Raw genomic sequence first — 288358 nt, forward strand, 5'->3', positions numbered from 1 at the left:
TTCTGACACCCCCAGAATGGCTCTTCTCACCAGACCGCCCTGCTCCTGCACACACGGTGCTTACAAACTGCCAGCCCGGATCAAAGGCAAAAGCTCGCAGTCTCCGGGATGTGCTTACTAGTTCCACTTCTCCTCAAGATCAGTTCAGGAGCAATGTACCGTGCTATGTTGGGGAGGCCCCCTCCAGCTCAAATGGCCAGACCCAAGAGTATTACTCTCAACCCCCCGACCCCACTCCGGGGCCACACAGCCAGGGCACTCACACCCCCTCCTGCTCCCTGCTCGCCTCTTCCTTCTGAGGATAAAGTCCACAGGGAAGCGGGAACCAAACGCTATAAGGCAGGCTTACCCTATTGTCAGTGCTCCGATGCACTGCTCCGCCTATCTGTTCTAATACCCGCCCCTTGGGGAGAATCCTCTCCTGGGGGGCTCCACCGAACGGTACACGGTAGGTAGACGGACAAGCAGCGCAGGCGGATAAGCTGCAGGGAGCCGCCGTACAACGTGAATGGTGCCAGGGGCCACCTTCCAGTGGCCGCCGTACGGTGCCTCAGCTTCCTTGTTTTCCTTGCACCTTTCGTCTCTCGCCTTCTCGCGTCACTCGCGGCACTCCCAGATCTGAGGAAAGAACCTCACTGACGTGGGTCAGCGTGTCAAGCCGCACCTCTCTCCAATGATTCCCAAACATATTGCCCTACCCATAGATAGCTGGTAAAACACTTGACTTATCCTGCATATTAAATAGCTGGTCTAAAAACACTTAGTAACTTTAGCATCACAAACACATATCTGTGCTTTGAGCATCTTCATAGTGCTAGAAATACTCTTCTCTAACTTTTTTAAAACATAGCTCGCCTGGTCAGAAAAAAAACGTTATTTAGTTACAAGCCTGTAAATAAAGACTAAGCACATTTTGTTTTAAAATGTATGTTTGCCCCATTTTTAAATAGAATCAACTCACTTTTTAAAAGTAGAATGCCTCTTTCGTCACCGGCCTTTAGATGTCCTGGGGTCTTCAGTTCCAGCCAGGGCTAGCAATTGTCCCAAAATCCACAGTGATGTTGTGGCAGTCTTTCAAAGCATGGGTTTTAAAGATATTCTGTTAATGCACCCCCTTATGAGAACAGCCCATATCCTGCCCATGACATTATTCCACATGCAGGCTGCTAGGCCCTTTGAAAGGCCCATTAGTCGGGGATAATTTACCATGAATGTCTTGAATGTCTGCTGATTAGACACACCATCTGAATAATAGCTTGCTCTTGATTACAATAGCCCCGGGGGGTCATGTGAATTTACAATGAGTGAGACCATGCAAATACAATTTAGTCACACCAGGCACATGGTGGTGTATGATTACAATAGCCTTGGGGTTTCATTGCAAGGTTGGATCATTCTGATGTGGCTTCATATCATTTGTAATAAACGGAGAAACTGAAACAGTTGAGTCAGACCTCCAGGACTCCTATGTGTGTCTTCATCTGTGAATTCTCTGCCCTGGTGCAGCTTCATAAAGCCATGCTGCGGCTGTGTTGCAGGAACACTGCTTTCTGCACAATGGGGAGAATGGTAGAATCCAGTGTCCCAGCATGTTGCATGGGTGTGCCTGTTGTCTGGAACCCTGGAATTAGATCTTCACTTCTCGTTTTGTTATATATTATAAAACTATATATTAACAGGGCCTGTAACTCAGTTCTTTTTAAAAAATGCATAGCACAGCTTTTGGCATATGTTCACAACAGTTGCGTGTCAAGGCATTCCCTTCGATATAATTTTTTATATCCCATTTTTGAATTTTGATATAAAAAATTCATTTTGATATAACAAAAAGTTCTGAATTTTATCTAAAAATGTATATCACAAAAGTGATATAAAAATCGATATTTTTTATATATCAAATGTTTTGGGGATATAACATTTTTGTAACATTTTTATATCATTTTATTTTTATTTTGATATAAAACATTTTTGGAATATCACATTTTTTTAAACATTTGGATATCAAAACATAGTAATTTTGATATAAAAACAATAATTGCGATATAACAAACGACCAATATAATTTAGAAATCAAACAATTTTGATATCAAAATGATATTTTTTATATTAAATGTTGATATATAAAAAAGATATTAAATATCGATATAATTTTAATATTAGACTTTTTTTATACATATATAAAAAAATTATAAAGTTTATATAAAATCTGTTGTACAATTATATCAAATCTATATAAAATGATGATGTCAGTAAGGTCCAACAAACTACTGTGTCATCGCTGCCTCACCAAGAAGAGAAGAGGTGGACCCAAAGAGGCATGAAGAGTGCATCATTGATACTGACACAGCACTTTGAAATTGCGCTGGGGAAGACCCAGCTACTGACCATAGAAACAGACAAGGAACTGCCTGAAAATGAATCAGGGAAACCAGAGAAAAGCCAGCATGAATACGTACCTGCCCATGAAGTTCAAACCTGGCGATTAGGATGCAAGATGGAGAAGCAAGTCCTCTGCAAGAGGACTTGACTGGAAGGTTGGCGAAAGCCTTGGGAGCCAGAAGGAGGAAAGACTGAGTGGGAAGACAAATGGTTTTCTGGTGTGGTGTGACACAGAAGTCTTTTTACTGTGGCATTCAGCAGAAGGTGGAGCTTCTGACCTGCAACTCTTTGTTCACTCTTAACCAACACTCCAGAGCGTGGCTTGAAGTGGGAAGACAAGTGGTCCTCTGTGGTTTCGGTGGGACCAGCGTTTAAACTACAGCACAAACAAATGTCCTACGAAGTAATGGTCACCTGCCAAAAGACACAACATCTAGATGAGGATGCCAGCACCTTTAATTGCATGTCAACCGGTGTGGACATGGTGAATTTAGCGCACCTCCTCAAGATGCATGCAATGCAAATGTTTACTGCACGCCGACTTGGATATTGGCACAAATAATCGCATATCGTGGGTTTCAAGCATGACCTGCTTGAAACCCACTTCAAATCTGGCACATAACTTGAATATACATGCCGAACAGATGCATGCACTTGCTGCTTGCTTCCAATAATCTAACAAATATTGAAGCATTTTAGAACACAGCAGCGTCCACAAAATGCAATTCATAAGACACTTGCTGTTCTTTCCTGGCGAAGCTCGCACCCACAGATCAGGAGACAACATTGACGGTTGTGTCACCTCGACATGAGTGAGAATATAGAGAGCACATCGCTGCAACGTCTGTTTGCGCTCTCTAACTCTCCAGAATCATTAGATGCTGCTCTGAACCAACAAGCAATGAGCAGCCTTCAAGAGATACAGTCCATGTCATTAGACAATTTGGACAACTTAGAACTCCAGCACACTGTGCTAGCAAAAAGAATGGTCCGAGACATTGAACTAATCAAATCTCACTTAGGCTCACACAAAAAAAAGCAAAGCGCACAAACCTACTGAGCAGCTAAACACACAAATGGTGATCACATATGACACACCAATTGTTTTCAAAGACCGCAGTGCGCTGATACAAGCAGTAATGTACGCGAATGATAGCACGCAGCCAAGGACCAACTTGACTAAAGCCAGAGGAAAAGAAAGAGGGCTTAAAAACGTTCCAGGGAAGATGGACCACAGAAGTTTCAACCAGTGGTCGCAGTCAATTAACTTCAACACAAACCAGGAAATTAGCCTCCACGAAACTAACGTTCAAGATGATTCAAATATATTGCTTACGAGAGGCCTAAAAGATCAATTTGAAGATGAACACAATCACGACTCAGTGTTCTTGTGTGACCGCCCTCCCTGTATTCTACAATTGTCAGCTGAAGCCGCTACACAATTACAGAATAACATCATGGCATCCCCCACAATCTCACTGGCACCTTTCACCAAATTATATGAGACACTAAATGACACCATTAAGGATCAGGCAACCTTATTGGCCATTGTTTTGTATTAATTGAATATAGGTTCATAAATGAAGAGCCAGCGAATAACGTACTAACACCTTTAATATTTATCTCTTAGCTCAACTCCTACTCCACTTACATTCCACATTCTACATTCCACATTTGCTTAGCTCGTGACCAAGAGGAATTCCATCTATTACCTTTACCAATTAACATCACAACAATCCCCCCTTACTTATCTTTTAACATCCTAGTTATCTTACCATTACTCTATTACAACTTTGATACTGCAACATGTTACATAAATGAAATAACTTACAGTTTGTTGACTTGACACCAATTTACATTTGTTCAATAAGCCGATCTGGTTTATGAACTACTCGATGAGGCCGACTTCTCACCAGTTTATCACGGACAATATCAACCTTCTCACCATAATTTCCATTATTTTCTCCATTCCTTGGATGTAACATTTCACCACTGGTTACAGAACTTAAACCACCATGAGCATTACTAACTTCCACAGGTTCAGTCGCCTCCTCATTACCCTGACTCCCCACAGATATAGTATCCCACATTGAGTCATCATTTAGTTCATCATGACCACTTTCCTTCGCATCCAAATCATCCTTTAAACTGTTTTCTTGGAACATCCTTTTAAAAAACGAAACATTCTGTGTAATCTCATGACTGCCCTCATTCACAGCAGTGATCATTGGTCCCTTTATTTCCTTTACTTTCCAAATTACTGGTTTATATCTTGGATTCAACTTGGACCGTGCTTTCTGCTGAACTAATACTTTTTTACCCACTCCGATGAAATTTTCCTTAGCTTTCCTTTTACGATCAGTCGAGTCTTTGATTTTTTTCTCTTCTCTTCAGCACGTTTCCTTATCTCTCCATCTTCTTCCAGAGTATAATCATTTGCTTGAAGTAAACAAGTCTTTGGTTTATATCGAATCATTAGCTGCGCTGGCGTATGCCCTGTTATCTCATTGGGAGTATTTCGATAACTCCTAAGCATTTGCGACACCGCCTGATTCATTGCCATATCATCTACCACAGCTCTCTGTCTTGTCTTCTTCAAGTTGAGCATAAATCTTTCAACCATCCCGTTTGCCTGTGGCCATAACGGAGTAATTTTCTGATGTTTAAATCCCGGATACGCAGCAAATTTTTCAAATTGATGCCCTTGAAAAGGTGCTCCATTATCCGTCTTGAATGTCTTGGGAATTCCCCACTCACTGAATACTTCATCCAACACTCCCACTACATTATGAAATGCAGTTGACATTACATGTCTCACAAATTTAAATCGTGAATATTCATCTGTTATTACTAGGAGATATCCCCCTTCCTCTAGAGGACCGTAAAATCCATAGAGACACTATTCCACGGTGCATTAGGTAATTGCACAATCTGAAGATGACTTAAATTATCATCATGCTTTGATACTTGACATGCAAAACATCCTTTTACAGTCTCTTCAACCATTGTATCCATCCATGGGAACCATACATGATTTCTTAACATTTTTTTGTATTTGTTATGCCTCTGTGCCCCACATGTGCCAACATTACTAGCATCTTTCTTACACTCCTAGGTGCTACCAATTTATTTCCTCTCAAGAGCATGCCATCTTCCGTAGATGTTAATTCCCCACGGATCTTTGGTAATCTTTGTAATTCCTTCATATCCACTTTCTCATTAATCTCGCCAAGCGTCGAAATTTTCCTCCATTGTCCAGTTACTGTCAAATGTACAGCTTCTTGAATTGTCAAATCATCTTTACTCTTCTCAGCAAACAGCGCTCTTGATATTGTTGGTGGTAGAGCATTCGCTGACAGATATGATACATAGTCTTCCGCCTCAATTTGCATTTTGCTCTCTTCCTCCAATGTCGGATGTCTGGACAAATAATCAGCAGGATTGCCCTCTTTTCCTGATTTATGTACAATAGTATAATCGTACTCTTGTAGGTGTATTCCCCATCTTTCTATGCGCGCTGGCATTCTTACTCTTGGATTTCCAAATAGGGATATTAACGCCTGATGATCCATAATAAGTATAAATGGTTTTCCAACTATGAAGTGATGAAACTTCTCACAAGCCCAGACAGCAGCCAAACTTTCTTTTTCAGCTTGTGAGTATCCCTTTTCAATTCTATTTAAAGCTCGACTGACATACATTATGATGTCTTTCTGGATTCATGGGCTCAGCTTGTGCTAGAATCGCTCTTAGCCCTATAGGACTAGCATCCACAATAACTTCCGTCTCCCACTCTGGATTATAATAAGCCAATTGTCTCCCATTGTTGAGTTCTTTTTTTATCAGCTCAGAGCTAGAGTTACACTTATCATCCCATAAGAAAGTTGTTTCCTTTTTCAATAATTGCCGCGAAGGATCAGTTGATACTGCAAAATTGGGTATGTTACGGGCACAATACCCAGTCATTCCTAGAAATGACCTCACTTCAGTTACATTTTTTGGTGGTTTGAGACCAATAATTGTGTCCACTTTACTGGAATCCGCTCTCATTTCCCGCTCAGAAATTATGTGACCAAAGAACTTCAGACTCTTTTTATTCACCTCACATTTGCATTCATTTACGGTCAATCCACTGTTTTGTAGAGCTTGACACATTTCTTCCAGTGCCTCATCATGCTCCTTTTGATTAACACCAGATACCAATATATTGTCACTGTAATTGAATGTGTTTTGTACAGGAGAAATCACTTTTCTAATCGCTTCCTGAAAAACCTCTGCCGCTGATGATATTCCAACTCAACCTCTTATATCTGTATAAGCCTTCATGGGTTGCAAATGTAGTGATAAATTGTGATTCAGGGTCAATTTCAAGTTGGTAATACCCCTGATTCAGATCAAGTTTTGTGAACCTCGTTGCTCGGTTTAATCTTCTAATCATATCTTCCAAACTCGGTCCTTGGTGTCTTTCTCTTTGTATTGCCACATTGGGGATCCTCATGTCCACGCATAAACGGATGCGTCCATCCGCTTTTGGAACCACTACTAATGGCGATACCCAGGGTGTTGGGCCACTTTTTACTTTTTCAATTATATCATTGTCCAACAATTGTTTCAGTTCTTTTGACACCTTTTCCTGAAGATGAAAACCTATTTTCCTCGGATGTTGTGGAGTTGGTCTAATCCGCGGATCGATATGCATATGTATTGCATCTCCTCTTAGTTTTCCCACTCCTTTAAATAAGTCGGGACATTTTCCATTAATCACATCAATGCTTATCTCACTCTTCAATACATTCACTGTTTCTTGCCTCTGATGTGGAATTCCCTTTATCATTTCATTTTTATTGTAGTTTACATTTATGATTTCCAAGCGAGTTGTCGTCTTGCAGCTAATGAGACATCTTCCTTCCACTGGGCTGTCAATGACGAACATTTCAGCAGGTATGTGAGTATCCTTGTGTATCAAGTCACATGTAAATTTCCCTTTTACAGATAATGGGTGGATTGCACCCCACTGAAATATGTTAGCCCTTGATGATTTTAAAGGGTATAGATGTGCTATTTCCTCATATACTTTGCTATTCATCACATTCACTGTGGCTCCAGTGTCTACTAGAAAAGGTATGTTTTGATCACCCAATTTTATGGTCACCTTTATGGCTCTCTTCTCATCCAATGTCCCATATATTAATCTCACATATTCTATTCCATATATGTCACAGTCTACTTCTTCATCCTTTCCTCTTAGGTTCACGTTCCCCTTGTCTTCCATCAGAGGGGAGTTGTCATAAGGATCACTATATCTGATTTGTTCTGAATCTCTTTTCCCAGCCTCTTCAATTTCCAGCATATTCATGGTTCTCACAAACCCAGGCCGCAAACTTGATTGCCCCAATTGCAGGCTTGGTTGATGTATTCTTGGTCTTGCTTCATCCATCCTTTCTGTATTTATTCTTCCATTACTCTGCTTTTGATTCGCATATCCTCTATTCAGTGTCACTTGTTCATTTGACCCTTGGGCAGGAGCCCAGGGCAGTCTTTCCCGGCACATACTTCGAAAATGATTTTCTTGGCCACAGCGTGAACACACTTGTCCTAGTGCTGGACATTGACCCCTGTGTGGAAATTCCAAACCACACCTGTAACAATGCCGTTCTCCATAACTTCTGCGATTATTGTGCCACTGTACTTCACCTGGATTTCTTCTCTGCCACTGTATGTTCTGTCTTTGACCCATGGCAGCTATTGTATCCAATCCTTTAGGGTTTTCTATGTTAGCTGCCTGAGTGTCTACCCTCTCATATACTCGTGCCAGCTCGGGTACTTCTTTCAGGGGAAGTGATTTTTTTAGCAAATGCTTTCTGAATTGTGACGACACACACCCTTCAATTATTCTTAATCTGATCGCCTCATCATCATTGAAATGTGAAAAATCACAATATATGGCTTTCCGTTGCAGGCGCAGTGCAATTTTTGTGCAATCGTCTCATTTGGGCTTTGAGTGCACTGATTAAAAATATACCTCTCATAGTCCCGATTAGGTGGGACAATGATTCTCGCATTTATTGCAGCTATTAATAATGTGTATGTAGTTTTCTCTTCTTGTGGAATTGTCCTGATGACATTCTTCATTTCCCTTCCCACTAAGCTTGTGAAGATATCCAGTTTGTTGGCAGCATTTTGGCTGCCCACTGCTCTCAAAAATTCTTCAAAATCATCCAACCATTCTTGCCACCTCTGTCCTTGATTGTCTTGAGGTTCCAGATTAAATGGAGGAGGTTTCCTTAAAAAATGTGTTGGATCAGTTGATATAACTGATGCTCCTGGTATTGCTTGTGATGATACATTTGCATCTCCCCTTTCATTTTCGTTGCTAGAGGACATGTTTCTCAATTACTTTTTAAAAAAAGTTATATGAGCACTTGGTATCTGTTGCTTGCAGCACCTTTATTGATGCACAGTTGGGTATATTTATCAAAATTGCCTCAAATATACAGCTGTAGTTTGTAACGTTTAACAATTAATTTCCTTTGTGTCTCAGATTGCCTGTACGAGCAGTTTATATGCTCCGGAGCTGCGTTGTCAAGGCAGCGTTTTTGTTTTTCCTTGAGCTACCCAAAATGGCTGCATGCACCAGGCACGTTCGTTGGTGCTTTCCTCTAATTATGTGCGCGAGTAAGTGAGCTCGCGCCACACAGAGGCTGACTCTGAGCTGCTAGCGACTTATTTATGCAGCGCCTCGCTTCCGGTATGTTTTTTTTTTTTTATTATAAAAGTCACAACGCCGTAAGTTAACCCGGCAAGCGCGTCGATGCCTATGTTAATAAGTATAAAATACGTGTCCTACCATCATCCAGTTATCTGTTATTCTGTGACTCCGGTCCCCGTATGTTTCTTTCCTTCAGTTTCTATATAGTCTCATCATCAGCAATTTTCTTCCCCGTTTTCATTTTCGTCCATCCTGCTCCATCCTCGTCACCATTGTTTTGTATTAATTGAATATAGGTGCATAAATGAAGAGCCAGCGAATAACGTACTAACACCTTTAATATTTTAACTCAACTCCTACTCCACTTACATTCCACATTCTACATTCCACATTTGCTTAGCTCGTGCCATGAGGAATTCCATCTATTACCTTTACCAATTAACATCACAACAGCCAGGACACACACAAAACTGACCTTGATGGGAACTTTTTGGGCCAAAGTGCATAATAGACTCGATCTGGAGGCAGAAACATCGCAAATGTGGCAGAATAGACTATGCGATTTGGCGAGATAAGAAGAATGTGACAGAACCACATTGATGACCACCTTAATCGAAAATTGTGTATCGAAAATTGCAAATGGATGAGAGTGCAAACAACCACACACAAAACAGCCAAATCTATGATGACGGAATCTAAATCTTCAGCAACACAAACAAAGCACATAAAACAAAGAGACCAAAAATCAAAGCAAGAGTCCAAACAAAAGGCTCCCAGGTCGGAAACAGAGGAAGGCCCAACCAGATCTCATATGACATTCAAAAAACGGGATCCAGAGATCATGCACAAACCCAGATCAATCAACCAATTACAGATATACAACATGCTTTACCTGAAGAATCGAGCAGAGAATCCTTGGCACTGGTGCAGAGGAATGAAACCCCAGTCACCATAATGGCACACACCCACAGATCAATATCCTCAAACCCAGAACACCACTGCTCCCAAACAATATTCCATCTTTGGAAAAACAAATTAAAACAGCTGTGACATTAACACAAAAAACTGCACCCCAATGGCAACCAAACGCTGTGCAGCACCAACAAATGAAAAAATCCAAAAATCAACCAAAGAAGCAAAAACCTAAATTGAACGATTTAAGAGCATTCATGCGGAACAAAAGAACCCCACCTCAAGATTGCGCTAAAGAAAATAACAACATTCGGAAGCCAAAGAGCACAGTAAATACAAGAAACAATTACCAAACTAAGAATACCACCTCAAGAGGATGCTGCACAAATCGAAACCTTAAACAGAGACAGACTGGAAATAAGAGAAAACGCTGATGCATTCCTCAATGAAACCATAGAGGACGAACAAATCGGAGCCCTTTTTGAAGAAATCTCCTACTACGATGAGGACATTATAGTCGAGAGAGAGGATCTAACTGAATCATGCACTGAGACAACCCCTAGGGCAACGGCTACTCTTATTTATACTCCTACTCCAAAAAAAGCTGACGGCAAATGGAAGAAAACCTGAAACGAGGAAGGCCTATTTAGCGAATGTCTAACCCTCAAACAGAAAAGAATGGCCATGGAAGCCAAATCAAAGAGAATGAAGAGAGATCCCTCAGATAACCCTACATGGGAGTGAAGGACCCAAACCAAATCTAAAAATAATGGCAAACATGACATCACGAATAGCAACTTCATAAGCGTTGAGAGAATTCTATGTGCCAATAATAAACTGATTATGAATCGAAGAAACATCATAAAATGTACTCACAATTGCCCAAAGCTTAGATAAATAAATTCAGATGATATCAAAGTGGTCGAATTGAAGAATGAACACACAATGGGCTAGGTGTGATTACATCTGGAGTCATCACTAATAAAAGATGCTCTATTGATATGATATGATATGGCATTTATAACACGCCTATACACAAGTGTTTCACAAGTGTATTGGAAGTGCAAATAGCTTTCTCACATTAGGGTTTGAAATCAAGGATTATTACAGCTCACTAAAAGATCTGTCGCATCAAGAAGCTGGAGATATACGTCCATAAAATAAAAACAATGAACAGAAAAGAGTGAAAAACAAAAATCATCAGCAAAGTACTTGCAACCCAAAAGCAAAACAGCTAAACTTTCCAACGCTGAAAATATGAGAGACCATTGAGATAGCTACCGATGACATATATATAAATAAACCAAACAGAAACAAAAGCACAAGATTGGGCGTGCATGACCGCTCTATCAAAACCAAAACATTATTAGAGCCAGGATAACCGCCAAAGTTGGGCCTTAAGAATTGAAAAGAGTCACTCATTTATTTAACTCCCAAGACCTAGGACTAGAAGCATATGACCTCCTTTGTCTCCAAGAGGCATGGCTCGGGACATGCCCCATTTGCGAGGGATATGATTGCAATTTTAGCACCCAAAAAGGTACCGCTGGCAGACCCTATTCTGGTCTGCTTACACTCGACGGTTGTAGGCTTGATTGTCACAGAGACCACAAATACAACCCTCTTTATTCAAACTGTGGCCATTGAATTCCAGCTACTGGGCAAACGGAAGAAAACTAAAATTGTCATATTCAACCTATATTTTAACCCAGATAAGTGTACTTATAAATCTTTCAACACAAACACAGTAAATTGACTGGACGAAATACTAACCGTGCATAAAGATCCACACATGATATTGTGTAGGGATTTAAATATGAGACTAATAAACAAACAAGGGACACCAATGCTGAATACCAACTTGCCATTGAGGGCCAATGCATTGCTGGAAGAAATGTCGGCATACAATCTACACATGCTGAACGCTTAAATTAGGGGCAACATCACAGCAAACTGGACCTGGTCTAGAGGTAACACGACAGCAATTTTAGACTACATGTTTGTCTGCACAACTTGCTTACAACTGGTAGAACAATTTAAGATCATTAAAATGCCAACAAGTGATCCCAATTTACTTTAAGAAATTTGCAATATTGCATTGATGAAAACCAGACCTCTCTTTAACACTGCACTCTTAATCTCTCAGGGACAGAATAGATTAACAATACATACCGACGACATCTCTTCAATATCCAGCAAATTCTATCATGCACTAAAGCACGAGAATGCAAGTCCAGTATATTCTTGGTATTACATAATTTCCAACAGGTCAGAAACGCTGACAACACCAAGCAAGACATTGCAATACAAAAGTACAACATGCAAGTAGTCAAAGCAAAAAAACTGCTTCGAACAGTCCTGAGGAAAATCATGAGTCTCAGCCAACTAGAGTGCGACCATCGAGTCCTCCTTGTGAAGAATAGGAAACAAAAATACAAAAATTGGCTAATTCCCACCAGAGCGCTCAGATCTCAAAATGATGCAGAACATATGCTAAAGGCATTTATTAACCAGAATACAAGAAACCTTTGGGACCTTATTAATAATGAAGGCTCTCATCAACTGGCCGCACAAGCCGATAAAGTAACAGAACAGGCATGGGTAACACACTTCACCTCCCTATTTGCACATAAACCAGGAATGAAGAAACTGTTCACCCAGTCAACATCAGAATAGAAAATCGACTGGGACTTTAAAGACATCAAAATTCGCATTGCCAAACTTAGCGCCTCAAGATCCCCATGCCCAGATGGCCTCAACAACCGCATGCTCAAAGAAGCAGAGAACCCGTGGCCAGAATTCATTTTCATCGTGTTTAAGCACATTTAAAAAAACCAAACAAATTCCAAGCTCATGGAAACGAGCGATAATACCAATATTCAAAAAGGGCGATGGGGAAAATCCACGCAACTACCGTCCCATTGCTCTTTTGGATATCATGAGCAAAATCTTTGGTTCCGTTCTGCTCCGAGACTTAAACAACTGGGCGGTGGTGACTGGACGCAGAGATCCCAGACAATCAGGGTTTGTGAAAGGAGTGGGAACCTCCCTGAATATGTTTATATTGAATTTGCTAAAACTTAGAGCTATCCAAACAAGGTCAACTTACTACGTGGCATTCATAGACTTCGAACAGGCATTTGATAGTGTCAACAGAGAAGAATTATGATGGAAGTTTCACAGCTGGGGATGTCCAGTGTCCATATTAGAGGCCATAATAGCTCTCTATTCTGACACCTGTATTGAAGTAAGACTGAACCGGCAGGTTAACGGTACCCAACAAATCCACACGCACAAGGATTAAAAAAAAGGGTGTCCCATTGCAGCCACACTATTCAACTTGTATGTTGGACCTTTACGAATCACACAGTCGGGTGCAAGCTTTTCCTCCAAAGATCCAGTATCCGCCACCGTTCGATGGAACATCTACCCAAACGATCTTGTCATAATTAATCTAACCCAGATTGGGCTCCAGCAGAGGCTGAACATCCTTCTATCATTCACTGATGCAAATGAGCTCAAAATTAACAGTAAAAAGACATACATCCTGGAACTTGCTCAGAGAAAATACAAGATCAGCAAAAAATGTGTGCGGAAAATGGATGTTGAAACATTGTATCTTGTATGGGACCTGGGAGTACTAGTAAATCGTACCATAAACAAAAGCAAGTGATATAAAGTGCTTAGACACAAAACCAAATTCTTAGTGAGCCAAGGTCAGGCGATGTTAACAAAATATGGAAAATAAACAATGATACCTTTTGTACTGTTCTACAAACAATAAGTACAACCAATTCTGACCTATGGAGCTGACACTCTCCTTAACCTGCGATGGCAAACATGGGTGATATTAGAAGCCTTTTTCTGGAGATGTGCCCTAAGATTACCAAATAGGCTTTCCATCCGCTCAATTAGATATGAATTGGGACTACAATCATTGGAGTCTACAAACTCTGGAAAATGTTGTCATTATACAGAAAATGCATAATGATGCCACATCCACTGCCCTTTGACATCATTAGCTCTCCACACAAATCAACTCAAGAACACCTGCTAAAAAACTGGAATAAGAAATGCATAAATTGGTTAGAGCACATGATAATTGCAGCTGGTACCCTGATACAGAACCCAAGCCTGATAAAGCAAAATAATACAAGAGCATGATTGGATAAACAAACAACAAGTGAAAACAAATTATGTCTTAAACATTCCACTCAGTCATGAAATACGCTCTATCAATTGTCTACCAAATTATCGGTCTAGTTCCCCTCAAAACATTACCGGGCGCTGTTCTTCAGATTCAGATTGAACATCCTACCAACTGTAGAAGTTCTTCACAAACAGAGACACACAGTAAGCCCTATTGCAAATTCTGCGATGAAAAAGATGTGATTGAATCATTCTTCCACCTTATCGTCCAGTGTTATAACCTCACAGACCTAAGAGTGCTCCGCCTGAGATATCAAATCAACCAGACTAGGTCATTGACCCACAGGAATGGTGGAAACTACTTGTTATAGGTGAAAACATGAGCATGATCCTCGCAACAATGAAGTTCATAGAAGTGGTCCTATTCAACCCTCAGACTAACATTAATACAACCTAAATATGGAATGAATCCCATACACATGGACTGGATCCAAAACATAAACAGAACAATGACCCAGCAACTGCAAATGAGTTACCTGAATGATTGACGTGGGACACTTTGTAATGCTCCCATGGTTTCTTGGAAGCACATTGTGTAGCTTCTCTTTGTTTTTTTAAAGTTTATAATAACCCAAATAAAAAAAATGCCAAAATGCAACTGTTGAACAGTGGAATGACCTCAGTGAGGTGGACTGGTAGGTCCCTTAACAACACTGATACCGCTGAACCAGAGGCCCTTCACACCCCAAAGTGGGGTAGAGAGAAGCAGGGAAAGAGTGGTGACGAATGCCAAAGAACAGCCCCAAGGAAGAAAGAGGTAACGGGGACCATGTTAGACCCAGTAGGAGATAGGGGGGAAGATAACAAAAGTATCAAGACGGATCTCCCTCATCTCAGTAAAGCATCCAGAGGGATCCCCTTCATCAGTGTTTAGTGAAGAAGTACCAAGAGTGACATTGTTAGTGAGAAGTGCACCAGGATTGATCCCTCTCATTTGTTTGTTTGTTTATTCATTTGTAGTGCGTGCCAGACCCGTAGGTATCGGGGCACAGAAATTAGAAGGATATACAAAGTTTAGATTACAAGAAGCTACATATGATGAGCAGAAATACTACAGACACAGAACAAGTATAAATCAATAAATACACTGAGGCGCATATATAGGTACAGTAAACAAGTATAAGTCAGTAAATACAATGCAGAGTACGCCAAAACCGGCAAGCTTTGTGTTAGCCGTAGGTAGAGTGTCTGGTCGGTATAGCAGGTGGGGGGGTGAGCGGGCCTAATGATCAGTGGACTTGAGCCAGTTGATGTAGTTAAGTCTGAAGTTCAGGTATGAATGATCTTCTCTAATTGAAGGTGGCAAGGAGTTCCAAAGTTGGGCCACATTGACAGGGAAACTGCAGCCAACAACCTTCGAAAGCTTAAATCTGGGGATTGTGAGGCAGCTGGTGTTAGCTAGTCTCATGGGTCTGCTGGAGTTTCTTCTGCAGAATATGTCTGTGAGATAAATGAGGGCAGCGTTGTTCAGGCCTTTGTGGGTAAGGGACACAGTTTTTAGTTGGATTTTGTAGTAGGTCAAGAGCCAGTTGTTTTAACGCCTAATCTCGGATATATGGGTTCTTCTAGCCACACTGAGGGCCGATCTGAGGGCATTATTTTGGAGGATTTGGATCCTCTGGATAATTGATTTATTGGCAACAATGTAGAGGGCATTACAATAGTTCAGTCTAGAGAGGATGAGGGCTCTGGCCAGGGTAATGCAGCTGTCGTCAGAGAGACGTCTCAGTAATTGATGTATCAAAGCATCAGGAGGGATCTCTCTCGTAACAGTGATTGGTGGAAAAGTACCAAGAGTGACATTGTCAGTGAGAAGTGCAACAGGGCTGATCTCCCTCATCTCAGTAATTGCGGTTAAGCTAATCAAAGCATCAGGAGTAATCTCCCTCATCCCAGTTGTTGTGGTAAAGCTTACCAATGTCTCTGGAGTAATCGCCCTCATCTCAGTAACAGTTGTGAAGATAACCAAAGCCGCAGGAGTAATCTCCCTCATCACATGGAATGTGGCAAAGTCAACCAAACTGAAGTAAACCTCCGGAGTGATCTCCCTCGTGCCAGTACCCGTTACGAAGTTTGTCAAAGTGTTATTGAACCCCAGAAACTAGAAGGATCTGGAACACTTAAATGTGAGAGAAGCCTGGAGAGAAGCTCAAGGCTTAATATGAACTGTTAAGAAATATTGTCATCAAAAGACAAGTGAAGCAGGAGATCGGAAGCAATCTCTTGGTTATATTACATAGTGGGTTAACTCGGAGCCCAGAACAGAAGACTGAAAAGAAGTACACGTCTTAATTTGAAGAAGTTGATTAAGATACTAGGCCAAAAGTTTCCAAAGATATTGTCAAAGATGCTTAACTACTTTATTAGGAGGATGGAGCCATCCTCCTGGTATTCTATATCCTGTTGGAGGATTATCTCTTAATCAAGGCTCTTTAAACTCAATTATACCAGTGAACCAGGAGAAGGAAATCATTCTCCTGGTGTTCTTTATGTTGTTTGCTTATATAGTGGTAGGGCTAGAGTTAGGTAGTGTTGGACAGAGGACAGAACTCTTTTTCATTTGGACAACCACCTGGACGATGAGCACCTGAGTTTTGCGTAGGTAGGGAGTACCCTATTGAATAGGGAGAGTTAGGCCTTTTTGCTTATTGTTTAATAAAGAAGTGTTCAGACTACTCTACACCGTTGTCCCACTCCTCCCTCCAGCACGCCACATATGTTGTCAGCAGTGTGATTGCCTCAACCTGATAGGAAATTGACCCATGCTATAATGTCATTTGAGTCCAAGAACTATGAGAATAGTTTTGGACTCAGATTTCATGGCTTTAGTCCTGAAATTGTGTTCACGGTTAGGGAAAAGATAGAAGGGAACAGTTAGTCCCCAGGATTACTGGATCCCTGGTAGGGAGAAGTCTGTACTTTTCTTAGACCTACAGGTAACTGTCCCTAACAGATTAGGCACATATGTAACCTCTCCTGAAATACCTTGCTGGGAAAAGAGTTTAAGTAGGCTACCCTTGTTATCTTGTGGGGAAGAAGTGAAGTTTGTCATACTGAATTATTCATCTAACCCCATTGAGCTTCGGAGAAAAGATTTAGTGGGATAGTTAATAAATGAAGCCCTTCTAGAGATCCAACAAACTAGAAGAGTCAAGCAAAAGTTGTAAAGTTGTATATGTCCCAGGGAAACAGCAGATTGGTAAGAGCGCACATGAATTTGTTATGCTTGACACGAAAATGGAGAGTTAGATTAACCCTCACCTAACTAACAAAACACCAAGAGGTAACATCTCTTACATAAATGTTGGATCTGATAATTCCCAGCTAATTAGGGAACCTTCTATCCCATACAAAAATAAAGCCCTGGGACTCTTAGGTCCACTTCCTCCTTGTCATTCCGTCAACCCCGCCTGTTGGTGGCATCTAACGAGGAGGACGAACAATCTATTTTTGAAAACATCCTAGGTTACTCAGAGTGATCTGAGGTGTCAAAACCAATAGCAAAAGTAGAGTCACCAGAAATGATACATGGTAACGGTTCCCTTATCTTTGAATGAGAAATCTAGAGTGAACCAATGGCACCATCTCTACCATTAAATCCCTCTATGGAACACACTTATTATTCTTGTAGAAAATGTGGTCACCTCACGAGATATTGCTCCCTTCACCTGACATTTCCTCCCACCTCACCATGCGGACGAAAACTTAAAGAGACTACCGTGGACCAAATAGTAACATCCCAGATGTCTGTTGCCTCTGTCCTGTCTACCCACACAACAACCATAACCTCCACTTTCAGGGAAAAGGGATCGTCTTGCTCTATAAGGTTAAGAAAGCAAGGGGAAAAGGCATAACCAATTGTTTTTCCAGAGGGGATCCAAACATGTACTGGGTACCCACCATCATCCATCAACAAAAGGTTTGGGCCCAATTAGATAGCAGGCTTAAAGGATGTGCTATATGTCCAGAGTTACTACCCTTGGGGTGGGAGGTAACACCAAAAACAGAAGTGCAATGCATCCATGGGCATGAGGCTTATCCCTTTACTAAAACTCCTGTGACCATCTTGGGCAAAGAGGTATCAATATAATGTCAGTAATTTCAAAGCTACCTGCCAATTAAGCACAGGTGGCAATGTTCCACAATTTCTCCAACGGTTGTCATAGATTGTCCAGATCTACCTTGAAATATGATCCCCGGGAGTATGAGACTTCCAAGACAACTATAAAGAATTATCTAGAGCAGAGCTCCCCAACGAGGTCAATATTGGCCCAGATTTTCCTAACTTTGATCAGTTAATAAGAGAACCTGACAAAACCTCCATGACCTGTATACCCTTTAAGATCTGAAAAGAAGGTGGAACCACACATATGGGACTGGAATGAAATTAATATGGACTGCAGTAAGAAACACTGTTTTTCTGAGACGCATACCTCATGTCAAGAAGGGGAAGTCATTTCCTTTCGGGAAAGGGTATCTGATGAATCGTGGGATCACGTCACTTCTTCCCCTGTGGGAGCTCTTCCCTGTGAGGCTTGGGAGGTGAGGCCGCTACCTGATATTCCCACTAGGGGTGGTAAAATGCAGGAAGAGACTTCCCACATGGGGATGGCAACTCCCGTTCCATGGTCGAACTTCCTGACCCTCTTATCTTTAAGTCCCCAAACTCCATAAGACCTGTAAGAAAAACCTTTGACAGCACCACTGTATGTTATTGTGACACTCCTCCTCTTCGTCCTATAAACCATAATTCCTTGTCTCATGGAAATACTGTGAAGAAAAAGATTGCAGGAGTTATATGAACTACTCTTGCATGTGACTTTCAAAGTACTGAGCAGAGGTGGCCCCAATGAGGCCTGTAGAGTGCTTCTTTGATACCGACAAGGGACTTCGACATTACTCTGTGGAGGTCCCAGCTACCATCCATAAAAACAAACAAAGAACTGCTTGAAAATGAACCAGGGAAACCAGAGAGGAGCCAGCGCAAAGATACACCTGCTTGGGAAGTTCATAGCCAGCAACTAGGACACAAGACAGAGAAGCAAATTCTTGTGTGAGAGGGTGTGACTGTAAGGTCGGAGAAAGCCTCAGGAGCCAGGAGGCTGGACCGATGCCAAAGTGCTGATCAGGTGAACGGTGACGTGACCTCAGCGAGGTGGACCGGTAGGCCCCTTAACAGGGCTAATACCGCTCAACTGGAGGACATGCTGGTCTGAAGCATGATAGTGACAAACAGGGAAAGAGTGGTGATGAATAACGAATGCTGAAGAATATTCCCAGGAAGATCCAGCAATGTGGTCCCAGGAAGAAAGAGCAAACAGGAACAACAATAGACCTGACTTGTTGGAAGGATAACAAATGCATCAATCAAGAGGGATTTCCCTACTTTCAGTAATTGTTGTAAAGTTTATCAAAGCATCAGGAGGGATCCCCCTCATCACAGTGGCTGGTGCAGAAGTACCAACAGTGACACTGTTATTGAGAAGTGCATCAGGAGTGATCTCCCTCATCTCAGTAATTGTGGTAAAGCTGATCAATGCATCAGGAGTAATGTCCCTCATCTCAGTCACTGCTGTGAAGATAACCAAAGCCTTGGGCATAACCTCCCTGGTTACATGTAATGTGGCAAAGTAAACAAAAAAGTGAAGTAAACCTCATTAGTATCCGGCGAGGGCACAATCAGAATGCAAGAGCCATTCTGATTGGTCCTCGCCGAGTCATTACCAGGCCGGGAATCCCTCTGTCGGGATTCCATGGCCTTTGTCCCCGGCGGGGGGCTTGGCAACCCCTCAGCTAATGAGGAGGCTCGAAGCGGGGCCATCCCCGCTCCGAGCCTTCCCGCGGCTGAGAGGCTACCTTCGCCGGGGATTCGGTTAAGCCTTTTTTTTTCTTTTTTTTATTAAAATTCCCTTCCCGCCCTCCCACCCGCCCCCCCCACTTAACTTTCTTCTTCCTGCATCCCCGGCGGGGGACGAGGGAAGCCTCCAGCCGTGTGGAGACTCGGTGCACTCCACGCCTCCACATGGCTGGAGGCTTCCCTCATCCCTCGCCAGGGATGCAGGTATGTTTTTTTCTTTCTTCTCCCATCCCACACCCGCCTTCCCAAGCCCACTTACCTTCTTTTTGATCCTTTTTCGGGAGTGGACGCGCAGGGAACACTTGTGTTCTCGGCATGTCCGCTCCCGATGGCCGCCATGGAAAGGGAAAACAGACACAGTTTTCCCTTTCCATGGCAGCGGCCATTTTCTTTGTCGTTTCTTCTGCATTTCGGGACAGATAAAAATGCTTTTAGTGCCCCAGTCACGCACATAATGCGGGACGGATTACTAATAGCAATATGACCCTCGCGGCGGGGGCATTACCGACTGGGCCCCGGGGCATTACCTGAGCGATAATGCCCCTGCCGCTCGGGTCATATTGCTTAAGTAGTGATCTCCCTCATCCCAGAACCTGTTACAAAGTTTGCCAAAGTGCTATTGAACCACCAAAACTAGAAGGATTCTGTCCTCTGTCCAAAACTACCTAAATCCAACCCTACCGCTATATATGCAAACAGCATCAAGAACACCAGGAGAATTACTTTACCATTTAACTAAATGTAAGAGAAGCCTGGAGAAAAGCTCAAGTCTTAATAAGAACTGTTAAGACATACTGTTGTCAAAAGATAAGTGAACCAGGGGATGGGAGGCATTCTCCTGGTTATATTACACAGTTCATTAACTCAGAAGCCTGTAAAGAGGTACAAGGTTTAATGAGAAGTAGGTAATTGAGATACTAGGGCAAAGGTTGCCAAAGATATTGTCAAAAATACTTAACTATTGGACCAGGAGGAGGGAGCTAACCTCCTGCTATTCTATATCCTGGAGGAAGATGAACTCTTAATCAAGACTCTTTAAACTTAGCTGCTGCTTCCCAATGGTGTACTTCTACTTAAAAGTGTTTTCATATGCCTATTGCCTGGATCAAATATGGACACTGCTTATGTCACTTATTCGCCTGGCCTAAATATGACCGCCACTCTGCCCCGTTGTATGTACTATGATTTCACTGCTTGGCTGAAACATGGCTGCTGCCTACCTGCCTGCATGATGTAGCGGTGTGTATTAACACGCTCGGCACACAAGCACTGTCACTCTGCAGGGCCCTGCGTCACCACTGCAGGTCCTTGGCTCGTTCAATGAAGTCGCTCGGCACTGCTTAACTTTGGCACCAAACCCTGTTTACTGTTGTGGCCTAGGCTCCCAGGGCTCCTCCGATGCAGTCCTCTTCAATTCAGACTCAGCCTGCCAGTGCACTGCACATTCTCCAAGCCGTGTCAACTAAGTCTATGAAGCTGCTGTGGATCTCCTCTGACGTCTCGGGTCACTCCTCCATCGTCTCCTCCACCTCGTCGCCATTTGTGTATAATGAGATGACCACTTGATATATAAGAGGTATGTTTATTTAAACATGTGACTCCAGTTGCGACAAGCACAGGTGACCATTTTTATTTCACCAGTAAAACGTTCATAGCACCAAGCAAATCATTAGCTCTCAGAAGACTGCTTTGAAAAACCCTGGTAGGCACTTTGAGTGCATAGTTTGATTGAAAGACTTGATTAAGTTAGCTCAAAGAGATCCCTGGACGGTGTGTTTTGGACGGGAAGGAGCAGGAAGTGGGTGAGAATGGCCATAGGGATTAGTATGGCCCTGGGCAGTCAATACATAGGTAAAAAAGCAAACAACACCTAAAAGCATTGTGTCCCTCTTCACTGGACTACATTGAGTTTAGTACAGAGCGACTATATGCATAAGGTATGTAGGCTGCTGGTAAATTTATTGATGAAAATAATAACTGATGACGGAATTTTACGTCGTCTTTAAGTTATATGTCACACATATACCACACTGCTTTAATATAAAATATGTTCATATGTTTGAATTGTTGATAACGGAAAGACACAGAAACACATTGGGTTGTCATCAAAGCATCTTTTTGTCCTGAGGAAGGCCGCACACTATTGGAGCACCATGTGATGCTCATAGAAAGGCCAAAACAAAACGTATTGACTATTAGAAGACATTTAGACACTGCAAACAAAGGGCAGGTCACGGAAAGGACTAATAAGACTCTAGGTGTCGCCCGATGTGTTAGGGGTTTTGGCACAGCAGTATATATGTATGTCATTCACAGCCTGTCTTTGATTTATGTTGAATATATATGCTTTTTGTGTCTCATGAATTGATGTCCATGTGTTGATGTACAATGAGCTATTTATGAATTATTGGTTGTGTTGAATATATACAACTATTTTTGTATAGTTTTACATTTTTGATACATGAATAAAAGAGATTATTTTTGCAGAATTTATTTAGTAAGCAGAATTTGGGTGGGATACTCTGTGATATGGAGGCCTTGATCAGTTTTTATTGTTGATGAATGTGTCATAGCCTGTAAGATTGGGGCCTACCAGTCACCCTCAATGTGTAGAGTCCCTCCTTATATGCCATCTCTCCCTAGCTGTAATCCAATTCATTAGTTTCGGCTTATAGGTGGCGTTTACTCAAAACTAAAATGTATCATTTCATCAATAAATTATTGTTATCTGCCTATAGCACCATATTACACGACACTATGCTCCCATAGCTCTCAACATTTTTTATTGCTAAGCAGTGAAAATAACTGTTTCTAGTTTTGGTGGGTGAGAGAGTGCATTGAGAGCTCATTGAAGTCAGGGAGGAAGGATAGCTCACGGGCACGCAACACAGGTTCAAATCCCAATCCTGTGCTCAGAAAAAACTTGTTGGTATTAAGTGCGTTAAAAAAATAAATATAATGGATGTGCATGGGGCTTGGGAGTCTCAGCTGTTTATGAGGCGGTGACACCCGAGAGCTACTTATATTTGCTTGGAAATCTGCTCACTTCAAATGTTCAGCATTGTACTAATACAATCTCAGGGTTTTCTCTGAGTATAATCCTTTTTAAAACTTGATTACAACTAGAGAAACATATATGTTTATCCAATTTTGCATAAATGTGCCACTGATACTTCCTGAATAAACAAGAGGTTTTTCAACAGGATTGTGCCATTTTAAAACACTTCTGTGAATCAGGCCCTTAATATCCACTGACAGCTACTGGTATTTCTAACTATCACTTACTACAATAACTGCAACCAGATGGTGTGCCGCCAATGACCTCTGCCTTAACACCAGTAAGACTGAGATTCTACTCATCGGCACACCCACTCCCTCCTTCCCTTCAGCTCTCTGGCCGGCCTCCCTTGGCCCCCCTCCTGCCCCTACCTGCAAGGCTAAAAACCTCGGGGTCATCTTCGACTCCACACTCTCCTTCTCTCCTCATATATCTGACGTCTCTAAGAAGTCTCACTACCAACTGCACCTCCTCAGAGGTATTCTTCCCTTCCTCTCCTTCCCCCAGAAGCTCACTGTCTCCCGAGCCCTGGTTCTCTCAAGGCTGGACTACTGTAACAGCCTCTATCTAAATCTGCCTGCCTCCACTCTCCGCCCTCTGCAACTTATCCAGAACAGAACTGCGAGACTTGTCCTTGGCCTCAAGCCCAGGGACCGTATCTCTCCTGGACTGAAATCTCTTCACTGGCTCCCAGTGGCTGCGAGGATTAAGTTCAAAACCCTCTGCATTGTCCACAAGGCCTTCTGGGGCCTGGGGCCTAAATACCTTCAACTCTCTCTTCCTAAATATCTTCCTTCACGAGCACTTCGCTCATCCGTCTCCAACTCCCTCATGGTCAGCCGCTTCTCGAAGCAACGAGCTGGGGGTAGATCTCTCTCCGCAGCAGGGGCCTCCCTCTGGAACAGCCTTCCTGCCTCCCTGAAACTTGAGGAGAACCATCTCCGGTTCCGGAAGCACCTCAAAACCTTCCTCTTCGCTTCTGCCTTCTCTCTCCCTCTCCCCTGCTAAACCTGCTTAACTCCCCACTGAATTCTGCACTTAACCTGCATCTGGGCCACTCTCAGCGACCTCGGTCCAGGGCCCAGCCACTCTCCACCTGCACTGCCTCCCTTGCCCCCCCCTGCACCGTGGGACTGTCACTGTATCCCTACAGCCCCCTTTCCAGCACTTGCTATGCACTTACCTCGCACTTGCCACCAGCTGGCCCTTTTTATTCATTATTTATTTTACGCTACTTACCTTGTACTGCACTTTCCCCCCCACCTCCTCCCCTTGCACTTTCTCCTTTTTCCCCTTACCTCGGCACTTGCGCGATCTGAATGACACCTGGCCTAGTAGGATCGTTTGTCTGTCTTTCCCTTGTTTCCCCCCCCCGCCTCGTCGCGCCTTGAAACACTTGTGTATAGGCGCGTTACAAATACCATATCATATCATATCATATCATAACCAGGCGTCTGCATTCATGACCCCCAAAACGATGTGCTCGACTGATGAGCACCATCTTGTGGCCATTTTTATATATGCAGCTTGTGTCAACCTGGTAGAACTTGTCTGTGAACTCTACCATCATTGCATCTGTGTCTTACATTTAGAAAGTGACCTTCAATATGAGAAACCATATATAACGCTGGTTATGTCGTGCGTCTCATGCTGGGCTATTATGATAAATAACATTAAAGCTTAATTCTGAGGCTCGAATCATTGTAAATTGTATATTTCTGCACATTACTAAAATTATAATTATTGTAATGCACATAACTTTACTCCTCGACGAATGTCTGTAAAACTATACCCTTGCCCACGTCTCAAACTGTTTAATACTTAAAAGCATTCTTCGAACTTTATCGAAACATTTATTGATCCCATTTTTGTCTGTGTGACATCCACCTAAAGTGTAACGTTTGGCAATGTCTATTCTCACTTTGCAGCTTTATGGCAAATATCTTTCTAAAATAGCTTTAAAATGTTAATCTAGTTCCACATTACAGACACTGGGGCATGCTGTGTAGGTGCACTAATACAAGTATGTTAAAATTCACAATATTTCTTTAAAAATGTCTTAACTGTTTTTAACATTTTACCAATTTGTGTATGTTCTGCAGTTTAATCTTCCCAATAGGCTTATATTTAGTCCCCTGTGCTATAGGGAATATGGCACCCACTAAAGGGGCAGAGGCCCCTTCTTCAGTCGATGCAAGCACACATATTAGGCCTTCCAAGAAAAGTGAAAAATCGGTGGGGGGGTGGGGGGGGTTTGGGTTTTGGCTTTAGAAGACATCCCTATCAGGAGTTCAGGGGAGGTGTCCCTTTCAGCTCCTGGGTTGATTGGCAGGGTCATCCAGGATACTTTGGACTCTGCTCTTCAGGAGCTTAATTCTACACTGTCCTCCGCCTTTGATAGACGTATTAATAAGATATCAGACTTTCACCAACATGCTAACCCGGTGTCCTCACTTCCCACGCAGGTGCTGCAGAAATGCACGGCCAAGTCCAAACATTTGGAGGGAAAGGACGAGCAAGACCCTAGTTCCCCATTCCATAAAATATCCCCTAGAAGAGTGTTAAAGTATATATTATTTGGAAGAATGTCTCTCTCACAGACTGCCTTCTTGGGAAAATCAGTGTGTGGGGGTGTCAGGCTTCCAGGGATCCGTCCATGTCTTTTTCCTCTCAAGATAGTTCTGAGGACTCGCCGCCTGTTAGGAAAGATTTCTCTAAGTGCAATTTCCCTCCATATTATGGACTCCCCAAACTTTTTGATTTTGTTTGGCTGACCTAACCTGACTTTTTCCAGTGGAACACAACATTCAGCTGCACTCCCCTGGGCTTTTGCTCATTTGTTATAGGGAAACTGACACGTCCTTCATACTGTCAGTACTGGGAAACTATGTTTCCCCTAGTCTTTGAATTTGTTGCCATTTCTTGGTAACTTTTTATCTGTGTGCCAACTACCTTACTGCATCGTGCAGAGGGGTCTTTTCATTTTATGGCCCTAGATACCCTCTAAGGAATTTTTGGCGGTGAGACAAGTAGGCCTAGAAAGAACTGGGGGCAGCAGTTTACTTTACTGGTATCTGTGCTTCTTTTTATCGTACCATACCACGTTTATCGCGTTTGGTCCATGGCGGTGGCCAGTGCCGAAAAGGGCTGTGCCACAAAATCTTTTGTTTTGTACTTTAGCCATCTTGTCCCTTAACCTTCCCCAGGTTGAGCTGATCCGGAACTTCCTTATTGGGGAATGAAGCCTCCCATGAAAACTGCATCTTTTGCAGGCTCCTGCATGTCACTTGTACTACCGCCCAAAAACGAGGGTTGGGACTGTCTGGTCCCAATCCACACTACTGGTGGCAGGATTTCTGGTGTGTCTGAATGACTGAGACCTCAGTGGGACGTGATTGGTCCATACCTGGTGTGCATGCTAGAGAGCAGATCTTCCATTGGATGTCCAAATCCGAGCAAGGCTTGAACTTTGGATAAGTGAAGGGGCTCTGCATCCATTCCAGGTCGATTTACCATAGTGCACACCGAACTACAAAAGGAGCCAAGTATCCAATAAGACAAAGCAGACCTGTGGATCCTCCGGAGATGAGCTGGATGGTTTGGCAGCTTGATCCTGCTGCTATCCTATCTGACCCCTGCTTTGTCATCGATATTAGAAGGCCTGCAAGCTCTACTCCAGGATATACCATAGGAGCGCTGCCGTCCCGATTTGCAAATCAAAACTTGGGGAATCGCTAGCTTGTGTTCCTCCCCCCACTCCCACCAAATTTCAAAGGCCTAGCGCCTCTGGGTTGATAATTAGGAGAGTGTGCCATGCCACAAACCTGTGCGGTCCCTGATTCACTATGCTGTGGTGATGATTGCGGGTTTCAGACAAAATGTCTGAATAAAAATTACCGAACCCACCAAAAGACCTAAAACACACTCCACGAAAAGTTCTAACTACCAAAAGTTCGAACGTTTCGTGGTATGTGTTTAGGTGTTTTGGTGGGGTTGGTATGGGGCTGAGAGGGTGTCCCTTGCAACACCCCACTCACTACAGTGTACAGTATAGTGAGCGGGGTGTTCCTGGGGACACCCCTGCAGCGGCCCAAAAAAAAAGAGAAAAAAAAGAAAAGAAAAGAACCCTGTGGCACCAGTTCCTGATCACGGAAGTGAAAGGGAACCGGTGCTGCAGGGACACAGTGCGAAGGAAGGAAAGGTAAGTAGGGCGGTGGGGGTATGTTGGGGTGATGTCTGCATGGGAAATGTACGAACATTTGTAGTGTGTACATTTTCCATGCGAACATTTCCGTTGCAGATGTTTCTGCAACGGAAATATCATGCAGATCCGATTGCTGTGTGTGTTTTAGCTGCCTGTTACCCTGAGCACTGAGTCCTGCTGCACCAGAAATGTCTTCGTCCTCCCTTCGTGAGCGTAGTAAAGGCTACTGTCCCATCACGGATGACCGTCCTGTCCCGCAGCCCCTGAGAGCCGTAACGAAGAGCAACAGCAAGGTTTGAACCTTCCAGCGACCTCGTCTGAACTGGCGAAGTTTGGTCTGGAGTCTGCCATGGGGTGGTGAGTACTTGCTTAACTTACCGGTGGCCCCTGGCACATCCATTGTACTTTTTTAGGCACAAGGATTCCTTAAAGATCCTCACTTTGGCTGGGATAGCCTGTGCTCCCTAGCTATCCCCAAACCTTGAAAGTCACTCTGCCTGCAAAGGCAGACCATCCTTGACTATTGGGACTTTATTCTTCATTACCTCAAGCTCCTTACTGAACTGCTACATCCCCCTGAAAGGGTAGTTTTTTTTCACTCCTTACGCACGACCCTGCATTGTAAATGCACTGGTGAACATTTGAGTGCAAGGCTCCCCACTTTGTAGGGTTGGACTGCTTAAGTTAGGGGTTGAATTCTGATGTCTGCCCGATGCAATAATTGTGTTGACCCCCATTCTTTTAGAGGTTGTGGATGTGTTTCCTCCATCTTGCATTAGACTAAAAGTGATTGTATATATGTTAATAGTGATATGCTTGTGTTAACTGTTTCTCGATTACTGTGGTTATTTGTGTTTGATTATAAGACCTATAATAAATGTATATGTATTTTTGATATACTCCTGTCTAAGAGTATTCTGTGGCTCGTTACTGTGTGTGCTCATTGTGGGCTACTGATCACTCTCACCCCTCCGAGACCTAGTCTTGACCCCCCACAAAGCTACCGTGATTGGTTTGGCTTGTCCAGAAGGTTCTCCTGTTCCACTAACCCAGGGTGGCCTCCTAAACTTCTGCCTACCACGTTAGGGTTTAGAAATCTATTTTAACAAATTGGTGTACAGCAGTGGGATACGATCAGAGGTACCCAATGTTGCGCACTGGTAAAGGACCTGCCTCACTTATAACATGGAATCGATCGCTGACATTACTTTGAGTGTCTCAATGTCTGAGACACTAAGAAAGGTCTGTGCAGAAAGAAGCCTGTCGGCCTCTGGCACAAAAAAACGAATTTATCCAAAAGAGCATGGATTGGCAAGAAAGCCGCATTACAGCTTTACCCTGCTACGATTGTGCAGAAGGGGCTGGGGCTTCTCCCAGTATCAGTACTAAACATCATGCCATCATGCCATCATGGAAGGGGTTGGAGTAGATGGGATGATGTAGATTCCCAAGTCTCTTTTGTTCACTCTGAGGCTGAGGCCCTATTAGAATTCAAGAGAAAATAACTGCAGTTTAAGCAGAGAGCTTAAATTCAATATGACTAAGCTGGAGTTGGAGAAAGCAGAAAGACAAAAGGATAGGGGTAACCAGTTAGAGCTTGTAAAGCTACAGGCTACCAATGGCTGCTCTAGAGGATCTGACAATGGGTCTGACTCCTCCTCTCTTCCAAGTTTTCTGAAAGATCTGCTTAGTATGTATGATGATAATAATGACAGCATGGACTGGTTAACTGCATTGAAGTATGCATGTGAGGTACAAGAGGTTGTGGATGCTGGCAAGATTGAATGGTTGCTTAATCGACTATCCCATTCTCACTGCAGTACTGTTATGGAAATGCCTAAAACGGACAGCCTGCCCCATATTTGAAAAGATTTAGAGAATACAAAATGAAAGTTAACATTTGGATTTCGTATGTGACTGATTCCTTAAAAAACGTGAATGGTTGGGTGGAGGTTTACAAGGTCCCCATCCTTGAGGGTATGATTTGTTTAGTCATGCTTGAACATATGTTTGCTTCTTGTTCCTCTGAGCTTAAGCAGCACTTGGCTAATTCTAAGGCGATAGATATAAAGAAGTTAGCCATTGCAGCTGATTTATGGGTGTCAACGCAGTGTCGCATTAGGACAAGCCTGTTTCTGGTAAACAGGAGGAGGGGAAAAAGCACAAGAGAAAGAGGGTGGGGGTACTGAGACATCTTCCTCCCATAAGGGCCACAAAATGTTTAGCAAGGGTAAGTCCCATGACAATGTTCAGGGTAGTGGAAGTGACCCTTCCAAGCATAGCTCTGGTTTCAGTAAGCCTTCCTATGTCTCAAGACCCAGTGGATTTTGTGGAGCAAGTGACCATGTGAAGGGGACCCCAGATGTAAGGTCAAAACCTTGCTGGGTCCACTCTGAGTCTGGCCTTCCCCTCTTACGAGGGAGAAGAAATAATGACAGGGGCATCCTGCTCATCAGACTCTTTGCCCTCTGGGATAGAGCCTGAAGTAGCCTTAGTATCCCTGGGATCTTGGGAACCTAGAGTATCAGAGGCTAGCCATTATACCTGACAATACTCAGCACTACTTTAAGGACAGTGTGCTAGTGAATGGGGCTGACACCCATGCCCTTAGGGATAGTGGGGCCAGCAGAACTGTGGTGGATTCCACATTGGTAAACCAAGAAGAGCTTGCCAGAGCTACCTTGAAGCCCACCAACGTAGCTGATGGCCCCCCTCTCAAGTTCCAAGTAATGCCTGTGACTCTGACCCTGAATGGAGAATCAGTAGGGATACCTGTGAGTGTACAGAGGCAAGCCCAAGGAAAAGTCCTGCTGGTGAAAGACCTCAGGGATAGAAGTCTGGTGGGGGACACAGCAGAAAGACCATGCACAAGGTCACAAACCAGAGCTGCCTTGGCCAATTTCAAGGTTGAGCCCAAGCCAAAGGGGAAACTCAAGGCTAAGGGAGTAAGGAAACTCAGAAGAGGGAAAGAAAACATTACCCCAACTCACCTGCCATTAAGGTGGAGGTAGTTGGCCAAGCACCTGAACCTGATGAGGAAGAGGTGCTGCCTGACATTCTCAATCCCCATGACCATCCTGAACTCCAACGTTTGTTGGTTGAAGGTGGTCTTGATAGGGATGAGTTTAGTAAGGGCCCAGCTTCAGGGTGAACCTACCTCTTGGGAAACAGAATGTATTGGGAAGGTGGGCTAATGTACAGTGAGCCCACAACGTCTACTAAAGGTGACCACAGGAGGTTGGTGGTCCCACGTCAAGTAAGACCCTTCCCCTACAATTGGTGCATGAAGTCCCCCTTGCTGGTCATCATGGAATAAAGACAACCAAGCAAAGGTTATCTATGCATTTCTACTAGCCCAAGATGGGGCTCCACGTAGAAGGCCATTGTGAGAGTTGGGTCACCTGCCAGGTTTCTGTGAAGAGTGGTGCAACAATACAGGCTCCAATTGTGCCACTCCCCGTTGTGGGAGTGCCCTTTGAGAGGGTAGGGATTGAAATAGTTTGTCCCCTAGACCCTCTGACATCCTCTGGCAACAGGATTATTTTGGTGATGGGTGACCATGCCACCAGATATCCTGAGGCCATCTCACTGAAGACAGGGTCTGCCAAGTCAATTACTAAAAGTTTTACTTGCAATCTTTACTAGGGTTGGCTTCCCTAAAGAAGTTGTCTGACAGAGGCAGCAACTTCATGTCCAAGTATGTGCAAGCTTTGTGGAAAGAGTGTGGGGTCACATACATTTTCATCTGCTTATCATCCACAAACTAATGGCTTAGTTGACAGGTTTAATACAACTCTCAAAAGCATGATTAGGGCTCTGGAAGAACCCCAAAGAAGAAAGTGGGACCTCCTATTATCATGCATACTCTTTGCTTACAGAGAGGTACCACAAGAGAGTGCCGGTTTCAGCCCCTTTGACCTACTTTTTGGTCACCCTGTGAGGGGATAATGGGCCATAGTCAAGGAAGGGTGGGAGCATTCTACTCCTCCGGTCTCTACCAACGTAGTGGATTGTGTGCTAAGGTTAAGGAAGAGAATGGTCATCCTGATGGCTCAGGTCATTAACAAGCTGAAGGCTGGTCAAGCATTAGTCAAACATGGGTATGACCAGAAGGCTTCTCTTGTCCACTTTACCCCAGGCCAAGAAGTCCTCATCCTGAATCCTATCAGGCCTAGAGCACTCCAGGATAAATGGTCAGGCCCTTACACAGTAGTGGAGCAGCTGGGTGAGGTACATTATTTAGTGGACCATAGGAGGCAGGGTCAAGCCCCCAAAGTGTTCTACATAAATAGATTGAAGGCTTTCATCCCTAGGGTTGAAATAGCTGCACTACATATGGCATCAGACAGAGAAGAGGAGGAATCGGAACCTCTTCCTGACCTATTTCAGAGTAGCCCTTCAGATGGATCTATTGAGGGAGTCCAAGTGGCTCCTCACCTGACTCCTAACCAACAAGAGGAAGTAAGAACTTTTCATAGGAATTTCTCCCCCTTGTTCTCACTTACTCCAGGTTTGACACCTTGGTACAAGCATGACATTGACACTAGCGATGGTGTACCTACCAAAAGTAGGGATTAGAAAATGTCAGATACAGTGAGATCCTATATCAAAACAGAGGTCTACAAGCAGGGACGTCATTTCACCAAAATGCCAGGGGTATCGGAAGTGACATCACACAACCCTTGACATCTGATGACATCACAGAAAGTGATGTAATTTGACCCCACCCCGAAGTGACATCACAGGAAGCGATGTAACACAACCTTTCACCCCTTGACAAAACAGGAAGTGGCATCAAATAGCATTGTTCCCAAGTACACTACGAAAAATATGGTTACGATATAACTATGTGATATACATTTCATACAAGAATGGATCGCCATATGTATCGTTAATATCAGTGTGTATAGGCCCATATTACCAAATTACTGTGAATGCAAGCAGACGTCCATGGCCCCATGATAATGATGCGTTATTATATAGCACTTACGCCTAAGCGCTTTATATAGAACAAACATACATACAATATCACCCAACCTGTGTTGGTACTCATTTATCAACCTCAGGGGGATTAAAGGCTGAGTTGAGGTGTTTAAGAACAGACTAAATCAGTGACTCACCCTCTGAAGTGTGCCTGACATAACCCTTTAGTGAGTTTCGTAATTATTGTAAAGAATTTCAGAAAGACAAGGGCCTCATTACACAGACGGCGGTAAGGGTTAACTGTCACCGTTAATGGTACCGGTGACCGTTAACCCTTACCGCCTTACTACGAGGTCCCTTTGCGGGTTGGAGAATTTAATGCCTGCTTTTTGCAGGCGTTAAAAACCAACCCGCAAAGGGACCAGGGAGCTAATTACGGTACCGCAATTTGCGGTGCCGTTATTAGCACCTTCCCCATTCCCATTATGCCCTATGGGGCAAAAATGGGAATGGGGAAGGGCAATGGGGGAAGGGGGAATTACCGCCCCACCAACCTTGGAATAGGGCGGTAATTCCCCTTTCCACCAAGGCGGTGCCGGTATTTTACCGGCATGGACCAAGGTGCTAATAGCTAATAGCACCTTGGTCCACCGCCGTCCGTGTAATGAGGCCCAAATTGTTTGGCATTCCTATTCTTTCTTATTTAGGGTCGCTGTTGAAAGTGTTAGACTTGTAGAACCCCTGTTCTTCTTTTTTTTTTTTTTTTTTTTAAGAGGCCTGAAAAATAAAGCCAGCCACTCCAGAACCAAAGACCCACATGGCACTGGCCACAGCCCAGGAGCTTGCATTAAAAACCAAAAGAAATATTTTCTTTTTACGGGTGGTAAGGGACACCAAAGGGGTAGCAAGGGAGACCTCAGGGGTCGCAGATGCGACCCCTGATGATACCTAAATGTTGTCCCTCTCAACAAGATGTTTGATTTTGGGGTGATTGAGCCCTCCAGTAGTCCATGGTCCAGTCTTGTGGTTCTGACACCAAAGGCACTTCTGAATTGAGGTTCTGTGTGGATTACAGGGCTCTGAATGCTGTCACCAAAACAGATGCTCACTCTCTGCCAAGAACTGATGAGTTGGTGGACATGCTGCAGATCCAAGTACCTCAGCACTTTTGACCTCACTTCAGGGTATTGGCAAATTGCCCTAGCAGAACATGCCAGGGAGTCGACTGCATTCTCAACTCCAAAAGGGATTTTGCAGTTCAGGGTAATGCCATTTGGGTTGAAGAATGCATCTACCACTTTTCGAAGGCTAGTGAATCATGTTCTAAATGGTTTGGATGAACTCTGCTTGGCATATCTGAACGATATTGAAGTTTTCAGTGCCACCTGAGACGCACATGTGAAACACTTGGGAATAGTGTTGCAGGCCCTTCAGAAGGCCCACCTGACCATAAAGGCCAGCAAGTGTCAAATTGGTCAGGGTTCAGTGGTCTACCTTGTGCATGAGGTTGGTGGACGGAGGATTCAGTCTCTGCCCAGTAAACTACAAGCAGTACAAGACTGGCCTACCTCACTACCCAAACCCAAGTGAGAGCCATTTTGAGCCTTACTGGGTGCTTCAGGAATTTCATGGCAGACTATGGTATCATAAATGCCCCTCTGACTGCTCGCCCTACTCCAAAGAAACCCAATAAGGTCTCTTGGTCTGAGGAGTGTGGGTAGGCCTGTTCTCAAGGCCCCTGAATACAAATGTTATTTTATTGTGCAGACAGATGCCTCTGACAATGCGATATGTGCTGTTCTATCGCTGGTAGATGAGAAAGGCATTGAACACCCGATTGGATTCATTAGCCGCCAGTTTAAGGATAAAGAGCTCAAACTGTGCTCTCTTGTCCACTGCACTGATAAATTCAATATTGGACTATTGTAACAGCCTTTTGGTGGGCACCACAGCCTCTAACATCCAGTCTTTACAAGTGGCTCAGAACAATGCTGTGCGTAACATCTTCAATCAGTCTTGTCGTACACATATCTTTACTTTTAGGAAAAAACTCCACTGGCTTCCAGTCAAACATCGCATAACACAAAATACTTACTACGACCCACAAATGCCTAAGTCTAAGCAGTCCCACTTATCTGTCATCCTGTATTAGCACCAAACCTAATGTGAGGAACCTTCGCTCTTCCTCTGCGATCATTCTTAAACATCCTAAATTCAGGACAGCCAAATTTGGAGGTACTACTCTTAATGCTCAGGGTCCCCTTCTTTGGAACACACTCCCAGCCAGGATACCGCAGATCCAAAGCTATACCGTGTTCAAACGTGCCATTAAAAACTCACTTCTTCAATTTAGAATAACCTTCTGACTCTTCTCTCCTTCTGCTTCATATGCCTGTTTGTCTTCGTCTTTGTCTTGTTCTGTGTGCGCCCTGAGGCCTGCGGGCATGTTGGTGCATTATAAAAATTAAAATAAACAAATAAATGGTCCAGTGTAGAGACACTGTTTCTCTGTCGTGTGGGTCCTAAGGAAGCTGATGCCCTACCTCTATGGGAACCACTTCACTGTGCAAACTGACCATAAGCCCCTCAAGTGGAAAATGAACATGAAGGGAGAGAATCCAAAGTTGCTCAGGTGGTCCATTAGACTGCAAGGCTTTGACGCCACCATTGAGCAAAGGCCAGGTGTCCAACATAGCAATGATCATGGGTTGTCCAGAATGTTTACCTAACCTGAACAAGTGGCCCATCCAGGGGTAGATTAGTTACCCCTTGTCCTTGATCTGAGGGGGGGGGGGCGAGTGTTAGAAAAGATTTCTCTAAGTGCAATTTTCCCTCCATATTATGGACTCCCAAAACATTTTGCTTTCTCTTGACTGACCTAACCTGAATTTTTCTAGTGGAACACAGCCTACAGCTGCACTCCCCTGGGCTTTTGCTAATTTGTTATGGGGAAACTGACACATCCTTCAGACTATCACTACTGGGAAACTATGTTTCCCTTAGTCTTTGAATTTGTTGCCATTACTTGGTAACTTTTTATTTGTGTGCCAAGTACCTTACTGCACCACACACAGGGGTCTTTTCATTTATGGCCCTAGACACCCTCTAAGGAATTTTTGGTGGTGAGACAAGTAGGCCTAGGAAGAACTGGTGACAGCAGTTTACTGTACTGGGATTTCTACTTCTTTTTATCACAACCTACCGCGTTTATCGCATTTGGTCCCTGACGGTGGCCAGTGCCGAAAATGGCCATGCCACAAAGTCTTTTGTTCTGTCCTTTGGCCATCTTGTCCCAGCTGACCTGGGACCCCCTTATTTGGGCATGCAGCCTCCTGCAAAAACGGCATCTTTCACAGGCTCCTGCATGTCACGTGTGCTAGCGCCTAGGAAGAGGGTTGGGGCGGTCTCGTCCCAATCCACACTACTGGTGCCATGATTCTGGTGTTCCTGAATGACTGAGACCACAGTGGGCCATGATTGGTCCATGCCTGGTGTACATGCAAGAGAGCAGATCTTCCATTGGCTGTACAAATCTGAGCATGGCTCGAAACTTTGTATAAGAGAAGGGGCTCTGCATCCATTCCAGGTCGATATACCATGGTTCACACCGAACTACCTGGTCACTCTCACCCCTCCTGAGACCTAGTTTTGACCGCCGACCAAGCTACCTTGATTGGTCTGGCTTGTCTAGAAGGTTCCCCTGTTCCACTAAACTAGGGCGGCCTCCTAAACTTCTGCCCACCAGGTCAGAGTTTAGAAATCCATCTTATCACCACCCAAGCGGTGTAAAAAGAAAGGGGGCCTGTTAGAACTCTCCGGGTGTAGATGGCCCATTGCTAGATGGTGGTGGTGTGCCTTTCCTCAACCCTTCCCTCATTCAGCACCACAGGTCAGCTAAGTGACATCCATCAGGGGCTCTCACCGCTTTCCTGAAGCATTGGGTCAGGAGGCTGTTACCAAAGGAGGGCAGCAATGAACTCTGCTCCAGGCCCCTGAGGCAGATTTCTGAAATGGCAGAGGTCACAGCATCCCCTAACTCTTGTTTGGCTGTGAACACCCTGTGAGGCTGGGTGCAAACGTCTATTTGTCTGCTCGGCAATACCAATGCCACCATTTCCAGGGAAAGCTGTTAACCACTTCTCATGAGGATTGGCTGCAAGTTGGCAGATATGGCATATCCAACAGCCCAAGTAACTCTTTTTGGACAAAGGTTTATAAAGGATTTTTCTGGTTATGTCCACATCTTCATGGCTTTGGACAAAGCACAGGTTAATATCCGAAAGGTTTTTGCCCCTAAAATATTTTACAGGGTTGGAAGAGGTAGAGCCCACTCTTCTGGCAATCCCTCCCGTGGCTCGTCCCGTTCCAAGCAATATGCGACCAGAGGTGCACACAACCCCTTCTCTGCAAGAGGTGCCCAAGCTGCGTTCTCTCCCCAGAGGAGGAACCAGTGGAGAGGAAGTACGAGCAAAGGTTTTAGTTGAGCAAGGACAGTTCCAGTTAATGCCATATGTTTTTAATGTGTCTTCCCACAGAGGTTTGGGGGGAGGTTGTCCAGGTTTCTTCCATAATGGGAAGCTCTCACAACAGACCCTAATCCCTTCCATGTCAGTTTAGAAGTCCAGTTCCCCTCTCTTTTGACAACGCCAAGCAAAGCATAGTCAACGTAGAGGCCCAGGACCTCATTCACAAGGGCGCAGTGGTCCCTGCCACCTTCACAGCCTCCCAATTCCAGAGTATGATTTTCTTAGTCCCAAAGCCTGAGGTGGGGTTTCGGCCAGTCATAATCCTAAAAGCTCTCACCTCCTTTGTGGTTTACTAATATTTCAAAATGGAGGGCATTTACCTTCTAAGGGATATGCTCCTCCCTGCAGACTGGATGGTCAACATGGATCTCATGGATGCATTCTTAGTAGTCCCTGTTTTTCCTCCCCATGAGGAGTTTCTCCAATGTTAGTGGGAAGATTGCACTTGGCAGTTTGCCTCTCTCCTGTTCGGCCTCTTGTCATCCCCTTGGTGCTTCACCAAGATAATTCGGCCTTTGATAGCCTATCTTGGGTCCAGAGGGATAACAATAATCATCTATCTAGACAACATGTTCCTGATGGCTCAGGGTTTTCAGACAGATTTAAGGATAACAGTCTCTCTTGCAAGCGCTGAGGTTTGTAATAAATGCAAAGAAGTACATTTTCCAGCCTATGCAATGTATGCAATTTCTGGGCTTCAGTATAGATTCCAAGCAGTGGATCCTCCTGCTTCCAGACAGCAATCTGTCCAAGATTTGGAAGGAGATCCGCCTTCTCATGGCAATAGGCAGTGTTTCCCTCAAGCACTTGCCCAGGGTAGTGGGCATTCTATTAGTGTTCATTCAAGCTATATTTCCAGCTCTGCTATGTTACCAAGCTTTACAGCATCTGAAAGCCAGGCATCTTTGCAAGAATCTGCCATACTCCCAGCTAGAAGACCTATCTCCCGAGGCCAGGATAGAACTCCTCTGGTGGCTCAGGTACATGGACGCCTGTAATGGCAGAGCAATTTTTAGTTCATCTACGGATGTCATCCTGGAGTCAGATGCCAGCAGGGGAGACTGGGGGGCCAGAATAGGACAGGTGTCCACTGGGGGAAAGTGGTCAGATCAGCAGACATCTCTGATTATCAATCGTCTGGAACTCTTAGCATGATCGTTTACAGTCAGGAGCCTTCTGAAGGATCAGGGGAATTGCTGTGTCCTCCTTTGGATGGACAACATATCAACAGTGCAATATATCAATCATCTGTGAGGTACTCGCTCTAAGGCCCTGGCAGATTTGGCAAGGAATTTCTGCATTCTGTTCATAGACAGAAACGTTCTTTTGAGAGTTGGAATATCTCCCGGAATCAAGCAATGCAGTTGCAGACTGGAATTCCAGACACCTTCAGGACAAGAGCAACTGGATGTTAGAAAGGACCATTTTTGCCACAATCTTCTATCTTTCAGTCAAATCAAAATAGATCTGTTTGTCTCCTGACTCAATTGCCAGGCGCCTTGGTCCTACAGTTGGAAGCCGGATCCCAGCATGCTGGCAACTATCGCGTTTTTACAGAACTGGTCGGGCATAATGGCTTACAGTTTCCCCCTCCACCATGATAGGGAGAGTCCTGGTACTAGTTTGCAGCAGTCTTTAACATTGATAATAATAATGTTCTTTTGGCCCTCTCATCTGTGGTTTACAGCCCTTTTAGAGTTAGCAGTCAATTTTACACAGCTTCTTCATCTTCATCCTCACATCATAACAGAACCTATGGGTTACCCTCACAATCTGGTCCTTTGCGGCATCCCTCCATTATGGCTTGCAAGATTTCAGCTCTGCCTGGTGCTCATCCAGGACTCATGGGCAGCCTCCACCAAGTCTGTTTACTCCTCAGAATAGAGCTGGTGGGTTGGTGGGTGCGCGTCTCGACACATCAATCCTGTTTCTGCCCATCCTGTAGGGGTGGTTAATTTCTTATTGGAATTATTTAAAGAAGCAAAGGCCTACAGAACATTTAATGGGTTCAGGTCAGCCATTTCCGCTGGACATGTGTTAGTTTCTTCAGTTTCTTATCCTTCAGTTTTCCGGAGGATCACAAACTGTGTGTAGTTCAAAGTTTAAAATATTTTGAACACAAGACTGTGGGGCTTAGAGCTCCAGATTTGTCTCAGCTGCTAATTTCCTACCGTAAACTATAAGCCAGTGCACCCGGCCACTTTAGCCAGATATGGTGTGTCATGAAGTAGGTGGGTTTTGATGTCTCTTCTTTTGGGGCTCATTCATTAAGGGGAGCCATGGCTTCTAACGCAGCCTTTCTAGGGGGAAGTTTGGAACACATTTTGAAAGCATCTGATTGGTCAAAGAGTCCATGTTCAAAACCTATCATAAGCGTATTCAGATTGTGGCTGTAGATGTTATGCAAGGGCTTACACTTGCATGATAGATAGACTCAGGTCTTGAAATAGAATGAATAATCCCACTCACTAGCATGAGACAGGCTTACGATTCTATTAAAGACACAGAGGTGAGTATTATCCCTCCCACTCACACTTATGTTTCATGCAGATTTTGCTTGAGGTGCAGTCCAATCAAGGATAGTCCAGGAGTTTTTGAGGAATACAGCCATGTAACCAAGCAAGCCTTGGTTTCAGTTGCTGGTTAATTTTCGGTGATGCAGTGTTTGGTTCTTCAGGATGCCATCTATCGTGGGACAGTTGCAGAAGAGGATGTTCTAATGAAGAAAATGACTTATTTAGTTGGGAGGAGGGTCCCTGCCTATTGGTTGTTGCCAGGGCGTGACCTATCCACCATCTTGGTTTGGGTGTCATCCCCTTGAAGTTATGTTAATGCACAAAACTTTCTTTTAAACAAAACTTGTTCTCTGTTAAAGTTTCTTTCTTTGCTGCTGTGGTGATAGTAGTAAAGAATGTGATGCATAATACTAACCTCCATATCTTTAATAGAATATAAACCCCTCTCACACTAGTGAGGGGGATTAATCATTATTTGGCATTTTGATTCGTCAGTAGTGGTTGCTTTGCAACGTAGCTTGACATGATGCTTCACACTGTGCAGGTGCTTTCCTCTGAACACTGGGATTCGGGATCCTGACAAACTGATCGGGGCAGATGGGTGTCTGTGTATGAATTTTGTACAATTCTGTGATTAGTGTTTCGTGAACTGTGATCTGCCACTGAGGGGGAAGATTTTTCCTGGTACTGACCATCAGATACCCAGCTGTGGTCACCTTTTTGCCGTGCGGTGATTAGGTAAGCGGTTGCTCTGCCACCACTTAAGACCCCCAGTATATGCCTGCATCTGGCCTCACATAGAAAATGGGATTCCTTGTAATCCCATAGATGTGGCTAGTCATGGTTGGGGCAGCAGTGTAGCAGGTGAGGAGCCCTGGACTATTATAACCTGCATCTCTGAATCAATGATCACAATTAGCTGAACTTGTGTGGGTTAAAGGGGCTAAGGGGAGAACAGAGTGGGAAGCAGCGTGTGCTGTTCCCATTGTCATCAGGTATTCTCAGGTGTGTGATGAGAAGGAGAAGCTCTACGCCCCAGGCTCATAGAGCCACCAGAGCTGAGTGGCGTGGGCTTTTCCCACTGTTCCCCTCTGGATCCATGGTCTGAGGCTGTGGCATCTTAGAACAGGGCCGCCTTGCAGTACTGAAGACTGCTGTGGTGTCACTCTCCAGGTAGCACTTTGGTGCTTTGCAGTGAAGTTGAGGACGAGGCGAGGACACTCAGGGTCTGTCCCATGTGCTCCTTGCTCTTCCCCCAGCCAGAGCAGGGGCTTTGATTATTTGGAGACTGTTCAAGTGCAGAGCTTTGGGGACTGAGGATAGGTAGCTTGTGAGTGGAGGCCAACAGAAGATCTACTGCAGGTCAGCTCCAGGTCTGTCCATTGCTTTGTTGCGATCCTTCTTGTGATGCTTCTTGTGGTCCTGGTCCTAATGCTGGGTTGTGAGCTGGGAGCTTTTGAACTGGAAAGGTCTGCTTCCCATTTTTGCTCGTCTCCATTGACTGTCTATGGAGGCCACCCCTCTCCCCCCCTCCCCGACTTGTCCTTATTACAATCAGAACTGTATGACACTGCAAGGATGCGCATTTAAATGTGACTCTACCATTCTAGCATTCCCTCTGGCTAGTCTGTGTATCTATTTTCTAGACTCTGCTAACCTGCAACAGGGGTGTGGGAGCAGACTTGATCAAAGCCTCCCAAGCCAACCTGGTATTCCCTTGTGATTCGGCTTTGTCTGGGCTGTGGGGGCTAACTATTGTACCATTTCCCTCTTCCTAGCTTCTTACAAAGTGTTATCTCTTATTTGTTTAAAAGTGTGTGAGTGTATTCTTTTAATTTAGCTTTGTTTATGTCTAAGCCTATTCATTTTGCCCATTGCCACCTTGCACTTTGATTGGGGATTTTACATTGTATATTCATTGGCCTTTTGCATAGGATATTGAGGGCCTCATTATGATGTTGGTGGCACAGTTGTAGTCTGCAGGTCCAGAATGGGTGCTGGTATGTTGCTACGAGCACCCTTAATTCCGGACAAGCAGACATATTTGCACTTGGCACTCAGACATTAGCACGTTATTACTCTGCATCTCAGTGGGCTATTTCTCTACATTTTTGGTGTACTGGGCCTCTCTATTGAATCTCTTTAAAATTGGCACGTAAAAGGCATGTGAACAATTGTTGATTTACTCAGGGTCTGCAGCTACAGATAGAAGCCTAAAGTGTCCAGAAACACCAAAGGTTGCTCAGCCACCAAGAAAATAGGAGGATGGACTGGAAGTGGGCCTGTAAGCAGAAAAAAACCCTTGTAGTGGGTCTAGTATGCTGGCTGAACAATCCAAAGCCATCCACCAACAGGTGGAGAATAATATGGGCGACGGCTACCTGCAACCAGGCACCAACAGGGAGCTTGGCAAGTGAAGCTGGTACACCAACAACTCTCCTAATGGCTAGTAACGCCAAGCTAGGTTCTGTTCAAACACATAACACGAAGGAGACATACCTGGAATATATTTTTGGAAAGCGACTAAGCGTTGTGGAAAGCCAGGTATTAAACATTCATGAGGTTCTTTGCATATGTAAGATAAACACACTTCTGGGGAATCAAAGAGCATAGGAGAGGGTTGTAATCACTCTAACTCCTTGACGTCTGAGGGAAATGTCCAGTTGGCCAGGACTCTGGCAGAATGGCATGAGAGGCAACCTGTTTTAATACAGCAGGCTGCAGACGCTAAGGATCCCCCTGGTATTGCGAACTCGCTGTAGGGCTGTGACTTAATTGATGGGACCAAATAAGGATTGTAATAGAAGGAGAAGCGGGACCGGGAGAAAGGAAAATGGCAACCAGGCGGCCAACAAACCCAATTCTAGGTACACATTCACATTGGCCCCGGGGAGCTGAGGTTGTCATATGAGATTTTTGTCCTCACAAGCTCAGCACCTTTGCGAAGCATATGAGAACTTCTGCTAGATGGAGGTAGGGAGGCTCCCCTGCGGGATAGCAGAAGCTTATTGTGGAAGTCGCTTTGGGACGGTGGGCACTTTTTCAGGCTGCATTTACCCCCCAGGCAGCTGTGTTGGCCATTGTCATGTTGAATGTCTCGACTCTAACAACCCCTTGTGAAGAGGATACCGATTCCCTTATTAACAAGGTCACTTATTGTATAAGGAACATGTGTGGGAACTCATTACTAATGGGGAGAGATCTCCTAGTGACAGGACACTAGTCCTGGGTAAGGATTGGTGAGAAATGCTTGGCAGATGATTGTACAATCATCCATCTAAATAATCCCACTGACGTTTTGGAGATATTATGGAAGGGCTTGCACAGCCGTATGACCCAATCAAATATCCATATTCCTTTCTTTGGGCTTTTTTTTTTAGCAGCCCTGCCAAAGTCACGGGACCTTAACCACTGACCGCTCAGGTTTATTTAGGCCCTCATATGGTTATTTGTAACCTTGTGACTATGAATAGGTTTGAGTGTTTGAATGGTATGGATGAGATAATTGACTAGAGGGCTTCTTGAATGGGGCTATACAACCTGTAGACCCCACTTCAACCACAGAGACTGTGATGGAAACAGATTCATCTGTGGAGCTTAGGGAGTCAACTGCATTGCTGAAGCCATATGACCCTGCAGGTAGCAGCGTTACCCCTCCTAAGGTAGTGCAGAGGGGTGGGATGAGAGTCAAGATTCTAGTTTGTAACATCATTAGCTTATCCAGCCAATTACAGGATAAAGCCTGGCGGAAGTTTGTAAATGACTAACAGGTCATTATGTTCCTAGAGACTTGGGCAACTGACCCCATCCACCTGAATAGGTTCCGACTCTTTTCTGTGCTAGCAGTAAAGCCCAGTGTGAAAGGGCAAGCTTATGCGGGACTAGCCCCCTATATCTAGATTGCCTTAGGCTGGGATGTTCAATTAGAGGCTCAGTCAAACGAAAATATTCTCTCTGTGCAGTGGTCGAAGTGTACGAAAAGAACTAGTGGAACTATCTTCCCTGCTGAACCGCCCCTCCACCCCCACATCCCCTCCCACACCCAATACAAACCCCATACCTGGGTCCTCTTTCCCTCAATTCTACCCCCACCACTGTGTAAAGGCGGAAAAAAAACACAGCAAATGAAAATGCATTTTATATGACCCCATTAACTGTATTCGTTGTCCCTCACTGCAGGCATCTTTAGGCACCCTCCCGTTTCTAATCACCCGCCAATCACACCTCGTGAGGGACATGCTAAAGAATAAAGCCACCCCTCCCACCTACCCCTGATGCAGTGCACTGAAGTGCACGTTTTAACTTATTTATTTATATTTGTATAGCGCACTTGCAGCCCACAAGGCATCGAGGCGCTTTTATTTTAAAGTTAAAATGAAACCGTTCGGGAACGGTTTCCTTTTAAAATAAAAGTATAGAAACAGTAAAGCTTAATTAAAAAAAGCAGAGGAGCAGCCCCCCCCCCAAACCCTCCCACCCACTTCGACCACTGTCTCTTTGACAGCCAAAACTCCAGGCACAAATCCCCTTGGGCTGGTTAATTTCTATAACGGAAGCAGTGCGGGGATGATTAAATTAAAGTCATTACAAAAGGTTATGATAAACAATCATGATCATCAGGCCCGTGGATTCCCTGTTATAATTGGGGGTGGGGGGGGGTGGACTTCGATGTTCATTTGGTTTGGGGGAAGAGTTCCTAAATGGCAATGAGGATGAAATAACCCTGTCGATCCCAAATCCCTGCCTAGAGGATCCCACCATGTCTAATAATGCCCTAGTGCTCTGGGAGATATTGATGGAGACCAGTTTTAGGGCAATTAATGGTCGGTTTCATTCCAACACTGCAGGTAGCTTTACTTTTGGCAACGCCCGATTTAGAAGCATCTTAGATTTAATTTTGATCCCCATGAAGTGGTGGGGCGGGGGCAGGGGGATCGGAGGCTTTAAGATCCCAGCGAGATGTGAAAGCGATCATTTCTCCCTGTCACTTGACTGGACGTCGGGAGGGAGGTGAATGCCATTGACAATATATATCACCCCTGGTGAAGGGACTCCAAGGCAGGGTGCTTGATTGGAAAGTGGACAGAGAGTCAGAGTCAGAGTTATCCACTAAAGTTTTAGCTATAAATAAAGAAGTCTTATCACTTGCCTAGATCCTGTGTCCTCATCGATGACCATTATTCCATATTTCGCCCTATTTGTGGAGAACTGCAGGCCTATCTTTTGTCCAACCAAGACCACGAATATGAGTAGCTTTGCTAGAGTAAAATCTTTGCTTTCCGATGCTTGTAAGGAGAAAAAGAGATTACTTCTCGCTGCGCTTAAAGCGGCCATTCCTAGTGCTGCAAACAGTAGGGTAAGGAGGCAAGAGTATAAATGAAAACTCACAAACAGAAGGGCAGAGATTGCAAGGGAACAGCGGGATGCTTTGTTTGGCTGCTGCCACCCAAAATTCAAAATCATTCTGCATAATTATAGCAAGGAACATGAGTGGGTTGGATCTGGGTTGTGCGGCGGATCCGGCAGTGCATGTCCTGGAAGAGGTCTGGATTAGTCATTTTAATTTGAAAGGGCCATGTGAGGAACCTCTTCTCTCAGTTGGGGAAACTGTTATCGGGGAAACAAAGAGCATCTAAAGGCTTGGATTGCTGAATGATTTATTTTGCGCCAACCCTGATCTGTGGGCTACTTTTTTAACCTAAGTCTTTAATGCATCTATTGTCACTAGGCATATTCTAGACTGCTGGAAGACTGGTATCATCTTTACGATCTACAAGAAGGGAAATAAGGCTAATGCCTCCTCCTATCACCCAGTTACTTTGCTGGATGTTACATTGGGGCATTGTGTAGGGAGTTTGCTTAATGGATTGGAGGAGTAGGTTAGGGACCACAATCTTCTTACACATACACAGCTGGCCTTTAGGGTGGGCCTATGAACTGTGAGTCAGTCTATTAATGTATATCAGACTTTTTCCAAATATGTGCTCCTGCTGGGTGCTCCTTTCTATGTGCCTTTTATGGACTGGAGTTCAGCCTTTGACCACCTGGAAGGGAGACTGCTTTGGATAACTCTGGACGAGCTGGGCAAACCTAAGCCATGTATCCAGATGATGCAGTTCCCAGACTCTGATTCATGGGTTCGGGTTTGCTGTGTGTGGGGAGGGGAATTAAGTAAGTCGATTGAGGTGGATAAGGGAGTGAGGCAGGTTTGAGTTCTCTCACCCGTCCTGTTTCATCTATATATCAACTACCTAGCTCTGACTTTATTTGCCACAAATGTGGACGCTCCCTGATACAGAGGTAGAAGGTTGCCCGTCCTAAGGTCTGCTGATGACGTAGTCTTACTCGCCAGAACTCCCAAATCACGGCAGATACTTCTAGACTCTTAAAGTAGCTATATGCATGCTAGAGGTCTGACTGCAAACTCTGAGAAATGCAATATCATGCGTTTCTCCAAGAGTACATGGTGTCCGCAGGAGCAGCGAATATTACGGAATGGCCAAAGACTTCAGGTCTGTCTAGACATTGCCTAACTAGGGATTCGTTTTAACAAATTCCTCACTTGGAATCCTAACATCACTGAACAGAGGCTAAGAATGAAACTAGTCTTGGAAGGTTTGTTTAGATTTGCAAAGTCTATGAGGCAGTTTTTGGTTGGCCAAATGTTGGAAATGTACAGGGTTAAGGTGATCGCCACCGATCCTATGGGTGTGAGCAATAGGGTCTGGAAATCTGGAAACGCTGTAGAGAGGGGAAAACCACTCCCTTGCACGTTTTCTACAGAAATGTATGCAGTGCATTTGTTACAGATCTACCCAGGCTAAGGATGTTCCTGATGTGGCATTTTGTGTGGATCAATAAAGTTGGAACTTTAATCAGGCTGCTACTAAGGTAATATGACAAATATGAAGGTTTTGTCCCTTATTCTATGGGGAGAGCTAACCCCTTTGAGGTGAGCCTGCTAAGCAAAACCCTCCCTAGGGGTTTGGGATAGCGCAACCTCACTGTGAGTGGCTCCCCTCCAGGGGACAAGAGGTCCCATTCCCATAAGAACATCATATAACTAAGATAGTTTCTGCATATATGGGAAACCGATAAACTGATCTTACATTCAATTTTGGGACCCAAAATAACATTTAAGGTTCCTTTGGATGTTTGGTTCAAGGCAATGCTGGTCTCTCTGTGAGCTTGACAGCTGAACATCACAATGTGCCCCTTTTGTGTAACAGAGTGCGAAAACATGTACTATTCCTTGAATGGAGCAGAACGAGATGAAGCGCATTGAAGAGGCGATCCTCCGATGTGCAGATGTCATTGAGGGGCAGAGCGGTGATGCCGAGCAGAGACAATAGTGTTGCAGAGAGAAACTGGAGACAAAGAGAGACCCTGCTTACCAGGCAATGGGCAGTGCAGAGTCGATGAGGCTTAGGCCGAGCAGAGCCGACTGTATTTGGAGGCGTGACCACACAGAAGACGTGGAGGGCCCGGGGCCCAGCAAACCACACTGAACCTAGATAGCAAGGGGGAACAAGTACTTCTCTTGCACCGAAGGAAGTTAGAAGCAGAGATGCGCTGAGACAAGCAGAGTGGAAAACCTGCTCACATCCACATGAGAACACCAGGAAGCCATGGAGAACAACACTGCTACTGAGCCGCCAACACCCCGCTGGAGTAAACCCAGCGGCGGAGAAGGTACGCAGGCTGCTCATAGTGGAGGGAGGGTGGAGAGACCAGAGAGTGAAAACGGGAGAAGGAAGACATATTTTAAATCCCTACAAGGGGCATCAAGCCCCAGAGAGAGAGAATGAAACAAATAATATTAAGGGTTATGGGACCCCAAGAAACACAAATATTGCAACCAGCCAAACGGCTCAAAGCAACTCCAGGGAACCACGAGAGCCACATATAAAGAGGGGACACCAATACCCCTGGGAGATAAGTGAGATATTGGGGCAGAGTAAATCGAGGGAGTTTGTGGGGTCCAAAAAGACAAGTGAGGAACAAATACAAAGGGAACCAAGAAACAAGCAGGACATGAACCAAGTGGGGAGAAACCCACCTAAGTGCTGGACACGGATTAAGGAGATATCCCTCCACCTGCGACAACTGGGAGAGGTGATTTTTTTTTGGAACTTGAGACTTTAAACCTGAGAGACTGTTGGAACTTTGATAGCCAAGAACTGTTAAACCAGGGAGATCTGTTTTCTATTGAAAAGGCTTGGACCTGAAGCCAGGAAGGATTCTTGGAAACCCTGAGAGAGGTCGGGTGGACAACCAGTGGTCAAAGTGGGCGTGAGCGGTTGGGAGCGGTGTCCCTCTACTTTTTAAAATTAAGTTTTACTGTTGTTATACCTTTATTTTTTTTAAAAGAAGACGTTCTGGAATGCTGTTGTTTCAAAATAAAAGTATAGGAAGAAGTTGAAACTTGCACTTTCAGTGCAATGCACTAAATGTTCACTTAAACATTAGGCGCATTTGTTTAGGGATTTGTAGGGGGCGTGGGAGGGGGCGTGGTGATGGGGTTTGTTCGGAGTGGGGACAGGTCAGCAGGAACATAGTTCCACTGCTTCTTTTCATACACTTCGACCACTGTGAACAACTCTAAATGCAAGACAAACTGCCCAACTTTCTGTTATGCTTTTCAAGTGGTAGGGCTTGTTTAGAGGATAGTATTTGGACCAAGTACCATTTTTGTTATGTTGACTATTGACGAGCACTGTAAGTATAGTTTGTTAGGAAAGGAACTACCCTTTTAGCAATAGGGTTAGAAGGGTGTTTTCTTTAGGTTAAATAAAACCCTTTAAGAACATGTCCTCTGGTCCGAGTCCTTCTTGTGACCTGCCACAATATACATACAATATATACATCATCATTTTTGAGGTCACACTTATATATTTCCTTTTTAAACGCAAGTGCAACACAGACACTACAGCAGGGAGGCATATCACGATCAATAATACAGTGGCAAGAAAAAAAATGAGAGGTGTACGAATTTGGAAACAGTAAGAATGTAGCACCCTCTAGTGGATATTTTAAAACATGCCCTCTCAAAAAAATGTTCAAGCTAGAAAAATGACTTTGATGAACTAAAGAGAGAATGTATGATTTGGCATTCTGTCAATTTCTGAAATACATTATACCAAGAAAACAAGCTGCCAATGGACATGCATAGTTCATTTTTTTTTCATAAAAGGAAACATCTGTAAGTAATCGGGGTTATTTGAGATTTCATTGCTGGAAATAAACAATACATTTTTTTTAATTCACTAAACAGCCTTCTCAACATATTTTAGGAGTGGTCCAATTATTTAAACAAACTCCAGTCCTATAATATTTGGGGAAAGTGTTGGATAGTAGCTTAAAAAAAATATCATTCGCCCCCTCGATGTTATTTCCAGCGATTAAATTACTGGCTACCGTACCGTATATGCAAGAATGAAAAATGCATTAGGTCAACACTCTTCAAGCTTTCAGGTCACCATTGCCTCATCTTCAAGCGATCTGTGTTGTTTTATGGTATTAATTGTCTAGGAGAATGCCCTGACTGCATACTGATAGTGGCGCATCCGAAGTGCTGGGAAGTGTTGGCTGTTGGGACTGTGTACTCTGCCTGTCCCTACTTTTCTTATGGATTGTTGCTGCCGTGGACCACAGCGGCCGTCGGAAAGAAGAAGCCTTCATTGAGCCGTTGTTGTATGCTATCCTGCCTCCCATGGTAGATTGTGGGAGGCAGTGTTGGCAATCTTCGGAGTCACGCCCACTTGATGGCTACAGCCATACATGCAGCCCGAAATGAAAAGCTAATGTTATAGCCCGCCTACAGCCTGCCCTCCAACATCTCTGTTCAGGGATTGGCCAGAGCTACCAGGTGGGCGTTGTTTCAGGGCCTTCACTCTGTCATGGGAAGCCGAATATCATACAGTATGGTATAATATAGGCTTCCCATGTTGTTGTTTTTTTTTTTTAATACTGTGCAAAGTCTGGGAGCCTAGCATTCGCTCAGTTGTACATTTGCGCACATGTTATTATTTTAAATGGTATAATAATAAGAAAGGTTGTACTGTTACAGTAGATGGGGCACTTAAACATGTTTTATGGCATAATTAACCTTTCTATATTTTATTCCAACATCACACTACAGCCAAAATAAGAAAGGTTGTACTGTGACAGCAGATAGGGCGCACATGTTATTATTTTAAATGGTATAATAATAAGAAAGTTTGTACTGTTACAGTAGATGGGGCGCTTAAACATTTTTTATGACATAATTAACCTTTCTATATTTGATTCCAACATCAAAGCACGAGGAATCACTGCAGGAGTCTCTCTTAAGGATAAAGGGGGAGGTTGGGCTCAGTCACACAACTCTGTCATAATGCAGGGGGGTGCATGGTAGGGTCTCCCTTCAGCATGTGTTATTGGGAAGGGAAGTCAACAGTATCTTACGTAATTGGTGTTAAGCTCCCTGTTCACCCGCGGCTTGGTAAACTGTGCGCATTATCACACACTGCTGCAAGTGACTGGTATGGGCTGCGCTATGTCATGGCTACAACACCACTGGGTTAATGAGGCTCAAGCCCCCTACCTAAAGTTTGGGCTGTTTGTATGGGGATGAAATGCAGACTGGTGAGAGTCTGTGTAATTCCTTTCCTTTTGTCCTCAGCAGCGCTGTTCTTCGGCGTGCATTCAGCCATCACACACTACAATGGGGCATTTCCAACCGAAAGATCCCCTTCCCCTTACTGCTACAACTATCAATTCTGTGTCTGCTTCCAAGACGGATCTATCTGATTACTGTGCCCCAATTACTATGACCCCCAAAATGTTGACTTTTTTATTTCAACCCCATTTTCACCTCATATATATGCTGGGAGAGACACGATCAGCCCCCCTACATGTATTATGGTAATTTGCATCCCCTGTCTCCCTGGGGTTAACTCACAATGACACAAGTCGTCATCCTGTTTAATGTTTAATCTGGTCCCTACCAATGTATCGGCACCACCTACCTCCTCCCTTGACACCCCCATACCTTTTCATTGTTGGGGTGCATGATATCATGGCCTGAACGCAACTATGGTAATTCACAAAACCTGTAACACACATCCTGTTTTATGTTTACTCTGGTCCCAAATGATGTAGAGGCACCACCTAGCCCTTCCCTGGATACCTCCATACCCTTTGATTGTGGGGGTGCAAGATATCATGGCCTGAATGCACTTATGGTCATTTTGCATCCCCTGCCTCCCTGGGGTTAGCTCACACTAACAAAAGTGGTCATCCTGTTTTATGTTTAATCTGGTCCCAAACGAAGTAGAGGCACCATCTAACATCGCCCTGGACACCCCCCTACCTTTTGATTGTGGGGGGTGCAAGATATCATGGCCTGAATACACCTATGGTAGTTCGCATCCCCTACCTCCCTGGGGTTAACTCACACTGACGCAAGTGGTCATCCTGTTTTATGTTTAATCTGGTCCCAACCAATGTAGAGGTGTCCCCTAACCCCTCCCGGAACACCCCCATACCTTTCGATTGTGGCCTGAATGCACCTATGGTAGGTTGCATCCCCTACCTCCCTGGCGTTAACTCACACTGACGCAAGTGGTCATCCTGTTTTATGTTTAATCTGGTCCCAACCAATGTAGATGCACCATCTAACCCCTCCCTGGAGACCACTATGCCTTTTGATTGTGGGGGGTGCGAGATATCATGGCATGAATGCACCTATGGTAATTTGCATCCCCTATTTCTCTTGGGGCTATTCACACTAGCGCAAGTGGTCATCCTGTTTTATGTTTAATCTGGTCCCAACAAATGTAGAGGCACCATCTACCCCCTCCCGGAACACCCCCATACCTTTTGATTGTGGGGGTGCAAGATATCATGGCCTGAATGCACCTATGGTAATTTGCATCCCCTATTTCTCTTGGGGTAATTCACACTAGCGCAAGTGGTCATCCTGTTTTATGTTTACTCTGGTCCTAACCAATATAGAGGCATCCCCCTAGCCCCTCCCGGAACACCCCCATACCTTTTGATTGTGGGGGGTGCAAGATATCATGGCCTGAATGCACCTATGGTAATTTGCATCCCCTATTTCTCTTGGGGCTATTCACACTAGTGCAAGTGGTCATCCTGTTTTATGTTTAATCTGGTCCCAACCAATGTAGAGGCACCATCTACCGCCTCCCGGAACACCCCCATACCTTTTGATTGTGGGGGGTGCAAGATATCATGGCCTGAATGCACCTATGGTAATTTGCATCCCCTATTTCTCTTGGGGCTATTGACAGTAGCGCAAGTGGTCATCCTGGTTTATGTTTACTCTGGTCCTAACCAATGTAGAGGCATCTTCTAACCCCTCCCGGAACACCCCCATACCTTTCGATTGTGGGGGGTGCAAGATATCATGGCCTGAATACACCTATGGTAGTTCGCATCCCCTACCTCCCTGGGGTTAACTCACACTAGTGCACGTGGTCATCCTGCTGTATGTTTAATCTGGTCCTAACCAATATAGAGGCGTCCCCTAGCCCCTCCCTGGAGACCCCTATGCCTTTTGATTGTGGGGGGTGCAAGATATCATGGCCTGAATGCACCTATGGTAATTTGCATCCCCTATTTCTCTTGGGGCTATTGACACTAGCGCAAGTGGTCATCCTGGTTTATGTTTACTCTGGTCCTAACCAATGTAGAGGTGTCCCCTAACCCCTCCCGGAACACCCCCATACCTTTCGATTGTGGGGGGTGCAAGATATCATGGCCTGAATACACCTATGGTAGTTCGCATCCCCTACCTCCCTGGGGTTAACTCACACTAGTGCAGGTGGTCATCCTGCTGTATGTTTAATCTGGTCCTAACCAATATAGAGGCGTCCCCTAGCCCCTCCCTGGAGACCCCTATGCCTTTTGATTGTGGGGGGTGCAAGATATCATGGCCTGAATGCACCTATGGTAGGTTGCAACCCCTACCTCCCTGGGGTTAACTCACACTGACGCAAGTGGTCATCCTGTTTTATGTTTAATCTGGTCCCAACCAATGTAGATGCACCATCTACCCCCTCCCGGAACACCCCCATACCTTTTTATTGAAGGGGGTGCAAGATATCATGGCCTGAATGCACCTATGGTAATTTGCATCCCCTATTTCTCTTGGGGCTATTCACACTAGCGCAAGTGGTCATCCTGTTTTATGTTTAATCTGGTCCCAACAAATGTAGAGGCACCATCTACCCCCTCCCGGAACACCCCCATACCTTTTTATTGTGGGGGGTGCAAGATATCATGGCCTGAATGCACCTATAGTAATTTGCATCCCCTATTTCTCTTGGGGCTATTCACACTAGTGCAAGTGGTCATCCTGTTTTATGTTTAATCTGGTCCCAATCAATGTAGAGTCATCACCTAGCCCCTCCCTGGACACCCCCATACCTTTTGATTGTGGGGGGTGCAAGATGTCATGGCCTGAATGCACCTATGGTAGTTTGCATCCCCTACCTCCCTGGGGTTAACTCACACTAGCCCACGTGGTCATCCTGTTTTATGTTTAATCTGGTTCCAATCAATGTAGATGCACAGTCTACCCCCTCCCTGGAGTCCCCATGCCTTTTGATTGTGGGGGGTGCAAGATATCATGGCCTGAATGCACCTGTGGTAATTTGCATCCCCTATTTCTCTTGGGGCTATTCACACTAGTGCAAATGGTCATCCTGTTTTATGTTTACTCTGGTCCCAATCAATGTAGATGCACCATCTAACCCCTCCCTGGACACCCCCATACCTTTTGATTGTGGGGGGTGCAAGATGTCATGGCCTGAATGCACCTATGGTAGTTCGCTTCCCCTACCTCCCTGGGGTTAACTCACACTAGCGCACAGGGTCATCCGGCTGTATGTTTAATCTGGTCCCAATCAATGTAGAGGCATCACCTAGCCCCTCCCTGGACACCCCCATACCTTTTGATTGTGGGGGGTGCAAGATATCATGGCCTGAATGCACCTATGGTAATTTGCATCCCCTATTTCTCTTGGGGCTATTCACACTAGCGCAAGTGGTCATCCTGTTTTATGTTTAATCTGGTCCCAACAAATGTAGAGGCACCATCTACCCCCTCCCGGAACACCCCCATACCTTTTGATTGTGGGGGGTGCAAGATATCATGGCCTGAATGCACCTATGGTAATTTGCATCCCCTATTTCTCTTGGGGCTATTCACACTAGTGCAAGTGGTCATCCTGTTTTATGTTTAATCTGGTCCCAATCAATGTAGATGCACCATCTAACCCCTCCCTGGACACCCCCATACCTTTTGATTGTGGGGGGTGCAAGATATCATGGCCTGAATGCACCTATGGTAGTTTGCATCCCCTACCTCACTGGGGTTAACTCACACTGACGCAAGTGGTCATCCTGTTTTATGTTTAATCTGGTCCCAACCAATGTAGAGGCACCATCTACTGCCTCCCGGAACACCCCCATACCTTTTGATTGTGGGGGGTGCAAGATATCATGGCCTGAATGCACCTATGGTAATTTGCATCCCCTATTTCTCTTGGGGCTATTCACACTAGTGCAAGTGGTCATCCTGTTTTATGTTTAATCTGGTCCCAATCAATATAGATGCACCATCTAACCCCTCCCTGGACACCCCCATACCTTTTGATTGTGGGGGGTGCAAGATGTCATGGCCTGAATCCACCTATGGTAGTTCGCATCCCCTACCTCCCTGGGGTTAACTCACACTAGCGCACGTGGTCGTCCGGCTGTATGTTTAATCTGGTCCCAATCAATGTAGAGTCATCACCTAGCCCCTCCCTGGACACCCCCATACCTTTTGATTGTGGGGGGTGCAAGATGTCATGGCCTGAATGCACCTATGGTAGTTTGCATCCCCTACCTCCCTGGGGTTAACTCACACTAGCGCACGTGGTCATCCTGTTTTATGTTTAATCTGGTTCCAATCAATGTAGATGGGCAGTCTAACCCCTCCCTGGAGTCCCCATGCCTTTTGATTGTGGGGGGTGCAAGATATCATGGCCTGAATGCACCTGTGGTAATTTGCATCCCCTATTTCTCTTGGGGCTATTCACACTAGTGCAAATGGTCATCCTGTTTTATGTTTACTCTGGTCCCAATCAATGTAGATGCACCATCCAACCCCTCCCTGGAGACCCCCATGCCTTTTGATTGTGGGGGGTGCAAGATATCATGGCCTGAACACAACTATGGCAATTCGCATTCCCTACCTCCCTGGGGTTAACTCACAGTAGCGCACGTGGTCATCCTGCTGTATGTTTAATCTGGTCCCAATCAATGTAGAGGCATCACCTAGCCCCTCCCTGGACACCCCCATACCTTTTGATTGTGGGGGTGCAAGATATCATGGCCTGAACACATCTATGGTAGTTCGCATCCACTACCTCCCTGGGGTAAACTCACACTAGCGCATTTGGTCATCCTGTTTTATGTTTAATCTGGTCCCAATCAATGTAGATGCACCATCTAACCCTTCCCTGGAGACCCCCATGCCTTTTGATTGTGGGGGGTGCAAGATATCATGGCCTGAATGCACCTATGGTAATTTGCACCCCCTATTTCTCTTGTGGCTATTCACACTAGTGCAAGTGGTCATCCTGTTTTATGTTTATTCTGGTCCCAATCAATGTAGATGCACCATCTAACCCCTTCCTGGAGACCCCCATGCCTTTTGATTGTGGGGGTGCAAGATATCATGGCCTGAACACACCTATGGTAATTCGCATCCCCTACCTCCCTGGGGTTAACTCACACTAGCGCACGTGGTCATCCTGCTGTATGATTAATCTGGTCCTAACCAATATAGAGGCGTCTCCTAGCCCCTCCCTGGAGACCCCTATGCCTTTTGATTGTGGGGGGTGCAAGATATCATGGCCTGAATGCACCTATTGTAATTTGCATCCCCTATTTCTCTTGGGGCTATTGACAGTAGCGCAAGTGGTCATCCTGGTTTATGTTTACTCTGGTCCTAACCAATGTAGAGGCATCCTCTAACCCCTCCCGGAACACCCCCATACCTTTCGATTGTGGGGGGTGCAAGATATCATGGCCTGAATACACCTATGGTAGTTCGCATCCCCTACCTCCCTGGGGTTAACTCACACTAGCGCACGTGGTCATCCTGCTGTATGTTTAATCTGGTCCTAACCAATATAGAGGCGTCCCCTAGCCCCTCCCTGGAGACCCCTATGCCTTTTGATTGTGGGGGGTGCAAGATATCATGGCCTGAATGCACCTATGGTAATTTGCATCCCCTATTTCTCTTGGGGCTATTGACACTAGCGCAAGTGGTCATCCTGGTTTATGTTTACTCTGGTCCTAACCAATGTAGAGGTGTCCCCTAACCCCTCCCGGAACACCCCCATACCTTTCGATTGTGGGGGGTGCAAGATATCATGGCCTGAATGCACCTATGGTAGGTTGCAACCCCTACCTCCCTGGGGTTAACTCACACTGACGCAAGTGGTCATCCTGTTTTATGTTTAATCTGGTCCCAACCAATGTAGATGCACCATCTACCCCCTCCCGGAACACCCCCATACCTTTTTATTGAAGGGGGTGCAAGATATCATGGCCTGAATGCACCTATGGTAATTTGCATCCCCTATTTCTCTTGGAGCTATTCACACTAGTGCAAGTGGTCATCCTGTTTTATGTTTAATCTGGTCCCAATCAATGTAGATGCACCATCTAACCCCTCCCTGGACACCCCCATACCTTTTGATTGTGGGGGGTGCAAGATGTCATGGCCTGAATGCACCTATGGTAGTTTGCATCCCCTACCTCCCTGGGGTTAACTCACACTAGCGCACATGGTCATCCTGTTTTATGTTTAATCTGGTTCCAATCAATGTAGATGCACAGTCTAACCCCTCCCTGGAGTCCCCATGCCTTTTGATTGTGGGGGGTGCAAGATATCATGGCCTGAATGCACCTGTGGTAATTTGCATCCCCTATTTCTCTTGGGGCTATTCACACTAGTGCAAATGGTCATCCTGTTTTATGTTTACTCTGGTCCCAATCAATGAATATGCACCATCTAACCCCTCCCTGGACACCCCCATACCTTTTGATTGTGGGGGGTGCAAGATGTCATGGTCTGAACACACCTATGGTAGTTCGCATCCCCTACCTCCCTGGGGTAAACTCACACTAGCGCATTTGGTCATCCTGTTTTATGTTTACTCTGGTCCTAACCAATGTAGAACCGTCCCATTGCCCCTCCCGGAACACCCCCATACCTTTTGATTGTGGGGGGTGCAAGATGTCATGGCCTGAACACACCTATGGTAATTCGCATCCCCTATTTCTCTTGGAGTATTTCACACTAGCGCAAGTGGTCATCCTGTTTTATGTTTACTCTGGTCCTAACCAATGTAGAGGCGTCCCATTGCCCCTCCCGGAACACCCCCATACCTTTTGATTGTGGGGGGTGCAAGATATCATGGCCTGAATGCACCTGTGGTAATTTGCATCCCCTATTTCTCTTGGGGCTATTCACACTAGTGCAAATGGTCATCCTGTTTTATGTTTACTCTGGTCCCAATCAATGTAGATGCACCATCCAACCCCTCCCTTGAGACCCCCATGCCTTTTGATTGTGGGGGGTGCAAGATATCATGGCCTGAACACAACTATGGTAATTCGCATTCCCTACCTCCCTGGGGTTAACTCACAGTAGCGCACGTGGTCATCCTGCTGTATGTTTAATCTGGTCCCAATCAATGTAGAGGCATCACCTAGCCCCTCCCTGGACACCCCCATACCTTTTGATTGTGGGGGTGCAAGATATCATGGCCTGAACACACCTATGGTAATTCACATCCCCTACCTCCCTGGGGTTAACTCACACTAGCGCACGTGGTCATCCTGCTGTATGATTAATCTGGTCCTAACCAATATAGAGGCGTCTCCTAGCCCCTCCCTGGAGACCCCTATGCCTTTTGATTGTGGGGGGTGCAAGATATCATGGCCTGAATGCACCTATGGTAATTTGCATCCCCTATTTCTCTTGGGGCTATTGACAGTAGCGCAAGTGGTCATCCTGGTTTATGTTTACTCTGGTCCTAACCAATGTAGAGGCATCCTCTAACCCCTCCCGGAACACCCTCATACCTTTCGATTGTGGGGGGTGCAAGATATCATGGCCTGAATACACCTATGGTAGTTCGCATCCCCTACCTCCCTGGGGTTAACTCACACTGACGCAAGTGGCCATCCTATTTTATGTTTAATCTGGTCCCAACCAATGTAGATGCACCATCTACCCCCTCCCGGAACACCCCCATACCTTTTTATTGAAGGGGGTGCAAGATATCATGGCCTGAATGCACCTATGGTAATTTGCATCCCCTATTTCTCTTGGGGCTATTCACACTAGCGCAAGTGGTCATCCTGTTTTATGTTTAATCTGGTCCCAACAAATGTAGAGGCACCATCTACCCCCTCCCGGAACACCCCCATACCTTTTTATTGTGGGGGGTGCAAGATATCATGGCCTGAATGCACCTATGGTAATTTGCATCCCCTATTTCTCTTGGGGCTATTCACACTAGTGCAAGTGGTCATCCTGTTTTATGTTTAATCTGGTCCCAATCAATGTAGATGCACCATCTAACCCCTCCCTGGACACCCCCATACCTTTTGACTGTGGGGGGTGCAAGATGTCATGGCCTGAATGCACCTATGGTAGTTTGCATCCCCTACCTCACTGGGGTTAACTCACACTAGCGCACGTGGTCATCCGGCTATATGTTTAATCTGGTCCCAATCAATGTAGAGTCATCACCTAGCCCCTCCCTGGACACCCCCATACCTTTTGATTGTGGGGGGTGCAAGATGTCATGGCCTGAATGCACCTATGGTAGTTTGCATCCCCTAACTCCCTGGGGTTAACTCACACTAGCGCCCGTGGTCATCCTGTTTTATGTTTAATCTGGTTCCAATCAATGTAGATGCACAGTCTAACCCCTCCCTGGAGTCCCCATGCCTTTTGATTGTGGGGGGTGCAAGATATCATGGCCTGAATGCACCTGTGGTAATTTGCATCCCCTATTTCTCTTGGGGCTATTCACACTAGTGCAAATGGTCATCCTGTTTTATGTTTACTCTGGTCCCAATCAATGTAGATGCACCATCTAACCCCTCCCTGGACACCCCCATACCTTTTGATTGTGGGGGGTGCAAGATGTCATGGTCTGAACACACCTATGGTAGTTCGCATCCCCTACCTCCCTGGGGTAAACTCACACTAGCGCATTTGGTCATCCTGTTTTATGTTTACTCTGGTCCTAACCAATGTAGAGGCGTCCCATTGCCCCTCCCGGAACACCCCCATACCTTTTTATTGTGGGGGGTGCAAGATATCATGGCCTGAATGCACCTATGGTAATTTGCATCCCCTATTTCTCTTGGGGCTATTCACACTAGTGCAAGTGGTCATCCTGTTTTATGTTTAATCTGGTCCCAATCAATGTAGATGCACCATCTAACCCCTCCCTGGACACCCCCATACCTTTTGATTGTGGGGGGTGCAAGATGTCATGGCCTGAATGCACCTATGGTAGTTTGCATCCCCTACCTCACTGGGGTTAACTCACACTAGCGCACATGGTCATCCGGCTATATGTTTAATCTGGTCCCAATCAATGTAGAGTCATCACCTAGCCCCTCCCTGGACACCCCCATACCTTTTGATTGTGGGGGGTGCAAGATGTCATGGCCTGAATGCACCTATGGTAGTTTGCATCCCCTAACTCCCTGGGGTTAACTCACACTAGCGCCCGTGGTCATCCTGTTTTATGTTTAATCTGGTTCCAATCAATGTAGATGCATAGTCTAACCCCTCCCTGGAGTCCCCATGCCTTTTGATTGTGGGGGGTGCAAGATATCATGGCCTGAATGCACCTGTGGTAATTTGCATCCCCTATTTCTCTTGGGGCTATTCACACTAGTGCAAATGGTCATCCTGTTTTATGTTTACTCTGGTCCCAATCAATGTAGATGCACCATCTAACCCCTCCCTGGACACCCCCATACCTTTTGATTGTGGGGGGTGCAAGATGTCATGGTCTGAACACACCTATGGTAGTTCGCATCCCCTACCTCCCTGGGGTAAACTCACACTAGCGCATTTGGTCATCCTGTTTTATGTTTACTCTGGTCCTAACCAATGTAGAGGCGTCCCATTGCCCCTCCCGGAACACCCCCATACCTTTTGATTGTGGGGGGTGCAAGATGTCATGGCCTGAACACACCTATGGTAATTCGCATCCCCTATTTCTCTTGGAGTATTTCACACTAGCGCAAGTGGTCATCCTGTTTTATGTTTACTCTGGTCCTAACCAATGTAGAGGCGTCCCATTGCCCCTCCCGGAACACCCCCATACCTTTTGATTGTGGGGGGTGCAAGATATCATGGCCTGAATGCACCTATGGTAATTCGCATCCCCTACCTCACTGGGGTTAACTCACACTGACCAAGTGGTCATCCTGTTTTATGTTTAATCTGGTCCCAACCAATGTAGAGGCACCATCTACCCCCTCCCGGGACACCCCCATACCTTTTGATTGTGGGGGGTGCAATATATCATGGCCTGAACACACCTATGGTAATTCGCATCCCCTACCTCTCTGGGGTAAACTCACACTGACACAAGTGGTCATCCTGTTTTATGTTTAATCTGTTCCCAATCAATGTAGATGCACAATCTAACCCCTCCCTGGACGCCCGGATACCTTTTGATAGTGGGGGTGCAAGATATCATGGCCCAAACACACCTATTGCAAATTTAATTCTATCCGCCGCTCCCCACAGGAAACCCTGTGATCTTCCGGCTAATGGCGGACGATGCCGGATCGTCCGAAACACTGGAGACAAACTAGTTTGGATCTTTTTCAACCATCCGCACCGCTACCACATGAGCATATGGCTCTTTAGTAACGTGCATGCAATGGATGGGGTTGCAGAATAATTCTGAGTCCAAATAATGGTACCAACTCGGGAAGATGGCAAAGGTACTGTTTTATTAACAATTATCCAAAACAGGGCGGTTACAACGGACATCAACGGACGTTTGCTCAGGCTCTTGACGATTTTCTCAAAAAAACATCCTTATATGCAAAGAATACGTCAGACGTGATGTCATACTGCATGGGAAATAATAGGAAACCTATCAAAGGCTGTGATAGGCTTAAGGGGAACAAGTAAGTATACATTGCATAGAGACTAGGATTGGGATTTGCTGCCCACTGTCAGGTGGAAAACTTATGCCTACCTCTTAAAACTTGTAAATTACACAGTTTATCATTGGTCTTCAAACTATAAGGCCCTCTACAATTGGTTGGCACGCTCGTGCCATGTCTGTAATATTCGATTCACTTATCAGCACGTAAACTCAAACCCAGGTGCCAGGAGGTGGACTGGACATTACCTCCCCACCCAATTAGCCCAGCATCTCTCATCAACCATGGCTTCTGCCATGAAGATTGTTTTAGAAATTGGCCTTGCAAAGTATCCTTGTCTGTGGGAATATATGGGAGTGCAGGCTCTCACTATCGTTGTTCTAGGACTCCAAGCTGAACTCTATTTCCATCCTAGGCTCACATGACAGGAGACCATGAATTGGCCCATTTTGCAGCAGCTAACATGACCTCTGACCCTTTCAGTACAACTCACACAAAGGGAACTGATGTATGTGTTATAATTGTGTTACAATGCAATAATACTATTATGTCCGTGGCACTAAATCATAGATATGTACTGTGAATCATTTAAAATTCCAATCCAAAGCATATGTGATTGTGCACTTCTGGGCGTGCAGGCCAATGGTGGTATGTGGGTGGGAGCATATCTATTCTCTGTCTTTGCATCAGGTGGTGTGGGTTTTCTTGACTGTGTTTGTGCTTCTTTTTTGTCACTTTGGTTGGGTGCGTTCTGGTACATGTAGTGATTTTCGTATTGGTGTATGGAATGGATGTTGTTACGCATGCACTGGATCATTTTCTTCAATTGAGACACACATGTCAAGCCCTTGCACTCACGCATGCTATTACTGTGTTGCACCATGATTTCCCCCTCTACACTTGCACGTTCAATGCACTCACTAGAAATAGTAGGTTTGTCTACCCTTACTTTTTTTTATCATTACTTGTTGCACTATTGTAGCAATTATTGATCCTTGCTCTAATTCATGGTCTACCTTCCCCTTTACCCACCCTGTCTGCCCTCTGTGCGCTTTCAGGGTGTTTTGCTAATTGCATGAGCGCAGAATATTTGAACAACAAATAAAGGAATGCATACACTGCGCACAGCCACTGCTGATCGGTGTTATACCTGCCCATAATTCAACAGTGCACATGCCCTTGTAGTTACATTCACCCAGCATCCAGTTACACAGTCCACTGTGACGTGCCATGTACCCAGGCAGCGTGGAGTTGCGCAGCACCGTGGAGTCATGGGTTGAACCAGGACATCTGGCACAGCAGTGGATGATAAGGTGGCGGGCATCACACACCATCTGCATGTTCAGTGAGTGATAGTTTTCTGTTCCAGTAGACTGCCTCCACAGCATGCCTGGCCACCAGCTCCACATGTATTCCGTCCAATACACCTATGATATAATATGGGATTTATAACGCGCCTATACACAAGTGTTTCAAGGCGCGATTAGGCAAGGGAGGGGAAACAAAGGGAAAACAAAGACAATGGTCTTACTAGGCCAGGTGACATTGAGATCGCGCAAGTGCAGGGGAGGGGGGAAAGGGAAAAGTGCGGGGGAGGAGGTGGCTGTGCAATACATAGGATCCACAGTAAAAAATAAATTAAATTTAAAAAAAAGGTAAAAGTGCAGCCAGCTTGTGGCAAGTGCAGACATCAAGTGTCAAGAGCTTGTAGGGGACTGTAGGGATACAGAAACAGCCACCCAAGTGCAGCTGTTGCCTGGGACGCAGTGCAGGTGTGCAACTGGCGGGGGAGGGTACCTGGGCCCGAGATCAGAGGGTAGCCAGGTGACCAATGCAGTTTCAGTCAGGAGTTCAGCAGGGGAAAGGGGAGAAAAGAATCAAAGAGGAAGGTCTTGAGGTCCTTCCGGAACTGGAGCTCGTTCTCCTCAAGTTTCAGGGAGGCTGTTCCAGAGGGAGGCCCCAGCCGAAGAAAGAGATTTACCACAAACTCGTTGCTTGGAGAAGCGACTGACCCTGAGGGAGTTCGAGGCGGGTGAACGAAGAGCTCGACAAGGAAGATATTTAGGAAGAGAGAGTTGAAGGTAATGAGGCCCCAAGCCTCAGAATGCCTTGTGGACAATGCAGAGGGTTTTCAACTTAATCCTCGCAGCCACTGGGAGCCATTGCAGAGATTTCAGTCCTGGAGAGATACGATCCCTGGGCTTGAGGCCAAAGACAAGCCTTGCAGTCCTGTTCTGGATGAGTTGCAGAGGGCGCAGAGTAGAAGCAGGCAGATTAAGAAAGAGGCAGTAGTGCAGCCTAGAGAGAACCAGAGCTCTAGAGACAGTGAACTTCTGGAAGAAGGAGAGGAAAGGAAGAATACCTCTGAGGAGGTGCAGCTGGTAGTGTGACTTCTTAGAGATGTCAGAGATGTCAGGAGAGGAGGAGAGTGGGGAGTCGAAGATGACCCCGAGGGTTTTAGCCTCACAGGTGGGAGCAGAAAGAGGTCCAAGAGAGGCTGGCCAGAGAGCGACAGTAAAGGAGGGAGCAGGTGTGCCGATGAGGAGAATCACCGTCTTACTGGCATTAAGGCAGATGTCGTTGGCGACGCACCACACCTGGATAGCGGACAGACAGTCAGAGATGAGAAAGGGAGAAGAGGTGGCAGAGAGGAGCCTGAAATGAGTGTCATCCACATAGCACTGAAAGTTCGGGCAGAGAGCAGCAATGCGGTGGGCAAGAAGTGCCAGGTATTAATTGAACAGCCAGGGAGAGAGGTTAGACCCCTGGGGAACACCACAGGTAGAGATAGAGGAGAGCAAGGATCCTAGTTAGACCTGGGAGTGTCGATCGGAGAGGAGAGAGGTCAGCCAAGCCAGGGCCTGATCAGTGATCACGGAGACAGCTGAGCAGGATGGCATGGTTGACCATGTCAAAGGCAGAAGAGAGATCCAGTCATGCCTGCAAGGGCATGGAAGGCAATTTTAGTGGCATTGACCTGGTCAGCAGTCCTGAGTAGGATGATGTGGTCTCCAACCTGAAACAGGACACGCGAAAAACAGGGTTGCAATATCCCATGCAGTTCACCCACATTGTGTTGGTATGTGCCCGTGGCTATGAAGTGTAGCACAGACACTAACTTCAGCAAGTGGGGGGTATGGCTGTACGGGTATGTTTATGTTCCTGTTCTTTTTGTTGTTCCTCTTCTTCCAGGAAAGGTTTAAGTGCCTTGCCTTTTTTTCCTTCATAACTCTTTTTCCTTAATCCCTTCTACCTCATGTTTGACCTTGGAATAGTTGTTTAATGTGGTGAGAATTTCTGTGTTGATTTCTTTCTAAAATGTGAAACTGGTTTAGTCACTGTATGGATTAGCAACGTTGGGTGGCATGGTTGATGTTTGGAGAGGTTTTTTTCTTTTGATCTTTGCTGTCTTTAAAGGTGGGTAAGAGCCAAAGGTGAAATTCTCTATTTCTGTAGCAGACCGTGAACCAATAATAAGATTTTATCCAAAATAAAAAAAAGATGCGTATTGGTACAAATTTACAACCATTTCCTTCTTAAATATCCATTGTGAAACATGTTTAAAAGTTATCGAGGGGGGTGTGGCTTAGGAGGCCCACACACGGATGCCTCCTTAACAGTCTCCGGACATCGCCGGGCCTTCAGTGTTAATGGCGCCGTCATAAGTGTCGCCAGAGCCTAGAAATCCTCACTCTGGCTAGGTGAAGCCTTGAGGCATGCAGGGACCGAGTTTCGGCACCCGCAGCCCTCGCTGGACAGGGTTGGGAATCCTGGAATCAGCGGAGCGGGGACCACACCAACTCCAACATGGCGCCTGCAACCCTTGCTCGCCATAAACTGTGCAGCTGACCCTCTTCTCCAGGGTAGAGATGCGTGGGTCTGGGACTGTAACTTGCACTAAGCTGTCTGACCCAAGCTTTTCCTTTGGGGTACCTGTTGTTTTTTCTCTGCATCTTTCTCCGCTCTTCCTTTGGGAGCTGCCTTGAATTACATGCTTTCTGCCCAGCTGGTGAGTGCTCTGGCAGTTGGAGGCTTCCCGTGAGGACTTGCCAGATGCCTGACTCATTGCTTGATGCATACGGAGCATCTCCTTGAGGGCTTTGGTTGGTCCTAGGTGTGTGGTGCCTGGGTGTGCGGTGACTCTTACTACATGGGTGATAGTGGTATCTGTTGGAGTCCCTGTGCATGGATTACATGCTGCCTTATCTCTCTTCACAAGCATTGTAGTTAAGACCCCTCAGTCCCTGTGCACAGATCACATACTGCCTGATCTTTCTTTATTGGTGCTTGGGCTACCTGCGGTCCCTGGATTTGTTACCTGGAGGCTGTGATGGCAAAGAGGGGAAATACCCCTACAGATGGTGATATTGCATGCTTGGTACATGCCTGTGAAGGACCTAAGAAGATTGACAACGCTGTCCTGCTGGTGCAGTGTCCCCAGGAGAGGGGAGAGGACATGGCTCTACCAGCTACCATCCGGATCTGGCTAACCTGCTGAGGGAACTGAAGCGGGCACTCCAAAACAGTGTTGCCGAGCTCTCCTCTAAAGTTGTGACAATTGACAAACGCGTGACGGAGGCAGAACAGTGTATTAGGGACATTGAGGACTCTTTCTGAGCAAACCTTGGAGTCTTGCGATGCTTACCAATGCCTTCCGAGGTGTGAGGCCCTGGAACACAAGCAGGAGGACATCGACAATCATTCACGACGTAACAATGTCAGGCTACGCAGAATACCTAGATCTGTAAGTGACTCAGATTTGCTGAATTAGGTCTGCACCTTCTTCCGGTCTCCTCTCTGACTGTCTGAGGATGCCAAGGTGGAACTGAACCATACCATAGTCTTTGAGGGTCTCTCTCGGATGGATCAAGCCAGCCACCTGATGTTCTCAGTAGTGTCAATTTCCTCACGTTTAAGCAGCGCATCATGGAAGCAGCACGTGCAGACCAGCCTTCACTTTTCGGGGTGCCGACCTTCAGATATCCCAGGATCTGGCGACTTTCACAATCCAGAGGCGCAGGATGCTTTGTCCACTTACTGTGTGGCTCAGGGAGAATGGTATTCATTTCAGATGGGGCTTCTCCACTGCTCTGTTCTTCACTATGGAGGGGAAACATTGGTCAATAACATCACATCAGGATGCTTAGGATTTACTGTCATCATGGCCATCTGGCCCTCATGAGGTTGGGTCCCTAAGCCACAGAGGGGATTGTGGTCAAGAGCTGGTAAGGCACGAAACCCTGGGGGCCACTCGGGAGTAAAATGAAGGTGATTGGCCCCACGCAGGTGAAGTAGTTCTGGATGCTTTTTTTTTTACTTATCTCTATATGTTCTGGTTGAAATTGAAATTGATATTTTATTTCTATCGCGCTCATACACAAGTGTTTCAGAGCGTGACAAGGCAAGGGAAGGGGAACAGAGGAGAAACAAAAACAACGATCTTACTAGGCCCAGTGACATTGAGAACGAGTAAGTGCATGGTAGAGGGGGAGAGGGAGAAGTGCATGGAAGGGGGATCAAAAGGAGAGTGCGGAGCAAGGAGGAAAAAAAACAAATAATAAATAAATTAATAAATAAAAAGGAAACAAACAGAGGGAGTGCAGCCAGCAAGTGGCAGTCCTGGGTTTAAGGCAGCAGGCTGGGTAGGTCTGATAAGTGCAGGAAGAACAAAACAAAGGGGTAGGGGCTGTATGGGTACAGATACAGACCCCAGTGCAAGGGGTGGCTCGGAGGCAGTGCATGCGGGTGGCAAGAGGAGCAGGTACCTGGGCCCGGAGGAAAGAGGGTGGCCAGGTGCATGGTGCCGAGGGAATGTAGAATCAGCAGGGGACAGGGGGGGCAAAGGCAGAAGCAAAGAGGAAGGTCTTGAGGTGCTTCCGGAACCGGAGATGGTTCTCCAAAGGTTTCCTCAAGATGGTTCTCCTCACTTTAACTGTTTGGACGATCTAGACTCTGTGAGCGGATGGACTTGGCGATGGCATGAATATTCTCTCTATTGATTTGTAACTGTGTTTTGGTCTGGCGACAGCAGACAATAGCCCCGGTCTGTGATAATAGCTACTTTTCTGAACCGTTTTTATTTTTATACGAGTCTTTCTTGTTGGTGGGTGTGGGATGGGCTTTTTTGGAAGGGTTCTCGTAAATGTTGAGGTAAAATTGGATGCGGGATGGTAAGAGTCATGATCAGTTCGCTACTTGTAGAGTGTGACACCTGCTTAGTTTAAGCTTATCTCTTATTTCCACTTATCACTGAGGTCGTGTTAGCAGACTCCCCGTTGGGCCAGAGTTAAAGAACTTGCTCTTAATGTGCACGGATTGAACTCCCCCTTAAATCTGTGTTGCAGAGATTGAGGGACCAGGAATGTTCCATAGCCTTGTTACAGGAGACGCACATGTGTCACACTGATTTTCGTAGACTGCGCAATAGACACTTTGCTAAACAATATCTTGCCTATTTCAGTACTAATAAAGGTGGAACAGGGATCTTTGTTGAGTTGGGAGAGAAGAATGACCCGAGGGGGGGTCATTTTATAGGGGGTCAAGGGCTTGTTAGGCGGTCATCTGTTTACTGTCATATCTCTTTATTCCGCCAGTGAGAAGCAGGGTGGATTCCTGGTGGACTTTCTATCGGAAAGGACTGCTTTTGCAGATGGACAAGTGATCTTGGTGGTGGGGGTAAGGGGATTATAATGTAGTACCTGACCCCATGATTAATCACACCCACCCTCTGCTACAGACTTTAAACTGGCCCAGTCTTTAATTAAAGTTCTGAGGGAAATGAATCTGGTTTACTTGTGGAGGCTACAACAACACTTGACAACACACATTTTACACGCATATAGGACTTTCTCAAGGATCAATCTCTGGCTCATATCTTCCTTTCTCCAGCATGGGGTCTGGCATGGATTCACATGCTCGTGAATATTCCCCGTTGTCAGTCCGGGAATCCTCGGTAAAAGAATAAACTGTTTGACTTGCACTTACAAACTGTCTTTCTTCTATACACCAAACACTGAGCTCTGGGTCATACTGTCCCCAGCCAATGACTGCCCTCTCCCTAAGCCCCTCCACTGGCAGCCATCTTCACATTTTTACCGCACGTTCAAGTGTTGGGAGTCCTCGTGTTGTGCTCAGAGAGCTTTTCTACGTTTTTGCGCTTTTTCCATAAAAAGTTTCTATCGTTGTCAAATAGAGCCTGTGTGTTCTTTCGTTCCTTTGACCGGCAAGCAGGGATCTGTTTGTCGGCGTCTTTCAACGCCCCTTAAGGGCAAGAATTTCATGAAAGAGTTTCATGGAAGATTCCAGAACGCCATTGGGCCAACATCGCACTCCGGACCATGTCGGAGGAGAAGAATGAGGGAGGCACTTGTTTGTGGAGGACAAACACTCTCAGTGCCTCTACTGTCTCCATCCGGACCACAGCAAAGCATATTGTGAAATCTGCCTTGGGTTCTCCAAGCGAACCATCAAGGACAGTCACAGTAGGTTGGTGGCATGGCTTAACGCCAAGGCCTCTACCCTGTGCGGCAAGCAGGGGCATGCCTTACCCAGGACCGGCCGGTCCAAAGAGCTGGCTTCTAAGTCCTTTGAGGGTGCTCGATCCGCGGGGGCCCAAGACAAGGCCAAGTACCGCAAGTTTGTTTCTGTCTGGGTTTCCGCACAAGTGGGTACCACGATACGCAGCGCACGTTCATCTTCGCCATCTGCCTCCATCGCTAGTCATAGCTCCAGCTCCTCCTCAAAGAGGAAATCGGTTAACCCAGGGAAGCTGTGGGAAAAGCCGGAGAAGACCAAGGCGCATGGAAAGGTGTCCAACCTGCCCCTGAAGGCCCAGGTGGTCCAGACTAAGTCATCCTTGAGGATCGAGCTGGTGGCGACCGCCCTTACGAAGGCAAAAGGGGCTGACCTGGTCCAGCGAGTGGGAAAAGATCTCCACTGACCGATGGGTGCTGGACGCTCCCACCCACGGACACTCTCTAGAGTTCCAGCAGAAGTGTCCGCGGATACCACTGGTGGCCCGGCAGGAGCAGCACATCCCTCCGCTCCTGCGGGAAGTACGGGCCATATTAAAAAAGGGGGCTATAGAGCTGGTTCCGATGTGACTGCGGGCTTCGCAGTCTACTGCAGATACTTCTTGTTGAAGAAGACTGGGGGCTGGAGGCCCATTCTAGACTTGCGGCGCCTTAACAAATACCTCAAGTCCCAAAAGTTCATGATGGTCATGTTGCAGCACGTGCTTGGCCAACTGGAGGAAGAGGACTTCTTGTCGTCGCTGGATCTGGAGGATGCATACTTCCACATCCCCATTCACGAGAAGCATCGGAAGGTCCTGTGCTTCGTAGTACAGGGAAGGCACTACCAGTTCAAGGCCCTTCCCTTCAGACTGAATTCGGCACCCAGGGTGTTCACAAAAGTGCATGGCACCGGTGGCGGCCCATCTGCGCCTACAAGGGATACATGTGTACACGTACCTTGATGACTGACTCACCCGCGCCAAGTCCAGGGAAGTAGCAGTTCAACACACGGAGAGGACCGTCCAGCTGCTGACAGATCTGGGGTTCTCCGTCAACTATCCAAATTCCTGCTTGATACTATCGCAGAACGTGCTATTTCTGGGGGCCAGGCTTAACTTGGTCTCCTGCCTGACCGCCCCCTTGGAAGAGAGGATAGTGGCCATGCTGGGCAAGGTGCAATGGCTGTTGACACTGAAGACTGCCACGGTGCGGACCATCAAGTCAGATGGGGCATGCTTCTATTCAGTGTTCTCCAAATAAAACTATAAAAATTCTCTTTGGTTATCGACCTCCTGGCCCAGCACAGGCTTTCCTGGAGAAATTAGAATTCTTTCTGGCAGACACGGGGAATAAGCATGACAAGCTGTTATGTTTGGGGGACTTCAATATATGGGCTGAGGAGGTGACATCTGGGGATGGGAGAGAATTAAAGGAGACCCTGGAAGCCCATGCTTTGGAACTTTTAGCATCATCCCCCTCACATTGCCAGGACCATTGTCTTGATGTCCTGCAATATCGAGGGAAGATAATTTGTTATGTTGAGACAATCGCAATATCATGGACAGACCACTATGCCATAGTATTTGAACTGAGAATGCATAAAAAAACTCTCGAAGTGCACACGGAAAATTGGATGGGGGAGTTCCACAAGCTGAAAGATTTATTGAAAATCTCAGGGGAAACTCTGAAACATGCTTTGGCACAGATTGAAGAGGCTCTTCCATGTGAGGAGTTCTTCAATAAAGGCATGTAAATCATGGCTATGCTATTTAATGTACAGGCCCCTCTCCAACAAAACAAAGCCATGTAACCCCTGGTTTTCGCCAGATTTGGCCAAGAAAAGGGTACAAGTGAGATCTTTCGAGAAAAAAATGGAGAAGACATCGTACAGAGAGCATTTTAGAACAGGTCAAGAGCGCCTGAAGAGAATATGGAAAAGCCATTTTTGATGCCAAAGCTAAATTTATAACAGGGAAAATTGACAAAGTCATGAACAGGCCACAGGAATTGTACGCTGCTATTTCCCAGTTAGCAAATCCTGGGTGTGCGTCAGCAGCACCTGAATCATCACAAGCACAGGCGGATGCTTTTAATAATTACTTTATAAATAAAATAGAGCTAATACAAGGTAAGATTATGGAAATTAAACCATTACATCCCCAAGAGGATCTGGAAGTAACAGAGGAGATTAGCCCAGAATGCATATCTCATGATGAAGACACTGGGGCGGATCAGAATCTATTTATGTTTACGAAAGTATCTGAGGAAAGGGTCTGCACCTTGCTCTCCGCGTTGAAGGCTACTAATGATGTACTTATTCTATCTTCAGTAGCTAAACTAATAGCTCCAGATATTACCCCATTTATCACAAAATTTGTTAACAAATCTCTTACATCAGGGGTAGTACCGATGATTCTGAAGAAATCTGTGGTCACGCCACTGCTAAAAAAAAACAAATTTAGACCCTAAGAATTTCCAGAATTACAGGCCAATGCCAGGATTGTCATGGCCATCGAAAATTCTGGAAAACATTGTGACAGCTCAGCTGCAGGAACATCTGGATCAGGAGAATCTGCAATCCACTGCAATCCAGCTTCCGACCAGGTTTTGGGATGGAGATGGCGTTGCTGACGGTCTGGGACTATCTATTGGAGACGGCGGATCAGGGGGGCGTGTCCCTGTTGGTCATGTTGGACCTGTCCGCCGTCTTTGATACGGTTGTCCATGGGACCCTGCTGAATCGTCTGAGAGAAGTGGGTGGAGTAGGGAAACAAGCTCTTCAATGGTTTGAATCTTTTCTCTCTAGAAGAGAACAAAGAGTAGGATTTGGAGATTTCTTGTTAGATTCAGGATTACAAAGCTGTGGAGTCCTGCAGGGATCGTCCCTTGTCACAGGTTTCCCCCTTTCTCACCTGCTTTCGCTGCTTGATGGAATCCAGAGGAGTTTTCTTCCGTACGGATCGGGTCTTGTACAAGCCTGCTCTGCCGTCTTCGGCTTCCAGTGTTCGTTCAGCTTTAACGTCCGGGAAAAAATGAGGAAACTCCAGGAAGACCAGGAAAGGAGAAGTGCACTCTGAGGCGGGTGCACGGAATCCGGGAAGAAGGCTAAATAGGAGGAGGGAGGATAGAAGGGAAAGCGGAGGGTCTAGGAATCAGGAAACTACAGAATTCCGCAAGGCGAACTTCAGAGCACACGTATAGCCACAGCAACAGTAGCGTTGAGACGCGCGGGCCGCGGGGGCATGGCCATTTTATAGAACATGCTGCCTCGGACGTGAAGACTGGTAGGCAGCGTTCTGTGTGTACGGCCATGTTGGAAGTAGTACAGAGTGTAAGCCCCGACGCGTCAAGGACCAGGAGGTCCAGAAGGGGCATGTCTGATGGTTCATGACATCCCTCTCCCCACTGCTTTTTAATTTATATGTTAAACTACTCATGGACATTCTGAGGAAGCACGGCATACAGTTTCACTCATACGCAGGTGTTCTTGAGGATACAGAATCTAGAGGAGAAGTACAAAATAGTTGACCGGTGCCTACAAGAAATACAGGCTTGGATGTGTGCGATCCAGCTACTGCTGAATGTCAGCAAAACAGAAAAGACTCTATTCGCTTCAAAGCACAATCTGCAGAGGGAGCATTTACACTCCCTATGTTTCCTGGGGACACAGCTGAATTTCTCCAAGAAAATAAAAAATGTAGGCTGTGTCTGGGAGGATAACATGGGAAGTGGAGCTCAAGTTAGTGCGAAGGTACAAGCAGCTTTCCACTCACTACGCCTACTGAAACATATCCTACCATTCATTGCGAATGAGGACAGAGCGGTAGTCATTGGCACTCTGGTCAACTCGAGGTTAGACTATGGAAATGTATTGCTGTCGGGTATACCAGCCTATCAGTTGCGAAGACTGCAGGTGGCCCAAAATGCAGCGGTTAGGCTGGCATATAGGTAAAAAATCAGCTCCAACCTCTAACTTAAGAAGAGCCCTACATTGGCTGGCAGTAAAGGAGATAATTGAGTTTAAGGTACTCTGCTTGGTTTATAGGTGTGTTAACAAGACAGGAACAAGATATCTATCAGATAAAATCAGGAGACATGTTCCTACCTGACATCTGCGCTCAGCAGATCAAAATCTGCTTCATATACACCACACCAGGTATATGAGCAAAGGGGACCGCAGATTCGGCGTCTACGGTCCAAGAGCATGGAATAAACTACCCAGAGAAAACTGTGAGATTAAAACCTTTCCGGCATTCCAGAAGGCCGTGAAGACCTATCTGTTTTGTTAGAACTCTCCTAGACCTTAACTGGTGTATTTCAATCTCATATGATTAAGTGGATTAAGACATGGGCCTCATTACGAGTATGGAGGTAGCCATGCCGCTTTTAGCGGCATGGCTACCGCCATACCGGGTACGGATCCGGGTTCCTGGAATGGGGAAATACCGGGCCATTCCGGCCTTGGAGGGCCCGGTATTCCCCCATTCCAGGAACCCGGACCCGGTACATCCCCATTCCCATTTGAGCCCCCATAGGGCTCAATGGGAATAGGGAGTATGCTAACCACAGGCCCGTTAATGACGGGCCTGTTGTAAGCATCCTGGTCTGCTAGCGGGTCCCACTAAGGACGCCTGGTTTTACCAGACGTCCTTAGAGGGACTCACGAGCAGACCTCGTAATGAGACGGTAGAGGGTTAACGGCGCCGGCAGCTCCACCAGCGCCGTTAATCTGATCCGGCTCTGCAGGTTGCAGATAGGACCCCTTCAGGAATTCCTGGACGCTTGGTGGATCCAGGTGTCTGGAAGCTTTGCAGACAAGATTGTTCTCGACGAGGAGTTCCGTCGAGCAATAAGGTGGTGGGGCGTGCGCTCCAGCATTGCCGGGGGCACAGATTTCCAGATCCCCCATACCAAGAGACAGTCACCAAAGACGCGTCCCTGGAGGGCTGGGGAGCCCACACCGGACGTCTCCACGCCAGAGGCCTGTGGCTACCATAGGAGAGGGCTCTCCACATCAATGTCCTGGAGCTGCGGGCAGTGTTCTGGGTCCTCTAGTCGTTCCTTCTGTCACTCAAGGGCAAGGTGGTGAGGGTCTCCACGCACAATACCACCACGATGTTCTACATCAGGAAGCAAGGAGGTACTAGATACCCGGCGCTCTCCAGAGAGGCGCAGGACTTGTGGCACTGGGCCGTCAGCCAAGAGATGTTCCTCATTCCTTTTCACCTGGCTGGAGTCAAGAACACCTTCGCCGACTCCCTCAGCAGGGAGCTGCGCTCTTGCCACAAGTGGGAACTTCGACATGATCAAGTGAACAACCTCTTCCTCAAATGAGGCAGACCCCAGATCGATCTGTTTGCGACAGCGATGAATTCCAAATGACAGAGATTCGCCAGAAGGTTCCACCAGCCGAGGAGCATGGGGGACGCGTTTTCCTTTCTGTGGGAAGGCCTGTTCTGCCGGAATTCCCCTTCCCCGTTGCCTCTCCAGCTGCGAGTCATTAATCAACTCAAACGGTGGCGATGCAAGATGATCCTCATCGCCCCGGCGTGGCCGAGTCAGATTTGGTAACCGGATCTTCTCAGCCTGTCAGTGTTACCCCCCCAGTCAATCTGCAGGTGGTTTGGATCTGCTCACCAGAGAAGGAAGCGCAATCCTACATCACGACACAGGATCGCTGAACCTGAAGGCTTGGCTCCTGCAGCCTTAGGGTTTGGAATGTACTAGCTGCCGGCAGACTGCAGGGAGGTCCTTACCAGGGCCAGAGCATTGTCGCCTCTTCATTGCTAAGGGCACAAGTGCAAACATTTTGCAACGTGGTGCCGGACGCAGAAGACCAACCCTCTGAATATCTTAGCTCCGCAGATTCTTCCGTACTTGTACTTGGTCAAGGCAGGGCAGACGCACGCCTCTATCAAGGTGCTTCTGGCGGCTATCTCCCGCTACACCAGGTCTCCAGGACGGTCTTCTCTTTGGTCCCACCTTCTAGTCAAGGAGTTCCTCAAATGACTGTTTCGATCATTACCACCGGAGAAGGCCCCTACCCCGGCGTGTGAACTCAACGTGGTGCTGACGAGGATCATGGGGGCTCCCTTCAAGCATATGCATCAGGCCCCTCTCAAGTTCCTTTCGTGGAAGACAGCTTTTCTCGTGGCCATCACCTCTGCCAGGAGGGTAGGTGAGGTCCAGGTCCTTTTCTGCGAACAACCTTAGCTGACTTTTCACAACACAACGATGGTGCTGCGGATGCACCCCTCCTTCATGCCAAAGGTTCTGTCGGAATTCCACGTCAACAAGCCTTTGGTGTTGCCTGTGTTTTTTCCAAAACCTTTGTCGCCGGCTAAAAGGACTTTGCACTGGCTGGATGTGGCTTGTGCGCTGAAGTTCTATGTGGTACGCACAAAGTGTTTCCGGAAGACATCTCAACCATTCATGAACTTTGGTCCTGTGAACCATGGGAAGGCCTTGTCCAAGGCTTCCATCTCCAGGTGTCTCTCCGGCTGCATCACACACTGTCACTGGTTGTCAAACCAACCGCTGCCTGGCCGTCCGAGACCCCATTCTACCAGAGCGATCGCTGCGACGACGGCGTTCCTGTCTGGTGTGCCCCTGCTGGACATCTGCAGGGCTGCTACGTGGAGGTACACGCACACCTTTACAAGATTCTACTGCGTCCACAGGGATTCCAGAGAGGAGTGCAGGGTTGGCCAAGCAGTGCTACGCAAACCTGTTCGCTTGAAGGTGAGCCTGTTCCGGAGGGAAGAGTATTTGCTTCTGTTGAGCCTTGCCACCTCCTGTGGTTGTGTAATGTTGTACTGCTATGTATTCTTTATTCATGAGCATGTGAATCCATGCCAGACCCCATGCTGGAGAAGGAACAAGTTGCTTACCTGCAACTATTGTTCTCCAGCATGGGTCTGGCATGGATTCACATGCAAACCCTCCCTCCTGTCCCTCTGTGGCTCTTCTTGGTCATACTGCCACTTTATGGGCTATTAAATCTGAAGATGGCTGCCAGAGGAGGGGCTTAGGGGGAAGGGCAGTCATTGGCTGGGGGCAGTATGACCCAGAGCTCAGTGATTGGTTTATCGGAGAAAGACAGTTTGTAAGTGAAAGTGAAACTGTTTTTTCTTTTTGATTCCCGGCCTGACGACGGGGAATATTCATGAGCATGTGAATCCATGCCAGACCCATTCTGGAGAACAATAGTTACAGGTAAGTAACTTGTTCTTTCTGATTCCGTTTGTATCAGAGGTACTCATTGCTACCCATGTACTCTCAGATCATGCAGCAGTTGAGTGTACACTTTCAGTTGATAGGTTGTCCCCCGTTAGCAGGCCCCCATGGAAGCTGCACGACCCGGCCCTCTCAGATTTGGTGTTCAAAGGACCCCGTAACTAAAGCAATAACTGATTTCTTTAGGGAAAATAGCACTGCTACCGTTCCGACTGCCACGGTATGCGACCCTATGAAGGCAGTGATTAGATGGGAACTGATTGCTCACACAACTGCTTGCACTTATAGGAATAGAACCCTAAGGTAGGCACTTTAGGGGGAGATGCGCGCTTCAGAAATGCTTCATAAGCATTTCAATTCTGTCATGGCCAGGAAGGGCCTACGGGTAGCGCGAAATAAACTAGAAGCACACTTAGCAGGACATACGGCCAAATCGATTATTCGTGCTAAGCAATCTTATTATGCCATGGGTAATATGGTGAATACATTTCTGGTTCATAAATTGAAGGCCATACATACAACAAATACTACAGCAGTGCTGGTAGACTCAGACATAAATATTCAGTACAAGGAATTGGCGAAAAGGAAGGTTTCTGAATGATATTTACCCACAGAATCTGAAGCAGGCCCGCCCCCCCCATCTCTGCGACTTACGCCAGACTACCAAATCAGGCTCTCGTCTACTGGTCAGGAGACCTTAGATACTCCTGTAACCACGGAAGAGGTGGCAATAGCAATAGTTTCTCTTAAACACAGGACCCCTAGACCGGATGGTTTCTCAGCATCGTTTATACGATTTTTCAACCACAACTACTCAAACCTTTGACTAACTTATTCAACTTGTTCCCGTAATTTAGGGAGGGTTACTCCTTCGATGGAGTCAACTACAATTTTAATACTTAAGCTGGGGAATCCCACACAGGATTGTCACCCGTACAGGCCAATTTCTTTGAACCTGGATGCCAAGTTGTACTCTAAGGTGTTGGCCTCGAGGTTGGGGACGGTTCTACCCCAACTGATAAATCCGGATCAGGCTGGGTTTATTCCAAAGCGAAGCACACAAGACAACATCAGATGAGGCTTGGAAATCCTTGACCTAGCCAGGAGGGGATAGTCTTGCCTTGGGAGTACTCACACTGGATGCTACTAAAGCATTCGACAGAGTGCACTGGCCCTACCTTTGTGATGTTCTGCTTGCTTTTGGATTTGGCCCGTTGGCTAACTACCATTGACCTTTTACTCGAATAAGGGTTAATTGCCCCTGTCCCTATCGCTCATGGAACTAAGCAGGGTTGTCCACTGTCTCCTTTGATTTTTCCTCTTGTAATGGAGCCATTTGCGCAAAGGAACAGAGACAACTCAGAGATCACAGGGACTGAGGTAGCTTGGGTGCAACACAAAATGCCTCTTTATGCCGATGATGTCCTGCTCATGTTAACTAATATACCAACCTCCCTTGAGGCTGTCATGTCTGAATTAAGATGATTTGAACTGGCATCTCTGTCAATTACTAGAAATCCTTGCCATAAGTGTGCAATTGCCCAAGCAAGTCATTGCCGCTGCGAGATCCACCTGTCGATTCCGTGGGCATCTGACACTATTGAGTACCTGGGGGTGAGGATTCCTGTTTCCCCGCAGGATGTATATTGGGTCAACTTCCCAGGGTTGCTTAAGGATCTTGCCGAAGATCTTAAACGTTGCAGTAAGCAGGAAATATCACTGATGGGACGAATCGCTGCAGTAAAAATGAATCTTTTACCCAGATTCTTGTATCTTTGTCAAGCCTTGCTAGTTAAGATACCCAATCTTGAAGTACGTATGCTGCAGCGTAGCGTCCTACAATTTATCTGGGTGGGCAAAAAGCCTAAAGTTCCAAAAGCTGAGGTTTTAAGCGATGCCCGGAGGGGAGCAATGGCGGCTCTGGGCCTCCTCAGGTATTATGTGGCTGCTCGGGTTAGGCACATTTTGGCTTGGAGGTCCCCTCCCAGATGGGTAGCTCTTGAGAAAGCCAACTCCTCCTGCCGGTTATCTTTCTTACCCTTTATCGACAATACTAAACTCCCCGATCTGACACACACTTGAGCTCGACAAAAATCTTGCTGTATTACTGGCACGTGGCTTTTATGAAGAAGTGGGTGAATCGGGTTTCAGACCGTGCTCTCCAGTCTTTGGTAATGCAGAATTCTCCCCAGGATTCTTAGGGAATAGTTTTTCAAATTGGCATAATGGGGGTCTGCATAGCTTGCATCAGCTGTACCAGGAGGGCTCTCCTCTCTCGTGTCCGAATGTAAGGCTCAATTCTCACTAACCGAAGGCGAACGATTTAGATATGGTCATATTCGGCACTGGATTTCACAACTGTGAGGAGCCAGGTGACCTGCGAAGGTGAGAGTAGTGGAATGTACCCAACAGTATGGCATAGATGGGGGTAGAATCTCATGCTTTTATAAACTTTTGGGAGGCAACTTACTAACCGTCAGATCCTCCTACATTGCCATTTGGAAAGCGGATGTGGGACCTCCTGTCGAGGATTTATGGGAAGAGATCTGGGCTAGAAACCACGCCTCCTCTAGATGTGTAACCAATAGAGAATGTATGCATAAACTTTGCTACAGATGGTACCGGCCTCTGCTAACTTTACATAAAATGAATGCTGCTTTGAATTCGGCTTGCTGGAGGGGGTGTGGCCTTGGGAAGCTACTTTCATATGTGGTGGTCCTCTCATGTGATCCACACTTTTTGGGTTGCTGTACTGTCTCACATTAAGGAGAGAACTGCAGTGGACTTACCCCTGGCTCCACTAGTTGGCCTATCGCGGTGCTCAGTGGAAGATGTGTACCCTAAATCGGGTTGCAGAGCACAATCGGCGACACACCAATTTTTAGCAACTAAAATATAAATAGCACGATCGTGGAAGGCTCTTATGGGGCCAGTATTGGCACAATGGTGGATGGAGGTATGGGACATCTTGGTCGACGAAAAAGTTACAGCATGTGTAAAACAATGCGCTGCCTTGGTATCTAAATTTCTGGCTCCCATTTGTTGACTATTACCAGAATTTTCCCTCCCTAACTTTTAAACCGTCTCTACTTTCAAACTATTCCTTGATGTGATGTCCTTGGTGTGGTACTTTTTTTTATTTTAACAAGGTTATGCATTTTCGCATTAGCGCCTCGGTGGTGGGATGGCTTGTTGGACCCAGGAATGTTGTGCATTATGCATTCAGCCATATTTTACTGTCTATGTATGTCTCGCATCCTTGTTTGAATAAAAGGTTTGGGGAAAAAGTTATAGAATGTTGCTTTTATACTTAACAGATACTTCATTGTTCTGATATTGTGAAATGTGTAGGCTTAATTGAGCTGCAACAAGAATGCTGTGTGACTTGACTAGTTTATATTTGTGTATGATTTTGTATTATCTGGGGAGATGGTTTGTATTTATGGCCTGTATTGTTTGTCTAATTGTGCATACGAGACTTTTAAATATTCATGTTCGTGTGCAAGGTTTGTTGGAAACCAAAGCACAAATGGAAAAATAAATAAAAAAGAATGCTAATCCATGCACTGGGAGAAATTGTTAACCCTGAGGTGCAGGCCCGTTTCTTGGCCCGGGCAAGGCGGGCAGCTTCCCGGGGCGCAACCTCCAGGGGGGTTCGCAATTACCCCGCTACACTGGAACCTCTGGAGGGGATAAAATTCCCCAGTTTGTGGGGTGGCGCATTGCCGTGGGGAAAGTTCTGTGGGTCAGGTACTGGCGCTGCCCCTTCCGACTGTAATGTCACAAGTACTACGTAACATTACAGAAGTCAGAGGCTTCCTCCGACCACTTTAGCGCCACTTGGGGGGGGCATAAGCACAACAATTAAAACACTTCAGGTCCCCCTGCAGCTAAAACCAGCTCCTCCCATCACAATGCAGGCAGGAAACTGCTAATGGTGGGCCATTGGTCACTGAATGGTTTCGTGCTGACATTGTGTTGGGGGGGGAGGTAGTGTGGGGCGTGGGCGTGCACTGTAGGCAGCTTTGCCTCTCCCAAAATAAAGCGGCGCTATTTCTTTCATGCTGCTTCTTTGCCAAACTTTATAACAATTCCACTTTAAACCACTTCCATGGCACTGGTGATGAGTTACTTCATTATGCTGATAATAGTTTTGATCAGTGTTGCTGAGTAAATATTCTTTAAGCCATGACCCGGTTCATTTATTTATTCATGCAATGTTTGTCGGGTACATGGACACAGATTATTTATTTATGCAATGTTTGTCGGATACCTGTATCCGACAAACATTGCATAAATAAATAGGTACCCAACAAACATTGCATGAATAAATGAATAATCCGGTTCCATGTCTCCTTATAACAAGTCAACAGTCAGACTTTACTGTATCAAAGCATACACTTGATTCCCATTGAAAGAATTTTAAAGTGATTGTTTATTTTGTTCGGGTGTCTCCTTGTCATTGCCCTTTTGGCTTAGGTTGCCTCCAAACCCCCTTCAGCATCTTGTGTTCTTTGATGGTTGCATATACTGCATCCTGTGCCATATTCATGTTCTCTTGGTGTGCCCAGTCCTCATTATCTGCTGCCTAAGTGGGACTAGAGCATACAATTGTCTTGGGCACCAATGAAAAAGTGGCCCACTGTTGCAAATGGCAATTCATTCCTTGTGTAACGGACTGTTTGACTTTGGGTAGGAGTCCCTTAATGGTGTAGTTTGGGAGTGGGGTGGGGTGCGATGCAGTGGGGCTGGGGCGCGGGGTGCGGTGGGGCTGGGGTGCAGTGGGGCTGGGGCGTGGGGTGCGGTGGGGCTGGGGCGCGGGGTGCGGTGGGGCTGGGGCGCGGGGTGCGGTGGGGATGGCGCATTGGGTGCGGTGGGGCTAGGGTGCGGGATGGGATGTGGGGGGGTGTATTCCTAGTGTTTCGCTCTGGGCACCAAATGGATTAGAAACTGCCCTGCTGAAGTGCGTTATAATGGTTTTCAAACAGGCAACATAACTGTGGAAACCATGATGACCATTCTCCGTGATAAAGAGAGTGGAATTAACATGCAAGGAGGATTCATGACAAGTGGGAGTATGGCATCCATCCTGCCACAAGACTGCAGCCTACCTTGTGTTCACTTATTTACAGGCACGCCTGATGCAGACAGGTGTGAAACCATTGTTCGCTAAACACTCCTTTTGCTTGGTATAAAATTTCTTTACATTAATGTTTTGGCTATAGAACAGTGATAAAACACACAAGTTATGAAATAGTTAAGTTGACATTCATCACACAATGTTGTCCATGCACGAAGCCCCCAAAACAGACCACCTTGAGTTAAGCATTTCCATAAAACATTCAGGTGCTTCGTTTCAGCAATATGGTGATTAGCCCTCTCTTAACATGGCATTCTTCCGTGTTAATGTGTCTACGTACATGGGGGAGTAAACAATGTTAAGTTGGTGTCATGAAACAGAAAAGTCAAAATGTTTTTCATTTATGTGATTTTTATTATTTTTTGATCCCAGCAATTAAACCACTGTACAGGGCTTTTGTAATCCTTGGTGGCAGGGGCGTTGCTAGGGGGGGGCTAAGGGGGCTATAGCCCCTGGTCTTTTGGTTGTAGCCCCGGATAGAATCGCAGGAGCTACAGCCAAAAGACTAGCTAGCCCCCAGTCCCAACAGTTCCGACATCAGCTTAGCCCCGGGTCTTTTCCAGACCTAGCAACTCCCCTGCTCGGTAGCCTTTCAAATACTGTGCTTTCGTTGTGTTGGTGCAGAAGGGTCCCTCCTTTGTTTCTGCTCAGTCCCGTGTGTGCCTCAAGCTCCTGTATTCCCACCACAGCCCCGCAGTGTAGAGCTCGGTTCTACTCCATGCGACTTAATTTCTTCAAACCCCCTCTTTCCCAGTCTCCCCTTCCTCTCTCCACGGCCGCTCAGTGTTGCCAGGTCAGAAGGAAAAAATAAGCTGAATGTTCCTTTAAAACAAGCCCAAAACAAGCTGACTCCCAACCAAATAAGCTGCAAAAACAAGCGCACCTCTAAAATAAGGTGGAAAGGTCTCAGAAGTTGAAAAATAACTATAACGCAAAGAATACATACAGAGAGCTCAAACATATGTTAACAAAAAGCATTTATTAAAATTGTTATTTTCTAACAATTGGTGTCTATTTTAATTTGTTGTATGTGTGCGACTTATAAAAGCAACATTATTGGCTTTTTGGATCCTTGGCTGCTCTGGTGCTTGATTCGTCGCTCACCTCTGGTCCTTGGCTCCATTGCAGGTACCTGCCAAGTAGCCCCATGTACTTCATGACACTGAGCCAGTCCAGGCATTTCCTATTAAATGCTAGGACTGGTATTTTATTTCTTCCCATTATAAGTATGGGCCTACAAGGACCAGTATGCAAAGGGAAAATCCAGGACTAGCTCATGGCGACAAGCGTGACATGGCCCCCCCACTGTCGTCCTTCTGGTATTGGGAAACCTGGTTGATTGCTGTCATCTGGTCCTTGGTTCATATAGTCCATCACCCCTCTGGTCATTGGCTCCCTCATGACTTACTCCTCTAGTAAATCACTAGCCCACCCATTGACTGTTCATTGCCATGCTAATCCCCAACCCCAGGGCTTTAAGTGGGCTGGGGCCTGCCGGGGCTGGGCCCCGGCAGGCCCTGAAATTTCGTTTTGAGGCAGGGCCGTGCCGGGGCCCAGTAATCTCCCCTGGATGCCCCGGCCACTACACGAAAAGGCATTTTTTTCTACAGCCTGAAGCGCTCGCTCGTTTGAGAGAGCTTGAGGCTACAGAAAAAAATGCCTTTCAGCCATAATGGTGGCGCCGCACCAGCGAGGCATCCCTTTAATCAAGAGATTCCCGTCGGCCGGCGCCACCATTATGGAAAAAACGTGAGGCCGCTGAAAGCAGAGGCCTTGCTTTCTAAATACTGGAGCTGCCGCGCATTCGCGGGAGTTTCAGTATTTAGGAAAAAGGCCTCTGCTTCCAGTGGCCTCACGTTTTCAGCCTTAATGGTGGTGCTGCCCCTCCCCAGCTGGCGAGGGGCAGCACCACCATTAAGGCTGAATAGGCAGGCGCTGTCCCCTGCCAGGCAAGCCTACACAAAATAAATGCAGAGATCAGCACCCTCTCCCCATAGGGGAGAGGGTGCTAATCTATACGAAAGGCTGCCTGGCAGGGGTGGCAGTAGCCCATTGAGCCCGGGCTCGTTAAGGGGGCGTGGCCTAACGGGCCATCAAGACCCCCGCTGTTAGGCCACGCCCCCTCAATGAGCCCCGGCTCGATTTGTAGTGCCACTTAAGGCACTGCCCAACCCTGTTCTTGCCCCTCCCCGCCCAAAACACCTTCTCATGGGAACTCTTTGTGCTCTCTTTAATCAAGCCTTAACATTAAACTTTGCACTCAATGCTGAATGAATTTGAGCTGTAAATGCTACTGGTGTAATAGAAATGTCTTAACCTGGTCTGCGTTCAGCCAATCAAGTTAAAAGCACTGTGTGTGTCCTTCAGTTAGTCATGTTAAAAGTTTTTGGCTTTTGCAAACTTATCAGGCATTTGCCAGGCACTGCCATTAGATGCCCTGGTACTTGCACCATTTTGCACCTGGTGCCGTTCATACAACTAAAGATAGCAGTGCCTACCAAGGGCCTTTCCCATGCCTACACAAAACCCTAAACTATTGTCATTGTCTATGCTTGTTTCCATCATGACTAAACTACATGTTGCTGTAAATACCCCGTGTTTACCTCTTGGCTAGGTAATGCGTCTTCAAAGGGTCTCTCATATTGAAAGAGCCCATCAATGCAAAAGAAAGGAGTACTTGCAGGTTCACATCAGGAAGGCAATCAGCCCGAGCCTCACAGCGTGTGCATAACAGCTTAAGGCAAGACGGCATGTTCGCCTTTCATATTCATTTTTTTTTTGTAAATGGGGCCAAGTCAGACAGACTGGCAAACAAGCGGAACAATAAGCACACAATTAAGGAAAAACGCTGACAAAAACCGCGACAAGCAACCTGCTAATATTATAAGCGACTTTGGGCAAAAACAAGCCCAAAGTCACTTATAATATAATAAGCGGACATGGCAACACTGCGGCCACTAAAAAAGAATAAAATATGAGAACTGCTTAAATGATGGACACGGGCACTCAAGGACAGGGGTGGAGCTACGCAGATCACTGGCCAATCCCAGGAACAGAAATGTAGGAGGGCGGGCTATGACATTAGCTTTTCATTTCGGGCTGCATGTATGGCTGTAGCCATCAAGTGGGCGTGACTCCGAAGATTGCCGAACACTGCCTCCCACAATCTACCATGGGAGGCAGGATAGCATACAACACCGTAACGCTCTCAAGACCGCCTGTCAAAAGTAATTGGATGTATATGTCTCTTGAACTTGTGATTACCAGTCTATTTTGACCGTGGGTTTTGCCGCGGGTCTTTTACCAGAACGCTAGCTTTATGTGCCCTCGCCGATTCACTGTTTCCTGTCTTCCACAGCCTCTCCCTCGAGGCTGAACCCACCCACTCGCTGCAGCCAGTCACTTGAAAGCATTGGTGCACACGCATCTGAAGTGCTGGGAAGTGTTGGCTGTTGGGGCTGTGTACTCTGCCTGTCCCTACTTTGCTTCTGCATTGTTGCTGCCATGTGTGGTGCTGTCCCCCTTATGGGAACGCATGCGGTGGCGTGACGTTGCACGTGGTCGCGTGCTCTATTAATAGAGGGGGCATTCCCAGCCACGCCATTCGCGACCGGGAAGCCCGAGCAGTGTACCTCGTCTCCGAGTCATTCTGTGAGGCGGAAGGGGCGCGGGGCTTACGGAGCGCTACAGTGGGGGCCAGGGATTCCCCCACTGATACACAACACAATGGACCACAGCAGCCGTCGGCAAGAAGAAGCCTTCATTGAGCCGTTACGCTCCCAAGGACTGCCTGTCAAAAGTAATCGGATTTATGTCTCTTGAACTTGTGATTACCAGTTTATTTTGACCGCAGGTTTTGCCGCGGGTCTTTTATGAGAATGCTAGCTTTATGTGCCCTCGCTGATTCACTGTTTCCTGTCTTCCACAGACCTTCCCTCGAGGCTGAACCCACCCACTCCCTGCAGCCAGTCACTAGAAAGCACTGGTGGACGCGCATCCTGCACGTGAATCCGAGGTGCTGGGAAGTGTTGGCTGTTGGGGCTGTTATGGTGGAGGGCGGTGGTGTTGGTGGGAAACTTTCTGTTATTGTGTGAAATTACATACGGCCCTTACTGTGAGCAGCTCGCCATACAAACCAGGTGAGATCACCTTCACTATTACGAAATAAGTTGCCGATTTGAATAAGGAGAGCATGGCTTCCGGTCTGGGTAGCAGACGACCAACGGAGATGCCATCTACCAGCTCCTTTAATATCGATGCATTTGTGTGCTCAGGGAATTTAAAATATCCTGTTACAAATAACGCAACGACAAATGGCGGCTTGAACGCTGTTTGCTGTTTCTAATACTAACGAGGGTGCCTTACAAACAGACTGTGGTCCTGCCACTTCAAACTTAGCTTCTGCGGTGCATAGTGTTCAGCTGCATGCTGGTGATTATGATGCTTGAACGCTGGGCAGGAGTTTGGCAAAAGAAATAAACACGTGTGGGGAGTCATTGGATTCCGGAGGGGAGTTTATTGCCTGATACTAGCTCACATACCTGTTCAATGATAGGTAGTGGAGCTGGTAATGAGGAATTGGGGATTGGCCCTGTGGCAATGGAGGAATTGAACAAACAAATTAGTCACTCTATTGGCGTGTTGACCCCCCTGGTACAACGTTCTTGGGGCATCAACAGCCATTTGGAAAAAAAGAACAGTTTACAGCCAGATAATAACATACAATACCAACAATATTCTAGTCCCTTGTTGAACAAAAGCGTTGCCAAGGGTAATGAGGATGAGGAGTGTAGATTTAAGGTGAAATTTACTGCATCTGGCTTGGATAACCACTTGACTCCTCCCTAACAACAGTAACACTCTAGAGTCGCTGGGGGAAGATAAGAATACTAATACAGACTCTCCATCCCGCACGACTAGTCCTTATTCTTTTCCTGTCATAATAAGAATACTTGATTTATTGGATAAGGACCACGATTTCACACATCTTGAAATTCGTGAGCTAAAAACGACATCTAGTGATATTCTGATGAAGCTAAACCGACTGAAAGGATTTATTATGGCAAAAGAAATTGGTGATCATTCTAATCGCTTCCAGCACCCTGGAATTAATCAGACTGGCCCTAAACATGAACCAAAAATTCTTCTGGATAAATATACTCAGCACTGGGAAAAATCTGACTCCAAGGGGGAATTGGAGGGGAATGAGGGCATGCACAAACTAATGCCTGCTTCTATGACACTTCTATCGGGTCAGAACTGGGAAGGCTTGTACTCTGACATTAATTCCATCAAAAATTATATCAATGACATCAAGCCGAATACTGCAGCCCTCATAAACACTAGGATTACCCCGCCACCCAATCATGAGGAAATAACACCTGATTGTCCCTCTGCTCTCATGAAAATAATTGAGCAGATGGAAAATGATGGGGTGCCGGGGGAACCGCTTAAAGAAAAGACAGGTTTTCTTTCACAGCGCTCTAAAAAACTGCATTTAAGAGCAGTAAAACGAGCAGAAATACATAGGAAAGATAGTATAGATCCGACTAAAAATAATAACAAAATAAATAATAAAAAGGGGAAAGAAGCAACTCAGCAGATGAATCAATCTTTGGAACCTGGTGATAATAAATCAGGTGACACCACAGTTGAAGAGGACAGAATCGATGTCGATCGCCTTACGCATGCAAAGATTTGATCCATCCATCTATTGTTGACATTCCTAAAAAACAAAAAAAAATGTGATCAATGATTTTCCTACAGATAGCAGGAAGCGATCAACAGCGACCTGTGTTGGCCCTGTTGAACAGCGACAAAAGGACGCGGCTAGGGGTAAGCAAGTGCCTAAAGTGATGATGGATAAATCTGCAGTAATTGTATGTGCTACGTATGCGGAAGCATGCGGCTCATCACATATGCAGCAAAAGTCCCAAAATCTGCTACCTCAAAACGACTATCTGATAGGCAGTGGGCCTGGCAAATCAAGATCTTTAACTAGGCAAAACATGTCTTTCACTATTGATTGTGGGAAAGCTGGGCAAAATAGTGATTCAGAGCCAAAAGACATGAGGTTGGGTAAATTCATTAGCTCTAAGTCATCTGTACCTTCAGCGACTATCAGTGATTTTATGCCAGTCCATGCTCAATCGGATAGTAGTGGTCAGAGTGTGGAATTGGTATCACCTTTAATTAACAAGTCATCTCACCCTATAAATAACACTGACTCTCAAACAGCAATAATGAGCTCTTTGAAAGTAGCATTGGAGTGTGGTGTACTAAAGGCAGACATATTGATGAAGGAATTAAATCTAATTGGGGCAAAAGTGATTGTACCTGACTCCATTAATGTGGCTGACTCGCAAGAGCCAAAAAATAATGATGGTCTGGATCATGTTGGTACGGCCCAACAAGATAGCGAAGGTATGAATGCTACACATGATCTTGTATTGAATTCTAATGACATAAATCTCAAGACATTGGAGAACAATACTGATTCAACCAAAAGGGTGGATGAGCTACACAGTGGCTATAACATCATTGGACTTGAGGGCAACCCAGATATATTACGTAGATCAAGAATCAACCGTGGTTATATGTTGGACTTGATCGCCTGTATTCCCTCCCTTTGAATATTAACTAGCAGGGATTTTGAGAGAATTTCATTAGCTCGTGAGAACAACTATAGGATGATCAGTTATTTGCCAACTGTGAATGTTTTGAAATGCATATGGGGCTATCGTGCTGATTTGTTGGAGTTGGGTTTTCAACTGTATACCTTTAATAATGGGATGATAGCAAATGAGTTTCTTGCTGTACCAAGGACACTTCGGGAAAGGGAAGAGAAACCATTGCATGGTGCTTCAGGGGGTACTGTAGATGAGAAATTATGTATATCTCAATTGCTCTCAATTGCTGAATGAAAAACAGAGTTACCTTGGGTTGAACCATTGCTACGATCAATATTTAGAATCAAAACAGATAAGCGTCTGAATTAGCAAGTAATAAAACATGAACTCTTCATTATATCATGGAACTCGTGTGGCCCCCTGAATCTCCACAAATGGATGACTTCTCTTCCCTCTTCTCAAATTCCCAATATTATTTTCTTTCAGGAAACTATGAGCACTAGGGAAATGGTGTTGGAAGGTTTCAGTACCGATTGCATGAACACAACTAAAGGTGTTGAAGGTCGTCCTATGGGTGGTTTGGCAATCGCTATAAATAACCATATGAAATGTAACACAAGATGCATATACAAGGCTGAAAATATACTTGCTGTTGAACTGGACGTTCAGGATGAATTATATGATCCCATCTTGCTGTTAACGCTATTTTGGAATCCCTTGAAAATTGCCATAGATTATATGTTCGACAGGCTAGATCATTGCCTGGAGAGCATATTGACTCTCAATTCTAACAATCAAATTATCATTGTTGGGGATTTTAACTCTATGTGCTTGTTCAATAATGTGGACACCGCATATGAAAAGATTGAGGGTACGCCTTGTGCGATACAAAGAGGTCAAAGTATCATACTTTGATAATTGTAAAATTACTTTTGTAGAATGTGGAGAGATAGGTCCCAAACACACATGGAGTCGGGGCTGTTTCTCTTCTACGATCAAGTTCTTTGCAATATCAAATTCCCTGATTCACTATGCGGACCCAGTAACTATTCATTCCATCATGGACAGCGATCGTGCTCCTATCCTTCTAACACTGAGAATGCTTTACTTTGAATTTATGATTGATGAGCTTTTGCCACTGATTGAGATCCATCGCCCATACATTTTTCTTAGATGGAGCTCTGTTATCTGCCATAAATTAGCAGAGAAGGTGCGTTTAGCACTAAGTAGTCTTGCTGAGCAGATTTTCCATCCTAGATTTTGCCGTTACTTGAGGGAAAATATTGTAAGCAATATAGTTTCTAAAGAGCTATTATATCCTTGCAGGCGAAATACAAACCCAAACCTACAGCATATTTGCATGAATTTGACATGGAAGTTAAGCTCCTAAAATGCAATAAAAATAAGTTACTTCGATCCTTAAAAAAGGCATCAGTAAACAATAAGCAACATTTATATTTAAAAAAGCGTATCCTGCAAATTTACATAAATAAACTCAGATCTCTTCGAATTATCAAGATAAATAAAACAAATTGTAATCTGATTAAAGCCATCTGTAACCATGATACAAGATCAATATGGTCCGTGATACGTAGTCCAAATTCAGAATACTGTGGTTATAATGGGAATGTTATTTCAGCTGATGTATGGGAAAAGCATATATTTGAGAAATTTAGATTGCCAGCCCGTTTTACCTCTGTTAAATATCAGCATCTGACAGAAGAGATTAGGGAATGTTTAATAAGGACAAAACAGGACATCGTATGGGCATTTAGTAAGCTTAATTATTCTAAGGCGCCTGGCCCGGATGGAATTCCACCATGTGTTTACAAAACAGATCCATCACTTTGGGCTGATATTCTTAAAGACAAATTTGAAATAATCTTGCGGACTGGCAACACTCCAGAGAAGTGGGGAACATCTATCATCATCCGGTTTATAAAAAAGGCGATCATAAGGAAACGGGGTTCAAGCAAAACTTCACTCGTTTGAGATATATGCTCATACTTGGAATCTAAAGCCTAATGCGACAAAAACCAGCACGATTGTATTCAACACAGGAAGGAAGCTTAAGGTCTATAAATGGAAGATTGGGGGTGAGGTAATTCTGAAAATGTCAGAAATAACTTATCTAGGTTCCTATTTGAGTAACAACTCGTCACTGAAATTGTGAAACTCAACCGGAAAGTGCGTCCTTTGGCAAGCCAGCTAAAGTTGATTTTTGCCAAATATTGCAGATTTTCTTTAAATCCTCGGTGTGATTTTCTCATAATGAAGATTCAAGCTGTGATCATTTACATTCTAGAAATGTGTTTGTTTGACCTAAGTCAACAATTAGACTCACTACAGGGATGCTTAATAAAAAAGTGCTTTGCACTTAGCTCTCTCCATCTCAAATTGCTTAATCCGCCATGAACGAGGCCTAGTTTTGCTCTCATGTAGGGCAGTGTGGTGTTCTTTGACGAACTGTGCAAAAAAATCATGAATCCACCAAATAACTCTGTATATAAAGACTTGCAGGAGGTAATTGAGTCTAAGAGTGCTGAATCTCTCAATCAATTTCAAAGACGTATGCAGAGGGTTCTAGCAGAACGTTCTGTAACTAATGATGATCTATGCTTTAGACTTGCTTTTTTTAAAAAAAAAACATTTTTGGAGATGGACTGTTTATTCATAAGTATTTTCCCCTGTATGTATACACGCATGTATCTTATTCATTTTAAGTTCAATACATTTCGAACGAGGGAACTTTGTAAGCATTGGGATAGCTCTTCAATGGGTTCGCAGCAGGTGAATTATAGATTTTCTACTTGTACTGCACCTTTGGAAACTCTCGAGCATCTGGTGCTGGAATGTCCGCAATTCAGAGTACCTGGAACAAACATTTTGTTAAAATTTGTTATTCCAAACTTTGTGGATTGTTTGGAATTCCTATGGGAAAGGAAGATGATTGGGAATCACAACCCATTAACCTTTGCTTTGGAACGCTTATTAAGGATTATTAAGGACAACCTGGCTTTAACTGTGTAACCAGCTTTGAAGCGGATGAATGTAATATCCATGGGATCCTACAATGCCAAATATATGAATGCTAATGTTGTGGTAGTTCCTTGTAAAGGACCATGTTATATAGGATACATTTTCTAGGGTTTAATGTAGTGTTGCTAACGACTTATCGAACAAATATCCTTTTGAAAGGTTTTCTAATGAAATTGAGAGGTGTAAAACATTGTTTTTAATTGTATCAGGTGATTTTTTACATTGTAATGTATTATTATATTTTATTGGCTATGATGAATTTGTATATGAGGAATATTGATGCAAATATATAATGTAATTTTATTTAAAAAAAAGGTAGTAGGCGCTCCTCTCCAGAAAGACCATGGCATGATAACCTGTTCTGAGATGAGAGTTCTCAGCCATCACTTTTTGCTCACTGTACCTTTCACAGATGGGAAATATCCATTTGCATATCAGTCTTTGTCCCACCCACATGAGCAGTCCAGCACCGAAATGCTATGGCAATTCCTCTCTGAACAAGAGTACCAAAAGCAACCGCATACACGTGTTTCAGCCTTGTTGGGCCTCATCAGTGAGGTGAAGCTTTGTCTCTCTGAGCACAGTGAGAGGGAGTCCACGTCTGGTTGCCCCCAGGTAAAAGGTACAGTGAGCAAAAGGTACAGTGAGCAAAAAGCGTGTGCTGCAGACTCTCGTCTCAGAACAGGTTATCATGCCGTGTTCTTTCTGGAGTGGAGCGCCTGCTATCTTTTAAAAAATATATATGTAATTTTGTAAAGGTTTTTTTTAATCAGAAGCAAAAAAACAAAAAAAAGAAATTGCATACTGATAATCTTCATTACGTCTAGTCTTACTCTTTTTCGTCACAGTACTTTCTCTATGAAGGCCACCCACCTTCCAACAGAACCCTTTCCCAAATGCCTTCTTATTTTTTACTTTGGCCCCTTATAATTCAGGGTATAAAGCACCTGACCAGTGCAATAATCCTCCTGACTATACCAATAGAACCATGACAATCCCACCACAGGGAGGTAGTGGCGGGTTGTCCATACTGTGGGGAGGAAGAGTAGGGCTAGGTGTAATGAATATTAATGATAATTAATCACAGCATTATCTCCAAGTGCTCTCTTGCTCATCCCAGTAGTACTTAATTTATGAAGCATACCTAAAATCAAAGGATCAGGCCGGGGCTCAAACTGACCCCAAAAGGCGTGACCACGCCTCTGTACCATGGGTATTGTGGTCATACCAGGGGAGTCATCAGCAACCCCTCCAACAAAATAAAAAAGGGGGGGGTTGACAGTCACCCCTCTTACAGATCGATCTGGAGGCCGGTCACAGCTTGCTCTTGATAACATAAGGAAGGAGGTGGAGGGACCCTCCCCCTATAAATCCCTCTCCTCCCCAACTTTAATCACTATTTTACACTTTAGAGTTTGGAGTAATCAGATCTTTTTCTGACGTTAGTGTCTCGACGTCTTTACGTCTGGAAGAATTCAGATGACATGCGTGTTCCAGAGTAGGCGGGGTTTGAAGAAATGAGCTTCTCTGTCCCGCACATGTTCATGGAATGGGTTTCAGGTAGTTAAGAATCTTAGATATTTTCTGGTACCGATGGCGCATATCTTCTCCATAGCCAATACTCCCCAGATCTTGATCCACCAACATGCTGAGATTGGGCCCTCTTTGTTTTTCCAGTTTTGTGCAAGGGTCATTCTTGCTGCTGATAATAGGTGAGTAATGAGCTTGGCTGTCGTTCGTGATATAGGATATTTACCTTCTATGGGGACTCCTAAGAGAATTGTTTTCAGAGATCTCGGCAGTTCAACCCCTGAAATGTCTTTTATGTGGCTTAGTATTTCCTTCCAATAGGCAACGGCTTTGGGGCATGTCCACCACATATGGAATAGGTCTCCCTTCTCACTGCAGTTCCTCCAGCAGTTTGGTGAAAACGACTTTGTGATTTTATGAATGCGGTTCGGGGACATATACCATCTGAGGCATAGTTGGTAAGCGGATTCCTTTATCATGGTGCACATTTTAAGGGGTGGGGGAGAAGGTGTTTTCCGGCCATGCTTGCTTCCCCTCCACTTTGCTTCACAGGCAAAATATTGCTCACACCAATAGCCACCTGCCACTGACCCGACAGGGAGCAGCACCCAAATGTTTCCCTACATGCAGCATCAGGTTAGCCCAGCAGCCCCTGAAAGAGAAAATGTCTGTGAACCTAAGAATAGTAAACCATCAAATTCCAAACGCAGAAGACAACAAGAACACAGTGACAGCAGTCCTATCCTCCCCTACTCACTGCGACCTTAAAGGTCCTTGGATGTGTGCCTGCAGTCAACACATACCCATGCAGTGCTCCTTACACCAATTAGGGGGGCAGAGGCAAGGTTATCCCAGCAGCACCAGAGACAAGGTTATCCCAGCAGCATTCTGTGTACTGCACTGTGGGAGAAATTCCCCAAATGTTGGTCACCCACTATGCCATTCTCAAGCTGCTACTGCTGCAGTAGAGGGCAGTACCATCACAAGACTGAGGAGCCCACCAGAACCTGCAAGAAGCCTTGTCGCTTGTAAACCAGAGAGTAGGGAACTACATCCTAGTGGCCATGTACATGAGATATAACACTGGCCTCAGTCCCCTTCTCTTCTACTATCACCTAAAGCCTCTGCGCACCGGTGTCTGCATTACACACATCCCCATGCAGCCCTCTTTTTATTAATTTGGGTGGCAGAGATAGGTTTATCCCAGCAGTACTGGCAAACTGTTTACCGTGCTGATGGAGGATTAACCAAGTGTTGCTCACCCCATAAGCCATGCTGAAACTGCCGCTGCTTCATCAGGGGGCAGTGCCACCAAGAGACGGAGAAGTCCAGCAGAAGCACCAGGAAGCCGTGTCGGTAGTAAACCAGAGTGGAGACTCCCATACACAGAATAGTGGCCACGTACATTTGAAAAACACTAAGACCATAGTCCAATTCTCTCCTATCATTTTGACCTCAAGGCTCCTTGGAGGGGTGTCTGTGAACCACATATTGTCATGCAGAACACCTTCCTCTATTTACTTCCACAGCGCAATCCCAGTGCCCTGCTCTTTGCCAGCTCAGGAAGAGTCCTGTGCACCAACCCAAGCCTGGACAACCCTGGCTTCAGCCCTGCTAAGCCTCCCAGGGTGCCCCATACTCACCAAGCCTGGGGCTTCCTCCCTCTCCTCCAAAGTCCAAGCCCAGCAGGGACCGAGGTGGAAATCACAAACCGCATGCTTGAGCCACAAATCCCAGCAGCGGGTTCAAAGTCTCTGGCAGCAAAATCCTCTGCAGCCACCCAATAGGCCTTGGAACCCTCATGCTCAGCCCACGTGAACCTCCGAAGGTGCCCCAAACTCACCAGGCATGGGGCCGCCATCTCCTCGCAAAGCCCAAACCCAACCGGGACAGAACCAGAAATCACAAACAGCGTTCATAGACCCACAAAACCCAGCAGGGGGTCAACGTCTTCAGGAAAAGAAGGGGACAAGCCCAGGAGTCCTCTCCCAGGTTCCCTGTCTGGAAGGACAGAAAGGAAACAGGGCAATTATGGAACTGGTCGGGTGATTTATACTCCAGGCTAAGAGCGGAAGGGACCAAAGGAAAGAAAATATGGAAAATGTTGGGAAGGTTTCCGTCGGACGGCGGATGGCATGCATAGAGTAAGTTCTGTGATGAGGAAGAAAGGACGTGGAGGCAATGATTTATTTTTGATGGTCATATGCTCTACATTCACAAAACCAGAAAAAATGTCTTTACCAGTGCTTGATATATCATGCTTGTCGCGCGTGTTTTTATTATACAATGCAATGATGCTTTTTTTTATGGAGCATTGAAATATGCAAAGCTGGGTTTGCCCTACGAAGATTCAATCCTAAACCCAGCAGGATTAAAACAAATGTCTGTTGTGGGCCATTAACTCACTGACATTCCTTGGCCAATTAGAAATAAGAGACTGGCATGTGGCCAGTCAAGTAAAACCCTTGCTTTATTTCCCATATAAAGGTGTTGGCCAGCTCTGTGTGTGTTTTCTTTTGTTTCCCATTTGTCTTGTAACACCATATAATTAAGAGGTCTATGGAACTTTGAAAGCTTATGGAACCACCATCAGACCCAATATTTTGTTAGTACAATTAAAGGTATTAAACCATGGATTTTGCTTGAAACTAAATATAAAAACACAGAAGAACTAAACTGTCCCTCCTGTCACCTCTTATTCTACAGTAACAAATACGTGCAGCGCCTCTCTAAAAGGGATAGATAACCCTTAAGCAGGCATAACTGAATTAACCATAGCACCGAAGATGTGATAGAGAAAGAACCAAATACTTATTAAAAATATTTTTTTAAACAAAGAGAAAGACACCAAGGTAAGGCTACTATTAAGAAGGAAAATTAGGTTAATACTCCTAAGTAAATATGCTGCTTTATTAAGAAGAATATATCATGTCTGGGTGCCCATCTGCGATATTTATTTTATGATAGTAAAATTGATTGTTTTGATTGAAAATATGATATGTACAGGAATATCATATTAAGGAGAGCAGAATGTATTTATGATTATAATGTATATGTAATGCCATCCTTGTGGTCATATGCTGCACAATAGAAGGTGAATATTTAAGGTGGACTTGCTTGAAATGGGAGTGCTGAATTTCAGGGGGTTTGTTATGTTAGATCTGATCACCTTGACTCTCTCTTAACTATTGTTTTTTCGTTGAATTTCAAGGATGTTGTTATACTATGGTTTCTTCAGGGCCAACTAGCCATTGCCTTTGGCCGTAGCCACTGTATAAGTTGCACCAATACATTTCTTTTGGGCCCACTAACCATGCCCTACAGCCACTGTACAGGTTTTTTGGGGGGCTCATCATCTGTAGCCTTCACCCATGGCCATTTTAAATGTAGCACCAATATGTTTCTTTGGAGCACACTAGCCATGGCCTTCAGCCAATGTACTTGTTGCACTAAAATGTTTCTTTGGGACCCACTAGCAATGGCCTTATTTTCACTCCATATTCATGCAGTAATGCCGATTCCCTGATAACGAGAAAAAACGAGTGAAAATTGTCGCAGTAATCTCCTGGATAAGGCAAAAAATGCTCTGAAAATTAAAATGATATATATTTTATTTGTATCACACTCATACACAAATGTTTCAGAGCGCAACGAGGCTAGGGAGGGGAACAGTATAGGACAAAAAACGATCTTACTAGGCCCAGTGACATTGAGAACACGCAAGTGCAGGGGAGGGGGAAAGTGCAAAGGAGAGGGGAGGAGTGGGAAGTGCTGGACACAGTACAAAAATAACAGGTAGTGCAGGTGGCAAGTGCAATGTTAGAGTGCAGACAGGGGTGTCTAATAATTGCAGGTAAGGGGACTGCAAAGTTGCAGATACAGACCCAAGTGCAGGGTTGCCAGGAGTTTGGGTGTGTGGTTGGGTGGGCAGGGACCTGGGCCCAAAAATCAGAGGGGAACCAGGTGGCCAGTGCCAAAGCAGACAGATCAGCAGGGGACAGGAAGAGTGAAGGCAGAACAAAAGAGGAAGGTCTTGAGGTGATTCCAGAGCCAAAGATGGTTCTCCTCAAGTTTCAGAGGCAGGGAGGCTGTTCCAGAGGGAGGCCGCAGCCTAGGAAAGAGATCTAGGCCCACCTTATTGCTTGGGGAAGCGACTGACCCTAAGGGAGTTGGAGGTGGAGCAGCGAAGAGCTCAAGTAGGAAGGTATTTAAGCAGGGAGAGTTGAAGCTATTGTGGACCCAGGCCCCCGAAAACCTTGTGGACAATGCAAAGGGTCTTGAATTTAATCCTGCAGACACTGGGAGCCAATGAAGAGATTTCAGGGCTTTAGTGATACAATCCCAGGGCTTGAGGCCAAGGACACGTCTCGCAGTCCCGTTCTGGATGATTTGCAGAGGGCAGAGAGTAGAAGCAGGCAGATTTAGAAAGGCTGTTGCAGTAGTCCAGCCTAGAGAGAACCAGAGCTCTAGAGACAGTGAGCTTCTGGGGGAAGGAGAGGAAGGGAAGAATACCTCTGAGGAGGTGCATTTGGTAGTTTGACTTCTAAGAGATGTCAGAGATGTGAATAGAAAAGGAGCGTGTGGACTCGAAGATGACCCTGACGTTCTTACCCTCACAGGTGGGAGCAGGAAGAGGGTCAAGGGAGGCCGGCCAGAGAGTGATAGGAAAGGAGGGTGCAGGTGTGCAGATGAGTGGAATCTCTGTCTTACTGGCATTAAGGCAGAGATCATTGGTGGCACACCACTCCTGGATAGCAGACAGGCAGTTTGAGATGAGAGAAGGAGAAGAGGTGGCAGAGGGAAGCCTGTCATCTGCATAGCACTTAAAAGGTCTTCCTGTCCTCACAGACACTCACCATATGCCCATCCTCTTTCTTGGTCCCCCTATTCCCTAACCCTCTCCTATTACCCCCATCACGCTTCGGTTTGGGTGACGTGGTTTCTTTCCTGAGTGCGCCTGGCAGCATTGATGCGGCAGTCTCAGGAGATTCCTTGAAATTTCCTCAATAACACAAATATTTTCTTCCTGTAACTAGCTCCGCAGACCAGCGCCAACTCTTCAACCTCACATGGTGTTCTCTTCACCCTCCCCACTTCCTGCCTGATGTGATTGCATCCCTCTTACTCCTCCAAACAACTTTTTGAGAACTTTTCATTTTCGGCTTCCCCCGGTATTATGGGGGGAATCACTTGCATCAAGCAAAAACAACAAATGTCAGCTTTTCATTTCTGACAGCTTCTCTGCTGCAAAGCACCACAGAAGATTGCGTGTTTTTGGTTGCAGGGGATGCCCTATTCTCCATAGAATATTTGAAAAATTACTAGGCGAATTTGTCTCCATTTTATTGTGGAAATTATGTCAATGCTTTGTGCCCAGGTTGTTTCCTATTTGGTACAAATCCCTCGAGTGTTTTATGCTATGGGTTTTCATAAATTTCACTTTTTCTGTATGGGAAAATGAATGGGAGTAGGCTGAAAACTATTTTGTTTTTGCTTTCTTATTAAATGTAAACATTTTTAACACATCTTTCCTGATTCTTTTTTTTTGGAAGGGGGCGTGACAAATATGTTTTGGAATATTTCGGCCAAATCCGTCCAGCAAGTCAAAAGTTATTAGCAATACAATTTTGAGTAAAGCCTATGTATGATGGTTTCACCTTATCTAAAGAGCAGCAATTGAACAATGAATTAGGAATGCAGTTTATTAAAGCGCTGAGGAAGGCCGAAAAGTGGCCGAAACATTTGTTGGATTCTGCTGTTGATTTTGAATCATAGAGGACTATAAATATTTCTGTGTTGAAAAGCAGAGCATTGGACTGACTGCGTATTATTGATTCAAAAACCTTCCAGCAATCCCCTCTTTTGTTTTACTATTGTCACCCTGAGTGGGACGGGTATGCAGAGAAATGGGTCCTGTGACTGCTGGGCCTAGAGAGCCACGCTTTTCCTCACTGATGATGCCTTATGAGGTTGAAACATGTCTAGGAATGCTTGTGGTCTTGTGCAGAAGCGATGTGACCAAGCAGTTCGGGCTGGACTGCCCTTTGGGGGTGGGACCAAGCCTGATTTGCATATGGTCTTTCCCTTTTTGTAATGGCTTGGCAGGCAAAGAACGATGGCTTGGAGTGTGGCACAGAGCAATACCAAAGGTTAAGATGTATTCTATATTTATTATTTTATTTACACAGATTATATGGTTTTCATATTTAAAACCTTTAACCTAATATAGTGACCGATTTTCCGTGGTTTATCTACTGTCTGATAAGCGTTATGTGGCTCGCAAGGCTTGGTCTAGTGTTTCTGGGCCTTTTAATGTTTTCAGAGTATCGTCACACTTTTAAGGCCTTCCAATTTCTAAAGTATTAAAATCACTAGTCTTATGAGCGCTGTGTTGGTCTTCATTTTTTCTCCTTCAATGAGAGTCCTCCACCACTCTTCCGCGCTCCTTGTCACAAAGCTTCTCAGGACTTCCCCCAAACACTGCTCACGGTCTTCCCTTAGTCCGACGCAGTATAGTATAAGATGTTTCAGAGATTGTTTCTCTCCTTTTATCTTGCACATTCTACAGCTTTCGTGTATGTCCATCATTTTTCTCCTTTGCAGTATTTCTCCCGTTGGTAAAATGTTCAATCTGAATCTCAGAAAAAGGTCTGGGAAGTACCAATTCGGAAATAAGGTCAGGTAACTCGGTATCTGGTTCAATTTTCGTGGTAGTGCCCAGAAATCTTCATAGCCTTTATATTTGCAGTTGTTTTCCTGAGTTTCTATCCAATCTGCCATGTATAGTTTTTTCTTAGTTTTATCTGGGTTAATTCATAGGTCGTCCTCTGACTTGTTGAGATTCTCTAGGGTTGCTTGACACGTCTTTTGCCACTCTGTTAGCGTTACGTCGGATTGTTCTTTTAAGGCTTTATTCAACACACTGAAACCTCCAGTTGTATTTTCCTCTAAACATTTTCGATAGAAGCTTAACGTTTTCCATACCACTATAGTTTTAAGTGAGGTTAATGCCAGCTCTCTCCTTATTTGCTGTATTGGTACCTATCTGGGAAGTTGTAATACTTTCCGCCAGAAAAAGCCCTCCAAAATTGACCAAGTTTGGGGTGATAAGGGCGTTGGAGATTCGGCACCATATATCAGTATGGGCACAACTTTCATCCTGTAAAAGGTTACCAGTGGTGTTAAGGTGAAGCTGCAATATCTTTTAAGCAGTATTTTCCCTTGAGATGCTAAATTGTTTGCTTTCCTTTTTAGCCCCTCGATTCTTGGCGCATCGCTTTTCGTGTTGCCAAGGCAAGCTCCCAAATAGGTGAAGACCTCCTCTTCCAAAATTTGTTTGTTTTTCATTGACCAGCCAGATTTTTTAAGTCTGTTTTTTCTACCTCCTGGACGGAACTTTAGGATCCTGGATTTTTCTGGGTTTATTACCAGGTCGTTTGTATCCACATATGATTGCAATGCTGTTAGCTGTCGTTGCAGACCAATTTGGGTCTGGTCCATCAGGACAATGTCGTCTGCGTATAGCAGTCTCCTATTGGAATCCCTGCGATCTTAGGTGGAAAACAGCGAATGAGCTCAAAGGATTCATCGATGTCTGATATAAACAAGTTGTAAAGTTCTGGCGCCAACAGGTACCCTTGTTTTAGGCCCGTTCTTATCGAAATTTGGTCTATCAGCGTTCCTGCTTTGTCCAGCCTGACTCTAATGCTTGTGTCTATGTACAGATCTTTGATGTTCTCCACCAGTATCTGCGGACAATTCCAATTCTCCAATTTCTCCCACAGCTTAGCTCTTTTTATTTTGTCAAAATCTTTTGACAGATCGACAAAAGCTATGTAGATTTCTTGATTTTTATTCCTTAGTGTTCTTGCTTTCATTAGGTTAATCAGAAAGATGTTAAGTGCAGTGCCTCTCCCCCTCACGAAGCCAGACTGCCAGGGATCACGTCGTCCACTGTGCTGTACTCAGGTATCCAAAGCTTTCAATAATGTAGATCGAAAGACCTTCCCCACGACGTCTGTAGTTGTCTGCTGATGTTCTAAGACCCTTTTTGAAGATCGGCACCACTACCGCTTTCCTGCAGGAGTCTGGAATTTTTTCTGTGTGTAGTATATATTTGAACAGGTAATGTAGAAACTTTGCCCACTCACATATGTTGCTTTTTAATGTTACGTTTGTCAGCCCATCAGGGCCCGGGACTCTTGAGTCTTTTAGTTTCCTTAGGATGTTTTCGATTGCCTCAATGCTAATGTCTGTTGTTACCTCTTTTTTATTTGCCAATGGTTTCCTCTTGGGTAATGTATGGTTTTCCCCTTGCAGCTGTGTATAGTGTTCACACCATGTTGTTACACTTATTGGATTCATTTGGCTTGTTTCTTGAGGAGTCTCTACGTCGTTAATAATTGTCCAAATTTCTGCAGTATTTTTAGTTCTTATTTTGTCTAGCATTCTTTCTGCGTCCTGGTTTAGATTGGTCTTCTTATGTAAATGAAGCCAATTTCGGTATCTCTGTTTTAGCTTGTTTATCTCTTTACTACGGTTGCTGAATTTGGTCTTTTTTAATCGCCTGATGTTTCTCCTTAATTCTTTTTTCCTTTCTCGTATTCGACTATGGTACAGATGTTGGTGATTCGTAGTTGGGTGGTTACTTCCAGGTTTCCTTTCTGTAACAAAGGCTCTAAAGAGTGTTGTGTAATCAATCCTTTGTGGTTCTTGTTCGTTTTCGAGCAGCAAGATCATGTCTTTTAATTTATGATTCAGTTCTTTGACTTTCTCTGGTCTAATCCTTAGTTTCGTTCCTCGTTGGACTGAGACGAAGTCCTGGTTGTAGGTGCTGATCTTGTTGTTGCTGATGTTTTTGCATGCCAGTTTCATCAGGTTATGGTCACTTTCTGTTGTTGTTATTACTTCCAAAGTCTGGATGTTCTCTGACAGATTACTCGATATGCAAATATAATCCAGGATCTCTGCTGATTGTACCCCCTTCCAGGTTGGCTTCGCTGGCAGGTCACCTTTCACCTTTCCGTTTAGTATGATGCAGTCTCTCGATTGCAACATACTGTTCCACCTTGTTCCTCTTTTTTCCTTCGCTGTTGCTGTTATTGCAGCATCATGCTCTGTCTGATTGTCCTTATTCACACATGTGCAATTTAAATCACCAACCAGTATGTAGGTTGGATCTGTCCACTTCTCTCTCTGTTCGTCTATTAATTCTGCTATTTCGTCTGGTAAGTTTTCATGTAGAGTATTGGCTGGATTCCAGTATATATTGATCAGTATCAATACTCTTGTAGCTTCTTTGTCTGGCTGTATCACCACCATCTGGATGAATGGGTTTGGATTTACCGACTCCAGCACTTGCCAGTTCAAGTCGTTTTTGATGGCTACTAGGAGACCTGACATAGGTCTTCCTCGTAAGCCTTTTACAGCTGGGTTTAGTAATACCACATATCCTTCTAGTGTAGGTGGTTGCAACAGCCATGTTTCCTGTAGACAGAGCACTTTAAAGTTCTCTTTATGTAGCTCCATTGGTAAAAAGGTGGTAGGCTCCATGAACCCACACTTTTTACTATTTTATGTTTTTGAGTATTCGTTTTGTCGTCAATCAGGTTTTTCATCCATTTCCATCTCGCTGCTTCGTTTTCTTCTCCTTGTCTTTTAATTCTATTATTTGAGCTTTGTGTACTCTGGTTGACACTTTTCCCTGGTGTTACTCTGTTTGCCCTGGAGCTGCCGGAGTCTTTATCTTTTTTGTTAGTCTGTCTCAACAAATGTTTCTTTACTCTCTCTTGCGTTTTTAGGGTTTCGTCGCTTTCTTGAAGGTCAAAGCCCATTGGTCTTAACTGAGGTGCTTCTTCCAGGAGCAGTTGTCTCACCAGGTTTGACCTTGTGTGCAAGATCACCTTGTCAGTGCGGTCTTCATCGACAAACTCCACGATTGCTAGATCATCCGTGGTGATTAGTCTTAATGCTGGGATATGGTGTAGAAGTCTTATTACGTTGGTTCTATTTAGAATTAGCCCGTCCTCATAATGGAGGATTCGTTCCAAGACAAGCCCTGGTTGCTTGTTGGTGTCAACAGTACCTACTCTATGTGCTTGTCGATGTTGATATTCTTTCTCCACCTCTTTTGTGTACAACTGTTCTCTTCTGTCCTTCCTCTCAGGTCGGTTGTTACTATTTCTCATTTCTCTGTCCGACCTGTTTCCAATCCTTGGGTTCTCAGGTGACCCTGGGTTCCTTCCTTGCACTTTGTGTTCACTCTTCTGTACCCTGTCTTTTTTATCAGTTGTTTTTCTCAATTGTTCTTTTTGTGTTTGGGTGTACAGTGTTCTTCCACTTTCTCTTCGTTTCTCCTTTTCAGTAAATGTTGCCATTACTGTTGAAGTATCACTCTCGGTGTCGTCTGTGTTCTCTTCGCTCATGGACTCGTCAGCCTCTATGTTTGTATCTTCATGTGCTCTTGTCCCCTGTTTCTCTTCAACATCTGATACCGTGTATGTCGAGAGGTCCAGAAGGTCATCTTCAGAGCATTCATCGTCTCCAGATTCAAGTATCACCTGTTCTTCAATGTTCTGTTCTAGTCTGACCTTTTTCTTTTTGTTTATCAGCTGCTCTATTATGCTCGGCTGTTCTTTTGGTATTGTGAAATTTTTGATAAATGCATGACTTTTACTGCTGCTGGGTTTTTTTGATGGCGGTTGGTTTTATGGTTTTTTTGTTGTAATACTATTCTTTTGGCTCCCATCTGTTTTATTTTCTGCGGTCCCGTTTTTCTTCAATTTTGTTTGGCTTTGCTGTTTTTTTTCTCCTGTATTTGTGTCTCTTTTTTTGAAGATCTCACAGACATTCCCATTCTTCTTTTCTTTCTCCAGGCACTAGTCTGTGTTTTTAGGTTCCTCTATTCCTATTGTTATTATTTGACTGGTTATTGCCACCTGCGTCTGTCTCATGTTGTTTTGGCAGTTGCAGACGGTTTTGTTTGAGGATCTTTCCCTTGCCATGATCTCGGATGACCTCGCTGACTCTGTTGAAGAACTTAAGACATTGGATTGTCTCTTTGGTTCTTCTACCGCTGTTCCCTTGCTGGTTATTTCTTCAGTTGCTACGATTCTGTCTTCACTTTGTTTTACCTCCACCTTTTCTTCACTTTGGGTGGCAGAATTTCTCGTTGAAGCCTCACTCTGTATTTCTCTGTTTTCTTGCGTCCTTGCCAATACTGCTGGCGGCTTCCCACCTTTATGTTCTAGCTCATTTGTTCTTGGATCATTTGAGTTTTCTGCTACGGTGGTTACTCCTTGTGCAATCGCCGTACTGTGTTCTTTGCTTATAGAATCCTTTCCTTTTGGGTTCGGCCTCCCTAGTTTTCTCTCTTTTAGGAGAGGTTCAATTATGTCATGCAATAGTTGGGTAACATTTGCTGTACTATTGTCCAGATTGTTTTGAATTGCTGAGATGAACCCTTCCACAAATACTGTTTTTGTGTGAACCATTGCAAGTATTGTCGAATGATCTCCTAGGGTGATCCGCAATGTCCTCGTACAGTTTCATGAAAGGTGCTAGTATTCCTGACAATGTCGTTACCATTAGAAATTTTTCTTCCTCTGTTCGACCCAGTTTCACCGGGTACTCATTTTCCGCTGGGTTTGAGGACGTGGTCTGTGTCGTTTGTTCTTGGTTAACGACGTTACCAGTCATTCCTCTCCACTTATTGCATTGTATTGTTCCTGTGGTCTTTCCTCTTATGGCATTCTCTATGTCAGTTGACGTCTCCAGCAGTACTGCATCTGATATTTCTACTCCGGTTGTTCTTTTTATTTGGAGTGGATTGCTGGTCTTCCACTGCCAAAGGTGACACTTGATGTTGGCAGAGCTTTTGTTGAAAGTGATGATTTTCCTCCATATATAGTGTTTGAGACTGTAGGCACCCGAGTGACTAGGTTTGCTGGCACTGGTCCTGCCGTGAAGGGTCTCCATGTAACGATACTGACGGCTCCTTCCTTTTCATTATTCGGGCATTTAGTCCTTTTGACTGTGTATCTAGCTGAGGGACTGACCGGAAGCCTCAGTTTTACCTCTTCACGACCTTATGTCTTTGCCGGCTCCGTTGACAGCCCTTCGTCCTCTGTCATGTAATTGGAATTTTTCCTTTTCAGGGCATTCGATTTGTAAGGCTCCATGTTTGTTAAAGGCATCGGTTTGTCTGCCGTGTTTAATTCCGTAGCTAGGCTTTCATTGCTACCTGTCCTCTGTTCCTTTGGGCTTTCCCGGTGCTCAATATTTGGTGAGTCAATCAATATTGAGTCCGGTGAGATGACCAGGTTTTGTGTCATTTCTTCCGTTTTCTTATATGCAGTCATTTGCTGTGCCTGCTTTGACAGGTGCTGTTCATCTGTCTGTAGGTTGCCTGCTACAATTTCTGTTTCATCCATGGCTGGCTCCATGAATATGGGTATTTCCCCGCTACTCTGTGCGCCCAATCGATTATCTATGTATTGAGCTGTGCTTGCTGCAATCTTTACTTGTATATTAAAAGGGCCCGAATTTTGGTTGGCCTGCGAGTCCAGGGCGGCCGTCTGTAGCTCTGCCTCCGCTGCCCAAGAGGGCGTGGAGCAGGTTATGTCTGGACCCCCTTCTATTCCCTCCTCCCCTCTGTCCTGTTCAGGTTCTCTCCTTAGGAACATAATTTCCTTGTACAACGTTTGTTGGTCGAGTTGAATCTGGTAAATAGTTCTTACCTTCTTGTTTTTAGAGCGCTTTAGACGACACAATAACGGCTGGCACTCCGCTCACCGCCCGCCGCCTGACACCAGACACTCAGACACACTCCGCTACGCTCCGCTTTGCTTCCGGTTTATGAAAGCAGGCGGGCGTAGGGAGGTGGAGCGTTCGCCCGTGATGGCAGAAAGTGAAGGCAGACTCCTTTTCCTGGTGACTGAAAGCAGATTCTACATAGTTCACCGCTTCCAATTCCAAAGTTCTCCCGTGACTTGGGACACAATCCGATTCTCGCTACGATCCAGCAGTCTGTGCGGCCACACCGGACACTCAGACACACTCCATGTATTCTAAACCTTCAAGCCATCACTTCTTGTTTTACTATTATTGATTCAAAGACATATGTGAGGGGTGCATGGATGTATGTTTGATTTTGATTTTGATTCACGCCAATGGCGATATACCTATAATTTTGGGAGAAAAGCGCACCCCATTCTCCGGCAAATATTTAAAAAAGTACTAGATGCCATAACCCCAGACTTCCCCCCGGACCTCGAGTCAACACTTCATGCCCAAGTTGTTTCGTACCTGGTCCAATTTCATCCAGAGGTTTTCGCAGAGCGGATGAGCAAACATGTGCCTTTTTTGTCTATGGGAAAATGAATGGGAACTATTTTTTAACAGATCTTTCCCAGAATTCCCAGTCTGGGGGTGCCCATGCCTTCAATTATGTCAGTAAAATGTTAGCTAAACCCCTTCTATGAGTCAAAGGTTATTAGCAAATCATTTGGGGGATTTCCTATGGTACTCAGCATGAAACTTAACTTTAGTGCGCTAACCATCGCGCATATATATATATATATATATATATATATATATATATATATATATATATTCTGTGAAAGAACTTTGTTAAAGGGACGTTATGGTTACGCTGCGCTAATAAAAACCTATCACCTTCACTGAAACATTTATATTGGAGGAACTTTCTGGATCCACTGCCCTACCAAAAACCTATGAAACAAACCAACAAAAAACAAAGATAAAAGGGACGGTGTGGTTAAGTTGTGCTACTACAAAACTATCTTCTTCACAGAAAAAGCTATACTGAAGGAACTTTCTGTATCCACTACTCTACTAAAAATCTGTCAAATAAACCAACAAAAAGCGTTGTTAAAGGGACATTTCGGTTAAGTTGCACTACTAAAAAACCTATGAAATACAATGGAAAAACATTGCTACAGGGATGTTATGGTTACATGTAAAACCGAGAACCCCCAGAAATTTCCCAGTTATGGTAAGGTACGCAGCCATAACCTGCGCTACCACTGTGCACTGCAAGGACTAACAACCATGCCATCACATTTATGGCTTGCTCTTTTTCTGTTCACTGACATATGTGGGGCAGGTGGTTTTATTCACTGACAGGCAGGAAATGAACATTCAAAAGGTACTATATTTTTAGACCTTACCCTTCTCATATGTCCTTACACTCTTTTCTTAAGGGTTAAGTCACATCATGTGATACATGTACATAGGGGACGAAGCAGGCCTGAAACACAGCAATCATTTCTGTGCATGAAGATAATCAGTCAGGTTCTGAACACTTTCTGGTAACTTTCCCGATATGTGGGCATATTTGTGTGCGTTGTGCTCTCTTTATGGTTTGTGTGTAGTAGTACAAATATGTAGTAAGTGAGGGGGTATTAGGTACTCATTACATGATTCACAGTATGCGAAACTCTGAAAATAAAGCATTCAGCCTTGTACTATGTAACATGGCAAAAATATGAATATTGGACCTCTATGGTGCAGCCTGCAAATAAGGGATGGGGCCCAGACAGGAACCGCAGTGCCCTTAAGAGAAGGCCGGCATTCGCCACCGGTTCCATTGGCAGCCGGATTTTTAAAAATGATGGTCCAATGGGATTAGCCTCAATGCTGGGAGAGCAGGACAAGGTCAGGCAGTGGCGGCCAAACTGGATTCAGCGTTGTCGGGCCCACACGGTCCGGAACTGCATGCAGATGGTGATGTGATGTCATCTTTGATGTCCTGTGTGTTAGTTTTAGCAGTGCGCAGCGGTGGCACGAGTTATGGTTGCTTAGATTACCATAATTGGTGAATTTCTGAGTTTTTTTCAGTTTTACTTGTAACCATAACACCCCTTTAACAACTTTTTTTCATTGAATTTCATAGGTTTTTATTAGGGCAACTTAACCATAATGTCCCTTTAACAAAGTTTTTTGAGTGAATTTCATGGGTTTTTACCAGTGCATGCTATTTTCCTACAACTTACTAATATCATACTTACCCCCCAATATAGCAGCATTTTGGTCCAATTTACAAAGTTTCACCTTAGAACTCTACCATTTCCCACCTTCTAACACCGTTTTTTAACACTTCTATACATTTTTTGCAACTTTTTCCACTGTTTTGCATCCGTCGATGTCCGCGAACGTATGACATCATCGCAGTCCTTCCGAACAGTGCCACATGAACATGTCCGCACTTCGTGATCAGATCCGAACCTCGAGGACAGTTCAGAACTGCTTTTTCTACTGATCTAGGAACCTTCAAGCTCAAAATGTACCCTTGCACAGCTCCTAGACATAAACCTACTGATTATCCATTAACAATCTAGTACAAAGCACATACTTGAAGAATATTAGCAGAACTGCTATTTATCTTAAAAATGGCATCAGTTATTGCCATCCCTCCTCCCCAAGAGCCACCACCACCACCAGCTGGATGATCTACACAACAAAAAAAGTGCAGTGCTTCCAAAGACACTGAAGATGACCAAGAACATGAGGTAGGGGAAGTACCTACCTCTGGCACCCAGAATCATGGGTGTGGCAGTTCTTTACCACTGTTGGGAATGTACCAAAGGCTAAAGCTACCAAAGTGAAATTCACTGAGTGCAACGTTGTACTCAGTCGTGGATTACCTGGACAGTACTCCAACGGGACCACTGCATGCGCCACCACACCCAATCCAACAACTGCAATGCTCTCAGAAAGGCTGTTCCTTTCTTAGCAAGTAGTAGGCTGTTTTCCTCCACCAATCCTGTAACCACACAGCCTACGTCTGTGTGACACAAAATCCCACCAGCTATTTTGCAAGAAATAAAAGAGGCTGTTCATCCATAACTTTTGAAGACAGCAGTTCTCTGTATATAATGCAACACATCACTCTGCAGGGTTAAGCAATTTGAAGTGTTTTGGAAGCTGTAATCAATGAGCATGAGAAACACTGCCCCCTACCATAGAGGTAACGCACATGCAACACCTTCCCCTGTCCACCTGCCCCTCCATATTAGTGCTTGGTTCCTCTTCCCTCATTTCCCTCCACACCTTACGTTCTAACATCTACTGCAAAAAAATACATCAAACAACAACAAAAGGAAGGTTCCTTTAGGAACCACCTTTCACAGTTAAAAAATATCACAATAAAATATCTTATGGACTCCATCTACTTTACATTTCTCAGTAAAGTTCATAAACACAATAAGACTTTCCAACACTCCCTTTACCATTTTGTTTTATGCTAATGGGATTAATGTGGCATTCATCCCCCATTCCAGGGACTGGATCAGGGATAACGACTCGGCAGCCCAAGTTATCGGCCCAAGCAAAGAAAGGTCGGATAATGAGGGCTCCGAACCGTTATGCCACGTTACAGCCCCTACAATGGGGGATGAAGGCCATTAGCACCCTGGGTTCCCAAAGCAGTAACATAGGGTGTTAAAAAAAGAGAGTTTCCTTCCAACACTGGGACTGCGCTGTAGGAAGGAAAATCCTTTTCCAAGATAGCCACCATGGAAAGGTAAGGCAGGGCTCCATACACAGCCCCTCTTCCCTTTCCATGGCAGCCTGCAGAAGGCGAAGAGAGAACCCTATGACCATATTACCACAAGCACAATTTCTTTTCCCTTTCAAACCTATCCCACTTTCGAATAACTTTACCACGTAGCCAGTCCCAGGTGGACATGGCCACTCACCTCATTTGTCGTCCCATGTGGTCATGGCCAGTAGCCAGATTGTCCGGGTCATGACCTTATACCATGGCCCGCACAATCTGGTCACTGCCCATGGCCACAGGGTATATATACCTAATTCACCAAAAGTATATCACTATATTTTGTACCTACATTATGACATTTGTCAACAAATAAAACACGGGCACATTTGCAAAACCATGCTTTGAGGTCCTAACCAATGCTCCTTACATGAGTTTGCTGGAAATCTGCCCATGTTTTATTTTTTCAAAAGTTTCAAAATGTATGTACATGCAATAGTCATACAACTTAGCCCCCACTTGACAAAATCCATTCAGACTTTACACAGACATTCAAGCTTGGGTCTATCATCTTTCTGGAAACTTTTGTCCACATTCATCAAACGGCAACAAAGTAATAAGACATTTAAAAATGTTGAGACCCCCCTCTAATTTAGCCCCTTCTTGACAAAATCCCATCAAACTTTACAAAAACATTTAAATCTAGATCTAAAATATTTTTGCAAACTTTTGTGTGTAGATTCGTAAAATGGCACCACATTTATAAGCCTTTACACTATTTTGGGACCCCCCTTCTAATTTTGCCCCCTCTTGACAGAATCCCTGCAAACATTGCAAAACCAAACCAGATCAGGTCTAGAATACAATACCAAAGTTTCATGCAGTTTTATTTAGAGGCGCCAAAGTTATAAGCCATCCAAAAACTGCTTTTCCCCAACCCTGTAATGCAGAAATAGGCATAAATGTCCCGAACATCTGAAGTGTTCGCAAACATCAGAGGACTGTACCCGAACATGCGGTCTGTTTGCGGACTTCGGGGATGGCCAACATGCGTTTTCTGACTTCTTACAGCCATATACCATTCCATGCTCATCACCCTTCACCTCCCCAGGCATTGTTTGATAAGTTTGACAAGTGCAATATTGTGTTTTTGAAATATGTTTTTACTGCGATGTCTGCGGACACCGGCCGATGTCTGCGAATCCAACATGGTGGGCGTTTCCAAAAATTTGACGTACTTCACGCTTTTCACCATCCAAGCAGGGGTGCGTCCGATGTCCGTAGACATCATTTCTCCTTCTAGGCCAATCTGATGCCTGTCCTTGGACCGAACAGGGAAGTGGTTCCACGGACCGAACCCAGATATCACAAGTCTTTTTTTGTACCTACTTTTGGGCCATTTTAAAGAAAACTACTGGATGGATTTACACCAAATTTACAAAAGCACGCTTTCAGGACTAAGCCGCTGCTCCTGCCGCAAATTTGGTGAAAATCCATCCAGCGGTTTGGGCTGTAGATGTGAGCAAATTTTTGTTCCATTGCGTCTTTGTAAAAAAACATTTTTGGGGACCTCTGCACTATAACTTTTCCACCCCTTAACAAAACCTCACCAAAACTGCCAAAATAATTCACAGCGGGCCATATACTCTTTTTGCAAAGTCTGGTGGATTAGTCCAGGGGGAGCAACGTTATAAGGTGCCCAAAAAGTGCTCTTCCTGTGAGTTGAGCAACTTACCATAACTACACGGCTGCTACCACAGCCCGTGTAATATGCCATCTGATTACTAAAATAACATACACCAGCATTCCTCTGTCGGCCTTTTCTTTTGTTGTGTATTCAACCTAACCTTGTGTTTCTTTATAAGGGTTTGAGGTATTCCTACACACATTGCCTTTCCTGTACCAGTTGTTAAACCTGTGCAGCACGACTAGGGTAATCCAGGAACTCAGGTAAGGGGGGATACAGGAGACATATAAATGTCAGGATTAAAAAAATAAAGAAGTTTGTTACTCTGCCCTCCTACATCTGTCTCCTGCCAACTGCAAGTAAAACATACCCCACAACAGAGTGCTTGCAGAGCCAGTCAGCTGCAAACACACTGTATGGTGAGGTGGTACACTACCAAAAATAAGTCCAGACAAAGGGAACAATTTTTGAGAAGTAATACAAGTTGAGAATTGTTGTCCTGAGCCCTCAGACAGTTGGAATTGGGAGTAATCTAGTGTGCAATCATTGAGTGGTGACATTGAGTTGTGACTATGGGAATTGAAATCTGAAGTCTGAGTCCTTTGATGAAGAGGTGGAGTTGAGAACTATTGAGTGGAGATTCATTGAGGGACAAAGTGAAGTATACTGGGAACTGAAGTTCACATTCCCAGAATCAGCCGAGGAAGAGACTAGGCCTCATCACGAGTTGAGCGGTATCCCGACTGGGATACCGGCCAACTTTATTTGCGTTACTGCCCACCTATTCTGGCGTTTTTTTCACCGGTTCATGGTTTGGGTGGTAAACATTATTCCCCATTCCCCATTGGATACATTGGACCCAATGTGAAATGTTCTGCGCAGTAACCGCTGGCGGTATTACTGCACAGTAATTGCGCTGAAAATTGGCATTTTTCTGACGTATTTACCCCCAGCTACCCGCCATAATCATTATTGGGCGGACCCTTGAATGCGGCAGTAATCCCATTGCCACTGCATTTAAGGGCTACCGGCCAACTCGTGATGAGGCCCACTGACTAGGACAACATTGCTAATTGGGAATCGAAGTTCGAGCTCCAAGAACACACAAAGGCATAGATGAAGCGGAACAATTATCTACACTGGGAATTGAAGTTCAAGACCCCAGAATCCTTTAAGAAAGAGAATAAGGTAAATATCATTGTACACCATTCAAGTTACTGAAAAGAGAGCCATCACCTGCTGGGGATTGAGTTCCAATGCTGTTATGTCACCTGATTCTCTCTGAAATGGACACAGACAAACTTACATTGATGGAACGCCCACTGAAGAGGTACAACAAAATGAATATTGTAAAATGGGGAAAGATATACATATTAATTGTGTAAACTACAAAGGGAGAAAACCACACACCTGAGGAAGTATAAGGAGATGCATTCCTCCATGATGAGATTCCCAGGGCCAAAATATCATTGCAATTCTATGCACTTTCCTGTTAACCTACTAGGCTCACTACAAATGTGGGGTCCTATTAGAGGGACCCCTTAGCAAGAAATAAATCACTGGCGGGTTACTGCTGGACACATAATGAGGCCCTCTATCTCAATGACCATTGCTTTAGTCAATATTTTAACAGTGCTACACAAACATTTGGGGGAACATGTTTGTTGAGGAGGTCCCAGATATGACCTGCACCCCTGCCCCCCAGTGCGTTGCCAGTAAGGTACTCGCTGTGGTATGTGACGTTCGAGGAACAACTGAACCAACAAAGGGCGGCAATGGGCCGCTGCCCTGTGTACATTAGAAGATCAATACCTGTTGAAATGCCCATGACCAGGCAACCCTGGGCAGCACGGTACCCAATCGGACAACCCTACCTGCCATTGGTACGAAACAATGAGTATTTACAGACTGTCCACGAGGAGACCCCGAAGGCCTTAATGGAAGGCCAATGGAAATAGACTAAGGGCCTATGCAGCCCCGAGAACAACCAGAAGTGACTACTGAAAGCTACGCATGACAGTGTCGACAATTGCGAGGAAAATTGTAATGGACGAAGGGGAGAGACACTGTGAAAACATATGAGAATGGTGCCATGAGACAAGACGGAAGCAACCGCCTTATAGAACGTGTGTAAATAAGCTTGAAACGCAAGATGCTAAGTAATCGATACCCCCTGCAATGCTTAAGTAGAAGAATAGAGCGACATGCGCCAACCATATATGTCTACCTCAATACAACACAATGTACATGTGCGACTCCATTTTGTTTGAGCAGAAGAAAGCCCAGGCGGCCCAGGCCCAACTGGCTGAGTTTCACATCTAGGTCCAAGCTGAGGAAAAGAGCGGGATCGAAACTTAACAAAGGATGGCTCATGCCGGGGAAATCACGGTCAACCAGAGAAGGGGAGGTGAGCATGAGCTCACGAGGCTCCAACTTCAGAGCACGCCTGCCCGCCCCTGAAGGTCAAGATAAGAAAGGCCCATGCAGGTGGCCAAGTAAACACAGAATCAAATGCACGAAAAGACTGAGAACTGAAGCAGATTCACGGTGGACCAACACTTGACCAGACAGGCGTGAAGATGTACCACCACCTGATGTCATTCAGAACCAGAGGGTGCAATAACTTTTCCTGATAGGAGACTACAGATCTGAGGCCATACCCAGCCAACTAATTGACACATAGCCCTAAACCACTGATTGATGGAAGGGAGGCAGGGTGAATCTTGGGACACCAGGCACCAGGGTGTCTATTCTGCATGCTGCTAATTAAAAGTGGAGATTTATGTTTAGGGGTGTAACTCACCTAATCAAAAGGGACCATGTAATCTAGGGTCCTATAGACATTGGCCCTCATTACAAGTCCGGCGCTGGACCATGGTGCTATTAGCACCATGGTACATGCCGGATTCCGCCATGGTGGATGGTGGAATTACCGCCCCATTCCAAGGTGAGTGGGGCGGTAATTCCCCATTCACCATTTGCCCTTCCCCATTCCCATTTTTGCCCCATAGGGCATAATGGGGATGGGGAAGGCGCTAATTACGGCACCGTAAATTACGGTGACGTAATTAGCACTAAGGTCGCTTAGCGCCTTGGACTTTAACGCCTGCAAAAAGCAGGCGTTAAAGTGTGAATCAGGCATTGAGGGTTAACGGCGCCGACGGCGCCGTTAACCCCTTAATGCCTGACTTGTAATGAGGGCCATTGTAACCAATGAGACGTCGTACTTGTAGTGACGTCAATCACGTGTGGTGTAGAGTGATGGGCATAGACACCCACCCGATACGAGTTATCCAATCCGTATGCCTTATTTTCATATACAGATATAACACCTATACTTAAGTTACCTTTTCCAACCAATTATATTGCATGATGATTTTTTATAGAAGTGTACGTCATTGATGACGAAGTTTGCCCATAAAAGAGGCTGTTGTATTGAAGTTCAAGGAAGTCAGGGCGAGACAGGTGTTTGCGATGCTGCGGATTTCCATAAACTGATGTATGTATCATTGGACAGACTTCCCTTTGCCAACTTACTGAGTTCCTAGTATTGATTTGTGCTGGAGTATGCAAGTCCTGCACCCTGTCCTCACACGGTGCAGTTATCTTGTATTACAAGTTTTCGAGGGTGAATGCTGACCAATGGCCCGTAAGTAATTACCTCTCCTCGTCAACACTTGGTAGCAGAGGATGGTTTCGGCCATCGATTATTGATAATCGATTAATATAGTCACAAGACACCTTTAAACCGACGGCGCAAAGTAACTCTGGATCTTCGGTTACATCGCGAGTCCTTTCGCTATTCCGGCTGAGTAGGCCGAGAAGCTTCCCATGGACAGTGATAGTGTATATACTCCCAAAAAATCTGCAGTGGGTCTGAAGGAACCCACTTTTCCAAGCATAACCCTTTTCATTCCCACGGAAAGCGGATCGGACGAAAACCATAAAGCGGGAAGTGGAAGGGGCGGTGATTCCAGAGAGGAAAAGAGACAATCTGTGAGTGAAACAACGAAACTCGTTACCTTGGCAAATGACTCATAGGCATTAGAGCAAGTGGGGCAAAGGTAACGGAGGGTGGCGGGGAAAGATAAATTAGTTAGAGATAGAGAAGACGGTATATATATAGTGGATTAATGACTCGAGTATAAAAGGAAGACATATATAATAGGATTCCAGGGGGGCACCTGAGCTAAAATGTAATAGAATACCTGGGGGTCACCTGGGAAAGGTAAAAACATAAAAAGTATACCAGGGGGCACCCGAGATTAAAAACTGTAAGGAATACCAGGGTGGCACCCGAGAGAAAACTGTAAATTCGCCTTGTTCCTGCGCTTTAAAGAGTGGTCAGAAGGAACTTGAACCCAGAGCCCACAGAGAGGGGGACGCTAGGCTACGATGATGTTTAAAGACCCCATAAAGGGGTAGTTCAAATCCCATGACGGGGTAATAATTAGAACGCAGGTATATGTTGACCAGCTGGTGTCTGTCTAGTCTGTCAAGCCTCTGTTATAAGTGTCTTGCTATATGTGAATGCGCAATAAATGTATTGATGCGAAAAATGTGTTGATGCTTGAGTGAAATGCATTTTGGTTTTTGCGATTCTGTAACTGAGAGGGGATCGCCAGTGAATTGATGGTTTCTGTTGAGTGAAATGATGGTATAAGTTTTGGCGTGAAAAAGTGGATTGGAGGTGCGGTTGTGGTGCTCGCTCATATTGGTGGAGAGACTTAAGTTATTGTGTAAACATTGTGGGTATTGAAGTGCAAAGATGGAGGAGGTCACCCCGCTTATGCATCTCTGTAAGCAATTGCCAAAACATGCAGCAAAGCTGAAGAAATACAGCCAGGAATGGGTTAAGGGCACCGCAAATAAAATGTTTATGCCGTGGCCCCAGAATGGGTTGTTGTCTAAGGCTGTCTTACAGCACATGACCACGTTCTTACATGCCACATATAGCGGGAAGAAACTCGAGAAACGCCTTGCCGTTCTCGAGTTATGGAAGATGTTTGAACAAACAAAGGAAGAAGAACCACCTGCAGACTGGATATTAAACATATGTACAGAGGGGCTGAGACGCCTACTGCGCCACCGGCCCCGCCAGAACCAGTCATTGAGGGAAGCAGGTTAGAGGGTCTTTACCCGCTACGAGAGCTCAAAGCAGCCACGGGGTATAGCAACCCAACGTATGAGTCACCTGCATGCAGTATTGATTAAACTAATGAGAAGGAGCGGGAAACCATTCCAGACCCCGCCGCCCCGAGGGTCAAGGAGAGGCACGGAGATGGACGAAAGGATCAGGTACAGAATAGTGAACCTCTCGATAAGGAGAGAGAGGGAAAGAAGCGGAGAGAGAGTGATGAGATGACATTCGCAAAGGACGAATGGATGGGAGGACAGATATTGTTAAAGTTAGATGTTAAGGGGAGTGATGATGCAAGGCCACGAGGAAGGCCTGACGAAAAGCAGAGAAGGGAAAAGGATAGGGAGACAAGGGATGAAAGAAATAGAAAGAAGGACAGGCTGAGGCGAGAACAACTTTATCGCGAAGAGCAAGAAATACCGCTCAGTCACACCCAGTATGCAGCCTACGAAAAATACAGACTGAATAAGTTGAAGTTAGAGGAAGAACATAGGGTGCATGAAAGGAAGGAAGAAATTAGAAAGGCAGAGGAACGTAGAGATGAAAGGATGCGGGAAGTAGATAAGATTAGAGAGTACGCAAGGAAACAGATGAGGAAATAGAACAAAGACAAAGGGTGCGAGACTTAGAATATTTGCAGTGGGAAGTGAAAAAACCCAATCCTGTTGTAGACTGGGAAGACATGGAAGAGTTCTTTCCAGCAAGTGATGCAGTACCAGGTACAAGCAGGACAATTATTGATGATGACTTCGAAACCAGAAGCATCGGGGAAGCGATTGATAAAATATATGATGAAATGGGACTGGAATGAATCTCATAAGAGGGAAGGGAGGATGAGCGCTTAGAGAGCACTCAGTTATATGGCACTGAGGATGTCACCCAAAGTAGTGAGAGTAGGGGACGTTCCCTAGATAGACTAGAAGATAGGCAGAACGAAGATGGTGCAAGACGTTGTGCAAACTGGGAGTATTCGGAGTCTGACTCCGATGGGGATGCGGAAGAAGCGATTTATGACGAAGGGAGACAGCTTGAAAGGCGGCTCCCAGGGAACCGAGGGGTACAATGGTCAGAGGCTGGCGAATCCATAAGTAAGACATCGAAGTCTGCTGGACAGTCCAGCAGACATGAAGAAACACCCCACGGTCTGCCTATACAGATAGGTTAAGGCCGCTGCCAGGTAGAAAACAAGGCGGGAACGCCACCCCAGCAAGAGACCGAGGAGGTAAAGAAAAGGGAAAGGAGGATTGCGCATTCCATTTCCCACTGCTAGAGAAAGGGAGCGCCATTTAATAATTGTAGAGCCGCAGTGTGGAAAGCGCTGCGAACGCTATACCCTGACACATCAGACATGGGAGCCATTATGGGTGCTTGAAATGCATGAGTCTTGGACAAAATCTATCCCTGTATTCTATCATATACTGTGCCAAGGGTTACCAGAACCAGTGCAAAAACAACTCAAAAAATTGGTAGGAATAGAAGCTAAACCGTGGGCCGAAATCCAGTTGACAATTGCCCATTATTGTAGGCTGTTGCAAGAAAAGAATCGAAAGAAAGGAGCAACGCTTAAGGGAGAAGAGGCGAAGCTGGTGCAAAGGAAGCTCACGAAGTATGCGCTCGAGAGAGCCATGCTAACAAGCCTAGCCGATTCGAGTGCGCAATGTGCCACTAACCCGCCACAGAACAATCAGGATAACACGGGATATTATCCAAGAGGAAGGGGATTTGGAGGAAGAGGATGGCAGAGTAATCAGGGAGGCTTTAGAGGTACCCAAGGAGGTTTTCAAAATGTTCAAGGTGGTATCCAGAGCGCATCAATGGGCAGTCCAGCTATGCCAGATGGACAGATGGCCCGACCACCGCCAGTGTGTTGGCTGTGTGGAGTGACAGGACATATGGCATGCATGTGCAGAAGCCAAGGCATGTGGCAGAACAATCAAGGGATGGGGGCAGGGACGGTAAATCAACCGGCTACCCCACAACAGGGCAATGCACAAAACTATACCGTGCAGCAGCAGGCAGTTGGTTTGCAGCAAGGTGCACAGCAAGGGTTTCAACCCTCGAACTTGGGGAACTTGCAACAGGGGCAACCCCAGCAGGCACCGCCGCCGGTACCACAAGGGATGAACAATGGGGGTGTTCCGCAAACTTATAGTGGCCCGAACCTATACATAAAATAAGACAGCTCGTGGGAAACTTGGATGTGCTCTATCCTATAGGTGACAACAGACCCTAACAGGGAACCAAGGGTAAATGTCACCATAGGAGGAAAACAGTATTCCTTCTTAGTTGACACGGGCGCGATGCGTTTGTGCTTAAGAGAAGGCAAGTTTTCCTTGTCCGGCGAGGCAATAGACACGCAGAGTTTCACTGTAGCTCATAGTAGAGTTCCCTTCACAGACGCTCTCCCAGTCTCCATAGGAGAGCATGAAATGAATGTGCCTTTACTGTACTCACGTCAGTCCCCAGTAAACATCATGGGTCAAGATCTAATGACAAAGCTGAATATGTCAATCTCATTCACTGAGGATGGCATAATGTGCTCCACGCCAGGAATGCACTATTCCAACGTATGCGAAATGATCAGAGCATACTCGGGACGTACAGCTATGAGAGCTTTACCGCTGGAGCCGGAGGTCTTTGAATATGGCGTGCGAGTGCTCATGGCGTGATTGCCGGGCCTCACAGGCAAAACTATGAGGACCCCTGACGAGTTTCTTTTTAGATCAAGGATACCAATGCATGAAGAAGAGGGACAAATATTTCCTTTGTTAATACAGTTTGCCGCAGTAAAGGGGAAGGTGGTTTTAGTAGAAGGATACGATGACGAAGGAAGGCAATGGTGCGCAGTTATTGCCATTGAAGAAGGGTATCGAGTGACTGACGTCACAGATGATGATCTGTTCGAAGAGCACCCTGACTTAGAGGAGACACGGGAGGAAGTAAGTCTCATATTCTGGGTCAAAATGATCAAACGAGAAGTGCCACAGCGAATGATGCTAGTGATGGCACGACCAGAATACTTTGAGGAGGACATGGCCCAGGTGCCAGTCACAGTATGGACAAAACGGCCTTATGACGTAGGGCTCCTGAAGGGGGCAGGAGAGGTGAAGATTAAACTCAAGCCTGGAGCGATTCTTCCTAGAGCGCGACAATACCCCATGTCCAGAGAAGCGGACGAGGGGATTGCGAAGACCATCTCAGCCATGATGGAGCAGGGCATTCTTGTAACGTCAGAATCACCTTGTAACACAGTGATCTATCCTGTCAAGAAATCGAAGGGAGGGTCTTGGCGTTCAATCCAGGATTTACGAGCATTGAACAACATAGTATAAGCCGAGTTCCCTCTAGTCCCTAATCCATCCACTATTTTGTGCAACATACCCACGGAGGCAAAATATTTCACAGTGATCGATTTGATGAATGCATTTTTCCGGATCCCATTGCACCATGATTCACCTGATGTCATTTACTTTCAGACAAATGCGCCTGAAAAGTACTAGGCTGCCACAGGGGTATTGTGAATCTCCGTCCATTTTTAACCAAGTCCTGCAAATGGATCTAAGTAATATTGCGGTAGACAGTGGTGTTTTGCAGTATGTAAATGTCTGATCTGCAGCACCAATGAAAAGCAATGCCGACACAACTCTGTTCAGCTATTGACTATATTAGCTGAGAAGGGATACAAGGTGAACAAGGACAAGTTGCAATGCTGCCAACAGGAGGTGTTATACATAGGGCAACTAATATCACATGAAGGGAAAAAGGTAACACCAGAGGGCTGAAGCTATCATGAACACGGCTAAGCCGCTCACGGTAAAACAAATGCAGAGCTTCTTAGGCCTATGCAATTATGTCAGAGCATGGGTCTTCCATTACAGCTCATACACCAAGCCCTTGCTCCAGGCCTTAAAGAAAGCCCAGGAAACAAAGGGAAAAATTGAATGGACTGAAGAAATGGAAAAGGGGTTTGCAGAACTAAAGGGGGCAATTTGTAAGGCCCCAGTTCTCGGGATCCCCAATTATGCAGAGGAATTCTATCTCTTCTCTCATACCGAAGGCAATTTTATGACGCCAGTGCTCGCTCAGCGAACATCGCTGGGGCACAAGCCCCTAGCGTATTACAGTGAGAGCTTGGACCCGGTCATGAGGGGCCACTTCTCATGCGAGCAAAATTTAGCAGCTGCCGCGTTTGCCATCGAGAAAGCATCATCCATTGTGATGGGATGCTCTATGACATTATATGTTGAGTACTCATTATTTCCCATATTGGAGAAGCCACAGGTCACCTTGACGTCACAGAGAGCATCCGCATATGAGTTGATCATCTCAAATCCATCGATCAAAATAGTGCGATGCAAAACTGTGAACCCTGCTATGTTTATTGCTGAGCTAGTCGCAGAGGGAGAACCTGTGCATGACTGTGCCAATTATGAAGAGTTTTATGATGAAATCCCCAGAATAAGAGAGAATGCTCTGCCAAGCGGAGAAGTCGTCTTCATTGACGGGTCATCGAGAATTGACCAAGAAGACGGGCAAAGGTACACAGGCGTGGCCGTGATCAAACATATGGCAAATGGAGAGTTCCATGTACTGGTCAGTGCACGAATACCATCCCACTATTCGGCACACGCTGCAGAACTAGTGGCATTGATACTCGCCATCGAGAATCACACAGACCAGGAAGTAACAGTGTACAGTGACTCCGCCTAGGTGATGTCCACCATGCACGTAGGCCTGGCACGATGGAAAAGGAGGGGCTACCTCCAAGTGGACAGCACGCCAGTGCAACATGCAGCCTTGTTGGATGGGCTGATAAAAGCACTACAGCTCCCAGTGTGCATAGCAGTCGTCAAGTGCGCCGCTCACACCAAGGGAACAGATTTCGTGTCACGTGGAAACCATGAAGTGGACACGGAAGCCAAGTGCATGGCATCCAAGGATGAGACAATCATGGATGTGGAGGTGGCACATACCCTTGAGCGAATGACGATAGCCTGGGCCACTCCAGAAGCCTATAGAAATATGGGGCAGACACAGTTAATGGAACTCTAGGGGGAGGCACCGCAGGATGAGAAGAATTTATGGAAGCGTCGAGGGTTTTCTTTAAACCCCTCTGATGGGTTATGGAGGCAGCACAGCACTGGTAAACCAGTAATGCCTGTCACCCTCCTAAAGGTAGCGTTAGAACAGTTCCACTACCCGTTCCATATGTCAAAAGAAAATCTTGCTGCAACACTCTCAGAAGACTGGTTTGCACTGAATTTAGCAGAGCATGTTGCATTCTTTATGGTCAATTGCATAATTTGCCAGCAATTCACCTCTCGGCACACATTGAAAGTGATGAGAGGAATCATTCCCAGACCTGAAGGGCCTTTCCAGCACCTGCATATCGACTATGTCGATATGATTCAGGTTTGTAATGGGTACAGGTATGTAATTGTCATGGTGTGTCCATTACCTAGATGGATAGAAGCGGGGCCCTGCACACACCCTGACGCTGCCTGTGCTGCAAAGTTCCTGGTGAGGGAGGTTTTCCCCAGGTGGGGGGTGTGTGAGGTTATGAGGTCAGACAACGGGCCCAATTTCGTAAACTCAGTATTTGAGCAGATTAGCTTGTTGCTTGGTATAAAGCACAAGTTCTCGTCGGCGTATCACCCAGAAGGAAATGGCATATGTGAACGCCTCAACGGCCTGTTGAAAGAGAGGATAGCCAAACTGAAGCTCACATTAAAGAAGGGATGGCTGCACTGCCTACCACTGGCATTATATGCGCTTCGGAACCAGCCAGGCTCCGACCATCACCTCATGCCGCACGAGATTATCCCTGGTAGAAGGATGAGAACCCCTCATACTCCCCGAGATAGAGCTAGATGTGATACCCAGCCCGCTAGGGAGGTTCTGGGAGCAGAAATGAAGAATTACCTTGACTGTCTTACCTCTAGTACATCTGTCATTTCAGGCCAGCTGCACCGACGGCGGAAAGGGGACAGCACAGCACAACCACAACATACAATGCTGATGCTGGTGCAACTCTCAGCCTAGGCGCACCCCTTGCCTTCCCGGGGGACAGAGTTCTAGTGAAGAACTTTATGAGGAAGAAATGGGACGAACCACCATTTAATGGCCCTTTCATCGTAGAGGACTGCACCCCGTCCGCTGTCAAGCTCCAAGGAAGAAGAGCCTGGATCATCCTGAATGACGTCAAGCCCTTTATAGGAGAAGGCGCTCCTACTGCATCCACCGTGGAAGCTACAGACAACGGGGAAGGACCACAGCACGTGCAGACAAGGTCTAGGGTGAGGAAGAAGGACGCACAAGCAGAAAAGACAAACTGATGAGCTCGCTGTGAAAACTGTGGCTATACATTGAACTTTTCTCTAAGCACTGAATGAGATACAAGACTTTTCAAACAAACGCAATGTGCAGCTGAAGTCGCAGGGCAAAGAAAAAGGTTGCATACTTTGAACCTGCAGTGACACTGGTAACTTAAACACGTAGAGCCACAGAGTAGTGGGCAAAGAACTCTAAGACTCTGGTAAGCAACAGAATCGGATATTCCTGAGAACTGAAACTGTTATCCTGAAGGACCCAGCATAAAGACTTTGTTCACAAACTTATGGTACACCCCAGCAGAAGCCTTAAGTGGGATGTACTCACCTACTTCCAATTAGAAACATTGACTTATCCATGACTCATAGGGAGAGAAACAAGTGTCACAGAATTCATCCAAGATCCAGAAAATAAGAAGGTAATCGGGCAACTATTGACTGTCATCGCAGAGGTCTTCGCCGAGTTGCCTGAGCACAGTGACTCAAAGACCAATTCTCCCGCCTCAAGCAGTCATTGATGAAGTGACCTACTCGTTATTCTTTCGAATCATTGAGGAGTGCCCAGAACTTGTCAGGAGGACCACAGATACACTGACGTTTATCAGAGATCCCCGAAACAATCATTTTCTAAACCAAATATGGAGTAAACTGAACACTGTGGTAGCCCTCCACGCAGCAAGCAAGTGCAAAGACTGTTCAAAGCAAAAGTGTGGCGTGTGATCGGGACCCAGCAAGGCGAAGCAAATGCCACTCTCCCCCGCAGACACGCAGCTAGCCCACAATGTTCTAATTAGACTTGTTGCAGACTATCCAGAAATGGTGGGAAGACCTGCTGACGTTGACGTTGCAACGTTTCTCAGAGACCCAGTCAATTTCCCACACATAAAAACCCTTCTGCATGGAATCATGTTCCAGGTGGAGCTATCTAACTTCCAGCAAGAATACCTCAGGAGGTTCCAGTGAGGCTTTCCGCCGTGGGACAGATTGGGGAGATAAGTAAAGAAACTGTTCACGACAGCAAAAAACCTTGTGATTGAGACTCTGCAAAACAAATAAATGTCCCTGTCCCCTGAAGACAGCCTGCTTGCCCACAACGTCCTCTTCGGCTTAGTAAATGACTTTTCCGGAAATGGTAGGGAGACCTGCCGAGGTTGACGCCATCACCTTCCGCAGAGTCCCTGCCAACGCGAGAAAAATAGGAACACTCTTCTATAGCATGCAGCTACAAATGGAACTGTTCAGCTTTCAGAGGGAGTTTCTGAGAGAATTCCAGGGAAATGAGTCGGCGAGGGACAGATCGAGAAGGCAAGGACTGATCACACTGCAGAAAGACCGGTGACCTAAGAAACAGAGAATCCGAGCAAATGTCATTGTCACCTGAAGACAGTAGAATTGCCTTCACAGTCTTCTTTCACCTCATCGAGAACTTTCCAGAACTAGTGCGTAGACCCATCACTGTCGATGTGCCCACTTTTCTTAATGATCCAGCAAAGAATGCCCAACTCAACAGACTCCTGGGAGCTATTGCATCGCAGCTGAGAAGCAACCATGGACATCCGCTGCTGAGAAGGGCTTTAGAAAGGAGAGGTCCAAGATAAAACTGTTTTCATTATCACCCCCAGGGGCAGAGCACGAAAATAAAGACACAGTTCTCCAGGCTTTTAACGGAGGACAGATCGAGGAAAGCAGAAACAAGGATACCAATATTGTGATTTTATTTTTCTGGTTTTTCTATTTTTCATCATCCTCCCGCAGTGGAGTAAATGGGGGGGAGAGAGACTTTGCAGCAACTCGACCTTGAAGAACCAAGCGAAAGGAGCAGAGCAACGAACCTCACTGCCGTGTTTACTTTTTTCAACCTTTTTCATATTTGTTCCTACCTTCTCATATGTTCACTGGTATTTTTATTTTTGTTTTTATTTTTTCAATGGTTTATCTATGCGTGAAGTGCAGCGAAGCCATCCTTTTATGGTGTCACTGCGAACAAATTCCTGCATGTCCTCAGGGCCAAGACGAATTGGGAAGGGGCCCTGGAAATGTGTTGTATACACAAATGCAGGAAGAATGTGATGTGCTAAAAACGGTAGTCTAACCTTTTTCCATAGTCTAGCAAAGGATCTGTACACCATAACTAGAGACTTCCGTCATCACTCGCAAGAGGGGGGACATTAAACTGCACCTGCCATTTTAGTGTTTGCTGAACTTTTAAGTAACGAAAATCAAGATAAGAAAATAAATAAACTATTGACTATGGACTTGTTTGAGATGGGGGCCCAAAACAGTAATTTAGTTGTACCACCAGTGGAGGGTCGCCCCCGGTTTCCTGGAAGGAGATGCTATAAGATGTCTTTCAAGGCCGTCATATGTATATGCATAATGATTGTTGTAGTATTTTTGTCTCTAACTGTCAGAACTGCCTTTCTTATTGGTGCACGAAGAATCCCAATGTCCATGCTTCCACCAGGTAATGAACATCTGGGGCCCACAAAAGCACCCAGACCTTATATTGTCATCCCTGTTCCAAGAAAAACTGATTATAAAACAAACGATTTACAGGTGAATGTAATTAGCAGCAACACGTACACACGTGAAGTAATGAATGGTGAGAAAGGCTGGAGACAGGGTCAGCACGGAATGAATGATAACATAGCACTGTCCACGGCACGCACCCATAAACTGAGTGCACACAAACAAGGGCAAGTTTCAATGGCTACAAAACTGCATGCCAAACTAACTGAAAGGGAGAAATCCCCAGTGGAACAAGCAGCTCCAGAAAGCAGGGAGCAAACTGAGAAACCAAACCGAAGTGAGATAGCACAATCACTCAATGAAACGGAGGAAGCCGCAAAAGAAATCACTGAGAAAACGCATGCGGTAGTCAAGTATGTGTTCCCGCTCATACGTAGAGCAAAGAAACTACATGAGGAGTTGAGCAAGAAAACCACAGAACCTGTAATAACGAGCACGTCTGCTCCAAAGCCAGAGATAAGCAACAGGCCTACAATGCCACTACGCTTTGGGAAGATAACGAGCCAATGGTGGTGGGAAGAGTTCTACAACAGAGTGTACGAGGGAAAGAAAAGAAATGCAAGCCCTTCCTCTACTATGACAGTGCAGGAAGTGAGAACTGCCCCACCAAGGATAACGCCCGAGAGACTGCCTGAATGAAAGAGCAGTACAGAAGCATTCAGAGACATAGTGTTGGCCAACTACAGAAAAACGTTAAGAATCAAGAGAAGCCCATATGAAACGGACACTGAACTAAACGACTACCTGGACAGCACAGCCCATCTTGGAAACAACATATGGTACCAGCACATGAAGGAAGTTGGACAAAGGCAATCAGAAGGAGAATGTTTCATCTGTGCACTCCTACCATGCAGCATGGGCAAGTCCGAAATCTTTGTTGCAGTAGAAGTTGACGTCCCCACGGCACACTGCACGTCACACGTAGCAATGTGCAACACCAGAGGGCAGTTTATGGGAAGAGACGCCTCACTGATATGGGCCAGCGAAAAAGACTTCCCAGATGAAGACGGTTTTGTCCAGGACATCAAAACAAGAAACAGGGCGCACACCAAAAATCACGTTATTAGATATGAAAACCCTGACGTCAAAGGATCAGGAATTAGATGTGAAATAAACCCAAGACTGAACGTCCAAGGAAAAACTGCAGAAGAGGCTCAAATCTGGAAGAACAGAGGCCAAATGCAGATCTGAGGGTCAGTGGTTTCCCCAGACGGATGGGAAGAAGGAGTAGTAATCTGCCGAGCTTGGATGGTCCTTGGAGCCTGCAAGGAAGCAGTAGAAAACTCACAGAGGTTATGTAAACCTCTATGTCCAAAATTGGCAAAGCTGTTAACATGGGAGGACCCCTGAAAATAGTACCGTTGGAGAACCCGAAACTGTGCTTCAGAAATAATGGTACAAGGAAAATGGGGGAAAATCAAAACTCTGGACGAATATATGAGGCACCCGGAATGGCACGAGAAACCTCAGTCCTGATGGACCGCTATTGGGCGTGTGAATCCAAAGCGTACATAAGACTGCCAAGAAATTGGGGGGGCATATGTACATTGGTCACTGTCCATGTCCCCACACTGGTAATTCCAAAAAACTATCTGAATCTGGACAGCTTCCCGAAAGCAGATGCCATCTGAGAAGGAGGAGATCCACAGAACTGATATCCAGAATGAAGAGAGAAAACTACTTTTCTGCCAAATCAGAAGAAGCATTCTATGCGATTCCATACAAACACAGGCTGTTCGGCTTCACTTCAACAGTATTCACCACGATGCTCCTGCCACACATCCAAATTGGAGTGAATGCTAAATGGTTGCAGATAACCAGAGGGGAGTTACTGCAGACAATCAACACCACAATAAAAGGATTCAATGCGATCAAAGAAGAGCTGAGCGCAGTTAGACTGATGACCCTCCAGAACAGATATGTGCTTGACATGATCACAGCAATGGATGGAGGTGTTTGTGCAAAAATCGGAGAATCATGTTGCACATTTATACCATCACACACCCAAGGAAATGGAACCCCCACAGAGGCCATAAGCATGTTAACGATCCTGAAAAACCAGATGAGTGAGGAAACCGATGAAGTAGATGATGACAGCTGGTATGGGAACCTATTCTCATGGGTACCGCAATGGATGGCAGATATATTCAAGTTCCTGGGAGCTTTGCTAGCAATGGTGCTGCTAGGATTCTGTGTTATCAAGATAATCATCACACAGTGCCAGAAAACTGCAAAGAAGGCCATTGGGATGAAAATGATGGTCGACGTCAAACCAGGCTGGAAGCCCAGAGACCTGACAGATGAGGAAATAAAGGACTTTGTGAAGGCCAGTGAATTTGCACCAGAGGGAACAAAATTCACTTATTCCAAGAAACGAAGAAGGTATGAAGGCAAATGGATTTACTGCAGTCCAAATGGACAATGCCAGTTGATGACCTGGAAAAAAGATGAGCATGTGAAAACAGCAGGAAGCTTGAAAGGGGTGATAAAGATATGGACACCAAAATTGCATACTTTCACGCCTTCTTGTGTAAACCCAGGAGACGATGAGCAAGAAGCTGAGGAATCAAAGAAACTGAATATAAATGAGGAAGTAGGAGTGGTCGATGAACGGACCAGAGGGGGAGTGTAGAGGAGGTCCCAGATATGAACTGCACCCCTGCCCCCCAGTGCGAGTTGCCAGTAAGGTACTCGCCATGGTATGTGACGTACGAGGAACAACTGAACCAACAAAGGGCGGCAATGGGCTGCTGCCCTGTGTAAATTAGAAGATCAATACCTGTTGAAATGCCCATGACCAGACAACCCTGGGCAGCACGGTACCCAATCAGACAACCGTACCTGCCATTGGTACGAACGATGAGTATTTACAGACTGTCCACGCAGAGACCCCGAAGGCCTTAATGCAAGGCCAATGGAAATAGACTAAGGGCCTAAGCAGCCCCAAGAACAACCAGAAGAGGCTACTGAAAGCTATGCATGACAGTATCGACAATCGCGAGGAGAATTGTAATGGACGAAGGGAAGTGACACTGTGAAACGTATGAGAATGGTGCCATGAGACAAGACGGAAGCAACCGTTTTATAGAACGTGTGTAAATAAGCTTGAAACGCAAGATGCTAAGTAATCGATACCGCCTGCAATGCTTAAGTAGAAGAATAGAGCGACATGCGCCAACCATATATGTCTACCTCAATACAGCACAATGCACACGTGCGACTCCATTTTGTTTGAGCAGAAGAAAGCCCCTAGGGTCCTATAGACATTGTAACCAATGAGACGTCGTACATGTAGTGACGACAATCACGTGTGGTGTAGAGGGATGGGCATAGACGCCCACCCGATAAGTTATCCAATCCGTATGCCTTATTTTCATATACAGATATAACACCTATACTTAAGTTACCTTTCCCAACCAATTATATTGCATGATGATTTTTTATAGAAGTGTACGTCATTGATGACAAAGTTTGCCCATAAAAGAGGCTGTTGTACTGAAGTTCGAGGAAGTCGGGGCGAGACAGGTGTTCGCGATGCTGCTGATTTCCATAAGCTGATGTAGGTATCATTAAACGGACTTCCCTTTGCCAACTTACTGAGTCCCTAGTATTGATTTCTGCTGGAGTATGTAAGTCCTGCACCCTGTCCTCAGACGGTGCAGCTATCTTGTATTGCTGACCAATGGGCCTGTCAGTAATTACCTCTCCTCGTCAACATGTTTTTCTCTATTAGTCCACCAAAATGAAGTAGGAAAGGGAGTCATTTGTCGGATAGGTGGACAATGTAATCTTGGCGGGTTAGAAAGGAAGGCCCTGATGGGTATATGGTATTATATTGCATTGAGTGGAATTAATTAATGTCTATAATGTTTGTTTTACAATGTTGTGTCTGAAGTAATGTATTGACAATTGTAATGAGCTAAGAGTTTTGAAGTATATGAATAATTTATTTTAAAATATTTAATAAACTATGAACTCACAAAACAAAAATGGTCTTATGAACTGCCATAGATATGCCACTTCCATATTATGCCAATTAAAGCTGTATGTCAGGTATTGTCATTATATGAAAAGTAGATCCCTGCATTGCCAGCTGCTATAAAGTCACTTTCAGTGCACAGGAGCATTAATGCTTTCATTAATGATTTGCTATTTATATAGCGCTTTGCCAAAGCACCGTACTTACACATATTTACATACAATTATCATCCCAACCGAAGTTGGTAATCATTTATCAAACACAGAAGAATGAAAGGCTTAGTTGGTCTTGCCAGGATTTGAACCTGCGACCTACAGATAGCAGCACTGAGCGCTCAACTCACTGAGCTATCTTACTTTGCTATTAAAAATGCAATGCCACCATAAGAAAACATGTCAAAACTGGCTGCACAATGTAGGTCAGACACCTAATAACATGTATTATGTTTGCTGTAGCCTGGATGAAACACAGCACAAAAAATGCCATGCCACAGTAAGACATACCTAGACTGGTATCACAAAAATGCCAATCTAAGCACGTAATAACACTTAACATGCTTACTTTATCATAGATGTACAGAAAAATATACAATGCCACAGTAAGGACTGGCTGCACCCCAAATGTCAGTCTAGCCAGGTAATTACACTTATCATGATTGATTTATTAGGGATGCCCAGTACAAAATGACAAGCCACAGTAAGAAATGGCTAGTCTAGCTGCTGTACAATGCTTGTCTAGACACATAATAACACTTACGATGCTTACTGACTGGCTGCACCCAAATGCCTGTCTAGACAGGTAATATCACTTCTCATTCTTACTCCAGTAAAGATGCTGTGACAAATATGATGGTGCAGTCCCTTCTCCCCAGGGGGGAGACGCTTTCCATGATGCCCGGGAGGTCAGGCCACTACCTGATAGTCCCCCTGGGAGTGGTACTCAGCATATGTATCTCATGGGGAGGGATTACCACTCTGGGATACAGGGAGGACATCATGGGATGACGTGGTATAAGACCCCCTCACCCACCTTTTCCCCCTCACTTTCTTTTCCTTCCTCTGACTACATAGGTTTTCCCATGTACTTATGTTATAGCAGTGGTACCACCAGTACTGAGACAAAGAAGATTAGAGCCAACTCCATTGACTGATCACCTCAAAGTACTGAGAAAAGGAAGGAGTTTTGGACCAGAATGAACTCACAAGATCATCTCCTTGAGTAGTCTAACTTTTGTGTTCCGTTGAACTTAAAAAGGGAAGAAGGACTAATGAAGGCCAAGCCTTCCCTAGAGGAGCTGTGAGAGACGCAAGAGCCAGTGCGGTCCAGGCAGGAGGAATAAGGCAGAACGGAATGCCGAGGAAGGAGCCAGAAGGTCCAGAGCTGGTCCAGAGTGGACAGACCACTCGGCAAGGCAAGAAGCAGAAGTACCTGGATTCCCTGAGTCTTGGGCGATGCAGGAAACAAGCATCCACGGAGCTGCCACAGCCCGAATGAAGACAACCAGAGCCAGGAAAACTCCACAGTAGACCGCAAGCACCTTAGGAGACCCAGAGCCATGACAGACCAGGAAACAAGGCATGCAGGTTGCTGGGGAGGTGCATGTGCTCCAAGAAGGTGGTTAAGAAGCCAATATAAATGGGTCTGGAACCTGAGAAAGAGAAACACAGAGACAACGGTCTGGGACCCAAGAAACCCGTGTGAAGGGGTTGAGGACCCAAGAATACGGAATTTATAACAATAGGGTCAAGGACCCTCTGAGGAGAGACAGTATTCCTGGCAGGGGAGTGTGCCAGGGATAATGAGAAAAGTCAGCCATGTGTACACAAGGCTCAACGACCCAACTGTGCATGCCGACAGGGCACTCCAACGAGCCCTCTTCTTCATCACAGTACCTGGTAAGGTCAAATAACTGGTCTGTCCTAGTGAATCACTGGAGGGGCCTGAGAAAAGCCAAGGGAAGGGAGACATTCCCCCACCTTTGCAGAACTGTCAAGAGAAGCCTCAGAAAGGTCTGTGTAAGGGCAGCATTCCCCCACCTTTGTTGAACTGTCTGAGAAAGGCCATGGGAAGGGAGAAATTCCCACAACTTTATGGAACTGTGAAAATAAGCCCGAGAAAGGCCAAGGGAAGGGAGACATAAACCCTACATCATTGAACTGCCAATCGTATTGAACTGTACGTGTACAGAAGAAGGCAGTCATTCTTCTGAGCCAAGACAACAGTAACCCGCCTTATTTGTTTTCAAGTATAACAGATAGACGTAGGATATTGACACTGGACTGTGGATTCTTGATTTCCGGACATTCTGTAATTTTTAGTTTAAGCAGGGAAGCCCCTGTTAGAGTTAGGGAAATGATAGGGGTTTCTCTTTAGTTTGTTTGATCAATAAAAGTCTTTACGCAAAAGCATGCTACCCGTGTGTCAATCTCCACCTTCCAAACCCTAACATAGCCCTTTAATAAATGGCATGCCACAGTAAGAAATTACTAGAATGGCTTCACCCAAATGCCAGTCTATACAGGTAATAACACTCATCATGCTTACTTTATCATAGATTCCCTGTAGAAATGTCATGCCACATCAGGAAAGGACTAGTCTGGCTGTTCCAAAATGTGAGTCTAGCCACTAATAACACATATCATGCCTGCTTTATCATGGATGCCCATTGTGTGATAATGCATGTCCCTCCTGCCCCACCCTCCGACACGTCCTATCTTCCTCCCACTTTCCTCCTCCAACCACCCAAATCAGTTTCTTGGCCCAGCATTGCATCCATGTCCCTCTTCCTTGTTCAGTACTTACCTATTAGACAAGGTGCTTCATAGGCAATTACTAGGATGAGGAAGAGTAGGACTAGGACTAATAAAAATTACCCGTAAGTAATCTAGGCATTGAACACAAACACACACATTCACACACCATTCAATGCTCATTTACACATGCACCCATCCACCATTCACCCACATACACATACACATCTTGCACTTGCACACATTAAATAATATGCATACACACACAAACACACACACACACACACCCTTTCATGCATGAAAGGACACACATTTACAGAATAATACATGTTCTTACCTTTTCTCGAATCTGTTGCTGCTCGGAGGAACTCATTTGCGGGTAGATCTCTATTGGTCCCATGCTCCACGCATACAAGGAACCACCTGTGGTTGCTGTCATGCACAGAGTAGGGGAGCAAGAGACTTCCATGTCCTGTGTGGGGGTGGAGTCATCCTGACTTCAAAAAGAAATTATTTCCATTAGAGAAAACCATAACAGAAATTATTTCTTTCTGAACTCAGTGAAGTTACTTCAAAAAGAAATGATCTGAAGAGGGCTCTCAGTTTCTCTCTGTCTCAGGAACCCTTAACCAGGGGTCGCAGAGGCAGAGCCATCGGTCACACAGGAGTTGCCAGAGGTCACAGTTGTGACTCCTGGCTACCTCTAGTTGACGTCTCTGGTTCCTTTGGGTCTCCTGTTTAAGGGCAGGAAATGGTGTACTACGACGTAGTAAGCTGAAATATTGCCTCAGTGGATTTTAGGATATGGTTAACATTATTTATTTATTATGTGTTTGGCAAAAGCCTGCCATTCCAGAAATACAAACAGTGTTTTCAATTATTCACATTGCTAAAATCAAATAAAGGTAAAATAAAATTTGGAGAGAACAAGAAAGTAGGGGGAGAAACAGGAAAAAGAAGAGAAGAAGGTGCATAGTGTTTGGATGAGCATATGATATGTCCGCCTCCTCCATCATGCATCAGGATTGTCTTAGTCTGCATGGTCAGAACCATCTTTATGGGTCTACTCAAGTCCCAATTTCTTCAATTTCTGTAGATAGTGTGATTTTATATTATAGTTTTGTTTCTCAGGTTCCTAACTACGTATAAATGTGGCTACTTTAGGGACAGTGTAAGTAAGTCATGGTATGAAACAGTGAAGACAGACACAAATGATCACAGTTCAATGCTGTTTTTTTTAACTTCTATGGGTTGGTTGAACGCCTTTATAACCCTAAATGTAAGGATGGAAGCAAGCTACGACAACCTTCACCTCTTTGATAGACGCTTCCCACACCTCATCAACTTCCTCTCCTCTCCTGCTGTCCCCCCTCCTCTATCCTTGGCTACCTTGCCTCTACCCTCCCTCCCTGCCCCCTCTCATGCTCCTTCTTCACCTCCTTCTTCAACACCTCCGCAGGGCGTACCTCTGATCTGTACCCCTCCCCGGAAGTTCTTCAAGGATGGCAACCTTCTCCACATTGCCACTCTAAATTCTCGCTCTGCCATCAAGCACTCCTCTGATATCTGTCACCTTCTTGAGGAACTGGACCTCGACGTCCTCTGTATCACTGAGACATGGTTCACAGCCATCTCTGCCACCAGCTTTGACACACTCCTACATGACGGTTACAAGATCCTCTCCATGCCCAGGCCTAACCGTGCAGGGGGTGGTGTTTCCCTTATCTTCCCTGAGTGGATTCCTGCCACTGTCACTCCTACGCAGACCTACTCCTCTTTTGAATGTCTTGTCTGCTGACTCTCTCTCTCTCTCCTAGCCATTCCCTTACCGTGGCTACTATCTATCGGCGACCTGGTCAAATTTCCTCCTTCCTCTCTGAGTGGGCTGACCTCTCCTCCTCACTCCTGTCCTCAACCACTCAACTCCTCTTACTTGGCGACTTCAACATCCACCTTGATGCCTCCAGTCCCCCCACTGGTCTCTTTCGTGACCTCTGCGACTCTCTCTCACTCTCTATTCTCCCGTCTGGGCCTACTCACTCTGCTGGGCACACTCTTGATGCTCTGATCTCTTCTGACCTTCCCCTCTCCGTCCCTCTCTCCACTCCTCTCTCCTGGAGTGATCACTTTCTCCTATCCTCCCACCTCACCCTCCCTACTCCACAGGCAAAGCCACCCTCTTCACTGCCACCCACCTTCTCGGTCATCCGACCCATGAAGCGTGTGTCAGTTGAGGCTTTCGCTGCTACCTTCTCGCTCCCCCCCTGCCCCTTCGGCTGACTCCCACCCTGACACAGCCCTCTCCATGCTCCACTCTGCTATATCTGTTACTCTTGATATCCTTGCCCCCGTCATGAGAATCCGCCTGAAGCCCAAAGCCAAATGTAACTCTCGTCACCCTAAAACGCAAAACGCAAGTGCAGGGTTGCAGAGAGGAAATGGCGTGCTTCATGTTCATCCTCTGACAAACTGGCCTGCCGCCTGCTCCAAAGGCAGTACCGGCTCTCCGTTCTCACCAAGAAGAGAGCCCTTATCCAAGCCCGCATCTCTGCGGCATCTAACAACTCCGCCGAACTCTTTAAAATCTGCAAGGAGCTGGCCAACCCTGTTGCAGTCTCTACCTCTCCTGTCCCCTCCCAGGCCCTCTGCACTGCACTGGCCTCTCACTTCATCTCTAAAACTCAGGACATCCTGTCCTCGCTCTCCTCCTTTCACCTCTCTCCCTCCCTTCCCGGCTCTTCCTCTGGCCCTTCTGCAGTCACCCCTCCTCCCTCTTTCTCTGCCTTTCCACTTTTCTCTGCTGACGAGGTTTCCAGACAAGTCCGATCTATGAAAGTCTCGTCTAAACAGGTTCACCCCTGTTCCTCCAAAACTATCAAGGACCACATCGACTCCCTGGCTCCTGCCCTGGCTGACTTTTGCAACCACTCCTTCGCCTCTGGAGTCTTCCCTTCCCCCCTCAAGCACTCCCTTGTGCACCCTCCTTTCAAGAAACCCTCTTCCGACCCCTCCTGCCCGGCTAACTATCGCCCTATCTCCATCACTCCCTTCCTGGGCAAGCTCCTGGAGAAACTGGCCATCTCCCAGCTTAACCTCCATGCTGAATCTGTTGGTAGTCTTCATGACCATCAATCTGGCTTCAGAGCAGCCAGAAGCACGGAAACTGCTCTCCTGAACATCCGTGAAGACCTGCTCTTGAACCTCGATTCCAACACTCCGTGTGTTCTCATTCTGCTCGATCTCTCCTCTGCCTTTGACACTGTCAACCATGCCATCCTGCTCAACCGTCTCCGTGAAAACCTGGGTATCACTGGTCAGGCTCTGGCGTGGCTGACCTCTTTCCTTTCAAATCGACCCTCCCAGGTCCAACTGGGGTCCTTCCTCTCCGACATCTTTTTCTCCACCTGTGGTGTCCCCCAGGGATCTCATCTCTCTCCCTGGCTGTTCAACCAGTATCTGGCACTCCTTGCCCACCGCATCGCCGCTCTCTGCCCTAATTTCCAGTGCTATGCGGACGATACCCAGCTCATTTTCAGGCTACCCTGAGCCTCCCCCTCTCCTTCCCTCATCTCTGACTGTCTGTCTGCTATCCAGGAATGGTGTGCCGCCAATGACCTCTGCCTTAATGCCAGTAAGACTGAGATTTTACTCATCGGTACACCCACTCCCTCCTTCCCTGCAGCTCTCTGGCCTGCCTCCCTTGGCCCCCTCTCTGCTCCTACCTGCAAGGCAAAAAACCTTGGGGTCATCTTCGACTCCACACTCTCCTTCTCTCCTCATATTTCTGACGTCGCTAAGAAGTCACACTACCAGCTGCACCTCCTCAGAGGTATTCTTCCCTTCCTCTCCTTCCCCCAGAAGCTCACTGTCTCCCGAGCCCTGGTTCTCTCGAAGCTGGATTACTGTAACAGCCTCTATCTTAATCTGCCTGCCTCCACTCTCCGCCCTCTGCAACTCATCCAGAACAGAACTGCGAGACTTGTCCTTGGCCTCAAGCCCAGGGACCGTATCTCTCCAGGACTGAAATCTCTACACTGGCTCCCAGTGGCTGCGAGGATAAAGTTCAAAACCCTCTGCTTTGTCCACAAGGCCTTCTGGGGCCTGGGTCCTAAATACCTTCAACTCTCTCTTCCCAAATATCTTCCTTCCCGAGCCCTTCGCTCATCCGCCTCCAGCTCCCTCAGGATCAGCCGCTTCTCGAAGCAACGAGCTGGGGGTAGATCTCTCTCCGCGGCAGGGGCCTCCCTCTGGAACAGCCTTCCTGCCTCCCTGAAACTTGAGGAGAACCATCTCCGGTTCCGGAAGCACCTCAAAACCTTCCTCTTTGCTTCTGCTTTCTCTCTCCCTCTCCCCTGCTGAACAGCTAATATCCTTCACTGAAACTGCACTGATTCTGCAACTGGACCACTCTTAACGGCCTCGGTCCTGGGCCCAGCCACTCTCCACTTGCACTGATGCACTGGAACCCCTCTGCACTGCGGGACTGTCTCTGTATCCCTACAGCCCCCCCCTTTCCCAGCACTTGTTCTGCACTTACCTTGCACTTGCCACCAGCTGGCCCTATTTATTTATTACTTTACGCCACTTACCTTGTACTGCACTTCCCCCCTCCCCTTCCCCTTGCACTTTTCCCCCTCCCCCACCCCTGCACTTGCGCGATCTGAATGACACCTGGCCTAGTAGGATCGTTGTCTGTCTCCCCTTGTTCCTCCCCTCCCTGCCTCGTCGCGCCTTGAAACACCTGTGTATAGGCGCGTTACAAATGCCATATCATATCATATCATAAATAATATTAATGCAGTCTTAGTGGAGTCTCTATCAAAATAAAAGGGCCTATATTAATACACCTATTTCCATTCCTTACTTCTAAATACAAATGGTGTGGGAAAACGATGTATGCAAAAGAAAGGTTTTCATAAGACACTATGTCAGGATAGTTGAGCAGTTGGTTTCCCTTGCCCACGTTTTCTGCACGGGACAAGGTGGCATACTTGAGCTTTGCAAACAATCTCGCTTCTCTGCCATGAGGATGCAGTTCAAACATATGTTTATTGGCCTTCTGTGGCAAAGTCTCTTTCCCAATAAAAGTCGCGCATTTGCAAAAGTGAATTTGCTTAAGTGAATTTGCGACCGCTGTCTTGCTGTGGATCGCTGCCTGTACTTGCCAGGACACTTGTATCCAATGCCGGTTCAGTGCTTCTTCAATTGAAAAAAAACATGTGACCGCTGCTCGACGTGCATCATCCAATATGAGTCAGCGGTATGGATTGTTGAACTTTGGAACTTTGGAAGCCCAATAGGCGCCCCCATAGAAACTCATCTAGTAACCATTTTTACCTTGTTTGTTTCCTTTCTGTTTTTAGTATTTGTCCCGCCTGCCTACCCAGAACTCCATATAAACAAAACGCATGTGAATTTGTGCGCGCACATTTGCAAAAGTGAATTTGCTTAAGTGAATTTGCGACCGCTGTCTCGCTGTCTAGCGAGATAGCCGGGAGTGCGGGGCCAAAGCACTTTTCAAACAAGCTGTGAAGGTAACAATTCGTGTTTGTACCAAGTGCAGTGTTATATGTGTGGGGAGCAAGACCAATTTATATGCCAACTTCCAAGCTAACAATATGAATTTAAAGCATATATTAATCGTTAAATTTTGCACAATTGTTTGTTTAACGAATACTAATGGTGTAAGGGCAAACCTAATATTAAATTATATATCACATAACACATCTAGAAATTACCTACTGTAGTTTCATTGAGTGTTACTGGTTCATAGTTGAACGCATCGTCGAGACGAGTGAGGTTTTTTAGATTTATAACTTGTAGTTTAAACATTGCAAGAGCGCACCCACATATTGTAGATTATCCTCCACCTTGCTTCAGGAGAATGGAGAAGGGGCAGTTGACACTGTGAACTGGCATGCCGGCTGTGAATGTGGCCTTATTTAAGGAAGGAACTATTATGACATCAAAAATCATGCCAGCAATTTTTAACACGCCAATTCAGCAACAAAAAAAGAATATATTGGCGCCTATAGTTGACAAAAAATAATTGAATAAAAACAGGAACCACTCGAGCTCAAAAGGATCCGACATTCGCCAATATTACAATTATGGTGGGGGCCAGGCGAATGAGACAAGTAATATTGAAATGACTAAAGGGAGCCATTTAAAACCAGACAAACTGCTTGAACTGAATTCTCGACTTGATATAGAAGTAGCTGCTATTAAGATCAATGAGCCAATGGCGAAAAGTGTTAAAACTTTAAGTATAATATTGGATACAATCATGGTAATGAAAGCAAACGTTGTGACGATAACGTCCTGGGGTCGTATAAAACGCTTGAAAAGATTAATGAGAGTCCACCTAAATTTTGCACTGTGGAATCTCAGCAGAGACTAAGAGAAGCTTATCAAATTATGCCCTTTACAGGACAAGTGGATGAAAAGGCACTGAATTGTATGAGCTTGAGCTCTGCAAAAGCAACTAATGACAAACAGGAAGTGAACAATGGACGCATCGGCCAATTACTACAGTGAGCTGAGAATGACAAAGAGAAAGCCTTCCCGAATTTGTGCCATAAACCACTGGATGACCTAGTGGCAGAGGATGCTCTCATGAGGGAGAAAGAAAGAGTTCAATCACTGCTACCTACCATCGCTCCAGTTCCCCTTGAGCCGATGGAGAGGAGACTGAGTGGGCTAACGGATGCCCAAATGAGGGAGGAGATAAATAAAACAGTAGAACGATATATGGCTGATAGACAAAAGGAGAAGCCACAAACTGAAACAGACACGGATGTTCAGAAAAATTGGAGGCCCAATCCTGAACTGTGTGCCACTAAATCCATTTTAACAAGTTCAGGTGGAAAATTGTCAGCGGAAATTTGAGTCAATCTGTGCAATGGAAGAAAAATATAAATCTAGTTAAAGATCACACGTTCAAATCAAGAGCAGTAGTGCAAAATAACCATCACTGCTTTATCCTGGAATGTAGAAAAAACCCGTTTGCACAGTTTGATCTAAATCGTTCAAGTGTTCTAAATATATGCAAGGAAATATCAGAACCGAGAAACATAATTACGTCAGATATCGACAGAGTTGAATTTTTGAATGATCAAAACCTCTCAAGTTCTTGAATCTCTGTTCGTTCGACTGTATTAGCTGATATTTTGTGGTAAGCAAGAGACACTTTTTTTTCAATATGGGCTTCAATCTTCACAAAGAAGAAGTGCAGATAGCAGAAGGTGACAGGTTGGGATCCAGAAAATGGACCCTGTGCATTTATGGAACCAATAAGAACGGAAAAAGCAATGTGGAAAGACAACAGATAGATCACGCATAGCAATCCATAGGGAAAGAAAAAATCCAGCTTATATGTTGGAACACACGTGGTTTCTCACATTTCACTAATGCGCAAAGTACAGAGCTTAATGGTTTTGATATAGTGGTATTACAGGAAACTTGGCTGGTGGAGGCCCCCATATGGGATGGCTATGAAATACTGCTAGAACCAGCCTTGTGCTTGCCTAGGGGCAGACCTATGGCAGGTCTTATGATAGTTATAAGAAAATCAAGGGGGTTCAGAGCAATAACGTTTGTCTCGCCCACAACTTTTATTCAATCCATTAAGCTAATAAGTGATGCATATTCCATTCTAATTTTTAACATCTATTGGGGCAGGGCGCATCTATCACCAGACTGTTTTTTTGAACTTCTTGAGGAAACCTTTGTTAGAATTGCTACTGAAAAGCATGTTGATTATGTGCTGGTTATGGGTGACGTTAATCTCCACCTTTTAACAAAAGGGAAAAGAAAAGTAACAGTAGAAGAACAAAGGTGGTGTAAAATCATGAAAGACATGCAACTATTAATGGTAACTGGCTCAGTGGAGGGTGATACTCTGGCTGCCAGTACGTGGCATAATGGTCTATTTGAAGCCACAATTGACTATAATTTTGTAAATTGAGCAATGATGAACATAATCCAATCCCTGAATGTAGGATTTAATGGTAAAAGTGATCATAGCCAGCTCTGTTTAACATGGGAGATGGAGAGAAGACAGCCTATGAGAAACTGTAAAAAATACAGAGGTAATATAACTGTAAATGATAAGAGAAATTGAATAAAATGGTCTACTACCTTGCTGAACAACTTTGATAGACAACTCTCTTTAAATTCAGGGCAGGATTATGTGTCAGCTATGCAGAAATATGTGTTGGTAAAGGATATTGTACAAGGTTACAGCTATAAACACGCCCACAATTTTTATATGGATGTGAAAACTAAAAAGGCTAAGTTAAGGCAACAAATACATATGCTAAGACACCTAACTGTAGAAGAAAAGGTGCCTAAAATAAAACATCTACGCACAGCCTTCAAAAATTGGCAAAGGGGAAGGAAGGCTCTTTGTTACTAGAGGGATAGCGAACAAAATAAATCACCTCGAAGTCATCTGCTGAAATCTGGAGTGTTCTAAACAAGGCAACTTATAAAGATCAGACTTCTGTCCAGGTAAATTCCATCTCAGCAAAAACCTGGTGCGATTACTTCCATCAGATATATCAGACTACACTATCTAATTCCCATCTGTCTTCAAGAGTGAAAATTGGGATACCTTAATACAATTTGACCAGGAAGATGTATTATTTTTCATCTCGAAACTTAGCAACTCATGGGCCCCTGGCACTGATGGGCTTGATAATAGAATGATCAAAGAAAATCCAAGACTTGGTCTAACATATTAATGAAGATATTTGAAGAAGTGATGCGCACAGGGAACTTTCCTGAGTCATGGAAGAAGTCTATACTTATACCGTTGTATAAGAAAGGGAATAGACTTGATCGAGCATCTGATAGGCCTATTGCCCTTTTGGATTGTCCGAGGAAGATATTTGCTCGTATTCTGCTCTGTGAATTAAATCGGTGGCTAAATAAAGAGAACTTAAGAGACCCATGGCAGACGGGGTTCTTAAAAGGATTGGGTACAGGCATTAACTTGCTGTGTATAAATGCGATCATTGCCAAGCAATCAAGTAAGAAACTACCTTTGTATGTCGCTTTTGTCGATTTCAAGACAGCGTTCGACTCAATCCTAAGAGAACTCCTATTCGTGAAACTAATGAAAAATAACTGCCCGTGGAATATCCTAAAGTGGACTATCGAATTTCATGAGCAAACATCTCTGCAGATAAGACTGGACAAAGATGGCTCACTATCCAATCCCATTGTTACTTCTAGAGGCCTTAAACAAGGGTGCATACTTGCCTCAGAAATTTTCAGCTTTTTTATCTTTGATCTGGGCAGGAATTTACTGATATCATAACTGATTCATCGAAAATTGGGCAAAGGGAGATCAAATGGTTGTTATATGCCGATGACCTCCTTCTGTTATCTAAAACATGGGGGCTATGTAATATGCTAAGAGCATTGGAGAAATATGCTAATTGCAATAAAATGACCATAAACATCAAAAAGATCCAGGTAATCCAGTTTGGTAGCCAAAAACAACAAAACAAGAAGATTGGGTGGCAACTGAATAACCAAGAGGTGGAATCAGTGCGTGAATACACCTATTTGGGTGTAAATATCAATAATGATCCTAGTGACCTACCTTATGAGGTTACTTTGATGTTGAAATGGAAGAGTTTAATATCACAGTTCAGAATCATCAATGGTAAATATTGCAAATTCACTATCGCACCCTTAATCACATACTATAAACAAAAGGCTCTGCCCATATTCTTATATGGAGCAGAAACGAAAGCATATAAGCCTAACACCTATTGGAACAAAAAAGAAGGGGCATATTGGAGGAGATTATTAAATCTTCCCAAATCTACACCTGTAGCCCTAATAAGGCATGAACTAGGGCTAATATCAATATATGTCACGTATCAATGGAAGGTTTGCATGCTTTATAGGAAATGTGTGTTGGATAAACATCAGAATGGGTTGGTTAAACAGCTGGCAAACTATGTGGGAACATCTGAGGATAAATTCATTAAGCAATGGAAATCCAAGGTGCAGGAGTGTATGCAGGAAGCAGACATAACTGATGATCTACTCTTACAAAATCCAGACAAGGCCAAGCATAAATTGTGGGAAATGGATTGGATTAGGAATAGGGAAACATGTTACAGTTATAAATGTTTCAAACAAAATCCCTTTGCTTTAAAATCTTTTGGGAACCCTGAGGCCTACCTATTGAAATCGCCAAATGTCATGCATCGAGCAGGGCTCCTGCCCTTAAGATTGAATCTGTGGAAAACCAGAGAAGTTACAGCGAAATAGGTTAATGATAAAGGAATTAATACTTGTCGGTTTTGTAACATCCAAATAGAATCCCTTGAACACATCATTACCTAATGCGCAGAATTAAAGAGGATAAGTAGCAAACATTTTAAGAGCCTATTTGAACATATGGAGATTAAAGTCTTATGGAAATATGTATTTCATGTGTACTCAAGAACAGTGGGCTATGCCACAATGAACTTCTTGAATTAATTGAATTTAGATAATGGCACAAGTAATGTGGGAATCGCCTGTGAATAACAAGGATATGTCATAATCTGTATACTTTTTCTTTTAACTGAAGACCCTAATTTGTATTTCTTGCTTCTCCTTTCTATGTTCTCTGCATTTTATTATGTATTGCTGTAGTAGTTATATATTATCCTTTAAACTCCAGATTAATTTAAACTAATGTAAATGATGATAGTTGATTCTTTTTATTAGGCAATATAGCTTTACTTTTATGTTTTTTTTTAAATATATATGTATGAATGTAGAAATCAATAATTTACTTTGTATTGAAAGGTTGAATGTTTCAGCCAAACCAATAAAATATATAAGATAAATAAAAGTCTCTTATTGCAGAGTGCCTAACGTAACAAACAAGTACCAAAGTTCCTATCGCATCAAGATTTTCACATTTACAAGTTTTAACTGCTCACCACGGGACTCCCTTCATTCGGGCTCAGACCCCCTTAAACACAAGTTCACAATTGGTCTCCCTCGATCAGGCTCGGATCATGAGTCTCTCATGAGTCTCTCTCGATTGGGCTTGGACTTTATAATCTCACTTTCTCTGTTTTCTTTTTGTTTTCAAAATTCGAAGACTTTTCTCCGTGTGATGGATTTTTCCTAAACCAACGCAGGACCACTTCGATTCACTTCATCCATATGTTTCACTTTATTGCTTTTGTTTCTGCCACTTCTTGTCTGGATATATCACACAGAGACCTTCGATTGAGCACACCCGCTGTGCTGGACCAGCTGGACCAATCTGTTACTTTGTCTCGTGCCTCCTCTAATTCATATTAAAGTTCAAACATCTATTGGCAATTGAGCTTTACTCACGTCTCTCATCACATGTGTTAATATTCTTCACTCTTGCGCTCTTCATACAATGTTGCTGCTTGCAACCTTGACTTCAACACAGACCGGTCTTGCATGGTCTTCCCAACTCATCAGCTGTGTTGATCTCTCTGGGGCGGCTTTGAGCCTGGAGCCAAGGATGATAGACAGCGACTGCTGCTCCTCCCTGACTCGACTAGTCATGCAGGAGGGCCCGGGTATCTGTGACACAGAATGCCAGATTCTTCAGTCTGGTTTCCTGGCCTTACACCTTTTAATCTGAAGGTTTCTGGAAAATAACGGTTTCTCACTCGAAAGGTCAAAGGTATCTCCCTCCTTGCTCTCCCTTCTTGGTTTGCCACCTTTCTCCCCTCGTTCAGCTGCCGTCTGGAAAACGCTGTTCCTTTGTGTGCTTTGCCTTGCTCATAGTGTGCTCTCTTGCTCTGCCTTTTATCTGTTTTGGGAAGCTTAATGGAAGTCAGGTGTGAGTTGTTATCAGTAATTGCCTGACTTTGCCTGACCATAGTAGTGGGACATGTCGGGTACAAAGCTCGAGTATGAGTCTGATTTCTCCCAGAGCAGGCTGTCTGTGTGAAAGTGTTAGTGAAGGGGTAGGGGGTTACAGTTCCCAGGTATCCTACCTGGCAGGATGGAGTAAAGTTGTTATAGGGAGGGGGAATACCGCATCTCGCAATCAGGAGTCCCACTCCTCGAAGACCCCTCCCCCAAGTGATCCTCAAGCACTGGTCCACTCCCAGGGTTTGGATCCAAAGGTGATGGTAGTGCCCTGGTCACCTGATGGAGAGACCCCCAGGGACTAGCGGGTGAGGCAGCTTCTGGTTTCTCACAGTAGTCTCATGGTATAAGTCACTTCGGAGGTAGACCCTCATTTTCTTTCTGATTGAATGCTCATCTATCACATGAATGACAGAAGTCCTCATTTTCAAATCCCATTGTAAAAGAGACAGATGAGGGTAGTGTGGAAGAGGCTTCCTTCATGTTGTAGGTTACAACGACAAGTGCTGCCATCGCTTCAAAAATGACCTGACTGTAATGCTATTAGATCCGGCACTTAAGAATGGTCTTCCTTCTTTGGGCACTCCGAATTTAATATAGTGCTGTGGGAATCTGCCCCCTGAGTATACATATCTCTAGAGTGTGGTTGTTAGGATAGGGGTCTCAAGATCAGACCAGATCTGTTGCTCTCTTCTCAGCCTGTAATATTCTCTATTTTTCTTCAATAAAGTTGTTTGGGAAGTTTTTTTCAATGTTGCAACCTATAATCGGAACATCCATGGTGAATGATGCTGCCAGTTCCATTCTTTCCTTCTTTAATACTGATGAATGTGTACTCTGAACACCACCTCTTTCAAGCCACTGATCACCCAAAACAGTGTTGCAACCAATATGATAATTAAAAATAGAAGATACCATGGTTAACATTGGTAATCTTGCTCCATCACAGATCAAGGCATAGGCTCTGTCTGCTTGTAATATGGCATTGAGCAGGCCTCTTGAAGCTTGTAGCACCTCCCTCAAAAACTCCTCTCAATGTTCTCATGTTGGTGTCCATCTGTCTCTGAATACCATACTTCAGCCTTGTAGGTTGCTATCCTCTGATCTTGGCATCAATTTCCCTCTCTAGTTACTTTGGAGAATGGTGAACTATGGTTTTGGCATGCTACTTAATCCCATTCCTTGTGGCAGTTGCTCATCAGAGTGCTTTTTTCAGATCAAGTCACTATGATCCTTTGTTATTACGTTGAACCCCAAGGTATAGGAAAGGTTAGACTATTTCCAACTTTGTATTATTTATGTTGCAGTATACACTTCTTGTTATTGACACTTTTGGAGAGATGATCACAATTGTTTTCGATTAATTTGGATCTTGTTTTCTAAGCAATATTTCTCATTCGTGTGGACAAGATTTCTTTAGTACTTGGTGTTCAGTGAGTTCGGGTTTTTAAATATGCAGCAGGATCAGAAATCATTTATCATGGGGACGTCCACAGCCACCTATTTTAATACTTAAAAAATGTAATTGGCAAAGAAGAGGAGAGAGTAAGGGGTTGGGGTAATACAAATGCGCTATGCAGGTGAGTCGAAGGGGTAGGAGTGGGTTCACATCATACCAATGCATAGTGTGTGGGGAAGCAGCAATCAGCTGTCCTGGAATTCTAGCTTATACCAGCGGCTCCAGCCTGGTGTTTCTGGATGCTGATTACTACCATCCTTGCACTGGTTGCTAAATACTGATAGAGGTTCACAATTACACATCATTGATGTCAGTATCTTCCCTTTTTCATCTTTTCTTGAAAATGCATGTTTTAATCTTGGGACTTGTGTGACACAACCATGACTATAACCCTGTCAGGGGGATATAGGAACCCTTCTCCACCTGGGGTAGGCAGCCGATCAGGGAACAGCCTAAGCAGGCCCTACCCGAGGGGTGTAATCAGGGAGTTTAGAGGACCTAAGTCCCTGGCAGTCCAGTGTGTTTGAAGATGTGAAAGGCTGTTGGGAAAACTGTCCCTGTAACAGTACCTATCCACCCCTGTCCTGTTCAGGTGTCTTTTGCGTCTATAAGATATAATTTTATTAATATGTTAATATTTGGGTTTGTTCATTAGGTGAACAACCCAGTCTTATTCTCCTTCATACACAGTTGCTCTCTACAATTCGGGGCAAGAAACAGCGAATAAAGAAATGAAAGGTGAAATCAAAGCAAAGCAAAGTTGGTTTCCAAATTACATATAAAGACAGATTTACAAATGATGCAAACTTTGCTTTCCCCAATGACATATATAAATGATAGAATAAAATAACAGTTTCCAGTTTCTTGCTTCTTGCATAAATGTGGTGCTGTGGGCTACAGAAAATGCTTGTGCAATTTACACTGTGCTTACAATAACTTGGATCTGCAGGTTTTGGATTAGGGAAGTCATTTTCTCAAATTAGACTGCACAAACTATTTTGATGTACCCAGACAACCTGAAAAAATGGTTTACAGATTGTATAGAAACACTTGTGTGTGAGCGTGATACAAATAAAATATCATATCATATCATAAAACACATATAAATATCCCTCCCCTTTCATATCACATAAGAATTTCACTGTGCAATTTCAGAATGAAGGGTAGTGTGGGAGCTACGTTTGCACAATTTGTATGGAAGTAGAAAGGACTCCTTTAAACATCCTCTCATCTCTGAATTTAGTTTAAGGAACTATGGCCTTCACAGAACATATATTATCAAACTGATCTTCATTAGGCCAAGGTTTGGTGCACTTCCAACCATAGTTCAATGCCCGTTATACTAGTGATATCGCTTTGGGTAAAATGTCTGAGATTTTGGGTTTTAAAGAGTGACACTCTGCATGCACAGATGTTCTACCTTTATTATTGCACAGACAACTCAGAAAGCTATTTTAAGTGGGATTGAATTGACATCTCCCTGAATTTTACATGCAGTGAAATTGCAATGTTTATTTCCCATTTAAATCAATGTATGTTTGAATGTTTGATAATACCTCCTCAAACCACTCCTTTAAAGGACTTAGCATGAAAATAGTTATAGAGAGCATATATCAGTGCTTTTGCGGAAATGTAATTCTCACTTTTGGTTAGTTTTTAGAGGCTTGATGCCAGGACAATTCCTCATGTGTTCCCAGGGGAGTCTCAATCATAATCAGATTCCCTTCTGCAGATTTCCTTTGTGGACAGTAGTCATGCCGTGCAAAAGGACTCTTCACCTCTGCAGCCCTTAAGTTGGTTTTTCTCTTTAATCCATCCAATAGACAAGGGTGATGTTCTTTCCTGCAGCTCTTCCCAATGTCAGAATCCCTCTCCTCTGTAATTGCGACTCTCCATAATTCCCAATTTATGCCATAATTATGTTACAATATGTGATTGGCCTAGTTCTTCCATTGGTTTATCTCATAGTTAGTCAAACCTATTGAATACAGTCCCCTAGTCTTCTTTGGATAAATAATATTTCTACATTTGTGGTCATAAAAAGTGGGAGCCAAAAACGAATCCAAATACTTTTGACAGCAATTTGACAGTGACATGCAACTCAATGAAACCAATGCCATTGGAATCTGAGTTTTGAGACACAAGTTTAGACATGCAGCCAACTGTTTGGCATATTACTTCATAAAATTATGTTTTTTTTCCTTTTATTAATTGTTAAAATTAATAATTCAAATTTGGTATCAAAACAGAGAAGAGTAGAGTTTGATCTTTAAAACACACTTGGCTTCATATTTCTATGTCTTGTCGTTCAAAAGTAAGGAGTAATATATGTATTCTGTATGTAAAAACAACTGTAATTATATGCTGCTTTAAGATAAATGAACTATACCTTCCTAAATGTGCCCTGTAATTCCCCAGTCTCATGATTAGCATGTGACTCTGGTAAACAGATCCACATCACGAGCTCAGTAAGGCCTTGAATAATGATTAATTTAAGTCAGTTGACAGAGCTCATAGTTCCCATTGCATAAGTCCCACAAACATTCTGGCTTTAGGGTGATTCAGGTTTCCACGTGTCATAGTAAGTGCAATTAAACTGTATCATGTATCAACATTATCTCCCATGACTTAAATGAATACATTGCAGGATGAACCCCACTAATCAATTAGCTGTGCTCCATTTGAAAGCAAATGACTATTAGTTTAGAAAATGACAGGTGAATATATTGGCTGGTGTGGTCTTTAAGCTCAATCCTTCAGTATTACAAATATGTATTTCTTTGTAAACATAGCAGTCTTTTCCAGGTAAGTAATGTAACATAGGTGCAGATTCTTTGGTTTCCTATCATTTCCGCATACACAGCTCCAAAGATGTCCACAGTTCATGCAGAAAATGGCATCATTTGTTGTATGCTATGTCTCAGGTGCACATTCAACAGGTGCACCCTTGTCATCTAAGTGAGTAACAGATGGAAATCATAATTAATATGATACATTGTATGGTGCCTCTTGTACTTAAACTTGGAAACTTGAAACAGTCTCTATGGGTGTTTGATTCTTCTTGTGTTGAGCTATCTGCAGCACACTTAAAAGGAGCAGCACAATTCACAATTTGTCGGCATCACTATGCTTTAGGAAAATAGTTGTGAAAGAACACACAAGGACCTGTGAACACCTAACCTCTGGAAAGACAGACAGGAATGCCAGAACCAAGAAAACAGGACCAAGTAGTGGGAGACAGGAAGCACACCTCCCTGAATGCAAATGGGATCAACCTGGAAAACCAACCCCAGAGCCAGGGGAGTGGAGTTGTGACCAGAATTGGAATGGACTCGAATTTTCCAATCCCAAAAGGAATCAGACACCCAAATCACCAACCCCAGAGAGATCACGTGGGAAAAGGGAAATAACAGCAAAAGGCCAGAGAATGGAAAGAGACTGCAAAGGAAAAGGAGAGACTGTGACTAATCAACCTCCGGGCACCATTGGTCCAGGGATGAATATCGGTTTCTAAACCATCAATCAACCCCACACCTCTAGTACACCAGAAGGAATCCTAACCGATTGGAACACAAGTGCATTATAAGACTTCCTTGTCCAAATTTGGTAACATGGATGGAATGGCAGGCTTACCTCTGCAAGGTCGTGGATCGTTGGTTAGTTGCAACACAGTGAAAATACAATTATTACCCAATGATAAAAGGGACTGGACAGTCAAGGTTGTATGAACATATTGACTTTATTATCACCACAACAGACAGTTCTAGCACTCTACAATTATAAACCACACTGTAATGGAACACCGAGGACAGTTTCATGAAGGAAAGCGATGCACTCTGGATACTGGCAGGTTGGTAGTTGGTAAAGCAATCAGTCTTATAGTTCAAGGTTATTTGGTTTCAACACCAAAGGGGCAAAGGGTCATAACTGTCTCAAGGGACCTGCAGAGAAGGACCGCAGGGCAGAACCACAATGCACCTGGTGCTGAAGAAGTTCTTGGTGCTCGGCAGTGTCAAGGCGGTTCCAGGGTGCTTCGCAGCCAGTGAGACAGAGTTAGTGGTGGGAGACCGCTGTGGGAACCAGGCGGCAGGCATTTCTGCATGCGAGGCTGGATGACCATCTGCAAGCTGTCCGGCGCGGTGGCTTGTGCTGAGAATCGTTGTCTCTGTGCTGGTTGGCGTATGTGGAATGCTGGTTGAGGCATCTTGGACGGCTCTGGTGATTGTGGCGTGACAATAGTCAGCGCTGCAGACGGATGCGGTTTGAGGACTCAACTGTCTCCTAATTGACCTTAAAAAGATGGATGCTGGATGATGCTTGTGTGGCACTCCTCCTAGCTCCTTCGCAGGTTGTGTCTTTTTAAGGTGGACGACCCAAAGCTCAGGAGGGTGTTAGCAGGCAACGGCCTTGTCCTTTGTCCAGAGACTCTCTGCCACTTCCCACCTAGGAAGCTTGCTGTCAGAGCCTAGCAGGGCATGCTGTGTGCTGGCTGGGTACCGTTTCTGGAGCTGCTGGATGGGTCCTCTGAGTCTGGTATCTCCCTCTGTTCCATGGGAGATGTTTAGGGGAGGGATCTTGCTTACCTCTTGGATCTTCTGTCCTTCCTTCACTGGTGGAAGATGTAAGGTAGACCGTACCTTCAGCTCCGGTCCAAATTAGTCCTTCTTCATACTCCTTGAAAAATCTTCAGATGATCTGATCAGTGAGGGGTTCAGCCCTCATTTAAAGCCAAACACGGCCCAGGGATTGGTGTAGGCCAAGCCTAAATTAAGTGAGACAATCCTTGGTCTCCACCAACAATCTTCAGTGATGCTTCAGGTCAGAACCAGGGCGCTTGGCAACAAGCAGGGGAAGGATGACAACATATACTTCTAAGTACCACCCATCTTTCTGTCTGCTGTCCATCAATGATTCTCCCTAATTAACTGAGCCCTATGCGGCGCTTGATCACAACATGGGCCTCCTTTGAAGTAGGGGGTTGCAGGCAGACCTTTGTCACCCACAATTTACATACTTTTCTGCTCTGAAAGGAGTGGTTCCAGACAGGACATTCACTGCCCTTTCATACCTAGGAGGGGTACTAGTACCAAGTCGACACATTGCATTACAAAGAGGTGTTGGCGTCTGGTCTTCATTGTCACTTCCTGCACCTAGGCCTTCCTTGAGGCATGCTAATTAACATTCTTCTGTATTCGCCGCCACCAGCAAGGTTTGACAATGGAGATGCAAATCCATGGGGCTTTGAAATTCTAATCAGGCGCCCATGGCCAAAGGCTTTTGATGTACCCACGGCTGTCGGGTGTCAGCTGCACATGATAGCGGAGGGCGGCGTTGGTAAGTTGTGTCCACCCAGAGTGCATTAATTTTTTTCTGCTGTGCAGTGAGGGGGAAAATGTGAGCAGGAATGGCCCAATCATTAATTCTTTTAAACAAACAGAAAAAGCCCAGGCGAGCGCACTCTTCTCCGTACGGATGGTCGAATTCCTCACAGCGACCCAGAAATCTTCCCAACCCAATCTGGCTGACATAACAGGAGGAAATATACATTGCACATATTTTTCGTTCTTCTTCCTTGAATACTAGATATAGCCACTTAATGTATTTCAACTGTTTTATTTTGTCAATTATTTTGAATATTTTGTTTGTGCAGGTGCTCAGTTGCAGACCTCCTGGCTTTCTTCCCATTTTGGTTTCTTGGCATGGCATAATATTGCTTTCATAGGCAGTGAAGTTATATGATTCCTGTGGCCAGGTCCTACATAAGGCTATGAGAGTATTTTCAGATCCTCTCTATCAAGCACCCAGTTCCCTAGACAGGCTGAATCTTTTCCTCCTATATTCTTAGAAATATCCATTCATCTTTCTTCAATCAGGGAATACACCTCTAGTAGTTCAACCCTTTCTGAAGCCTATTGCTATGAGTACCTTTCTTTTTCATTGCCCCTCCTTTACCTTACCTGTTACATTATGGACTCCAGCTTGACCCAAATAAGGTTGTTGTCCTCTCCGTTTGCCTGGCTAACACTTGGGTCTCACAGTTTCCCCTCTGTGTTTCGCACCCAACCTTCCTCACTATGCTCTGTGCTTACAGCTTATCAAGAGCCTCTTGCCGTTTTCAGACTCCCCCCCTCTATTCTCAGCCCAGTATTAACCATTGCAGTGTTATTCATTCTCCATGGGTAGCTGTTTAACAGGGTCTTCACCCTGTTCATCCGTTCATTGATACATTTCTTTCGCTGCATGACTTCTTCTCCTCTTGACAATGATATAGCCTGGTCACAGCTCTATCTGTTTGTTTAATTATTGTTGCAGCCTCTGCTTGCCGTATTAAGATATTTGTCAGCACAAATTTGAGCTCTCCTTCCCAAGAAAAGAGCTTGTGATATAAACAAAGATTTCACACATCCCAGCCATTTGCACTCCAATTATCTTGTAGCCTTTATAGATTTGACGACCACTTATTTGGTGATAGCTGGCCCTATAGCCTTTATTAAGCAGTGATACAGTTTGCTTCTTAATGCTATCCCTTTTTTCATCCTTAGATCTTTCATCTGTGTGCGTATTAGTACTAATTTCCTAGGGTCCTGGATCCATTTAGATTCCTGTGCCTACACATTTTCTCTTTGGCTGTCTTTTTTTAAAAACTGCAATTCAGGTGTGCCCTTCCTCAGTTCGACTTGCTCGTTCCTACACCCCTGCACGCATTTGTGCTGTTTCTTGGATTTATTTCCTTTTCTTGCAGTATATCTGGTGGCCGGAATCTGGTCTCCTGGAAATCTAGCTCTTTGTTGATGGAAACCGGGGTGTCATTTCTTGTTACCATTGACCCACTGAATTTAGGTATTAATGATGCACACTGGGGGGGCCTGGCTAGTCCCATATGTTATTGTTTCCTCTGTTCTCAACTGCTCTAGTTCAGGTTTTAAATACGTTCTTCCTAAAAGCATTTTCCTTAATATGGTTTCAATGCATTGCAATCCTTGTTTCCGCAGTGGTTCTCTCAAATAACTATAACTATTCTCCTATATGATTTAAATTTGTAGTGCCCTATTGAATAGGGAACTCATTCAGGTATCTTGGATGAGATTTTCAGTTTTGCCAACAGAGGATAAATGCATTGGATGATGACTGAATTGCATGTGCTCCTGCTCATTTTGGCCAAGGGCTATTGGTTTAATCTGATCTGCAGGTCCCTTATCACCCAGTGCTACTCATTCCATGCTCAGATACCCATCTCTCCCATTTGAATGGCTTCTGTCTTAGTGGGGAGCATGAAGAATGACTATCTTACTTTCTTGAACTGATCAATCCTCTTCCCACTTGTATAGAGGATTCCTTCCCTTGTTTGTCTTATTGGGCAACGTGGGCCAATTTTTCATCTACTTTGGAGTGAGTCACTGGCCCAAGTGTTCACTGCAGTTACATCCAAGGTCTTCCCTCCACAGATTGCTTTATGAGTCTCTTGTGGGAATTTGGGCAGTTTTAATATAGGAGCACTCTTCTCCCAGGTGATTTCTTTATTGAGTTTATACCATCATGCTTCAACCTGAAGTCCTCATTTCACTCCTTTCTTAATGTTCGGCTTTGTTTAATCTACACCTGCCATTTAACATGTAATGTTATGTTAAGGGAGGATTTTGTTAGAATCAGAAGTGTATGGAACAGGGGTAATTTGGTGTTCTTGTTGCACAGTTCTCCAAAGGGTACTGAATTCTACTTGATCTGCATAGATAACTTTTGGTATTTCTTCTTGGAGTCCACTGCCAGTGCCTGCAGTAATGACTGTAACACTGCGTCTTAACTTCCTCCATTATCCTTCTAATTATTCCTGTGCAGATACTTTATAGGTACCCTACGTAAGAGCAGGGAATGAATACAACAATTTATTTAGCTCTAAGACTTGCTTGGTACCTTTTGGTACCTGGTGTTTTAAAATAGATATGTGAGAAAGGAAGAATTGAAGACTCATCTGTTTTCAGGACCTGAGGCCAAAGTTGGCCTTTCAAAGGATAAATATGCATCTAATTGCACAAATCTGTAACTATTGATAACGGGTAAAACTTCCAAATCTGCCTCAGAACGATCTCTTCACTCTAGTAATACCCCTACCACCAATGTGTGCTGTAGACTAGCACATAGTCCCTCTTAGCAGTGATGCATTCACCTTAAAATGCAAAAGGCCTGTGATCACCACTCACCAGTCTTATACACAGAGGCCTAGCCAGGATTGGCTAACAAGTGGGGCCTGAAGCTAATGTAGTTGGGCCCAGTGCAGTGACATTAAGATCTGTAAATGCCCACACAGCGCTTCTGAGTGGGCATTTACAAGATCTGGGTGGGCCTTGCCGGCTCAGTCCCTATCCCGTCTACGCCTCTGCTTGTAGAATCCATGTTCTTGGAATGTTGTAACACTTTCTCACCGCAGAGTATATGCATCAAGTTTTACTATTGAGTTCCCATGTCCCTCTATCCCTCATACTTCCGTATACCATATGCTCCGTGACGCAGTAATTTTTTGTTTATCAACCATCCGTCCCCCCACAGCGTTTCCCTAACAGGGTTGTCATACAATGCTTGCATGTGTGTGTGTGTGTGTGCTTCTTTACATAATATGAGAGCACTTTTAACGTGCTTTTCTCTTCCTGCTTCATTCCACCCTCCTGCAACAGTGATACTGTTGCGTAGTGATTACGCTTAACACGCATGCGCGAGCGGGACCGAGGCTCACGCATGCGCAGTGTCAATAAAGGCGGTCCTCCAGGAGTTCGAGCCGGGGACCTGAGCAGAACACACGCATCCTGCGTGGTTCCTGGTGTGCGTGTGCTGGCGTGCGTGTGAGTGCCGGTGGGGGCCGTGGGCAGCCCCCACCATCCAACGCTGGCGATGAGGAGGCTCAGGAGCGTCCTGTACCCGCTCTGACAGCAGCAGAGTAGGAATTGATGCTCATGTCATTCCAAACTTGCGCGTACGGCCGGTGGCCATTTTGTGTCATTAAGGATCGCAGCGGTTGCGGCCCGGGAGGGTGCTTGTGCGCCGGCTGCGATCCCCAGTGCATCAAGAACAATTTTTGGACCCTCCCACAGCCCTAACTCACTGCAGGGCTGTGGATTAAAAAAAAAGAAAAGAAAGGAGAATCTTTCCCTTGCAGGGGATTGGAAGTTCTACAAGGGCGCAAAGACTTTACAGGCTGGGCATCTGCAGGCCTTCCAGCAACATTCACTGGTGTTTGGAGCACCATCATCCCCTCTGGTTCCTGGAACACGCCTTCACCATCAAGTACCATTGTGAGTCCTCTGCCTGATCGCCAGCATGGGGGAGGAAGGAGAGGCTGAGGGTGCCCTTGCGGCCATCCCACGCAGGATGCACAGCACACTAGCCGCCATGCCAGAATTTGACACCACAGGCCCACCTTCCAGGCTTAGGCCGAAATGGCTCCTGTGGGTCAAGAAACTGGAAATGTTTTTCAGGGCCTCTGGGGAAGAAGATGATGACGTCAAAATTTCCATCATGGTGTATTCTGCAGGCATGGAGGTGCATAGAATTTATGACTCTCTCAATATCCCGGTGGTCACGTATGACGCTGTGAAGCAAGCCCTACAAGATCATTTTCTGCCCATGGCCAACGTGGACTTTGACAGATTCGTCATGTGCGCCGAAAGGCAGCAAGAAGAGGAATCGCTGGACCAGTTCTGTGCGCGGCTGAGACACCTGGCAACCTTCTGCAGATGGGTGAATGAGTAGGAGATGGTCCGTAACCAGCTGTTGCAAGGATGCAGTTCAGGGAAGCTAAGAAGGCAAGTACTGAGAGAGCCTGGTCTGACCCTGCAGCAAATCCTGGACACAGGGAGAGCTTACGAGCTGGCGGAGGCCAGGGGGGCGAAGATGGACGCAGCCACGCACTCTGGCAAGGGCGAAGAGGCGTTTGACATTGGACACTCTGCTCCAGGGAGGGCGAGATGGACACCAAAGAGGGGACATGGCCCTCCAGCACCTGGGGCTGCTCAGTCGTGCCCCTACTGCGGATATGACCTGCCACACGTGGGGGAGTGCCCAGCAAAGTCGAAGGTCTGCGGCCGGTGTGGCACTCCAGGACATTATGCGAGGGTGTGCAGGGCTACCGCGCCGGTAGCAGCCTCGAGAGGACCAGCGAGAGTTGGCGGGAGCAACACTCGGAGGGTGAGGGGCGTGTCGGCGGTCGAGCAAGGCATGCAGGACCTGAACATTGCAGAGGAGGAGGAGGAAGAAATCTTCTTTATCTCAAGCATTGCCAAGGGCCCCGGAGGAAGCCGACAACCGACATGCACGGTAAACATCGGGGAAGTCCCCACCCCAGTCCTCATAGATATGGGGGCGCCGGTCTGTGTGTTAGCAATTGACCATTATGAAACACTCTCTGGCCCGCCCGAGTTGGCAGAATCCACAGCGTGGATATATGCATTCAGAGGTGACTCGCCACTCCCCATTCAAGGGGTGTTTGTGGCGCTGGTGTCCCACAGACAGAGCAAGATAAAAGCGAGGTTCTTTGTCACAAGCGTGAGCCCGCACTCCCTCTTAAGTTGCCCTGCCTCGGAGGCGCTGAACCTGGTGCACTTCACGTTTGCCGTATATCATACTGACCTGGAACACCTGCTGCAGCGTTTTGACATGATCTTCCAAGGCATAGGGAAGCTAAAGGCCGACCCCATACGGCTTCACATCGACGGGTCGGTGAGGCCAACAGTGCTCAAGCATCACCGCATCCCGTTCCACTTGAGGGCGCAGGTGGAGAAGGAGCTACAGACGATGGTCGACTTAGACATCATCGAGAGAGTGGAAGGACCCACCCCTTGGGTCTCGCCATTAGTGGTGGCCCCAAAGCCGAAACAGCCTGGGGCAGTCCGCATCTGCGTGGACATGAGGCTGCCCAACCTGGCGATCAAAAGGGAACGTCACCTCACGGCCACCCTGGATGACATTGTCAGCGAGCTGCAGGGGGCGAGAGTGTTCTCTAAACTGGACTTGAGGTCTGGCTACCACCAGCTGGAGCTCGACCCCGAATCAAGATACATTACCACCTTTACGACTCACGAGGGGCTGTATCAGTTTAAGAGGCTCAGCTTCGGGGTCTCGTCGGCAGCAGAAGTCTTCCAAAATGCCATCAGAGGGGCCCTTTCGGGACTTAAAGGAGTGATCAACATATCAGACGACATCCTGGTGTTCGCGAGGTCGGAGGCGGAACACCTGAAGCGCCTGGAAAACACCCTGGAAAGGCTCCGCGGCCTTGGGCTGACTCTCCACAAACAAAAATGTGAGTTTTTGAAGGACCGGCTGGAATTCTTCGGCTTCGGGGGCATCTACCCGGATCCGGAGAAGGTGAAGGACATCCAGGAGGCCGCCCCACCGGGGTCGCCTGCAGAAGTCAGGAGCTTCCTGGGGATGGTCAATTACTGTGGATGATTTATTCGTGACTTGGCCTCCCTGTCGGAACCCTTGCAGGCACTGACCAGAAATGATTTGGCCTGGAACTGGACCGGGAAGGAACAGAGGGCGTTCGCCGCCATCAAAAACGCCCTGTTGGGGCAGGAGACGATAGCCTACTTTAATCCGGACCGGGAGTCGGAGATCGTGGTGGATGCCAGCCCGGTAGGACTGGGGGCGGTCCTCATGCAGGCGGATCCCCAAGGGACAATGCTGCCCATTGCATATGCCAGCAAGGCTCTCAGCGAGACCGAGGGGCGCTATTCACAGATTGAGCGTGAAGCCTTGGCTATCCTATGGGGCTGCAAACACTTTCTTATTTACATTCTGGGAAGCTCGTAGTGGTCGTGACGGATCATAGGCCCCTGATTCCGATCATGTCTGGGGCATCGTCCAAACCAACACCGCGCATCGAGAGATGGATGCTCTCGCTGATGGAGTACGGGGTCAAGCTGTTGTATCGTCCTGGCACGCACAATCCAGCGGATTATTTGTCCCGACACCCGGGCGCTGGGCGGCCCAGGGACTCGGCGGAGGTGGCGGGCTGTGTAGAGGCGGTGCACCCGGTGGTGGAGTCGGCGCTGCCCGTCGCCCTAGCGCGCCAGGAGATTGTAGATGAATCGAACGCAGACAATGTGTTTTTGAGGATCAAAGAGGCCGTGTCAAGTGGGGAATGGTGCGAAGTGTTGATGAACAATGCCAGAAGGGGCGATGATGCACAAAATGACTTGAGGGCGGTCGGTGGCCGAGGACGGTCTGCTGCTGAGGGGGCACCAGATAGTTATCCCACACGCTCTGGTGGGCAAAGTGCTGCAGTTGGCCCACAAGGGACACCAGGGGACGGCAAAGACGAAGGCATGTCTCCGTTTGAAAGTGTGGTTCCATGCCAAGCGGCGAGTCCGGTGGAGAGAGAGCCACCCATTCAAGCCATGGAGAGGAGTGAACGCCCGTGGGGGACTGTGCATGCAGGCTTCGGGTCCACGGGCCGAGGAATGTACTTTCTGGCGGTGACGGACCAGTGGTCCCGCTATCCCGAGGTGGAGCTGGTCGAGTCCACGGCCAGTGACCACACCATCCTGACCATGGAGAAAATGTTTACCACCCATTGTTTCCCCCTGGAGATCTGTTCGGATAACGGATCGCCATTCCAAGGGCAGCAGTTTGCTCGCTACTGTGAGGAAAGGGGGATAAAGCACTAGAAAGTTGCCCCACTCTGGCCCAGGGCCAATGGGGAGGTGGAACGCTTCATTCGGACGCTTAACAAAATCTTCCGCATATCGCTGAATGGAGTGGAAGACCTCCGGCGCAACCTGTTTGACTTTCTGCGTATCGCACAACCCTGCATCAATCTACTGGGGTCGCGCCGGCAGAGGCCCTCTTTAAATGGGCACCCCGAGGACTGTTGCCCGAAGTGGAAGGTCGGTGTCCGGGTGAGGTCGACAACAACCGGGTGCGAGCAGAAAGGGCTGCCCGGAACGAGAGTGAGACTGCTCGGCAAAGATTACCAGAGAAGGCGATTGCAGTGGGGGACACCGTGCTGGTGCGAAATTGGAGGCCGGAAGGAAAACTGTCGTTGCCCTATGAGGCGCAGCCACTGGGGGTGACCCACGTCAAAGGGTCCATGATCACTGCGGCCAATGCACAGGGAACTGTCACGAGGAATTTTTTGTTTTTCAAGCGCATAGAGGCAGCGCCAGACCCGCAAGAGAGCGTCATGCAGGGGCCCGAACAGGACGATGGACCGCCAGAGACTCCAGGGACACCAGAGGTGCCCACAGCTGAGGCACGCAGGTACCCGAGCTGGGCGGGGCGCAAGCCGCCGCAGAGGTTCCAAGACTTTATTATGGACTCTGCCTCGTAACCGGTGAAAGACTGTTAGTTAAAGTTTGAATTACTGTTGTTAATTGTATAAGTTGTCATGGTTTCTTGTTTGGGGAAAAAGGAGGGATGTTGCGTAGTGATTACGACGTTAACATGCATGCGCGAGCGGGACCGAGGCTCGCGCATTCGCAGTGTCAATAAAGACGGTCCTCCGGCAGTTCGAGCCGGGGACCTGAGCAGAACACACGCGTCCTGCGTGGTTCCTGGTGTGCGTGTGCTGGCGTGCGTCTGAGTGCTGGTGGGGGCCCTGGGCAGCCCCCACCATCCAACAGATACTGCCCCCTCACATCGACGAAATCCTGCAGGGCCTTTCATAATCTGCAGCCACATTGTCCAGTTGTTATGGCGTCCAGCACATAACATTTCTCTGTTCTACTGCTTATCCTGCATGATTTCCATTGTGCCTCTTTTCAAAATTCCCGAGACTTCGACTTTGAAATATGGTCTCCCTGCGTCATCCCCTTATATCTCTCTCCCCCAATCCTTTTTCAAATCTATTCATCCATGATGGGTCTCCCTACCCCATTGAATCCCTCACCTTCGCCCCCACGCTGCTCCGCCTCCAAACTCCTTACATTCCGCCCTTTCTGACACATTTCCTACAGGGATCACCCTGTAATGCCCTACCCACCGTGGTCTCTAGACTCCTGCCATGCCCCCCCCACAACCACTTCAGATCCCCATCCTCTCTTCTCCTGACCTGTCATCTCCCTCCATTCCCAATGAACGCACCCCCCTCTCAGGCTCGGACTGGCCTATAGGGTAATAGGGCAAGGCCCGAACCAAAAACACAAAATGCTAGTTTGGGCCAGATGTGGGCCAGTTTGATAAGTTACTTCACCATGCGGCTAGTAGTTTTGTGCAGTGTTACTGAATAAATATTCTTTAAAATGCACATTGCATCACATTGTATCAAAAACCTCCCCTTTGGGTACTACTCAAATAGTCTGTTGCAAAATTAATGAATTGCCATTTGCAACTGTGGGAACTTTTTCATTGGTGCCCGAGACAATTTTATGCCCTGGTCCGAACCTGCCCCCCTGTGCTGCTCTCCTTCCTGCTCTGTGTTTTAGGGGCCGATTCATGGAATATTCTGCAGGGAATATCAGGGGCTTGCGCACAAAATCCCGGTTTGTCGATTCATGGAAAGCAATGCGCTGGGCTTACCAGGGACTTGCGAGGAATCAGCGCTGGACCACCACGCCACTGTGACTCGGCGAACGCCTTGCGCGATACTCAAAGAAGAGGGTGGTCCGGGCCTGCGCAGCCAACTAAAAAGGGGGCGGAACAGGCGGAATGAGGAATAACAAGCGAAAATGTGGGCATTACGAGGGACGTTCCACCATCAAGCAATCGCACCGCCCATACGTGTGAAAAATAAACATATTCATAGAATTGAACTGGGAACGTCGGGCCGCAAAAAAGCATGCACAAATCCCGGCACACCTATGCTACGCGATAGCTGGCGTAAACGCCAATGCGCACCCTAACATGCCTATAAAACACGCAAGAGACACACCAAACAAATGTATAGACCCACGATAAATGCAGCATTTGCTGCAGCAATCATCCTGGAACACCGCAGGAGGAGGAGGATGGCCAGGGCTTGGATCTTCCACCCATGGACCAGCCTTTTTGGTATGCCTGATGAGCAGGTCTATGGCAGGTATAGGTACCCTCCACATCATCCTAGACCTGGTCAGGGAGTGGGATGATGAACTCACATTACCCACCATGTGCTCCCAGCACGAGCCCCTTGCAAAAGGTGCTCACTGCTATGCATTTTTTGGCCACTAGGCCATTCCAGTGGACCACTGCCATAGTAGGTGTATCTCCCAGGCCACGCAGTCTCACTACCTACACCAGGTGTTGGCATGCATAACTGCACAACCTTCTGTTCACCAGCATATTTATATGCCCAGACCACTGGCAGAAAGGCAAGCAATGGTACAGGATTTTTATGGAATGGCACACTTTCCCCGAGCACTAGGTGCTATTGATTGCACCCATGTTGCTCTACGTCCACCTAGAGCAACAGAGCACATCTACCGCAACCAGAAACATTGGCACTTCATCAATGTTCAGGTTGTGTGTGATGCCAAGGGCATCATTACTGAAGTGTATGTCAATTATCCTGGTAGCACACATGATAGTTACGTCTTCAGGATGTCCCCGCTAAACCGGGCCCTGAAAGCTAGGAAGCATGGCAACACATTGCTCATTATGGTGAGTATGAATGGCCATGCGCATGCATGCACGTTGCACATAGACCAATAGACACTGTCAACAAATGCCAATGACAACTATTCTGACCTCTGCAGGAGACAGTGCCTATCCTCTGAGCACATACATGATGATGCCCATATGTAACCCCACCACACCTGCTGAGGTAAGGTACAACACTGCCCATATTGCGACTCTGGGGATAGTGCAGCACACATTCGGAGGGCTCAAGTCAAGTTTCTGCTCCCTTGACCATTCTGGTGGTGTGTTGCTATATGCACCACAAGTATTTTGCAGGATCATTGTGGCAGCATGTGTTCTTCACAATGTTGCAACACAGCATGGCGTCACAGTGGATATGGTGTTGGCCCACCATCCACCACCAAACGCACCCCCCTCGTGCATATAGCTGGGCAAAGGGCACATGGAGAGGCTGCACGTATCCAGCTTGTGCAATCTTTTTTCACCTAAAATCCTTCCATTGTGGAATGCACATGATCCAGCCAAATCACAGGTGCCATTCAATTATGTCAATGGGCCAATCCAGTGTGGCCACAAAACCTCCCTGAGAATGTGCAATTGGAAGTGCAAATTTGTGTGCATCCATTAGAACCAAAGAGACATGCATTTGGTGTTTCCAAAAGAAACACATTGAAGAGGGAAGACACCACTACCACCATGTCAACCATTAAATGAAATCACCCCTTTGGCACCAAAAACATCCGCGATATGACTAACTAACATACCCATCAAATGGGTGACCACAGAGAATTCCATAAACTCATCCACAGTCATATCTGAGCTGCGAGCCATACATGGCCTTCAAAAATAACATGCCCCAAAATACCAGAGCACAATGCCATATTGCTGCACACCTGTTCGAGAATGTGCATGACATGCACCGACATGTCCCTATTGTGGTGTGTGGAAAAGCAGTGCAGTAAGGATCAACATGTGACATAGATTCTGGCAACATGATCATGATCACAATGCATCCTATCTCTAATGAACCAGTGAACAAGAGGTAATTGACAATTGTGACAAAGAGGGCGACACATCAGTATGGCCACATCCACACATGCAACAACTAATGTAGCCATTCCATATGGCTCAAGATAAATGTACATCTCACCTGTCCCCTGGGCATGCGGTCGACAGTCAAAATTCATCCCATGAAACAGCCATCATTCCCTGATGGAAGGATCTGCAGACAATGTAAAGATTATTCAAAATGAGTGCAGCCAACACATCCATGCACCCAAAAAGTAAAGACACACGTGCCCCCACCATCAACATGTGTCATAGACACATGCAGCAACACCTTCACACTGCATCCAATTCAAACACACAAAACACACACACTGACAAACAACCACAACCTCCACACTGCCTGACCCCTGAATGCTATGCAGTGAATGTGCATGTCACATATCCCCATTTCCAAGCCGATGGCACATACACAACACACGCATCAGTCAACATCCTGCATGAAAATGAGCATATATCAGTAATGCAGATAATTGAGACCGCAAAAAAGGAAGCGTAAAGGCAAAAGGAAAGATTGAGGCTGAGTACCCCAAAAGGAAATACACCAAACATGGGATTATAAAGATTCACAGATCTTTATTCTAAAACTGTACAGTTACAAAGAAACAAAGTATCCGATACAGATAGCTATCTGGCCCTCAGTACATCACAGCGAATACCAGCCCTTTCGGTGTGAGAAGTGAGAGGTACTGTACATCTAAACAGTTTCACATTTTATACATTTCCAATCATAATGTCCATCCCCTCTACTGGTTAATAATACATGGCCTAGAGTTTGTGCCGAGTTCACTTCTGGCTTGTCCAACTATATGCATATGGATCATCCTCAATTTACATATGAACAAGTCACAATGGCAACAGTGTATTCACGGGATTAACAATAAGCCTTAACACATGTCCTATACAATGCAGTTCAGCTAGTGTCCACGTTCAGTATTGGTATAACATTGTAGTCAATGTATGTCTGTGGATCGGACTTGTTGGCGCAGACAATCCTCTGTCTACAAGTCAGACATGGGACAAGGTCTCTTTACTCAACCCCAACATTCGGCCAACGGACAGTTTACACATTAACTAACGTACAAAGTGCAGGACGGCTTAGTTACAAGTGGGAAACGCTATCCACCATTTTAGAACACAGAATTACATTAGAATAGAAATCAAAATGGAGGACGGAGCTAAAATGGCAGCGAAGTCGATCTAAGATCGGAACTTTGCAATGCAGTATTCTTCGCAGAGCGACTGGGCTTAGGCCAATATATACAATAAAGGAGGCATGATATGATATCCCATTTAACAAACCCTCCTTTTGGCCTAAGCCAAGCGCTAAACTACTTCTAGTCACTTTACGAGTAACTCCGCGTCTCAATGTCCATACATCCTGAATCACTATCAGAGATATCAATTGCCATGAGGTCAGATACTGAGATTTTCTTCAGCACAAATTCATTAGATATTTTCTCTGGGGCGTATACCTTGTGTCCTAATGTACCCATCGCTTGTGCACAACATCCTTCTAACATCAAACACATACCGGGAAGACATTGTATACGACAGCAGAAAAACACCAGAATACCTAAAATAATCAGTAAGACCGAAAGTAGCTTCCATCCCCAAGATCGCAAGAAGTCCCAGAACCAAGCGCTAGGATCCCAGTTTCCCTCGGGAACATGCACTTCTGAACTAAGGATGTGCAGATTTTGTATTGCTCTAAAAATCGTTGGGGAGGAATCTGGCACGAATACACAGCAAGCAGACTCCACTAATTTACATACCCCACCACGCTCAGCCAGGATGACATCTAATGCCATCCGGTTCTGAAATGCCCCTAACCTTATTGCTTTTTGTTGTAATGTTATGTTATAGAGTATGTCAGTGGTCCGGTTGATGGTCCTCTCCAGTATTCTCGCTAGTCTTCTGATATCTTCACAGTTCAGTATTGGCCCCCAAAATGGCACAACGGATTTAGCTACATTGCCCAGAACTTGTGCTGAAGTATCGCCATTCTCATCCCGCCGTGGATGAGCCTTTGAAATTTCTACAGTGCTAGCAATGCATACCCCGGGTTACAGAATCCCTAAAGAACAGGTTCCCTGCCAATCCCTGGGTAACCATGGAAATGCTACATTACCGCAAACTAAGTAGACAGGTTCGCCTACATACAAAGATCTGTCCTCACTAGTCAAATTCACAACATTGGCGCAACCTTTGAAATCACCCGTTGACTCAGTACCATTCCTCTGTATGCAGAAAGAAACTGAATCGGGCTGTGATTAACAGTGTAAGAAGGTGGCTTGGCATCCCTATTGCCCATAGGAGCCATCTTGAAAGAGATCAAAGATTGAAAAGGACGGGACAGTCTATCAGAAGGCCTAATAGAAGCAACATGAGGCGTGCTCCTATTCGCGAAGAGTGAGCATCCCAAGGGCGTTAGAACACGTTTCACAAAATCATTCAAGTTAGTTCCATCAAAGTTCCCCGAGATGCTATCGTTCCATCGGCCAAAGAATAGTGCCCTTAGAGAAGCATAGCATGCAGTCGTCAAAGGTAAAGGATGAATATACCAACCCAACCCCTTATCCCCGTGTTGCGGTAAATGCGAGCAGACCCAACAATTATACTTATTAAAAATGACGTGTGTGGAATTCATAATGAGTAATAGAGTATTGTTATGGTGCTGAGAGTCTCTAGGAGAAAAATTGTGCAGATGCACAAAAGGTGTAGAAACAGTGGGTACATTTTTAGTGGGTAACAAATTTTCGAGCGGATGTACTTCTTCCAGATACCAGAATCCTAAGGCAATGAGTATTGTGAAACCAGTTAACATAATCACAAGACAACAATAGGTTTTCAGGGTCCACACATTCGATTGTTCATTTTTACAATCGGTCACACAGTCTCTTATCTGTTCCGTACGAGTGGGAGCGGTTGCAGGCATTGTCTCTTCAAACGATTTCACCAAAGGTAATTTGCTGGCGATCTCCAGATCGAGCGTTTTCTTAGTCCTTTTCCAAAACCGTAGTCAACAGAATGCCCTTATCTACAAAAGATCGGGCCAAAGAGACAAGCCCTTTGATGATTTTCCTTGATGGCACAGTCGAACCGTGCAGTAAGTCTACTTCCTCGGACGCAGATCGTACCTTGTGATCCCTGGTACTGAGTGATCTGTGAACAATGTGTCGTTACTTCCTGATGGAAGCTGTGAATTCAAATCAGGATCCAACACAAGTTTCGAAAAAGGAACTTTTGGAGAGTGTGGGGATGAAGCGGCTGTTTCCACAGGCCCCACGGGCTCAGGGAGAGTATCCGATGCACTCTCGATGCTGTTTGATGCTTTGTGATCGTTGGTTACGGTATTGGTGAGGGGTTATGTGTCTTCTGTATCGTGTGGCAAAGGGAAAGGAATCCTCTTGATGTGGGACGCCTGGATCCAGTGCTTCCTGCCCTCCACACGCACTGCTCTCTGTGTGACCAGGAGAACTTGGTGTAGGCCCCGCCAACGAGGTGCAAGGCAAGAAGATCATTCAAACGACTTGATGAGGACCCAATCTCCCAGCTGTATGCTGTGGCCTGGGCCCTTGTAACTGAAAAGTAAAGCTTCTCGCACCTGGTGGTAAATCAAATACAGATTTTTAGTTAACTGTCCACAAAAGTCCGAAAGAAGTACATGCTCAACATTGCGTAGCGAACAGGGCTTTGGCAGACTCCAAATGTTAGCTGGCCTACCCATGACCACCTCAAATGGAGAGAGCCCAGTCTTAGTTTGAGGGGTCGTTCTCATGGACAATAACACGATCGGTAAGGCGTCCGGCCATTTCAGTTTGGTGCCGGCACACGTCTTAGCGATCTTGTTCTTGATGATGCCGTTATGTCTTTCTATTAAACCAGCACTCTGAGCGTGCCTAGCCGAATGGAACCGTTTATCAATCTATAATCCCGCGCATATCTGCAGAATTACAGCAGCGATAAAATGTGGACCATTGTCCGACCAGATGACTCTTGGCAAACCAAACCTAGGAAAATATTCCTTCAGCATGGTCATCGCCGTTTTCATAGCTGTGGCATCTTTGACAGGAAAGGCTTCAACCCATTTACTAAAGGCGCAGATAACCACTAGTATGTACTTGTAGTTATTGCAATGCTCCATTTCAATAAAGTCGAAATGTATAACCTCAAAGGGGACAGAAGGTGGACCAAAACTACCCGTAGGAGTCGATGTGCCCTTCCCCACATTATGGTACAAACAAATCATACACCCTTGGGCAAAGCTCTCAGCTACCTTAGAGATTTTATCATTTACCCACACATTTTGTTACATTTTGGTAACTTTTCGTGCACGAATATGGGTGGGACAATGAGCCAGAGCGACCATCATCGTGATGTATGCATCAGGCAGTAACCATTTCCCTTCTACTTTGTCCACCCAGGACCCATCGTCATCCAATTTTTCCAAACCCTCAGCCCATTTCTTAGATTCCTCTAAAGTGGCATCAGCTTGAATATTTTTCACAGATTCAATACCCTCATTCAAAGTACAGGCATTTGTGGCTTCCCTTGAAGTATCCGTTTCTGAAGAGAGATCAGTGGCAGTCTGTTTGGCTATCTGGTCAGCGAAAGCGTTCCCTTTTCCTACATTATCTACGATCTTCTGATGCGCTGCGCATTTCATAATTGCTAGCTGTGTAGGGAGTGCAAGCGATGAGAGTAACCATACTGGATTTTAGTGCCATGTGAGGTCAAGAAACCTCATTCTGTCCAAAGTCTGCCGAAGTTGTGAACCGACCCAAAAGCGTACTGACTGTCAGTATATATATTTACGGTAAGCCCTTTGGAAAGTTCACAAGCTCGGGTCAATGCTATAATCTCTGCGGCCTGCGCAGAGTTATGCATGATTCTTTTGGTCTCCACGACCGTGCTCAATGTGGTGATTGCATAAGCAGCCGTGGATGTACCATCCTGGAGTTTGAAACAGGAGCCATCGCAAAAGAGCTCCCCTTGTGGATTGTTCAAAGGAGTATCTTTTAGATCGATTCTGCCTTTTGTCTCTTGTTCTGTAGTGTAAAGGCAGTCATGTGACTTTTCGTCACTGCAAGCAGTACCTTGCGGAAAAGGTAAACGTTCAGCCAGATTCAATACACAACACCTCTTTATTTGAATATGCGGTGCAGACAAGATCAATTCATATCTTGTTAATTGTGCGGAAGTGAGGTGTTGCGTTTGTGTTCTGTTTAATAGAACATCTACAGAGTGAGGTACCATCAGTGTTAAATTATGGCCTAGGACCATTCCCTCGCTCAGTTTTACAGATGCAGCAGCAGCAGCGTCAGCTCTCAAACATCTTGGCAAAGCACATGCAACAGGATCAAGGGCAGAAGAAAAGTAGCCGCATGGCCTATTCTCCCCTCCATGTTCCTGCGTTAATACAGCCAAAGCACATCCGTCACATTCATGCACATAAAACACAAAGGCCTTTTCATAGTTTGGTGTGCCCAAAACTGGTGCCGAGCACAATGCAGTCTTGAGCAGATCAAATGCTTGCTGGTGTTCCAAGTTCCACGGCAATGGCGAAGAAATGCCCTTCTTCGTCAAACCCAACATTGGTTTAATCACTAAGGAGAAGTTCGGGATCCACTGCCTACAGTAAGAAGTCATTCCTATCAAGGCTCTGACTTCCTTCTGTGTATTTGGGACATAAATGCTAGAAACGATTTTTATCAGCTCAGGCGTCAACCTTCTTCCCTCTTTTGACAGGAGATAGCCTAAATAGGCAACCTCCTGTCGACAATACTGAAACTTTTTAAGTGAAGCTTTGTGTCTATGTCGTGCTAGGTGAATATGCAACGACACGGTGCCCTCCTTACAGGCGCTCTTTGATTCAGCAGCTAAGAGTAGATCGTCGACATACTGAAGCAGTGTACAAGTGGTGGGCAACTCGAGTGTGTTGAGCTGCTCTTTCAAAGCCCTACTGTAAATGCTAGGACTCTCCGTGTAGCCTTGCAGTACACGGGTAAAGGTAAACGAGCGTCCCCTAAGGTGAATGCGAACAAGTATCTACTGTCTTTGTGTATAGGAATACTAAAGAAGGCGTTCTTTAGATCCACAACACTAAAGTGAGTAGCTGAAGCCGGAATCATAGTTAATATTGTCGTCACATCAAATTGTGGAGCAACGATTTTATTGATGGCACGTAAATCAATAATGAAACGGAAAGGAATTGCATTATCGCCTTTTTTATACACGGGAAAAATCGTACTATTGCACAAACTACCTGCAATTTCTTCAATCACCCCATGATGCACAAAATCAGACACTGTGCATTTCAAAGCTTGCTCACCATCGACTGAGATCTTATACTGGGGAATACGTGGCAATTAGCGCATTTAATTCCTTCAACAGATTCAACCCCAACAAATTCTCTCCGCAATTCGTAGTAGGGAGGAATGGACAGTGGTCCGTAAATGGACCCAAAGTAATCGGTACCGGTGAAGAAACCGGACAGACTAATGGTATGCCAGAAAACCCTACAGAAACATTGGTTTGCCCTGACAGTGGAATGTTTGGAACCCATGAATGGTCAATGGAACACTTCTGTGCCCCTGTATCTATCAAGAATAGATGTTTCCTATTTCCCACTAACATCTCAACATAGGGACCTTTCTGAACGGGAATAGGCATCGGTTCCAAACCCTGCTTTGGGCAATCCTAACGAAACAGAATGTCGTCAAAAGGAAGTTCTTCAGAGAGGTAAGCAGCAGAAGGATGATCAGAAATGTTTCTATTATCCACACTTGGTGCCTGATTATCCTGTGAAAAAGGTTGCTGTGAATCCTGCAAAAACGGACTTCTACCAGGACCCCCTGCCCAAGGGCGGCCTCTGGATTGTCTACCCATGTTACCAAATGCGTTATTCAACCTCTGCTGGAGGATCGGGCATTGTGCACGCCAATGACCCTCTTGACTGCAATAAGCACATTGGTTTATGTTTACAGGACCCAATGGCACATTTCCCTGTGGAACATACTGTCCTCTAAATTGAGAATTACCCCCTCTAGGGCCTCTAACAATTTGCTGTAATAGGACTTTTGTTTATAAGTCACCTTTTCTCTTTTCAACTCTTTCTTTTTCATTGTTGACATGATTCTCATAGTATTGAGCCATATGCAATACTTCTGACTCAGACTTAGCTTGCCAAGCGCTCTCTGAAGACATAATTTGCGACTGGATGTCAGGCAGCAATCCACGTACAAATTTGTCCACAAATAGTTGTTTCCCAGACTCTGTACTCAAATCTTGTCCACTGAAATCTGAAAATACTTGTTCAAACCGATTAAAGAACTCGGTAGCACCCTCAGACTTTCCTTGGACACAGGCAGTAAGCTTGTCCCAAGTAATCCTTCTTTCAGGAATTATAGCTTTTAATTTCGGAACTATTCTATCAGGCAAAGTCAATATTACCTGTGGTGGTCTCTCGCCAGCTGGTCTTTCTCTATCGAGCCTAACCATATTATCCCATGTATCTCCTAACCCTGGTTCATCGTCTACAGTCCTAATCTGTTTCCACAAATCAATAGGCAGGAGTACGGGAAACAACAAATCAATATCGCTTAAGGTAAATACTGATGATTGAAAGACAGACTCTATCTCTTTGTAGAATCCTGTCGGATTCTTCCTAATATCAGGAATAGATTGTTTAATGGTGTTCACTTCCTGTCTCAATATTGGGACGTGAAAAAACTGCGACACATAATGTGCAGGGATGTCTTGAGCAACTGCACCCATTGCAGGATCGGTGGGAATCTCAACTTTTGGGACAAATGTCGGAGGAACCTCTCTCATAGGCAACTGAGAGGTAGGCAACTCCGAACGCTTACTGAGCAACAAAGCTAGATCGAGTGCTAAAGCAGCTGAAGAAGTGTCAAACGAAAAAGCCCTCTTATATATATTCAGTAATTCTGCGGGACAACAAATCTTTCTTCTTATACATTCATCCTGCAGGTACTCTACCATTACCTGTATCACTTTCCTCTGCATTTCTGGCGTATACTGACTATACGTGTCATATACTTCAACGAGAGTTATCGACTTGTCTGAAATCCACCTAATCGCATCTTTCGTACAAATTTGTGTTTCCTCATTTATCGATTTACGACAAGGAAAGAACCGTTTCTGTACTGACATAGCGTCCAAACTATCACCATCTACATCTTCATTCCGTAACCTTTCCAACTCCCTTCTGTACTCAAAAATCCTCTCGACATGCTCATGCACTTTCTCTGCAGTATCTCTAGAAAATGCTAAAATATTCCGATCCCTTAACCCTTGTGGGAGATCTATAATCATTTAACCTGTTCCACATTATACGTAAATGAACTCCCAATCCTTCAATAAAAACGTTTTTCTCAGGAAAATTGTCTATGTTTGAGAGTGTGGCAAAAACATCAGCTTGTTCACCCCTCTCCATGCAATGTCTAGCCCATGCAGTCAATTCAAGCTTTCTTTCTGGAGACACAGTATTACGAGTTACAACCCTTGATCCCGCTCCCCGATCAACTACAAGCGGCACAGAACCACTTGGAAGAGGGAGAGTAGGCAGATCTTGTATATTAGGCAAAAAGGGTGCTGTTACTGGTGCAGCAGGCAAACCCACTGGACCTGTAACAGCAGGCAAAGGTGGAGGAGCAGGTGGAGGAGCAACGACAAGAGGAGGAACAGCAGGAGGAAGAGGAACATTAAGAGGAGCAATAGGAGGAGCAGGAGGAACTACGGGTGGAGGAAAAACAGCAGGAAGAGGAACATACAGAGGTGGCGCAGTGGCACCAGGCCAACGTTCATTTAGAAGTGTGTCAATCAGCTCATCAGATGCATGAAAGTCTTTAGAAGGATACATTTTCTGGATACCAAGTGAAAAAGCCCTATCCATATTCCTAACTGACTCAGACTGTATATTTTGATCATATAACAACGCTTTTTCGGCGTTCGTCATATGATGGCGCGCATGTTTTTCCCTGCTCTTAAGTTGCTGAATAGCTTCTTTCTTCCAATTCTGTAAAACATCAAATGCTGCAGGTCTAGCCTTTTTCTTTAATAATATCGATTCTAAGTATTCAATATGAGGAATTGCAAAACTACCATTGTTTGGCCACTGAAGTTCAGAAGCATGTCTAGTTTGTCTGTGCCAAATATCATTAAACACTATACTACCAATGCCGTGCTTGCAGTACATAGTACACACCGGTGACCCCTCCATTGGCGCCGGTCGGCCAAATTCCAAAGATTGTCTGTCACTGCGGAATAACGCTGTGAAACAGGGAGACCATTTCCCAGGCATAACAGAATACTGGTGTTACCTGGTCAATAATTGCACTTGCAAGTGTAATACGGCAAAACAAATTATCAGGATACTTAAGAATTGGGTCACGACTCACCTGATCATATCCTAAGGAGGTCCGATCGGATTACAATGAGAACTATCAAAGGTCCCACGTGGTTGGTGATTTCGGCAAATCTGCCCACCTCGATATATGGACCCTCGTCAAGATGCCATCTCGGACCGCGTGCTCACCGTCCAGGGATCGGGTCATGCAGCACTGCTGGGGTATCGCTTCTCATCCAAGAAAGGGGCCCCCTTTTACACCATCCGATCCTGGTCTGATAGCCGCATCAACCTTCAATGAGATGGCATCAATCTTGAGGGTCCCTATTCGGGCGCCATCTGTAAAGGCAAAAGGAAATATCGAGGCTGAGTACCCCAAAAGGAAATACACCAAACACAGGCTTATAAAGATTCACAGATCTTTATTCTAAAACTGTACAGTTACAAAGAAACAAAGTATCAGATACAGATAGCTATCTGGCCCTCAGTACATCAGAGCGAATACCAATCCTTTCGGTGTGAGAAGTGAGAGGTACTGGACATCAAAAAAGTTGTACATTTTATACATTTCCAATCATAATGTCCATCCCCTCTACAGGTTAATAATACATGGCCTAGAGTTCGTGCCGAGTTCACTTCTGGCTTGTCCAACTATATGCATATGGATCATCCTCAGTTTACATATGAACAAGTCACAATGGCAACAGGGTATTCACGGTATTAACAATAAGCCTTAACACATGTCCTATACAATGCAGTTCAGCTAGTGTCCACGTTCAGTATTGGTATAACATTGTAGTCGATGTATGTCCGCGGACCGGACTTGTTGGCGCAGACAATCCTCTGTCTACAAGTCAGACATGGGACAAGGTCTCTTTACTCAACCGAAACATTCAGCCAACGGACAGTTTACACATTAACTAACGTACAAAGTGCAGGACTGCTTAAGTATAAGCGGGAACACTGTCCACCATTTTAGAACACATGTACAAAGTGCAATGAAACACACACCAGCACATCCATCAACACTTTTCACAGGCCACAAACTGCTGGCCCGCCACCCACTCAAAACCACCAAAAAAAGGTCCACACAGCTGGAACACTCCCAGTTTGGAATCAGCAACCTGTGGCACCATGAATCCATAGAAACCACACCATGCCCAGACATATGACCAGAACCACATCATGTGACACTTGCACCCAATCTAAAGTGATCACATGCAGTGCAAGACTCCCAGCCAAACAGCACACAGTGTCTGCAAATGCCCCTCACTTACCTGCACAGGGTACCCACCTGCCTTGCATACGATGCAACCCACCGGTAGACACATCCCCTAAATTTAAAGACATGCATAGTAACAACAGAAAAAAACGCACATCCATGACAACACATGAATTAATGACGAAAATATGCAGAGACCACCCAGAGCAGAGGGACCAAAGGGTGTAAGAGGGTGACAGGACATAGATTGTCATCTGCTCATGAGTGCAGCATAGCACAAAAGAGAGAGAGAGAGAGTGAGAGGGAATGCCAAGTGAAATAAACACATCAAGGAGTACACTACCTGGAGTGGAGATGGCCAATGACAAGCACTACACCACAGTATGTGCGGGCACAGCTGAGTTGACCGATGGAGGAAGACAGTGACATGAATACCACTTGAAAAACCATCCTGGCATGGTAGCATGTAAAGCACATATAAGGATACTGCTACATGCAGCAAACATGGTGAAGAATGACGCATGCTCAGCATGCAAGACAGTGCTCATGCCTACCTGCTGACTGAGCTGGCATGATGTGAATCCCGCATCACCTACAGCGGGAACTGCGCCTCCAAATTAGTGAGAGGAGGGCCAGTGCCTGGCGAAGGGCATGGGGTGCATGGACGTCAAAGGGTGCAGGGTGTCTCCCCTGGGACTGCAGTCACAGCCTCATTACGGATTTCTGAAACAACATGGGACAAGACATTACAACAGGCATAGCACAGAACCATTCACACAGCACATATGTGTCAGGATACACTGAACCCATAGTTACCTGCACATGCCATCCTGAGCACTCCCATGCAAACATGCAATTTGACCTCATTCCGCATGACTGCATATCCATCACTGCACACTGCATACTTCATGGCATTGACAGGGCAACTGTACAACTCAAATTAAAAACTCAAATAGAAAAAAAGAAGAAAAAAAACACCTGGAAAGGGCTACTCAAAAATAACATTCCAACATCTGGGCCTGGGGTGTATGGAAGGGACAACAAAACAAAATCAAAAATGTCCATCGTGGACAGGGAGGTGGTGGGGTCCACCCAGCAGGGGGAGGGGTAGGGTGCATGTCAACGTTCACATGGGTGGATGTCCAATAAAAAACAAAAAAAGAAAAATAAGCCCCTCCGTGGGCTCATGGACCTCACGGCAACTATTGGAACCAGGAGGCATGTCTGTGATGGCACCCCCACCCGGTGTTGAATCTGTAGGTGAGAGTGGTGCTGGATGCTGACCATGCAGTGGCCTGGTACTCAGTGGCAGACGCCAGGCGTGACACTGATTAATGCTCCAGCAGACTGATGGTTGTGAGGTCTCTACGCACTACCTCATGGGTGGCCCGGAGTTCCTCAGAGATTGTCTGCCTCAATGCTAACACCTCCTGATGGAACAGTCTTATGGTGGCTGCATGTTCCACAGTCTGTGGGAGCGACATGTGAACCTCATGACCTGCAGCTGTTGTGCCACCTGTGTTGCTGGTGGGGTCACCTAAACCAACTATGGGTGACCAACCTCTTGTATATGTGACTACTCATTCTATGCACAGCCAGAAGATTAGGAAAATAGTGAAACAAAATTGGACCCTTATGCAGATGGACCCAACTTTACACAGGCCCTTTCCAGAGTTCCCGACCTTTGCCTATAGGAACAGTCGTGCACCGAGGAACACACTAGCGAGAGCTGAACTGCTCAGCAACAGAAGACACTGAGAGGAGTACAAGGGAATCTTTGGGATTTATGTATCCATTTAGGAATGTTTGATAAGCACAAATCACATGCACATGTACATACGGTTATGTCTTTTGTGCGCTGAAACACCGGAGATCAGCTGCCACTTTTAAATCACCTATGGACCCCCTTTGGTCGCCTAATAAGATGGCTGCTGCTCCACTGCATACATGAATCAAGCATGCGCATTGTTGCCAAGATCAAAACCTAGAACTCATCTGGGAGTGCAGTATTAGTAATGGTGATCCACACTGCACCTGACGTTAACACAGGATTAGACACCATGAGGAGTCTTCACCCCAGTCGTCAGACATGGGTGGCATGTACAATTTGGGCACACAATTGTACCACTGAAAGATGGCCACTGTCAGTTGACGCGTTTGCATGGAGCATGTGCAGAGTTGCAACTCGTAACGCTACATACACATGCAGGAGTGGGGCATCGGCCGATACCTCGGTGCCTTGCCTCACGTCCTGCAACAAAGTTATCTAAAAAAGTAAGTACTTCTTTTATACGGGGTGGGCGACAGAATGAAAGGGCTGCCGGCAGCATCATATTGAATATGACCCCTCGGTCAGTTTTATAAGTAACGCTTGCTGCATAGATATTGATGTCCCATAGAGAATGGTGGTAATTACCTGGCGGTAGATTGATACGGCCGCTACTGTGACTGTTGATTCAGCAAATATATAGACGGAACACTTAGTGCGCAGTACATCCGCGTCTTTGCATTACGATTTTGTGTACAATGGGCTGTAACACGGCAGAAGAAAATAGCCCAGAACGCTGAATATCTGACAGTTGTATTTCACTCTGAGTCAGCTTGGTGAGTGTCATTACACTATGTATACCCACCCATTGAGTACAAGGAAAGTACAATGGATAATATGCATGTTCTATTTTACAGGTTCAGAAATACTTTAGCTCTGCTCTCTGCTATTGCGGTGAGTGTCTAAATTAAGTTTGGCATTGACTGATGAAACAGATTGTATAAGAGGCAAACAGTATGAATTCCCAGGGACTAACACAATGATTTGTGATTTACCATAGGCATACAAACGAATACTTGAATGGAATTATCTATTTTGTGAGAGATTCGACTCTAATGTCCTGAAGATGGATCTTAGGGTCCCTAATGCGTCAGCAACCATATCTCTATAGAGTTGACTGTGTTAATCATCATAACCATGAAAGCAATGTGTTTTGTTTGATACTTTTCTTTGCTTTGGATTTATGAAATGTGTTATTAGAATCAGTTAAGCAACAATTTAATTTTGTTATGCAGACACATGAAAGAAGGTGTGAACTCACATGTGAATTAAATTATCTTTGAACACGTCACTAAATTGTCATTTAACAATTAATAACTACAATTTAATCTATGCAATTGTGCTGAGACTACATGTCTTGATGGAGTGCCCATGAGTGACCTGTTGGCAACAACAAGCTGTTTAAATTGATAGTCCCATGTGCACCTGAAGCATCTTTACAAAATTACTGGAATTTCACTATTGTATTAATAAGGTAACATACCTACACTAGTAAGAACATGCTGTAGTGCCCCTCACCTTTATCTTTTTGGGATCGTGGAAGTGGCCACCCTATCCATGACCTCAGCCAAACTCTAAAGACATCGACCTGTTGGTGTGCAGAATGCAACATCTGCTGCTCCCACTCTGCCCAGTCTGCCCACATCCCCCATGTGTGCTGGGCCCACATCTGCCTGAAGAAAGGGAGCCTAGCCCTTGCTGGGATGCCCTTGTCCTTGGCTGCAGGTCTGCAACTCTCCCTTGGACATCTGTCCCAGGACCAGAAACCAATATATGGGAGCGTGGCTGTGCAGCCGTAACCACCGCAGATGGGGGGGCACCACTGACTGGCTTTGTGAAGGCACCTGACCCCTTGAAGACTAACGGTCCCCAACTGCTACACCCATTGTGCACTCACCTCTGCCAGCATTGAGGACTGCACAGTGCCAGCGGAGACCCAAGAGTCAGAAAAATGCGCAGCACCGCTGAGGATGGTCTGGAGCACCAGTGGATTCTCACAGACCGCCACACCACGTCCTCCACTGGTGGTCTGAAGCACCACAAACTCTTCTTCATCCTCCTCCTCCTACGCATCTGGTGCATCCACACCTGCACATGCACAGAAATAGACACATGGAGTCATGTGCAACGTGTCTACAGTAAACATGTATATCACATTTCTGTCATGCTGTCATGGCCACAAGGCAAGGGCCACTATCTTTTTCATCTAAAGGGTCCAAATGGACCCAGTCCTGGCGCCTTAGGTGCCAGGCTCATGAGAAAGTGTGCTCTGCACACTTTGTGTCTGGGGCACCTACATCCAGGCCATGCGTGGCCATTAGGGAACATTGGGGAGCATGTGCAGCAGTCTCTGGGAGTGGCAAGGTGGAGCCACTAGGCAGGGCCAAAGGGGAGTGGCTGGGACCAGGCTTTTTAAGCCAGCCCCACCCGCATGCAAAAGCTTTGCGTTAGTCTGCTTTCTGCTTCGTAACGCTTACCACTGCCTGAAGCGCTATTACCTGTTTCAAGCTCATCATCCCAACACGCATCTCGCCAGGTTCCAGTACATCATCTTAAGCGCACACCATACCTGCTTCCAGCAATACCATCGCTCGACGCGCAGCCTACCTGACTCCAGCAACACCATCGCCGGGTACGCATCTTACATGTCTCCTGCAAACCCATCGCCGGCGGTGCATCGCATCTTACCTGATTTCCATTGCCATTGGAGTCGGAGCACATCCTCACCTGTTCCGGATGTTTAGCTATGCGGGAGCTCTTCTTCTCACCCAGCATCTTCACGGATCCATCCATCCAGTAGTCGCTGGCAGGTCTTCGGATAGCTGTTTCCCGTCTGACGCCGTCAGGCCAGCCCTGCAAGAGAGAAGGACACACAAGGTTAAAGACTGCATAAATATCTTACGCTTGGCCGCGCAACACATAAGCCTTGCGTTCGACCTTGAAAACCAACTTACCTCCTAATTGGGAGCTCTGCAATTCCCTCTGGCACCATTTGGCCTTGCTCCCAACAGTGTAACTCCGCGTGGCCATCTTCACACCTATTGGGGAGAGAAAAGACATTAGAAGGGTTACGGACAATAATCAAGGGAAAAAGACATTACAAAAGGATACGAACAATCATTGCATAAGGATACGGACAATAATCATTAAGGACACTTACCTTCAAAGTGGTATGGTCACAGCCGGTCTGGGCCTCCTCACACACAGACCAGTGAAGCAACTAGGTCCATCAGAGGCACCCCTGCTGATGAGAAGCAGAACGGAGAGCTCATCCTCACAAGAAACCAGGTGAGACTATATGAGTAAACGCATGCTTACCTCATTCTGGAACGAAGGGTTCGAGGGAAATCACAATCCAACCACAGCATTCTCACTGCCTCTCGTATTCTCTCAGGGGCAGTGACAGCGACCAGAGCAGCCCACACTACAGCAGCTGGGGAAGGAGTCTATTCCAGGGGAGCCAAGTCCAGGGAGGGCTCCAACCATGCCCCAACTTCCCCGCAGAGACCAGGTGAGCCAACAGAACGTGAAGCCTCCCTGAATCTCTGCCTGGGCGTTATGGAGACCTCTGAAACTGACCAGTTGGCCCAATCGTTGGGGGAACTTCAGGCCGAAGTACATGGCTCCAGACAAGAGACCAATGCCTTGAGAAGAGACCTTATTGTAGCCTGTGAACGAACGGATGATCTGGCAAGACAGATGCTTCAGACACACGCAGGGCAGGTTCCGATACCCGGAATTGCACCAACTCCTTTGCTGCAACCATCACCACCCTTTCAAGTGGTGGTCCCGGGGGACATTTCCCCGGCGATCCTAACAAATATGCCATATTTATGAACCAATGTCATCTTCATTTTTTGTATCGTCCTGGGGCCTTCCCTAACGATAGTGCAAGAGTTGCCTTTGTACTTTCATACTTGGGAGGCAGCGCAGCGGACTGGTCTATACCATTAGTAAATCAGGATGATCCATTACTTGGAAATTTTTGAGAATTCCAACGGGAATTGGAAAAATTGTTTGCTAGGCACACCCAAGGACAAGCCCTAGATAACAAACTATTGTCCCTAATACAGGGAAGCCACAATCTGCTGACCTATATTGCCACCTTTAATCGTCTTGTAGCACAGACCAATTGGCCCGAAGATAAAAGAACCACACTGTTCTATCGGGGATTGCGTGGTGAACTAAAGGATTTGCTAGCTCAAGTGGTCAACCCCCCTGAGTGTTGTGCGGAGTACATCAATCTGACGGTACAACTGGACAATAGGTTACAGGACCGAAAAATGGACCGCACAAGAACTGAAGGGAGGTTGGTTTATATGCGACCCCGTGTTAGGCAGAATCATATGCAGTACCCTTTGGGAACACCACACAATATTAAGACTACACGTGACAGTACAAATTCACCTTTGGTACAAGCCTGTACTACACAGTAAACTGGTAGTGATGGCTGAGCAGCCAGACTTATCTCAAGAGTAAGTGAGCAGTATCAATAGTTACACAAAGGACATCAATTACTATGGTTCAAACAAACACTGATTCAAGGTTTCTGAGTAAAAGAATATACATTTATTTACACATCAGTTATAAAACATTTCACTATTATCAAGCAGTAGAAAAATCACAATCTTAATACACTACACCACACCCAATAGATTCTGGACAAGTTAGGCTCAAAATAAAGTGTGAGCAAAATAGCACTCAAGTAATTAAAAAGGGAGGAAAAGACAAATTCAGACAAAATTTGAGCAGCACCAACAAGTAAGTAAGCAGGGCAATCTAGAAAAACGAACTACAGTGAGGAAATCAAATTAAGAGGCCTGGGCCAAAGTCAATGGACCAAAGTCTTTGCAGAGGATCACTGATACGCTGACCTGGTATCCAGGGGGTGCCACACGATACTGGATGGAGGTCTAAGCACTATCCTGGACCCCACTCTGCTTGGTTATGTGCCAGACGTTGGGTAGTGCCTATAACAGGAGAATGGAGGGTTAAGATACTGGTTCTGTGATGGGTAGACTCCCACCTCCCTCTGGTCCAAATCCCCTCCCTTGGGGTTATTGCTCACCTTAGGTTTGTGTGCGTTGAACTCTCCATCCTGCGTCTCTGTGGAGGGGCGCGTGGTTGGTGTGGGCGTTCCGTGGACCTAGTTGCTTCACTGGTCCGTGTGCCCTTATGTCGGGTCCCGACCAGCTGTGACTCCGACTCTGCTTGCTGTCTTCCAGGTGAGTTATAATGTCTTATATGTCTTTGTTCTGTCTCTTTCTTTCCCTCCGTTTTCTCTGTCTTCTCTGCATCTTGCTCCACTACGCTTTTCCCTAACAATCTCTCTTTTTGTTTTCACATGGATGGTTGCGATCTCGGAGTTGTCGCGCGATGGCGAAGACCACAGTGAGTTATTGATGCGTGGAGCGCTGCGCTGTTTATTGGTGTTAATTGCTAACCTGTGTTCTCTTCTCTTTGTACAGGTTGCAGTGATGATCTGGAGTGATGAGCGTTCGAAACGCTGCTTGCCCAGGTAAGTGCGTTGTTAATGCTGACCTTGTTCCTTCTCCCTTGCAGGTTCCGGTGAAACCCGGAGATGGGCGAGGTAAGAGAAGTGCAGGGTGCTGCCAGAACTCGCTGCTTGCCCAGGTAAGAATTGTTATTAATGCTGTCTTTTTTTCTTTACCTTTGCAAGCTGTGGCGAACTCCGGAGATGGGCGAGGTAAGCAAAGCGCTGGATGGATTCAAGACTGGTTGCTTCACAGGTAAGATTTCTTGCTCGCTAATGCTGTTCTTGTTCTTCCAGGTTATTAATGGAATCCGGATCAAGGGCTTCAGGATCGGGCCGCTGGAGAAGCAGATGAGAAGGAGCTGAACACGGTGAGCGTTACGCTGCAGGAGTGCAGAATAACGCAAAACGTGTTCTGCTGTTTGGGTGTGGTTTAAATAGCCCAGGTAAAATAGTTCCAGGCGAAGTAGTTCCAGGCCCAGCCACACCCAAAACACTAGACCGCATGGCATGGATCTAAAGAACTGAGCTGTGTAATAGGCCTTCGTGTTGGATTAAGGTCCAAAACTGGTATTGCTTTATTCCTGATAATGAGCCTGGGGCCAAGGGCGCCAGGACTGACTCCATATATGTTTCTGATGGAGTTTTATGGCCCTTGGGGCCAGTGTGAAGGGATTTAGCCCCACTGCTGCCAGGGAGCTGTTATACCTGAGGGGGTCAGGGGCATGGATCGTGACAATCACACAGTTCAGGGTAGTTCACGGTTAAGTATTTGCCAAGAGTTCAGAACAAAGTTGGTCGGACGAAAAGTTACTTTGAAGAATAGAGAATGACAAGCCTTCGGATTGGCAAAACATTTTAAGCACTTTTACTGTGGTCGGATGGAACGAACGACTGGATTTGAACAGTACCTTAAATGGAGAAGAAGGCTGTAGCTGAGGCGGATGTTCCTGGCAGGTCCTGCAGGGTCACGGTTCCTGAAGCAACTGTCGGACTGACACAAAGTAGGAAGACTGGAGGGTCCTGCCCTTCCCATGGAAGAAACCAGCAACAGAGCAAAGCAATGAATAAAAGGTGCGCTCCTTAAAACCCAAGCAGGTCCGTTCCTCCTGGCTATCCAGTTCACTGTAGCTGTTCACAGCAAGTTCGACCATGGCGAGAAGATTCCTTGCAGATCTTCCCTGTCGTAGAAGTTTTGGAGATTTGGGCCCGGAGCAGGGCTTCACCAGGAGGTTCAGTCGTGGTAGAGGTCCTCTTCTTTCAGCTTCTCTTCGGTTCTCTCGATCCAGTGGCAACTCTGCCTTCTTAGTCCCAGAGACCTGCTTTTTATGCAGTTTTCTCCCATTCACACAACCTGGCTGTCAATCACACAGCAGCGTCGCTATCCCGGCGGGACAGTCACCACAGTCAATCACACAGAGTGCAACATGGGTCTCCAAGGCGACCCTGTGCAGGGAGTCTCAAACCTCTCCCTCACGTCCTGTCCCCCTCAGACGTTCAGGCGCCTAAGGAGGGCTTCTGTGCAGAAGCCCGTCAAAGGCTGGCGAACAAAGGAATCAAACCTGGTTTGGCACGCAGAGTAAAACACGAGAAAGACTTTTACAAAAATAAATGGTGTATAAGTCCGGCCAGAACCAAATAAAAGTAAATGTGGTCCAGTGGGTTTAAGTTTGAAGCTACCAAGATAGCCTAAAACAATACCAAGGCTATTTAAAATAACCGTGGTAGGAAAAATAGGGTAGACACAACTGCCACCAGCCAAATCTTAATGAAAAGGGAATGAAATAATGTTCAATGAGAAACAGACAAAAAGGGATAACTCCTAACCCTTTCCAGAACTCTATATAAGATAGGTTGTACTGGGTCTGTGGATTTAAAAAGACTAATAAAGTCAAAGGCAACTTTACATGTTCTGGGAGACAGTAGTCAGTCCCAGAAGATGGAGTTTAAAGTGGGAAGTCTGAAAAAGACAACCATGTGTCACTGCACTGAAGGTGCTGTGTAACACATGGTAAAAAGATGATGCCTATGGAGTAGGTAAGGCTTCACAGTCTATGAACACAGAAATGTTAAACACACACAGCAAAACACATGTAAGAGTGGGAAAAAAGGCTCACACTCTTACCAGGTAAAAAGAAAAATCCTAGAAATCCAGCAAAGCTGCTGAGGGACTCAGTAGGTAAGGGAAATTAGCCATTCTGGAGAATTCTCCCTAACCCTCTGGGACAACTAAGTCAAAGCTCATGGGCCAACCGAGCCCATGAAGATTGGGGGATTACGGGCCCTTATCTCCAAAGTGAAGAGAGAACAATTGAGACAACAACTCTGTTTATACTGTGGAAAAGCGGGACATTTTCTCCAGGATTGGCCGATAAAACCCCCCAAGAAAATAGTAGGTGCAACAGAGAACAGCAACAAAGAGAAAGAACAAAACCGGGAAAACTCCAGCGTCCGACAAGCGTAGGGGTCCATTTGTCGAGCGAAAAGAAGAAAGTCATACAGACCTCACACCTGGTCATCCCGGTACTCTTAGTCCACCACCAAGAACCATCAAAGGTACATGCCTTAGAAGCATATATTGATAGTGGATCGGTGGGAAATTATATTGATCAGGATCTGGCCGCACGGATAGGCCTTCCCCTCCAGCAGAAGCTACAATTGGAAAATGTTACCGCAGTGGATGGCTCTCAGTTGTCATCCGGCCCAGTGATGCAACATACCGACAAAGTGATGCTGATGTGTCAGGATGGTCATCAGAAAGACATTTCTTTTTATCTTATTGGGGCCCCCCAGTTCCAGAAGATCTTAGGAATGCCGTGGCTAGAAACCCATAACCGCAGGATTGACTGGCGAACAAGAGTGCTGACCTTTCCTCAAGAATGTGCCAAAGGTTGCTACCACAAAGACCTGAAGAGCCCGAAACTCAAGACGAAACATATCCTGGGACTCTCTGGTTCCCTATCCCCTGAATATCTGGACTATCTGGATGTGTTCCAAAAGTAGCAAGCAAACACCCTTCCTCCACATAGGTCTTACGACTGCCAAATCGATCTGGTCCCCGGAGCACAAATTTCTTGCAGTCGAATTTACGCTCTAACTGAGCAAGAAAATCAGCATCTGAGTACTTGCCTAGATCAGTACCTGGCAAACGGATTCAACCGCCCGCTAAGTCTCCTGCCTCCTCGGCTCTCTTCTTCGTACCCGAGAAGGAGGGCGATCTCAGAACTTGTATAGATTATAGGGCATTGAACCAAATCACAGTTAATAACGCAATCATCTGCCACTCATCCCCGAGTTACTTGATCAGGTGAAGAATGCTCAAATCTACACGAAACTGGACCTACGAGGAGCTTATCACCTTGTGAGAGTTAAAAAGGGCGACGAGTGGAAGACGGCATTCCGAACCAAATATGGGCTTTTCGACTATCAGGTCATGCCCTTTGGGTTATGTAATGCACCAGCGGCATTCAAATTCTTCATGAACGATGTGCTTCATGAATTGTTGGACGTCTGCGTCCTCGTTTACATCGACAACATTTTTATATACTCAAAGTCCAAGGAAGACCATGTTGGCCATGTAAGGGCAGTTCTGAAAAAGCTTCGTCAGCATCGGCTGTTTGCCAATTTGGAAAAATGTTTCTTCCATGTCACGGAAGTGGAATTTTTGTGCTTCAGGCTTACCCCACAAGGAGTTCACATGGACACACTCAAAGTGGATGCTATCCTCCAGTGGCCATCCCCAACAACCACCAAAGGAGTGCAAAGTGTGCTCGGATTTGCCAATTTTTACAGATGGTTTATCCCAAGGTTTTCACAGATCGTCCACCCAATAACCTCTCTGCTGAGAAGGAATAAAAAGTTCTTCTGGCCCCTCGAAGCTGAAACTGCCTTTCAGGAATTGAAACAGGCCTTCACCTCAGCACCTGTTCTTTGGCATCCCCCACCTGACCTGCCTTGTGTGGTTGAAACAGATGCCTCCAGTGTGGCCATGGGAGCAATTATAACAAAAGGACCCGGATACGGGACAGTTACATCCCATAGCATTTTGGTCCCGTAGGTTTTCTGCACCAGAAATTAATTATGCAATCACTGACAAGGAGCTACTAGCAATTAAAGGAGCCCTCAAAATCTGGAGACACTACCTTCTAGGGGCAAGACACACAGTTACAGTTATCATGGATCACCGTAATCTGCAATACTTAAAAACTGCTAAGGCCAATCTTCGCGTCAGCTTCGCTGGGCTCTTTTCTTTGCCGAATACGATTTCGTTATTACTTACAGACCGGGAGTGCATAACGGAAAAGCAGATGCCATGTCATGCATGGGAGAGAACAAAGACGCTTTTACAACATCTGACCCAGTGGCCATTATTCCCAAAGCCAGATCGCTGCAACCACCTGCTGGGAAGACTTGAAGATCGATCTCCAATCTCAGATAGAACAAACAGCCCAACAGGAGTGGTTAGTTAAGGGAGACTGGTACTCATTGAAGGATAACCTACCCTATTTTCAGGGAAGACTATATATTCAGGACAAGGAAATGCAAAACAAAATAATAGCAAACTACCACGAGTCGTTAGTGGAAGGACATCCTGGAATTGCTAATACTCGGTCCAAAATCCAGAAGAACTATTGGTGGCCAACCTGGAGAAAAGACGTTGCCAAGTTTATTGCGACTTGAGATGTTTGTGTGCAACACAAATCTCAGTAGTAAAGTCCTGCAGGGTTCTTGCGTCCATTATCTGCACCACTAGCACCATGGCATATGCTGTCTTTGGACTTTATTACCGAGCTGCCACCCTGCGACGGCTTTAATACAATCCTGATCATAGTAGACTTATTTTCAAAGATGGCACATTTTATTCCGCTAAAGGGGCTTCCCACTGCTGCTGCTCTGGCAACTGTATTCTTGGAGCAGATTGTCAAATTACATGGTTTCCCGTCTGTACTGATTTCAGACCGTGGGATGCAATTCGTCTCAGCTCTCTGGGGGAGGTGTTGTAAGATAGCCCAAATTGATCTTCGCCAATCCACGAGTCACTATCCCCAAACTGATGGCCAAACTGAAAGGACCAATCAGACTCTAGAGCAATACCTGAGGTGTATGTTACAGCAAACTGAAGGGTCCTGGAAAACATTCTCTGGTTAACTGAATTTGCCTATAATAACTCTATCCACACTAGCACCAGACAAACCCCATTCTAAACAATGAATGGTCGGCATCCTCGGACGTCCTCCTTTGATCCACTGATGAACTGGAAATTACAGCAATCACCTCCTTACATAAAACCATTACTCAACCCCTAAAAGAAGCAACCAAGAACCTGATCAGAGCCAAGGAACAACAGAAAAGCTTTGCCGACAGACATATAAGAGAGGCCCCGCATTATCAAGTCGGAGATAAAGTATGGTTGGCATCCAAGAATATTCCATTAAAAGTACCTTGGGCCTTCTGTCCAAGGTACCTCGGACCTTATCCCATCAAAGCCATCATTTACCCTGCTGCCATGAAATTGGATTTACCTGCCAATATGCAAATACATCCAGTGTTCCATGTTTCCCTCCTAAAACCAATGGAACCGGATACTCTGATTAAAACGCCACCTGAGCCTGAGATCATAGAAGGAGAACCTGAGTACGAAGTCAAAGGCATTCCGGATTCCAAGATAGTGTGATCAAAACTGTACTACTTGATCGACTGGGAGGGGTATGGACTTCAAGATCGGACATGGGAACCTGTTGAATTTGTCCATGCTCCACGACTAATCAGACAGTTCCATCATGACAATCCTGCCAAACCAGGACCAGGGAAAAGAATGCCAGTCAGAGGAGGCTTGTGGGGGAGTGCTGTCATGGCCACAAGGCAAGGGCCACTATCTTTTTCATCTAAAGGGTCCAAATGGACCCAGTCCTGGCACCTTTGGTGCCAGGCTCATGAGAAAGTGTGCTCTGCACACTTTGTGTCTGGGGCACGTGCATCCAGGCCGGGGGTGGCCGACAGGGAACATTGGTGAGAATGTGCAGCAGTCTCTGGGAGTGGCAAGGTGGAGCGACTAGACAGGGCCAAAGGGGAGTGGCTGAGACCAGGCTATTTAAGCAAGCTCCACCCGCATGCAAGTGGTTTGCGTTAGTCTGCTTTCTGCAGCATAACTCTTACCGTCGCCTGAAGCTCTCTGACCTGTTTCCAGCTTATCATCCCAACGCACATCTTGCCAAGTTACAGCACATCATCTCAGCATGCACCTTACCTGACTCCAGCCACACCACCACTTGAAGCGCAGCTGACCTGACTCCAACACTTCATGTTAAGCGCACCTTACCTGCCTCCAGCAATACCATCGCTCGACGCACAGCCTACCTGACTCCAGCAACACCATCGCCGGACGTGCATCTTACCTGTCTCCTGCAATTCCATCGCCGGCGGCGCATCACATCTTACCTGATTCCCATTGCCATTGGAGTCGGAGCGCATCCTCACCTGTTCTGGACGTTTAGCTACTCAGGAGCTCTTCTTCTCGCCCAGCATCCTCACGGATCCATCCATCCAGTAGTAGCTGGCAGGTCTGCGGATAGCCGCTACCCCTTGGACGCCACCAGGCCAGCCCTGCAAGAGAGAAGGACACATAAGGTTAGAGACTGCATAAATATCTTATGCTTGGCCGCGCAACACATAAGCCTTGTGTTCGACCTTGAAAACCAACTTACCTCCTAATTGGGAGCTCTGCAATTCCCTCTGGCACCATTTGGCCTCGCTCCCAACACTGCAACTCCGCATGGCCATCTTCACACCTATTGGGGAGAGAAAAGACATTACAAGGGTTACGGACAATAATCACGGGAAAAAGACATTGCAAAAGGATACAAACAATCATTGCATAAGGATACGGACAATAATCATTGTTAAGAACACTTACCTTCAAAGTGGTACAGTCACAGCTGGTCTGGACCTTCCACACAGGTTTGAGGAAAATCACAATCCAACCACAGCATTTTCACTGCTTCTCGTATTCTCTCAGGGGCAGTGCCAGCGACCAGTGCAGCCCACACTACTGCAGCTGGGGAAGGAATCTATTCCAGGGGAGCCAAGTCCAGGGAGGGCTCCAACCGTGCCCCAACGTCCCCACAGAGACCAGGTGAGCGTAACACATGCAACAAAATGCAGGCCATGTAGTCATAAGAAATACAGCATCCACACACTATGGCCAGCAAGCAATGGGAGCATGGCATATGCAGACTGGCCACGAAATCCCCTGCTCAGGGCCATGCTGGGAGTGGACACATTGCCAACCAACAGGGTTGTTAAGAAACACATCATGGGCCATTTTACCGGCCACCGTTGACTAATACCAGTGAAATGGTGATGGACATGTGTCTCTGTGACGTGCAATTACTTTACTTGGCAACAGGCAGCCACACATATCCACGTACAAGGCCCACCACCATCACATGGCACAACAGTGTTTTCTTGTTACAGTGACTGGAGACAATGATAACATGTCGTACGTTTTGGATACAGGAAAAAGTCCCAGGTGATGTATGGCTGTAAGAGGTCCACCTAGGCAAGGTCCATTAAGTGTAGAATAAGTTAATGGAGTTGTAGATAGGAACAACGTACAGTGACCCACAAGAGGGAGAGGGGCGTGGGCCCTCGGAGTGTGGGCTGAGTGTGGGAAGGTAACAGGGAGCATGTGTCACCGCAATTTGCCTTGGGAGTCATTGCCATTGGGTCAGCAGGTATGTGTACATGGGCCGCTGGAAGTAGCACAACCACAGAAACCCGACTCACAACCCTACTCCCCATCCATAATAGGATATTGGTTTCCTCAACCACAAAGCTGAACAACTATCTCGGGACGGACAAGCCCAGTGGGGAGGAACATCCACCCAGCATGAACTACATCACCCATGGGGTTCTAAATTGTTTTTTCTCTCAGTTTTTACTGTATGTATCCAGATATGTACATCATCACCTATCAGGTAATCACCCTGATATATCCGGACATCACACTTGCGTTCCATCCACAACGATGATAGGTAAGGCAGAATCAATTTCCAAGGGAATATGACACACATAAACATTAACGTAAATGTGCTTGCACCGTAAGGATGCACAACACTGGAGTGACATGTTTGAAACACGCATGCACACCCCGAGGCTTTATTATTTTGTTTAACAATCACACAAATGAGCACAGGGGAATCCGCACGATGAACGGGGCCCTACCGAATGAAATAATCTTCAATCGGTACTGAAAACTACCTCATTAGGGACCTACTATGGTACACGGGGCCGCGCATGCGCACACAGTATAGTGCCATGTCAGCATGGCTTGCAGCACAATACGCACCTGCTCGGGGGAATAACCTCTGCTCCCCTGACGAGTATGCCTATATACTATACCCATTCAAGGAACGCTTCCCACTGACCAGGACACTGAAAGGAGAGCCTGAAGGAACTGACCAGGTCAAACGGAGGCGCACACAGATAGCAACATTACACCTGCCTATAGAACAAGCCCATGCTGAACCCTTTGTTGGCATCACGCACAGCCGTGAAAAAACGCAAACCTAACCAAGTATTCCCCTTCCCTCCAGATCTGCCCAACCAAGAGCCTCACAACAGGTATGAAAAAGGAAACTGAGCCCCAGAATACGTGCACAACGGGCATACAACCAGTATACTAGGTAAGACATTAACCCTAACCATCTGCTCTTCGTAGTTAGCCCGAAAACACAAGGGGGGTGGTCCTGGCTGAAACAGTCAAAGCTGATTGCAAGTTATTAAAATGCAAATAAAATTTGTTATGAATCTAATCCTTTGTTATGGTACTTATTCATATAAATCCAAAGGGAAGTACTTGACCAACAATATGAGTCTGCCAGAGCTCTCCTGTTTTAATTAGTGTGTCCTTTTTGTACGAATTTTATTATATTCTGTATGTGGAGTTCTTTTGTATACCATGTCCTGACATGACATTAGGTGCGCTAACCACAGCACCTCTTCCTCTTCCACAGGGGTTTCCAAATCCTTGGCTCCATGAAGAAGGCTGTGATCCACTGTCTAGCCGAAACGTCCTGGGACACTTCCCCCTTTGGGGTTAACAGGTCCCTGTTTTCCAATTGGTTTTGATTTATGTCAGTGACGTCGATCTACTTTGGTCACCCTCCAGCCTGGCTTTTGTTAGACCTATCCAAGGTTTTGTGTTAGAGCACCAAAAAAAATAAATAAATAAATAAATGCTCTATTGATCTATGCATCAATGTGTTTTTGCTGTTTACATGTCTGAATATGTGAAATAATGAATATTTTGTATAATGCAATTTAATGCAATGGTTGTATCATTTACAGGTCTATACGACCTTTGTTTGTTTAATAATGAACATTTGACTGAGGAGAAAAAATAATAAAGACTCCCAGTCTTATATCAATTAAGTGTTTTGTGGTATACACTCTTTCTCCCTGGTACCTCTCCATCTTCCCTTTGGATTTATATGAATAAGTACCATAACAAAGGATTAGATTCATAACAAATTGTATTTGCATTTTAATAACTTGCAATCAGCTTTGACTGTTTCAGCCAGGACCACCCCCCTTGTGTTTTCTTGCTAATGACAGCTCTTAGTCGTGTGCGTAGTTTGGGCTTTCCCTCCCGTATATTCTCTTTAGATATAGCTGTCTGCTATAATAGGGACCTGTAACTTGTATTTTCTCTTCCACATTTATTCATGTCTTTTTAGCTTAGGACTCCCTCTGGTCTTTTCACCCATATTGTTGGTTAATTCTGCCCTTTTACCTCCACTGGATCCAGTTATCCATCATGGATCAAACTCTTAGCTTTACAGAAGAACAAATTCTAGAGATCATTCAAGGACCCACCCTCTTTAATATTGAGGGCGCCCAACAAACTTTAGCGTCCACAGCATCAGGCGAAGACCTACTCAACCTTAAAAAACGTTGCTTCAGAACGGAAGTACATGGTCATTTCTTAAGAGAATACCTTAGAGCGAACCTAGTACCCATGGGTTTGCAGGTACGGAATGAACTAGCTCTATTTCTAGAGGACAAAGACTATATGCTTGGCTTTAGCAAAATCGCAACCAAGTGTAGCAGGGACCTCATGGTCCTTACGATAACTACAGCCAGGAGAATACACCTAGACATTTCCAAAGAACTAAAAGAACAAGAGACTAAATTCTTGAATGACGAAAGTCTGGAGAACGCCCGTGATAAATTGAAAGAAATAAATAAAACACTGGATACATTTATGAGCAGTACGTTAGACAAAAAACACAAAAAACTAGCTAAAGATATCAAAAACTTCCAACTTGAACTCGTATACCCATACCTATCAGTTGATTATAAGGAGAAAAAGGAAAAAGAAAGATTACATAATCAAGCAGGCCTGCCAAGGAGAAGACGCAAAACAGTTTCCTTCTGGAATACATCTAGCTCGGGTTCATCTGACGATGACCTAGCTAACCCTAATGATAGATCCAGCAACCGTGGCAACCAGCAACAACCATCGAGGTTGCCTTTTTTAGGCCTAGGGGATCCCAGGGGAGGCTACTGGGGTCCACCACAATTTCAACCCATGCCTTCATTCAACCACCCACGCTGGAGGGCACCGAATCCCAACAGGAGATGGAGGAGATATTAGAGACTATACCTATCTTCAACCTCTCAGGATGTGTGCTCAATAAAGATGAGAAATCGTTACTATCGAAAGGATTGTCTTTTGTCCCGACCAATCAAACTGATTGGTTCAGACTGGACCAAGAACTCTCTCACTTTTACAGGACTATTAGACGTAAAGTCTTCTTTCTGGATAAAGAAAGTCTTCCAGAAACAGAAGACTCAGGATTAAGGAGCAAATCCAACTTCCTCCCCAGTGACAACGAAATGCCAGCATCTGTCCTCTCTTTCGAAAAATGCATTAAGCAAGAACTGAAAAAAGTCCAGCTCAGACCTTCGCATAAAAGAAACAATCTCTCACGGGGAGAACAACAAGCCCTCAAATCACTGTCAGGAAACTCCTCCATTGTTATCAAAGCAGCGGACAAAGGAGGTGGAGTTGTGGTTCAGAGCAAAGAACAATATAAGGAAATGGTACTGCTATTACTTAATGTAGAGGATAACTACAAAAAACTCCGTAAAGATCCCACACCAGAAATCAAAATGAAAATCAAGGAGACAACTGATTTGGCCATGTTAAATAATTGGATTTCGGACAAAGAAGAAATCTTCCTTAACAACTCTGCGGGTCGTATTCCAGCGTTCTATGCTTTACCCAAACTTCATAAAAATCAGAATACACCTCCGGGAAGACCCATTGTGTCAGGATGGGGTTCGGTGCTTGAACCTATCTGTCAATTTATTGACTATTTTTTAAAACCCCTGAGTCAGAAAACTCCCACATATCTGCGTGACACAATGGCAACAATAAACAAGTTCGAACAGCAACCATTTAATCCTGCAGAAGATATCTTAGTGACTATGGACATCAATAGCCTTTACACCAGCATCCCCCAAGAAGCTGCGGTTGAATGCATTAGGCATCATCTTACCCATCATATGTCACAAACAAGAGTTCCTATCAATTTTATAGTTGAACTACTGGAATTGGCTCTTACGAACAACTTCTTCCAATTTGAAGAGACTTTCTACCTGCAAATTCGAGGCACAGCCATGGGGGCAGCCTTTGCCCCGAGCATGGCAGTTATATTCATGGCTGAATATGAATACAATCATGTCCTCAACATATGTAATCCATTCCTGGACAATATAATGCTTTGGCACAGATATATTGATGACATCATCTTCATCTGGAAAGGAGAGAATAACACCCTTACAGAGTTCTTTGGATGGATTAATAATCGCACGGAAGAAATCAAATTTACCATCTCCAGCAGTAATACTAGCATCAACTTTCTGGACCTTACCATCAGACCTAAGAATAATATTTTGGAATGCACCATGTTCAAGAAGGAAACAGATCGCAACACAGTGCTCCATTATAAAAGCAACCACCCGCGCAACCTGAGAAACAACTTGCCCTATGGCCAGTTTCTTAGAATACGCAGAAACTGCACCGATACAGAAGAGCTTAAAATAAACGCAGCAGCCCTTGAAACTAAATTGAAAGCTCGAGGATACCCCAAAAAACTCCTCAGAGATACTCAAAAGAGAGCCAGATTCACACCGAGAGAAGTACTCCTCACACCTAAAATCCAGGACACCCAACAAGACATCATGGCATGTGTCACCACTTTTTGCCCCATTACTACAAAACTTAGAGGAGCCATTAAAAAATTCTGGCCACTTATACAACTTAGTCTACCCCAGGAACCGCTGCCTAGAATGGCACTCAAAAGATCTAAAAATTTGAGAGACATGCTCACGCATGCCAGATTAACCAAAACAAGCACTAGATCTACTCTATGGAACTTGAGAGAGATCAATGGCCACCATCCATGTGGGAACTGCACTGTGTGCAAACAGACGAAGAAAATTAACTCCTTCATGATTGGCAACAAGGAATGGAAACTCAAGCATTTTTCCAACTGTAAGACCTGCAATGTAATCTACATCATAGAATGCCCTTGCAAATTAAGGTATGTGGGCCAAACATCGAGACCGGTACAAAAAAGAATTGGGGAGCACCGCTCGAGAATTCGTTGTAAAACTGTAGCGGCCCCACTAGTTCCACACTTTCTTGAAATGCAACACGGCCCAGATAGCTTCTTTTGGTGGGTAGCGGATAAAGTGAACAACACCAGCAACATTACCAACTCTTTGAATTTCAAAGAAAGCTGGTGGATGTATAAACTTCAATCCATTTCTTCAGGACTCAATGAAATAGAACCCCATCGCCAACTCTAATACGTGTTCTTGGCGACATGTGGGTCCAGTTGGGTATTTTCCCCCTTTTCTGCCCTTCCGCGATTTTGCGAGCACTCGGGTCCTGGGACACTATTTCCCTCGCGCATGCGCAGGCAACCAGCGTCTGCCGCGGTTGCGCAGAAAACCAGTGTCTGACACTCCTAGATATGCGTCGTGCTTTCCATGCGCATGCGTAGGCAACTTGCATTTGCCACGCATGCGCAGGAAACCAGTATCGGGTATTTCTGGGCATGCGCCGTACAGCAGGGTGCACACAGCTTCATTCTGTGTTCCACCGAGCTGACGATTGTACGCGGACGCCGGAGCCCACCCGATTCAGGTACTTTAAGTTCCCTCCCTTGTGTCATTGCACCCGTCCAGGCGAACAGCGCTCTCCCTCTTACTCACGGGAGGCACAGCCCCTGATCACTGCAGTTGCAATCCATGTGGCAAAACCTATACTGACCGATTCAGGTACTTCAAGTTCCCTCCCGTGTGTTATTGCACCCGTCCAGGCGAACAGCGCTCTCCCTCTTACTCACGGAAGGCATAGCCCTTGATCACTGCAGTTGCAATCCATGTGGCAAAACCTATACTGACCGATTCAGGTACTTCAAGTTCCCTCCCGTGTGTTATTGCACCCGTCCAGGCGAACAGCGCTCTCCCTCTTACTCACGGAAGGCATAGCCCTTGATCACTGCAGTTGCAATCCATGTGGCAAAACCTATACTGACCACGGTCTTCTCTCCTCTTTACAGCCTTTAGCTGTCTCTGCTCACCGTTGTTCTCCAGTTTCCCAAGTCGGCAATTTGGGCACCTCGCCAGTTGTATTGCTTGGTTGCCGAGACCATCACCTAGCTAACTCCAGGTAATTTTCCAGGTAATTTTCCTGTTACACCTCCCATTTACCAACATTCTTGCCCCTATTTATAACACAGGGGTCCCACTGATGCAAGAGCCCCAATTTCTCGTAAACATTTGTTTTCCAGCTCCTCCATGTTAGAAGCAGCTTCTACATTTTCCACCAGAGTTATCCATTGGAATTTGCAATTTTAACCACCAGGCCACTACCCAGGACTCCGTCCTGGCTAAGGTCAGTACTTGACCAACAATATGAGTCTGCCAGAGCTCTCCTGTTTTAATTAGTGTGTCCTTTTTGTACGAATTTTATTATATTCTGTATGTGGAGTTCTTTTGTATACCATGTCCTGACATGACATTAGGTGCGCTAACCACAGCACCTCTTCCTCTTCCACAGAGGTTTCCAAATCCTTGGCTCCATGAAGAAGGCTGTGATCCACTGTCTAGCCGAAACGTCCTGGGACACTTCCCCCTTTGGGGTTAACAGGTCCCTGTTTTCCAATTGGTTTTGATTTATGTCAGTGACGTCGATCTACTTTGGTCACCCTCCAGCCTGGCTTTTGTTAGACCTATCCAAGGTTTTGTGTTAGAGCACCAAAAAAAAAAAAAAAAAAAAAAAAATGCTCTATTGATCTATGCATCAATGTGTTTTTGCTGTTTACATGTCTGAATATGTGAAATAATGAATATTTTGTATAATGCAATTTAATGCAATGGTTGTATCATTTACAGGTCTATACGACCTTTGTTTGTTTAATAATGAACATTTGACTGAGGAGAAAAAATAATAAAGACTCCCAGTCTTATATCAATTAAGTGTTTTGTGGTATACACTCTTTCTCCCTGGTACCTCTCCATCTTCCCTTTGGATTTATATGAATAAGTACCATAACAAAGGATTAGATTCATAACAAATTTTATTTGCATTTTAATAACTTGCAATCAGCTTTGACTGTTTCAGCCAGGACCACCCCCCTTGTGTTTTCTTGCTAATGACAGCCCTTAGTCCTGTGCGTAGTTTGGGCTTTCCCTCCCGTATATTCTCTTCGTAGTTAGCCCAACAGCAAGGCTGATCCTCACTCACACTCAACACCTCCCAGACTTGGACCCTAAAGTTTTCCCTGGTTTCCTTCCTAATTCCTCCCATCCTTTCCTCCCCACCACTGACATTCATAATGTATCTTATAAAAGCAATTCATAATGTGAGTCTCAAAATATTCCATGTATGTACTTACAACTGTTGTACTTTCAATAATTCAATTTCATGCTTGTAACTACCATAAATTATCACTAACCTCAGCACTATCACTGCACATTGTCATTATTATAGGGTGTACATGCAAATGTAACCTCTCAGCCTTGATACAGACCCGGAGGAGTAAAAACACATGTTGGTTGACAAACAACGTTAATAATGATTTTAAAACAAAGCTAACCAATATGAAACAGAATATCAAGTGTCATTACTGCCCTATAAGCACAAGGTTACCGGACCAAAACAAAGTTAAACTGAACATTGGTATGTTTGCGAGCTATTTTAGAGTGAAAGGGCATACAAGAGGAGCAGAAATCATATGATCTATGTCCACACAATCCCAGCACATACAGGAGGGTGTTCAATTGCCCATAACCTGCACTGTAAAGAGAGCAGTCTCTTTGGAAAGGTTCTACGGGCAGATAAGCAAATAATCAAAACAACCATTAAGAAGATAAAATACAGCTTTTGCTAGCGAGTGGTGAGAAAGCATTTTTGGACAGGTAAACTATGCATCCAAACATGATCCCGTTTTACCAGGACTAAATATCTTTAGAACACTGCCCTTATGCCTTAGGGTCATGCAGGGCTGGTGTTAGCGAGCTTGTCTCAGTCGGAGAGGTTACCCAGCAAATGCTTCATTTCATGGGTCTTGCCACTCATAATGTCAGGCCAACCCAGTGCAGACACCAGAACACACGCTCGCAAAGCAGATGTTACAATGGGGCTGCAGTTGCAGGTGGCTGGCTCTACTCTGATGTCTAGTAACAAAAGACAGCCAACCTTCTCTGAAGAGAGAATCACAGTACTTCCCCTCTCCTGGTACCGACCAGTAACCACAGCCGTTTTCATGCCCATTTATAAGTGCATTGGTAATGAACAGGTCTCTCCCCAAAGCCCACCTGAGACATCAGAACCCGAATGTGCCCCTTTAATACAATAGCTTAATTAAAGAATATCTCAAGGAAGGAGATTTAGTTTCACAAAAGGTATCTCTTAAGCTAGACGTCTCCAGGGATTCTAACCATGTCTCTGGAGGGGCTTGATTGAAACCTCAAGTTAGTCAGGCTTTGCAGTATACTAGATGTCAATTATCAGACACACTGCTAATGTTAAAAATGTACAACTGTGCCTATGCTTTCGGCTACACTAGTCCGAGCGTTCGGTTACCTTGTCTTCCGGGAGAGGGCTAAGTGTGGGTCCTACGGTCTTTATCTGAAAACGAAGCTCTGCAGCATGTTGACAAAAGGTCCTGCCAAGATAAGGTTCTTGCTGAGGCCCCCATCTACCCCAATGAAGTCACCCATGAGCAATATCCAAGTATGCCCCGGTGGCCGAGATGATCGATATCCCCCGGTTTCGTCGCTCTCGAACCATAGGACCCCTTTTTCTTTTAGGATGGCTTATTGTGGAAATCTCTTTCAGTTAATATGCACCTTACTCAAAAATCTCCTTACTTTCAGACGAAAGTTAAAAACATGGCTTTTTTAGTCTTCTACCTTTTCTTCTTAAATGACTGATTTTGTTCTTGACCATTTCTATTGGTCATCTGCTTGGAATGCATGTTGAAAGTGCGCGAAGATACCTACAGGGTTGTGAGCACCATATTAATTCTCAAATATAAAATCATAACGTAAGCACCACTGCTAATTCCCTGACATCATCCAGTGCACCCATCAAAATTCTGAATGTCATCTGCACAGACCCCACGAGTTGCACTAGACTAAATATATGGGGAAGTGTACCGCACCACAGTTGTTTATTGGAAAATCCCAGTCTAGATGTTCTCAACCTATAAAACCCAGATTCATGAGTGTCTTTACATTTGTTTGTTTACCTTTTTATACATTTTTTTTTTAATACAACAGGGCCAAGCCCCTGCTTCAACTCCTGCTATTTGATGTACACCCCCTTACATTCTTTAAAATCTCTTTTCCTTTTGTGACTTAGGGGGTCATTCCGAGTATGGTGGCAGCCATGGAGCAATTAGCTCCATAGCTGCCTCCCATACCGGTACCGACTCTGGTTTGGTACAATGGGGACTTACCGGTCCATTCCGACCCTGGAGGGACCGGTAAATCCCTATTGACCAAACCATTCCCCATTTCCCATTGAGCCCCAATAGGGCACAATGGGAATGGGGAGGGCGCAAATAACGGGCTCGCTAATGGCAAGTCCATTATTTGCGCCCTGGTCCCCTAACGGGACCCGTAAGGTACGTTTAGTCCGACTAAATGTCCCTTATGGTTCCCGCTAGGGGACCTCGGAATCAGGCAGTAGGGGATTATCGGCACCGGTCTCCTTACCGGTGCCCGGTATCCCCTACTGCCCGACTCGGAATGACCCCCTTAGTCATATGACCACAGACATGTGTTTAAACCCTAAGGCAAAGTCCTCAAGGAAATCACAGAGAAAGGCGAATAGTAAGCAGCGTGCAACTAGGCACAAGTATTGCCAATAAGCATTAAGAAAACTGGGAGGATACTCTCCACGTACATCCGGGTAAACCAATGGGCTTCACTATGACATATAGCAATGATGTGGCGATTTACGTACTGCTCCATGACAGTTTCTCTCGCTTATAAGCATTGGGGGAAGGAGGAGTAATGAACCCATGTTGTGGTCGTGGTCCCAAGGAGAGCATTGTGCTTCAGCTTTCCAACATGGCTAAAGTGATGGCGACGAAAGCAACAGCTAGGGTACGGTGATCAGACGTCCCAGTTTAGCCGGGTCTGTCCCAGTATTTGGTGCTCTGTCCCCCTTTCTCCTGGTAATGTTCCCATTGGAAACTGCAGTGGTCCCGGTTTTTTGTACTAGGTCTTCTTTATAGCTGGCAGGCAGGAATGCAGAATCTCGTGCAGAAGGAATGCAGCATTTTACAATTTAAGACAGTGTTCGTTTGAGATGAACTCATTATAATATGTGTTTCTTTGAACTGTAACACTTAAACCCCCTTCTCCTCCAAACGCTACTGAAGTGTAGTGCCTTGACAGACACTTTCGAGAGTTAGTCCTACTTTTATGTTAGTTGCCCTGTCCCGTTTTTTTTACTTTTTAAATCTGGTTACCCTAAGATAGGGGGAAGGATGAGTGTGAGCACAGGGGTAGAAGAAACAGCTACAATGCAGGGTACTATGCAGATTTGTTGGGCGGGCGGATGGAGGAGGGAAATGATAGGGCAGGAAGGCAGCGGGACAGTGTAGGAGGGAATCGCTATAGGCTGGCATGGGCAGGGGAGGTAACTAATGACAGGAGGAGAAGGTGAAGTGTAAGGGGAAAGAAAAGGAGAATGAGCAGGTGGGCTTTAGGATTTAGCTGACTTCAGCGTATTTATAAGAGAGCACAGCATAGGTTGGAGACAAGGTCAGCACAAGGAATTCCAAGGTCAGCACTAAAAGCATAAAAGTTCAACCAGTTTTCGGATTGGCATATGGTAGAAGGACAAGCAGAGACAAGTTGCACAGGATCTGGCAGCGTGAGACGAGCATGAGGCCTGGGGAATAACAGGGAATAGGGGAGCACACAGTGCCGGATGAAACCCTGAAGAGGCCCCTAGGCAGTCGAAATGTCGGTCCCCCCTTGCAAATGATCTCCTAATAAGTTTTGAATTGTCTGCACTGCTTTATTTTGACCCCTTGTCGTGGGGCCCCTAAAAGGAGTGGGGCCCATGGGCCAGTGCCTACTTGGCCTAATGGATAATCCGGGACTGGGAGCGCGGGTGGAATTGAGGCAGTGGAGGAGGAAGCTAGAAAAACGGAAGACTGAGCAAGTTGGAGACAGGGGGCACATTCAACATGTGATGCAGAGAAGACGATACCTCTCAACCTTTTGAGGCGCCAGTGTGGGCGAAAACAGAGGATTTTCATTTTGGTGGGTGGCCTATTATTGAAGTCTGTGGATGGGTAATGGGATTGGGGAGGGCAAGTGAACCAACTCCATGTCAGGTGACACCCGCCAAAAACGTGCGAGTTGAGAGATTTGTGAGACATAATGGCAAGGGAAGATGGGGTTAGACTGGAGAAGAGTGCAGTCAAGCATGGAGAAGAGCAAAGGGCACCAGGGGAAACATGCGGGTAGAAAAGAGGGCTTCAGGTCAAGGGAAGAGAAATCGGCACAGCATAAGATTGACAGAAAGGAGCAATCCGATGAGGTGTAATGTAACTGTACTGAAAAGGGAATATTTTGAAAGATGCACAACATCCATTGAAACCAGGAAGCCCTGAATTAATCAAAAAACCTGGGGCTTCATTTCACTGTAGTGCTCCTATATTTGCATGTTCAGATTTTGGTTGACAACCATGGGTTGCAAGACTGGGCTGCTGTTATGTGCCTATTTCTAAACATGACTTAATAGTCTACTAACCACTTCCTCTTTAGATGTAACACAGATGTTTCCCTTTTCAATTTGTAACACCAAAACCGAAAAAGATTTCTTAACTACCATGCAACCAGAAAACCTTAGTATCAGCTGACACCTTCTGTGAAATTAAACGCGCTGCTCCTGTGGTCATTCTAGAAAAAAGAAATGTATGTTATACTTATATTTGGAAACTCTATCTAAGAGCAGGACTTTCTAATGCTCAACCCAAATGCAGATGATTGGAATAAAAGAGTTACTGCATAGTCGTACAACTAAGGATACCACACATAGGTCATAGACGCGCTCACTAGCCTATTTGTGAGCACCACAGTGATGGGCTAGCGCATTTGGGCATAATTTCATTCTCTCCACGTTTTATTTCACTCGGTGTGTGTGAGTGCATGTACCCGTACATGTTCATGCTGGCAAAGGAACACCTGGCATGGTAGCGGCACATTATGCCATTGTTATTGGATTCCCGGGCATGGGGTTGTGCAGATGGGCGGGTACAACTCTGCACTACCGCCAATGTTTAGCACAGCGGCCAACCCGTGACTTGAGAAAAGTAGGAAGCAACAGAGAAAATGGCAGAGCAGACTAGCCATTATCTTGCACTCATTTGTCAGGTGTGAGACTCCCCTTGCACACTGTTAGCTCAGTGCCACCCGCATGCAAAGCAACCGCCCTATTCCACCTGTGTGCAGTCCCCTACCCATATATATCATCAGTCCAGCAACTTCAGCCTCATGCATACTTCTAACCTAGCCTGCAGCTTCTTGTCTTCTTTGTCCGTGCACCGAAACCCCTCAAGCACCGAATACTGTTCTGTACACGACCCATCTAAAAAGATCTGTCGGTCTTGCTCCTGTGTGCCGTTGGTTATGTCTGACTTGCAATGTAAGGCCTTTCCTTCGCGTCCTTCTGTACTTCATTTGCCACCTACTTTCTCTGCGTGTTTCCTGGAATGTAAACGCACGAATGTTCCCTGACAAGTGTGAGATGTAGCCCCACCAGTCTCCCCATGACCTCCGAGGCCCAGATGCCTGCAGCCCAGTGCCACCCATATTTCAGGGAAGGAACTAACGTATTTATGGGAGAGTTCCTCGTGTGGTGACAGGTACTCGTACTGGTGCCTTTAATAAAGGTTTAACACCCAAGGGTGATGAGGAAGGGAGGACGCAGCTGTGGTGTTTCAAATCATGCAGCCTGGCCATCCAGGTAGCACCAATAATTCAGGCGGACTCTCTTAGTGTGTAGAGTGCACTGAGTGCATTGCACAGCTGCATTTATTATTTTACCCCGCCAGTGACCCTACTCACCATGCCGCCGCCGTCTATCACATGACAGGCCCAGGTGGGCCTCGATCCACGTTTTTGAATGGTGTATTGTGTTGGAAACTGAGCCAGAGTGTGTCAATGTTGCATCTCTCCCCAAATTGGATTAAAACACTTTTACTCTCAAATGCCATTATACCACAGGTGTATGCAAACTGGCACAGTTCAACTCACGACGTCAGGGGGATACAGCTTCACTGTTGGCATACTCTGTTCAGCACAAACCCTTGAACTCAGGTGGACGCCGTTGGTTGTTTCCGAAGGTAGTACCGTCATTGGCTCTCTGCCTGTGGGGGCTCAGTTGCCTTCAGACTCTTTTCCACCCTGCTCGGTTCTGACAGCGAGTTTACTTCAAGATCTCTGTCGGCTGTTGTTTCTTCTCCTCCTGACTGTTCTCTCTCTGCCACGGTATGCTCAATCCTTTCAGCCACAGCTTCTGCTGCCTCTTGCCACAGCCTTTGCGGCACCTTCCAAAAGTGCGATGAGTCTCTTCCCCTCTGGTCGCAGTCGCAGTCAACATGCCATGATCTTTCTCCACAATAGTCCATAATTGTGATTCATTTGTGAGAGCTAATTTCCTTGGGGGCTCTCAGTCTTTAAGTAGCGCCATGTCCCCCACTATGAGTGGGCTTGGGGTTGCCTGTCGTGCCCGTCTGCACGGCTTTCTTTCTCATTATGGGCTTGTCAGTGTCGTTCTACTCTTTGTGTCCATGGTCGGTGGGGCCTATCTAGGGTAGAGTGGGAGCCCCACTTGAATGGGGACTCCAAACATGAGCACCACCAGGCTCACCGATTTGGGCAAATGGGTGGTCTGGTGGTATGAGCGTAGGAATTGATGCACCACCTTTGAAGATCCATGCAACCTTGCTGATTGAGGCCATGAACTGTTCTGCATCTCCGTTGGCCAGTGGCCCGTATGGCGTTATTCGATGATGGTGGATGCTTAGATTGTCAAAATGTTCTGCAGTTCCTGACTCTTGAATGGCGGGTGGCCTGTTGTCACTCTTGATCCTATTGGGGAGTCCATGGACCGCAAATATTTTCTCAAGGACAGTGATTACGGATGGTGCATCAGTGGATCATACTGGCCCAACCTCGGGGTACCGGGTGAACTGGTCCATCTATACTAGGAGATATGTTTCATTTGCAATAGTGCAAAAGTCAATGCTAACCACTTCCCATTGTTGTTGGCTGTGGGGGGTGGGGTGGCAATTGGTTCAGGCGGGCTAAGGTGGCAGGACGCCTGACAGTCTACGCATGCTTGCACTAGCCCCTGTACCTTTCGTTGGATGTGTGGCATCGATATTTGTGATTTCAAGAATGCTTCGGTCTTAACTACCCCTTGCTAACCTTCATGGGCTCAGTGCAGCACCCTTTCTTCCATGTCCTATGGGATTACAATCTGGTGTCCTTTTAGTACTAATGCATCTGGGGAGACGGAAAGTTCATGACCGATGCCAAACATGCTCCACAGCATCTCTTGGGTCTGTGTTGTACGATGAGTGAGTGATGTCAAGTATGTCTTCCATTCACCAGTTAGGGTGGCGTCCTCAGTAAGCTGCAGCTAGGTGTCTTTGGTTGTTTCCTCTATTATGTATTTTAATTCATCGCTTTTGATTGGGCATACACAATGACATGGCAGAAATGTTCTTCTGTCTCAAGTGCTGCCTCGCATTTTCTAGGGGTTGCTGGTCTGGGGTGTGCGAGAAACCAGAGGGTGTCTCACCTGCTAGTCCCCGGGGATCTCGCTCTCAGGTGGCCAGAGCACAGCCATCGCCTTTGGATCTAGACCCTGGGGGTGGACCAGTGCGAGAGGATCACCTGGGTGAGGGGTCTTCAGGGAGGGGGGTGAGGCAGCCGATGGTGAGATGCGGTATTCCCCCCTATTTTGTTTATCCAACTAATCCTATTTTTTAGGATTCCCCGAGTCCCAAACCCCCCAACTCTTTTTACACAAACACTGGGCCAAGGAAGAAGGTGACTGAGTGTAAGAAAATTTACTTTCACACATCTTACTAGACATGTCCCTCTGATGGGGTCAGACAAAGTCAGGCACTTGACACCTGATACCAATTAGCTCTCCTCACACGAATAAAAGGCAGAAGCCAAAGACACACTCTGAGCAAGGTGGAACACGAGTGCGAGCAGAACGTCCAGTATGAAGGCTCACCTACTGCAGCAGAGCGATGGACCAAGGGGCAGGAGCAGCGGGCCGAGGGACCCAAGAGTTCCTTACCAGAGGTCGTTGCCTCCTGCAAGCCACGGAAAACACGTGGAGAAGGCCAGATCCCACAAGTAAAGACTGCATTCTGTTTCAAGGATGCCAGCGACCATTTTGGGTAAACAGCAGAGTTGGGGAGCCGAGGCAAAGCCTGTGGTACTAACATTTACTCGAGAATTGGATATCGCAAAACCAAGAAAGAGACGCACACAGTCGGTGCATTGGCAAGCAACCTGAGAGACCATGTGTGTTAAATATTGAAATAGCAACATTATATAACAAGTGAAGGCTGCATGCATGTGAATGAGACAAGAAGAAAGGCAGATCTATGAATGAACTTTGAAGTAAAAGATAGCTGCAAAATCAGCAATACTAAGTAACGGAGTGGTCCGGTGAAAGGAAGTAGCCCCCTCGAAAGTGTCTGTGAAAAGTACATTGTTTGAAGCGATAAAGCAAATGAACAGCAAAAGTGAAATTAAGATGTTTAGCACCTAGAGAAGGGGAGAGTGAAAGTTAAACTATAAACTTTGAGTCAAAGCGGTCCTTCGGTGGTCTGTAAAGAATGCCACACACATTTGAAAGTCTTCGACATCCAAAAGTGGTCTGAGACTGACAGAGGGAGACCGAAGTTTAATAAGCTTGGGGAAGGTAGCCCTCTTGCAAGTTTGTGTTGAACCTTGCCATGAGTGGTCTGAGCCCAGAAGAGGGGGACCTACATGAACTGCTAGATGAAAGTTCTGAACCCAAGAGAGGGGGACCTTTGTGAACTTTTTGGTTGAAACATTATTTTGGAAGTCAGGAAAAGAGACTTTAACATGGAAGCCCAGGTGGGCCTCGATCCACGTTTTTGAATGGTGTATTGTGTTGGAAACTGAGCCAGAGTGTGTCATCCTGCCTACAGGAACCACATTACTCCGTGAGGTATAACGTGGGGAGGAGAGCTGGTTCAACCACATTTATTCATTTGAACACAGATTTTTCCTTTTGCATTTCTTCTGTTTACACTTTTTGTACGGTCGAGACTACACCCATCTTAGTTATAGGGCAAAGTAGGGGTTGCTCCAAACCCAACAATTACAAGAAAGGTTTTACAAATTGTACCCGTTGTGTCAGTGCCATACTTGTGATACCATGCCTCCTCTACAGTTGTCAAGACAGGAAGTCAGTTGTATTGTTAGCCATGGCCCTGTATAGGACTTCCACATCAAATTGTTGCAAGTGCAACATCCACCGCTCGATATATACGGGTGGGTGCAGGGCTGATCTCTTTAAGATCGGCACTGTTAAACCATATTCGCATGAATACCGCCTGATTATGAACATTGGCCTAAGACATCTGCATGTGTATTAAAACCCATGATTAACTTGATTTAGATAGAATTGACTTTTCCGCCATCTTGAAAACATCTGACATTTTGATCTCAACTCCTGCTCTCTGTTCAGACATGATTAACCATGTTTTCGGCTGCCACTGAGCAGAATGACCTTTGAGCCTATGTCAACACTAGGACTGCCAAAAGCAGAAATGTTTGTCCTGTGCAAAGAGACCTTGTAGTCAAAATGAACTCCCATTCAGAGGGTTATCTGTGCCTACAGACTCATCCTCTTTCAAACAACGACACACAAAGCAAAGCAACTACAGCCGTATGTTTTGGAAGAAATCCTTTATGCATCTCTTGGAACAGGACTTATCCTAAAGCTCAAGAAACAAGGAAATATCTACACAGCTGAATACAAAAATGTTTGCCAGTATTGTATCTTTAAGGAACCTTGGAGCCACAGTGAACCTCAATTCAAGTGTTGTCTGCATCAATAGCTTCAGCCATATACAAACATCAGAGATGAATGGCAGACAAACTAAAACCATGTGCCTTTGTAATAAACTATTGAATTTGTTTCTTGAAACTGGGCTTAACTGGAGCTGGAGAACAAACATTGCCATTGACTCGCCAAGGATGAGACAACATGTCAAAAGTGTAAACTAATATTGTTATATTTGTCATGTGAACTGGGCACAAACCCAAATTTGGAACTTATTAGTTTGGAGAAGGGCTGGGCAATGACCAGGACTGAGTATAAATACTGCATGCCGTGTGATGACCAGTACTCTCACACATCACTGTGTCTGCTGGTAGACACTGCGAGGCGCTTGGAGCCAGATAGCTATCTGCTTTGATATTTGTATCTGTACAGAATATATTTATATTCATAACTTTGAATTCGTGACTGCCGGATTCAATTTTTGGTGGTACTAAGCCTTGATATTCCTTGATGATCTATCAGATGTCGCCCGAATAGGAACCCTCAAGATTGATGTCACCTCACGGACATGGCTACTGGACCAGGTTTGGAGCATGAGGAAGGGACCTCTTTTTGTATGAGACGCGACACCTCGACAGTACTGCACAATCTGATCCCTGAACGGTGAGCAATCGGTTCGAGAGGACATCTTGACGAGGGTCCCCATGACATCACCAGCCACGTCGATCCTTTGAAATCCGATCGGACCTCCTTAGTCTTTGAAATCAGGTGATTCGTGCCCCGATTCCTAAGAATCCTGATATTGGTTGCAGATTTGTTCTCGCGTGTACAAACAACGCCACGTAACCCCAGTAATCTGACATGCCTGGGAAATTGTCTGCCTGTTTCAGGGATTTATTCCGCAGAGACAGACAATCTTTGGGACTTGACCAATCGGCGCCATCTGTTAGCTCACCGGCTTGTTTAATGTACTGTAAGTACGACCGTAATAGTATTGTATTTAACGATATTTGGCACAGACAAACTAGACATGCTTACGAATTTCAGTGGCCAGTTCATGGTAGTTTTGAAATTGCCTGTATAGAGTACTTAGAGTCTATATTGTTGAAGAAAAAGGCTAGACCTGCAGCCTTTGATGTAATTAAGGAATGGAGAAAGGAAGCTATGCAGCAAGTTAAGAGTAAAGAAAACCATACACGTCGACATATTTCTAATACTGAAAAATATTATTGTATGATCAACAGAAACAGAATCTGTTAGAAGTATGGATAGGGCTTTTCAACTTGGAATACAGAAAATATATCCGTCTCAGGATTTTCATACCTCAGACGAGTTCATCGATAAGCTATTGCCACTGCACCACCTCCTATGTGACTCTCCCTGTTGTTTTACCTCTTCCCGCTGTTGCACCTCCTCCCGTTGTTGTTCCTTTTCCTCCCGTTGTTGCTCCTCCTCCAGCTGTTGCTCCTCTTCCTGTTGCTGGTTCCCCTTCTGCATCCTCGCCCTTACGGACAGTTGCCGTTCCCTTAATTCCGTCTTTACCACCAGCGGTAGTGTCTCCACTGCCTATTAAACAAGATTTGTCTGAACTTTCTTTTCCAAGTGGTTCTGCTCCACTTGAAGCGATTGAAGAGGCGAGTGCTGATTCAAGAATAGTGACTTGTGGTACAGTATCGAAAGCTAGAAAAAGAAAATTATATGCATGGGCTAAGAAATATATAGAAGAGGGTGAAGAATTTGCTGTTTTAGTTGCAATTGCTGTCCAAGAAAGTATTCCCGAACAGGCTATTTTGATAGAGAGGATGGGAACGCACTTAGCTGATATTTGGAGTGATTTGACAGACATGAATGTCCCGCAGGGGTTGAGGGATTTGAATGCCTTTGCCCATTCAAGGGACACTGCGGAGAAAGTACATGAGCATGTTGAGAAGGTTTTTGAGTTTAAAAGGGAGCTCGATCGGTCACAGAATGATGAATTAGATGGTAATAGATTGGAAGCCTCATATAGGCGATTTCTTCCTTCACTGAAACCAATAAGTGATGAAGCGCACATTTGCACAAGGGACGCTCTTAGATGGATTTCGGATGTTTCAATTTCTCCCATTGAAGTGCATGACACGTTTAGTCAGTTTGCTCCGGCAATGCAAAGGAAAGTGATACAGGTGATGGTAGAGTATCTACAAGATGAGTTTATGAAGAGAAAGGTTTGTTGTCCCACAGATTCGATACTGCTTTGACTACTTTGTCAATAGATTTAGCTTTGTTGCTTAATAAGCATTCAGAATTGCCTACATCACAATTGCCAATGAGGGAGGTTCCTCCGACATTTGTTCCCAAAGTAGTAATTCCAGCTGATACCGCAGAAGGCACACCAGCCACTACTATTGAAGCACACTATGTATCACAGTTTGTGCATGTCCCATTTTCTAGACAGGAAGTGAATACCATTAGACAAACAATTCCAGATATTAGGAAGAATCCAACAGGATTTTATAAAGAAATTGAATCTGTCTTGCATTCATCAGTTTTCACGCTGGGTGATATAGATTTGATGTTCCCTGTGATCCTACCTGCTGATTTATGGAAACAGATTAGAACTGTAGATGATCAGGCAGCGCTGGGTGACACATGGGTTAACTTGGTACGGATAGATGGAGAAAGGAATGCTGGTGAGAAACCGTCACAGGTGATATTGACACTGCCAGGCAGAATAGTAACTAAATGGAAGACTTTGGTTCCAGAGAGAAGAATAGTTTGGGACAAGCTTAGAGCTTGCATCCAGGGGAAATCTGAAGGCGCTACCGAATTTTTTAATCGGCTCGACCAAGTGTTTTCCGATTTCAGCGGTCAGGACTTAAGTACTGAGTCAGGAAAAGGCTGTTTGTAGACAAATTTGTGCGTGGATTGTTGCCTGATATCCAATCACAAATTATAGCTTCCGAAAGGACCTGACAAGCTAAAACGCAGTCTGAAGTATTGGATATGGCTCAGTGTTATGAGTATAGGGTTAATACTGAAAAAGAGAAGATAGAAAAGAAGAAGGGAGACTTGAAAACAAATGTTTTGTTGCAGCAAATAGTAAGAGGAACCAGAGGTGGGAATACACAGTTTAGAGGTCAATTTGCACCACAGAGTAATGCACAAATAGGCCCTGTACACATGAACCAGTGTGCTTATTGTAGACAAGAAGGTCATTGGCGACCCCAATGCCTGATCCTTCAGCAGCGATCAAATAACACATATGGTACCATGGGTAGATGATCCAGAGGCCGTCCTGGGAGAGGGGGTACTGGTAGAAGTCAGTTCGCTCAGAATCAACAGTTATTTTCACAGGATAGTCAGCAGCATAGTGTTAATAATGGGACATTTTTTGATAATCCTTTGACTGTTTCTTTTTCTCAGGATCTTGCATTTGATGATGTACTGTTCTGTTAGGCCAGCCCGAAGCAGTGTCTGGAACCAGTACCTATTTGCGTCGATCAGAAAGGTCCCTACGTTGAGATGAAGGTGGGGAATAGGAAGCATCTATTTTTGATAGATACGGGAGCACAGAAGTGTTCTGTTGATCATTCATGGGTTCCAGATATTCCACTGTCAGGCAGAACAACATTTCTGTAGGGTTCACTGGTACACCAGTGTTTAGTCCGATTTCTCAACCATTAACAATTTCACTGGGGCCATTCACAAATTCATGTCTATTTCTTTTGACGGCGAATTGTGGTGAAAATTTGTTGGGGTTGAATCTGATGAAAGAATTGAATGCTGTAATTTACTGTTCTCCGGACAGAGTGCATCTAACAATGTCACCTCAAAGAACTTCTGTTTCACAATTCTTGACTAGGCCTTTACAGACTGAATTGGATATGGATCCGGCATGTTTATGGGCGGTAAATGATAATGACGTTGGTATTTTGCAAATTGAGCCTATTAAAATTATGTGGAAAACAGGTGTTAAATTGCCACGTATTCCACAGTACAAGATTTCAGGGGACGGTGAACAAGCTTTGAAAAGTATAGTTTCTGATTTTGTACATCGAGGAGTGATTGAGGAAATTGCAGGAAGTTTGTGAAATAGTCAGATTCTACTGGTGTGTAAGAAAGGGGATAATGCAATTCCTTTCCGTTTTATTATTGATTTGCGCGCTATTAATAAAATTGTTGCTCCACAATTTCCGATTGTGCCTGATGTGACTACAATATTGACAATGAATCTGGCTCCAGCTACTCATTTTAATGTTGTGGATTGTGGATTTAAAGAATGCTTTCTTTAGTATTCCTTTACATGTTGACAGTAGATCTTTGTTCGCGTTCACCCTAGGGGGACGCTCGTTTACATTTACTCGTGTGCCACAAGGGTACACTGAGAGTCCAAGCATTTATAGTAGAGCTTTGAAGGAACAGCTTGGTACACTTGAGTTTCCTTCCACCTGTACATCGTTGCAGTATGTTGACGATATTCTTTTAGCTCCAGATTCAGAAGTTGCTTGCAAAGAAGCCACTGTGTTGCTGCTTATCCATCTAGCAGAACATGGGCATAAGGCTTCATTAAAAAAAGTTTCAATATTGTCGACAGGAGGTCAGGCTATCTCCTGTCAAAGGAGGGGAGAAGACTGAAACCTGAACAGATACAAAGCATCTCTAGCATGTCTTTCCGAAATACACAGAAAGAGGTCAGACCCTTGATAGGCATGGCTTCATACTATATACAGTGGATCCCTAGCTTTTCATTAATGATAAAACCAATGTTGGCATTGACAAAGAAGGGCATTTCTTTGGCTTTACCGCGGAACATGGATTGCCAAAAAGCTTTTGATCTGCTCAAGGCTCCGTTGTGTTCAGCACCAGTTTTGGCCACACCAAATTAAGACAAGGCCTTTATTTTGTATGTGCATGAATGTGATGGATGCACTTTGGCTGTGTTAATGCAGGAGCATGGTGGAAAGAATAGACAGTGTGGTTATTTTTCCTCCACACTTGACCCTGTTGCATGCGCTTTGCCGAGATATTTGAGAGCTGTTGCTACTGCCGCTGCATCTGTAATACAAAGTGAGGCTATGGTTCTGGGTCACTCCTTAACCGTGATGGTACCTCACTCTGTAGATGTTCTATTAAACAGAATGCAGATGCAACATCTCATATCAGCACAACTAACAAGGTATGAGCTGATTCTATTTGCACCGCATATCCAAATTAAGAGATGTTGCTAATTAAATCAAGCTGAACCATTGCCTCATCCGCAAGAAACTGCTTGCAGTGACAAGATGTCACATGACTGCCACTATACACAGAGCAATAAACGAAAGGCAGAATTGATTTAACTGATACACCTTTAAAGAAACCACGAGGGGAGCTGTTTTGTGATGGCTCCTGCTTCAAACTTCCGGATGGTACATCCACTGCTGCTTATGCAATTACCACTTTAAGCACCATAGTAGAAGCCAAAAGAATTCCACATAATTCTGCGCAGGCCGCAGAGATTATTGCATTGACCAGGGCTTGTGAACTTTCCGAAGGGCTTAGTGTTAATATTTATACGGACAGCCAGTATGCCTTTGGGGTATTTCACAACTTTGGTCGACTATGGCCAGAGAGAGGTTTATGACCTCGCATGGAACTAAGACACAACATGGTACCCTGTTAGTTTGGCTACTTTCGGCACTTGCACTTCTTAACCAGTTAGCAATAATGAAGTGCCCAGCACACCAGAAAGTAACTGATGATGTTGGGAAAGGAAACCGTTTTGCTGACAGAATAGCCAAACAGACTGCCACTGATTTGCATTCCAAAATGTATATAACAAAAGAGGTCACCAACACTTGTGGAATAGATGTAGGAATTAGTTGCATAAAGGATATTCAGGCTGATGCCACTCCAGACGAACTTAAACAGTGGGCTGAGGGTTCAGCAAGTTTAGACAATGAAGGACCGATAGCTCTATTGTCCATGCGGACGACTGCACAGTCTAGGACAGGGCTCTCTCACTATGAGATAATCATGAGGAGACCAGCCAATATTTGGAATGTACCCAAACCCAAGCGGCTAAAAGATGTAGAGCATTTGTTCCTTTCTGAGTACTGTGACCAGTTAACTCAAAACTTGCATTTGATTTATCAACAGGTGCGAGAAGCCCTTCCAGTAAAATACGAGGATCCAGGTCATCGACTCAACTGGGTGCTCATTAAATCATTTGAAAGAGCCTCCTGTCTCGCACCTCGCTGGAGAGGACCGTACCAAGTCCTATTGGCCACACAGACAGCTGTACCAGTGGAAGGGAAACAACACTGGATCCACACAACGCACGCCAAGGAGATACCTTTTCTTCTACCCCACGACAAAGGGAAAGAGAAGGAAATTGTTCACTTTGATTCTCATCATAAACCTGTTTTGCCTACAGAAATCCTTCCTGAGCCCGTGCGGCCTGGGGAGACTGCTGCTTTGCCTTCAAGTTCTTCTTTGGACCTTTCTTCATCATTGAGCTTAGGCTTCATCACTTCCTTCAGGAAGCAACGACATTCTGTTCACAAATCCCGCTGTACCTGGAGTCTTGAGCTACGATCTGCGTCCAAGACATCAGATTTAGACTTAGACTTAGCATCGGCTGTGCCCACAAGATATCAACGTTGAGCCAGTCCCTTGTAACTCCTTCACTGAAAAATAAATAAGAGGCAGGGACCGGCAAAGTTACCTTCAAGCAAGATGGGCCAGGTGGTCAGGAGCCACCAACGGATGAACTAAAAGAGCCTAACGGATAGGCTTCTAAAATGTCCCTTCCTAAATCCACTCATGCCGATTAAGCTATTGGTCTCATGGCTGATAAACAATCTGTTCATCGAAGATCATGGTCCTTGAGGACCCATTGGGGGTCATTCCGAGGTTGGAGGTAAGGGATTACCGGCGCCTGTAAGGGCACCGATGGCGGTAATCCCTTACCTCCGTATTCCGAGTTCCCTTTGCGGGTCCCTCTTTACCTCCTGCTTTTAGCAGGAGTAAATTACGGGACCCGCAAAGTGACCTTGGAGTAAATTACGGCACCATAATTACCTCCTTCCCCATTCCCATTGAGCCCTATGTGGGCAGAAATGGGGATGGGGAAGGGCTATGGTGAATGGGGAATTACCGGTCCATCCAACCTTGGAATGGACCGGAAACTACTCCATTCACCATGCCGGTATTCTATGGAGTAAATAGCTCCATGGTTGCCAACCATGGAGCTATTTACTCCATGGTGTAGTCCTAACTCGGAATGAGGGCCATTGTTTTTTAATCATAGTACTGGTCTGTTTCATAGTTATATTTACGCTTGGGTTCTAGTACATAGAACAGGTACATCCATTTGATAATCTGTTACCCACTGAAATAATCTCCACTGTGTCTCTACCTTTCGTGCATCTGCACACTCTTCCTCCTTGAGACTCCCAACATAGACAGGGTTATCAAAATAACACTCTCTTAATCATCATGAATGCGACCCATGCAATACTGAATAGAACAAACTGCTGGGTGTGTTCACACTTGCCACAACAGGGGAAAAGGGACGGGGCTGGTATATTAATCCTCTTCCTCTAACTACTGCATGTTATGTCTCACTCAGGGCATTATTCTTTGGTCGTTGGAATTATAGTATTTCTGGGAACTTCGATGGGACTAATTTAAATGAATTTGAAAAATGAGTCCTAACACCTCTGGGATGTTCTCTCTTTGCAAATAGAAGCAAATTCAATGTTGCTTCTATTAGGCCTTCTGATAGACTCTCTAGACCTTTTCAGTCATTGATTTCCATCAAGATGGTTCCCATAGGCAACCGGGATGCCATGCCTCCTTCCTATACTATTAATATAGCCCCAACTCTGTTTCTTTCTGTATACAAAGGGAAGGTTCTCAGCCAATGGGTACATTCGAGGGTTGTACTAACATTGCGAATCGAACCATTGAGGACAGACCTTTGTATGTAGGAGACCCCGTTTACTTTGTTTGTGGCAATGAGGCCTATTCTTGGTTACCTAGAGATTGGCAGGGTACTTGTTATTTGGTTATCTTGCCAGGGGTATACGTGGCTACCACCACTGAAGTCTCTAGAGCACATCTAAGGTTGGATGAGAATGGTGATACACCTTGGTGATGTAGCAAAATCCTTTGTGCCATTTTGGGGACAGAATATGAACTCTGAAGATATTAGAAGACTAGCAAGAGTACTGGAAAAGACCATCAATAGGACCACTGCTATTCTGTACAACATGACGCTGGAGCAAAAGGCAATTAGATTAGTGGCCATTCAAAATAGAATGGTGTTAGACATTATTCTAGCTGAGCCTGGTGGGGTATGTAAAATGGTGGGATCCGCATGCTGTGTTTTTGTACCCAACTCCTCCCCTACTATATTCAAGGCAATTCAAAATCTACATACCTTGAGTACTGAAGTGCATGTCCCAGAGGGAAATTGGAATCTTAGTACTTGGTTTTGGGACTTTTTACGATCATGGGGTTGGAAGATCTTTGCAGTCTTAATGGTGATTCTTGGTATTCTTCTGTTCTGTTGTTGTTGTGTACAATGTCTCCCTGTCATATGTTCCATGATAGGAGGATGTTGTGCACAAGCAGTAGGTACACTAGGACCTAGGCTACAAGTGCCTGAGAAAACAACCATTGCCTTAGTAATGCAGGATACTACCATCAAAAAGATGATGGCAATTGATGTTTTTAAGGAATGTGATTCAGGGTGTACAGTTATTTATCCATGGATCTTGAATAATAGGAATGTTTGAGTAAATGCTCTTGGCTTAAGGCAAAAGAAGTGTTTGTTAAACCGTATTCACATGAATACCAACTGATTATGAACATTGGCCTAAGACATTCGCATGTGTATTAAAACCCATGATTAACTCGATTTAGATAGAATTGAATTTGGCACCATCTTGAAAACATCTGCCATTTTGATCTCAACTCCTGCTGTCTGTTCAGAAATGATTGACCATGTTTTCAGCTGCCACTGAGCAGAATGACCTTTGAGCCTATGTCAACACTAGGACTGCCAAAAGCAGAAATGTTTTTCCTGTGCAAAGAGACCTTGTAGTCAAAATTAACTCCCATTCAAAGTGTTATCTGTGCCTATAGACTCATCCTCTTTCAAACAACAGCACACAAAGCAAAGCAACTACAGGCGTGTGTTTTGGAAGAAATCCTTTATGCATCTCTTGGAACAGGATTTATCCTAAAGCTGAAGAAACAAGGAAAGATCTACACAGCTGAATAAAACAAAGTTTGCCAGTATTGTATCTTTAAGGAACCTTGGAGCCACAGTGAACCTCAATTCAAGTGTTGTCTGCAGCAATAGCTTCAGCCATATACAAACATCAGAACTGAATGGCAGACAAACTAAAACCATGTGAACTTGAGATGGAGAACCAATATCGCCATTGAATCTCCAAGGATAGGACAACATGTCAAAAGCATAAACTAATATTGTTATATTTGTCATGTGAACTGGGCAGAAACCCAAATGTGGAACCTATTAGTTTGGAGAAGGGGTGGGCAATGACCAAGACTGTGTATAAATACTGCATGCCTTGTGATGACCAGTATTCTTACCCCTCACTGTGTCTGCTGGTACACACTGCGAGGCACTTGGGAGCCAGATAGCTATCTACTTTGATATTTGTATCTGTACAGAATTGTTATATTCATAACTTTGACTTTGTGACGGATTCAATTTCTGGTGGTACCAAGCCTCGATATTCCTTGCTGATCTATCAGGCACCAGTGGTTTGTGATCGGTGAACACTCTGACAGGGTTCCCCGCAATGTACACATGAAAGTGCCAGCACCCCCACAAGATGGCTAAGGCTTCCTTTTCAATGTCTTCCTTTTCGATGTGTACATAGTTCTTCTCTGTTGGTCTTAGCGCTCTGATTGCAAATGCTATGGGGTAGATTGTCCCTTCCCTGTCTTTCTGTGTTAGGACCTCCCCCAGCTCTACCAGACTGGGTCTATGAGCAGCTCTGTCTCCCTGGTGGAATCAAAGCAAGGAAAGCCATGGTGGCGTCTCGATGAGTTGAAAGGCAGCTTCTTGTGGCTGTCCCACTCCCAGGTGGTTTTTGCCTTCGTGAGATCCCTTAGTGGTGTTGCTGTGGTGGCTAGGTCTGGGATGAACATCCAACAGTAGGTAGCCAACCCTAGGAAGCTGCCAAGTTCCTTAATGCTGCAAGGCTCTTTGGTGTTTTTAATGTCTGCTTCTTTTCTGGAGTCTGGGGTCACCCCTTCTCATTGAACATGTTTCCAAAAAAGCTGATCTCCTTCTTCCCAAACTCGCACTTCTTTGCATGTAGAGTTAGTCCAGACTCTTCTAGCCATTGGAGTGCTGCAGCTAACCGAGATTCAAGTTCACTCTCTGTTTTCCTGTAGACCAGGATATCATTGCTGATGTTGGTGATGCTGGGTAGATCTTGCAATACTTTTTCCGATCTCATGTTAAAACACCTTTGCTGCCGAGGAGAACCCTAAATTGAGACGTTGATATCTCCACAGTCCAAGGTGAGATGAAAATGTCATACTATACCTGGATTCTTTGGCGAGCTTGATCTGGTGGTATCCAGATTTTAAGTCTAGTTTGCTGAAGGTTGTTGTCCCGGTAAGATCCACGATGAGTTAATCTATGGAGGGGGTAATATGTCGCTCCCTCCTGACGCAACTTTGGGCAGATGCAGACTGCCTGTGGTTGTTTGGACTTTGCAGACACAACCATTTGTGACAGCCACAGTGTCAGGCCTGTCGTTGTCTCTATTATGTGGAGGTCCACCAACCTCTTGAGTTCTGCCTCCACCACTGCCCTCATGTGGAACGGGACTCTCCTATGTTGAACTTCCCAGGCCTCCACGTTGTGGTCAATGTGCAGTTTTATGGTATGTTTTGTGGCCCCCATTGCCCTGAAACAGTCTTGCTTGTTTGTCGAGGAGGTGCTCTATTCTTTTGGTGTCGATCATGAATGCAAACTGGATCAGTTTCAGTCATTGTCCGTTTTGCAGCTGAGTAGTGCTTTGATGCCCGCATCTACCATGTAGATGCAAAAACTGCATTTTTCTTTGTCATATGCCAGTTCTATTTTGAAAGAGCCTCTTACTGGTAGCAGCTTCTTGCACCCCCCGTACAGATGGACAGACTTGCGTTGTAGCTGTGGGCGAAGGGAGAGTCTTTCATATGATGTTGCAGGAATCATGTTGACGGTGGTGCCAGTGTTAATCATCATTTTCGTTAGTGTTCCTTCGGCCAGGATCATGCATGTTGGTTGAGTGTGCTTGTGTCAGGATTTGATGGCTGATATCTTTGGCTTCTTGTATTGTGGTGTTTGAGGGATGAGTTGCCTCTCGACTGCTCCTCTTCATCACTATCACTGCTGTCTGCTTCTACCGCTCATGCTCTCCCTTTGTCTTTAGGAGTGTGAAGCTTTGATGAGTATCTACTGGTGCAACTGTTGTCAAACTTGCTCTCTCTGCGAGGTTCACTGGTTCTGTTACCTGGTGGTCCTGTAGCTTTGTTGTCGGGTTGGTTAAGGGTGGCTGAGTATTGGCAGACTGATGCATAGTGATTGACTTTTCCGCATTTGTTGCAGACAGTGATTAGTGCCGGCCATGGTTAATCCTTATGCCAGGGCCCACCCCACACCACTTGAAGGCCGCCGACCTTCTTGGTCTTGGGGTAAATGTATGCATCCCTTCTTGTGGGATACATGTACCAGCCCAGCAGAATCCCTTACCTCCCCAAACTACATCTCAGCAGTCCCCAGCAGAATGGCTGAGCTGGCTCTGTTGAGCACTCTTCCCTAGCATCAGAACTGCGTTTTTGCAGCTACTAAAATGATGGCTGCACTGTTTCACCAGACACATATGGGGCAAGAGCAAACACAGAACACCTTGAGAATTGCTGCCAGTAATGTCTTCATTGGCACTAGAGAAGAGGTGCCCAAGGCAGCGCTGCCATGCTGCCCGCTCAGTGTTTGGAAAAAAGTAAGCGTTCTGCATTTAAAAATGACTGCGCACTGATGCCCTTTCCATCCTTTCAACTGTACACAATTTGGTTCCAGTAAGACCCAGCAATGTTCCTCCACATTCAGGTTGTGCTCCAGCAAAACGGGGCATTCCTTATTGAATGACAGGCTGTGTCAGGCAAGACCAGTGAAATAGCAAAGAACTGCACTACAAGTCGTACGTAAAAAGCTTGACTTTTTGCAACAAAATATCACAGACAAGCCCTTCACAAGAAGCCCTCTCGCTCTGTGATTATGTCAGTTTCATTGGACCCTTGCCTTGGAGAGACTCCTGTGTGGTAGAAATGACTAGGGCTATGGAAATGCTCGAAACACAAATGCGAGAGAAAGCTGCATTTTGTAAAGTGACATTCAAGGAAAATTAACCATGTGTAAAATTGTGCTTTTTACAAACAAGACAATATCAGTTTGAAAGAGAAAATGTTGAATTAAGACCGTTTCCTTGCATAGAAATGTGATGGGGTTTGTTTTAAAACATATATAGGATATTTAATTCAAACAGACTTGCTTTCTGGTTCAGGTAAAAAAAGAAATAAAATACATATTTTCTGTGAGGCCAGCAAGAAACAGGTTTGACAGGCCCTGGGTTCAAAGGACCCTGCCTTTCCTGGGACAGGAATCTCCCCTACTAACTCGAAAGGGCCAAGGTGGGGGATTTCACAATCTCATCAGACTGCTTCATCAGACTGCTTGGCATTCTGCAGCCAGAAGACAAAGGATTTCCAGGACACATAGGTGTGATGTCCTGGTGACACCTCCTCTCTACTCAAACTGAAGAACTTCAAAGTAATTGTCATGACAACCTCTGTGCCAGTGGGCCAGAGAAAGACATTTGGCTTGGAGGGTTGGAAGACTGCCCCTCTTTAGGGGTAAAGCCGGACGACTTGGTTCTAAAGACATTTCTTCTTAAAATTGTTATTTCTGTAACCTGAAAACTTATGAATGTAAATTTTGCGCTTTTAAAACAAGACGATGTAGGCCTTTCTGACAGGTTGTGGACGCAAATGCTGGAAAAATTACATTTCTGGGAAAAGTGCAAAGGACCCGGTTATGAAAGTTGGATGTAAATATGACACACATTAATCTGTTTCAGTGCACCTATTTATAGATTTTTAGGGGAGACGGTTCCCGCTGAAATTGGGGAAAATTATTAGAAGGTCTAAATGACACCGTACAAACGTGGGAGTTGGAATGCCATGCTCTTTGTGAAATATGTCATTTGCCTATGTGATTTGCAAAAGCGCCACAACTGTAAAAATTTGCAATTTATGTCATAACAGATTTTTGGCAAAATTAACTGTGGGAGTGATGTATGCATTGTAATAACACACCATCAAACTGATGTCATGTCCCTGAAGTCCAACCTGGCTGACAGGAAGGCAGTTGTTAGAGGAATGTCCAGCCAAAGCCTGCCCCCATAGTATAATCCTGTGATGTCATCCTCCAGCTTCAACATTCTGAAATCCAGACAGTTCATACTCACCCTGCAGATTTCAGATTCCACTGCCAAGAAAGGGATAGCTGATGCAGACCCTCCTATCCAGGCTGAAGAACCCTTCAGAATTAAAACCCCACTAATTCAGGGAGAAAGGGGAAAGGTGGCTGAATCCTCATTGGGATTATCCAGCGCCACCTGCTTGCCGTGCTACCTGCTTGACCAGCTGATTCAGCTCACTGTCCAGTGACAAGACCAGGCCCAGCTGTTCCCTTCTAGGAGAGCCCGCCACGGTGTACAGTGGCCAGACCTTACCTCGCTGTCCAGAAACCCGGTCCACTGCCCATGCAACCCCATTCAAGTGATTGTTGTGAGTATTTCCCTTCCCCAGCAACCAAAAACTGTATCCTTGCTTTTTTTACCTTGTATTATGTCCAATCCCATAGAAATCCTATAAAACTGCCCTAGCAAAATCCTTAAAATTGTCAGAATCATTTGTGTACCCTGTCCTTAGGAAATTCTGAGTTCATTTCCCTGTGTAAGCACCATTCTTTCCAATTCATTTCAGTCCCTGTGTAAGTCCTTAGTACTATTTTATTTAATTTTATTAATTCCCATGTAGAGCTGAATGCAGCATGGATAGGTTGCCATTGCAAGTAACTTCCTCACATACCGTGCCTTTCTTTAACAATCTAATCACTAAAATATAGTTTCAGTAAAAGAAACACATTACTAACAAAACCGATTTTCCCTGTCAACTGCTTTTTCTTTCAAAAACTGAATTTCGTTTCCCGTTGAGAATCTTATACTGTCATTCATTTAGGGTTCCCCTTTCACTTTCATATTAAGCCCGTGATGTGCATTTGTCTCTCAGCATAAAAACTGCATTCCAATTGTGTCTATTTCACCCGTTTTGAAAGTTGTATTGACATTTAAATCCATGAAAATTAGCGAATGTTATTTCTCCACATGTGATTTGCGGCATTGTGTGTTCCTTCCAAAGTAGATTTTCTGAATCGTATGCCCATTGCTAGTACATTGCCTTATAGTTTACAAGTGTTCTGACTTCTCTGATCTAGCCTTACTCATTTCTACCTTATTCATTCAACTGCACATGTAAAACAAATATTTACTAATTCCGAGTGCTATTTTGAGCAATTGCAAAGGTTTTGTGGGGAAGGTTGGATTTTAATTCTGTTTGCTGCCTAGTAAACCCGACTCGTTACTACTCCTTTCTATCCACCCAAAATTCAGTTAATCTGGGTTTGAGGGAGCGTTGCAGAGGGATATCTTACCTTGGTGCTATCTACCCGCAAAGTAAAATTGCTCCCATTCATTTGTGCCTTGTGTATGATATTTTAGAAGGTCAAACTAAGTGTATTCTATCATTGTACAGACTAATTCTCACCCCACTGATGATTGCTGCCCAGTATTAAATTTGTGTGATTTCATTTGGATTTTCAAAATAAATAAATATTGTATTACCACCCACCCGCCTGGTTCATGGTCCATTGTGGCCTGGAGTATTTGTAAATGGGGGTGTGAGACGGGTTGGGTGCCATCTCAATGTGAATTCTTAGAAAATAAAGTAAAAGTGTTTTAATTGTGCGCTGCAGCCTAGGCCAGTATAAAGAGTCTGGGTCTGGTGTGTAACGTCCCATTAGAATCCTTAACATTCTGCAGGGTGTTGACTGTTTCTGTGGAGTTTTCGGGATTCTCAAATTCTAGTGGCAGACAACTGATCATCGTCTCCATTGCTGCTACCTGTGCATCTGTGCATACTCGTTGGCGTCCCATTGAAAGTACACGTTCTATTGGGAAGTTGGCTTCTGACAGGATGACCCTCGCAGCTTTTCTGACAAGAGCCAATGGTTAACTTCTTGGCGGACTTCAAACTCCTCATCCGGAAAATCGAATCCTATTGCCATTTCTCTAAGGGGACTGTGAAAGTCATCAATCTTTTCATTGGGTGTGCTTGACTCACTTGAAATCTCTCAAAGTTGGGGTTCAGTTGTTGCTTGAATTTGTTAGTTAGAACTGTTTTGGCTGCATCATAATCGTCCTCCATGCCTCTGTTGTTTAGGGTATTGCATAGCCTTAGTGCCAGGGTCCCTAGGTTGAACATCAGGAGTTTTTGCCTGTCTTCGGGGTCTGTGACCTTCCGCGATTTTGTATGTAGCTGAAACTGTTGTTACCACAACTCCCACCTGAGCGCGGATCCTGGTCCATATGGGTCAAAAAGGGTTCATGAATGTCCCTTAGGTTGAGTCTAGCCACATGTTGTTCTCAGGAAGCAATCCTTGGGTGATTGTCCTCGCTGGTAATGCTGTGGGGTCTTCTGCCATGTTGGCTTCATGTGTGGAGTGTTTTCCATTGGGGTTAGGGCTGCGTTTTGCCAGATGTGGGTTACATGAGCGATTTGGCGATGTATTGTGCGGGCGTGATGGTGAAGGTGACACTGCGCTTGCACTTTGACACTGGTGTCACTATTCGATTAGGCAGGAATGTGCAGTTCCACAGGATGCCTGGTGCTATAATGCTGGCCAATTTGTTATAGCTTGCTTTCTTTAATGGGCAGTAGGCACTTTGTGGCACCCTACAGTGTCTTTACAGTCACAGTGCGTTGTTCTGTGCTGTTAAGTATTCTCTACTTTTCTTTTTGTACTGCCTTATGTATGGCAGGCACTGCTTTGGGCTGTGTGCTGTCTGGAAGCAGGTCTCAGTGGGGTGGGGCATATGATGGTGCACCTACTCAAAGTCACTGACATCTCTGGTGTGCTGTTCCCCTGCTGTTCCGACTTCCTCACGCAACGTTGGTTCCTCTTCAGGGTGATGGCAGTCTGGTATGCTCCCTGCCATAGTCATTAGAGGCGGGCAGGCATGCTCTCCTTTATGCGCCTGCCTCTGCTGGTGTAGGTTGAGGCACTGGGTATTCCGCGCTTAATAGCTCTAGTTGGTGGAAACTTGAAAACACCTGCAAAATCCAGAGTTAGCGACATGATGAAAGCCTAAGCTGCACCTGTACTACAACGTCCATGTATTTCTTCGACTTCTCTGCCTGGTTATCCCTTATTGTTTTTACCTTTCCCCAGATCCCTGCATGGTTACAATTCCTGATGTTCACCACATGTGCTGCTTTTACCTCAGTTGAGTAACTTCATCTGCGTGACTGTAAGGAGCCACCATGGGTGTGGGTGAGCCCTTTCCCCATATTAATTGAGTACTCTTGCCTCTGGGCCCATCTCCCTAATTACTGTAGTGGTGTGCCGGATCTAAACATTGACATGAGTTAGGGAAAGCAGGTCCAGTTGTTTGTGGTACACTGAGTGATTGACAGACAAATCGAAGCCCTGTAGGGCAACAGTTTATTTTTTTATACAAAAGCAAATAGGTGATTTTGTTTAGCCCACATTATGCAGTTCTGAATGAGTACAAATAAGTCAAACCGGCTCCGTGGTTTACTGTCCTTCCCACTCTTCCCCTAAAAAATCAGACACTGGGGTTTATTTTGAGCAGCACTTATTATTTAGCTGTTTGCAAGGCAGCACCTTCCCTGGCATTTGTGGTCATCTGAATTGCGGTCAGCCTCCGACTCTTTTGCAACCATGGGCATTTGCCTTATAAGGGTCCCATGGGTGACAGCTTCCAGTTTACCAAGACGTTAGGGTGTGTTAACAACACGAGACTAGGGTTGGGTATCCTGGGGGACTCATTATATACCTCTTCTGAGGACTGCATCAAACAGTGGATGGCAGTGTCCAGCTCCCCCGGGTCACCACAGTGCCATCCTCAAGTCTAAAGAATGGGGCTTTGTCACAATGGGCTGTCTAAATGTTAGAGGGAATACTTGTATGGGTGTTGTTTGAGACCCCTACGCTAACCCTAATTCTCCATAAAAATTGAGAGTTTGCTCCAGTTACTTAGGGGCTGATTCGTGGAATTATTTGCGCCGAAATACGGAGATTTGTGCATCATTCTGCCCGCAAATCCCCATTTGTTAAACAGGGATTTGCGGGCAGAATGGCACACAGATCCCCGTTTATTGGCGCAAATAATTCCATGAATCAGCCCCTTAATGTCATATGAAAGCGCAACTGATCTGAAGGTGAAAGGAGAATCTTGCTAACAAGCCTGTTAAGATCTTCTTAGACCCTCTGGTGGTAAAGCTGTATATGGTACTTTGGGGAACTCCTAGCTTCCACATTGAGTCCAAACCCAGTGTACACTTCCTCTGACTTGGGAGGGAGAAGCAGCAGAGAACCAAGAAACCACAGAGTGGAGTGAGACAGAGGTCTGCAGCTGTAAGTCAAAATCAGGATTGAACCCATGAGAGCATCATCTCCCTCTCAAGCATGGAAGAATTTCCCCCCTCTGGTGCAGAAATGAGCCCCAATGAAGATCAGATCTTGGGAATGGACCATGTGGAATTATTGCAAATGTATCAGAAACTTCCAGTCCTGAAGGGCCTGGCAGGCCTGGAGAAGATGGGCTTGTATGGTCCACCTTAGGTCTGCTTTGAATAAACAGGGAACATTTGAATCCCCTGCTGAAAGAGATGAGCCACCAGGGGAGCCACCAACTTTGTAAAGACCTTTGGAGCCATTTTCAACCCAAAAGAAAGTACCTGGAATTTGTAATGACTGTCCCCATAGTGAATCTGCATATTTCCTCTGTGAGGGTTAAATGGCCACATGGTAGTAGGCATCCTGAATGTCTAAAGACACCAACCAATCCCCATCACTATCAGGGGATGGTTTTCTGAAGAGTTTCCATCTTGAATGACTCCCCCTTCCCAAATATATATAGAGCCTTTAGATCTAGAATCGATCTGAGTTTCTCGAACATTTTGTGATCCAAAACACTCAAGAGTATAGCACCAACCTTGTTGATCCTGGGGAAATCTTGCAATTGCCCTCTTTCCATGCAGCTCTCAGATGATGCTGGAAATGGCTTTCCTCTTGGTCCTCTACCTTGGAATAGGTTTTATGGTCATGATCGACTGATCTGAAGAGGCTAGAATCTTTATCCAGTATCCCTATTGGGACATCTAGGGAGTCAAGGCATCTGAAGACCACCAGTCCCATACTGGAAAAAAGTGCCTGAGCCTTCCACCCACCAGTCTGCTGTAGTTGTCATAGTTGTCAGGAGTTTTGGGTTTAAACCGAAGATTTGCTATTCCAGATCTTGACTGAAACACCTGTGCCTTCCTGGAAGGGCCTGATTTTGCAACCTGAAGTATGTGCCTGGAACTTATATCGTGATGACTTGCTGCTCGGGGTCAAGGAGGACCTCTTCCTTCCTAACTTGGCAGCATGTTTTTCTGATCAAAAAGCTTTATGGACCTTGTCCTCTGAATAGCTTGTTCCCTTCAAACAGAGTCTTTAAGGCCTTAGATTCATGAGACCCTTCAGTTTTCCAATCTATTAAATAAATGTGCTGTCTGATTGAGATGCCTGCTCTAATCACCATGGCTGTACTGGGAACACTGTCATAATACATATCCAGAAGGAGCTCCACCTGCTTCTGCATCTCTGCCAGGAAAGGTGCACAATTGGATCCCTCTTCCATGGCTTTATGCAACCATTTGAAACCTGCTAGGACTGTTTTCGTAGTTTAGGACACATAGACATTGGGCCTCATTACGAGTATGGAGGTAGCCATGCCGCTTTTAGCGGCATGGCTACCCCCATACCGGGTCTGGGTTCCAGGAATAGGGAATTACTGGGCCATTCCGTCCTTGGAGGGACCGGTAATTCCCTTTGCCGGGACCCGGTACATCCCCATTCCCATTTGAGCCCCCATAGGGCTCAGTGGGAATGGGCAGGATGCTCACAACGTGCCCGTTCATGACAGGCCCGATGTGAGCATCCTGGTCTGCTAGCGGATCCCGCTAAAGACGCCTGGTTTTACCAGACGTCCTTACCGAGACCAGCAAGCAGACCTCGTAATGAGGCGTTAGAGGGATAATGGCGCCGGCAGCTCTACTTGCAGCGTTAACCCTCTACCACCTTTGTTGTAATGAGGCCAATTGACCCTAAAGTCTAGGTGAGCACCTATATCATGGGTCTGCAACCTGTGGCTCTCCAGATGCTTTGGAACACAACTTCCAGAATTCGTCACTGTGAGGAATTGCCAACTGGCAAGGGTGCAAAGATCTGGCTTTTTTAATTTTTATTAGTACATAAAATGATACAGGTGATTCCTTCTTCTGCTAACCAGATCCCCCTTGCCGCATCTCCATGCCAAAAGCACAGTGCACCAGTGCCCTGCTGCTCCAGCAGCCTGATCCGCAGCACCCACCCTGCTTGTGGCACAGAGTGGATTCAAAGGTCACAAGATGGCCACTCGACTGCTACAGCAATGGCAGAGTCACTACAGCACAGGGGCGACCTTTAAGATATGCCCCTTGTACTCAAACTACGGTGATCGTGAGTACTCCATGCTGGTGGCAGGGTCATCTCAAAGAATAAGCTATGCCTGAGTTAAGCCATAGTGCATGGCAATACGTATGATCATGGCCGTCACATGCCATTTGTATTGCACATGTGCCAGCTCCTGTGAGCCAGCTCTGCTATGGAACTATGTATTCGAGTCAGATGGGACGATACCGCCACATGGCAGGAGAGAAACCCACAGGACCCAGCCTATTTTTGATGCGCTGTCTGAGGGTTGGTAATCCTCTCCCTCAGAGACAGCCGCACAGCAGGCAGATGTCCTTGGCCCAGGTATTAAAGGCCACACCCATTCAGGAGGAGTAGCCTCACACTAGGGTGCTGCATATTCCAAGATCTTTGTTGCCAGTAGGAGGGAATATGGTGGGAGTAGGATAGGCGGGAGTGCTCTGGGCACTGGAAGAAGCCTTCCACCATCTTGTTTCTCACTGTCTCTCTTTCGCTTTCCTGTCCCCTCCATTTCCTCTGGAGCAAAGCACTTTGGGTGCAAGATTAAAAGGGCAAGGTCCACTCCAGCCAGGAGCAGGGATTGGTCCCCTAAAGCAAGCCAGCTTTAGTCCAATTGCCTGAGGACTTGTGCCTTTAAAGGAAGAGGTCTTGTACCCCTTCAACAGAATTCTCTCAGTTCCCCAAGTATCCTTTAAGGCCAAAGAGACGTTCTGAAGGTTCTCCGCTGGACTTCCTTTGGGTCAGTTGCACTGTCCAAAGCTCTTCACTGGAGGTGAAGGAGCCGTCCAAGACAGAAGTAAGATGTTACCTAACCACTCCCAGGGGACATCCTGAGTGAGCAGTGTTGCGGACCAGCACCAACAATTCTTCAGTGGATCTTATCTGCCAGAAGAACAGATCCTGAACTGTCATCCAGTCCTTTGCGAAGGCATCACAGCAACCGGAGGGCCAGACCAGCGAAGCTCCTTGTTCTATCTCACCACACTGGTCTCTCCATGTTCCTCGCATCCTGAACAATACGGATGTCACTGGTGCTGGTGTCGGCATTCATCCATCGAGCCAAACTATTGCACTGCTTATAAACCAACTCGACTCCATCTCCAGTCCTAGCAAAGCACTTCACTTGTCAGGGGCAAAGCATCTGCTCAATGTCAGAAACTGATCCGAATCTCTGGAGGCTCCCTCACCGACTCATCATGGCTTCACCCAGCTAGCCTGAGAACCACTGCCTCATTGACTGCACATCGACCACCCTCGATCACCACTTCATGACCATCGCCTGCCAACTTGAACTGCTGGAGTGTCACTTGCCAACCTATCCCAGCAGCCAAAGCCTGACTCGGCAAACTGTGAAGCATTCTTGTGACCTGCCTCATTGAACCACTGCTGTTTGACCCCACAGAGCACCTGCATTCACCGGTGCTCAACACCCGCTTGCTGCCAGGGCCACTTCAATCATAGGATTGCTTCCTTTTTATTGAAAAACCTTACCTACCACCTCTGGTACTACGCTCTGAGTGCTACTTTCTGCTGTATGTTGCATCTTCTCTGTTCTTTCCTTTGGGGTGGTTTTATGTACAGTAATCTCTTTTTGTTCTACTTGTAGATGGTGTGTGTGGTGTGCCACCCCTCCTGGGAGAAAGGTCCCTTCCAGGGCTTGTGCTAAGGTCACATGTTGTGACCATGTGACAGGCACACAATAAAAGAGGCAAGCCATTTCCAGCTCATCAGTGGATGTAAACTGACCTTTGCCAGCCTTTTGTTGCAGCACGATGCTGGCCCTGCGTGGCAGACAGAGGGCCTGGTTCTGCAGGGCCCTTCACCCTGACAGTGCCCCTGCTGGGCAACACTGTCTCTGATGGATGCCCTGCCCATGTCAGCAGAGCCCCTGCTGGGCAACTCTGCATCCACGTGTCTGCAGAGCCCCTGCCGGGAAACTCTGAAATGAGGTGGCGCTGCCCCTGCTGGGAAACTCCGGCATCATCTTTGGTGTTGGCCTGGGTTCCCACAGGCCATTAAAGCGCCCATGTATTCATGGGCTGACAGGGTGCTCCTTGTCCCTGGATGTCGGCTGGGTTCCCCCAACATTGGTCCGCCTTGCCTGCGTGACTGTAGGCCAGCACATAAAAGTGTGTTTAATTAAACTGTTTACATGTTTATAGAACCTTGATTGGACATTCCCTTTACAATGGACTGTGATACTGTGCTTTTGGGTCACTACTGGTTCACCTTCACACACCCCTTGAGAGTATAGTCTTCCCTTGCCACACCTTATCACAAAAGGTGAAAGATGCATATCTCTTGATTCTCCCTGTTTTAGCTTTATATTGCGTTGGGATTCAGTTTGTAGACGTGTGAAGACTGAGTGGGCCATTTTACCACTACTCATCCTAGTACTCCTGCAAGGCAGAATCCAATTAGTCACAGTCACCATTGATTATGTTTGCTAGGGCTGATCGGAGATGTAGTCCAATTCAAAGCATCTGAACAGCCAGAGGTTGCACATCCAAGACCTGTATGGATTTTCGTTAAAGCTTTATTGGATTTACGTTCTACTGGAACACGCACCACTGCTTCCTCTGCTTCCAGAGATGACCTTTCTACCAGACTGGTTAAGATGTCATCTATTTTGACCATTTCTGAGGGAAAGGATCCAGTGCGCTTCATGGGGTCACATTTTGCCATACACAAGGCAAGGAAATGTGGTCTGGATCTTTAAATTCTATAGGATTTTTTCCTCAATATCAGAAATCAGAGGATGACCCATCCTAAGGGATGCTTTGTACTGTTTGATTTTTGAATCCAAAGAACCTTGCTGGACTTCTGGCTCAGAGAACCCCATGCCATCTGAGACCTCGGCCAACATAGCCTCCACCTCTTTCCTGTCCAGATATTTCCCTTCAGCTTGATCATCTGAAATAAAGAGAGATAAAGAAGATTGAGCAAGGTCTGAAGTTGAAGAGGAGGGCAATGAAGAGTGGCTAGAATGGGACATGCTCTCGTCTTTCTTTGTTCATGCTCCTGCATGGCCTGGATCATAATGTTATTGATTTTCTTTTATGTAAGGGAACATTTTAGTTATCTTTTCTTCTTAAACATTTTCTTCTTTACAGACCTTTTATTTGGACTGGAAGAATCTTCAGCATGTTCCAGGTGCTTCTTGTTCTACTTGTGTTTCCCCATCTCATTTGGAGGGGAGTGTATCAACTGTCCCAGAAGGCCTGACGTGTCCCTCCACAGAGACTAGACAACAAAATGACTGGGGATGCAGCATCTCGTAACCATTACAACTGGCCATGTTTCCTTTAATGCTACCAGATTAGATAGCTGTCAAATGGGCATCTGACAGCTTAAACATCTTAGATAGCTGTCAAATGGGCTTCTGCCCCCTCCCTCAATCAAGGAGTCAATCAGGCTCTGATTGCAAATATGCCCCCCATACAGCTTTGCTAAGCATTTTTCTTATTTTTACACAGCCCCCAGCATCCATGGAAACCAGGCTCGTCTCCTCCAAACCATAGCGGAGCAGCTGCCAAGTATTAATGGTGCCAACCAGGTTTGGAGGATGCCTTGTGGAGTCTTCTGTTGAGGCACAGTAACCCAGTATCTAAAATGTACTGCCACTCCCCCTGAAGCCATTGCCCCTCCAGCAAATGGTGGCATACCAGACCAGAGACAATGTATGGCCATGCCTCGCAAGGCTGTCTGGCAACCCCTAGCCCTATTTATTACATGGGAGCCACTGCCTCATCAGCCCAGGTATACTGATGCCGTGCCCACCATTGGCTCTCAACGCCTTGCAGGGAAACCACAAAGTACTTGCACATCTCCTGAGAAGAGAATCTCGATTGAAACCTCTTCTCAGCAGGGGATCCAGAACCATGCTTACCTTGGCCAAACTCTGCCACCCAGCTGGTGGAGATGTCAAACAGGCCAGCAACGTTGCTCCCAAGATCACCGCTCTGGGAAGATGCCGATTCCATTCAAATGGTGGTGAATGCCCCAAAAAAACGATTTGAAATAATCAACAATCTGACAAAACCGAGTGGTAATACAGAGTCAGTTAGTTCACAATTGCTATGTGATGATCTCCCAGGTTTCTTCATTAGTAACTCTGAAGAAATCAGGAGAGGCATCACTGATAAGTGGAATGTTAAAGATTGCAATCTTGGGATCCCAGAAAGTGAGACCTTGATACCGATTAGAGAAGCAAAAACAACCACATGTTTTTGCTGCTTTTGCCTTAACAAATAAGGAGGAAAAGAAAAATACAGTAGCTGGGCTAAAATCCACGTCTCCTTTTGATGCTATTTTATCGCATTTGCTTAAATTTGCGTCAGAGGATTTTTATGACATGCTAGTTATAGCGGTTAATTTGTCCCTGATCTGGGGACAAGTTCCCTCTAAACTGAAAGAGGCCCTGGTCATACCGTTATTGAAAAAGCCTACCCTAGAAGCCTCAGTCTTGGCAAACTACTGGCCCATTTCACTTATACCCGTCCTTATGAAGGTGCTGGAAGCAGTGGTGACCCCTCAACTAAGGACATTTCTTGAAGGACAAAACATCTTAGATAGCTGTCAAATGGGCTTCCGCCCCCTGATGGGAATGGAATCGGTCCTAGTATCTGTACTGGATGAGCTCACCATCATCCGAGACGAGGGTGGCAAGGCAGGCCTCATTCTGTTGGACCTGTCGGCTGCCTTCGACATGATTGATCATGAGATTTTGATAGCTAGGCTAGAGGAGGTAGGGTTCTCCATGGCAGTATTGGACTGGTTCTGTGCCTTTCTGGGTTCACATTCCCAAACAGTCTCTCTTTACCCGTATCGCTCATACACGGTTGCGGTAACTTGTGGGGTTCCACAGGGCTCAGCTTTTCCCCTGTACTTTTGAATTTGTATATTCGCCCTTTGATGCCTCTCATTCACTCGTTTGGTGTCATGGTCTTCTCTAATGCAGATGACACCCAAATTCTGTTTCGACTGAACCCGGAACAGGTAGAGGTGAGCATAAGACTATAAAAGTGTCTGGAATCTGTCTGGGCCTGGATGGAGGCAAATTGGCCCAAGTTGAATGGCAGGAAGACAGAAGTCTTGATCACTGGTCTGCCAGAGGTGACCAGGGGACGGACTGACGACTTCTGGCCATCGTCGCTTGGCCCTTTGCCAGAACCAGGCAAAACAGTCCGTAATTTGGGTATTAAGATACCGGAATCTCTGTCGATGGAGGTCCAGGTGAATACAGTATGTGGATCAGGGTTTGTTAAACTTGAACAGTTGAAGAAAGTCCTCCCCTTTTGTTCCTGATAAATTTCATCCCCAAATAGAGGCAGCGTGTGTAAATGGAAGCATTGATTACTGCAACACCATATATCTGGCACAACCATCCTTTCTTATCCAACACTTGCAGGAGCTGCAAATTGCAGCAGTTTGCCTGGTCACACATATTCCGGTTGGAGCAGGAGTAACGAGGGCTTGGAAATCTCACCACTGGCTGCCGATCGAAGCCAGGGTCAAATTCAAAGCCTTGTGTATTATGCACTGGGCGCTGAATGGCAAAGGTTGTTTGGCAATTCCGGAGAAACTGCACAGGTATGCTCCAGCCCGGTCCCTGAGATCCTCGAACGCAGCACTTCTGCAGATACCTAAATGCAGGAGGGAGAGGCTGGGTAGCCGATCTTTCTTGGTTGCTGGGCTTAATCTTTGGAATTCTCTGCCTGTCCATTTAAGAACCACCGGGGACTTTCTCCCTTTTAAACAAAACTTCAAGACGTTTCTCTTCTGATAAGGATTGGTTGTCCCCTCAGTCTTCCTTTTCTCGCTTCTCGGGGGTGTCCTGCTTTCTAAGCGCCATGTTGCCTTTGGTGAAGGGTGCGCTATATAAGTAGGTGATTGATTGATTGATTGTACGGAGGACAAGACATTTTGTTAACTAAGGATTATGGGTAAGTAGAAAGTATTACACATCTCCCAAAAAATAAAAGGTTCATGTGGTTGCGGAACCTCAAATGTAAGTACTGCGATGAGCAAGACGGCCGTGGAATTTATCAAAATAATCTATGACATGCCGCATTTACACCTGACTGATTGGATTACTCTATCTATGGGCCTCATTACGACCCAGGCGGTAAGTTACCGCCTGGGCCGTGACTTTACCACCATGGCGTAAACTACGTTTACGCCATGGTGGTTGGCGGACTTACCGTCCCATTCCGACCTTGGCGGGGCGGTAAGTCCCCATTTACCCATTTACCCTTCCCCATTCCCATTTTGCCCCATAGGGCATAATGGGAGTGGGGAAGGCGTTAATTACGCCACCGTAAATTACGGTGGCGTAATTAACTCCATGGTCCCTTAGCGCCATGGATTTTAACACCTGCTAAAAGCAGGTGTTAAAAGCTCCATGGCGCTAAGGGACCTCGTAATCAGGCGGTAAGGGTCGGCGCTGTTTACGCTGCCGTAAACCCCTTACCGCCTGGGTCGTAATGAGGCCCTATGTGTGCAAACCTTACAAGTCATACTTTACACATGCCATTTAGGTACTCTGATTACTTACAACTTAGGAATTTTGATATCTTTTAATAAATTATTTTTTCTTTCATGATAACATTGCAGAGAATATGTCTCCTTGAGACACATATCATGCGAAGAGGGATTGAGGTCAAGCAGCCACACTGAATAGAGCGGAAGCCATATTTAAGTCAGGTGACAGGATACTCACCTTGATAATTGATCTTTATATGAATGACATGTTTTAACATGTATTGGTTTTCTTGAAAATATAGCATATTAACCGTGTTTAAATATGAAATAACTTTCATTGCAAAGGATTAAAACCTGCTACTGTCTGAATTTTTAGAAGTGTTTCACAAGGAGAGTCATTGTCATGTGAGACTAGTAGAAAATGCTGTGCTGTCTGTTGTTTAAGGCAGGTGAGTGGCCACTACCTTCGATTAGTATTAATGCTGAATAACATATTTGTGCTCTTGATAATGAAGTATCTCAGAGTATTTGAACTGACTTACAGCTGAATTCAACTTTGAAAAGTTGAGGAGCAAGTGTGGTTCAGTGGCTGCTTATGAATTATTACACCAAGGAAGGTCTTCCCCTATTGGGCCTGGAAAACATACTTTAAGACCAACAAATTATTCCCTTTCATCTACTAAGCCACCTCTTGACTCAATGTTAGCACTATATTGAAGGAGATCAGGTAATTGAAATCATGTATTAAGTGTACATGATCATATTAAAGGACTAGAGGACATAGTGTGTGAGATGTAAATAGGGGAAATATACTGAGTAGAAAAGCAACAATCTGGAAGACTGCAATGCCCAGATATTCAAATTAGCTAAAAAATTAATATCAATAAAGGCTCTCAAAGGTGGTCTGGGTTGGAACTGGAGAGCCAAAATTGGAAAACATTTATGGATAACCTAAAAATGCACAGATTGACTCTATCTCACATCATTCTACTTGGGACCTTCAAACAAGTCATCTGAGAGATATGAAAAGAAATTGTGTTCGCTGATTTAGATCAAATACAATCATATGAAAGCCTCATTTCTCTGTGAAGTCAGCAGCATAGCCAGGGAGAAGGCACCCAATTCAAACCCAATATCTTACATTGTTACTCATGAAATTATCTAGAATTAGTCAAACACAGGATAACTGGATAAGCAACAGTTTGTAACAAAGTTATGTCACGGATAATGCAATCACAATTCAATAGAAGAAAGTAAGATACAATAATTATTTAGGAAATCGCAGACTATCACCAATGTAATTGCTAGGCAGGGGTAAACTAATATATCTTTTGTCATATAAGCTAACCTTTGACAAGTGTCTTATGTGGCATAGGAGAAGAAGTATTACAGTGCACCATGCAGTATGTTCAAAGAAAAGAAAAATGCCTATCTGGCCCTACCGCTATGAGGGAATCTCTCTGCTTAAGCAACTAAAACAAATAGTGCTCTTCAAGTCCCAAAAGAAAATCGTCTTCAGTCCAAATACTAAGAACTAACTGGCCCTACCACTTAAGAAAACTCATAGAAGGAGGCCATAGAAATGTTGTTGGCTTCTGCCTGACCAAACACTTTGATGATTTATTTTCAGTCTCCACTTATAATGATGTAGTTAAGTCCTTGTAGAGAGTATGGTCAATAAAAAAATGTCCTCTGCATTGCTGTGTCTTCTTTGGAAAATAAGGGGTTTCCTCAAACTCCTTTTCTCTACTTTTTATGAAGTATTTCAAGTGCCTCCAGGAACATTGTTAACACAATTCTTGTATGTCCAACCTGCATAGAACTTGGGCTCCACAAAGTCTTATGAGTCCTTGGTAGACATACTGATTCTAATTCAACTTAATACATGCTGGACATCTGTCTGCTCAGGAGTTCCAGGTGCTCGAAACCTAGTTGGCTTTTTCAACCTGGTTGCAGAGTGTTCAAACTCCTTTCGATCTATTTCACATGAAATGCCTGAATGTCAGATTTGATCAGTACCTAGGCAAAAAACATACATATCTCTTTCACTCTTTTTTACATAGGGCGTGAGCCCATTCACCTTTCTCAGGCTTGCGCACTTTTGTCTGCTTTTTCAGCGTCATAATAAATGTTCATATCTCTTTCACTCATTCCTCTCTCTCAAGCTCTTGCTCCTCTTGTCACCTTTTCCAGCTTTGGGTTAAGATATTAAGCTCTCTCAGGCCCTTGTACTTTTGTTGGCTTTTACAGCATTCATACAAAGTGTGTCTCTTTTGCTCTGTTTTGCACAGGGAGTAAACCCATTCCATTCTCTTAAGCGCTTGTAACTTTGTTGGCTTTCCCATCCATGGATCTCTCCATTTGTGATTCTCTGATATCCTTAAACTGGTCGGGTTTGCTGATCTTGGAAACCAAAGTTCATCGCCCTCAGTGGCTTCATACTTCAGAAGAGTTCTAATTTCTGATAGTATATATATCAGAAACAAATGCTCTTGTCTTGGAGAGCTTGGAGACCCATCTCCCTTTGTCCTGCTGGTCTTCACTTCGGTTGCTGGGCACCAGACGCACTACTGCTATCCTGTGGTCGCGCCAGCAGCCAAGACGGTTGTGCTACCGTCTTCATCTTTCTCTCCACCACAGCCTCTCTCTCGGTAAGGCAGACCGCTATTTCAGCCTCCAGCTAGTGGTCCTCTCTTACTCCATGCCACCGCTCATTCTGCGTCTTGGCATGGCTCCTACCCTCCAGGACAATGTCTATACAGAGGCTTGCCTCTGCAAAGAGATTTCTCTCTTCCCTCTATACAAGTCTCTCTCTGGTTCGCCGTCAGCTCAGCTCTTACGTACATCATTAGCAACAACATAAACGTGTCCGTCTTCTTTGATTATGGCATTCAGACGACATTCAGCATTACCTGAAGCCAAAGGAGTGAAAGAAGGGTCCTTGTTGGTTATAGGCACCACGTGAGATACCAAAGTCTTTCTGACACCCATATATGCAGAAATTGTGATTTGTACTGGGAGTTCTTGATTGGAATGGGTTTCCTTGTCCCCAAGAGGGGAGTCACTCTCAGTAAGGTTCCACTTAACCAGGGCTCTAGGGAGGGTCTTGCTAAGCGGGCTCACTGACCTAGCTTCAACTGTCCTCAGACAATAAATTGGGCAAAACTGACTTTTGTCCTTTCTTAACCTCAATTCTTTACCTGATTAATCTGCATTAGGATATCTCTTATCGCAGCTGATTGTCAAAGTCAAGACAGCTTTGAGGAGGCTGCTGGTCATGTGACCAGGCCTTGCCACTTAGCTGCCCCACCCACCACTAGTTTCTCACCTTCGAGGTGGTTACATAATGACTCCAGGCCATCTCTAGGCATATGAAATTGAGTGGATCGATGTTTGCGTGGCTAAGACCGACCACTCAGCTGCTCTGCCCACCACCTATTTCACCAGTCCTCCTTAGGCATCCTCATTGCTTGTGTCCTCACCAAAGTATGGACAAAGACAAGGACCATACCTATTTGTGACTAGTAGGGCACAGTGCAAGACAGCCATCTGCATTTAACCTACAAAGTAGTTGCTACACAACTACTTGCCAAAAAACATTGCAATGTGTCCCCACCCTCCACATCCCATTCCCACACTGGCAAGGGTTTAAGCAATCAAACAACCTGGTAGCCCTGGTAAGCAACCTCAGATAACCTCATTAATATCCCCTGTGCACTCATCCAAAACCTACGGGCCAAGAACACATGCACACTCATGCTAATCAATGTTTGTTCAGCAGTCACTTCCAACATTGAATGAGATTGCCAAACGTATTTTGTACAACAACCGTGAAGCCCTCTTTAGGGTTTACCCCATCCTCCCCCCATGTTTTCGATATATTCCTACCCTTTGGCTACTGTATTCCAAATGCTGACCAGCCAAGAGTGGCTATCATCCAGCAATCATCCAAAATGCTGAAGTGGCAATCATCCAGAGGAGTGGTTAGCCAAAATCCATCATCACCTCAGCTAGAAAAAGTTTGGTCAAATCAATCACCTACTGGTTTCCTTTAGAAAACAAGGAATCTTCCACCTAATTTAAAGAAGATCCCTCAGGAGTGCCTCTTTCATTGATGACATCTCCAACTTAATCTCCTCTGCCAAATAAGCACACACTAATAATTACTTTCTCTGACATTTTAAGGTCCCAGAGCGGAGTCTCATGCCAAAAACCAATGTTAAAGAATGATGGTTGCACTGACTGGATTCATGGACCTTTAGCAAATTATAGGCAACATTCTAGATCCAGTCTTTTCATCACCCCCCTCATCACCTGCACAGACCCTGTTCAGCTCGACTTGTCTGACTGTGTTGCCATCCCTCTGTCCATCATCCCATCCCCTCAAACATGACCCACAAAGGTCAGGCTAAACACCCACTATCACAGAAATGTTAATTCAGAAGATTCCTGGTCAATCACCTCAAGCTCAGAGACTTTCCTTTCACAGGGTACGCCTTGGTCCTCCTAGAATTATTCAAAAACTCCACTAGGAAACCAGTAGACACTCATGCACCCCGAAAACTAGCCCAGCTAAGACCAAGCTATCTGCCCCCTGGTACTCCCCCAGGTTTCATCTAACAAATGCTCACTCAGAACCCTAGAGAAAGAGTGGCGCAAAAAACGTAACCCTGGAGATCGCATCAATCTCAGTTATCTCCACACCAATGGGAGGATTATGATCATGATCATAAGGGCTGAGGCTACTTACTACTTGACTACCGTTGTGGCAGAGCAGGTACAAAGCCCTTTACAAAGTAGTAAAGCATTGCACCAAGCCCTCACCCAACCCTGAGGTGCCAGTAAATCAGGAAAAATGAAACGGAATGAACAACATTTTCACTGAAAAAAGTGGCAAAATCCAACATATCATCAAATCAACCTTCCCAACGTTAGCCCCCAGGACCCCAGCGGAAACTCCTCCAGTAGACCAAATTATCTACTCTTTTCTCTTCTGAGCATCTAAAAATACTTGCCTTCCTCAAACCTACTTCGCATTCTGACAATATCCTCCCAGTATACATCTTTAAACAATTAATCTGGCTCAGTGCTCAACACACTCCTCAGTATCATTCATTCTACCATCACTGAAGGGATATTCATGGACACACTCGAGACTGTGAGCTCTTTGTAAAAACACATACCCTCGACCCAGACGATCTGGCCAACTACTGGCTCCTTCCAAACCTCCCATTTATCAGCAAAATCTTTGAAAAAGTGATTGTCACACAGATAGTCACCAGAATTCAAATGCTACACCTCTACACAACTGTGAGTCAGGGTTCCGCCCCAAGTACTGCATTGAGACAGCCAGCATCCACATGCACTCCAATACGAGAATATGGGTGACGTGTGCCTCCTTGCCCTCTTTGATCTTGCGGCTGCATTCAACACTGTTGACCACTGCATCCTTCACCCCTGCATGCCAACAGGATGGATTTACTGGCACTCTCTTTTGGTTTACCTCCTACCCCTCAGGCAGACCCAAAGCCGTGCAGAGAAACATGTTGCGTCCCAACGGACTCCAAGTCCCCTAAGACTCCATCCTCGCCCCAATCCACTATAAATTTTACATGCAGCCTCTGGGCACCGTCCTGAAAGATTTTGAGATAGCCATCCACCATCACACAGACCTTAGTCAGTTATACATGAGAGTAAAAAGCCCACAGATATCACTCGTCCGTGTGATTACCTAGCCATCATCCAGTCCTGAATGCTGACTGGCTGCCTAAAACGAAGCCCTCCGAGACTGAATTCACCCTCATCAGTCCCCTGCTAAACAACAGCTAGTCCAACAATGGCTCAATGATATTCACCTCAAAGGAATTGATCTGCTACTCTCGATTCAACCAAATCCTTAGGCTTCACCATCGCCCAGATTGCCAGCCAATCTTGGGGTAAGTGTGTGTTATTTTATGGTGCACACAGCGCCTATTGCATGGTTTTGCTGCACTTTAACCTGAAGATCAAGGTGTATCATGACTACATCCTGCTTTGACGTTACCAACTGCTGGGTCTTCTTTTCATCCGATTTCAATTTTCCAAACTGGTGCTTTAGTACATCTTGGCACTGCCAAGATGGCCACTTTGCCTGGCTTTGTCTCTGCAGCCTGCCTGGCTCCCACCTCTCATTGGTTGCCCTGCCTGTTATTAGCCAATGAGAGCAACCAGTAGGCGGGAGCCGGCCCGTATCACCTAAGGCCCACATCAAAGGCCCTATCTACTCTCTGTCCGCTTCCTGGACGTGCCAGGGCTAGTACCCCATTGTACTATTGCTCACACCCCCTGAATTGACTCTTGCATCTGTGTGTGCTGCCGCCCGGCAACATCGGCCAGGCCCAATGATTATGATCAACATGTACTCTTCCTTGCACTAGGTGTACAATGTATTTTTCACTCTCTATGATGTAATCCACCTCCTACGCTTCCTTTTTCTGTAACCTGAAGCACTTACTGCAACCGTATTCTTAAGTTGAAAGTGCCTAGATACCTCAGGGTTTGGTGCACTATAGAAGTGTCAAAATAAATAAAAAAGAAAAGAAAATATCAATAGCATCTTGTGCTTCCATAAACACATATCCAAGAAGGCCCAAACGGCCTGGCTCCAAATATCCACCCTTCCGAAAATTAAACCCTTCATCCCTTCTGTCCTGTAGTGCAGGCCTGTGTGGGCTCTCACATTGATTGGGGAAACACACTCCTGACAGGGCTCCCAGCCACTTACCTACCTCCCCTAAGAGCAGTCCACCATGCCACAACATGCCTCAGTATGTGTGCACAGAAAATTGACTGAATCCTCCCCTCCTACACAAATTAGACGGGCTCCCTCTCCAGACCTGGATACTGTTCAAGACTGCATACTTCATCTGCAAAATCATGAGTAGTACAACAACTATGTTGGCACACACGCTCCTCACCAGCAAATTGAGCAACCACCTCACATCACAATGCACCCGCAAAGGGAGGACGAACATACAATCTTTCCATTTTCCTGCATCCACCCTCTGGAACTCGATGAGTCCCAAATGTCCCCTAATTCAACAATTCTGTTAAGTTTTCAAATGTGGGTTTTTCAACAATACCTGACCAAGGACTTATCCCGATGGATGCACAGACTGATGCATAGCCCGCAAGTAACAGTACTGCATTACTGTTAAAAAAGGCCAGCCCTAACAATAGCTGCCAACATCCTGTACAGCTCTCAGCTGCTCACAAGCTAGGTTTGTACTTTAAACAATACAATAAAAAAAATGAAAATAAGGTCTTCCTGTATAAACTATTTTGAGAGTAAATTGTGAGGGTGGTTTAGTCTTAAAGTGCTGGACTTGAATCCCTCGAGAGCTAACTCATCAGTTTGATTCAAGCTGAGTCTTCTTAAAATACTAAATTTTCCAAATGTGTGGTTATGATATGACATTATGTGGCATTTATACCGCCTCTGTACAAAAGTTGCTTCTAGGCGGAAACACGTTCCGACTCATTTGAGCTATAGGCAAATATTGGTATGAATAAGGATGAATCTGAATATTGTAGTAACATCAAAACAAGATAAAATCAAACAGAAACAAATAAATAAAAATATGGAAGTGAAAGCAGACAAATCTCCCAAAGGTTCAAGTTTGATTGGCCCAACAGGTACACTCGTCTATTCATGCCACTCAAGGCAGTGTTTGATTCTTTTGAAGTATTTTGAGTACCAGCTCAAAATGATTTGGCTCGTTGAAGCTATTTCAGACCCGCATTGTTTAGATTGTTTAAGTTTGTATCCGATTTGAGACTTTGATACGCCCTGATAACAATTCAAACAAAATGGCTTTCTTTGGACCACCACATCTTCAGAAATATTGAATTATAGACTCTATACCCATCATTCTAATTGGCTGAGTGGAGGTCTGTAACAGAATGCATGTGCTAATATATATATACAAAAAAACCCATCTTGCTTTAGAGATTTGGGACCAGTATTCCTAGTAGGAAGAAACCTAAAAGGAGCTGCTTTAAATTTCACTGCAGCATTGACGGGGGGTTGGTTTGTACATGATACTGGAATGGGGTAGTTATTGGTTATTTAAGGATGTACCAAAATGTCCATATATGCGGGAGAAACCATGAGCGTCTAGTGGAACATTTATGTGAACACACACGCACTATAGGAAATTGCCAAGCAACGCTACCCATGACAAAATAATATTCAGTGGAGAAACATGGAGTTGTGCAATTGATATTCTGAAGGTAGCTCCTCATTCTGTGCTGAGGAACACAGAAAAGTGCATTTGAAACACAGCCATAATTTGGATCTATAATAGGGAAGGCTGCTATCCGTAGTTTATAAGTGAACAGTTTTTCCATGCAATTTTCTTTCAGGCAATCTGGAATGCGCCTTGACTTGCATCGAGGGAGGGCATTTTGCAGACATGGACTGCAGACAGAAGTGTGTCAATTGATTTTACTTCTGGTTTGAATCAAGGCAATTGTCATTGTCATAGTGCGGTGTAAAATACATTTGTGTGGCGTGATTATTGCCATTAGCACACTGGTATAACATCTAAGGTGCTACTGGCTTTTTTTAATGTACTATTATCATTTGCTGGGCAATAAAAACAGATTTCTGGGAGACGGGGAGGGTGTGAGACGGTTTTCAACAAAATAAAAGAATAATAAAGTTGTGCTGATAACCGTGGAAATGGAACAGGGGAGCACATGGAGACCCTTTTCCATTTCCATGGTTGCGCCCCATGAAGAGAGAGGGTGATGGGGGAGGGAAGTAAGTGGCATGCTATGAAAAGGCTGCTTAGAATGGAGGGGCTGGGCGAGAAGTGGAGTATAGGGAGGATGTTGTGAATGGATTGAGGGCAGGGCTGTGCCAGGGTAGCTGGGGCTGAGCCCTGCAAAAATTGTGCCTGAGACAGGACCCTGCCGGGGCTCCCTACAGTTGAGTAACTTTGCTGAAAATGTTGGGGGGGACATGACATCTGAAGAAAAGGTGCCCCAGCCTAATGAATGGGGACAAAATGGTGTTGGGGGGGGGGACAAATACCCCTGTCAACCCTAAAATTACGCCCATGGATCCCTAAAGTCCCCATGTAACCTCAGTAAACCATGCCGCTGTTAGGCCATGCTGCTTTTGCGAAATCGAGCAGGGATTATATGGGGTAGTGGCCAAAAAGGGGCATGGCCTAACAGTTAATTGCTGTGCTGGCCAACTGCCAGGACACATGCTTTTTCGGCCAGACCATATAAATTAAGAGCCAAGGCTAGATTTTGCTTGCCACTTAAAGCACTGACTGAGGGGGAGGCAGAGCCGGCAACCGGGAAAAGAGGCAAACGACAGATAGTGGAATGAGGCACAAGCAGCCCACATGGAACGTGAGCTTCCAGCAGTGAATGAAGCTGCATTCTTTGCAGGCTAATTTATCAGCGCCTAATCTCAAATTGCATGACAAACATGTGACATCTTGGAGGGGGATCCTCCTGATCAGCTGTGTAAAGAACCCTTAAATACATAACAGATCAATGCACTTGAATAGTAAGGCAAGCAACTTTCGACACCACTCAGCACTTTAATGATACACTCAGAACATGAATAGACTTGCTTCTGGCCCACTTCCTGTGGGTGACAAAGTGAGGTCTGCTCTCATGAACCACAGAGGAGTATTTATTGCAGCACAGCTATTTTCATGCAAAGCAATGGTATGGAACTCGTTTATAACATCTAAAGGGACGAATTGTCCTTTTGTGTGGAATCAGAGAATGCTTTATGCAAAATAAAAACATGAAAACTATCTTTGTTCCCATTTTTGATACATGAACAGCTATATATTAAATATACGTGATGATGACATTAAATCGCAGTCGCAGTGCAAAAATGCCATTATGGCCATATATACAAGAGAAAAAGGCAACGCAGCGATTTCTACAAAACGTGGGCACAGCAGTAAGAGTTGGGATTCGCAGCTCGGCACCGTTCCCGCCAAGGAATAGAAATAGAAAGACTACTGCAAGCTTTTATTTCTGCTTAATCTCTTCAACCATTTGCAAGATGCTCAGAAGTTTTCTTTATTAAAAATAAAGTGCACGCCTCTTGGGTCAACGTTGGAGTTGCTGATGCACTGCTTGCTGAGTGTCTCCGCCAGGGCCTCGGGTCCACAGAGGAAGGTGCCCACTCTGGAGCTGTAAAATGAGAAGAAACGTCATTTAGTGCAATCACAAAAGTAGCGCACGAATGGTAGATGCGGACTCGCTCTGGCGTGGTGGTTGACATGCGTGCTGTGGTCTCGACCAGTCTGTCGCAGAGATGTCTAATCACGCGGGTTATTTTCTAGAGTTCATAAAAGTATAACGTTCCCACATTCTATTGCATGTTGTGTAAAACACGTTCTATAAACCGACAATATGGCTCTTCGAGTTAAGTGCACACTTCAGATGTCTGTGAAATGTGCAGTCACAGGTTCAATATCAACACATATTATAGTGCTTAGAGAAGAAGCACTTTTTAAAAACAAGGCATTATAATGGCATATTCTGTTTTGCCCTCAAATCTTATACTCTAGGTTGAATTTCCTTTTTTCTAATGTCTATTAATTGATTTTGTATAATAGAATAACAGTACAGATTGTAAATGGGGGAAAAACAGACACACATTAAGATAGATGTGTGTGCCCCCACGGTTAGCTCTTGGTATCCCCTATAGCAGCATTGCACTGGGCTTCCTCCAGTGCTTGTTCTTCTGGCCCTTAGGGATTTACACATTCGTCCCTGCATCCCACTCAATGGTGCTATTGCTAAACTGCATCACCTGAGCCCCCGTTACAGAGGGAATATGAAGACCATGGGCCAAATTCACAAGGAAGTTACACCGAGTAACTCTGACTTACTGCAAATCAGTGTAAATCAGGTACATGTCAAAGTTACGCAGTGTTAACTAATCTGTGAATTTGGTCTGAAGTGAGTTGAGTTTCCTTTTACCCATCACCCCATGTCTTGCTCTCCCAAGACATCTTCTTAGGAGCCTCCTCCGATTGAAATGCTCTCGCAGGTATAGCCTTTATGATTCCCAGATGTCAACTGTTGATTGCTTCGGTTGGGTGAGATTAGGGTAACCCTCTTCATGGACATTTCCCAGGTCCATGACCCATCTTCCATGGCATTGGGAGTGTTGGTGCACCCATCATTACACAATACATTGTTTCAACAGCACCAATGAAAGATTTAGGAATTGAGTAGTTTGTTTAGAGAATCCAGGGAGTAGCATCAATAGGACCTCCTCGGTTGTTGTTTGGATATCCACCTTAAGAATACCCCATATGCCTCTCCACACTGACTACCAAAAAGGATTTTTAACTTGCAGGACACATCCATATGAAATGTTAGAAGGTTGCATCTGGACAGCAGAAATTCATACACCTAGGATTAAAGGTGGGTTCATACTTTTGTATTCCATGTGGCATTTCATAGGCTCTAGTTAGGACTATTAAACATCCTCTGGTATGATTGACGCATTAAGAGACAGCATTTTCCTTCCTTCTCTGTCATTCTACCCCCAGTTCTGCTTCCCTCTTATATTTGGAGTTTATTGGTTCCACAGACAATGCTTGTAAGATAATTGCATATGTTGAGGTCATCAGCTGGGAGAACTGTCTATCTGACACCATGCGTGTGAGGATTGGAATGCTCTTGAGCATGCCATCCTTTAGCCATGGGTGGATAGACATTTCAACACCTTGACCATTTTGACTAGCGCTAGCCTACCTCCCAGTGCTATGGGTAATTTAATCTATTTATCAATTTCGTTTATTAAATTTCTTTAGTACTATCTCTAAGTGGGTCTTGGTACCCTCCACCTCATTCCCGAAATACACTTATTGCAAGAAATTTAAAAGGGTGTGGTTCTATGTTGAGAGGAGCACCAATAGCAACATAATGCTTCATTTCTCTCAGATAGAGCAGCTCTGATTTGTACAAAATAATTTTAGTGCAGAATCCTCTCCAAATTGATTTCCAGTATCTAGTGTTTCTTCCAGGTCTTGTCCTGGCTCCCTCAAGTATAGTAGGAGATCATCAGTGTATAATGAAATTATAGATTCCACTCCAGCTACTTCTATTCCTCTGCCCTGCATCCTATCTTTCAACATTCTTGACAATGGTGATGGACGCTGCTGGAACAGTGTCGATTAATAAAATTGGTAAGTAGAGTATATTATTGTGTATGATGGATACCCCGCTGGCACATATGTGCAAATCTCTCCCCCAATATTGGGAGAGAATAGTAAAGTATCACACATAATGGGTACAGGAAATGGCAGGTACAATGTTTAGGCAATGGCCCAGGGAGGGAACACACACATAGGAGATATTAATTACAGCACCTGTCTACGCATTTGACTGCCACAGGAAAAGAAGTTAAAAAACAGATTAAGCATTCTCAAACTATGGAAGATCCTTGAGGAAGAGGAGGAAAGCAAGTCTGATTGTAGTAATATGAAGCACATCAAAATATGCACTCTGTCAACTGTTCCCCATCCTCTGCAATGCTTTCCAGCATCAACCATGCCCAGACAGTTCCCATTACAGCCAGCCGCAGGATATACCAACCCCTGGTGTATACCCTGAATGAAGACAGTAACAAAAGGACATGACAGATAAAAGAGGAGACATGAAACTCACTTGCCTTGCAGATTGAGAATGATGTGCGGCAGCATTTAGAAGAATAGGTGTGAGAAGCCAAGGAGGAACAAGAGAAAGAGAGGCAAGTAAGAAGAGAATGACAAAGAACAGGGGTAGCTCCAGATAAATATAGAGCAGGAAAAATGATGTCCAAGATAGACAGCAGAGCTGTTGAGGACTTCCAAGTGAGACTGCCATCAGAAGTTAATGTGCAGCGGCAGAGGGGGGACCGGCTGAGCATGCCGGATAGACTGAGTGAACAAATAAGAAGAGCGATTGCTCCGTGTGTAAGACCCTGTAACAGTATTGATTATTATTTAGTGCATGAGGATGAAGGAGAGAAATGGTAGGCCAGTGAAGATGAATTTGACGATATCGAGGGTGATGACCAGCAAACAACAGAGGAAGGGCTACCAGGGCCTCAGGTTTCCTGCACCCCAGTAACTATAAAAAGAGACTCATTGTATAGAGATAGACTTTGATGCCTGCCAGGCTGTATGGCTGTGGCAACAGGGAAAAAAGTAAAGAATGTACCCACATGTAAGAAGTGGAGTACACAGCTTCACCTGTTACAGAAGTGGACAGGATTAGCTCAGTACATCCTGTGGCCCCAGACAGATAAGTGTAATTTAATAGATAAGTTGCCATCCCTTACAGCAGGCATGGGCAAGTGGATTTGTGATCTGGAAAAGAGAACAGCAGCAATAACTCTATCTGTGGGCATGGGGGATATGAAGAGTGTATTTGCTTTGATAGTGGGGGATCAGGCAAATAAAATGTGGATCCGGACAGGATACTCAGGGGTAACAGCAAATAGTAATCAGCACAATGGATCACCATTTAATAAATGTAGGGAAAATATGTGGAAGGCATTAAGAGTAATGTACCAAGAAACATCAGACATGAGTGGCATAATGATGCGGAAAATAAAACCAGATGAGGACCTAACACAGTACATTGTGGAGATGAAATAAAAGTGGAGCTTAGAAATGAGAGAGAGATGGGACACAGCTATTCCTGCATTTTATCACACTGTATGCCAAGGTCTGCCTAACAGCATGCAAGCTCAATTGCGAAATGTAGTAGAGATTGAGACAAAAACATTGCCTAAAAATACAATTGAATATTTTTCATTTTTGTAGGGTTGAACAGGAGAAGGAAAGGAAGAAAGTAGAAGATAGAGTGAGTGAGGAAGCAAAATTAGTGCAAAATAAGTTGTCACAAATCGCAGAAGGATCAGTGATTACAAACTCAGGAGTTGAACAATATCAGCAGGGTACCAGGAGGCAGAACTAATGGGATTTAATGGAGTAAGAGGAGAACAGATGTATTATCCCAGGGGGAGAGGGAACTCACAAAGTGGAAGGGTAGGATGATTTGGACAAGCATATGGAGGAGGACTTGATGGAGGCAGAGCTAGATTTGATAGATATGGGAATTTTGGAGGACCATGTTGGACATGTGGGATTACAGGACATTATGCAAGAAGATGAAGAAGCAGAGGGATGGCACCATATGGACTGGTGCTTCAGGGTCACAAAGGAAGGACAGCACATTTTACACCCATGTACCCTCCACAGCAGAAGACACAGAAATGGGACACAAATTTGATACCAGCAGGTGTTGTACCATATATCTGGGGGGGTCCCTTTTTATCTCTATGCACAAGCATGTACCTGCAATAGGACAGCCCACAGAGGGCTCTGATGTGTCCAGTATTATCAGTAACTCCAGATCCAGAAGATGAACCCAGGGTGGGAGCGAGGATAGAGAACAGGGCATTCTATTTCTAAGTAGACTCAGTGGTGACTGTGTCACAAAGGGGAACTCACGTTTTTAGACATGATTATGGTTGCACAGCTTTTCTGGGCTATGTTATCGGTTTCTTTTACAAAAGATTTAACAGTTACAAATGGAACATGTACATTGTCAGTACATTTACTATATTTACGAAGCACACCAGTAAATATCTTAGGTAGAGATTTGATATGCATGCTGAACATGGCCATTCCGTTCACAGAGAAGGGAATAGTGTGTTCCACACCAGGTATTTATTATATGCATGCCTAAAAGATGAATTCAAGCATTTTGTGGCCAGAGAGAAGGAGTGCCACTTAATGCAGACTTGCTCTCCTATGGAGTACAGGTGTTGTTGGGATGAGTACCCAGAATGAAGGACAAGGTGTTGTGGTTGCCCACAGAGACCTAAAGTACAGACAGACATTGAATGTGGGAAAGATATTATGGTGCATGTAGAAGCAGCAGTGGTGAGTGAGGAACCAGTCATTTTGCATGTGAAAGATGAAGAAAGCATTGACTGGTGCGCAGTTTTAGTGATTGACCCAGCGCTGCGACTGACCAACATTAATGACGAGCAGTTGTTCCAAGATGAAAATGATGATGATGCCTTTATTTTTCAGATAAGCATCCCATGCCAATCGAAAATAGTGTACAGAGAGGTCCCAGAGAGAATATTATTGGCTAAAAAAGCATGACTACATTGTCACAAAGATTTCGAGAGAGTGCCCAAAGAATTATAGACCAATAATACCCGTGATGTAGGTCTCATTAAAAACATAGGGGCGGTCAAAATTACATTGAAAAAGAGGTCAACAGAGGCAGTCGAAGGAATGTATGAGACAATAGCTGCGCTGCCACAGCAAGGCATAATAGTGCCATCAGAATCCCCATGTAACACACCAAGTGAAAAAGCAAGGGGAGGGTCATGGGTATTCATACAAGATGTATGCCCCTTGAATAATATTGTGGAAACAGAGTTCATGGTTATTCCTAATCCAGCAACAATATGAAGTAACATACCCACTGTTGCCACATTTTTACAGTTATTGATTTAAAAAATGCTTCTTTTCCATTCCATTGTATCCAGACTCTCAATACCTCACTTCATTTACTTATAGAGGGAAACAATTCCAACACACAAAATTACCACAGCGGTACTGTGAATCCCCTAGTGTGTTTAACAGTGTGTTACAGATGGATTTGGCAGACATACAGACAAAGAGCACAGTGATACAATATGTTGATGATCTGTTTGTGTGTGGCACCAAGGAAGATCAATTTCAGGAAGATTTTGGTGATGCTCCTAAAGTTATTGGCAAAAAAGAGATATACCTTTTCTTTTTTTAACTTATAACACGCTGTTGACCCACAGGCATCTGGCATCTGGGCACACAAAAAAGAAAGTCTTAATCAGTCCAAAATTGGCAGAGCAGAGGGCACGAGTATGATAGGTTATTTATAATGCGCTTAATACCCAGAGGTTTCTAAGCGCAGACCCGGGGATCGAACCTGTGTTGCTCCGTGTCGTCTTGTTTTTAAGGCGAGCACGTTGCCCCATGGCTATCCTCCCAAGAGTAGCTTCATACAATGAGATACATGCTCTCAGGTAGGCTCGTGCCTTACCATACAGGCCTTTGTGTACCAAAGAGGCTATCTTGAAATTAATCCGGGCACAGATGGCAAGTCAGTGTAGTGATTGTCTTCCGGAGATGTGCTCATGTCTAGGTATACCTTTAACCACACACACAGCCTCCTTCTGGAGAATCTGCAGTTGTTTCATGTATGTTTTGCTTGCCCCCACCAGTAAAGTGTTACAGTAATCGAGGCACGAGAGAACAATGGCTCAAGCTATTGAAGAGCAATTAGCTTCAGAAATAACATGGTTGATGTTCCTCAGAAATTTCGGGTAGTAGTTGCAATTGTTAGATACATAGTTGGTCTGACTCTCAGCACTGAGGGAGGAATCAAAGAATACCCCTAGGGACTTAACTTTACCCACAACTGGGATGGAGCAGTCCTTTATCCTGAAACATGAATATTAATTCCCGAGTTTAGATCTCGCCGGGGAGCTACCATAAAGCAGGAGTTCGGTTTTAGCACTATTCAGGCAGTTTTTTCTGTCATCTAGTGCTCTATGACCCCATAGATGGAATTCAGATTCACTGAATCAATGTTAAAAAGTAGATAAAGAAAAAAATACACTATTGTCAGAAAGAGGTAATTTATTTGGGACAGATAATATCAGCATAAGGAAGGAAGGTGACACCGAAAAGAGCAGAAGCAATTCACAATACCCCCCACCCAGCCACAGTGAAGGAAATGCAAAAGTTTTTGGGATTGTCCAATTACTGCTGATCATGAGTTTTTGCCTATACTATGTATATCAGACCCTTGTTGCAAGTGTTAAAAGAGGCACAGAAAGAGCAAGAAGCACTTAGATGGACAAAAGAGAAGATTGATGAATTTCATGATTTGAAAAATGCAATTACAAATGCCCCAGTTCTAGCAATACTAGATTATACAGAGGAGTTTTTCTTGTTTTCCCACTCAAACAGGTATGTGATGACAGCTGTCCTCCAACAAAAATATTCAAGAGGCTACAAGCCCCTAGCATACATATTACGGTGGGATGTTAGATCAAGTGATGAAGGGACATTTCCCATTTGAGCAAGCAATGGCCGCAGCAGCCTTTGCTGTAGAGAAATCAGTGACAATAAGAATGGGATGTGCATTGACACTGTATGTGGAGCACGCCCTGCTTGCGATTTTGCAGAAACCAAAAAGGCACACTGACCCCTGTCAGGGGTCAGAAATGTGAGGCAGACTACTTTGTAAAGAGTTTTCATACTTAACCATTTTATTAAATAAACACGTTGGGTAAAAGCCTCACTATTCCTACCTTAACGAAGATTTCCCTGCCTAAAATAAACTAAAGGAAACACTCTAACAAAAAGATATCTGATCTTCACGCTGGTACAACACATAAAGCAAAAAGGAAATATATGGTGATTGAATTCAATGACAATGCATAACATATGGTCTGATTTACAATAGGATCAATTTCCTGGTTGAGTTTCCCTTCCCCAGATCTGAACAAGGGTTTCTCTCCGCAGTTCAAAAGAAAACAAGGAAATACGGTTTAGCACAAAGTTCCAATGCAGTTCTTAATGTTGGATACTCAATTACACCAAGTTCTGTTGTTTCAGTAAAGTATCTCAAGAAATCACAAGTTCCCACTCCTCCTGGAATAAGAACTGTCTCGCATTTGTCTTCTCCAAGTAAGCAACAACAATTGTCTTTGGTAGGATAATTGTCACCATCTTTTGGCTTCAGAAAGAAATCAATTATTCCAACTCTTCCTAATAACAGGTTTCACCTTTATAGGAACAACAAATGTCTTTGTCAGGATGGTTGTTGAAACTTTTGGTTTCAGAAAGAAATAAACTATTCAAATTTTTCCTGAAATAAGAATCGATTTCACCTTTGTAGAGACAACAAATGTCTTTCTCAGAATGGTTTACTGCAATTTTGATTTAACAAATAATTGTTGTTTTTCTTCAACAAACTTTCACAATTCTTCCTCAGAGGTTTTGAGTCAACATGATTTGTTGTTAGAACCACAGTTCAGCACTTGCATCAACTACTACCTCGATCATTCCTTTACCAGGCTATTTTAGGTAAAAATGTCTTGCCCTTCAGTTATACTTACCTGCCCGTCTACTTCATCATTAACAAAAATGGTAATTTGGTGGTAACCTCCAACTTAGAAAAAACAACTTAATTAGGCTTCTTTAGCATCAAGCTTTAAACAAGTTGCGTGGAAAAAAAATACCACCTTAGTGCTCTTTTAAGACTTCTTGGTAACTATGCTCCTCTCCCTCTGGATAACCTTCTCCAGAAGGGCAGCCTGTTTGCCAATTTTCTTTCCCCTCTGTACCAACAAACAAGTATTAACTAACAGCTAGTCTCATTTTCCGCAATCTTGGCTTTTGCAATGTAGGCTTCTATCACCTGAAGATCTGTATGTCATAGCACATAAGTACTATGTCTCACAATCATTAATCATTAAGCCTCTCACTCTTCCCTCTTGCCTTCAGCACTGTTTGTTATATTGGTATTGCCGGTTGGTAATTCACTCTTGGCTTGGGTATTGCTTGTAAGCTTTCTAACTGTTTACAGCTTTCCCCTGGGGTTCTTGGACTTTTCACACTCTTATGCACTTATTTATACAGTCATTCCGGTTTAACAAGCACCACTTTTATTGGTTTTGTATAGTTCTGTATTCAGAATTCCTGCTACTGTTGCTTTCACTCACTTGCGAGTGAAGCAGTCTGCTATGAACATACAGACAGCGTTGGAGCACTTCAGAGTCCCTTTCAAACTGTCAACTCATCTGGTAAGTCGCTTGATTACACTCCATGTTCGCACTTCTTCGGCACATGTGGCTCTTCGTGGCCGGGTGCACTGCTTCCTCTGGTCCCCCTCCACGCACACCACTGGTGAATGGAGCCTCTGCTGCTCCAGACAGGGTCAGGTGCAACCCAGCCACCTGGATCCTCCACAGAGGGAACACTTTCCTCGCTGCTGCTGCTACCCGCTGCACAAACTCTGCACAATTACATTTTATTGGGCAAGCATCTCCTCCTCACTCTTGCTGCTGCGCGACCTCTGCAGCAGGGAGAGTCATAGGTAAACGCTCTCCCAGGACCTGTCACAGCTTCTGGCATTTCCGTGGTCCTGGCCTCTTCTCACGCCACAGACTTCCCTCTCAGCTGCAATCTCAGCCTGTGCTGCTTCTTCTCCCACTGTTCTGCTTATTATCTCTATGATGCCTGTGCCTGAGGGTGCTTTTTAAGCCACTCAGAGCCCTTCAGGTGTAGGTCATCACACTATTTAGGAGATCACTCCCACAGTAATGTTCCTCTGCATCCCTCTTCCCCATCCCCGTACTCAGAGAATTATGGGACTTTAAGTCCTTGACAACAAAGTTGGGTTTTCTAACTCTTTCTACAATGCAACAAGCTATCAACAGATTAGGATTTCATGGAAAGTTAAACAGGAGAGTGTCCCCTTTCTTCTGAGCTGTTTCCTCCCCCAGGTGATCCTCCTGCAGAACACCACCCCCAGGGTCGGGATCAGCAAGCGTCTGCCTTCTCCTGGCCACATGAGGAAGGTCCGAGGTTGAGGTTTTGGGGGGAATCATTACTGATTCATCACAGTACACAGCGATTGTCTGGCTTTGAAATGATCATATCCAAACCTTTAGTTAAGATTATAAGGTGGAGCATTGTGAATGCGGCAGCCTTCATCACCAAACTGGTAGAAGAAGGTGATTATGTACATTAATGCTCCACCATATACTGATGTATCTGATGACATTCCCCAGGTAACGGAAAATAAACTTGAGGGGGAAGAGATTGCGTTTGTTGGTGGTTCATCGACGATCAATCGGAGCACAGGTTTGAGACACACGGGTGCGTCATTTGTACATAGTTAGGATGGAGACCTTGAGGTAGTAGCGAGAAGGAGATTGCCTGTGCACTACTCTGCGCAAGCAGCAGAGCTAATGGAATTAATAACAACCCTGCAATTTTATGCAGACAGAGAGGTGACAATATACTCTGATTCAGCGTATGTGACATCTGATGTACATAAAGGATTGTCCCGCTGGAAACAAAGGGGTTCCAGCAATCAGATTGGATACCAGTGCAGCATGCTGCATTTTTGTCCAAACTGATTGGCATGCTCTCACTGCCTACATCAGTGGCAGTTGTGAAGTGCTCTGCCCACTCTAATGGTACCGATTTGATAGCACGTGACAATGATGCAGCAGAGATGGCAGACAAAGAAGCAGCATACTTAACAGACATATTAGGGTTAGTGATATCAACAAGTGATGAGAAGGTATATCAGAAGGAAATGGCATAACCACACAATGCATTAACCCTGGCACAGATCACAGGATTACATGCACTACAGGAAGAGCAGGAATTGTGGACTAAGAGGGGTTGCATATTGTCCCCTTCTGGGCCATTTTGCATCTCCATATTGATAATGTTCATATGACACAGTGATGTCACGGCTATCAGTATATGATTGTTGTGGTCTGTCCCTTTTCATGATGGGTAGAAGCAGGTCCGTGCGCTCGTCCAGATGCTAAATCAGCAGCTAAATTCCTTGTACATGAGGTGTTTCCCTGCTGGGGGGTATGTGAAGTGTTACGATCAGATAATAGACAGCACTTTGCAAATCATCTGTTTAAAGAAATTAACACCTTATTGGGCATAAAGCATGAGTTATGTTGTGCCTATCACCACCATGTGAACATCGTAGTACAATGCCTCAATGGCCTGCTAAAACAGCGCATTATACTCTGTGAAAATTGGCTCTACTATTTTCCTCTGGCTCTTTTTGCTGTATGCAATCAGCCAGGTTTGGATCACCACCTCACCCCGCACAAATTGGTTACTGGCAAAAGAATCAATGTTCAACTTGTTTCTGCACGTATTAAATATGATGCCCACAGTACCACCACTATTTTAGCTGATGAGTTTTATGCAAATTTGACCTCCATGACTGATGGTCTGAAGTTTATATCTCGCCAGCTGAAGCTGCGACAGGAGTGGCGGGCCACAGCGACCAGAAGCGAGTTGGAAGATAAAGAGACAACAGCCCACGTATCACTGCACTTACAGCTATAACCTGGTGACAGGGTGCTGATTAGAAACCTTGTTAGAAAGTGGTGTGCCCCATGGTTTTCAGGACCATATGTTGCAAAGCGGGCTACTAAATTGGCTGTGAAGATAAGAGGAAGAAGAGCATGACTCCACCTCAGGGACGTCAAGAAGAGCAACAGCAGCGCACCCCTGTCCGAATACCAGGAGCAAGAAGAAGAAGAAGAGGACGTGGAACCCTGATTCATTTGAACTTTTTAAATGCTTTGCGGCCAGCAACGTGCACAGTTTTATTTTTAAAGACAAAAATGACATCGGTAGTAGTGTGTGTAGTGATTCCTTTGTTTTTTCTTTCTTTCCTTTGGTTAGAAGAAAGTAGAAATATGAGAAAAGAGGAAAATGTGAGTAAAGTAGAAAATAGAAGTAGGAGACGTATAAGAATAAAAAGAGAAATATATAATAAAGAATTATCTCTGAGAGATAAACATGAGGGATTTTGATCAGAGGTTGATAATACCTGGTATGGCCACATGCAGGAGGTGAGAAGAGAGAGATTGAACAAAAATTGTGTGTTTGCTCTCTCATACCTCATGCCATGGGTGCCCCCAGATTGTTTGTAGCAAATGAAATACCAGTAAACATGGCACATTGTCTGGTCCATCTCACAGTTTGCAAAATAAGAGGACTTTTTTCCAAGGCCACTTGGCCTATGTTAAATTGGTAGATAGTGATGAATACTTTCATGTTTTACAGAAGAATATATTAAGGAACAGAGGATGTTGGACAGTGTGACCGGAAAGCACACAGTAGTGAAAAACAGTTTGCTAGGGCCACATAGAGGGGAGGTTACATATCAATGACAATAACTTACAACATGCACTAATGCTACAGGAGCTGTGCTGCCATGGTGTTGAACCAGGCCGCAGCTCTGTATAATGGGGAACATTTTTACAAAACCATGTTGGGCAGATGGGGTGATGGGATGTCTTGTAGAAGTTATGGTTGGGCTAAAGGAAGAAACGGTTGCATTCCTAAACAGTAAGTGCCTTGCTGATTGGAGGCAATATGCTGAGTTGCACACATGGGTTGATATCACAAAGAGCCCATGCATATACAAACACTGAGGACCCCCTTGTTATGTTTCAGAAATAATGGCACAGTACATATGGGGACAAATACAGGATGTAAATTAATTATGGATTTTCCAGGTATGCAACTAGACACCTACAGTATTGATGGACCATTATTGGTTCTGTGGCACTCAAGCGCACATGCACCTCCCGCCATGGTAGAATGGTATTTATTCTCCTACCACCTTGCACTCACCAGCGCTTGTGGTGCCCCAGAGCCACGTTGTGCCTATCAGTGAACATCCTGCAGTAATTGATTTGGTCCACATGAAGGGGGCTCATAGGAATATGGGCTTACAAAGGAGCAAGAGAGAGAATAATCTTTCACAAGATTCTGCAGACAGATTAGCAGCAATACCAGCAAGATACAGGCTTTTCAGTAAGGAAGTCTCGCCGAATCCTTATCGTCCTGGGAGCTGGTGTTGGTGTTGTTGTCTGGAGCCTGTACTTTCCCTTGGATCTGAAGGGGTTAACTGCCTTTAAAAGGACCCGGAAGCGCGGAGCGTGCAGAGTCCCGCAGAGTCCTTATCGTCGAACTCAGTGACTAGGGGGGTGTTGTGAGCTAATTCTCCTCCCCCTTCCTTTTTTTCTTTTTCCTTTAGTTTTTTTTACTTTTTAGACTATTACCAAGTGTCACTTTGATATTTTATATTTATATTTTTATATTATATTTTTATGGTCAGTCATTCATTCTTAACAAGTGTTTGTATAATTCCTGTCATATTTTATAGTGTGTGGGGCTTTTAGGGGTTTTACCACAGGTGCGGTAAGAGCGGTACGCATGTCATAGTATTGAGGCCACCTGTTGTTTACTAATTTTTAAACCACATTTTTTCTATACCCCCATATTACTATGGCAATAGTCATAGTCTTTAATCATTAGTTTTATTAGCGTCGTATTTTGTTATCCCGGCTCACTTACCTTAGACCCTCTTCTTTGGGTGCACCACGCTAATAGTCTTTAAGGTCCACAAAAACCTGCACCATGGGCAAAAGAAAAGCTGGGGATGAGGCGAGTTCTGGGGGGGTGGGCTGCCCTGGGAAGGGAGCTAAAAAGCCCAAAAATGTTAAAACTATTAAACCCGCCAAAACTGGAAAAACCCCACCTAAATTGGTACCCAATACCTCCCAAAGATCTCTAGACTCCTACATGGATGTCATGGCTAACAAAATTGTAAATTGCATGAATGCAGCGGAAGCTGCCTCTATAGAGGCAGTCCCTATGATGGAGAGTCTTAGGAAAGGAACCATGGGAGTGGCTGGCTCAGGGACTCTGCCTCTTGAGGCCAGGTCTGAGGTTCTGACTTGGGCTGGGGATACGGAGGGGGGGGGGGCTTGGCTCATGAACAGGTGCTCCACCTGCCTCCCTTGGTGGCCAACCCAAGGGGAAGTGACCTGACCCATGAGGGTCAGGACAGCCTGACTTTGGACTCCTCGCTTGTTAGTGAGGGGGACAAAGAATGGCTGGAATCCCTACTGGATGACAAGTTAAAACCCCTCCAGTTGTTGCTGATTTCCCTGTGGGGGTTGAAGGAGGGGGTACTTAATACCCTAGCAATCATGGATGACTCTATCAAAGCCATCGCCCTAAAATTGTGCGATCTGATAAAAAGAGGGGAGGGGGAGAGGCCGCTGCCGGGTCCTGCGGATTAGGTGTATTATCAAAGGGGGGGCACTCAAGTCGCTGTGACATGGTTGTGGAAGCACACTGTAGGCAGCTCTCGGCAGCTGTCATAGTGGATGTGGAAGTCTTAGCAGAGGTTAAAGATGTGGCATGTGGGCTTATGCAGCCTATAGTGATTGAGGACACAGAGGAATTAGTTCCCGTGCAAGAACAAGGGAATCAGACAATTCTGAACCTACTGCCTGAAGCAGCCCCGTATGTGGGGGTCATTACGGGTCTTCCGGGGCTCCCCAAGGGCAGTTTTGAATCAACACTCTCTAATTAACAAGGCATCGCATTGGATCAACCTGATGGGGCCCAAGATTGACCCTACAATTAAGAAGAATGTGTTGGGTTGGAAATCGGCATAAAGATCTGGCAAGGGATTGTGTTGTGGTGACCTTCTCAGACGCATCAATAGAAAACTACCTTTTGAATACAAATTTGGCCGGGGGACTGAAGCCTAATGGTAATAGACTTATCAGTAAGTTGCTCCCTCTGGACTATTTCTATGTGAGAATGGGGGGGGGGGCAGGTGCAGTGTGGCCAGCTATCTGGTAGAAGGGTAGGTGAGGGCACTGCGGCGAAAGTTAGCATTTCTGCCCGGCCTACTCTAAATAAAGATCGGGGGATGGCTGGAGCATGATTCCATCGAAGAGGGGGCCCAACTTTGTGAGAGAGAAGGTCTCACCAAACTCTACTCCCCTGGCCAATCAGTATGAGATCTTAACCTCTTGTGAGGATGTAGTTTGACTACAGGTTGCACCAGGGGGCAGTGAGCCCCTGGTGACTAGCCTGGGAACTGAGCTGTTGGTCCCCATTCCGTCTCCCAGTGTTTCAGCGAGCACGACTACATAATTTCGTCTGCTTTCTTGGAACATTGCAGGCTTATCCAATAAGATGAATCTTGGGCCTGTGATCGAGCTTTTGCAAGCTAACACAGTGGTTCTACTCCAGGAAACGTGGGCCTTGGAACCTCCGCAACTTGATGGCTTTACATCTTTTGACATCCCGGCTAAGAAAAAGTCGAGAGGCAGATGTTTTGGGGGTCTGTGTACTCTGATTAAATTCTCACTTGAATGTTGGACCAAGGTGATATTTACAGGCATGGACTTTTACAGGTGTTTTTTTTTGTCACCAGCAAAGGGTGAGTCAATTTGCATCATCAATTTCTATAACAGCCCACACATCTCGGAGATAAACAGACTATCAAAAGTCAAGGTGTTCATAGAGGACTTATTGTCTCAAGGAAGTAACACAAATGTATCATACATATGGGGGGGTGATTTTAATGTCAAAATGGGAATGGGAGCCTCCAGGGACGCATTGGATCCGTGGGAGAACTGGTCAGTGAACATTCCGGCACCCTGTATGAGGGATGTGAGATGTGCCCAAAGGGCCTGCAGTTGAGCATGTGGCTGAATGAATGGGGTCTACGTACTGTCAACGGTCATCTAGCTCCGGATATACCGGGAGGTGACTTTTAACAATCAATTGGGAGTTTTGAGGTGATCACTGACGCTCATAGCGATCACCACCTAATCTGCTTGTCTCTAAAAGGCTTGCTGGAGGTGGGGGTCTCCAAAGTCACTGCCCCCTGCCCAATGTTGGGTGTGCCCGCTGGTTCCCGTAGAATCAAATGAGGGACCATCTTAGAAGAAGAATTACATGTCAACGTAATTAGGGAGAATTAACCCCTATTGGTGGATATATTGGGGAATAATCTACCAGCAAGGGTGGTCGACAAATTTGTAGAACTGGTGGCGGCCCTTACAGCGGAATTCATGACCACTTTTAAGGTTAAGGGGAGAACACCACACAGGGGGTGGTTCGATCGGGCCTGCAAAGAGGCCAAACAAACCTTATTTTTAATACTCAAGGACCAAACATCCAGCAGAAGAGCGATAGCTCATGCAAGAACTGCCTATAAGTGGGAGTTAGCAAGAAGAAAATACGAAATTGAAGGGGTGGCCTGGGAGGGCTTCCTCACTGCCGCTAATAGTAGAGCTCAGAAGGCATTCTGGGAATTTGTAAAGGGTGGTTCGGAGGGGTGCAGGACTAATATGGGTAGCGGGACACACATGGAGGATGGAGGATGAGGCCTGGCTAAAACATTTCGGGAGCCTGCTTGGAGTGGCAAACACCGAAGTTGGTGCAGAATTTGCTGCGTCTGGCCTAAAATTTGAGGTTGAGGAGGTCAGAAAGGCTATCAACCTCCAAGCCCATAACACTTCTCCGGGGCCGGATATGATCCCCTCCGATCTGTTTCAAGACCCGCTGGATATGTGGGCACCACTACTCATGGTGGTATTTAATGCATGTATGCAATCAGGGAATTATCCCCCTTCGTTGAAAAGGGCTATTATTTTCCCAATCTTTAAAAAAAGAGATATGGCTAGTCCAAGTGCATATAGACCGATTTCCTTGTTGGACTCCTCCTTTAAGATTTTTGAAAGAATATTATTGGCTCGTATTGAATCCTGGTTAGGGGAAGCTTCGATCCTTTCAGATATTCAATTCAGATTCCGTCCAGGGGTCGGCACAATGGAACAGAGCCTGAATCTTTATCTTTTGGTAGCCAATTCGGTTCACTGTAGGGGTGAGGCAGTATATTTGGCCTTCATGGACCTGAGCACAGCCTTTGATAAGGTGGATAGGGCAAAGCTCTGGGCAGTGCTTTGGTCCTTGGGGTGCCCGGGGGATATTCTGAAGGTACTGGTCGAGCTGCATACTGATAATGAGGCGTGTGTACATAGTGGCCCAGTGGGACACTGCACGGCCTGCTTTAGGGCACGGCTGTGTGTTAGCCCCTATCTGCTTCTGACTTTATATTAACAGTCTTTCACTTGACCTTATCAATATCTTGGCCGATTTCCTAGTATTGTGGGGTCGGGGTTTCCCAGTTTTAGCTTATGCTGATGATACAGTTTTGTTAGCAAGAACTCCCAGAGCTTTACAGGCCCTGATCAACGCATACACAACATGCAATTCTAATCTAGGTTTAAAATTCAACACTAAAAAATCGGCAGTGATGGATTGTGTGGGCAGAAAGCAGCCAGTGGCTATGAAACCGATGCTCTGTGCCGGAGAAATCATACCCCGAGGCAAGGCTTTCGACTACCTGGGTATCAGCTTCTCGGAAGCCTTGAATGATAGAACCCATGTGGCTAAACAATTGGCTAAAATGAGCCAGCAAACTGGGGGAATTTTTCGTTTTATGTCTAGGTGCAAGGGCCAGCCTTTAGAAGTAATCACTAAGATTTATGGTGCCCAAACATTGGCCGTCACTATGTATGGCACCCCTATTTGGGGTTTCACAAGGGCTGTGGATATCCAAGTTAAAGAAAACAAATTCTTCAGACAGCTGTTGGGGCTCCAAAACTCAGCAGCGTGCATCTCAATACATAGAGAATAGGGAATGGAGTTCTGGGAGGACCAGTGGGCGTTGGCCCCGTTCCTATTTTGGATCCGATTGCGGGCCAACGAATTTGCATCCCTGTGCCATTTCATTATTCGGACTGTGCTGGGCTAAGCGGGGTGGCAAAAAATCCCTTTACTTGCTTATATTTCTAATGCTCTTTGGGAGGTCAACCTTAGTGCTCTTTTCCCGCCAGCCTCACTCATAACTAAGACCGAGGGGTCTAGCCACAAAATTGTGGTTAGAGAGGAAAAGAATACTTTTGGAATATGGCAATACATGTGACGAATTCCACTCTATGATTAGTAGGCCCTCGGGGATGCAACCTTATTTAACTTGGAGTCCATACAAAAAAGATAGGTGGCTAATTACAAGGGCACTATTTGATTCCCTCCTCTTGCAAGCAAAGACTGCAAGGTGGAAAGGATTTCCAGATATGGTTGGTTGTCCGGTATGTGGACACCAGCTGGAAGATTTAGCTCATTTCATGTTTTTTTGCCCAGGTTATGCAGGTATTCGTAGAGCAACTTTGTTACCCGCCCTAAGGAAATCTGAGATACGCCACCATAAAGCTATACTCGCTTTTCTTCGGAGCGCAGACACTGTTTTTACAGCGTGGGCTTTGCTCACATTTTTAAAAAGAGCAATGTATTTTAGGAAAAGTTTGTTGAGGCTCCAGGGAGACCTTAGCAAAGTATGAAATACCTACACAGTGGAATTACTCTGCATAATGATTTAACTGCGTCCCTGTTAAAACTGGATCCTATGAATTAGCGACTATGAATTCACTATTGTTTTATTCTTTTACGCCCCGTTTTAACACTGTATGTACAAGTTTTTTAAGAATTGTATAACTTCTTTGATTGTATGTATATGTTTTCTTTTTGATTGCTTGATGGATTTTTTAAATCTGAATAAACTTGTTTGACTGACTGTATTTATAGCATCCCTGCTGGCCCCTGGGGACAGGCAGCAGAAAATACGAAATGGCTCCAGATCAACAGGTGGGAGTTGTTGCAATTGGCCAATGCCACAGAGAGAGGTCTGAATGAAATGTCAGGCTAACTGCTCTCCAGAATAGGTATGTGCTAGACCTCCTCACTAGTATGACGGGAGGAGTGTGTACAAAAAATTGTGGCAAGCTGCTGCACCCTAATACGAGAAAACGACAAACAGATGCACTATCTGTCCCTGATGAAAGTAGGATGGGTCTGATAGTTAGAGCTATTGGACCACCTACTGCTGTTGGACCACCTGGAGTTAAGTGTATGCCCCCTTTTGATCCTGAGAGCTATACACAACACTGGGGTTATTGTGAGAGCGATGGTGACTGTTGTTTTATGACCTGTGGACCAGAGGATTATGTGAGAAGAGGAGGTAGGTTCAGGGGTGTCTGTAGAACTTGGATCCCTAAAGATGAGAATGATAAAATGGCAGATAAAGGGTAAAGGGGGAATGTGATCATGGAGATAAGACCAGTGATGTGCAAGGCCATGCCCCCCACCTGTTCCCAAATTACAGAAAACATATAGAATAAGACAACTAGAATAAGGTGTCATTTTGTGTATGCCATTGCCATGTAGAATGTAACATAAGTAGGATAGAGTTAGCTTTGCCACACTGTAAGGAGCTAGTCTTCTACATTATATGGAGGGTTAGGTTTCTGAATACACAGAGAGGGAATGTAGTAAATGGTGGTAGGCACAGAGTTAAGTAGGGTATGTATGTATAAAGCAGCATTATAAATGGCAAGAGAAGCTACATTTTCCTATTGCAAGGCCCTGCACAGCACATGGTTAAGAAAGTACAGCATTGCAGTTTAAATAGTTTAAAAGGGATTTGTGTTGGTCCATGATGGTGTCCAGACGGAAAGAGCCAAGGCCGATAGAAAGGGAGAATAGCTGAAACTTCACGAATCAGCCTTTCTCATTGTTCCAGTTTAGATAAGCAACAATTAAGTTAGTTGTGTTGCTAGCAGACAGAAATACACAAGGTTTTAATTGTCAGGTGCAAGCAGTAATGTTGCCAAAAACATGCTAGGAAGATGTACTCATAGCACCTCCAATGGTGAAAGTAGTTCAACGGCCGCATGAAAAACACATTAGCAGGTTGAATAAATTGAAGGCAAACAGTCTCATACATTGGCCTCACACTACAATGAATAAGCTGTGCACATCATGACCCAATTAGATCAAACACCTGCAAGAATACGTATATATCAGAATGGAGTACATGACGACCTGTTCACGGTTGAGCAACTGTTTGGGAGATTAGGGCCCAACATGGCAAGATGAGATGGGAACAAATTTGATCGTTTTTTGGCTAGGGCAACGTTTTGATCCCTTGTTTCCCACCAATAGTTAATTGTTGTGGATAAGTGTAGCACCCAAGACCACATCAGTAACAGGCACCAGAATTGTAACGATGTCTGCATGTTGTGGCGCCAACGGTCTGATGATGTGTGAGACATGACGTCTTGTACAGTCGGAGGGAAACTGGGAAGGCTCAAAGTTAATGATTATCCAATTAGAAGAAGTAATGTGCAGAAAAATATAGGTGATTTATTTTAACAACTAATGGCAGCTGCTGCATATCGTGTTTATTATGAATATGACATTGTAATTTGTTTAGTTTATAACCCCTGGGCTACCAGGAAGTAATTGAGAAAGTCTCTAAAACGTTCTACAGGCTGAATGAAGTAAACAAAGCTGGTTTGTTCGTGCACCTTGGTTTGCTCCCTTATTCTGGTTGGTGTGGATGATTGGGAGGTCATTTATACCAGTGCAGCCATTTCTTTATTTTCTTTTTTAACTCTTCCTTTTCCCGGTTGCCAGTCCCGTACCTCCTCTTGCCCAGCCCTCTCCCAAGACCTCATTCCCTCCCCACTCCTGCCCACACGTGCCCCCAGTGAGGAAGCTAAGGTCTAGCAAACGCTGCACGGCAGATGCTCTTTTTGACCTGTTGAGATCTAGGGTACCTATAGTGTTTTTATAACAAGTTGAGAAATGGTGAAAAAATATGCCCGTCATGGTTCGGGGAGAAGGGAACTGTAAGTAGTACCTTCTGCCGTTCCATGGTGGCCATTCCAATGTCAGCTGTGCTGGCAATACTCCTATTCCCGGCGCGGCAGAGGGACAAGGAAGCACAAGGTAGGTGGGGAGGGATTCGGCGGCCTCCCACTCAGAAGGGACTCAGAACGGGGTATTTACCATGTGGTAAAGACCCTGTTTAGAGCCTCCTCATTTCCTGGGAGGCTGCCACACCCTCATCACTGCATATTAATCAATTATATCTCTCAAGATGTTATTAAGATGCTTACAGCCAATTGTACCAAAGATCACTGAATGATCAAGTAGGTCCAAACATATATGCATCCAGTCTTCAAAATGACAATGATTGTCATTGAGCTCCTGGAAAGTGACAGTCTCTGGCCTCCAGTTTATTTGGAAGTCAGGTTTATGTGATCTTCACAGATTATCACAAGAGAAAAGTGTCCTGAGCTGCACGGCTGATTGGGCTTGCCTCTGTGTTATTCTGTGGTCACAGAAATTTATAAAAAAAGAAGGGAGCATTTCTATCTTTGAAATTGGTTGATCATACTTTACCTGGCTCTGAGTGGCCCAACCCTCTGCTTTTAAGGTCACATCATTACTTCCTCACCCTTTTCAGCCAAAGACCGCTAGCCTTAAATTTCCTGTTATAGGAATTGCTGATGATTCCTCTGGCTTGTTGGTGGGGGAGATTGGTGAGGCCCAACGCACTGGTTTGATATGATACATGAGCAAATATTCCAAAAGCATAGATGTTCCAGGTCTCATTTGGGATAACACTGATGCAAGAAAATGCTGATGGAGCTCGCAGAGGAAGCTTGAGATGCCAACACTCTCCCCAAAAGAAGATATAGCGTGGTGCATTGTGAGAACAAGAGCTGCAAAAAGTGTTGCTGTGCATTGGAGGCAGGGTCCATTACAATTCCCACCTGTATATAGTTAGGAACACCCAGTTGGATCCCCAAAAACGTTGTGCATTCCAATGAGGATCATGAGAATCTGGAGCACTTGGAGTATTCAGAGGACATATTCTAACAAACACACCTGTCCCAATGGATGAAGGATTAGGGGAAGACTTTTGAATGCATTTGATTTGACTTATTATTTCTAAAGAGTGCACGCTGTCCAATAAGGACACACATTGGTGCAGATGGTTTATGAACAAAAATGGATGGATCAATATCAACATAATAGTTAAAACAGTATTCTCAGAAACAAAAGTAGAAGATTAACGTTAGCTGGCAACAGGCATATACAAGGTTGAGAGATGCGCTGTTCACCTTGGGCATCCCAAGGGAAAGGAGCAATAGAGACAGTGACCTATGCAGAAGATAACCTCCGAGAGGAGAAAAGATCACCCAAAATATATACACAGCTGCATTAAGAGTGGGTAGCAGGAGAAAAGAGAAATACTGTCAAAACTGTGCCGTTGTTCACTACACCGAGAGATAAACTACATCTTACCGCAGCAGATTGTCCCCAGTCATTAATCTTACTTTTTATTTTGATGCCAAAATAAATGTGTCCGTAAGCAACCCACAATGATCTCACATAGTGTGTTGATATACCTTTCACAGGCCACCAGAGGGAAAAAAGAGGAATAATATTGTAGAGAAGCAGATATATATGTCACTCATGCAGCCCAACCCCTTGCATCTGTCATATTGGAAGAACAGCAAGAAAGCACTGTGCAAAACACCTGGTATCGTCCAAATACTGCATCGAAGATATGAAAGACGTTATGCGCTCAGGCAACCGTATCGAATGAATCCTCAAACTGAAGTGGTAGAAGGAAGTCTGCAGACACCATTGGACATGGAAGAACAATAAGTAAAGTCTGACAGGGGTAAAGTGACGTCATGAAGAGAAGACGCAATGGCGCACTGAAACAATATATAAATACTTAAAGAATGAAGGTGTGACTGAAGTAACAAAGTGAATGAACATGTAGATATGAAGAAATCATACATACAGATAAGTAAGAAGAGATGCAGTAAATGTATACACGCAGAAACAAAAGATAGATGAGATATACAGAAGCTTGCTACAGTTGAAAATATAACACGGGTAAAGCCGAATGATGACAAAATGGACGTCGGTTTCGTATAATAGTAAGCTAAAAACCCCAAAGAGAAAGAACAAGGCTGCAGAGCTGACAGGCACTGAAATACAGATTCATAAAAGAACAAAGAATATTTGTTTGACTAAGGATCAACAATGATGCAGTAAGAAGCAACTGCAGGGTACAAAAGGAGTCGAAGAGGGTAAGCCATATACGTAAGACATATTTATTTATTTTAGACTAAGTAAAGGAGTAAACATTTGCGAGTGCCAAGTATTGGAAAATTAAAAATGCAGAAAGCATATGCAAGATGGAGCAACCAAGTCTCCAGATGCCATGAAGAGTATTAGCAACTAGTATAATTGAATCAAATAGCACTAAATAAGAGAATAGAATGGACAAATCATGGTCTCCTTACATGTGATGCAAGACCAGAAAACAAGGCCTATTCATAAGGCTCCAGGCGAAGATAGCAATGCACCTTCACTCCCTTTAAAGTTTCGGAGAAGAGAACAGTCAACAAGGTCAACTACAAAGAACAGGCCTTGGCTTAGGGCCTAATTGATGAGAGATGGTAGGCTTATTAGCCATGTGAGCAGTTGTTTGATGTCGTTCCCCACACCTGGGTTTCATTTTGCTTACATGCTGCTAACAAGCCGAATGTCCAAGGCTGGAAGAGGGTACCAACCAATCAGGATGGCCTATGTGATGATGGACTATACACTGTTGCAGAAGTGAATCCACTGCTATTATTCTACTATTACCTGTATTATACATAGTTAGAGGTTGCTACAGGCGTGCCTAGTTGATAAGGGGTCAGCCAATGATGTTACTAACACCAAAGCTATAGATATATATGTTCCCTTAACCTATCCCTCTGCCCAATGGGTTTTTACTATTTGCCATATAATATGACTTCATAGCTGATGTATATTGAGGTATAAAGCCTTTGTTAACTGAAATGTATTTGAGAGTGTGTGAGCTGCTTTTTATTATGCTTGCCAGAATTCCCTACTTTATTGAACTGATGATAAAGTAGTAGTTTGCCATAGTCTTTTAGTCTGTCTGGTTACTTTGGCCTGAAATCAGTTATTTTGGTAATCCTGTCAATCACTTGATATGCTCCAGGTGCTATTGCGCATTTTAGTAAAAGAGGATGGTTCAAGATCCAGACCCTCAGATTCTAGTTTCCTGTGGAGAGCAGAGAATAACACATGTAAAACGAGACATTCGGCAGGTGCCCCTTTGAAGAAATTCCGGTCCGGTTACCACGGGTGCCCCGCGGACTGAGGGCAAAGTGGTTGATTGGGGAAGAGTTGATACCAAAGTTCTCAAACTGAACAAATGGATGTAAGTAGAAGCATCAAAAGTGGTTAATACAAGGGGAGGGATCATATTGCATGTTTATATATGGTGGGGAACGTAACAGGATTTGATTAAGGAGAGATACCTTGTTTCCTAATCTCATAGCTGACGTATATTGATGTATGAAGCCTTTGTGTAACTGAAATATATTGGAGAGTGTGTGAGCTGTTATTTGTCATGCTTGCCAGATTTCCCTACTTTATTGAACTGATAATAAAGTAGTACTTTGCCATATTCTTTGAGTCTGTCCAGTTGTGTTAATCCCGACCAGCACTTGACATGCTCCAGGTGCTACTGTACAAACAACATAATGGCAGTTTAAGAACTGTGCACATAATAAGTGAGTAGATTAAATGGTTTCTGCTGTAGCAGGGCAGCTTAATTCAATAACGCATTCAAAGACAACAGAGCCAGAAAGGCCAAAAAAGGCCAGCACCATAGGTATCTCTTGAAAAGGAATCTAAGTCAACATTGAATTTATTAGGTCATGCAAAACTAATAGCAAAACAAAACAGAAAATCATATTGAAGGTCATATGGATGGCATATCTTTTTATGAGCATGAAGAGTACAAGAACCACAAATAGAAAACACCAATGCTGAATTAAACTGAAGGGGTTATAACCTCACTTAACCCATAACTAATATATATTGTTTGATGCAGAAGTGGTAAAGCGAAATGGTGTCCAAAGGTTTATACCAAGATGCCTTGGAGGACTTGGAAGTTATCAAAAATAAACACCACTACCAAGAGCCAAGGCCAGTCAGGCTGTCATATAAAGGCAAATGGAAGCAGGCTGACTCTTGAATCTTATCACAGTCAATTTAAGAAAGGGAAACAAACATCAGATAGAGAAGAGCACTACAGGAAGAGTAAGAAAACATACAGTCATCTGGAAGATTGCATCTACGCATGAGTATTTAAAAAATCAGTTCATCCCAATAAAAATAACTTCAGTAGCCCGGTGGATCCAGACACTACATTAAGCAAAAGGACTGTATAGAAAATTGGGACCAAGAAGTCATAAGTACAATCTAAGTGGGGAGTATCCCCCAATATAGGGAGGTGCCTTCTACTTCTAATTTGGCATTCATGCTAATATAAATTCAGAACATATTGCAGTAGTTGCATCCAATACAATTCATCAATTCCCCAAATAATCTCTACTCTAGGCTGCAATTCCTCATTCGGATGAATGCAGGACCAAACATTGACACGGAAGAGGAAAAGGTGGAAGTGGTCACTCTGACAGGGAGTCAGAGGTGGTGATAGTATGTTATAATGGTATACAAAGTACTGGCTCAACCATAGTAGCAGTGATTTCATTGGTGAATGGGATACAAAACCAGCACGTTATGTCCACCCGGTGGGATGTATGCTCCCATTAATTCCATCAGCACAAAGGAGTATCTGATAGTAGTGTGAACTAGAATTGGTCTCCTGAATGCATGCATATGCGTCTATATGTGCGTCACTGGCTTCTCCTGCACTGGAACTAGAGCAGAAACACATGCCCAGAAACAGATCTTTCTTTTCTTGCTATGTTTGCTTTTTCCACAATATTCATGGGGTAGCATTTGGATGCATATCAGGGTAGGATCTGGGAACATCGGATCCTTAATTATTTAAGTTGAACATATGCTGGGGTTTGGGTATTGCCGTCCAGGTGCCAATGTCCCGTGAGGAAATAACTAGGCAATGATCTGTTACCTAAAAAATAATTGCTGTAATAATGCGATACAATCTTAACATACAACTTCAGCTCAGGTCATGGTGATAGAAATGAGCAAGAACTCTTTACCTTGGGTACTGGGTTGCAATTGTTTTGAATTCGTTTTCCCAGTTTGGTCGACCATATTGTGTTTTCTGTTTCAGGCCAGTGATAACATCCGTCTCCTCGTCATGGTGGACAGTGAAGTGGGTGGCCTGTGGGTCAAGGAGAGACATGCTTAAACATTGATGGTGACTAAACTGCTGCACTTTGGAACTTGAAAGGGCTGCATGATACTGTTTCCATTTCTGTGGGTGAGATGGTGGGAGCCTTTATGAGGGACCAGATCGACAAATATCAACCACATTATGACAGCTTTGCTACACAAGTTATGGAAATGCACAAAGAACATTTGACCTCATATGATGTTAAAATGAGATAGCAGTTGCTACCATATTGCTCTTTGAATTTTCTGTGTCTAACAATGCAAGGCTATGTTTGATACTGCACATCCATCCATTGATGTCGTATGAAACGTCACAAAAATTGTGTTCCCTTCACCTTTTACCATTCGTCATCTGCACAGATTTTCTAGAGCTCATTTACATTCAACTAAGAAAATAATGTATTCTTACATAAAACATTTGTAATTGTTCAAATGTATGCAGTATCCCACTTGAACAGGACTGAACATAGCACATGGCAAGAGTCAAAAATCCAGAGAAATGTTTTTCTTTTAAATTCAAAGGTAAATTGCATTAATCTCAATCAAAATGTGATGTTTTGGTGCTTTCTTAACACATCGGACTATGCCACATTGCCTATCTTTTGACCCAGCACCTAACGAATTGGCACGAGCTTTCCAAAAATGTATCCGCTGAGATTCCTCACAGTTGATTTGTCCAACTTATTGCCTAGAGCACAATTGAAATCATTTAAAACATGCATACATATCAACCTTGGTGCACACGTGCAGGTTCAGAGACATGTCCGGACACAATTGTCATATACTTTGACACTATGTGATAGACGAATAACCCGATTTTGAAAGTGAAATGATCATTCTCGAACTAGAACTTCAAAAGTATAGTTCATGTTTAATATAAACTGCATGGTGTAGCGGACTACATATTGTGGGTCAAAATCTTTTGAGGTTTGGCCTATGTGTGCACTTCAACATAGAAATTAATTTGGGAACATCAATGTAATTCTCTCCTTTTGAATATTAACTCATCAGAATCACTGTGCCAGCGAAGGTTAAAATGAAACTTTTCGAAATAGATTGGATCGGGGATAGAACATTATTAAAGAATGATCCACTTTTTACCATTATAAAATTGAGATCAAGCCTTTTAATGTAACTTCGGCCGACTTGAAGAGACACCCGTCTAGAGGTCTGAGAAAGCATATGCTAAGGTTAAAATTAAACCTGTACTCCACTATGGGGGCTGGAGAAAGAGAGCTTGTAGATATTGTGCCTCAGATGTTGACACTTATTTATTACTTGTGGTGGGCTGCACAACCTTCGTATGAAGATGTTTGGAATATGTGTGCACAATGTGAATTCGTTGCATACCAAATATTTCTGTTACAGAATCTTATCAAGGAAGGAAATCTTTGTATTTATTTAATATCTTTATTTTGTATTAGTAAGATGCTTACACATCAAGTCAGTTGTTTTGCAAAGCACCCACAGGGCAACATGGCGGGAACATGGGAATGAAAATCAAATGAAACAATGAAAAATAGCGGCGGAACTACTAGGCCTTGTGAGCGTTCAGAACATGCAAGTGCAGAGAGAAGAGAAGGGATGAGGGAGTGGGGGTAAGTTCTAGGTGTATCAAGAGGGAAGTGCTAGGGAGTGAGCAGCTGTATGTGCCTAGGTGGAGTGGTCAGCTGCCAATAAATAAGTGCAGGCCTGTGGTGGCATAGGAGAAGGGAAGGAGGAGGTGAAAAGAAAATTCTTAAGGAGCTTCCAGAATTTAAGGAAATCCGGCTCAAGACGAAGAGGGAGGCTGTTCAATAGGAGGGAGCTTGCTGAGGAAACAGACCGCCACCAGCTCGCTGTTTAGCGAAGCGCTTGACACACAGTATTAGTACGAAACAAATTGTATATTTGATCTTGACGTGATTTTTTAATCTCTAAAAATGATTATTAGAATTGTTGTATTGATGTATTGAATGTATTTATTGGTTTATGTTATGTGTAAAGCTTTTCAGTACTTATATAAAAATGAATACATTTTTATAAAAATTGACAATATCTGAGTGGGTTGGGGATGCAGGGCCCATAGATGGCAACAGCCTGTAGATTGAAAAGGGATTAAAATGGTCCCCTGACAACTATTCTATTCATGGAGCAATCAATTCAGAGATCAAAACAAAGATACTGTTATTTCATTGTTTTATGCAATTGAAATACAAAAATGAACGCACGAGCCTCTGAAATGAAGCTGACTTAATTTTGGAAGTCATGGAATCTGAAGAGGTCTATGAACCCTTTACCTCTTATAAAATAAATACAGAGTTGTTGAGTTAAAACAAAAATGCAGTAGAATACACTTGAATTTTCAGCGAAATTAACAGGGTAATTCATAGAATTTCGCACAAAAGTGGCGCACGCGGCTGGCGCACAGTGTCCTCGTGCGATACACTGCACCAGCTGCGTGCGAAAAAATCAATTTCATCGCACATCGTATTCATGGATTTTAGCCTCCTAAACCAGCCGTGGCGCAGAGTGGTGCAGCGACCCTGCAGCAGCGCCAGTTACGCCCCCAAGAACGCCCTCGCGCAAGGAAAAGCCATCAAAATTCCCAATTCATTGCAAATGTTTGTGCTAACCCTGGACCAGTGCACAGGGCTGCCAAACAGCAAACGCCAAGCGGGGAACGTGTATTTCAGTGGTTCGCGGGAAGTTTCACATGCGAATGTCCTGGGTACGTTTACATCAGGGGTGCGCGTGAAGTAATACACGCGAATCCATCAGGGCACGTGTATTCCAGGGGTGCGCGGGAAGTATCATATGCAAATTCAGCAGGGTACATGTATTTCCGGGGTGCGCAGGAAGTATCACACGCGATTCCATCAGGGCACGTGTATTTCAGGGGTGCGTGGGGAGTACTACACGTAAATTGGCCGTGTGGGTCCTCCCAGGTGTTCCCTCTACACCCTCCACGGCCCCTGCAGGCAGCCCACACCACAGGGGACTACCCTGCACCCCTGCTCATGTCGCGCAGGCAGGCCATCCACCGTGGGCATGCCGCCCAGCCAACCCACATGTCACCTTGCACCACTGATCAACAACGCATGTCTCCCAGCACCCTCACCTCCCAGCACTGTGGTGCACCCTCCACCAGGCCCCCACTCATGTCTCCCAGCACCCCCACCCCCCTGCAGTGCCGGGCACCCTCCACCAGGCCCCACTCATGTCCAACTCATGTCCCCCTGTACCCCCACCCCCCTGCATCCCGGGCCACCCTCCACCAGGCCCCCACACATGTCCAACTCATGTCCCCCTGCACCCCCACCCCCCAGCATCCAGGGGCACCCTCCACCAGGCCCCCACTCCTGTCTACCACCCCCACCCCCCAGCAGTGCGATTCGCCTGGGTACGTGTATTTCAGGGGTGCGCGTGTAGTCTGACACGTGAATTCATCAGGGTATGTGTATTATGGGTCCGCGTGAACTTCCACACGCGATATCAGCAGGGTACGTGTATTACGGGGTTCGCGGGAAGTTCCACACGCAATTGCCCTGTGTACATGTATTTTGGGGTACGCGGGAAGTTCCACACGCGATTTCAGCAGGGTATGTGTATTTCAAGGTGCGCGGGAAATTCCACACGCGATTGTCCGTGGTGCGTGTATTTCTGGTTGCGCGTGAAGTGACACACGCGATTTCAGCAGGGTACGTGTATTCCAAGGTGCGCGGGTAGTTCCACACGCGATTGTCCGTGGTGCGTGTATTTCTGGTTGCGTGAAGTTTCACACGCGATTTCGGCAGGGTACGTGTATTCCAAGGTGCGCGGGAAATTCCACATGCGAATCCAGCAGCCTACGTGTATTCCTTGGGTGCCATGGAGTCCTACACGTGAATCGACCGTGTGGGTCCTCCCAGCTGTTCACTCTACACCCTCCACGGCCCCTGCAGGCGGCCCACACCACAGGGGACTACCCTGCACATGTCCCGCAGGCAGCCCATCCACCATGGCCATGCCCCCCAGCCAACCCACATGTCTCCTTGCACCACTGCCCACAAACGCATGTCTCCCAGCACCCCCACCCCCCAGCACTGTGGGGCACCCTCCACCAGGCCCCCACTCATGTCCAACTCATGTCCCCCTGCACCCCCACCCCCCAGCACTGTGGGGCACCCTCCACCAGGCCCCCATTCATGTCTAACTCATGTCCCCCTGCACCCCCACCCCCCTGCATCCAGGGGCACCCTCCATCTGGCCCCCACTCCTGTCTCCGAGCACCCACACTTCCCAGCACTGTAGGGCACCCTCCACCAGGCCCCCACACCTGTCACCCTGCACCCCCACCCCCCAGCACTGTAGGGCACCCTCCATCAGGCCCCCACTCCTGTCCCCCTGCACCCCCACCCCCAGCACTGTGGGGCACACTCCACCAGTCCCCACTCATGTCCAACTCATGTCCCCCTGCACCCCCACCCCCCTGCATCCAGGGGCACCCTCCACCAGGCCCCCACTCATGTCCAACTCATGTCCCCCTGCACCCCCACCCCCCAGCACTGTGGGGCACCCTCCACCAGGCCCCCACTCATGTCCAACTCATGTCCCCCTGCACCCCCACCCCCCAGCACTGTGGGGCACCCTCCACCAGGCCCCCACTCATGTCCAACTCATGTCCCCCTGCACCCCCACCCCCCAGCACTGTGGGGCACCCTCCACCAGGCCCCACTCATGTCCAACTCATGTCCCCCTGCACCCCCAGCCCCCGGAACTGTAGGGCACCCTCCACCAGGCCCCCGCTCCTGTCCCCCTGCACCCCACCCCCCAGCAGTGCAGGGCACCCTCCACCAGGCCCCCACTCCTGTCCCCCTGCACCCCCACCCCCCAGCACTGTAGGGCACCCTCCACCAGGCCCCCACTCCTGTCTCCCTGCACCCCCACCCCCAGCAGTGCAGGGCACCCTCCACCAGGCCCCCACTCCTGTCCCCCTGCACCCCCACCCCCCAGCACTGTAGGGCACCCTCCACCAGGCCCCCACTCCTGTCCCCCTGCACCCCCACCCCCCAGCAGTGCAGGGCACCCTCCAACAGGCCCCCACTCCTGTCCCCCTGCACCCCCACCCCCCAGCACTGTAGGGCACCCTCCACCAGGCCCCCATTCCTGTCTCCCTGCACCCCCACCCACCAGCAGTGCAGGGCACCCTCCACCAGGCCCCACTCCTGTCCAACTCATGTCCCCCTGCACCCCCACCCCCAGCACTGTGGGGCACCCTCCACCAGGCCCCCACTCATGTCCAACTCATGTCCCCCTGCACCGCCACCCCCCAGCACTGTAGGGCACCCTCCACCAGGCCCCCACTCCTATCTCCCTGCACCCCTACCCCCAGCACTGTGGGGCACCCTCCACCAGGCCCCGACTCATGTCCCCCAGCCAACATGTCATCACAATCTAGAGCCTTGGCCCTTATGGGCAGCCTCCACATGCCAAACACCCACCCAAATATTGCATCCACCCACTTAGAAATGCCAATTACATGATACAACCCCAATGGCAAGTATGTAAATGAACACATGTCCCTCACATACACACAATGGGTGTCAGTGAATGTCAAAACCCATATCATGACATGCATGAAACCAATGAGATGGTACTACACATTGAAGTATGATGAAAAAATATGTATTAAAAGCAACATAAATGGAATCAAAAATAAACAAACGAAAATGGGAATTTAAAACAAAAAGCAGCATGTCCGTAAAATAATGTAAAACCACAAATCATAATCCAAAGGAAAGGTGTCCAAAGTCACAGTTCACAAAAGTAAATCCAATGGAAAATTAAAACCAAAAACCATTGCTCAATGGGTAAAATCAAAATTCAAAAAAGAATTCCCAACAGTCAACTATATACAGATAAAAAATCCAGGGTCCATGATCCCAACAGAAGAAATGAAACCTATCTAATAACACTACCTAATAAAAAAAACTATATACAAAAATGTGGTCCATTGTCCAAAAGGTCCAAAAAATATAAAAAAGCAAAGGAAACCTAACACTGACTACAGAACTATTTACAAGGGCAGCGGGCCAGTCCGACGGCTCACTTTGGGATGTTCCGGGCCAGGGCATCATCGAACTCCTGCTCAATGTCCCGGAGGCGGTCCTCCTCCATGGCCCCGAGGGTCCGCAGGGCCGATGACATGTTCACTTCCAACTCCCTGCGGATTGCCTCGAGGCACTCGGCCCACCTCAGGGCCCTCTGCATGGAGTTCTCCGCCCTGACCATCGTGAGCCGTGCCTCTTCCACCCACTGCCGCTCTGCATCTATGGCGTGGCCCAACCACTGCCACACGGAAGACACTTCCCGTCCTGGGTCCTCCTGCCCTCTGGCCGATGCCTGCCCCTCCGATGTCGAAGGCCCCGAGCCATCATGGCTCCCACCTCGTTGCTGCTGCTGCTGTGCCTGTGCCTGTGCCCTGGCTCCTGCTGCCTGCACATCCTCCACCGGCTGGGGTACAGTCGTTGATGTGGCCACCCCTGCTGGACGTCCGACTCCCGACTGTGGCAGGGATGCCTCCTCCACCAGCCTTGCCGCACCGTCAGAGGCAGCTCCACAGGGTACCCAGGTGACAAATGGGTGGGAAGATGGCACGGAGGACGACTGGCACATACGGTGTTCAGTTGAGGAGGGGGTCGGAGCAAGCTGCAGCAAACGGAGGAATCCGGCCTGGGTGACCTGTCCCAGTAGGCCGAAGCGGTCAACGAGCCATTCGAGATGACGTGCAGTCTCCTCATGAAAAGACTGCAGGTCACCTCGCATGGCCCGTTGACGCAACGCCACACCAGTCAGGACAGGCTCAACCCGTACCTGGATAGCCACATCCGCAGGCAGAGGAAGGCCAGTTGTTGTGAGCTCATCCCCTGCCTGAAAACGGGTCTGGACGTAGGCATCCCTGCTGGTGCAAGATGATGCAGTGACAGGATCAGGGACAGGATTGCACACAGGCACCTCCGTGGCGGCCTGTGCTGCCTCCTGTCCCTGGTCCTGCACTGCACCACTAGCACCAGTGGAATCCCCACCTCCAGACCCCGTCTCTGTCGCTTGCACGGCCTACTCCTCCACCAAACCCCCCACCAACCTGGATGACTCCGTGCCATCTTCCCCCGTTGGGCCCTGTGGGGTCCCAGCTGCCCCTTCTGCTGCCGAGGAGTCCAACTCCGACCTCCGCCTCTTGGACCTCCCCCCGGCAGCTGCGGCCTGGGACGTGGCACCGGACTCCTCACTCCCCGACGAGATCACAACCTGGGAGTGGAGTCGGGCCTTGCATCTCCGGCTGGCGGTGCGATCCCCGCCGCTGTGCTCCACAGCACCTTCTCCGCCCTCTTCATCAGTTGACGCTGCAGACAGGGAGAAATAAAACACAGGGATCAGGGCACTGTACAATGGACACATACACACATGACAGTTGTGCATGAGTGGCATTGGCAAACCTCAGACATGGCATCACAATCGCCAACACACATGTCATTTCAACTCACACACATGAGCCATACCACAGCCATATCGCAACAGCCAGCACCATCCATACACATACAACAGCCTGAGCAGGCAAAGGTGAGCCATACATCACATGCAACACAGGGAGTGCACTACACATGCACTCACCCCACCACACTTGCATGCATGTGTACACCTCTGCCAACTGTCGCAGTGTTCAGATTGGCATCCATGTCACATCTGCCAATCAGGCTTCCACATCCTGCTGTCACATGCATCCATGTTGCATCACTGTTGCACCCTTGTCAAATACACACACATGCACATGTACACAGTGCTGATACATGCAGCTGAAAACAACATCCATGTGTGACATCACGAACATGCCTACTTATATACACATTCATCCAAACATGTGTGCCCACACAACTGCATTTGGCATGCAAGCCTACACACACAAGCACCATCCATGTCTCACACGTGACAGCCCTCGCATGTGTTAGCCTCACGGCCCTGTACACCCCCACCCATACTCGGCCCCATACAAACAGATGTGCAACCTGCACACTACTGGCACATCACCACACGCATAGCTTACAATCAGGATGCATGTCCACTTACCGCTCGACTCCAGACGGGTCTGCCTCTCAAGGACCTGGACGTGGAGCGCTGGGGATATGCGTTCCAGGACCCTCATCTGATCTTCCGACAAGTGGCCCCGGCGCCCCTTAGCATCTGCTGCCTTCAAGAGGCGCCGGGCCTTGTTGAGGGTCCTGGACCTGAAGTCCTCCCAGCGCTTCTTGACATGTTGGAAGTCGCAGACTGCCACCCCCTCCGCATTGATGGCAGTCACGATGTCTGTCCAGATCCGAGTCCGTCCTTCCTTATCGGCGTGCACACTTCCGAAGAGGGCATCATACTGCCCCAGGACTTGCTCCACCAGGACACCAACTTCGGTGGCAGTGAAGCTGGTGCCCCTCTGCCTCTCTGGCTGGGGGTTGTCAGTGGTGCCAGATGTTGCAGTGCCCGACATGACAACCCCAGAGGCAGGAGTGGGTGGGCAACTGGGTCCTGGGGCTGGGCTGTGGAGCGATGGAATCCCAGTCGGAGTCTTCGGTTCCAGCAGGGGTGGTCACAGCAACAGCACCCCTGGCTGATGTGCAGGCAGCAAATGGCAGGGCACGTGGGCAGCAGGCAGTCAGGCAGCAGCAGATGGCAGGTGGGAGCGTGCTCGGGGCTCTGGGGGGCAGTAATTCGGCCTTTTGGGCAGGAGTGATACGGAGTGATTTGGCACGTGAAAATCCAGCACGTCTGCGTGTATTTGGGGAAAGGGCCTTAGCGCGTAAGCGCGTCAGCACACGTACGCAAATTCATTGGCCCAAAGGCCACCAGCGCATATGCGCGTCTGTGACGTGCGTGCGCGGGCGTTTCCCTGTACACGGGTGCATGTTACATGTCCAATGACTGCACCTCAGAGTGTCAGCCTCAGAATGTCAGCTCGTGTAATTGGAGGATGGGGCATTAGCGCGTACACGCGGAAGTGACGCTGGACGTGTGGGCATGTTTAAATGGTACGTGTAAAACGCCATTTCCTTGTACGTGCTTTTCGTGGAGAGCGAGTGGGTGAAATCTGTACTTCTTGTCAGTTCACACGCAATTTACTTCACGGCGTTCCAAGTTCGTACTCCCTGTTACCTCCGACAGCTTTTTCTCTTTTTGTCTTTTTCCTGGGCCTGTTTCCTCAAACAGCGTTCACTTCTCCTGTTGTCCGGACTCCTCAAACAGCGTACAATTCTTCTTTTGCCGGGGGTGTTGCCAACGCGCACATGTGCGTATTTTTCACGTGTTATTTCCTGGCAGACGGTGAGTCGCGCACGTATTTGACATCTGTGCTTGCCTCGTGTGTTGCCTACCCCTTCAGAGGTCAGTCTAGGCTGCGTGTGACACGCATACGTTCATTTTTGTGTTTCTGGGTGCCACAGAATAGTTCAGGTTTCTTTTTCCACGCGCATGGTCTAGGAGGGGTTGCGTGCACATTATCTCCCTTTTTCGGGGTGCCTGTGCGTTGTGTGACCCGTCATCTTCCCCCAGGGTTCACATACAGCCTTGATAGAGCACTAGGGTATGAATTCCATCTAGTACCCTACCCCTTTGACCCCCAATTGCCCAGGACAATAGTTTACTGCAACTCCCATACTCACAACTACATCAGTGCCATGGTTGGGAGGCGAGCACGCGGCAAGGGTGGCAAAGGTGGACGAGCCACAAGAGGTGGCCGTGGTGGATACGGTAGGGGACGTGGCCGGGACTTGCAGGGTGCCCCTATCCCCCCATGTGTGGGTGACCAGTCAGGGACACCCATCCCCCCCCCCCGGTTGAGGGTAACGTGGATGACACCATCCCTGCTCAGCCCTTGTTGGACCAGCCCATTGTGGCACCAGACTTGGCACAGGGTGACTCCATGGCTGACTTCCAGGTCAGCAGGTCTAGGCCACATGTGGCGGTGCACGTTGGTGTCACCAGCCCACATGGATCAGGGGCAGCTATGTCATCTGCTGCCCCGAGTAGGCAGGGTGGGGAGGCTGCAGGGGCAGCTGCGACTTCATCCACCCCAGCTCTGAGTCTCCCAGCCAGGACAGTGTAGGTCCTAGTCCATCCTGCTGACGTTCCCCCTGACTACATCACACTTCAGCTAATGCCTGCACCAAGTCCCATGGTGAGTGTTAATTCCCACACTCCTGGTCCACAGTCCACCGGGGCTCCTGCCCTTAGTGTCCAGAGCGGCGTAGGACACTCAGTATCACCACCACCTTCCAAGCGGAAGAGGAAGAGTGCTCGTCCAGTACAGGCTGATGCCCCAGACACGGCTACACAGTCCGGCCCACCAAGGAAGCCCAGCTTCAATCAGGCCGAACTTGATGCACTTGTGGAGTATGTGTCCGCACATGACAGCGAAATGGTGATTACTGCAGGATGCAAGACCACACCTGCACAACGTCAGGCACACTGGCAGATCATCGCGGAACTCATAAGTGCCCTTGGATTCGTGAGGCGCACAGCTAATGATTGCTACAAGCGCTGGAATGACCTGAAGCGCAGGGCAAAGAAAAAGCTGGCCTCAAGTCATGCCGCAACTCTAGTGACTGGAGGTGGGTCTCCAGCAGAGGACATAGAACTCACTCCACATGAGTATGTTGCTGGGACCTACGTCACAGAGGAACAGATCCAAGGCGTGGGAGACCTGCCAGATTACGAGGCATTGTCCGGTGAGTGCACATGCATGTGTGTGTCATCCATGTGCATGGTGTGTGTGTCAGTGCTTCTGATTGAGTGCCAGGTGAGGGTGTGTGTGCCTGAGTGGTTTGGGTCACCCATGTGCTTCATCCAATACATTCTCCGCACCAGGATTTGGGTGTTGCAGTATCCCTTCTGGTAACAGTAGACATTCAGCCCAACCTCACGCCAGTTGCCCTTGAAGTGTCATCTTGCCACAACATAGTTGCATATTATTCTGTGTTCATTCAGGCTGATTGTCTGCATTCCACCACTTTCACTAGGCATTTCTCAGTCCTATTGTCACATGTGTGACATGGCTAGGGTACATGCCATCTGTGTGATGGCATGTGTCATGTATGTGTATTGGACATGCCAACCACAGGCCAATGTGTGATGGCACTGCTAGCCAGCATGCAGCAAATGTGTTGGTCTTCCATCTTGGTGTCATCAATGTGTGCCATTTACCTCCCCTTCACACGCAGTGACAGTGCATGCATGGGAGGGTTATAGTCATGTGGGACATGTGTCAATGAAGTACTGTTTCTGTTGCTTCTCAGCCCTAATTGTGTGCCATGGTGCTCATGCCTGTTCCCATTTCTTTTCTTTCATGTATTTGCAGGGGATGACGCACTTGATACTGCTGGGGTTGTGGAGATGGTGCAGACCCAGGAGGGGTCTCAGGCCCGACCGGGCACCAGTGAGGGACATGGTGTGGTGGTGGGTGAGAACCCACACTTGCTGCAGACCATCATCTCTAGGGGTGTCTCTGGGTGCACCTCCCCCGAGCTCTATTCAGGTGTCGATTCGGATGATGAGACCTACGTGCCGTCGCAGGTAAGTGTTTCTGGGAGGGATTCTGTACTGTCCAACCCACCTGCACCAGGGGTAGAACCCTCAATGGGGATGTCAGTGTTGGTAGGTCCGCCTTTGGTGGTTACGGATGCAGGGTCACACTCCGCTACATCTGATCCTGTTCCTGGGCCAGAAGATCAGAGGGGGAATGCAGTCCTGCAGCCTCAGGCAGTGCCGGCACAGCAAGGCGCAGTTCGCCTTGCCCCAGACAGGTGTGGTGCCTGCCGACGCGGTGGCCGTACGCCACCTGGCAATAACGCATGGGAGCAATCCATATACGGTATGGCAAACCAACAGGCAGCATCAACTGAGATGATGGCTCAGGCCATGGATAGGGTGGCCACTTCCATTGTCCCCCAAGAAAGGCTGATTGCACAGCTACAGCAGGCAACAGACTCCATTAGCCAGTCACACAGGGAGGACATGTTGGCGTCCAACAGGGTCAGACGGGCGGCACTGGAGACTCTGCGGGAAGCCATTTCTATAGAGTCCCAGGGCCACAGGGAAGCCCTGAGGGTGGAAATTCCATCAGCTCAGGGTAACTCTGGTTGAGCCTGAGGCTTCAGCTAACACGAGGACAGAACAGCAGCTGGAGCAGCTCACACGTACGCTCTCAGCTGAGATGCAGGCAACTAGGGAAGAGGTCCGGGCATCCTGTGAGTTGTTGCATGGGGACCTCCGCACAATTATCCTCCAGAACCAGACCTTCCACACCTGCATGCTTGCAGCCATGGAGGACCAGACTAGGGCTTTGCGTGGGCTGCCTCCCACAGTGCCACCACCTCCAGATGCAGCTGCAGAGGGTGAGGAGAGCGACAGCAGCTATTCTCCCACAATAGGGTAGCCGTGCAGGCCATGAGCCCATGGAGGTGTTTTTTTTTTCCGCAAGATCCACACAGGTGGGTTTTGGTGTGCACCCTGTCCTCGGACCTCCTGGGTGGCCTCCCCCACCCCCCGGGCCCATTCATGGCCATATTTGATTTTTGATTTTTGATTTTTGTTTTTTGATTTTTGATTTTTGATTTTTTGGACAGTGTGTTGCCTTGTGTGGCTCCCGTGGGTATACGCTGTATTGTGGCTGGGCACATGCAGGCTTGTCCTGAATTTGCGTCAGATGCTTGGGTTTGTGTGACACACACCCCTCCTGCTTCCCATTTCCATGGGCTTGCAAAGGGTGTGCCCAAGTGACATTGACTTACACAGTGACTTTGGACTCCCATTTGATGTGTGGGCAGTCTGTAGTCAATACTGTGTATACATTCCTAGTGCGTATCGTTGTTGTATTGTACACTGCATGGTGTATTGATATGTGCCTCTGCATCCATCTCATCCTCCTAATTTGCAGGTCCATTTGTCATGTCTTCACAAGGCGGTCTACTTTGGAAATGGAGTCCATGTTGTAAGCAGTGCACCTACACTTTTGTGTGGCGCTAACACTGTACAGTTGGAAGTGTTCGAAGTGCTGGCATTATCAGGTAGTGAGGCTACCAATTTTTTTTAAGTCCGTACTGTCATGTTTATGGTAGGTTGGAGGTTGTGTAGGTGATTAGTATTATTGGTAAGTATTTGGTGATGTGTGTTGTTGGTCCTGCATTACTGTGAGCATTCCATGTGTGTCCAGTCTCCATTAGGGACACTGTAGTTTGTGACACTTGGGTCATGTTGTGGGGATTAATTTGCCATGGTATGTTGTGTGGCCGTGCCGGGGAGGGGTTGGGTGACATGGCACTGTTCTCATGTTGTATTTTGCAAGTGGGTATTCATTTTTGCCTCATGGAAGTGTGTATTTTGATGACACTGCATTGGTGGTGTTTGTGTAGGTAGGGATGCACACATTGTGACACTTCCAGATGAACAATCTCAGGCTGCTATGGTTCTGACAGTTGACTGTCCCTTAATTCATCATAATTGTCAGATTGAGTCATCATTGATTGTCAGATGGTATGTGCCAGGGCTGTGTGCACTCCAAAGGGGTGTGATTTCTATTTGAAGTAATTAGCCACCAGCTGCGTACGGGCTGCCTCACCCCGTGCCCTTTCCCCTCCTATGCGCAGCGGGCGTGCATGTGGTTGAGGATGTGGGGGCACCACCATGTCTACAGCCAGGCCCCGGCGTGTTGAAACATTGTGCAGGACACATCCTGCCACTATGATCTTGCGCACTACTAGGGGAGCGTATAACAGCTGCCCGCCAGAACAGTCAAGGGAGCAAAAGCATGACTTGAGCACTCCGAATGTGCGCTCCACTATGCCCCGTGTTGCAATATGGGCTATGTTGTATCTTACCTCTGGAGGCGTGATGGGGTTCCGAATTGGCGACATCATGTGGGTGCTCAGAGTGTAGGCACTGTCCCCTGGGGAGGTGGTGATGGGGATCATTAGTGGGGTATTGACATTACTCTGTAACTGTCATGTATGCGTGTGCTGTGGCATTTATACTCACCAAGCAGCCATGCATCGCCATGCCGCCCAGCTTCCATGTCCCGGTTTAGGGTTGACATCCTGTAAATGAAGCTGTCGTGGGTGGACCCTGGATAGTTGGCATATACGGAGGTGATGATTCCCTTGGAATCACATACTATCTGGACGTTGATGGAATGCCAGTGCTTGCGGTTTCTGTAGATGTGCTCAGATGCCCTGGGGGGACGTAGAGCCACATGGGTGCAATCAATGGCACCTAGTACTTTGGGGAATTGTGCCACCCTGTAGAAATCCTGGCTGACAGCCTGCCTTTCTGCAGGTGTTCTGGGCAGGTATATGTGCCTGCGGACTGATGGGCGTGCATTGATGATGGCCAACACCTGGTGTAGGCACCGTGACTGCGTGGCCTGCGACACCCCCCCCACTATGGCACTTGTCCACTGAAATGATCCGGTAGCCAAGAAGTGCAGTACATTGAGGACCTTCTCCAGGGGGCTGAGTGCTTGGGAGCACAGGGTGGGTGATGTGAGGTGATCCTCCCACTCACTGACCAGGTCGAGTATTATGTGTTATTATGTGTGGTGGAAACCTGTACCTCCCATACACCTGGTCATCAGGCATACCAAATAGGCTGGTTCTGGGTGTGAAGATTCTGGCCCTGACTATCCTTCTCCTCCTCCTGCGGTATCCCACCGCCACTGCTGCTAGGAACGGTATATTCATCCTGGAGTCTGAGCTTGTTTGTTGTTTGCGCACTCTTTTATGCTGCGCGGGATGTGCGCCTGCTTCATCCTGGCGTACGTGTTTCCGGATTGGACCTTTTATTTTTTTGCGCGTTGTAGGCGAACGTGTAAATCTTCCCGCCCACCCCAGGAATACACGTAACACGCTCTCCCAGGCCCAGTCACGAGTAAATATTCCCGCCTACCCCTGAAATACACGTACCCTGCAAATTCGCGTGTGAAACTTCCCGCGCACCCCGAAATACACGTACCCAGGGCAATCGCGTGTGGAAATTCCCGCGGACCCATAATACACGTAACCTGATGAAATCTCATGTAAGACTACCCGCGCACCCCTGGATTACACGTACCCTGGCAAATCGCACTGCTGGGGGGTGGGGGGGACATGAGTTGGACATGAGTGGGGGCCTGGTGGAGGGTACCCTACAGTGCTGGGGGGTGGGGGTGTAGGGGGACAGGAGTGGGGGCCTGGTGGAGGGTGCCCTACAGTGCTGGGGGGTGGGGGTGCAGGGGGACATGAGTTGGACATGAGTGGGGGCCTGGTGGAGGGTGCCCTACAGTGCTGGGGGGTGGGGGTGCAGGGGGACAGGAGTGGGGTCCTGGTGGAGGGTGCCCTACATTGCTGGGGGATGGGGGTGCAGGGGGACAGGAGTGGGGGCCTGGTGGAGGGTGCCACACAGTGCTGGGGTTGGGGGTGCAGGGGGACAGGAGTGGGGGCCTGGTGGAGGGTGCCCTACAGTGCTGGGGGGTGGGGGTGCAGGGGGACAGGACTCGGGGCCTGGTGGAGGGTGCCCTGCACTGCTGGGGGGGTGCAGGGAGACAGGAGTGGGGGCCTGGTGGAGGGTGCCCTACAGTGCTGGGGGGTGGGGGTGCAGGGGGACAGGAGTGGGGGCCTGGTGGAGGGTGCCCTGTACTGCTGGGGGGTGGGGGTGCAGGGAGACATGTGTGGGGGCCTGGTGGAGGGTGCCCCTGGATGCAGGGGGGTGGGGGTGCAGGGGGACATGAGTTGGACATGAGTGGGGGCCTGCTGGCAGGTGCCCCTGACTGGTGGGGGGTGGAGGTGCAGGGGGACATGAGTTGGACATGAGTGGGGGCCTGGTGGAGGGTGCCCTACAGTGCTGGGGGGTGGGGTGCAGGGGGACAGGAGTGGGGGTCTTGTGGAGGGTGCCCTACAGTGCTGGGGGGTGGGTGTGCAGGGGACATGAGTTGGACATGAGTGGGGGCCTGGTGGAGGGTGCCCTACAGTGCTGGGGGTTGGGGGTGCAGGGGGACAGGAGTGGGGGCCTGGTGGAGGGTGCCCTGCACTGCTGGGGGGTAGGGGTGCAGGGAGACAGGAGTGGGGGCCTGGTGGAGGGTGCCCTACAGTGCTGGGGGGCGGGGGTACAGGGGGACAGGAGTGGGGGCCTGGTGGAGGGTGCCCTGCACTGCTGGGGGGTGGGGGTGCAGGGAGACAGGAGTGGGGGCCTGGTGGAGGGTGCCCTACAGTGCTGGGGGGTGGGGGTGCAGGGGGACAGGAGTGGGGGCCTGGTGGAGGGTGCCCTGCACTGCTGGGGGGTGGGGGTGCAGGGAGACATGAGTGGGGGCCTGGTGGGGGGTGCCCCTGGATGCAGGGGGGTGGGGGTGCAGGGGGACATGAGTTGGGCATGAGTGGGGGCCTGCTGGCAGGTGCCCCTGACTGGTGGGGGGTGGGGGTGCAGGGGGACATGAGTTGGACATGAGTGGGGGCCTGGTGGAGGGTGCCCTACAGTGCTGGGGGTGGGGGTGCAGGGGGACATGAGTTGGACATGAGTGGGGACCTGGTGGAGGGTGCTCTACAGTGCTGGGGGGTGGGGGTGCAGGGGGACAGGAGTGGGGGCCTGGTGGAGGGTGCCCTACAGTGCTGGGGAGTGGTGGTGCAGGGGGACAGGAGTGGGGGCCTGGTGGAGGGTGCCCTTCACTGCTGGGGGTGGGGGTGCAGGGGGACAGGAGTGGGGGCCTGGTGGAGGGTGCCCTACAGTGCTGGGGGGTGGGGGTGCAGGGGGACAGGAGTGGGGGCCTGGTGGAGGGTGCCCTGCACTGCTGGGGGGTGGGGGTGCAGGGAGACAGGAGTGGGGGCCTGGTGGAGGGTGCCCTACAGTGCTGGGGGGTGGGGTGCAGGGGGACAGGAGTGGGGGCCTGGTGGAGGGTGCCCTGCACTGCTGGGGGGTGGGGGTGCTGGGAGACATGTGTGGGGGCCTGGTGGAGGGTGCCCCTGGATGCAGGGGGGTGAGGGTGCAGGGGGACATGAGTTGGACATGAGTGGGGGACTGCTGGCAGGTGCCCCTGACTGGTGGGGGGTGGGGGTGCAGGGGGACATGAGTTGGACATGAGTGGGGGCCTGGTGGAGGGTGCCCTACAGTGCTGGGGGGTGGGGTGCAGGGGGACAGGAGTGGGGGCCTTGTGGAGGGTGCCCTACAGTGCTGGGGGGTGGGGGTGCAGGGGACATGAGTTGGACATGAGTGGGGGCCTGGTGGAGGGTGCCCTACAGTGCTGGGTGTTGGGGGTGCAGGGGGACAGGAGTGGGGGCCTGGTGGAGGGTGCCCTGCACTGCTGGGGGGTAGGGGTGCAGGGAGACAGGAGTGGGGGCCTGGTGGAGGGTGCCCTACAGTGCTGGGGGGCGGGGGTGCAGGGGGACAGGAGTGGGGGCCTGGTGGAGGGTGCCCTGCACTGCTGGGGGGTGGGGGTGCAGGGAGACAGGAGTGGGGGCCTGGTGGAGGGTGCCCTACAGTGCTGGGGGGTGGGGGTGCAGGGGGACAGGAGTGGGGGCCTGGTGGAGGGTGCCCTGCACTGCTGGGGGGTGGGGGTGCAGGGAGACATGAGTGGGGGCCTGGTGGAGGGTGCCCCTGGATGCAGGGGGGTGGGGGTGCAGGGGGACATGAGTTGGACATGAGTGGGGGCCTGCTGGCAGGTGCCCCTGACTGTTGGGGGGTGGGGGTGCAGGGGGACAGGAGTGGGGGCCTGGTGGAGGGTGCCCTGCACTGCTGGGGGGTGGGGGTGCAGGGAGACAGGAGTGGGGGCCTGGTGGAGGGTGCCCTACAGTGCTGGGGGGTGGGGGTGCAGGGGGACAGGAGTGGGGGCCTGGTGGAGGGTGCCCTGCACTGCTGGGGGGTGGGGGTGCAGGGAGACATGAGTGGGGGCCTGGTGGGGGGCGCCCCTGGATGCAGGGGGGTGGGGGTGCAGGGGGACATGAGTTGGGCATGAGTGGGGGCCTGCTGGCAGGTGCCCCTGACTGGTGGGGGGTGGGGGTGCAGGGGGACATGAGTTGGACATGAGTGGGGGCCTGGTGGAGGGTGCCCTACAGTGCTGGGGGTGGGGGTGCAGGGGGACATGAGTTGGACATGAGTGGGGGCCTGGTGGAGGGTGCTCTACAGTGCTGGGGGGTGGGGGTGCAGGGGGACAGGAGTGGGGGCCTGGTGGAGGGTGCCCTACAGTGCTGGGGGGTGGTGGTGCAGGGGGACAGGAGTGGGGGCCTGGTGGAGGGTGCCCTTCACTGCTGGGGGTGGGGGTGCAGGGGGACAGGAGTGGGGGCCTGGTGGAGGGTGCCCTACAGTGCTGGGGGGTGGGGGTGCAGGGGGACAGGAGTGGGGGCCTGGTGGGGGGTGCCCTGCACTGCTGGGGGGTGGGGGTGCAGGGAGACAGGAGTGGGGGCCTGGTGGAGGGTGCCCTACAGTGCTGGGGGGTGGGGTGCAGGGGGACAGGAGTGGGGGCCTGGTGGAGGGTGCCCTGCACTGCTGGGGGGTGGGGGTGCTGGGAGACATGTGTGGGGGCCTGGTGGAGGGTGCCCCTGGATGCAGGGGGGTGAGGGTGCAGGGGGACATGAGTTGGACATGAGTGGGGGACTGCTGGCAGGTGCCCCTGACTGGTGGGGGGTGGGGGTGCAGGGGGACATGAGTTGGACATGAGTGGGGGCCTGGTGGAGGGTGCCCTACAGTGCTGGGGGGTGGGGTGCAGGGGGACAGGAGTGGGGGCCTTGTGGAGGGTGCCCTACAGTGCTGGGGGGTGGGGGTGCAGGGGACATGAGTTGGACATGAGTGGGGGCCTGGTGGAGGGTGCCCTACAGTGCTGGGTGTTGGGGGTGCAGGGGGACAGGAGTGGGGGCCTGGTGGAGGGTGCCCTGCACTGCTGGGGGGTAGGGGTGCAGGGAGACAGGAGTGGGGGCCTGGTGGAGGGTGCCCTACAGTGCTGGGGGGCGGGGGTGCAGGGGGACAGGAGTGGGGGCCTGGTGGAGGGTGCCCTGCACTGCTGGGGGGGTGGGGGTGCAGGGAGACAGGAGTGGGGGCCTGGTGGAGGGTGCCCTACAGTGCTGGGGGGTGGGGGTGCAGGGGGACAGGAGTGGGGGCCTGGTGGAGGGTGCCCTGCACTGCTGGGGGGTGGGGGTGCAGGGAGACATGAGTGGGGGCCTGGTGGAGGGTGCCCCTGGATGCAGGGGGGTGGGGGTGCAGGGGGACATGAGTTGGACATGAGTGGGGTCCTGCTGGCAGGTGCCCCTGACTGTTGGGGGGTGGGGGTGCAGGGGGACATGAGTTGGACATGAGTGGGGGCCTGGTGGAGGGTGCCCTACAGTGCTGGGTGTGGGGGTGCAGGGGGACATGAGTTGGACATGAGTGGGGGCCTGGTGGAGGGTGGTCTACAGTGCTGGGGGGTGGGGGTGCAGGGAGACAGGAGTGGGGGCCTGGTGGAGGGTGCCCTACAGTGCTGGGGGGTGGGGGTGCAGGGGGACAGGAGTGGGGGCCTGGTGGAGGGTGCCCTGCACTGCTGGGGGGTGGGGGTGCAGGGAGACAGGAGTGGGGGCCTGGTGGAAGGTGCCCTACAGTGCTGGGGGTGTGGGTGCTGGGAGACAGGAGTGGGGGCCTGGTGGAGGGTGCCCCTGGATGCAGGTGGGTGGGGGTGCAGGGGGACAGGAGTGGGGGCCTGGTGGAGGGTGCCCTACAGTGCTGGGGGGTGTGGGTGCTGGGAGATAGGAGTGGGGGCCTGTTGGAGGGTGCCCCTGGATGCAGGTGGGTGGGGGTGCAGGGGGACATGAGTGGGGGCCTGGTGGAGGGTGCCCCTGGATGCTGGGGGGTGGGGGTGCTGGGAGACTTGCGTTGGTGGGCAGTGGTGCAAGGTGACATGTGGGTTGGCTGGGGGGCATGGCAAAGGTGGATGGACTGCCTGCGGGACATGTGCAGGGGTGCAGGGTAGTCCCTGGTGGTGTGGGCCGTCTGCAGGGGCCGTGGAGGGTGTAGAGGGAACAGCTGGGAGCGCCCACATGGCCAATTCACGTGTGGGACTCCCCGGCACCCCCTAAATACACGTAGGCTGCTGGATTCGCGTGTGGAATTTCCCGCGCACCCGGAGTACACGTACCCTGCTGAAATTGCGTGTGGAACTTCACGCGCACACCGAAATACACGTACCCTGCAAATTTGCGTGTGAAACTTCTGGGCAATCGCGTGTGGAACTTCCCGCGAACCCCGTAATACACGTACCCTGCTGATATTGCGTGTGGAAGTTCACGCGGACCCATAATACACGTACCCTGATGAAATCGCGTGTATGACTACCCGCGCACCCCTGGAATGGACGTACCCAGGCAAATCGCACTGCTGGGGGGCGGGGGGGAGGAGACATGAATGGGGGCCTGGTGGAGGGTGCCCCACAGTGCTGGGGTGGGGGTTGACGGAGACAGGAGTGTGGGCCTGGTGGAGGGTGCCCTACAGTGCTGGGGGGTGGGGGTGCAGGGGGACATGAGTTGGACATGAGTGGTGGCCTGCTGGAGGGTGCCCCTGACTGCTGGTGGGTGGGGGTGCAGGGGGACAGGAGTGGGGGCCTGGTGGAGGGTGCCCTGCACTGCTGGGGGGTGGGGGTGCTGGGAGACATGTGTTGGTGGGCAGTAGTGCAAGGTGACATGTGGGTTGGCTGGGGGGCATGGCCATGGTGGATGGGCTGCCTGCGGGACATGTGCAGGGGTGCAGGGTAGTCCCCTGTGGTGTGGGCCACCTGCAGGGGCCGTGGAGGGTGTAGAGGGTGTAGAGGGAACAGCTGGGCGGACCCACATGGCCAATTCACGTGGGGGACTCCCCGGCACCCCCGAAATACACGTAGGCTGCTGGATTCGCGTGTGGAATTTCCCGCACAACCGGAGTACACGTACCCTGCTGAAATTGCGTGTGGAACTTCACGCGCACACCGAAATACACGTGCCCAGGCCAATCGCGTGTGGAACTTCCCGCGAACCCCGTAATACACGCACACGATATTTTTCACACAGCGGGTGTCCGTGTTTGTCGGTACCCCTTTGCACCTCATTTGTCCTAGAGGGCCACAGTATGGATCATTCATTATAGCTGTATATGGATGCTTTTTGTTAGCGTACATTTTGGGGCACATTTATTTCAGGTGCAGGGACGCTACCGCCTGCTTTCTTGTGGCGTACTTGTTTGGCCCTGTGCGCGTCTTTGACCGTGCGCTGGTTTGCCCTATTCGATTCCATGAATACGAGTTGTAGGCGAGCGTGTGGGCGTTCCGCGCACTTGCCTCCTGTACTTCCCCGTGACGCCCATATTTTCACACGTTGTTCCCCATTCCGAGTGTTACGCCCCGTGTTCCACCTACTTTTGTAATGTGCGCCGCGCTATGTGCGATTTCGCAGCGGCCGTGGCGCACGCTGTTGGATGGCCTGTGCGCCAGCGTGCACCGCTCACTTTTTCAGCGCACATCCAATATTTTTCTCACGCACGGACTTCCATGAATCGATGTGCGCTGGTTTCCCTGCGATTTTCGCAGTTGCACTGCGATTTTTACACTTTCACTGCGCACATTAATTCCATGAATCGGCCTGTAAGTGTCAAATTGAAACAATTTGTATGCAAACAATGAACAACATAATTACGAGTGCACATTCGGGTAAAGATGGCCTAAGCCCTCGGTATAGACCATGCAAAGCATAATAAAAACCATACATTAGTTTTACGAGGAACACCCATGTGCCCTGAGCTTCTTGAGAATAATCATGTTGTCCAGCACACACAAGGTTAATTGTCTATATAATGGACTCTCTCTCTACAAAGAGAAGGGGTTGACTGGATTTGGCATCCAGGGCAGACTAGCTGAAAGGCAGTGCTTGCCGTAGCTACATGAACAGGCTGGATGCACTGATGGGCAGTTTCTTGGGCATCCAGAATAGAGATATTTCAATTACATTTGCAGTTGAAAATGTCTGTCCACAAGAGAGTCGGGGCAATCTTCTGGACACGAATGCCATATCTTGTCACTGTAATTGCGGGGTTGACATGTTTAAGCTTTGACATCGCTGTTGAATGAGTGAATGAAACACATAAAATTAACATTTTGGTTTTCAGTAAATTGGTGTAATTGGTGTTTGATTAAAAAGATGATTAATATGAAATGTATCAGATTAGCTATTTCTTGGTTAAGTTATGTAAAACGTAAAATGCAGGTTCATTTTAATTTGCGACGAGGAAGAGATGCCCAAATGTATTACAATTATGATTGATTGCAGATGGCTGTGACACATTGGGTAGACTTAGTAACTATTTGCTGTCTATTTTGGTGACTTCATTTAAACCCCTGAAATGCTCTTTAGTCATCTTCTAGGCTATATGGCGAAATATCGCTTTATTTAAGTGAGGCCTGCAGTCAGAACTGTGTAAATATTCGTTTTGATCTGCATACTGGAACATTTGCATATGAAAATTATGTTGGATTATTAAGCAATAAAGATGAACTCTCTTCCAGTACAAAACCACGTGCATTAAACGTTCTCCTTGTATGGCTTCATTGATTTTAGTGTATATGGTGGCACTATATAGCACAAGACACGAGCAGGGGTGTTCAGTAGTAGGATGACATGGTAAATGGAAATGTTCAGACATGATTTTTCTGCATCAGAGAAGGTTAATGTGTGTGTCCCTGGGCCATTTAAAGCAATGCACGGTTGTTTTACTATGATTCTCCGCATCAGGAGTCTTCTTGGAAAGTACATGCTTTCCATTTGTACAGGCGCAGTGATCCTTCCTTTGACTGCTCGACCGTCGTCTGTCTGTGTGCTCCCTGCCATCCACGGTTGCCAGATTGGGCTATTTCCTGCACAGTCTCGAGAGGATAGCTCAGGGGCAACGTGATCACCTTGGAAGCAAGGCGGCACGGAGCAGCAAGTTCGATCCCCGGGTCCGCGCTTAGAATCCTCTGGGTATTATGTGCATTATAAATAATCTATCATATCATAATTGTGCTACTGAAAAACCATTTGAGCTGTATATCACGAGAGTGCCTGGTTGGATCTTTTGGGTTACTTGGCATGGCGGTGTATTTTAACATAAATTGTTCCTATGTATACAAAAGTAGGAGTGTAAAACGTTTACTAAGTCC

General features: G+C 46.1%; 1 protein-coding gene and 1 long non-coding RNA gene across 2 annotated transcripts in view; one reads left to right on the forward strand and one right to left on the reverse strand.

Moving 5' to 3' along the window:
* Positions 1-83571: 83571 nt before the first annotated feature.
* LOC138526156 (uncharacterized) lies at positions 83572-218019 on the forward strand. Its single transcript, XR_011283511.1, has 3 exons — positions 83572-84204; positions 84334-84544; positions 209176-218019. It is a non-coding gene; the product is annotated as an uncharacterized lncRNA (long non-coding RNA).
* Positions 218020-238993: 20974 nt separating this feature from the next.
* The window catches only part of CYBB (cytochrome b-245 beta chain), a 370087-nt gene continuing 320722 nt past the window's right edge, over positions 238994-288358 (reverse strand). The window contains exons 12-13 of the mRNA XM_069636562.1: positions 265080-265204; positions 238994-239623 (exon numbers count right to left, since the gene is read on the reverse strand). Of these exons, the coding sequence (XP_069492663.1) occupies positions 239497-239623; positions 265080-265204 (252 nt within the window). The 3' untranslated portion in view covers positions 238994-239496. The remainder of the gene's footprint in view (positions 239624-265079; positions 265205-288358) is intronic.

This window comes from Ambystoma mexicanum, chromosome 7p (genome assembly GCF_040938575.1).
Source record: "Ambystoma mexicanum isolate Mex_15411 chromosome 7p, UKY_AmexF1_1, whole genome shotgun sequence".
NCBI lineage: Eukaryota > Metazoa > Chordata > Amphibia > Caudata > Ambystomatidae > Ambystoma > Ambystoma mexicanum.